This window comes from Eurosta solidaginis, chromosome 2 (genome assembly GCF_040869045.1).
Source record: "Eurosta solidaginis isolate ZX-2024a chromosome 2, ASM4086904v1, whole genome shotgun sequence".
Taxonomy (NCBI): Eukaryota; Metazoa; Arthropoda; class Insecta; order Diptera; family Tephritidae; genus Eurosta; species Eurosta solidaginis.
In genome coordinates, this window is record NC_090320.1 from 270715927 (window position 1) to 270959719 (window position 243793).

General features: G+C 36.2%; 5 protein-coding genes across 26 annotated transcripts; 2 read left to right on the top strand and 3 right to left on the bottom strand.

Moving 5' to 3' along the window:
- Window positions 1–17227: 17227 nt before the first annotated feature.
- LOC137242774 (protein phosphatase 1F) lies at window positions 17228–21505 on the bottom strand. The gene has a single exon (XM_067770027.1). It carries the CDS (start codon window positions 20424–20426, stop codon window positions 19002–19004), a length of 1425 nt encoding a protein of 474 aa, XP_067626128.1. The 5' UTR covers window positions 20427–21505; the 3' UTR covers window positions 17228–19001.
- A 258-nt stretch (window positions 21506–21763) lies between these two features.
- Window positions 21764–24686, bottom strand: LOC137242775 (UBX domain-containing protein 7). Its single transcript, XM_067770028.1, has 2 exons — window positions 23791–24686; window positions 21764–22738 (listed from the first exon to the last, which is right to left on the bottom strand). Exons 1-2 carry the CDS (start codon window positions 24514–24516, stop codon window positions 21929–21931), a joined length of 1536 nt encoding a protein of 511 aa, XP_067626129.1. The 5' UTR covers window positions 24517–24686; the 3' UTR covers window positions 21764–21928.
- Window positions 24687–45272: 20586 nt separating this feature from the next.
- On the bottom strand, window positions 45273–179974 carry MRP (Multidrug-Resistance like Protein 1). Of its 17 annotated transcripts, none has more exons than XM_067767996.1 (18): window positions 179857–179974; window positions 154660–154786; window positions 140141–140382; window positions 139764–140075; window positions 139391–139690; window positions 137000–137923; window positions 136775–136912; window positions 134932–135078; window positions 125031–125115; window positions 119903–120725; window positions 119670–119829; window positions 117903–118110; window positions 57993–58213; window positions 52379–52596; window positions 49371–49874; window positions 48925–49306; window positions 48654–48841; window positions 45273–45444 (listed from the first exon to the last, which is right to left on the bottom strand). In XM_067767996.1, exons 3-18 carry the CDS (start codon window positions 140192–140194, stop codon window positions 45399–45401), a joined length of 4710 nt encoding a protein of 1569 aa, XP_067624097.1. In that variant the 5' UTR covers window positions 140195–140382; window positions 154660–154786; window positions 179857–179974; the 3' UTR covers window positions 45273–45398. The 17 variants fall into 17 exon arrangements, with proteins under 17 accessions (XP_067624097.1, XP_067624095.1, XP_067624100.1 ...); XM_067767994.1 differs by lacking the exon at window positions 57993–58213 and adding an exon at window positions 67972–68195; XM_067767999.1 differs by lacking the exon at window positions 57993–58213 and adding an exon at window positions 67972–68195 and having other exon boundaries at window positions 45273–48569.
- On the top strand, window positions 142089–233475 carry Pih1D1 (PIH1 domain containing 1). Of its 6 annotated transcripts, XM_067768012.1 has the most exons (5): window positions 142089–142286; window positions 142356–142470; window positions 207786–208492; window positions 224394–224537; window positions 225711–225883. In XM_067768012.1, the coding sequence occupies exons 1-5, from the start codon at window positions 142218–142220 to the stop codon at window positions 225747–225749; spliced, it is 1074 nt and encodes a 357-aa protein (XP_067624113.1). In that variant the 5' UTR covers window positions 142089–142217; the 3' UTR covers window positions 225750–225883. The 6 variants fall into 6 exon arrangements, with proteins under 6 accessions (XP_067624113.1, XP_067624117.1, XP_067624115.1 ...); XM_067768016.1 differs by lacking the exons at window positions 224394–224537; window positions 225711–225883 and adding an exon at window positions 233250–233475; XM_067768014.1 differs by lacking the exons at window positions 224394–224537; window positions 225711–225883 and adding an exon at window positions 227528–227933.
- Window positions 233476–238001: 4526 nt separating this feature from the next.
- LOC137240966 (mannose-P-dolichol utilization defect 1 protein homolog) lies at window positions 238002–242057 on the top strand. The gene is made up of 2 exons (XM_067768018.1): window positions 238002–239345; window positions 241121–242057. The coding sequence occupies exons 1-2, from the start codon at window positions 239258–239260 to the stop codon at window positions 241855–241857; spliced, it is 825 nt and encodes a 274-aa protein (XP_067624119.1). The 5' UTR covers window positions 238002–239257; the 3' UTR covers window positions 241858–242057.
- The last annotated feature ends 1736 nt before the right edge of the window (window positions 242058–243793 follow it).

The following is a 243793-nucleotide window of genomic DNA, read 5'->3' on the forward strand; positions in this document are numbered from 1 at the left end:
AAGATTTATGTGTACTGACTGTGTACAGTATGTACAGAATGTAGATGACATATTAAGACATGCAAATGGTAGTGAAGCAAAATGGACAACAACTACAAGAATATATAAGTGAATTTGATAATGCACTTAGAACGCATAGTGTACGTATACCAAGTGTGTTCACTAAGCGATAAACGTCAAAACTACAAACAGCCTCGCTCACCTGATGGAAATCTCAGGTCTAGAGTCGCATTTTTGGTCTCAAAGACAACATTTTTGACTACCAATCGTATGGACTTTTTCAATTTTTCAATCATTCGGAGCATTCGGTAATGGTATCCATTTTGAATTCGCTGTCATTCCGAATCCAGCGAGTGCCTGTCAGAATGCTTGACAGATAAGTCAACACACTTGTACTTGTACACTATGTTAGAACGAACGAAAAAGAAATAAAGCATCTTCTACAAACGGTGGAAACAGCTTTCAGTGAAAGAATTAGAGCTATGCAAAAAGCGCAAGCATAGTGTACAAGTACAAGTGTGTTGACTTATCTGTCAAGCATTCTGACAGGCACTCGCTGGATTCGGAATGACAGCGAATTCAAAATGGATACCATTACCGAGTGCGCCGAATGATTGAAAAATTGAAAAAGTCGATACGATTGGTAGTCAAAAATGTTGTCTTTGAGACCAAAAATGCGACTCTAGACCTGAGATTTCCATCAGGTGAGCGAGGCTGTTTGTAGTTTTGACGTTTATCGCTTAGTGAACACACTTGGTATAGGTACACTATGAGCGCAAGAATCGTGTGAAAAAAGTGTAAAAGAGGTTAATAAGATACGGGAAATAGCAGAAGGCTTTAAGCGAAGCAGTGAACAGGTATGTGTCGAATTAAAAACCATTGTAAACTTTACCAAGTAGCGCAACTAACAGCTGATCGCTCAAAATCTGCACACACACACAAACATCACTAATGGCCATATTACGGAAATCTTAGGGAAATTGAAGTTAAATTTTTAAACAGACATAAAATGTTATAATTTTGGAATATATAGCATCTAGGACACCTTAATTGAAAGAAAATGTTTGCTTATACTCAAGTATTTAATTATTTTTTCTAAATTTATCTTTAATATTGATGCAATGATTGATCCAATGCAACTCTGGTCTTCCTACTGTTCTTCATTCCACTCCATTCGAGTGCCTATTTTCACGGCTTGCGAGTGCCTTCCACTCTATTCGCAACATAACCTCGAATTAAGCTGCCAAACTAGTAAACAATGTTAAAAACTAACAAAGATGACAATAAGAAAATGATTGAAGCAATAAGCAGCGAAAACAAAAAAATGTGTAATGAACTGAAGCAGAATGTCAATAATATTGAAGCAAAAATATCATATGCGAATATAACAAAAAGTAGTAAACAAAAAAAAGAAGCGTTGCCAGAGATAAAAAAAAATCATCCACTAATAGTAAAACCGAGCAAAAAACAAGATGCGCAAAGGACAAAAAATGACCTTAATTCAAATGTAGACCCTAAAGACCTGCAAATAACGAATATAGTAACTAGGCAAAGCGGGGTAGTGATAGTTGAAAGTAAAAATGATCAAGAACGAGATAAAATTAAAAATGCCATCGAGACTAATCTTTGAAATACCTATGAGGTCAAGATCCCTAAGAAAGTGAAACCGACAGTTGTTGTATCGGGATAAATTTTAAATATGATAGTGAAGAACTGGCGCAGAGAATTAAACGACAAAATGCGTGTCTTTCCGAAACGGACATTAAAATTATAAAACAGTATGAAAAGAAAAAGGGCTCGAATGTGTATTACAACGCAGTACTGGAAGTGGACGTAGAAGCTTTCACGAATATACTAGCTGGAGAAAGGTTAAATGTAGGCTGGGAACGGTGCAGAGTGTATGATGCAGTTGTTGTTGTTGTTGTTGTTGTAGCAATGCTCGCCCCACCTAATAGCCGCGACCGATCACAAATTGTCATCAATATCCTCTAACGGGAGTCCAAGGAAACTTGCCGTTTCAACAGGGGTGGACCATAAGGAAAGGGGTGTTAGAGGCGTTGGTTCCACATTACAATTAAAGAGATGGTTGGTGTCATGTGGGGACACATTGCAAGCAGGGCATACATTTCGTATGTCGGGGTTGATTCTGGATAGGTAAGAGTTTAACCTGTTACAGTATCCAGAACGAAGTTGAGCAAGAGTGACACGCGTTTCCCTGGGGAGTATGCGTTCCTCTTCTGCGAGTTCTGGATATTTTTCTTCAAGTACTGGATTCACCGGGCAATTCCCGACATAAAAGTTCACCAAGGACCTGCTTGTGTTTTTCCGCTTCATACGGCTGGGTTCTCAGGTGCCGTATTTCCTCAAAATGCTTACGGAGATGACTCCTTAGGCCCCTAGGCGGTGCTGGTTCGTCAATCAGATGTCTGTTGGGATGCCCAGGTTTCTGGGTATTCAACAGAAACTGTTTGGTCAGCATCTCATTTCTCTCCCTGATGGGGAGTATTCTCGCCTCATTATGCAGATGGTGTTCTGGGGACATAAGAAGACAGCCCGTGGTGATTCTGAGAGCAGTATTTTGGCAGGCCTGTAGTTTCTTCCAGTGGGTGGTTTTTAGGCTTGGCGACCATATGGGTGACGCGTAGCACGTAATCGGCTGGCTAATTGCTTTGTATGTGGTCAAGAGCGTTTCTTTATCTTTTCCCCAGGTACTGCCAGCAAGGGATTTGAGGATTTTATTACGGCTCTGAATTCTTGGAACAATTGCGGTTGCGTGCGCACCAAAATGTAGATCCTGATCAAACGTCACACCCAAGATTTTGGGGTGTAGGACAGTCGGTAGCGTAGTGCCATCGACGTGGATGTTCAATATGGTCGACATTTGGGGCGTCCATGTTGTAAATAAGGTCGCGGAAGATTTAGTCGGTGACAATGCCAGGTTTCGCGAGGCGAAAAAACTGGATAGATCAGGGAGATAGCCGTTTATTTTATTGCATAGCTCATCGATCTTTGGGCCTGGGCCTGTGGCCATTATTGTGCAGTCATCGGCGTAGGAAACGATTGTGACTCCTTCCGGTGGTGAAGGTAGCTTAGATATGTAGAAATTAAACAAAAGCGGGGATAGGACACCACCCTGTGGCACCCCTTGTTTAATTCTAATTTGTTTTGATGTTTCGTTTCTGAATTGCACCGATGCCTGCCGACCACCCAGATAATTTGCGGTCCACCTTTTAAGACATGGGGGAAGGGTAGACCCTTCCAGGTCTTGCAGTAACGAGCCATGGTTGACCGTATCAAAAGCTTTTGATAGGTCTAACGCTACGAGTACTGTTCTATGGTGGGGATATTGATTCAAACCGCAATTTATCTGGGTGCTAATGACATTTAGCGCGGAGGTAGTGCTGTGGAGTTTTCTGAAGCCATGCTGATGAGGGGCTAGCTGCAAATGTGCTTGGAAATAAGGGAGCAAAATGGATTCAAGCGTCTTTGCCACTGGCGATAGGAGAGATATCGGATGATATGACTCACCTACGTTAGCTGGTTTCCCAGGCTTTAGTAGCGGGACCACCTTGGCCATTTTCCATTTCTCGGGTATGACAAAGGTGGAAAGAGACAGGTTGAAGACATGCGCTAAATATTTGAAACCCTCTTTCCCTAGGTTTTTAAGCATCGGCATGGCTATGCCGTCTGGGCCCACTGCTTTGGATGGTTTAGCGCGACCAATGGCGTCCTCAACCTCTCTAGCGGTGATGGTAATTGGTGACGCACTGAGTTTGTGTTTATGTGCGTGTCTATTGGCTCTCTGTCTATTTTTGTCGACCGTAGGATGCATTATATATTGTCGGCAGAAAGCGCTCGCGCATTTTTTCGAATCCGACAGCACCTTATCGCCAAAGGCGATGGAAACTTTGTCTTTGTGCTTAGTCGGATTCGATAGGGACTTTACGGTGGACCAAAGTTTACCTACACCGGTAGAGAGGTTACAACCTCTTAGGTGCTCTTCCCATTTCGCCCGCTTGTGTTCGTCCACAAGCAATCTGATGCGTTGGTTTATATCCCTTATTTGGGGGTCGCCTGGATCAAGCTGTCTTATAAGGTCGCGTTCCCTCGCTAAGCTCGCGGCCTCCGCCGGGAAGTGGGGCCGGATTTCGGGAATTCTCCCGGCGGGAATGAAATGTGCCGAGGCGGATTCAATGACCTTACGGAAGGCACGCTCCCCTTGGCGGGCATCGGATGCCAATGTTACCATCGGCTGCCAGTTGACGCAGTTTACCAGTTCTGCGCTCACGATTGAGATATCTGGCGAGCTATGACAACTTCCTACCATACGTGTGGGGGCGTCCCCATTTATTGTGCAGAACGTCGTTTCGTCTATTTGATCCGCCAACATCTCACCCCTACTGTCCGCCCGCAAGTTTGAATGCCATAGGTCGTGATGGGCATTGAAATCGCCTAAGATAATGCGATTGTTGCCAGTGAGTAAGGCCTCGATATTAGGGCGGTATCCACTGGGGCAACAGGTGGCAGGAGGGATGTAGATGTTGATGATTTCTAGATTTGCATCGCCTGACCGGACAGATAGGCCTTGATGTTCTAAGACATTGTCACTGCGGTCGATGCCAGGATCAAATATATGATATTGCACAGAGTGGTGTATAATAAACGCGAGGCCGCCTCCATTTCCGCTCTCGCGGTCTTTCCTGTGGACATTATAACCAGAGCAGGTCTGCAATACAGATCTTGCTGTGAGTTTAGTCTCTTGAATCGCAGCAATGCGGATGTTGTGCCGCTTCATGAAATCGACTATCTCCGTAATCTTCCCAGTTAGTCCATTACAGTTGAACTGCAGAATTCTGAAGTGCATGAGGGGTGACGCCGCCACTCTAGGGGTAAGTGAGGGGTGACTAGGCCTAGGTTGTGGAAGGCCAGGACGCAATTGCTGTTGTGGCCTTGGGACTGGGCGCCCTTGGGCAAGCATTGGGGTACCCGGATGATTTGGGTTTGCGACCTGGCAACATGGCGCGATGAAACCCGTCGAGAGGTTGCCGTCGCGGAGACCAGAACATCTAGGAAAGTGGCACCACCCAAGGCAGGAGCTGCATTGAGCGGATGTCGCAAACCTATATATTCTGTGCTGGCAGACGGTGCAAACGGAGGCAGGGACTAAGAGTTTGTTTCCCTGACCTGCACGATTGCTGCCAGAAAAGAGGGGGGAGAAGAAGACGGGGGCAGGGGCTGATGCTCAGCATTGTTACCAGCTCTACTCCGAAGGTAGTAGTTATGAGTGGTATCAGCTGTTTGAGTTGTTGGCGCCGTGGGGCGCGAGCAGCAGCGGGTACTTGTTGTGGCTTGCTGAGCAGCGAAGCTGCTGGAAGGTAGTGGGGATACGCTTAGGCGTAGACTACGGGACGCCCTTGGGCGTGAGCAGCAAGGAGCCACAAAAGATTTATAAAAGTTACGTGGACGTCGGGTTTTGGGATCAAGCCCAGAACAACCTGTCCGATGCAACCATCCCTTGCACGAGACACACTGAACAGAGTATGACTGTCCTAAAAAGATTCTTTTCTGGCAAATGCAGCAAAACCATTTCTCAGGACCGGGGTCAGGAGGCGGACCCGGATTGGGTTCGATACCTTCCCGGAGTAAGAGAATATGTAGCAGTCCTGCTGCAAGGAGCTGCTGGGAGGATGACAATTTGTGGGAGGGACGAAACAAATTAAATGGGGTCACACTGAAATGACAGTCCTTGGTCGGGAAAAATCCCGAGTCGCTCCGGTACATAGAACCGACTGCCTTGATGATGCAGTCAAAGTACTTTGTTGTTTTAAATGCAAAGGCTTTCATCATAAGGCCAGTGACTGTAAAGAAAGAGAAGTGTCCACAAAATGTCTGGGTGAACACAAACATACGCAATGCGATAAGGAACCAGTCAGGAAATGTATCAACTGTAGGAGGGCAAATAAGGAACTGAATCTTGGGCTTGATGATAACCATGATACTATGGATAGAGCATGTCCTGTATATCAGCAAAAATTATCCGCAAGGAAAAAAAAGATTGTTTATTAGCAACCAAAGCATAAAAAGTACAAAAATCGAAGTAGTGGGGTGCATAGCTTAGAATGTATATATCTCAATATTTGTAGTATAACAGCAAACAAAAGCGAACTGGAGAGGCTTGTCGAAATAAGAAAACCAAACATTGTACTATGCGCAAAAACATGCACAACTGATCATATAATGGATACCGAATTAAACATTCCGACATACAAATGTATTCGTTGCAATTCCCATAGTAGACATACGGGTGGTGTTTTGATGTATGTTCATGAAAATTTAGAGTTTAGTATAGTCTGCAGTATAGCCATTAACATGAATATATGGTGCATTATTATAAAAATCAAAAAATGTGCGTTAAAATGGCAAATTGGTGTACTTTATCACTCACCGAGTAGCAGTGACGCCGACTTTATTACGTTTTTAGATGAAATCCTGACTGAAAACCTCAAGGAATCAGACAATAATATCATAATTGGAGATTTTAACATCAATATGAATGTATCGTCAACATACTCGAAACACCTATTAAGTTTATTCGCACAAAGGGCAATGATTCAAAGAATTAATTTCAATACGAGAACAACAGAGAACTCGTCTACCAAAATTGACTTGCTCTTTAGTAATAATGATCAAGTTAGGTCGGAAAATATAGTTGAATATAGAATTTCGGATCATGAAACAATTAATTTCATAGTGCCAACAACAAAGTTTTGCAAAATGAGAAGCTACTCAACTTTTACCTCATGGGAATACTATAGTTCCGAAAACCTTTTAAATAAGCTAAGAACATGCGATTTTAGCTTTATGCGTAATGCGGGAGTAGAAAATAAAACTACAGCCCTGAACAATATTCTTACTGAAGTAATGCAAGCACTGACATATGTGAAGAGAACAAAAATACAACTTAGAAATAAGTGGTATGACCGTGAGCTTACAGCTCTCCATAAAAGAAAACTTGAGCTATATAATATTGCCACAGAAACAGGATACTGGGATGAATACAATGTATTAAAGAAAATATACAAAAGTACTATTAAGTATAAGAAGAAGATGTATATGGAAGGCAGAGTTCACAGCAATAACGGAAAATTGAAGCGGATGTGGAAGTGTCTGAAAGACCTCGCAGAGCTTACAAATAACAAAAAACATATAACTAATATAGTAATACATGGCGAATGCCTCGATAATGAGTATCATATAGCTAATGCTTTTTTGTACAGAGCATAGTCGAAATTAGTGATAGTATCGAAGAAATGCCTACTGCATCCAAACTAAACGTTGATCGCTCGTTCGCAATAGAACCATTTCTTTTCACTGACATTGAGTTAGATGATATAATGAATATCACAAAAGCTTTTAAAAATAAATATGGCGGAGAAAAGCTTTTATCTGAGGGTGTCTTCAAGGATTCCATGATGTACATTGGTAACTTTTACAGACATAATAAATGAGTCCCTAAATAATGGCATTGTTCCAAAATGCTGGAAAGTTTCAACAATAGTACCTGTGGAAAAAGTAAAAAATACAGTGAAACCGGAGGAGCTACGGCCAATCAATACGTTACCCTCAGATGAGAAAATTATGGAAATGGTGGTGAATAATCAATTGGTGGCATACCTAGAAAAGCACAAAGTTATTATACCAGAACAGTCTGGATTCAGGAAGAGTCATTCTTGTGAAACAGCACTTAACATGGTTATTGCAGAATGGAAAGAAGATATATCAGATAAAAAAGTTGTGGTATCTGTCTTCTTAGACTTGAAACGGGCCTTTGAAACAGTTGATAGACGGGAATTGTTGAATGTTTTGTTCAAAACTGGTGTCAGAGGTAAGACTTTGGAATGGTTCCGAAGTTATCTCAGTGACAGAAAGCAAAGGACGGTAATTGGAAACGCAGTCTCATCGGTTGTGGATGTAGATATCGGATTGCCACAAGGTTCAGTACTTGCACCGATACTATTTACATTGGTACATAAATGATATAAAAAAATGCTTAAAATATTGCAATATACGTCTATTTGCGGATGATGCACTGCTCACCATCAGTGAGAAATATGCCAACTGTGCAATGCAGAAAGCACAAGAAGATCTTGACTCTCTATACAACTGGTTGTGCCTTAAAAAATTGAAGTTAAATATAGATAAGACTAAGTTCATGGTATTTTGCAAAAACCAGAACATCATACGTAATAACGATTTAAACAATATAACCCTGAAGATAAAAAACAACTTAATTCAAAGAGTAAATGAAATGAAGAACTTAGGAGTTTTAATTGATGAAAACCTGATTTTTGGAGAACATATAAATTATCTTGAAAGAAAAATTGCGCAGAAAATAGGATTCATGTACAGAACATGTAAACATATTAGTCAGCGTCATAAAATAATGGTGTATCGTTCAATTATTGAGCCGCACTTTATATATTGTCCTACAATTCTGCTGATAGCGAGTGATATGCAAATTAAAAGACTACAAATACAACAAAACAAGGCAATGCGATTTATAATAAAATGTCCCCCAAGAACATCAAAAACTATAATGCTGAATTGGTTAAACTGGCTTAGTATAAAACAGTCAATAAGTTACTTCACTTTGAAATTTATACATCATGTAAGATTAGGAATGCTACCGAGTTACCTGAGCAATAAAATATTATATAATCACGAGATCCATAGTTATGGAACTAGATACTGCAATAATATAAGACTGCCTAGAGTAAGAACAGAGTTCGCAAAGAAGACTTTAGAATACACAGGGTACAAAATGTACAATGAACTACCTACTGAGATAAAAGATTGTGAAAATATTAATAAGTTTAAAGTAAAATTATTTTTATATTGTAAAACACTTGATGTTTAATGAAGCAAATGTTTACTTAACATCAACTAGGTCTTGAAGACCGTAATAAATAAATATAATAATAATAATAATAATTTCTTTTTACCTGTACAACCAACCGTTATCCAATCAAAGTTATAATACCCTTTGTACAAGTACAGCTGGGTATAAAAATTGTGTATATTCTTTTTATATTCTAATTTTGCTGCATTGTCAAAGTGACCTCAACTATGTGTCAGGTTTAATGTTTCTAGCTCAAGGAGTAGTTACTTAAAAATCGATCGTAAGATTACAGAATTCTAAATTAACTTTTTAATAATTCTCGATCCCTGTCCCATCTAGAACATTTTTTTATCCTAAATATTTCAACCTAATAGAGCCCAAACTTTCTTTCAACGTTTCAGGTCACTGGGTTAGTGGGAAGTTCCTTGAAACACGAAAGCAAAATTATCAAGTTCGGAATTTTTTTAGAATTTTCACGAACCCTGCACCACCTAGCAAAGTTTTTTCCCTCATATTAAATTGTTTTCCAAGATTCAATACTCTAGCTCTACGGGAAGTTACCCAAAAAATTGACTGCAAGATTCACCAATTTTGCATGGAATTGGCGGAAAAACAATAAACGGAACGAATATAAAGAAAGAAAAATTTGTTAAAAATGTATGAGTTTAACCCCTCATGTCAAGTTAACTCTGAGTTTAAAAGTTAACTTGGCGTTCTGAAAATGGGCATTAAGTTGATTGAAGGTTGGTAGAACATTTTTATTGACACTGTCTCCAGTTTTATAAGAAAAATTATCTGCGCACCAAAGTTCACTTACTCATGGAAGCTCGCATATGTATAAAAAAAGTTTTTCGAACATTTTTTGTTATTATTTTTCTTTATTTAAATTGTTATCTTTTACATTTGTGTGTATGTGGTAAGAATATTAAAACTTGCCTTAGTTATATATTACTGTTATATTTTTATATAGGTACATAATTGAAGCGGATGATATCTGGATATTTTAGTGGTAGTATGTATTAGGTTTATTTGTTATAAATTTCATTTATTATAACTAATTATTTTCTATATGCCAAAAAAACACTAATGTGTAGAAAGCACCAGCTCTTACTACTTACGTGTGTCGTGTGACAATAGAATCAACATTTGTTGATCGAATATTAATTTTGCTACTACACCTTTTCCAGTTTAATTACAATTCAAGCTCAGAAAATTACAATTCAAGCTCAGAAAATTACAATTCAAGTTCAGAATTTCCAATTTAAATTGAGAAATTTACAATTCAAGTTCAGAAATTTACAATTCAAGTTCAGAATTTTCAATTCAAGTTCAGAAAATTACAATTCAAGAAAATTAAAATTCAAGTTCAGAAAATTACAATTCAAGTTCAGATTTTCCAATTTAAATTCAGCAATTCAAGTTCAGAAATTTACAATTCAAGTTATTGGCACTTAATCGCGATTTTGGGAGTTTCGTAACAAAGCATGCCAGCTTTTCCTGCTTCGCGGTAACTAACGGCGATTGGGAGCACCATGAGAGGTCAAGTCTTCTTCCACCTTCGCAACTCTGTGGAGGCCTCTCTCTTCCACTGCTTCCAAACTGCTGTTTTAACTGAAGTACTTTTTTGGCCGTAGCGTCACTTGTTGCACTTGTTGGAAAGAATTATCCTTCATTTGATTTCAAGGTTCGGGATGTACACACCTTGACGAAAACTTGGGGTTCACTACTATACCCAGGCCACTATTTTGGCAACATGGTCAACGAAGCATTAACACTTCCGCAAGTAACATATATGTATAAAATTAATTAATTAAAATAAATTTTGAAAATTAACACCCACTTATACATTTTTGAATTCGAACTGTAATTTTCTGCACTTGAATTGTAATTTTCTGAACTTGAATTGTAATTTTCTGAATTTGAATTGTAATTTTCTGAACTTGAAATGAAAATTCTGAACTTGAATTGTAATTTTCTGAACTTGAATTGCACTTATCGGAACTTGAATTGTAAATTTGTGAACTTAAGCTGGAATAGGTGTAGTCGATTTTGCAACTTTTTTAATTTTTCAGTGTTTATAACATGTAATTTATGTCACTAGTAATAGGGGTACAAATCTTACTTAAATGAGCGATGGTATTCGACAGCCTCAGCACTTATATATGTATATATGTATATGTTGCGGACATACATATGTATGAATATATTTGTACTACATATAGTTACGTAAAAAATAATAATTTTATATTTATGCACTACAAGCACTAACTAAGGATTGAAGTTAATTTTATATAACTCTTTTTTTTCATATGTGTACATTTTTAGTGAGTTGGTAAGCTTAAGAACATGTTAATTTTTTACTTAAATTTAAATTTACTTTATTATATATTTTATAGCATTAAAACTTCTTTTAAATTGTCTTAACTTTTTTTTAATATGTGTATTTTTGTGTATAAATATTTTTTTTCGATATAAAAATTTGAACTTTATACGATCTGTTGAGCACTGAAAATTTATGTTTGTAAATGTATATTTAATTGCTGCAGGCACAAATATTTAACAATGCAATAATTAGCAGTTGAAAGCGTATGCATACACAATTAGAATTATATATTTACAAAAGCAAAAACCTGAATGAAACATAGATGGTAATAATTGAGGATTTTGAGTTTGTAGACATAAAATCTTTTAAATGTGGAGTTAGGTAAGCTGGTAAATTAGGGTGTGTCGATTTGTATGGACGAAAGTTAACAGATATCGCGCCATCGTTTTTTCGAAAAAAAGTTCCATTACGCATACCCAAAACAATTTTCGAGCCTGCGAAATTTCATTTTTTTGAGTTTTTTCGACTTTGACTTTTCAAGGTGTTTTTCATGACCAAAAAAAAATGTTTCATATAAAAAAATATATATATCAAAAAATATATCAAAAAAAACTGTTACAGCCAACATTTTTAACGGACATTTTTGGGTCGGCCAGGGTATACATGAAAATTTTACAATGAAATGAAAATTTTTTTAGTAGGTCATGAAAAAAACCTTAAAAATCAAAGTTGAAAAAAAAGTAAAAAAATGAAATTTCGCAGGCTCGAAAATTATTTTGGGTATGTATGCGTAGTGGAACTTTTTTTCCTGAGCCCAAATACTATCGAATAATCGATGGTGCGATATCGGTTAATAAATCGACCCAGTCTAATGTACATACTATTTATATATATATTTTTTTATTTATATAGATTTGTTATCTGTACGTATGTATGTAGACTAAATATGTTTGTATTGTATGTAACATATGTTACATATTTAATATACACTTTTACTAAAATCTGTTAAAAAAAAAATTGTTAGCATCTGTTATTAAGGGTATAATACATAAAATAGATACAGTGGTGTCATTAATAGAAGTAATGCATTTGGCAGTTGGAATCACTATGCGCCTTGACAACACTACATGTGATTAGCTGTAATTAGATATTTTTATCGTAAAGTTTGGTATTTTTTGGCATAAACTTGCATATAATGTTTTCACTTACGAGTTTTATTTGTGTTTATTTATAGGGTTTAAAAATTCATATTGCCTAAAAATGGAATTAACCCGTGAACATTTTCGCGCGACGATTTACTACGATTTTCGACGTGGATTATCGAGACAGGAGTGCATCCAGGCCCGACGAGAGGGGAGGAGGAATGGGGTGATTCCCCCCGGGCCCGGGATTTCTCAGGGGGCCCGCGATTTAGAGGTACTAAGACATTTTTTTTAATTCAGGAGAGTCTTTAGTTGTTCCATGTGCAAAGCCGAATTTCAAAAGCAACGAATCTTGAGAATGTTTTTTTGCCTGGGCCTTCGAACAGGGAGGAGACAATAAAAACATCAAACAAAAATGTGTGTTTACATGAATCCGAAATCGTAAAGTTTTCGTGGTGACACTGATGAAGGTTCATCTGCAAAAAGTCTTCCTACAATACCACCAACTCTGTATCAAAGTCCAGATTATTTAAACGACTTCGATATCAGTACCGTGAATAATGAGTTTTTGCGATCTGAAGAAGTCAACGAAATAATTCTTCGAGGTCATCAAAAGTGTCCTGTTAAGTTTTCCACGTGATTGTCATGACAAGGCATTTCCTACCTCGTTGTTAAACAGAATCTTGCCAAATGGAGAGAAAGTGGAGCGTGACTGGTCAGTGTGGGGTGCCAGTAGCAATGCTTTTTATTGCCTACCATGTCGTCTGTTAAACACAAACAGCAATACTTTAAATCGACCTAAAATTTGTTGTTATGGCGGATATTCGAAATTAAAGGTATGGAAGAAGCTATACGATAAACTGCCATCACACGAAAATACTCAAGATCACATTAAATGTTATATTCAATGGCGATCTTTACAAAATCTAATTCAAAAGGAGACTACAATTGATACACTTATCAATAAACAGCTAATCACTGAAACTCAAAAGTAGAAAGAAATTTTATATAGAATTTTGGACACTATTTTATTTTTTGTGAAAGAGGCCTAGCTTTCAAAGGCGAATTGTTTCGAACGAAACAATGGAAATTTTTTGGGCATCTAAGATCTCATAAGCCATTATGATCCGATACTTAGAGATCATTTGGAGGAAATTAGGTTTTCACAACGGCAGCACAAACGTTTACGAGTTCAGTATCTTTCCCCAGAGATTCAGAACGGGTTTATAGAAATTTGTGCAAAGCACGTGAGGGAAACTATATTAGATCAAGGCATGAAAGCCAAGTATTTTGCTATTATCGTTGCTGCTATGCCACGTTCATTTTGTGCTAACTTCATTTCAATTCGAAAGCAACAAATTTTACAATTCAAGAACGGTTTTTTGCTTTCGTGAATTGTAACCAAAAAACTGGTCAGAAAATCGCTGATCTAATTTGCCATACTCTAGGTAAACATGAAATCCCATTAAAAGATTGTTCGTGCACAAGGGTGCGATAACGGCGACAATATGAAAGGAGCTTACAACGGAGCACTACGCCATATTCTCGACAAAAACTCGAATGCTGATTACTCGCCTTGTGCAACCCACAGTCTCAATTTACGTGGTGTTGATGCTGCAGAATGTCCTAAATTTGGTTCAAAATACTGACTACCATTAATGAAAGAAGTGTGGTCCTCCAAGCTAGAGACGCCACCATAGATGTTGAGGTTCAACATCTAGATGCCTTATTAGCTGATTTGAAGTTCATAAGGAACCAATGGGAAACAATTTTAAACGAATGCAAAACAGTTGCTATTCAAATGAACATCTCGCCAAAGTTTCCGGACATTCGAAAGGGAAAACCCAAAAGACGTTCTGAAGATAATTTAAATGAGATGATTACGGAAGATTCAGAGTCTGATTTTAAAAACAATACATTCCTGATGATCTTTGATTCTGTAATCACTGACATTACTGAACGATTTGCAGCTATGAGAAATTTGAACGAGGCGTTTTCCTTTTTATGGCAATTTGACGACATGGATGAAACTACGGTTCGGGCGAGCGCAGCAAAATTTGTCGAAAAATACAAGTTGGACATTTCTCAAAGCTTAGAATGCGAAATAATTCACTTGAAATACATTTATGTTCACAATTTTTATAAAATTTTCCCCAACATTTGTGATGCTTTACGTATGTTTTGCACTATACCTCTCACTGTAGCTAGTTCAGGGTCCTTTCAAGAATCAAAAACTTTCATATATCGTGTTCATCTAAAGAGCGAGTTTTAGGACTTGCCACGCTTTGTGTTGAATCCGTTTTGGCAAGACAGTTAAATTTTGATATTATAATAAAAAAAATTTGCAGCGAAAAGAGCAAGAAAAGCCACTCTTTGATATCCGAACCTTCTATATTGAATAACTAAAATTTATAATCATCATTCAATTTATCAGAAATGTATTAAAATGCTACCAAATAACTAGAAAAGATTATTTGAAACAATATGTGGCTGTTAAAAAGAATTTTATTTCTGCGTTACAATAAAACAGTATAAATAGTAAATATTCTGTGTTAATTTTATTTTCAGCTCTTAGTCCAAAAATCATTTAGTTGATGTGGCAAACATTTTTTTATGTAATCCATCAATAATGATTCGTGAATGAGACGTCATTAATTCAAATACGACCCTGAGTGCATCAATAAACTTACTTCTACTTTTGGTGTTGAATCACCACACTTAGCCACTGTGAAACGATGGTACGAGTTCCTACGTGGCCGCCAATCTTTGCAGGACGAATTTCGTCAAGGTCGTCCAAAAATGGTGGTTGTGCCAGAAACAGTCGATTCTGTGCGTCAATTGATAATACAAGATCGTCACGTGACATATCGCGAGATAGAGGCATCCTTGGCCATTAGTGGGACCAGCTTACATTCAATATTGCATGAACATTTAGTCGTAAAGAAGATTTGTTCTCTTTGGATACCGCATAATTTGACAATTGCCCAAAAAAGGACTCGTGTCGATTGGTATAAAGAAATGCTGAAGAAATTTAGCCGTAGTGGATTAAAGCATGTCTATGACATCGTAACAGGTGACGAATTTTGGATCTATGCATATGAGCCGGAATCAAAGCAGCAATCGACTGTATGGGTGTTTCAAGACGAGCCTAATCCAACAAAAGTTGTTCGTGCAAGAAGCACCTCAAAGCAAATAGTCGCCTGTTTTTTTTTGGAAAATCTGATCATGTCGCAAATGTTCCACTAGATAAACTTAAAACGGTTAATTCTGAGTGGTATACAACAATTTGTTTGCCAAAAGTTTTTTTAGAATTAAGGAAAACCAACCGCCGATGAAAAATCATTCTTCACCAAGACAATGCGAGCTCTTACGTATCGATTCAAACAAGAGAGTTTTTGAGGACTCAAAAGGTCGAATTGATTGGTCATCCGCCTTACAGCCCTGATTTGGCACCTAATGATTTCTTTTTATTGCCGAACATCAAAAAAAATGCTAGGTCAACGTTTTTCAACGCCTGAAGGAGCTGTAGAAGCCTTCAAACAGCTCGTTTTAGAGGTGACCTCTCCTGAGTGGCAAAAGTGCTTTGAAAATTTATTCGAGCGAATGCAGAAATGTATTCACTGGCATTACTGAACGATTTGCAGCTAGGAGACTATTTTTAAAAACAATAAAACTATTTTCCTTAATATTTGACTTTGTTTTCATTATTAGGCGCAAAATATAAAAGGCAACCCTCGTATAGCTGTTTCTGATGCTTTTACTGAAAACTACGACGTTTTTTACTTCTCATTTTCTTAACATTAGTTTCAAAGTTGTCGTAAGCTTTTTTAAATAAACGTGATAAATTTCACACAGTGAAGACATTCTAATTATACCGCCACCACTGTATATGTACTGTATTTGTGTTGTCTTACATGTATATTAGACTGGGTTGGTCCCCATACAAAAAAAAATTGCTAATGTCCGCCCCTAAATTTAAGGATTATATTGATTATGTTGATTATGTTTCGGAAATATTTTTTTTTTATTTTTTTTATCCTTCGAAATACAGCCGAATAGGGGTTTTCGTTGTAACTTGATTAACGTGCGATTTTTAAAATTAATATGTCATTATTTTGGCCTTGAGAAGCTTCACATTTCCGTTTAATATCCTTTTAAGCTATGAAGTCGTTTTCACATGATTGGGTCAGCTAACAAAGTTGTACCTCCTTAATGTTACCTTTTTTCCTTACCAAACGAAAGTACTTAAAAATTCAAGAAAACGTTGCTTTGAAATCAAATTACTAAAATAATAAACAAAGAAGTTATAGCACTTTCAATATTTATTGCAACTGTTATTTTACCTGATTCTTATTATACATAGACCTGAAACTCATGATATTTTTGGAGGAAAAATTATTATTAGGGTTTGCATTGAAAAGTTAATAAAGATATGACAAATATCATGAATAGGGGAAGTCAAAGCGACTAAGTGAGTCAAACCTGTTGTTTCGTATTTATAATAATAACACTATGCGACAAAATCAACTTTGTTTCTGGGTATTGGACAAAACCCACTTTTTCGTAGAGATTGAGGCTTAAGTAAACAAAGTACTATCTCCGCTTTTCGAACTTAGCCCCTAAAAAATAGATATCGGCTTACGAAGTTCGAAATTCTACATTTCGAAATTTTATTTTATTTTTTTGTTAACGCGTTCAGCAATTTGAAAAAGTAAAAATGTGGGCGTGGTCCGCTCTTTTCCATTATTTGAAGGGCTGAAACCTCTTTTTGAGAAATTTAGTATAATTGCTGTTATACGAGGTGAAGTCATACTCTGACTACAGTCAGACTCAGAGTCTGACTGTAGTCAGAGTATGACTTTTCACCTCGTATAACAGCAATTATACTAAATTTCTCAAAAAGAGGTTTCAGCCCTTCAAATAATGGAAAAGAGCGGACCACGCCCACATTTTTACTTTTTCAATTTGCTGAACGCGTTAGCAAAAAAAATAAAATTTCGAAATGTGGAATTTCGAACTTCGAAAGCCGATATCTATTTTTTGGAGGCTAACTTCGAAACGGAGATAGTACTTTGTTTACTTAAACCTTGATCTCTACGAAAAGTGGGTTTTGTCCAATATCCCGAAAAAAAGTTGATTTTGTCGCATAATGTTATTATTATAAATACGAAACAACAGGTTTGACTCACTTATTTACTTTGACTTCCCCTATTCATGATATTTGGCATATCTTTATTAACTTTTCAATGCAAACCCTAATAATAATTTTTCCTCCAAAAATATCATGAGTTTCAGGTCTATGTATAATAAGAATCAGGTAAAATAACAGTTGCAATAAATATTGAAGATGCTATAACTTCTTTGTTTATTATTTTAGTAATATGGTTTCAAAGCAACATTTTCTTGAATTTTTAAGTACTTTCGTTTGGTAAGGAAAAAAGGATACATTAGGGGGGTACAACTTTGTTAGCTGAACTAATCATGTGAAAACGACTTCATAGCTTAAAAGGACATTAAACGGAAATGTGAATGATGTATATTGGAACGGTTTTCCGGCATCCCTTGTCAAATTTGGTTTTGAGACAAACCGGTTTCGGCGTTGTGCCATCATCAGTGTCGAATTGCGTTCAGATCGTTTGTCCTGTATTTATAGTTCGTAGGTACATGAGCAGGTATTGTCACAATTGATGCTTGTGTATATTCAGTTATGTGTAAGTGCTGTGTGTTCATTCAGAACCGAGGGTGGTTTTCACTCGATTTGTGTGGCTGATTGGGGCAGGTAAAAATCCGTAATTTGAATGTGTGTGTGTAAATGTGAAGCTTCTCAAGGCCTAAATAATGATATATCAATTTTAAAAATCGGACGTCAAATAACCAAGTTACAACGAAGTCTTTTCGGCTGTATTTCGAATGATAAAAAAATTTAAAAAAATTTCCGAAACCCTCAACATAATCTTTAAATTTAGGGGCGGACATTAGCAACTTTTTTTTCGACCCAGTCTAATGTATATGCTACATACATGCACATTAAGAAAATTCACAAGAGATCCTATCCTCGTATCTGGTGTGTTTTAAAACGAAAAAAGAAGGTAGACCACACCTACATTTTCATTTGTTTGATCATTACAGTTTCAAACATGGAATAGCTATTTTGTGGAGGCTAACTTTGAAAATCTTGGATTCTAATTTTTAGCTCATGGATACAACAAATGAATACCTTGTCGCAATTTACTTCCGTGAAGATTTAGGCCGAGCTTCTCTTACGATTTACGTAGTCGGGATCTATATGTTTTATGTCGACTCCCGAGGCAGTTTAATTTTCATTGAGAAGCTTTTCACGGCAGAAATACTCTCGGGGTGTTTGCCAAATCATTGACGACGGGCGACCCCACTTACAAAAACATGTTTCTGGGTCTTGAACCTAGGACACTTGGTGTGGTAGAAGAAGCACGCTACCACCACACCACGACGAAGCCCTAAGACATCTCTTTAAATATTTGTTGTACATTATAATTAATTTTTTTCAGTCATGTCTGACTAATAAAATATCTGAGCTTTGATTAAAATTTTTTAGAGACACACTTGATAATTACCGTTATTTTGCTTCCTTTGCAATATGGATGTGCGCCATTAAAACCTAAACACTTTTGAAATTCTGCACAATATTCGAACGATTTTTCAAAAAAACAATAACAACCGTGATATTATCTTGAGAGTCCCCTTCCTTTGCTAATTCTATAAGTACTTTTGGAATGTTTTCAACCCTTTGTTCTGCATCCGCTAATGATTTGTAAATGGTTTCCACAAGCATTGGCTCGGGTACATGATCGAATAGGCCATCTGTTCCCAAAACAATAAAATCATGCGCTGGTGTTAAAGGCACATCTACAAAATCTGGTTCAGCAATCGCCGGAACAACCGTATAGTCACCAATGGAGCGCGAAACATTCAAAATGCCATTTACACGCCATTGACCTTGTACATACATTACAGTGCCACCACCTTCAGCTGCTTCAATGCGTTTACGTTCGTCCGCTGCATCTGGTTTATGTGATTTAACTAATTGTAAACTTACAGTTGGACTAACAAGTAATGCTTTTGAATCTCCAACCCATGCAACATATAAATGACTTTGATTTGAACGCACTGTAGGATGTGCTAGTAGTACACACACAGCTGTTGTACCACTGGATATGCCTTTTTGGCAAAACATTTTATCCGTTTGTAAAAAGGCATTTTCAAAAGCTTCACGATACAGAGTGACATCTGCCACATCGTTATTTATTTCTTTTAAGCTAGTAGCTAATATGTATGGCAGTTGACTTGTTGCATAACAAGCCGCTAACGGGCCCGAATGCCCATCGAATACACCATAGAAGCTGTATTGTTGTTGCTTCAATTCATACAAATCACTGTAACGGTCTAAACAAACATGACGATCTTCCATTTTACGCGGCTTATTTTTGATATGTCCTGCTGTGAAGGAAACAGGTGGCTGTTGTATTGCAGTTGTTGGAGCATTACATTTACATTCTTCACCATCTGCGCACAGAGATCCAGCTTCTGCATAATTTTGCAAATTGCCTGCTTCTGTGTTGTCGGTTAAACGTGTTAATAATTTTTCCAAATTATTTACAACATATTTTTGTAGCTTTACCAAATCATACACCATTTCCGCCTTATTGTTTGCATCTGTTGCACTTTCTGCCTGCTTAACGCTTGTACTGACGTCACATTCCTTCGCATTGCGACAACCTCCTTCAATATCAGCGACAGCTTTACGTAATATTGGTATTTGAAAGTATCGCGGGCATTGTTTCAATAGTAAACTATTCCAAAGGGTCATAATAATTTCAGCAGGTACCTCCTGTGTACACACAGGATACGTTTCGTTGCTGCTTCGCGATATACAGAGACGGGCACCATCACCATAGTAAGCTGCATTATTCACTGAATCCTTTACTAATTTGTTCAAGAATTGTTTAAATTCCGTCAGTCTAGCGCACTCTACGGAATGCGTTACAGCTGTATCTCCTGCAATAGCACCTACTTTTCCAGACATTCCTTTACAATGCGCTTTAGTGCTCACAAATACACCCACTTGCTACTGCTTTTTCACGGTTATTTTGTTTTAACACATATTTTTAATTAAACAAGTTTAAACATATTTTAAAGATTATTATTACTTTATAAGGATTAAATATTTATTTTTATTTACGTAGTAATTTTTGTTTTCAGTCTAGCATCAACCAAAATAGGGCCGCATTCCGCGCACAATCAGCTGTTCGCTTGTGGTGAATTAACCAAATTTTGTGGTGGAACGTATTAGGCAGTGCTCAACTTCTTGGCAAAAGGCTAGTAGCCTTTGTACACCACACACAATTAAAACGCATTGCGGCAGTTTCCGCAAAAGAATTCGTTGATGTCCATGCGTTAAAAATGGTATGCGTTTTTATTAGTCTGGGCTGATATTACCAAATTACTTTAGCTCACAACTGCTAAAACTCGTCCAAAAATATCGGGAGAGATGTCAAAAAAGACGCGTTGTGATCCCAGGACTACGAATCCGAAAGCGGAAACTCAAAATTTTATTTCTGTCAAAAGATATTTCTAAAAACGATCGCTCCTCCGCACTAGTATCTGAATTTTTGTGTGCGAAATTAGACCTATCCCATCAAACTAGTTCCTGGTAAAGGTTTTCGGTAATAATTGATGGTCTAAAGATTTAATGGGTCATATTAAATCGTTCCCGAAATGGCCGGGCTAGTACTTTAATGATGCTGGTTACCGGAACGTACTGAGGCAATATCCGGCAAATAATCATCCTGAAAGCCTTCGGGAAGTGTATTTTTCACTACAACAAGGAGATCGGCTCGTCTTGCTCATCATAAAAAAATAGATGTAAGGCGCGATAACCTCCGAAGAGATTTTAGGCGGAGCTTCTCTTCCAATTTACGCCGTGCTTCTTTTTAAATGTTCCTACAAATTGGTGGGACGGGATCTACTTGTTTTTATGCCGACTCCGAACGGCATCTGCAAGGCAGAGTTTTCACTGAAAACTTTTCATGGCAGAAATACACTCGGAGTGCTTGCCAACACTGCCGAGGGGCGACGCCGCTTAGAAAAATTTTCATTCTAGTTGAAAAAACCTTATTTCTAAAGTTTTGATGTTGTTTTGCCCGTGTGCGAACCAGGATATTCGGTGAGGTAGGCGGAGCACGCTACCATCACACCACGGTGCTCTCAGCATACCCCAGCTTTTTATAAAGGTGGACGGCGTAGATGCTACATCGTCAGGCGCTGTGAAGTTCGTTATAGTCATCAAACAACACATTGATAAGGCTGAGAATAAATTTACAGATGAGATACTGAGAGCGGAGAAAGATATGGGAACAAGTCTTTAAGCTACCAAGTGCACTGAATCAAATTATATTCATTTTTTAACATTTTTTTCTTTGTAATCTTAATCATATTAAATTTTTTTGAATTCCATTAAATTAGTTATAATCATGCGTATTTTCTGATAATAAATTTATGTATGTATGTTTTTGTTGTTGTTGCTCATCACTCATCCAATGTTATATGCAAGTTTGCTGAAGGATGCAACCCCAATTCCTTTATAGTTGAAGTATCATGTTCGGCCTCAAGCATTTTCCGAGGGAATGCGCAAATCAATTTGTATGTACCACCATTTTTTGTAACATGCCCATGCTTTTCATTTATATACAAACGCAACACTTTTAGCAGCGTATCTGAAGGCCAACGCAACTGTACAACTTCATCATTGCCATCTGCATTTAGTAGACGTACTCTAAGTGCAGTCAATTCTTCAGTAGCTTTTCCAAGTTGTGTTTCATAAGAAACATTCGACGGGGCCGCGCTTTTACTATCTTCATCGGGAAAATCTTCTACTGATTCGAATTCGCTACTATAATCTGCATTCGCATCACCATCTTCTTCATTATTAGCATTGCTTTTTCGTTTACTTTTACCATTTGCATTACCATTTTCACGCATCGAATTGCGTATTGCTAGATTTATTTGTTCCTCTTCAGTAAGATCTAATAGTTTTAGTCGTTTCTTTTTTTCAGCACTTCCCTCACCACCACCCACCTCCTGATCATCATCGGAGACGGTGATAGGACGTTTAGAAGTTGATGGGTTATCTTCATCATCATCGTCAGCAGCATCATCTAAGAATTCTTTGTGTTCTTTTATGAAATCACGCAAACCTGGCAATACATTGTCCTCCTTCGGTTCCATGCATTTCCAAATTTCTTCGCCAGTACGTGGATCAACAACACATACATATGGCAAGTCGGCACAATGATAAAATGTTGCAAAGCGGCGACCCTCTGATGTATCTGAATCGACCTACACAAAACAAACAGTTTTTTAAATTATATTGTAGATATTTGATTTATGCATTCATTGCCCGGCCATATGTTATGTATAATTATTATTAGATTATAGCTCACCCCAGCGAGTTAGGGGGCTTAGAATATACCCGTGGAAGGTATGTCGTAAGAGGCGACTAAGATACAAAATTGATACAAACCCAATTGTCAACCTCACTTATCCGCGGCGAATCCTGTTTCACTAACAGACGAGACTCTGGCGACCCCGGGCTCCTCAAGGAACTTGCGGGGGGTGGTGACCTGAAGGTTTAATGTGGCCACATTAATCGTTCCCGAGATTGTCGGGCTAGCACCTTAATGGTGCTGTGTTACCGGATCTGTATCCGGCAAAGGACCATCACCTCGATAACACTCCCCAAAGCCTTCGGAAGCAACCTATGCCAGCTGCACCAGATATTATCCAAAGCCCTCTGCCAAGGTGTCAACCTTAGCCAAAGAACGCGATCCATCGGCACAACATCCGGCGATAACTCGAAGCAGAGGACCTCCCAAGGAGACACGCTTCACCCTAAAACAATTTTCATCTGAATATTGTAATAGGTAAAGTCTTACATATCTAGGCACTATCCCGACATATGCAATATATGTTCTGCATATAATATTTCCACACGTAACACCAACCATCTTTTCATCTCTGCAAGTTTCCTTGGAATTCCGTTAGAGGTTATCGATGAATGTTAGTGTGTGATCGCACATATCGGATTGATCAAAGCACTACTGCAAGATGAGTTATTTGACCTCTATGAGAAATGTTGTTGTTGTTCTTGTGTTAACCGTGTTTCGCGCCATTAAATGGGAACGACCACTCGCAAGTTGTCATCAAAGTCTTCTAAAGGCAGTACAAGGTAAAGATGGTTTACAATTGTAAAGATGGTTAGTGTCCACGTTTGAAACGATCCGGATTAATTTTTGTGTAAAGAACTATTATTTTGGCAACACAGATCCACTCCACCTAGCACATACGTATATACTTTCTCAGTAGTTTTAATAAAACAGCTTCATACTTACTTGCCACAACAGAAATCGTCGTTTAAGAACTTGGCGCACTTCTTTATTTGACCAAACATCCCGATTGAGTGTTTGTGAATTGAAATTATCATCTTGCACATTTACCAATAGCCATTGACTAAGTGCGGTTGCACGTGCACGCGCTGCTTGAAAGGTGCCTGCAAATGCAATATCGGTAGGTGGACGGAAAAGATCACCCAAACGCGACGATGTTGGTTTCTTGTCTGCAGCTGTTTGTGGCCTATTTGTAGCCATTGAAGAAGCTCGCGTATTTGCAAAACGTCTGCCATGCGGTGCTTCACCATTCATTGATAATGATGATGTAGACGCCACACCCTCAGATGCACTTGTTTGTAGTTGTTCCTCCATAAGAGCCCCTTCACGTGCAAAATCACGAAATGGACATACTTTAACCCTTTGATTCATGCGTTGCATGCGTCCGGCGGCTGAAATGGAAGGTGCTGCAAGAAAATTATCATCTTCAGGTCCAATTAATTGTTCACGACGTGGTGCAATTGGTGCGCGCACATTATCCTCATTATCACCATCAACGGCTGCTGTTGGTGCTGCAGCGTCTCCAGTGTCACCAACTCCTTGCTCAAAATATAATGCAACAGCTGACTCCACATCGTTGTTGCATGCACCCAATAAATGTTTAGCCTCATCAGCACTAGCACCCGTTACTTCGACCACACGCTGCACTTGCTCATCGCTTGGTGTGGACATTTTGCAGCAAAGATTTCTATGCCGAACTCTTTACGGTAATAAAACACAGATATATTTGTTTATTGGACAGAATTTCGTTAAAATTTTAAAATTATTTTTCTTCTGAAAATTTTTTCGATTTGCAATTCCAAGCGTACAAAAACTTTTTTATACTTTATTTTTATTTCATTTGACATTTGCTCGTTTTTGTTTGACATTTAACTATTTACAGGGCGATGCAGATGATGAAACCTATATCCGTTACACAATAGCCTTGTTTTTTTACACGCGTATACGTTTACGATTGCGCGCAAAAACGCTTATCCTCGCTTAGATAATGGTTAGGAGACCCATCTAGCGACAACTACCCTACAAGACAGGCACCCGTTACCTAATCGATTATTTAATCGTTACCAATAACTTGGTCACCAATTATCGTCTTAATGACTTTTACATTGCTGTCGTGAAAAAGGTAACGCATGCGCTCTTTCAAATTAGTGTAGGTGTGACTCGCTTTCTCGCTCTTACATATTATGTTTTCGACATTCCTTCTCGCTCGATGTTATTTACATTTTTAAGTTACTTCATTAGGTATGTTTTCGTTATCGCTAACCAAAACATATGCAACAACAACAACACGGGTAACTGGCCTATCGGTTACCCGTACCGGTTACCTTCTGTCAATTCGCTTTTTATATGAATGAAACGCGTCCCTTTTGTTTAAATAATATTTAATTATGAATAAATTATGTATACAATGGTTTTTACAAATAATTTCCTTAATTTTCTAGTGAACCTTACATATGTGCATATTTATATGTACAAACTACATATGTAAAGACATAAACTCATTCGTAGTCGTGCCCTTTCTGAAACCATTTTGAGTTTCGAAGCTCACACTGATGGTGCTCAATTTTTCCTGCGCGGGTGGTGTTATTAGTATCAGTTTGCATAGATATGAGTGTTGTAGATATAATACCAGAATATATGCAGCCCCATTTCGTGCTATCAAAGTCGATTTGCAGGTGATGTTGAGCCCTTGAACTTGACCCTTTCCCATAACATGCGTGGTAGGGCCTTATATGCGATACTAAAAAGGCCGAGGGACAGTTGTCGCAGTTTTCTTGTAGTTTGAGCAAATGTACGGTCTTCTTACAGCCACAGCTGGAATATTGATATGCCCACATCGTCAAATCGAATTACCTAGATTGAAAAAGAAACGAATATCAGTAAGGATAGATAATAAGTTTTTAATATAACCGGAAGTGCTTAATAAATACAAGATACTCAAGGGGATTTCAGATAACCATAATTTAATTTAATTTAATTTCAAATTTAATTTAAATTCAAGTGAACCTCCACCATGCCAAGGCATCTTCCGGTAGCGGGGGTACCCGAAGATTATAACAAGGGATAATTGATAGATGTTGGGGTAATAGATAATAAATTAGGCGTGCTACAAAAACAAAAACGAATAAATGCAGATGACTGTTTAATCCATTATGCGAAGTTCTTTGAATGAATGTGCAAATTAAAACGGGCAAAGTACTGCTAAAACTGCTTTCCCCGAGTAACCCGGGAACGAATTGATATGACTACGTCTATTCTTCTTTAGCAGCAGTGCCGAGCACCAATTCCCTTTTGGACAGGAAAGTAAACGTTTGGTTGTCTGCAAGTTTATCACATGCCAGTACAGAACATACTCGTTTGCTGGATCTAAGCAGTACATCTAATTTTCCCAGATTTTCTGGGCTCAGCGAGGGTATCATCCTGAGTGGTGCATGTGTACCCTGCTGCCTTGCCTGGCCGCTCACCCAACAACACCAGGCACGACGGAACTTGCCTTGCGACACCCAAAGTGCACTCACGCTGCTCAGGCTCCAGCGGGTTAGTGGGCTTAGAGTATACTCGTGGTAGCTATGCCTGTCGTAAGAGGCGACTAAAATACCAAATTGATTCAAAGGGGTTTTGTAGCGCAATCCTTTCAATGGGTTGCCAGCGCAATATAAAGCCTCTCCAACCCAATTGTCAACGTCACCTACCCGTGGCGAATCCTGTTTCTTTAACAGCCGAGGCTCTGGCGACCTCATGTTCCTTATAGATCTACATTTGAAAGCGCTTAGTTAGCTGACATCGCTTACTTAACCGGTAGATTCTAAAGTAAAAACCAAAACACAAAATATAGGTTAGGTTGAAGTGGAAGGTTCATGAGGATCTCACATAGACTGAATGAGTCCGTAGTGCCACCAGAAGTTTGTTTTAACGACCAAGCTGAAAACCTTATCAAGAACCAGGACCTATGTTATAAAAAAACTCCGTCCTCTTGACAAATACTAGAAGCTTCCTAGGACTTAAGCCACTTGCTGCTTCTAGATCTGACAGCTTTATCACTCCTAATAGCTGGAGCCTTAGCCTGGCAAGCGCAGGGCACGATATTTCTCAGGGGGCCCGCGATTTAGAGGTACTAAGATATTTTTTTTTAATTCAGGAGAGTCTTTAGTTGTTCCATGTGGAAATTTTAAGCCGAATTTCAAAAGCATCGAATATTGATAATGATTTTTTACTTGGTCCCTCGAACAGTGAGGAGACAATAAAAACATCAAACAAAAATATATGTTTACATGAATCCGAAATCGTAAAGTTTTCGTGGTAACACTGATGAAGGTTCATCTTCAAAAAGTCTTCCAACAATACCACCAACTCTGTATCAAAGTCTAGATTATTTAAACGGTTTCGATATCGGTACCGTGAATAATGAGTTTTTGCGATTTGAAGAAGTCAACGAAATAATTCGTCGAGGTCATCAAAAGTGCCCTGTTATTTTTCCACGTGATTGTCATGACGAGGCATTTCCTACCTCGTTGTTAAACAGAATCTTGCCAAATGGAGAGAAAGTGGAGCGTCACTGGTTGGTGTGGAGTGCCAGTAGCAATGCTTTTTATTGCCTACCATGTCGTCTGTTAAGCACCAATACTTTAAATCGACCTAAAATGTGTTGTCCTGGCGAATATTCGAAATTCCAGGTATGGAAGAAGCTATACGCTAAACTGCCATCACACGAAAATACTGAAGATCACATTAAATGTTATATTCAATGGCGATCTTTACAAAACCTAATTCGAAAGGAGGCTACAATTGATACACTTATCAATGAACAGCTAATCACTGAAATTCAAAAGTGGAAAGAAATTTTATATAGAATTTTGGACACTATTTTTTTTTCAAAAAGCGAAAGGATGGACATTTTTTGGGCATCTAAGATCTCATAAGCCATTATGATCCGATACTTAGAGATCATTTGAAAAAAGTTAGGATTTCACAATAGCAGCACAAACGTTTACATAGTGAACTTCCCCAGACATTCAGAACGAGTTTATAGAAATTTGTGCAAAGCATGTGAGGGAAACTATATTAGATCAAGGCAAGAAAGCTAAGTATTTTGCTATTATCGTTGCTGCTATGCTTGATGCTAGTCACGTTGACTACGTTCATTTTGCGCTCACTCCATTTCAATTCGAAAGCAACAAATTTACAATTCCAGAACAGATTTTGGCTTTCGTGAATTGTAACCAAAAAACTGCTCAGAAAATCGCTGATTTAATTTGCCATACATGATTGAAGATTGTCGTGCACAAGGGTACGATAACGGCGCCAATGTGAAAGGAGCTTACAACGGAGCACTACGTCACATTCTCGATAAAAACTCGAATGCTGATTACTCGCCTTTTGCAACCCGCAGCTATGATAGCGTTTTCTTTTCTGGATAAAGTGTTACGCAAGCGTTGTTGTTCTATTCTAAAAAACAGGCAACGCCTTTACGGGGTATTTCGTTCTTTTGTGAAAATTCTTGCCTGCTCGCAACGCAAAAGCGTTACACTTTTACCCTGTATAAAATGGCGGTGTGGCAGTGCAACTTTGTGACTCTCAATTCGCTCTTAAGTTCCACATATACTCTGTTAATATGAGTGAATTTGGTGAGTTGAAATGTTCTTTGTATGCACTATAAATGTTGACCATTTTCTGGGGTAGGAGTAACTCTATTGTTGTTGTTGTTGTTGTTGTAGCGATAAGGTTGCTCCCCGAAGGCTTTGAGGAGTATTATCGATGTGATGGTCCTTTGCGGATACAGATCCGGTACGCTCCGGTACCACAGCACCATTAAGGTGCTAGCCCGACCATCTCGGGAAAGATTTATGTGACCACATTAAACCTTCAAGCCATCCCCTCCCTCCCCATCCCAAGTTCCATGACGAGCTTGGGGTCGCCAGAGCCTCGTCTGTTAGTGAAGCAGGATTCGCCGCGGATAGGTGAGGTTGACAATTAGGTTTGGGGAAGCTATATATTGCGCTGGCAACCTGTAGGGTTGCGCTACACAGCCCCTGGAATCTGATATTTTAGTCTTTAGAACATGTTGTACCGAAAACCATAGACACAAACCTCTGTTGTTCGAATAGCTTGCGATGAATAGTGGACTCCACATATCACACCCAGAAGATTGCGCATTGCGCATGTAAACAAAAGATCAGCTGTTTTTATGGGCAATTTTTACGTCTTTCCCTTTAGCTCTTGTTTTTTTCTCTCTTTCTTTCATTCGCTCAACCAGTCAAGTGTGACGTAGTTGCGCAGAACGAAGCAATTTTGAACTCGTGAATGCGCAATCTTCTGTATGTTATTTTTGAGTGGACAACCACCAGCTATCATCCGGTGGCAAAATACTGAGCCAGATAAATTATTTTGCATGTAAATGCAACAACAACGATTTGAGCCAGATAAATACAGATAGAAGTCTGTTTCAATTTGTGAGCCAGAATGTTTGTTAATTACTTCTTTTTAGTTTGGCAACGCTGCCTTTAATAAACCTACTTTTTCAAAAATAGATGTCGCTGCTTAGTCTTTCGCCGTATGAGTTAAAGCCTTCCGCGATTTACAACCAGATTGACTGAATTTTTGTATGTGTGCGTGTCGGGTATTTGACGCTTGCCCCGCGACTATCAAATAAAAAGCCATCAATCAACATTTTCATTGAGAAACCGTAGCGTTCGGACGTCATAGTGTACAAGTACAAGTGTGTTGACTTATCTGTCAAGCATTCTGACAGGAACTCGCTGGATTCGGAATGACAGCGAATTCAAAATGGATACCATTACCGAATGATTGAAAAATTGAAAAAGTCGATACGATTGGTAGTCAAAAATGTTGTCGTTGAGACAAGTTGAGACCAAAAATGCGACTCTAGACCTGAGATTTCCATCAGGTGAGCGAGGCTGTTTGTAGTTTTGACGTTTATCGCTTAGTGAACACACTTGGTATAGGTACACTATGTCGGACGTGAATATGTCGTCATCGAATGATGACTTTTTTTTACTTGCAACTACAGCAGTTTTATTAAATAATAAAAAAATTAATCAAAATTTTATTAAATAATAATAAAAGCTTTACATTCCATAAAGCTGGTAAACATTGATAATTTTCAATAAATTTTAATATGAATTGCTGTTCTTCCGCGCAATTGTTCATTTTGAATGTCGACACAAACTAAATACAACACTGCGTTTTGTCAATCACACCCCGCGACTATCAAATAAGCTAGCGTCAAATGAAAAAATCAAAAATTTTTGATTTTCATCAACGTGTAGCCGACAACAAATACGTGTGTCACGAAGCCACCCGACTCCACTAACACACACAAAATTCAGTCAATCTGGTTGTAAATCGCGGAAGGCTTTTAAATGAAAAACAGCGGCGACATCTGCCTATCACATTTCACGTGTGCGAAAATTTCACGACATCTGCTCCTCAAGTCTTTCAATGATCCAGAGCATTCCCGTGAGAATTGAGCGTGAGCCGGAGCTATAAAACTCACTGGAAGACGGCAAGAATGTCTTTGGGGGTACTAATTTTATGCGCAGCAATTTCAGAAGAGTAGATAAAGTTTGACGCTGAGCAGTCCATTTAAAATTTAAGTGTAAACGTAGATGTAACCATTGTACAGGTCTACAAGTAGGATATGTAGCAGCACGCACATACACAGCCACGCTCACCTGATAAAATGCTTGTTCTTGTTCGTTTTTTTTGTGGATGCTATTTGGCACTGTTGTACTTCTTAGGACCAAACAAAGTTTAGTAGCTGCTATCGAAAACTGCTTAAAATTTTTTTTTCTTATATTACAAAGAAATATACTTATTTACTTTCAAACGAGCACTTAATTACATCTCTCTTTAATAACCATATATTTTGGACAATTTTAATTAACAAATTGTGATACTTTTTTACGGGGACGATTGCTAAAACACGACCAAAACCGTCGGGGGAGGTATTAATAGACGCGTTTTTGCCTCGCTTCCAATAATTCGAATACTTTTTCTCTTCGGACTATTCACAACAGGACAAAACGCGTCTATTCATTTTTCTTTCCGCTTTTTTGGACGGGTTATTACAGTCGACCTCGGTTTCAAACTGTTTTTCGCGGAGAACTTTAGAACGGGTAGAAAAACTTAACTCCCGTGTTTGTATTCTTAATACTGAAATAACTACGCGTCCTCAGATACCCCAATTGAAGACTTTTTTATAATTTTCTGAAGGACCCACATGGGTGCACTTAAAATTTCCTACTAAATTCGTTAAAAGAAATTTACCATCACAGCAACCCATATCTGATTTTCCGATCCCTTTTTTGCTTCCCTGTGTCGCTTTCGACGAAGCAACCCCGGTAATTTTGACACTTCGTTCAGTGTCAAAACTCATGTTCCACGCAGGTTCCACTGGGTTCCACGCTAGTTTGACACTGACCGAAGTGTCAAACTGCCGTGTGTTAGAAAGGGAAAGAAATTGTTTCCCTCTCATACATATCATACTTGTAAACCTGTACAATGGATGTAACAGGTAAGGAAGGCTAAGTTCGGGTGTAACCGAACATTATATACTCAGCTGAGAGGTTTGGTGACAAAATAAGGGAAAATCGCCAAGTAGGAAAATGAACCTAGGGTGTCCCTGGAATGTGTTTGTATTATGAGTATCAAATGGAACGTATTAAAGAGTATTTTAAAAGGGAGTGGGCCATAGTTCTATAGGTGGACGGCTATTCGAGATATCGCCATAAATGTGGACCAAGGGTGACTCTAGAATGTGTTTGTACGATATGGGTATAAAAAGAAAGGTGTTAGTGAGTATTTTAAAAGGGAGTGGGCCTTAGTTCTATAGATGGACGCCTTTTCGAGATATCGCCATAAAGGTGGATCAGGGGTGAATCTAGAATGTGTTTGTACGATATGGGAATCAAATCAAAGGTGTTAATGAGTATTTTAAAAGGAAGTGGGCCTTAGTTCTATAGGTGGACGCCTTTTCCAGATATTTATTTATTTATTTGTTTGTTAAAGTCAACACAGACACAAAGCGGTCGACTACTGAATTTAAGATACAATACATATAACAAGGAAAGAAAGCATAAGCGTAAAAAACAAAATTTTAAGTAAAAACTTAAATAATAAACAATCAAATTAATTAAGTTAAATTTTAATTAATACATAAATCAAATCAAAAATAAAGATTAGTTAAAATTAATATTGAAATAAAATTGACCTTATTTAAAAATCTTTAAAAATATCATGCCAGACGTGAGAGTATTTCCTTACGGATAGCAGCAATCGAATACTCAAAACTAATACGCCAATTACACGGCTCAAGTATCCTTGTGCCAATTACCAATTTGCACAAGGATTTGCTCGGTGTGTGCACTGGTTGCGCTATTTGCGCAGAGAACTGCGCTAAAATCAAAACGATTTTGATATTTACGCATGTCTGCAAATATTGCACATGCTTTTTCTTCGTGTGTGGTGAATCTTACACAGTTTACCTGTGGTTCCTGATAATATAACATCGTAATTATTGCTTAAAAATGTTAATATCGAGGGCGTAAGGACCATCTCTAGCTTGTAACAGGAATTCACACAAATTCAAAAATAAATAATAATTTTTTATACAATTAGAACAAATGTTTCATTTGTTGCGCTAGTTGAAAAATTAATATTACGCAGTGCTGCAATGAGTTGAGCTGGTCTTGCAATTAAAATATATATTTTATAAATACAATGGAAAATAAACGCTTCTGGTGCGAGTTTTTCGACTTATACCGTGAATTACCAGCACTGTGGAAAACAAATTGTGATTTTTTATTCAATTAGTGCTTTTTTTATACAATTAAAACACGTGTTTCATTTGTTGCGCTACTTTAAAAATGAATATTGCGCAGTGTTTTTGACCCGTGTATGTCAAAATTTTCATTTGCACAAATTTCTTCGTTTTATATTTGCGCATGGTTTTTGTGTCATGTATGGGCCGTCTAAAGCAGTTTTACAGTTCGTTATAGCGCGAGCACCTATTGCAAAGAGGGCTATATTTGGCAGAATTACGCCGTAGAATGGGTAAATGAAAGAGTACATAGTGTCTTGTAGTTCTCGCAGGAACGGAAAAATTCAGTCTGCTTACAAGGTCAGTGGAGTCTATCCAGGGCATTTTTTAAGGATTTTTCACTAGGTGGCCAAAAGAAAAATATCTCCTCGACATGACTGACCATACCGGTCAGCTTTTGAATATTGCCATTTTTGGTCCAAAAAAAAAACATGCTGTGGCAACCGTGGTTGTGACTCACTCATACCAACACATTTGCAATAAAACAAGTAATCCCAGGAATAGTTATTTTTCATATCCAACTTATTATATACTTGCCCAAAATTTTTTTATTATATGCTGACAAAAATCCTCGAGCACGTGCAGAATTTGTAGAATTTATATATGTCACGGAAGTCGTGAGTACCTATGTTCTTTTCCATATAAATCCTCATCGACAGTATATTTGATGAACTATCATTAGAGTTGGGATTCTACCGGGTATTTACCATTTTTATGGGTAAATACCGGGAAAATACCCGGAATATTCCTTTTTTGTATCTTTTTTTGGGGTATTTAAAAATCGTTTGAATCGAGGCTGCTTGGAATTACAATTCAGCAATTAAATTTATACGTCATTTGAAATTTAAAAAATTTCGTTTTGATTTTAAACAAACAACCCAGCAAACACTCGGAGTCAACAATTAGTCTGAAAGGAGTCCAAACTTTGGATCGTTTGCACTCGTTATGAACTCATTTAGGAGCCTGAAGCGAATGCTATATGCTTATATTTTGCCTGTAACATAAGTCTTATACAGGCCTCCTTCCGATATCATATATTGGCGTCATATACTGCTAATTTTGATCCTTTTAATGACACTACTTCAGGGCTTTTAGGAAGAATTTTTGACATATATCCGAAGCGAAAAACATAGGGGAGAAAATTGTTGTGATAAAACTCACATGAGGATAAGATAGAAATGAAATAAGTATTAGTTAAATTATTATTTATTTAGAATAAATTGTCGCAGAAAAATTTCAGAGTTTTTATTCCGGAGCTGCCTAGTTTATTAATTTTAATATTTTTCGTTTGTTTATAATTTCATCAAATCGGAGTCATAAAAGGCTCTCAGGTGATAGCATTTTTGAATCTTTTGAACCATATTAAACTCCAGAACTGTAAGAGAATATTTATAAGGGACACATATTTACCCAAACAAATCTACCCCTCAAACAGGCTCACGGCGCTCATAATTTAAGAATCCGAAACGAGTCCAAAATAAGTGGGCAATGTAGGAATCAGAAAAGCGTCGAAACGCGTAGTAGGGTACAAGAAAATTTAATTTTTGCCCTTTATTTAACGGCCTAAAAGCTCCTAACCTAGCATGCAAAAATTATCATTTATCAACTATTTATGTTCGTCACAGCGAGTTGAAAATGAATTACATTTGTACATTATTTTTACCCTTGCTATTCTTTTATTGTATAAGCATCGACTTTTTTCCGCTCATGGACGCTTCTCGACATTTTTAATGTGACCGCAAAACTGTCACGCTCTGTCCAGGTGTGTCGAACTATATATGATCCCAATAACTGCTGACGATGCCTAATAAATAGGCCATATAGGTGTCAGATAATCAGAGTTTATTAGAGTTAAAAATGACGGCGGAGAGTTCCATTAGAGTATAATGTGAGCTGTTTAAACGCCTTTTAAGACTTATGTCGGACTCTTTTTTAGGCTCAAATGATATACGTTAATAGACTCATATAGGACGACCATAACAAGGAGGAAATACATTGGTTTCGGTCTCCCAAATGAGCACATACCGACTGTAAACGCTCCAATTTAGATATTTTCCGACTCTTTTTCGACTTAAAATGTTTACTGGGTAAACTTAAATATTTGCAACGGCATGCATTATTGGCTAAATATTTTTGAAAAACGCTGGATTACAGATTAAAACTAATTCAACCGATAGCATAATGGATAACTACCCGCCAATATAGGACAAATTGGATACATTTTGGATTGAATTTGTGTGTTTGTTTCCCATATTTTCCAAAAGATTATTTTTACCCTTATTTTGGGTAAATATTTGGGACTTTACCCATTTTTACCATATATAACCAATTTACCGGGTATTTACAATTTGGGTATTTACCCCTTTCCCATCTCTAAAGCATATATGACATTACTTTAATTTTGCTTGGATTCCAAGCTAAAAAAACTGACGAAACTTTATCGGAACTTCAAAACACAAAAACAATTTCTATCATGAAAAAGCGATACAACTACTCCCCCATAATTAGTGAGTTTGGCATGTTTTTGTTTATGTATTACATTTTATTTTTACATTAACATTTTTAACAATAAAAACAATGCAAATAACACGCGAAAATTATTTCGGTCTCTAATGGTTTACTTTTTTCACACGAATGTTGATTTTAATTGTGTTTTTATGCACCAAATTTTCAAACTAAAAACAAAATTTTCATTTGTCAGAAAAAAATAAAGAAAAAACGGACGAATGTCAAAAAAACCTATCGAAAAACAAACTGGCTCGCTCGTTTTTAATGAACTAGGTTGTATTTTTCTTGTATTTCGTTAGTTTTTTAAAATATAGTTTGCACACTTACACCAGTACTGAAGCCGCATTAGGAGGGAGTGCGGCAAAAAATTTAAGATAAAATACAAGAAAAAATACTCGAAAATAAAGTAGTGTCATATAGGTATAACTATCATTCATTCGTTGATAAATTTCTTCGATTAGCACCAAAAACCTTCATTAGAATTAGCAAGTTATATATTTTTTGACATTTTGGGGAAATCATGTATGTTCAGAAAATTTCTAACATTATTTCAGTTAGGTGTTGTTCACGTATTTTCGAAATTTAGTTGTGGCCAGATTATGATTACTACGTGGCCACGGCGGACTACTACGTGGCCATTTGGCCACGTTCGTATTACTTAAAAAATGCCCTGAGTCTATCTCACCGATAATCAGTTTATGAAGGAACATTACCCCTAGTAATGTTCTTCTATTCTCTAAAGTTGGCAAACTAATGAGAAGAAGTCTATTTCTATAAGGTGGAAGATGTTGATTTGATTCTCTGTTAAGACCGCGTAAAGCGAAGATTAGAAACTGCTTCTGTACCGATTCAATCCCATCTATATGATTTTTATACCCCGGGGACCAAATACAGTAACAATACTCAAGTATTGGGCGAACCAAAGATGTGTAAAGGGTCTTGGTTAAATAAGGATCATCAAATTCGTTAGCCCATCTTTTAATAAATCCGAGTACACCCGATGCCTTGTTTACAATAGATGAAATATGCATGTTAAAGCTCAATTTCGCATCAAAAAAAACACCTAGGTCACATACTTCAGATATACGCTCCAAGGGAGCACCATCTAGCATATAGGATTTTAAAACTGGGTTGACTCTGTGAAATGTCATTAGTTTACATTTGCAGCAGTTCAAAACTAGTAGATTTACTGTACACCATAATTGAAATGAGTCCAAATCGGCCTGAAGTAAATCCAAACGGGAAGAGTCAGAAGGCAAGTATGAATAGCATAGTTTAACAGATATCGCCATAAAGGTGGACCAGGGGTGACTCTAGAATGTGTTTGTACGATATGGGAATCAAATGAAAGGTTTTAGTGAGTATTTTAAAAGGAGGTTAGTTCTATAGGTGGACGCCTTTTCGAGATATCGCCATAAAGGTGGACCAGGAGTGACTTTAGAATGTGTTTGTACTGTAACGAATTTACTGAAATTCCTCTTATTTGCAACCTTCTGCTAACGTTCGAATCACTAAACTGTTGAATAAATAACTCCAATATTCGATAATGCAAAATGGCCTTTATTAGACTACTTTCATAACACTTCTATTACTGACCAGATAGCGTCTTAAATCAAACTGATTGTCGTGCCTCTACTGTTGCTGCCTTTTATACTGTCCGGTTTCCTCGTTGCATATTTCTAGGCTTTTCTATTCTAGAATTTACTAGTTAGTTATCAGCTATAAAATTACCAGCTATAACTACGTTTATAGCTTCTCAAATGCGCGTGTATATGTGAGGAATACTTGCACAAATTATTGTGTTCTTTTGTGAGCATCTCAGATAAGATATATGCATGTGTTTGTGCGTCTCTTCTCCGCTGCTCGTGTGGACATATGGGTACACATAATGATTGAAAGGTTGATGTGCATACGAGTCACTGCTTAGTATCGGCTTAGATATGATAGTACCCCTTAGTGTTGCTAGTATTCGTCACAGTACGATATGGGTATCAAAGGAAAGGTGATAATGAGTATTTTAAAAGGGAGTGGGCCTTAGTTTTATAGGTGGACGCCTTTTCGAGATATCGCCATAAAGGTGGACCAAGGGTGACTCTATAATGTGTTCGTACGATATGGGTATCAAATTAAAGGTATTAATGAGGGTTTTAAAAGGTAGTGGCCCTTAGTTGTATATGTGAAGACGTTTTCGAGATATCGACCAAAATGTGGACCAGGGTGACCCAGAACATCATCTGTCGGGTACCGCTAATTTATTTATATATGTAATACCACGAACGGTATTCCTGCCATGATTCCAAGGGCTTTTGATTTCGCCCTGCAGAACTTTTTCATTTTCTTCTACTTAATATGGTAGGTGTCACACCCATGTTACAAAGTTTTTTCTAAATTTATATTTTGCGTCAATAAACCAATCCAATTACCATGTTTCAGCCCTTTTTTCGTATTTGTATAGAATTATGGCATTTTTTCATTTTTCGAAATTTTCGATATTGAAAAAATAGGCGTGGTCATAGTCGGATTTCGGTCATTTTTTATACCAATACAAAGTAAGTTCAGATAAGTACTTGAACTTAGTTTAGTAAAGACATATCGATTTTTGCTCAAGTTATCGTACGGGGCCACGCTTATTTTGAAATTATCTTTTATTCTTGTACTTTGCTGCTCCACATCATTACTGGAGTTGAATGTTGACATAATTTACTTATATACTGTAAAGATATTGAATTTTTTGTTACAATTTTACTTAAACAATTTTTTTTTTAAGTGGGATTGTTCTTCATCCGATTTTGCTAATTTTTATTTAGCACATATATAGTAATAGTAGTAACGTTCTTGCCAAATTTCATCATGATATCCAAATGACAGCTTGCAAAACTTTTAAAATTACCTTCTTTTAAAAGTGGGCGTGCCGCGCCCATTGTCCAAAATTTACTAATTTTCTATTCTGCGTCATAAGGTCAATCCACCTACCAAGTTCCATCGCTTTATCTGTCTTTGGTAATAAATTGTCGCATTTTTTCGGTTTTTCGAAATTTTCGATATCGAAAAAGTGGGCGTGGTTATAGTCCGATATCGTTCATTTTAAATAGCGATCTGAGATGAGGGCCCAGGAACCTACATACCAAATTTCATCAAGATACCTCAAAATTTACTCAAGTTATCGTGTAAACGGACAGACGGACCGACGGACATGGCCCAATCAAATTTTTTTTCGATACTGATGATTTTGATATATGGAAGTCTATATCTATCTCGATTCCTTTATACCTGTACAACCAACCGTTATCCAATCAAAGTTATGTGTGCAAAGCTGAGTATAAAGAACACAGCTAATAATGATTTAAACTGGATTTGCATAATTACATTTTCAGCGCCAATTTTGACGCCCAATCTAAATAACTAGGCAATGGGCGTTTGAATGATAATTCTGGACGACTGCATAACACTCATAATACACGTCCAAAAATATCGGGAGAGGTGTCCAAAGACGCGGTTTGGACCCAGGATCACGAATCCGAAAGCGGAAATTGAATTGTATTTCTTTCCAGAGATATTTGCAAACAAAATGAAAATTTTCATGTGGTTGTTGTAATTTTGATGCTTCTGTGGTACCCGCAGAAAAAAATTCTAGTAAAAGTGTTTTGCGCTGATATAGTTTTGGTCTCCAAAACGGTGTTGTACCCACCCAGGGTAATTTTGTATAATGCGCAAAAATACTATGGATCGCACCCCCGGTTTCAGAGCTCTCCGAGGTAATTTTTCGGTTTTTTGGAAATATCTTTTGACAGAAATTAAATTTTTAATTTCCGCTTTCGGATTCGTGGTCCTGGGTCCAAAACGCGTCTCCTGATACCCTTCCCGATATTTTTATATGCGTTTTAGCAGTTGTGAGCTAAAGTAAAGAATTATTTGCGTCTGTGAAGAGATATTTGCAAAAGAAATTGAAACTTTTTATGTGCCTGTGGTAAGATTGGTATACACAAGAAAACATTTTGTGCACGAAGGAATTGAATTTTCATACCATCTCTTTGGTGGATCGGCCAGGGTAATTTTTTATAAGAGCAGTAGAAAGGTGCGTTGTAAAAAAATAAATATTATGGATCAACTCCCCGTTTTCGGAGAGCGCCCAAGGTTTTGAGGAGTGTTATGTTATTGTTACCTCTAACGGTATTCCAAGGAAACTTGCAGTTTCAATAGGGCTGGACCAGAGAGATATGGATGTTACGTTGGTTCCACATTGCAAGTGAATAGATGTTTGGTGTCATGTGGTGACATACAAAGAGCGGGACATACATTGAGATTGATTCTAGATGGGTAAGAGTTTAACCTATTACATTATCCAGATCGAAGTTGAGCTGGATTTATGCGCGTCCCCCTGTGGAGGTTGCTTACCTCTACTGCGAGTTTAGGGTATTTGTCTTGAGCAACGGGGCTCACCGAGTAATCCCTGGCAGAGTGGTCTGACGCCTTTTTATCAAACGGCTAAGTTCAAGTAGCGGATTACTTCATATTGCTTACGGAGATGACTTCGTAATTTCTTGGGAGGCGGACCTCTTCCATAAGATGTCTGTTGGGAATGCCCAGGCGTCTATGTATTCAGCAGAAACTTGACAGCGTTTCATCCAGTGTGTTTCTTATACGCTGCTTCATAGCTGGTTATGAGCGTTTATTTATCTTTGCCCCAAGTGCTGCCGGCAGACTTGAGGATGTTGCGGCTCTGGACTTCAGGTACAATTGCGGCTGCATGCTCGCCAAAACGTAGATCCTCATCGAACGTCACACCCAGTATTTTTTGGATGTAAAACAGTCGTTGATGTTCAATATGGTTATTTGCTTTTGTAATTGAGGCCGCCGTGCATTTGTCGGTGACAATGTCAGATTTCGCGAGGTCGAACATCTGTAAAGATTAGGGAGGTAGTCGTTTTACATCATCGTGCAGTCATCGCTATAGGACACTATGGTTGTTGTTTTTGTTGTAAGAGTGCTTCGCCCCATCGACCAATCACAAATTGTCATCAATATCCTCTAACGAGAGTCGAAGGAAACTTGCTGTTTCGACCATAATGAGAGGGGTGTTGGAGGAGTTGGTTCCACAATACAGTTGAAGAGATGGTTGGTGTCATGTGGGGACACATTCCAAGCAGGACATACATTTTGAATGTCGGGGTTAATTCTGGATAGGTAAGAGTTTAACCTGTTACAATACCCAGATCGAAGTTGAGCTAGAGTTACGCGCGTTTCCCTAGGGAGAGTGCGTTCCTCCTCCACTAGTTTTGGGTTTTGTTCTTAGAGTACTGGATTCACCGGGCAATTACTGGCATAGAGATCCGACGCCTGTTAGTGGAGTTCTCTGAGTACCTGCTTATGTTTTTTAGCTTCATACGGCTGTGTTCTCATGTTCCGTATTTCCTCATAATGCTTACGTAGATGACTCCTTACGCCCCTGGGCGGTATAGCCTCATCAATCAGATGTCTATTGGGATGCCCAGGTTTCTGGGTATTCAACAGAAACTATTTGGTTAGCATTTTATTTCTCTATCTAATGGGGAGTATTCTCGCCTCATTATGTAGATGGTGTTTTGGGGCGGTTCTGAGAGCGGTATTTTGGCAGGCCTGTAATTTCTTCCAGTGAGTAGCGTTTAGGCTTGGCGACCATATCGGGGACGCGTAGCATGCAATCGGCTGACCAATTGCTTTGTAAGTGGTAATGAGCGTTTCCTTATCTATACCCCCAAGTACTGCCGGCAAGAGATTTGAGGATTTTATTACGACTCTGGATTTTCGGTACAACGAACGCCACACCCAAGTTTTTGAGGTGTAAGACAGTCGGTAGCGTGGTGCTATCGACGTAGATGTTCAATATGGTAGACATTTGGCGCGTCCATGCTGTAAATAAGGTCGCCGATGATTTAGTCGGTGACAATGTCAGGTTTCGCGAGGCGAAGAAACTGGAGAGGGATAGCTGTTTATTTTATTACAAAGCTCGTCTCGAAGTTTGGGCCTGGACCTGGGGCCATTATTGTGCAGTCATCGGCGTAGGAAACGATAGTGACTCCTTCTGTTGGTGCAGGTAGCATTGATATGTAGAAGTTAAACAAAGGTGGGGATAGGACACCACCCTGCGGCAGCCCTTGTTTAATTCTTCTTGGTTTGGATGTTACGTTTCTGAATTGCACCGATGCTTGCCGACCACACAGATAATTTTTATACTCAGCTGAGCACAGCTCACAGAGTATATTAACTTTGTTCGCATAACGGTACCCCGTAACGGCATAAACTAATCGAGATAGATATAGACTTCTATATATCAAAATGATTTGGGCGAAAAAAGAAATTCATTTAGCCATGTCCGTCTGTCCGTAAACACGATAACTTGAGTAAATTTTGAGTTATCTTAATGAAATTTGGTATGTAGGTTCCTGGACACTCATCTCAGATCGCTATTTAAAATGAACGGAATCGGACTATAACCACGCCCACTTTTTCGATATCGAAAATTTCGAAAAACCTAAAAAGTGCGATAAATCATTACCAAAGACGGATAAAGCGATGAAACTTGGTAGGTGGGTTGACCTTATGACGCAGAATAGAAAATTAGTAAAATTTTGGACAAGGGGCGTGGTACCGCCCACTTTTAGAAGAAGGTAATTTAAAAGTTTTGCAACCGGTAATTTGGCAGTCGTTGAAGATATCATGATGAAATTTGGCAGGAAATGTGTGCTAAATTAAAATTTGCAAAATCGGATGACGAACACTTAAAAAAAAAAATGTTTAAGTGAAATTTTAACAAAAAATTGAATATTTTTACAGTATAGAAGTGAATTATGTCAACATTCATCTCCAGTAATGATATGGTGCAACAAAATACAAAAATAAAAGATAATTTCAAAATGGGCGTGGCTCCGCCCTTTTTCATTTAATTTGTCTAGAGTACTTTTAATGCCTTAAGTTGAACAAAAATTTACCAATCCTTGTGAAATTTGGTAAGGGCATACTTCTATGACGATAACGTTTTCTGTAAAAATGGGCGAAATCGGTTGAAGCCACGCCCAGTTTTTATACACAGTCGACCGTCTGTCCTTCCGCTCGGCCGTTAACACGATAACTTGAGCAAAAATCGATATATCTTTACTAAACTTAGTTCACGTACTTATCTGAACTCACTTTTTATCTTGGTAATAAGAATGGGTGAAATCCGACTATGACCACGCCCACTTTTTCGATATCGAAAATTTCGAAAAAAATGCCATAATTCTATACCAAATATGAAAAAAGGGATGAAAATGGTGATTGGATTGGTTTTCTGGCGGAAAATATAACTTTAGAAAAAACTTTGTAAAATGGGTGTGACACCTACCATATTGAGTAGAAGATGATGAAAAAGACAGATATATTCTGGGTCACCCTGGTTCACATTTTGGTCGATATCTCGAAAACGCCTTCACATATACAACTAAGGCCCACTCCCTTTTAAAACCCTCATTAATACCTTCAATTTGATACCCATATCGTACAAACACATAATAGAGACACCCCTGGTCCACCTTTATGGCGATATCTCGAAAAGGCGTCCACCTATAGAACTAAGGCCCACTCCCTTTTAAAATACTCATTAACACCCTTCATTTGATACCCATATCGTACAAACACATTCCAGGGTTACCCTAGGTTCATTTTCCTACATGATTATTTACCCTTCTTTTGTCTCCAAAGCTCGCAGCTCAGTATGTAATATTCGGTTACACTCGAACTTAGCCTTCATTACTTGTTGGTCCACGTTTTGAGACTGGGGGGAGAGGGGGACCCTTTCAAGTCTTGCAGAAACGTTCCTTGGTTGGCCGTTTCAAAGGCTTTTGATAAGCCAAGCGCTGCGAGAACTGTTCTGTGCTGTGGATCTTGATTCAGTGCACAATTTATCTGTGTTGATGGCGTTCGACGTGGTGATGTTGCTATGTAATTTCGGATGCCATGGGATGCCGGGATGACTTCAATTATCTTGGCTACTAGTGATAGGAGAGATATTGACTAATATAAGTCTCCTAAGTTAGCTGGTTTTCCAGACTTTAGTAACGTTACCACCCTTGCCATTTTCCACTGACCGCGGTGTTTTGGCAGACCAGCAGCTGTTTCAAGTGTGTTTCTTTCAAGCTAAAAAGAGGTACGTAAATCTGGTATGGTAGAGATACCCCATACAGATACCTATACAACTTTAATCAGCCCAATTCTAAACAAAAATTTCGTGCGAGTTTTTTCCCTTCTCCCATTCCTCGTATTCTAAATAAAAATACCTTGTGAGTTATTTCACTTCTCCCTTTCCTCTATTCTGAACAATGTTCGAAAAAGCGGAAACCGGTTATGGGAGAAAAGTAGGTATTATGAATGTGAGTGGGAGGGAGATTTCTCTGCCATTTTTTAGGAGTTTTTTCACTTGTTAAATTAAAGGGAATGAGGCAAAATAGTTAAAGTAAATTGGTTCTTTTAAGAAAGAACACTTATTTGTACATATTTGTGCTAAAATATGTAAATTCTACCACAATATTCATAATTTTAAGTCGAATAGTATATCATAAGCAACGGAAGAGCTCTTGGCATATCTGAAATATTTTATTTCTTGGTATCCAGAAATTGCGCAAGGATTTTTTAAGAAGGCTTAAATAAATTTTGGCATATGACGAAAGACGAATTTAACTCGACTTGGCCGCCAGAAAATTGCTTTGCTGAATGGAAGCAGGCAACTCCTGCGGATTTGTGTTATCCCGCCGTCTTCTTCTTCTTATGCTCCTCTCTTGATGTTGCTGTGGCACCAATTCATTACTCATTTCAGTGAATACCACATGAAATGCAATACTGTGCATTGTTTATATTTTATTTCTTAATTTCAAACGAATTCGCAACAATAATTAAACTCTTCAATTTTTTAAACCAAATAAGAAATGCGCAACGAAATTTCATTTAACAAAACAGCCGACTTCGAAAATTCGAAATTATTATTCCCCAATTATTGTTCTCACTAAGAGAAAAGAATTGGAGGAATTTTTCCTCGGGAATAAAAAATTCCGCGAGAACAAAATTCCGAGAGAATATTTAGAATGGGCTGAATATAAAATCGACGACAAATAATACAAAACACATTGATGAAGTTAATTTGTATTTATACAAATTTTTTTCCTAATATATGTATATAAAACATCGTACTGCGCTTAAATTAATCTAATATGACGATGCTAAGTATCAGAAGGCCAGTTCCTTAATTATTTAATTGCGATTAAAAAAAATAATAATTTCTTCGCTTGCTTATTTAACAATAATGAACATTTAGGTGTTTACATTATAAAATTATATGTAAATTGCTAAGTTTAAATTGCGTATTACATATATATATAATTTTTTTTAATATATTATATCCAAGCGATATACATGCATAACTAAATTAGTATTTTATCTTTTTCTTTACACATGAAACATATTTTCGGTATAAGACAATAAAACAATCACACTATTCACACTTACATATACATACACAAAATTGGGGATTAACTATTGAATTGTTAAACTTTAAGTTGAAAAAAAATAAAATAAAAAATACCGTTTGAGTTAACCGTTACACATTCTGAAGCAGTTTCTGTTATTTTAAAATACATGTTTAAGGGCTAATTAAACTTCCTTAACTCTAACGCCATTGTCGTAACCATACCCATATCCATAACCGCCTCCAATGTGATCGATTAATGGTGCCTTAACCTAAAAATCGTGAATTTCATAAAAATGAAGAAAACGCAAAAATTACAAATATATTCCACAAAAAATAAGTCTCTTAGTCATAACGTATCCAAAACAATGAATAAAATCTACAAAAAGTAATTAAATTCACCAACTCAAATATTTTTAGGTTATGGATATGGCGAGAAACCATAAACCAATTGGTTGGGTATGGTATGGTTATGGTGTTAGCGTTATGGTATGGCACCATTAATCGATTACATTGATTTCCATAAGGTAGGTTCGATCAGCTGTTTGATCTGGTTATGGTTTTATGGTTATAAGTCAACATTAATTGGCATTTTTCATTTACTTAAGGTATACGTATACATGTATGCGTGTACCACCTTCAATATCAGGACAAATTGAGGTAGATTTAGAAACTGATTTTTTCTTTAGTATATATGCACGTTTGTATGTAGTTCATATCAGTTATCACAACCGGTTATTTCTTCAAATTTGGCATCACATCGGAGCTGCGTACACTTGAACTGAGAAATAATACACAAGCATTTAAGAATAAGTACATATATAATTTTTAATATATAAACAATTTATAAAAAAGTCTTTAACTTACAATGAAACGTGTAAGAGCATATCCATAATTCAAACGCTTTTTCATGCAACAATTTTTTTGTATTTACCTATTTTTGTATATCAAATGTGTATGTTTGTGTAATTTACATATAAATAGTTTAATATTTAACAAAAGCACCAAATAAGCTACAGTTTAAAATTAATAAAAATTATGCAAAAGAAAACTTAGCACTTAAATTTGAGTTAGGCTCGGTTTTTTCTTTTCTAAGTACAAAAATTACCAGCCATAATAAAATTTTTAAAGCACAAAAATATAATTGCATTATTAATAAAAAAAAAAATATACATACATATTAATACACATGTACAGTTGTGAATACGAGAATAGCCATAAAAATTATTGACAAATGTTATCAGTTATTTTCTGCTATTATTATTTTTGTTAATTTAAAAAAAAAACAAGCACCATTAAATTGTATAAGCCGTTTTCAAAGGCGTTTATGCAAATATTCGAAATTTTGACTACGAATTTTCAGTAACTTTTTGAATACGTAAATTTTAGACCAATTCAACCAAACAGAACCAAGTATACCAGCTACTTTCAAAAACAATTTGAAAAATATTGGGTAATTTCATAATTAATATTAGAATTTCCAGAAACTTTTGATAATGCAGTTTAGCTAATCAATTTTAGTTTAACAAAGTTTACAAAAAAATTTCAAAAAAAAAATTCCAAAATATGCCAAAATTTTGAAATTTTTATTAAAATTTGTAGAAATTTTTGGAATATGCAGTTTGTGGTCCAATCAATTTTAACCCACTAGAGTACTAGCCAGGCATCACTCAAAATTCGCATTGATTTTGAAAAAAAAATTTTTTTTCGAAAACTTTATATTGATAGGTTGGAATAATTTTCGTTATACTATTTTTTCATTCATTTTTTCGGCAAATAACAAAAATAAAAATAAAAAATAACTTTAAAAATTTGTTAAAAATTGTTTATGCACCGTTATTCTCGCAAATGTGCATGTGTGCAGTTACTTTGTATATACATACATATATATATAAAAAGTATTCATATCAAACATACAAAATGCTGCTTAGTTTGAGTGAGTGTAAGTGTGTTGTTCTTATTATCGGTTACTTCGCACTCAAATCGACCGAAAGAAGGAATCAAATGTTTTCGTTTTATTAAATTTTGTTCCAAACTTTCTTTCATCAACTTGAAACAAGCGCAAAAAAGCTGAAAATTTCGCAGATTTTTCATTTTTATTTTTTCAAGAAATTTAAGCTAAAAAGTTTTCTTGGTAAGTTTTAAATTAATACTATATAAGTATATACTTTTTGACGCACGAACTATAAATGAATTTAAAAAAGTTTTTTCTGGTTCTCTTGAAACAAAAAAAAATTAATTTGTAAATTCAAATAAATTTAATTTGATATTTTCCAAATGGATGTCGAAAAATTACCTCATAGAAATACTGCAAAAAAAAAGAAATTTGCTGAAAAAAAAAAGAAATTTTTTCGAACTTTAAACTATTATAATTTCTTAACGTTCAATACGTTAATTTGAGCAGTTAAAATGCATATTTTTGAAAGATGTAACAAACTTCTCGCTGCAAAACAAAACAAACAAATTTTTTTTTAATTTCTCATTAAATATTCTACCATGTGATGAAAGAAACGTGTTAAGCCAAATTTATTCAAAACTTAATTATTTGCGAAGCTCCATATCAAAACGCAATAATTGCAATTGAACAGTTGCGCGAAAATTGAGAAAATATAATCAAAAGAGGTAATGTCTTAATACAAATACAAATTTTTAATGTGAATTATAAGTTAAATCATGCTTTTACTTTTCATTTGTTACCTTGAAGATTTGGATAGGAGAATATAATTATATCAAAATTCGAAAAACATATATGTGCACTTAATGCGTTTTGGTATGGAACTCCTCATTTTGTTCCCAATATTGGCCAATTTGAGTATGTATATTTAGAGGTTGTTATGTTAACCAATTACACTGTGCAGCATCCGGCTGGGTATTGGGGCAAACCCAGTTTTTTGTAGAGATTGAGGCTTAAGTAGACAAAGTATTATCTCCGTTTTTCGAAGTTAGCCTCCAAAAAATAGATATCGGCTTTCGAAGTTCGAAATTCTACATTTCGAAATTTTATTTTTTTTGTTAAAGCGTTCAACAAATTAAAAAAAGTAAAAATGTGGTCGTGGTCCGTTCTTTTCCATTATTTGAAGGGATGAATCCTTTTTTCGAGAAATTTAGTATAACAGCTGTTATACGATGTGAAAAGTCAGATAGTCCCATGATAGTGGCTACTACTTTCATGTCTGCACATACTCTCCACTGGAATTGCTCGTACTGTAATTTTTCAAAAAAAAAAAAGGAATTCAGCCATTCAAATAGAAGAAAAAGGCGGGCGACCACATTTTTGCTTTTTTAATTTGCTGAACGCGTTAACAAAGAAAAGATAAAATTTCGAAATGTAAAATTTCGAACTTCGAAAGCCGATATCTATTTTTTTAGGCTAACTTGGAAAAACGGAGAGAGTACTTTGTCTACTTAAGGCTTAATCTCTACAAAAAAGTGGGTTTGGTCCAATACCCAGCCGGTTGTTGCACAGTGTTATTAATTGAATCTAAATCAGTTTTTCAGATTTGTTTAAAATTGAAATTTGTGTGAAGATTTTTAGCCACTTTACGAGTTTTCGAATGTTTTAGAAAATGTATTCGATTTTCACTTACAAAGTTTTCGTAAACAATTCATTTGAGTTTTTCTATAATTTCCAAAATTAAATGACAAATATGTGATAAAATAATAATAATTTGAATAATTTGTGTCACTATTTTGATGAACACTGTACTTATTAGTTTTCATTCCGATATTAACATCAACAGGATTTCCATAACAACCTCAATTACTATCTCCAAAATTGTATATTAAGTAGTATTTATTATTATTATTTTATTTTGTCTAATTTTTGTTTCTTTTTAGATGCATTTACAACAAATAAGTACTATATACTGACGCATTCCATAATGTTAACTGTAAACTGGCATGATGCTAAAAGCAAATTGTACATAACAAAAAATATATAAATTTGGAAAATTATTATAATTCCAAAAGAAACATAAAATTTAAATTTACACTAAATTCGCATCCTTTGCCATGCTGTAGAATGCTGATTTGGGGTTATCCAATAATTCGGTGGGCGAAGCAAATTCAGTGACTTCACCCTTATCCAGCACAATAACTTTGTCCGAGTCTAATATTGTGTTCAAACGGTGGGCAATTGTTAGCACTGTGCAATCTTTGAATTCGGAGCGTATTGTTTTCTGTATGGAAATATAAAATTATAAATAAACAAATTTTTCGTTAAATGTATGCGAAAAATTTGTTAACGTTAATTTCAAGTTACCTGAATTAAATCATCAGTTTCTAAATCAACAGCTGCTGTTGCTTCATCAAGTACCAACACTTTCGTTTTACGTAACAGCGCACGCGCCAAACAGACCAGCTGTCGCTGTCCCACCGATAAATTCTCACCACCTTCACTTATTTCATGATTTAAGCCAGCGGGTAGAGTTTTAACAAATGTCTTTAAATGTGAAAGTTCCAAAGCTTTCCATAATTCATCATCCGATTTTATTTCGAAAGGATCCAAATTGATACGCAATGTACCTGAGAATAAGACAGGATCTTGCGGTATGATTGTAAGACGTGAGCGTAACATATGCAGACCAAGCGTAGCGATATCGATGCCATCAATGAGTATGCGTCCGCCAGCGCTTTCGATAATTCTGAAATAAAAAAAAAACGGTAAATGAAAGAAGTTTAATATTACTGTCGTCTATACACACTCACCTAAATAGTGAAAGCGTTAAACTAGATTTGCCCGCACCTGTACGCCCAACAATACCAACTTTTTCACCACCAGCAATTGTAAATGAAATACCACGTAATACCAAATCTAAACCTTCACGATAACGTACTTTGAAACTTTCAAATACAACTTGTCCAATCATTGGCCAATCGCGTGGTATTTTTGAGTTTTCCAATTCCCATGGCGCCTCCTGTTTTGTCTCGCCATATTCCTTAATACGTTCGACAGCCACAATATTTGTTTCAATATCGGATGTCATGCGTACCAACCAGTTCAGGGTTTGTGTCACTTGTAGGGCATAACTCACAGAAAGACCAACGAGACCAGGATTCGATTGGCCACCCAAGACAGCAAAGAGCGCAGCGAAAAGTATAATTAAATTGCCGACCATTTCCAGTCGTATAGCAAGCCAACGATTTGCAATTAATGATGGATATTTGCATATCTGGTTCTTGTCTACGCGATTATCGGATTCATCGATAAAACTAAATGTAGAAAGAATAAAATTTTCGATAAAAGTGTGCACATTTTTTTATGTTATTTTATTACTATTAATAAAAAGGCTACCAAGTGCTCGATGCTATACCCCGCGAAGGCGGCGGTTATCTAGAAAGGGAGCTCCCGAAGAGCGCTATCTTGCGCCACTTACGGTGCAGAGATCTGTGCAAGGAGGAAGAAAAAAACTGTATGCTAGAGTGTCCTATGATTTTAGTCTTGCAATTGTACAACTCTCTTAAATATCCTATGATTTTAGTCTTCCAATTGTATAACTCTCTTAAATGCAGGGCTGATGTTGCCGCTGCTCGGTGACCAGCTAGGTCTAAGGTACGATGTCTATAAAGATCTGAAGACCTTAATTGTTCCTAGTGTCACTTAAGCTGATCATACTAGATCTGTGGACTTAAGCCAACAGGTTTAGGTTTGGCGCCTTGGTCAATGCAGTAGGCATCGGATAATCGCGGTATTAATATTGTAACGAATTTAGTGAAATTCCGCTTATTCCAAACCTTGTGCTAACGTTGGAATCGCAAAACTGTTGAATAATAACTCCAATATTCAATAATGCAAAATGGTCTTTATTAGACTACTTTGAGAGTACTTCACAATAACTCTTACTTCACAACTAATTGCGTGATTAAATCAAAATGCTTAGTCATGCCTCAGCTTGCGCTGTTTTTATACTCTCGGTTTCCTCGTTCATCCATTTCTCCTAAGGTCTAGTAATTTCGCGAACTTCATGCTTGGTTACCAGCCATATACATGTATATTTGTAGTTTGTGGCCATGTGCGTGTGTATATGTGAGTACTACTTCGGCTGATGATTACATGTGTTTGGGAGTATCTCTTCGTTGCCTTGTATGTATGTGTATAAATGGTGATTGATTTGTTTAGAGTGGCAGCTTGCTTTATTATTGTTGTGGCTTTATTTACTTAGTATCACCTTTATAATGCTAATATTCGTCACAATATATCTGCATATATTGGGAGTAAGTTCGCATTTTTTGCTAATGTTTCTTTTACATGCATGTAATGCAATATCCGCTACCTGCATGAAGTCGCATAAATTTTGAGGAATCTTGCCTCCGTAAGCAATAGCTAGGTCATCAGCATATGACACAATCTTCCCGTTCCTCGACTTGTATCTCCTAATAATGAGTTTACCATCGGGTTCCATAGAAGGAGGAAAGATCACTAACCTAAGGTGTCCCCTTGCGACATAGCGCGTTATATAAACCTTTCTCAGTGAAGAAAATATTTTCCTTCCCTTGAGTAGTTGATCAGTCAGTGCCACTAGGGGCTATTTACAGACTCGTTAGGATGTTATTAACGGCATGTGGGCTCATATTCTTGAATGCTCCTTCAATGTATAGGAAGGCCACAGAACAATACTCATTTTCAAACAAGAATGTTTCAATAGTGAAGAATAGGTTGTGTAGCACAGTTTCCGTAGATTTACTTTTGGTGTATGCGTGTTCATAGCCGGATATGAGGTTGCTATCAGTAGTAGGAGTGTGGAAATTGTTAATTATCCTCTCTCGGGTCTTGAGGACGAGAGACTAATAGGTTTGCAGTCCTTGGGCTCGTAATAAGAGAATTTTCCTGCCTTGAGAATTACGTTAATCCTTGCACTTCGCCATGCACGCGGAATATAGTTTAAAGCAAAATAGGCGGCATAAATGTGTTGCGGCCAGTTAGCGGATATCTCAAAAGAGTAAATAATTTGAGCGGAAACCATTACGGCCTGGTATGTTGCAGGTGTTTCAGGTACATTTGGCATATTTCCCGGAAAATGTGTGCCCGGGAGCAGCTCTAGGTTTTCGTCTTCTGTGCTGGTCCAGGTGCAGTAAGGTCTCCGCAGATAGCTATTACCTGTTTGCTTCTTAGAAAGGAGGCACCGTAGCCTTGATGTGTCGCCGACAAATGTCATAAATTATCATATTAAATCATTCCCTCGTATATTTATACTTTTTGTCTACTATCATATACTACTTTAGAGCCCACTAGTGCAGATTAAGTCATTTCTACCCATCATACCACCTAATGTTTTACTATATCATATCGACTGATGAGCGGAATATCACCTTATCTTGACTGCCGATTCTAAAACGCCCTATGTCAGAAAACTTTGGAATAACGCTCTATTTCAAAACTTGTTTCAAAAATCCCCTATTTCAGAATTTGTCTCTCAGGTTAGAATCAATACATTTTGACATTAACTGGAGCGTTTATGAAAAAAAATTCTGAGAAAGGGCGTTTATGAAAAAAATTCTGAAACAGGGCCTTTTTGAAAGATATTTTCAGATAGGGCGTTTTCGAACTAGCAACTGAGAATGCGATATTCCACTCAAACGTCGAAATTACATTCTTATTATATGCTATGATATCAAATAAGTTATATGATATGATATCATATCACTTCATATTATATCATATCGTGTTGGTTAATTAAGGTTTAAAACTTAGCTATTAAATTTTCAACATAACTTACCGATCTTGTACAGTATATGCTCGTATCGTTGTAACACCAGTTATTGTTTCACTGAAATGTGTATAAATAGGTGAACGTGATACAGATTCCAGACGCATAAGTTGACGCGATGTAGCAACATAGAAGCGTTGTGCAAAATAATACAACACTGCAATCGGCACAATAACCGCTAAGAAAATCGTTGTGGACATGCTAATTACCACAATTGTGGCTAAAACCTTTATTTAACGTATAAAAATTGTTTAACGCAAAATTTCAAGAGAAAATAAATTATAATGAAAAAAAAAAAAGAAATATATTAATAACTGTGATTTTTAAAGTAATAGAGTTCAAAGTTTTTAAATTAATTATTATGAAATTATGATGTTAATAATGTACGAAATGATATATAATTATATATGTTAGGAAATAATAATTTGGAAATAAAAAAAGTGCCATTACTTGATTTATTTTGTATTAACAGTACGCTGGATGATATATTAAAAAAATAAACGAAAATTTTTTAGGTACTCCCAAATTTTTGTTGAAATAATAATAAGTAAATTATAAACAAATTTTTGAGCTAAAATAACAAATTTTGTATAATTAATATGTATGTATGTTCATAATTTAGTGTTAAGGCATCTTATAATTTGTTTTTTTGGGGATAATAAGTGCAATTGGAGTGTTTTTTTTCTTCTTTAAAAAAACAAAAAATATTTAGTGCTAGTGTAGCAATCTGAGCTCAAATTCTCTATCGCCAAAATTGTAATAAAAACAGAAAGTTAAATTTTAGTAACTATATTTTTGATCAACTCTCTCTAGTAATTCCATATCTTCGTAACACTTTTCCTTTCGAATTTTGTTTTATTTGAAAAGCTGGATTTTGTAAAAGTATGTTGAAGTTAAAGAATACAAGCATATACATTACACTGGGTCGATTTATTAACCGATACCGCGCCATCGATTTTCGATAGGAGCTCAGGAAAAAAAGTTCCACTACGCATACCAAAAAAAATAATTTTCGAGCCTGCGAAAAAAATGGCGAAATCAATTTTTCGACCAAAACACCAATATTTTTTGGCTTTTGGGGAGTGTTTTGGTCGAAAAATTTACCCTTTCGCCATTTTTTTCGCAGGCTCGAAAATTATTTTTTTGGGTATGCGTAGTGGAACTTTTTTTTCCTGAGCCCAAATCATGTCGAAAAATCGATGGCGCGATATCGGTTAACTTTCGTCCATACAAATCGACTCGACCCATTTTAGATACGTACACCCCCACAAAATAGTAGCAAAAACGATTTGCAAATTTTTATAAGTTATTTTTGTTTGTTTTTTCATTAATAAAAGAAAAACCTGAATGACGAAAACTAAGTAAACCAATTCGCAAAGATTTTCGAAAAAATTCGAAGTTTTCAAAAATTTTGATTAGAAATTGCTTTGCATCCAAAAACTATGCACGAAAAGTTTTCGAAAGTTCTGCAGAAAAATTTGGAAATTTTCATGAGGACTTATGAAGACTTCTCAAACGATAGAATTTCTTAAAAACGTTTATGAAATTGTTAAAAAACACATAAATGAATTGTAAAACTGAAACTATGTAAATCTAATCCGAAAGCATTTTAGAAAAACTCAAAAAATTTAATCTTGTTTTTGTTTTGTCAATATATTGGAACTAACAAAATTTTGACCTCGAGCCATCAATAATAAGAGATACAAAAAATTTTAGTTTTCAAAAATCTTTATGAAAATTTATTTTTTTGTATCCAAACATTTATACTTTAAAAGTTTCCTAAAGTTCTAATGGGAAATTTTCATAAAGGTTTTCAAAAACTTCTCGAACCTTCTAAAACTAAATTTTTGATAACGTTTTCGGAATTGTTTTACTTAGTTTACGTTAAACAATTTGTATTTTGAAATTTTATTACCGAAAACTATGTAAACCGATTCCGAAAAAGTTTTTGGAAAAATTCTAAGTGTTTGAAAATCTTCTACAATACTCTAATTTTTAAAAATGTTTTCAAAGTTGTTTGAAAAAATTTGAATGCATTGTATAAGTGAAACTATGTTAGTAAATTTTGAAAATATTTTCGAAAAATTCGAAATCCGAAATTTTTAGAACTCTTCCTGAAAATTTCATTTGCATCCGAAAATTCATACTCAGAAAGTTTCCTAAAATTCTAATTGGAAGTTTTCATACGTGTTTTTAAAAAATTCTTGAAGTTACTAAAATCAAATTTTTGAAAACGTTTTCGAAATTGTTTTGAAAAACACTGGAATGAATCGTATAACTGAAACTATGTAAATCTAATACGAAAACATTTTCGAAAAAACTAGACAATTCAAACTTTTTAGATATTATCTTGAAAATTTTATTTCCATCGAAAAATTCATACGAGAAGTTTCCTAAAATTCTAACTGGAAATTTTCATGAAGGTTTTCAAAAACTTCTAGAACTTTCTAAAATAAAATTTTTGAAAAAGTTTTATTTAGTCTTCGTTGCACAATTTGTATTTTGAATTTTTACTAGCGAAAACTACTATGTAAACCAATTTTTGAAAATCTTCATGAACATTTCCATTGCCTTCAAGTATGCACACTCAAAAAGTTTCCGGAAATTCTTAATAAAAATTTTTAAATTTTCATAAAGATTTTTCAAATTTTCTCTTCTTTTTTGAAAGTTTTTACATTTTGGTTTAGATAGGTTTCGTTATACAATTCATGAAAAGATTTTCTTTAAAAAAAAAGAAAATAAAAATATAAGAAAATTGTAAAAGCTTACAAATAATTTTGCTTACTATTTTATTACTCGCAGGTGAATGTATTTTTATTAGGGTGAAGCGAAGTACAAAAATGTTCAGTTCGGACTGACTTAAAAGGAGATACAAGTGAGGAGTTCCAAACCAAACGCAATAAAGGGCTCAGTGGACAAGTTCCTAGATAAATGAGAAAAGGTGTCTAGTCTCAAATGGAGGCACATTTTCAAATGATATTTAGATCGCGGGTTCGAATCGAGCTCAAGGCCTAACAATAATTTTTTATCATTATTCTTGTTATGATAAATTTTTTCTTAATTGAAAAAATTTTTAAATTAGAATAGAAGAAAGAAAAAATTGTGGTGGCTGAATGGTTATAGCAGCGGCGCCTAAACGGTGCCGATGAAGGAATTTAGCAGTTCCCGAAATGGATCTATACAACGAGCTTTGGCAGTTGTCTAAAATTTTTTCTTTCTTCTATTCTAATTTAAAAATTTTTTCAATTAAGAAAAAATTTATCATAACAATAATAATGATAAAAAATTATTGTTAGGCCTTGAGCTCGATTCGAACCCGCGATCTTAAAATCAGTAGGCCGATATAACAACAAAAATTGTCAAATGATATTTAGATATTAGATCAGTTATTAAAGAACACACATACAGACAAAGAATCAAAATTTTCGGACAACTAGATTTGAAGTTAAGGCAGATAGTTGTTTGTAATTATTGCGTTTTGGTGTAAAAAAATTTATTTATTGCGTTTTGTTTAGACATTTTTTAGAATCATTGCATTTTGCTTTGAAAGTTATCGGATTTTGAGCCCTTTGGTGTGAGTACTTAGTATTGGTCTGGTGCCATTATTTGAGCGACCCTGGAAAAATGGTTGGATTATGTATTGTAACGAATTTAGGGAAATTCCACTTATTTAAAATCTCCTGCTAACGTTTAAATTACTAAACTGTTGAATAAATCATTCCAATATTCTGTATTGCAAAATGTTCTTTATTAGACTACTTTGGGTGTAGTACAATTATACCTCACAATTATACTTCACTTCGCAACTGATAGCGTGTTTAAATCAAACTGATTCGTTATTACTCAGCTTGCGCTGTTTTTATACTCTCAGTTTCCTCGTTCACCCATTTCTCCTAAGGTCTAGTAATTTCGCGAACTTAATGCTTGGTTACCAGCTATATACATGCATATTTGTAGTTTGTAGCCATATGCGTGTGTATGGGTGAGTAACTACTTCGGCTGATGACTACATATTTGTATGTGTGAGATATCTCTTCGTCGCCTTCTACATAAGTGTGGCTGCTTTATCGTTGTTGTGCATTTATTTAGTAGTAGCTTAGTGATACTAATATTCGTCAAAGTATGTAAGCATTTAATTTTTGTAATTTTACTACTCAAATATGAAGTACATGGCTCAGTTCCAGCGCTGCTTGTAAGTAGGCCATTAATGCATTTTTTGAAAAATTATCGCCCGTAGGTGTTCAATGGAGTACGCTGAAAGTGTATTCCAAATAGAAATAGGTTATCCTGGTCAAAGGCATCGCAATGTAAATTGAACCACATATGAGGCTAAGTTGTGGTGTACTCATATACTCATTTTACACTCCCAAAGTACTCTTTAAACCGTTCTTATGAAGTAAACTAATACTCCAGTGCTCGTGTTCATTCATGTAAACATAACAAAATTTTCAAAATTGTATGAGATTATTGCGTTTTACTATGAAAGGTATTTTTTGGAATGCTCCAAAATAGTTAAATTGTCTGTTTTTTACTACTCGTGAAAACTATATCATAGGTTTGAGTAGAAAGTAAAATTGAATACCATCCATAACTCAAAAAAATTAAGGGTATTCTAATTGCGTTTAGGTTTCGAACTCCCCCAAGTGGTTTATAATTAGATCCTTCAGATCTTATGCATTCTGATGATTTCAATGGAACTTTATGATCAAGATAAAATTTTATCGAAGTACATCAAGATAGAAAGGCCTGAACGCTCACAATATGAGGTTAGATGGGTCTGGGAGTATTGGAAAGATAAGGTTTTCGAAAAACGTATGAACCTTACGCGTTGGCAATGGTGAACACCGAAAAAATGTGTGGATGTAAGATGATCGGGTCAAGGATTTTCAACGCACCCGCCTATTGAAGCAGTGAGAAGAAGGTTTCCACTCTGTTACAGGCGGTAAATGAAAGGCCTAACCAATTGGCCTCATGGCTATATGTATTTTGTTTTCGCTCCACTCTAATACTTGAATGTATAGTTTGTTTTAATTTTCGTTTTAATCAACATAAATGTATATTAGGGTGGGTCGATTTGTATGGACGAATGTTAACCGATATCGCCCCACCGATTTTGCGATAGGATTTGGGCTCAGGAAAAAAAGTTCAACTACGCATACGCAAAAAAATAATTTTCGAGCTTGCGAAATTTCATTTTTTTTTTTTTACTTTTTTCAACTTCGATTTTTAAGGTTTTTTCATGACCTACTAAAAATGTTCATATGTATACCCTGTCCGACCTAAAAATGTCCGCTTAAAACGTTGGCGATAACAGGTTTTTTGAAAAAAAAATTAAAATTTTACAATCAAATTAAAATTGTTTAGTAGTAAAAACCTTAAAAATCAAAGTCGAAAAAAGTAAAAAAAAAAAATGAAATTTCGCAGGCTCAAAAATTATGTTTTGGGTATGCGTAGTGGAACTTTTTTTCCTGAGCCCAAATCCTATCGAAAAATCGATGGCGCGATATCGGTTAATAAATCGACGCAGTCTAATGTATATATTTACGAACTTACTAAAAGTGTATATATGTAGTAAGAAATATTCGTAATCATAGAAAATATTGTTAGTTGAAATAATTATTACCTGAAAACCGCACCAAAGACAATCATCAACTAATTGCGGCAGTTTTGTATCGAGAACATCAACATCTTTTGAAAACCTCGATAATATACGACCCGATGGTGTTGTATCGTAAAAGTTCAGTTCTACGCGTAGTAAATTCTTTAGCAGCATCAAATGAATTATAGTTGCTGCTCTCAATGCACCCAAATATGGGATACAAGTCATTACATAAGACAATAAAGCTGCAAACAAGTTACAGGATTTGTCATTTTATATATTACAAGTTTGTTTTTTTTTCTTTTTCAAACATTTGATTGTGAATGTAAGAGAATGTTATCTTTATGAATTTAATATATACCGTATCTTACTACATATATAAAGTAACCACTAAATAACTACTAATTAATTAAGTTTACCACAATTTTGGATTCAAATATACAAAGAATTTTTGTTTTTTAATTAAAAAAAAAAAATATTTTAAAAATTTTCAAGTTTGGTAAATAGCAGAAAGTATTGTCCCAAATTGCTACAAGTTAGTACTAACAAGTGAAAGAAAAGCATAAAGTTTTTTTTTTTTTTGTCAGACGTGCTATGCCAAAATAATTTTCTTAATTAAGCTTAGATTAATATATTGAAAATATTTGAAATCCCTCATACAAAAACACTAAGGCCCACTTGCTGAATGGCAAGTTGTTTTTTTAGCTCAGAGTTAATTTAAAAAATGTGTCAAAAATATATAAGATTAACTCCTCATGTCAGGAGTCAAGTCGTAACATCCGTGATCGTATAGCTCCGTCACGTAAAATATGCTTTTCGGATTATGACATACGTGAACGTTCTACTTCGATCGTAATTTTGGATCACAACATACGTGACGAGTGACTGAACGTACACTTTACGTTCCACTTTCATTCGAACATAAACTGGCGATCGTATACACACAAATTTCAAAACTCTTATTATTAACAAAGTTCGAATTCAAACAAGCTTAATCCAAGCCAAAAAGGAAATATTGGCGGAATTCATGGCGAGACACCCGCTTTGGTTTCGGCTTGCTTCAAATTTTACTTCCTCACAAAGTAACTAAAAGCTTCTTAAGTTAAACGAAATCTCTTCAATAAACTGCAATAATTTTTTGTTACAAAGAAATAATACATAAATGATATGCTTACGTTTTATTCGATAAGTCCAAAGGGTTACTGCACTCTATTCTTACCCGCCTTCAGACTATCTTTTCATCGCCTTCGTTATTACTGGAGCTGAAATTGGATCCATCCAGAGAACATATAACAATAGAGAACCGCCAACAGAACGAATACTGGGAAACAGTAAACCATCAAATCGCGGGTAGATAATTCATCATAGGGTAAGTGTGGCATGAAATTCGTCAATTCCAACGCTAGAAAACCTTTATTTTGATATAATAATCACGATTTAACTATTTTTTTTAACGTTTTCAAAATAACTTTTTTGTGAAATTTTAAGGAAAACACGGTGTTTTTTGCTAATCTTCAAGTAGGTAATGTGGTGAATTACCTACTGAAACTTTGACAATTTCTATTGCTGTCCGTTGTTGATTATTATACTCAGCGTGCTTTGCTTTTAACTTTGATTGGATAACCGTTGGTTGTACAGGTATAAAGGAATCGAGATATATATAGACTTACATTCAATCCGTTCCATCAATTTGAAAAAAAAATTTTAAATGGGCGTGGCACCGCCCACTTGTGATAAAATCAATTTTACAAATATTATTAATCATAAATCAAAAATCGTTAAACCTATCGTAACAAAATTCGCCAGAGAGGTTGCCTTTACTATAAGGCAAACAATTTGACAGTTCAAAATCTATTGTGAGCTAAGAATACAATCAATCCAACCTAATGTGGATCGTAAAATTTATTGTGAATTGAAAATAAATTACGTTCCGTTTGCTGTCGTATGTTATAATCCCATTTGTTAATACGTTTGACGTAGCACGTAATTTTCTTTCGTATGGTTGGCGATCCGTGTAACATACGATTCGAGCCCAGGGGGCCTACTCTGTATTGCGATGCGAAAGGCAGTGCGATGCGAAAATAAATTGCGATGCGAAAGGTAATTGGAACTCTGTAGCGCTATCGCATCGCTAACAATGTCGCTTTTTTATTTTTCGCTAATTTTTTGCTTGAGTATGCATCACTGACCAAACTCAAAGAAAAAGAACAAAAGAAACAAGGCGATTACCATTTCGGCAAACGATTAATTTTTGTTGAACAAATTAAAAAAGCATTCTGTAGCATTATGGAACGATTGAAATGAAGAAAGGATTCATTTAAATGAAGAAATCCTCCCAGTTCAGAAATTGAATTGGAAGAAGTGAACGTGATAAATACAGAAAACGTGGAAAATCATAGAATGGGAAATATTGCTAGTTGTATCAGAGAACAAATAAAAAATGACATGATTTCAAATAGAAATGCTTTATAAAAAAGTGGTTTCGATTTAATTGTTATTTATTTATGTATTTTAAGTCCACTAGGATTACAAATTGTTGCTTTTGTGTTTGTTTTGTTTTTTGAGTTGTCCTATATATTTTTAAATGAATATAAAGATATCAATTTATAAAATCATCAATTAATACTTACATATTTGAACAATGCGAATGCCTATTACTTGTAGCAAGAAAAATGCGAAAATGAATGCTGTTTGACATTCGCTTTCGCTTTACAGAGTGCCGGCAATGCGAAAAGGGAGAAAAATTGCGAATGGGAAAAATGTGAATGCGAAAGTCAAAATATACATGCGAATGTCAAGATACAGAGTACCGATTTTGCGATTTCGCGTATTTTTTCTTTCGCATCGCAATACAGAGTAGGCCCCCAGGTTAACTCTGAGTTAAAAACTTAACTTGCCGTTTTACAAGTGGACCTTAAAAATTTATATAGTGAAAGTTATTAGCACCGCAAGAGTATGATCAGTTAGTTTTAAACGCCACAATGATTGTATGTAGCTAACTTGTACAAATATACTCGAATATATAGGGTGTTTTAACAAGAAATTGCTTTACGTTATTGCACAATTTTGTAAGGATAAGATTATATATTTTTTTGTGTCTCTAAGACCACATTTACACATGCCTTAATCTACAATAAAGCGTCAATAGATAATATACGCGTTTACATATATTCTATCCCTGGGAACTAGATTATTTTCTGTAAAATTTTCACGTTCCACTTTTATTTTGTGCTTCCATATAGTGATTACACTCTAGAGGTGAAACTTTTGCTATGAAAAATAGTCCGCATCTCTAAAATTTTTTCATAATTACAGATTATCGAGGGGAAAAATTTATATGGAAAATCTAATTACATAATTAACGATTAAGAGTTAAGTGCGAAAATGTTATACATTAGAGCAGGATTTCGATTCGATTTTTAATCGATTCAATCTATTTTTTTTTAAGTGAAGAATCGATTAAAATCGTTCGAATTTTTTAGCCTTCGAAGTTTTGATCATCTTTCAGCAACAATAGGCACAATTTCATATTTATTGATAAAAACGTGCAGAAAATATATTTGTTGCAATTTTTTATAAATTTAGCTTTGTTGGCGCACAAACCAAAGAAAATAGTGTTTAAATTTTCCGAAAGCTCGACTTTTTTAAAAACCATGAACTATGACTATACGCCATTATGATGGTGGCTATGAGTAAAAAGAGAAATATGAAGAAATTTTATCATCACCAACAATTGGCGCTTAGCCGCCTAGCAGATTTTGGCATTGCAGTTGCGCAAGTCAGCCTAGCTATCCTGGCTTCAACATAACTGACACCAATTGCAAGCACCAAGGAAGATAAAGTCTTCTTCGCGGAGTCTTCCGCTTCGTCTGTTTCCAAATGCGGATACCGATAGGAACACTTGCTGTGCCGAAACTTGTTCATGAATTCCCATAACAAGACCTATCGGCTGGTTCGACGGAGATGACCATAATTCATCGGCATGACTTTTCTCTTAAAAAGGGCCATGCCATCGACTCCCGATACGGCAGCTGATGAGAGATTAATAGAGGGTTATAGCCAAAAGCTGTTCTCCTTGTGATTTCTAAGCTAACATTGCAGATAAGGCAGAACTAACTGAAGAAATGTCTGCGCACAAAATTGGAATATCTGGAAAAAGCATAGAAAGCATGATATTTACGTATCGAATTCACTATCAATCTCACGCCGATGGTAGGAACAAGTGAATAACCCTGAAGTAGTACTCCTTGATGTTGCCAAAAAGCCTCAGTCAACGAAACGAGAAAGAAACTGACGAGCTTTTTTATCGGTACTACCCTCGTAAACAATTGAGCAGCAATCAACTATTCTCAGCTCGATTTAATCGATTTAATCGATTTTTTTTTTTGAGAATCGAATCGAAAAAATTGATTCTCCAAAAAATCGAATCGAATCCAGCTCTATTATACATATGTAAACTAGGTCTAACGACCGATTTTTCAGTGTTAGATTAAGCTAAGATTAAACTAAGTTTTCTCAAACTCTAGTAAAATTTAAACTACAGAGCAGTTTTCAGTTGCACTTAACACTACCACCGCGCTAGACGCCATGAACACCACATAAATTAGGGCTTGAAGCAGCAAAAACCCCAACATAGGACGGTGCTCGTGGCACTTGTCAAAAGCTTTTTACCCAGTCAACCACGGTATGCAACTCTAAGACATAGAAGATTCGCCCCTTTCCTCTTGTCTAAAATTACGGACCGCAAGTTATCTGAATGGTTGCCAAGCGTGGGTTCAATTTAGGTACGAAGCCTCAAAACCTATGAGAATTAAAAACAGGGTGCCACAGGGTGGTGTTCTATCCTCACTACTGTTTAAATTCAACTGCCTTGTCCACCAAAAGGAGTTACTATCATTTCCTACGCCGACGGCTGCACGATAATGGCAACAGGACCTGGCCGTCACCGATCTGGTCTAAAAAACATATACTAGAAAAGGCTAAAATGCTGCACTCAGAACTGCCACGTGATGCCTTCTTATAACCTCTGAACATCATAAATACAAGTTTTTGGTCAATATAAGCTAAGACTATTTGAAAATATTCGCAATGCAGGTTTTTCATTAAGTTTATAATTGAAATTGTTTAAATCAACATACCATCAGGCACATTGTTTTAAATTAACGACCAATCCGTTTAAATTTTGAGGACATTGCAGAACATCCATTCATACTACATATGTACATTAGACTGGGTCGATTTATTAACCGATATCGCGCCATCGAATTTTTCGATAGCATTTGGGCTCAGGAAAAAAAGTTCCACTACGTATACCCAAAAAAATAATTTCGAGCCTGCGAAAAAAAAATGGCGAAAGGGTCAATTTTTCGACCAAAACACTCCCCAAAACCCAAAATATATATATATTTTTTTTCAAAACACTGTTATCGCCAATGCTTTTAGTATGTTTTAGAGTGTTTTGGTCGAAAAATTTACCCTTTCGCCATTTTTTTTTTTCGCAGGCTCGAAAATTATTTTTTTTGGGTATGCGTAGTGGAACTTTTTTTCTCTTTAAGACCCGAGCAGCTCAACCCCTATACACGTATAGCACTTTTGTTTTGACCTGAAGAATTGGCACAGATATAAAATCACACTTTAAATACAAAAAATAAAATTTCATAGCACTCTCATATGCCCTCACATTGCATATGAAAGTGCCTGAATTTCATATGAAAGTGCAAAGAAAAAGCACTTCCATATGGAGTCAAGGCACTTCGGTATAATATTCAAATTTACACTAACAAATTGACAACAAAAAATTTTTCAAAAATATTGTAGCACTGAGAAATTTTTAATTAAAAATGTATTCATTAAGGAGACCATCACAATTCTTAAAATTTTTTTTTGTCAATTTAAAAAAGTTTTTAGTGTACATTAGGGCGGGTCAAATTGTATGGGGTAAAACGGGGAAAAAACTTCAGGTGCACATCCAGTTTCTAAATCTATGAGTCATACTGAGTAATATTGTCCATGGGACCATAGGTGAATTTCGAGCCTCCCTAATTTTGTTAGAAAATTTTATATCCCAATCCGAATCCGAATTTGACATTTATTTTCATGTATTTTATTTGTGAGAGTCGCTATTCGGATTGGGATATAAAATTTTCTAACAAAATTAGGGAGGCTCGAAATTCATTTCAGACCTATGGTCCCATGGACAATATTACTCAGTATGACCCATAGATTCAGAAACTGGATGTGCCTTTTCAACAATAAATTTGACCCTAGTGTACATATAATTTTGTATATGTATTGTGATTTGCACTTTAATATAAAAAGATAAGATAAGAAAGCACCATTAAGGTACTATCCCGACCATCTCGGGAACGATTAATATGACCACATTAAACTTTTTAACTTTTATTTCTAACATAAAAAAATGTTTAAAATAATAACCTTTTTTTTATGCTACTTAATTTTAGTAAATTAATATACTAATAGCACTTAGAACCGTATTCACCATCTCCAGGTATGTTAGATTTTACCTGGAAGATAGCAATCTGATAGAGATAGCTTCATTTGACCTTTTTGTACTCACCAGCACGAGGTGAGTAAGCTCCAGTTAAATCGATAACTGTGAATATTTTGTAGAACGAACCTTTCCTTGAACTTAACTGAGACGCGAAGATTCAGTTAGCATGAGAAAACGAAAATTTCGATAACTAATAGCCTAACTGAAAATGGTGAAAACAGCCCCTGGTGTAGATGAATACATAAATAATGGTGTTTTCTTTTCTGAAAATAATCTCGTCTTGTTGGTTCTTCTTAGCTATCTCGTAAGTTTGTATTACAGAAGTATACAAAATATTTTCAACTGAATAGGAAAAGGGAAACCATTACCTACGAATTCACCTTTTTTTATAGAGCTCCAGTTGACCCAGTTCAAAAATTAGAATTTAAGAATGCAACACGAGGGTAAAATTTTTTGCAGAAAAGAAAACGTTTTAATTTTTATACACGCACTTCGGAACTTTTGGGGAAAGGAAAGCCATATCAATGGGATATTTGATAAGTTGAAAATCATTTCATTAACAAAATCATCAACTGTCGTAAAAGAATGCGCGCAGTTAAAACTAAAAAAAAATTAATTATAGCTCCCGAAACATAGAAAATTGCTTAGTCATAAAAGGGGCGGTGCCACGCCCATTTTTTAAAGTTTGAAGTTTTTCCTATTTATTGTTATAAATCAACTTGGGAAATGAAATACCCTTGATATAAAGCTCTTTTTTGCAAAGATATAGCTTATTTTATTCGTCCACGACCCTTTTAAAAATCTTTTATATAAAACTGGGCGTGGTCCTTAACCGATTTCGTTCATTCTTCTTCAAAGCATTCCTTATAGTAAAGGCAACCTCTCTGCCGAATTTCGTTGCGATAGGTTTAGCGATTTTTGATTTATGATTAATAATATTTGTAAAATTGATTTTATCACAAGTGGGCGGTGCCACGCCTATTTTAAAAAATGTTTTTGAAATTTGTACCAAGAGTCTCAATATCAACATTCTAGGTGTATTATTTACTAAATAATCAGGTTTTTTGTGCTTTTCAAAATGTTATATATGTATGTATATAAAAAGTGGGCGTGGTTATCATCCGATTTCGCTAATTTTCAATACCAATCTATTCCGGGTCCGGATAAGCACCAAATTTGGTGAAAATATCTCAATATTTATTCAAGTTATCGTGTTAACGGACAGACGGGCGGACGGACGGACGGACGGGCGGACATGGCTCAATCAAATTTTTTTTCCATACTGATGATTTTGATATATGGAAGTCTATATCTATCTCGATTCCTTTATACCTGTACAGCTAACCGTTATCCAATCAAAGTTATAATACCCTGTGTACAAGTACAGCTGTGTATAAAAAAGTGTAAAACCGCTCATATAATTAAGGAAAATAATAGATGAATCTCAAGTAAAATTATGTCGCATATTCATTCATATGGGTTTTTCATATTTATGTAAGTACACATGTACCTTAAATATAGTCGACATAAATATACGAGTATTAAATGCGCCCAATGGGTGTCGTATCGTAAAATACCGATGGCAAATGTAAAAGATTGCAATAAAGTTCGTGTGAAATACTTAGGGATGCATGTATTGTGGTCATAGCTATAGCTACAGATGCGCCATAACTGCAAAGTCCTGTTTTAAATGAAAGTTTAGATTGTAAAATTATTTTAAAAGAATACATATTCGCTATTGAGGTAATACTAGAGCGGGTTAACCTGAAAGTTTCCGAAAATACATATCACAAAAATTACATTTTTTATTAAGTTCTCGTCACCCGCAAGCCCTTAAGCAATGAACTAATGTTTTTAACAATTTTCTAGTTCATGACGCTTGATTTAATATCAGTATGGATAACTATTTCAATCCCAAGAGGCATCCCTGGGCGGAGTAAGAGTAGTACAATTTGCCAACGATAGGTATACCTGTCGTAAAAGGCGGTCTCTTCAGCTTTCGATGTTGACAATAAAGCATTCTTTTCAGAGTAATGCGGTCTTCTTTTTCGGAAAGCTGGCAATAAAGGTTTTCCCTGATCCAATCTCAAGAGTAAAGCGGCGGTCAAAGAAAAGTTTGATCACAAAAACAAGTAGGAAAGGCTAAATTCGGGTGTAACCGAACATTACATACCCAATTGCCAAATTACAGCTTGCAAAACTTTTAAATTACCTTCTTTTAAAAGTGGGCGGTGCCACACCCATTATCCAAAATTTTACTAATTTTCTATTCTGCGTCATAAGGTCAACCCACCTACCAAGTGTCATTGCTTTATCCGACTTTAAGAATATTATCGCACTTTTTCGGTTTTTCGATTTTTTGCCACATGATGGCATAATATTGGCGGCTTTTGAAATGACCAATGAAATCAGTTCTTTTAACAGAAAAATCAGTTAGATTAATTGAAAATCTGTCATTTTTACAGAATATTGTTAACTCGAGACCAACAGTTTTCTTCCGTTGAAATGACCATACAAGTTTGTTCTCTTGATAAATAAACACCGTTCAATTAACCATAATGCGACCAATTTTACTGAATAACTGTTAACACAAGAGTAACAAACCTGATTTGTTGAATTTACTAACTTTATTTCTTTCGGTGAAGCGTTATTCTTCTGTTGAAATAACTAAGCAAATTTGTTTTCTTCACAAAAAAAAACTCAGTTGAATTAACCATAATGTTATAAATTTTCTGTTAATTCAAGAACAACAAAGCTGCCTTTCTGTGCAGCTGACAGAGATAAAAGAGTATTTGCTGCAAAGTGTTTTGCCAAATAGTGGTTCATGACTTTCTATTCTATGCTTTCACAGTAAAGGGTGTTTAGTCTAATTATGATGCCCACACGGTTTATATGATCTTCAACCAGTACCTAATTGAGACACGAAATACATCACTGCGTGATTCGCAGTTTGCTTAGTCCACACTGAGCAGTGGTAATTCAATCGCCATTCCGTGGATTTGTCTTGGACTTTCTGTCAGTTTTCGCTAAACTTCCGATAAATAATACTGAAACAATCGAGTTTACCGTAGTTTCCGACATGGTTCGCAATTATCACCGAATGGAATGGTCCGCTTTAAATATTGTTTATGGAATTTGACGCAATTCGGATAGTAGTTCAAAGACGAACGAGGAAATAAGAGGTTCCCTGTTTTTCAAAAAATATATGATTGTATTATCATAAAAAACATCTATTCGTTTTGGGAAACTTTAAAGATTAACCACTTAAATAAATTAATTCTTTACACTCTCACTTAAAAAGAAAAAGTGGTATAAAATTTGAATAAACAGTAAATGTTTCATAATAAATGAGTGGAGTTAGAGGGATAATGCAAGATTAGTTTGTGAAAAATTTTCATTTACAAACCATAATAAGACTAACTACAAAACTGCTATTAATTTTTTCCAAATCTGTAAGAAAAAAAAGAAAAGCAACAAAAATAATATAGGTACCATAAAAATTAATGTACAAAAACTGTCCAATGTTCCAGGCAATTCTTCGTCGACAACGTCCATATCGCCACTAAAATGATTCAATAAACGTCCCAATGGCGTAATATCAAAGAATTGGCAAACCGAACCGCGTATTATTTGATAAAGTAGATCATTATGAAGACGTTCGGCGGCATTGAGTGTACCTGTATAGACTAAGACGACAGCAAAATATGCAAACAAGGCTGCAAATCGACGGTCCAAATTGCAATGGGAAAAACAAAGGTCAAAAATATAGATATTACTGAGAATCGTCTATATATTAGATACGGCGAAAGTAAAGTGTCTTACTGCTGCCCATTTGATGAATGTAACTGACTGTATCATGAAATTATGCAACGTATGTATGTAGATACGTATGAACCAAAAGACCTTCTATGATTGCATTTGAATGTGGAGCATAGAACCAAAGAATGGAAGCAAATTTTAGGAACGCTTTGCTGAAAGTTCTCTATGTTATTCTTTTTTTTTTTTTTTTTAAATAAATGCATGAATTTAGTAGAAGAAAAATATATGGCACCTACTAAATATGTATGAATTAGAACTGGAATTAAATTACTCTTAGAGAGATTTAAGGTAGCTTTGATTACAATTACAGTTATTGTAATATCAAAATATAGTGAACTCGCGATAATATGAACATCCTAATATATGAATACCCTAAATTATTAACACTTTTTCGTTAAATGCAGACAATCAATCAATACAAAAACAGTTTTTAATTACCTTAAGAAATGTAGCACTTTATATAATCTACCACCTTATACTAATCGATTTAAGCTTATCAATCTTCCAACTCTTACTTGTCGAAGGGAAATGCTTGGTGTAATATTTATGACAGAACTACTGAATGGATTCATTTCAAGCCCATTTCTTTTGATTGAAGGGAACTTTAGTGTTTCCCCTCGAACAATGAGACACTATAAATATCTTCATCTAAAACAATGTGGTACGAATTTCGAATTAACGAACCTTTCCAGTGTTTGCTCCAAGATTATAACGCTCAATCAAATCGGACTGACTTTTTTCTATAAAAAGACTGTTCTTACTCTGCTAATAGTTAATATTGTACTGTATGTTTCTATTCTATTAATTTTAGTATCACACTCAGCTGTTGATATTTCTTCTGTAGCTGAGCAGTTTTAGATCTCGACGCTTGACAAAGCACTGTCCATCAAGTACTCGGCAAAAAAAAAGGAGCAGGATTAGACTGGTTTCATTGGGCCACTTGAGGACAGTGCGCTGACAAAAAGTCCATATATGTATAACTAAAGTGGTGGAACAAAAGAAACAGCAAAAGCGGATTACCGTTTTTTCCAAAACTAGCTACAACCTTTTCTTGAAATTTGAACCGATATAAATTAACATATACCATAAACATTATATAACATGGGCTTATTTATATAAAAAAATTTATTTGAAGTCCCATAAAACTGATTATTTCAAATTTTTCTGCCTTTCGTAAATATGAACAATCTCGCAAAAATGGTATGACCTAGTTTTAATTAGTTCATATTATCGGGAGTTCAATGTATTTATATTTTATTAAATCGTAACCTTGGCTCAAACGATTAATAAGAACTATATGGGTAATTAAAGAAAAAAGTTTATGTTATTATTGCTGAATTCATAAGCGCCTTTTAACCATAATTGCAGGTCCTATTGCAATTATTTTAATAGTATTTTTTATGTGAGCTAATCATATATATTATTTCTTTGCCGTTTTTATGTACGGGTCCCTTTTTCGCTCTTATTTGGAATCCAAATCTATAAATAAAGTTTTGGTTGTAAAGATGGAGATTCGGGCTATTAGCGAGCTTTGGGCAATTTTGGTCGTAGTGCTTTTGTTTAGCTACATTTTTTTAAAATAATTTGTTAAAAGTAAACGATTGTGAGCACACAAAGAAATCTATTTGTACTATGGCACTATTGTGAATATTTGCACTGCATTACCGGCAGTTGCTACCATACGCTAGATGGCAGCGCAATCTGTAAGTTTTAATTGATTGATAGAACAGCTGATTTCTGTTGATATTTAATAAGAGACTTTTATATTGGTTGCGCAAGATGCGCGCGGGCCCGGCTCGTATATATTAGTAAAGTTTCGAAAACTACTTAGAAATGTTATTTCCAAAAAATCGCACGTGAATGTTTTGTTATTGAAACTGATACTTTGAAAGTACTCAATTAAAACCATTATCCTGAACCGAAAGTTAGTTTTTATGAAAATATATAAAACATTTTCCCGCTGAACGCTTTTTTGAGTTACAGTGTGCGGCTTATATGGTTTTCGCGCATAAATAAGGTTGGGGTATGAATAGGAGAAAGGGTATAGAAAGCAATATGGATGGGAAAAATGTTTTAGAAAATTATAAGACATGTTACGCCGAAAAAATTTTTGAAATGGCATTAGAGGATTTTGCTCCTACAGAGAAATAGTTTGGATGGGATGAAGTTTAAAGAGGAATGTTGACAAAATAAATTTAATATTAAGGAGATAAATAAATAAAAAAATGAACTTAGCTTATAATAAAAGTAATAGCAATAAAATAATTAAATTAATAATAGTAATAATTAAATTAGTAATAATATATAATATTAGAATAGCAATAAATTATAATAAAAATAATGATATATATTAATGAAATAACAATAATAATGATAATAATTACAACAATTATAACAAAAACAACAATAATAATAATAATAACTATAATAATAATAATAATATCTCTAAAAAACAACAAAAATGCCTAAATTTAATCACTTAATGCGTACTGTATTTTAATTTATTAAAAAAAGTAAGACTCAATTCAAAATCTCTAGGAACCATCAAAAAAACCACAAAAAGTATGCAGAAAATCTAAATTTCTTAAAAAAAATGTGTAGAAAAATTTTAAATTGCATGCCATAGATTTGTTTTGTTATTAAATACAGGCATGCAATGAAAACTTATAAACTAAATACAAATCGATATTGTCATGCAACCTTCAAAGCAGTGCATTTGTATGGAATTTAAATCAAGTAATGGCGTTTCTTTTTTTTATTATTAATTGTTTTTCTTATATGGAGACATTCTACGTTTTTTTGTTTCAAGTATATTCTGGTCTACAATTTCGAATATGCATTTTTGTAAATTTTTTTTCATCCATTCTAATTTAAAAATTTTCCATTTCAGTATTGCATTTTTTTGACGCCAGTAGCACCACACAAACAATTTATCTAGATCAAACTAGCATCTTTGTCGTCATCTTTTACAAAAGATCAACGGATAAACACTTTAACTCACAAGCGACAAAAGCGCCAACAGCTTATAAACTCATGGGTGACACACAAGTTAGCTTCGTTTTCTGCGCATCTACTGTACTATGATGCACTGTAACTAGGGATCTAGTACTGTTGCGCTAACACAAGGCGTTGATACTGGCGCTTGCTTTATAGCAAAGATTTCGCGATACCATGGCAAAAGTAAAATCAAAAATGAAATGTGACAAAATTCAAATTTCATAGACAAGCTTCAAAAAGAAGCTTCAAATATAATAAAACTATAAAAATAGAGAGACCGTATAGACTATCTATAATTAGATCTCTAAAAGCAGGTAGTATAATACATAGATATTCCCATCCCGCTAATGAAAATAAAACAAGACAAACCCTTTTGGCGACTCATGTCTACAAAATGTGGTTTGTATACGCCAGCAGAAACTGTGAAACATATTATGTGCAAATATCCCGCACTGTCCAACCTGCGGCTGATAATATAAGGAAATGGGCCATTTTCCCACATAAAATCTCTATGCGATATTGGCTAAAGGAGGGCGATTCCTTTTTACCAAAAATACAAGCTAATTTTTTTAACGTATCCATTGCTGTCTGAGCTGCATTTGTAAATGTCGTTCAAGCTTTTGGTAACATTACGGACGCAATGCGTCTATGTGAGGTCATTGTATTAGGCAACCAGCATTTATTTGCACAGCTCAAGCTAGCCATTAAATATAATAAAACAAACAAGTAAGGACGGGACTGTCTTCGGCTATGCCGAATACTTCATACCTTTCATGAATGGGGCTGAACAATAATCTTATCCCATTCGTAATCTCCAAATAATGCGCTGTATAAGATAAGAAAGAAATAGTGAACAGATGTACATACCTAAACGATTTTAAGATAAATATAATTAATGGCAAAAAACCCCCTTATCTGAACGATCGGTTGTATGGGATATATATTATATATAAGCTCCGATCGAAATGATTTTTACAGGAAATCGTCTATGATATATTAGAATAAATATCATCAAGTTTAACGTTTTTATATTGGAAATTAAAGGAGAAATTGCAAAAAATCTTTCTATCTGAACGATCGGTTGTATGAGGTATATACTAAATATAGCTCGGATCAAAGTAATTTTTTCAGAAAATCTTCTATGATATATTAAAATATATATCACCGAGTTTCACGTTTATACTTTCTAAATTAGGGGAGAAATGGCAAAAATCTTTCTATCTGAATGATCGGTTGTATGGGATATAACTATATATAGCTCCGATCAAATTGATTTTTTCAGGATATCTTCTATGATATATTAGAATATATATCACCGAGTTTCACGTTTATAGTTTCTAAATTGCGGCAGGAATGACCAAAATCGTCTTATCTGAACGATCAGTTGATATATGTTATAGTGGTCCGATCCTATCGGATCCGACAAATGTCTAATATAATACAAAAATACATCCTTGTGCCAAATTTCATTGAGATATCTCAAAATTTGATGGACTAGTTTGCGTTGAAACAGACAGACGGACGGACGGACAGACGGACATGGATATATATGAACTCAGTTCGTCGCCCTGATCAATTCCGTATACTTAATGGTGAGTTTATCTTCTGTATTTCTCAACGTTACAAACATCGTACCAAAGTTAATATACCATTTCATGTTCATGAAAGGTATAAAAATGGTTTGCCATTTTGTATACTAAACTTAAAAGCTTACTAAACTTAGCAAACCAAAAATTAAAAGCTTACACTTTTCCATTTCTTTTTCGAAATTAATAGCATTTTCTTTTCTGAAAAAAAAAATGTTACCTGAATAAATGTTAAAATTTTAATAGCGTTACTCCAACCTCGGAGAAGTGGCAACTTTTATAGTGCACGAAAAGAACATAAATGGCCACTCCGGGTATCAGATGATTCTCACAAGCGCACTGTGAATAACAATAATAATTCATTAGAAATTATTGCCTACATTTAAATTTCTGAAGTTACGAAATTAAATTGTCACGATCAGCTGGTTTAGCAGAGTTGCACTGCCACACCGCCATTTTATGCAGAGTAAAAGTGTAGCGCTTTTGCGTTGCGAGCAGGTAACAATTTTCACAAAAGAACAAAATACCCCGTAAAGGCTATGTCTGCAGAATGGAACAAAACATATTTACAGCCCTTGTACACTTTCTCCAGAAAAGAAAACGCTATAAGGGAGTTGAGAATTTTATGTATAAGTTTTTTGCTTTTTCTGTGAATTAAATAAATTTATTTTTTTATTTTTTAAAATTAAAAAGAAATATTTTTTGCTGTTTTTTTGGTATTTAATTTTAGTAACGGCTGTTTTCCCACCTAACTCGTTATTGTAAATGGGCAGTTGACGGTTTTCTGCGTGTATGTTGTTTTTATAAATTAACAATTGTTTTTGTTTTTATTGGCCTATTGATAAAGATAATTTCGAATTAGAGCTCAAAGCCTATGACTTTATGATTTTTAATTTTTTTTTTAATTTCTCAATAATTGAAAAATTAGTGAGCAATAGGCCGATAAAAACAAAAACAATTGTTAATAAGCCAAGAGGAGCACATGGAAATGTCAAAAAGTAATTGACACGAAACAAAAATTCAACACTATCAGTGATTTGTAACAGATGGCGCAACGCTGATAAAATATAGTTGGTAAGAAGGAATAGAAGTAGCAATTTATCAGTCAAAACACGCCACCGCTATGTAGCTAAATGGTTAGCGAAGCGTGCCTAAGGCGTACTGATGATGAAGGCTTTAGAAACCTTCGAAAATTTCTATCTTCTACTCAAAACTAATTACAACTTTTCCAATCATAGAAAATTAAAAAAAAAAAACAATCATATATATTATTTCTAATTGCTGTTTTTATGTACGGGTCCCTTTTCGCTCTTATTTGGAATTCAAATCTATAAATAAAGTTTTGATTGTAAAGATGGAGATTCTGGCTATTAGCGAGCTTTGGGCAATTTTGTTCGTAGTGCTTTTGTTTAGCTATATTTTATTAAAATAATTTGTTAAAAATAAACGATTGTGAGCACACAAAGAAATCTATTTGTACTATGGCACTATTGTGAATATTTGCACTGCATTACTGGCATTTGCTATTATACGCTAGATGGCAGCGCAAGTACGTTTTAATTGATTGAACAGATGATTTTTGTTGATATTTGATAAGAGACTCTTATATTGGTTGCGCAAGATGCGCACGGGTCCGGCTTGTATTTATAATTAAAATTATTGTTATAGGCTCGAATTCGAACCGGAAAGTTTTTATAAATTGTAATTCAATAATTTTATGAATACAAAGTACACATACAATACTAGCGGTAACCAAATAACTAAGCTCAATTCTTCAAATCTATTTATTTTGTTAAGATTGCTTCGTCACCTGGGAAACATCCTTATAAACTGTAATGGGCTATTCATTCATTTGTACACATATTATATTCTGACGCGCCACGATAGTCTACGCCGTGCGCCGTCTACTAACTTGAAGCTTATTATGTTAAATTTAAAGCTGACCAAATGCTCGCCACAAGCCTTTACCTGCATACAAATTATTCCCACGATTTATTTATGCTCGCGTTGCATTTCCCACAGCTAATTTTATTTATGCTTAGATTACAGTTCCCAGGGAACTGAATATATATGCATGTAGTACACTTAGCTCGTAAGTATTAGTGTAAGTAGGTATTTTAGCATGTAGAAATTTTGTATAAAAGAAGTAACGTTTCAATAAAGAAATTAATTCCGTTAATTCTGTTGTAAACACACAACAGTTTTTGTACTATAATGCTTGGTTTTCTAGTTGGATTTCCTCCATCCTCTGTGGCAGAACAAAAAAGTAATCTTTGAAAATATATTTCTGGTGCTCTTCAGTCAATAAAGCTAAAGATTTGTTAGCTTAAATTCATGTTTGTAGTAGAAGCATATTAAGAAAAAAAGTTTATCTTTATAACAAAATAAAATGCGTTACCGAAATTCTGGACCAAAAACACTTAAAATTAGTTAATCGCATAAAATTATTGTGGGAAGTACAACAGAAATAAATAGCGCTAGATAATTTTGATATACTGGATATTTCCTCAGTTTTAAAAATGGCATGCATGTAAATCATATTATGGCGCAAGGGGTATAAACTTTAACTACAGGTTAAGCGAGATGGAATTTTTGGGGTTTAGTACACCAAAGAATTAAGGTACGAATGTATGTATATATGAAATTATTAACAAACAAAAAATATATTTTATAAATTTTTGAACAAATTAATTTTGCTGCTTTGTTCATATATCTACTATATTCATTTACCCCGAAGCATGTTGATAAAAATTGAGCCACCACAGCTGGCAAAACCATATCGCATGTGTCGACATCTTTTGATAATCGACTAAGTATGCGTCCCAACGGTGTTGTATCGAATAATTCTGATGGCCAACGCATTACGCTTTTAATTAGTTTGATAAAAATCTCCCTGGAACAATTAAGGCAACCAAGTGCCAGACACAGCCCCGATAGAAATCGTGAAATTACTAGTCGAAAAAAATGTAAATTCACCAATTTGTGTTTTATAAGTTTGATATTTTTTTTTTTAATAAATTTAATATTTAGCGAAAGAAAATAAATGATAAGAATGTGAAAAATGCATGAATCAATAAATTGTTAACAAATTATTAAATATCAATTTATGCAGAATAAATTACGAATAATCAAAAGGTATATTAATCATGCATCACTAATATTAAGTACTAATAAGTCAAAATACACAATTACTTAGAGAAATTACAGAAACTAGCATGCAGTTATTTTTTTTTTTTAACAAAAAGTTGAAGAGTGCAGTTTTATTGAGATACACAATGGCCGTATGTTTTTTAACTTACATATATGTATGTATGTACCTCCTAAAAAAAATAATAAAAATTTTTTTAAAAACTGTTATCGCCAACGTTTTTAGCGGACATTTTTCGGTCGGACATACGCATGAAAATTTTTTTAGTAGGTCAAGAAAAAAACCTAAAAATCAAAGTCGAAAAAAAGTCAAAAAAATTTAATTTCGCAGACTCGAATATTATTTTTTTGGGTATGCGTAGTGGAACTTTTGTTTCTGAGCCCAAATCCTATCGAAAAATCGATGGCCGATATCGGTTAACTTTCGTCCATACAAATCGACCCACCCTAATGTACATATGTACCTACCTACCGTTTGCCGCTAAAAATAAACGCTCATCTGCAATTACACATACATAGTAATAGTGTATGGTGAAATAGTAGTGAAACAAATCTGTTCGGTCATAGTATATAACACAAATCAAAATCAAAAGTGGACAATACTGGAGACACAGACTTTTTAGTACTTATTTTATGCGTAACAATTTCATAACTGGCGGCCGCCGTGGTGTGATAGTAGCATACTCCGCCTACCACATCGAAGATCCTGGGTTCACGTCCAGGCAGTGTTTCTGCCATGAAAAGTTTCTCAGTGAAAATTCATCTGTCTTGCAGATGCCGTTCGGAGTCGGCATAAAACAAGTAGGTCCCGTCTCGCCAATTTTTATGGAAAATTAAAAAAGATCACGATGCAAATAGGAATAGAGAAGCTCGGCCTAAAATCTCTTCGGAGGTTAACGCGCTTTACATTTATTTATTTATTTCATAAGTGCGGATAAAGTTACGCACTTAGCAGTCCACATAAAGTTTAAGTGCATATGTATGTATATGCGCATAAAAATAAACTCAGCTAAAATATAGCAACTGCTACTAAAACTAGAAAAATTCACATTTGATCAGAGTATGCAAAGAAACAAATCCAAACGTTTCTATTGCATTTAGATCGCCTCATTCAATAAAAAATACCAAAATTAATATATCAAAATAAACCCAAAACTACCTGCAAATGGTCGCGTCACGCGAAATGATTCAAAAAATATCTGAAAATGGTACCGAAAATAATCCTGCTTGAAGAGAACAGATCACAAATTGTCATCAATATCCTCTAACGGGAGTCCAAAGAAACTTGCTGTTTCAACAGGGGTGGACCATAATGAGAGGGGTGTTAGAGGCGTTGGTTCCACAATACAGTTGAAGAGATGGTTGGTGTCATGTGGGGACACGTTACAAGCAGGACATATGTTTTGTATGTCGGGGTTGATTCTGGATAGGTAAGAGTTTAGCCTGTTACAGTAACCAGATCGAAGTTGAGCTAGAGTGACTCGCGTGTTCCTAGGGAGTGTGCGTTCCTCTTCTGCAAGTTTTGGGTATTGTCAAATTTCTAATTCGTAAATAATGTCGAAACAATCCTAAATTAACGCTTAAACAACACTAAATAATCCGGAAACGAATGCTAAAGCAATCCATAAATAGTCCCAAAAACCATCCTCAAATTTTGCGGAAATATTCCCGAAATAATAACGGAATGATCCCAAAATAGTGTTAAAAATGATTCGGAAAACAATCTCGAAACAATCCCGGACACAATCCTGAATTAGTCTCGAAATTATACCAAAACACTGTCACAATGACCGAAACGACCCCAAAAGTATTCCTGCAAAGATTCCGAAACGGTGCAGAACAATCAGTTTTATGGCATATATATTATACATACATATATGTGACCGAAATTGACGATTTTTTCAGAAACGTGTGAACAAATTTCAAGATTTTAGCTGTTAAAATCAGGAAGAAATGACGAATAACCTCTTACATATGAAATCAGTTGTGTGGGATATTTATTATATATATGTATGACCGGTGTTGACAATTTTTAGACAACAATTTATGACATATATGTATATGTATATGTAAGCACCCCATGAAATTTCAAGATTCTACTGTTCAAATGAGGAAGAAGTTACGAAAACCAGTTGTATGGGAGATACATGCTATGCATATATGCTATAGTGGTCCGGTCCGATGAATATTAGGGTTATTTATTCATATATAATATCAGAAATCACCAGAATTCTTTACAATATGTTTAAAATTGAGGGACTAGTTTGCCTTCAAACAGGCAGGGAGACAGACGAACAAGGCCAGGTTAGGCTAGGTTGAACTGGCCGGTCCATGAGGACCTCACATAGACTGATTGAGTCCGTAGTGTTACCAAAAGTTTGTTTTAACGACCATACTGAAAAATCCTATCAAAAACCAGGACCTATGTTATAAAATAACTCCGTCCTCTTGGCAAATACTAGAAGCTTCCTAGGACTTAAGCCACTTGCTGCTTCTAGATCTGACAGCTGTATCACTCCTAATAGCTGGAGTCTTAGCCTGGCAAGTGCAGGGCACGAGCACAGAACGTGCTCGATCGTTTCATCCTTCAACCCGCACTTCCTACATCTGCTATCACTGACCAAGCCTAATTTAAAGGCATGTGACGCCAGAAGGCAGTGTCCAGTCAGAATACCCGTCATGAGTCTACAGTCTTCTCTTTTTAATGATAGAAGCAACTGTGTTAGTCTAAGGTTGTAAGACGTACACATAATCTTCGACACTTTACAGCCCCGCGCTTCAACCCACGCCTTTCCCGCTTGGTCGATCATGTGCACCTCTCGCTTTCGCTTAATCTCGCCCAATCTACTTGGGACGTCTACGGAGCAAGCTTCAAGGGATGCGCCCTTTTTAGCTAGTTCGTCCGCTTTTTCATTCCCATCTATTCCCATATGCCCTGGGACCCAATATAGATGTATGCTTCACCCTGCCTCGATTCTCTCCAGAGACTGCTTACACTCTAACATGCATTTAGATACTGTGCTATACGAGATTATTGCCTTAATTGCTGCTTGACTGTCAATATAAAAGTTAACACGGTTGCAGCTTAAGCTATTTTCTTCCAGGGTTTCTACTGTTTTGGTTACGGCTAATATTTCCGCTTGGAAAACGCTACAGTAATCCGGAAGCCTGTGGGATCTGCTTATTTCCGGATCAGCGCAATATACCGCAGACCCTACTCCTTCCACTACTTTGGAACCATCGGTGTACACATGTATCGCCTCGTCCGCCATTTGCGCACCCTTGCGCCAACCGTCCACCTCTATTGTGTCCTTAAGATCTCCCTCGAAGCGCATATAGGGAATCAGGTAGTCTGTTCGTCTTGTGATTGATGACGCTATACTACTATGGCCATTTGGTCGGCGCTCAAGCTGCCCCGAAGCACCGAGCCTGGTTGCGGCCGTTAATGCTTTCTTCTTTGCTACCAGGTCTACAGGTGGAATGTGCAGAATGGCATACAGTGCAGCCGTCGGGGTTGTTTTCAGGTGTGGCGAGACCGATTCCGGCGTGGCCAAAATGGTCTCCATGTGTCTCAGACAGTATAGAATCGTGCAGATTGATATGCAGGTATGCACTCGTTTGCATGCACGCACTGTATTTCACGACTGTTGAAATGTTTGATCACCGCAATTAAAATAAAACACTCGAACTTTTACAATAATGTTGGTTTTATTTGTGTCACACAAATTTATAGGTGAGCCGCTATATTTCTTATATTTTATGCGTACACGATATTACTTAGCGAAAATTTAGATGACTGCCCGAGTTGAATGCGCGTAAAATTCTGGCGTCATTCACTTTGACATTATGTGAGGTAACCCTCACTGTGAATGTTCCATACGTATTGCTTGACCTTATGGTCACGCAACACTTACCGTAGGGTTACCTTACATCATTCCCCTTTGGAAAAGAAGAATTGGCCAAATTCTTCTGTCCCAAAAGCGATGTAATTAACTTTAAAAGTTTAAGACTGTTAAACTAAGTTTAAATCTACATCTATGTTTAGGTCTAAATTAAGAATTAAGTTGTAAAGTCTAGTTCTAAAGTAGAACTTAAATTTAGTTTTTATAATTGGAAAACAAAATTTTTTGTGTTTTAATTCTACTGTATACATTCAGTTCTTAATTTTTAATGATTGCTTAAATTTATTTGATTTCATTGTCCTTTTTTTTCAGGTTTGGAAGAAAAACATTTTATTTCTAATTTAACGATAGAGATTAACTTTAAATAATCTTGAATTTAAAAATTTAATTTAATTAATTTTTCTTATTCTATTTTTATGTACTATTTTTTTCTTTTTCGTTTCGTCATCAATTAACGTGACGTTTACGCCGTCAATACCTATTACGGTATACGGACCAATATAGATACTACTATGCTTGTCGCGGGGTTCTTTTTCAAGCAATACCTTGTCAAATACCTTGACAGATATTGGTTGTGAACTTTTGTTATATCCGGTTTGATTTTTTAATTTGTGTTCTGTAACTGTTTTATTCGCTAATTCGTGAGTTTTTTGAAAACGAAATTTAACTTCTTTCGAATAGTTTTCTATGTTATAAATCGGGTCTATTTTATCGGTTTGCAGTTCTTTTGGTAAATTAGCTGCTTTGCCAAAGACTAATTCATATGGTGAGAATTTATTATCGAATACTGTGGTTGTTGTTGTGTTGTAAAGAAAAGTGAAATATTTCAAGTAAACATCCCAGTCGGAAAAATTGGGATTTAGAAAAGATCTTAAATATTCATTGAAAACTCTGTGATTTCGCTCTACTGTGCCAAGAGTTTCATGATGGTACGCTGTGGAAAATTTATGTTCTATTTTTAATAGTTTTGTTAACTCTGAAAAAATTTCATTTTTGTATTCGGTACCTAAATCGGTTTTAATTGTTTTCATAATGCCATATATTAGTATGAAATTTTCAAAAATAGCTGATGCGACCGTTTTTGCACTTTTGTCAGGTATCGCAATCGTTACTAAGTATTTGCTGAGATCGCATATAATGGTGACAGCGAACTTGTTACCATTATCGGATTGAGGTAGAGGTCCTATAGTGTCAATGACAACAATGTCGAATGGCTTACATGGTGTTTCGGTTAGGACTAAATTTTCTTTTGTTTTTGGCTTAACCTTATTCAAAAGACATTTTTCGCAGTTTTTAACAAATTTCGCTATATCGCGCGTCATGCCTTTCCAATAATATTTGGTTCTGAGTTTTGCATAAACTTTTTTGCTACCGAAATGTCCTCCTAAAATTGGGTCGGTATGGTAAATTGTTATCAATTGTTGTTTTTTGTCTTCGTCTGTCACAGTTTCTACGGGTTCGGTTAGGACGATTTCTAAGTGTTTTAAAATTTTATTCCCAGTGGTTTTCAGATCTGATATCGAAAAATATTTAAAAAGATTATCATTTTTTTGCAATTCAATTATATTAATATTGCGCTTGCCAGCTTCTTTTTGTAGCTTCAAAAGTAATTCATCTAAATGTATTATTTTGTTAGCACACGCAACCTTAATTAACTCAATCTTTTTGTGTTTTAGATGCGCATTTAATTCAAAATTCGTAATTTTACCACTTTTATCATAACTTATTTGGGATTTTACTCTGGGTATTTTCTTTGAAAATTTGTTTGAAAAATTATCATAAACTTGTAATTTTATGTTTTCTTTTACTTCTTCTTCTTTGAGTATTTCTTGTTGCATTAATTGTTTTTGTTTTGTCTGTGATCTTGTCTGTACTGCTAAAATTGATGTTCCTGAATTTTTTATTTCTTCTATTGTGATGCGAGAGAGTGCATCTGCTCCTACGTTCGTTTTACCTTTTATGTATTCAATAGTGAAGTTGTACTCTGCCAGTTCAAGTCTGATACGTGAAAGTTTTGAAGAGGGATCTTTCATATTGAACAAGTAAACTAATGGACGATGATCGGACTTGACTGTAAAGTGTGTGCCATATATGTATGGTCTGAACTGTTTTATTGCAAAAAATATAGCTAAAAGCTCTAACTCAATTATTGATTTCTTTTGTTCTGAATTATTAAATGATTTGGACGCGAAACAAATTGGTAAGTCAATGCCATCTTTATTTTGACTTAAAATGGCACCACAACCAATTTTTGAAGCGTCGACAGTAATTATAAATTCCTTTTTGAAGTCTGGGTATTGGAGAATTTGAGGAGAAATTAAAGATTTTCGGAGTTTTTCAAATGCTATATCACATGATTGATCCCATTTAAATTCTACTCTTTTCCTGCTAAGTTTATTTAAAGGTGCTGCTATGGAAGCAAAATTTGGTATAAACCTTCTGTAATAATTGGCGAATGCCACGAATCGTCTTACTGCATCTTTATCGGAAGGTTTCGGATATTTCTTTATTGCAATTATTTTGGAATCGTCTGGAAGTAGACCTTTTGACGAACATTTGTGTCCTAGGAAAGTGACTTCTGAACGCATGAAGTTGCATTTTTCGGGATTGAGACGCAAATTAAATTTTTTGCATGTTTGAAAGACTTGTTCTAAATTTTTAAGATGGTGAGCTTCGCTACACCCAATGACTATAAGATCATCGACATATAAAAAGGCTTGGTTTGGAGAAATTCCTGAAAAGGCAATTGACATCATTCTTGAGAATGAGTTCGGAGCTACGTTTAAGCCGAATGGTAAAACTTTCCATCGAAAAGCACCACGATCAGTGCTGAATGAAGTGATGTCTCTAGAATCTTTATTTAATGGGATTTGGTGAAAACCTGAATACAGATCCAATGTAGAAAAATATTTTGCTCTGCCTAGATTATCAAGAATATCGTCTATTCGTGCAAGTGGGAATTTGTCTGCTATCAATTTTTTGTTTACGGCTCTAAAGTCAACACACATCCTGTAGGATTTCTGTCCATTTGGGTTTTTCTTTGGCACAAGTATCAATGGACTATTATAGTTGGAATAGCTGTGTTCTATAAGATCGTTTTGCAATAAATTATCAACTTGTTTATTAATTTCCTCTCTCTGACAATATGGTAAACGGTAGTTTTTTATGTAAACAGGATTTGTATCTGTCAATCGTAATTTCTGTTCATAAAAGTTGTTAAGTGTCATACGATCGGTCTTTAGTGCAAAAATATCATCATATTTTAGACATAAATCGAGAAGTTTTGGTTTGGCATAGTTTGGCATTTGTTTTTCTAAAATTGATTTTAATTCCTCTGACCTTTTCGAATCTTTTGAAAGATCATTGATTTTATACACGTTGTAGTTGGTGATTTCATCCGTAACTATGTTGCAATTTCTTATGTATTTTACCTCGTCAGTGACGTTTAATACCTTTATTATCGGATTGTTAGTGTCAACAATACACTTTGCGGTGAACACACCACTACAAATTTCCTGTGCGTCTATAAAAACTGGATGTTTAGATTTTTTCAGCTTAAATAAGCGATAAACTTCGTATCTAGGAGGAATTATCAATGTATTATCGGTTGTATTATGTAAAATTGAAATTTTATGAATATTTTTGCCAATGCCAATTGTTATGCTCTCGTTTGCATAGTCTATGATGCAATTGTATTTTTTCAAAAAGTCTTTGCCTAAAATACCATCTGACGGTATGTTGAATTTGTCATCTACTACATTTAAAGTATGTGGAATTGAAAAATTTGAATAAAAAAGTTCTGTTTTAATGGTACCCAATGTTGAAACTGTATCTGTCGTAACACCCGTTATATTTATAATATTGTTGTTATTTATAGAAACATTTTGTTTTAAACTTGAAAGTTTTATAATTGATATATCAGCCTGTGTATCTACTAAGAAAGTGCATGTTTTAAAAGAGTCATTGCAATTCAGTTCGATAAAATCTGAGTAGTTCAGGTTTAAACAATAAATTGATTTATTTTGAAAAACGTTATTTAATTCAGATTCTGGTCCCCCAGTGTTCGCTCCTGAGGGCCGTTGGCGTTTAAAGTGCGTACACTAGCGTTATTTGTAGTATTTGAACGTCGATTGTTGTTGTTACTGTTGTTATTGCTGTTGTTTCTGTTTACGGGCCTGCTATTGTTATTTCGAAAATTACTATTATTTCGCGAGCCATAATTATTGTTGTTATTATGCCTATAATTGCTATTGTTGTTTCTGTTAAAATTGTTGTTGTACCTCGAAAAGTTGTTCCTATTATATTGATTTGACCTGAAGTTACCTCGAAAACTATTATTTTGCCTGTTATAACGTGATCTAAACGCTAGTACCTGCCTTTCACTTGTTTGGTTATTTTGTTCTACGATCATTTTCGCAACTACATCCTTAGAATCAGTAAACGTAGTTGACGCTAAAATTGATTTTACAAGATCTGAGCGAGTGTTAAGCCGACAAACGTTGACGGTTTGTTCGACTGCCATTTCGTGCGCTTTTTCCTGAGTCATTCCTTCTATACCTAATGATCGTTCTAAAGCATCGGAGAGTTCCTCAACACGTTTGGCGAATTCGGTATGATTATTATTAAAAACTTTTAACGATGCAATTTTTCCTGCAACAACTTTTGAGTTGTCAGGTTTTATTCTACCTTTTAATGCATCTTTTATTTGTTGAATTGTTGTTACTTCATTTGGAATTGCCTCACGCGCTTTCCCTTCTAACTTGGATTTTATAAACGAAATGAAAGTATTTGTCAAATTTTCTTCCATCAAATCTTCTATCAAAACTATTTTATCTATAAAGGATGCAAGTGAAAGCGGATCGCCGCTGTAGTTTTCTCTAATTATGGATGCACACATAGTAATAAAAGTTTTCTTTTGCTCTGAAGTCGCCATTGTTGGTTGTTCTTCGCTAATTGTGTCTAAATTATTATTGTGGAGTGTATTGGAAAATCCAGGGAAATCCTCAAGAAAAGATACGTGACTTTTTTTAATAATACTAGCTTTGTATGCTGAAGTTGTCGATGCGTCAGATAATTCTTCCTCAGTGTCAAAATCAGAACTCGATTCGCTTTCTTGTATTAATTCAGAAAGATCTTTGGGTATTTTTATATTGCAGTTAATTCTAGAAAAACATTTAGTGAGTTGTTCTCTGCACTTTGACAAACTTTCGATTATTGAACTAGGCTTATCTCGATTTTCAAAATATGAATTTACTTGTATTATTATTTGGTTATAGCTTTTAATTAAAGCATCTTCGTATTCTATTGATTTTTTCGCTGAGATAGATCGGTTATTTAAAACTCGTTTAGTAACTTTAGTGAAATTAGAGCGTAAATTTTTGAAATTGGAATCAAAATCTGACATTTGACAACTGACATCTGAAAACTTTATTACATTTATTGAAAATGTTTACCTCCGTGGCAGAAAAAAAATGTTTCATGAAAAAAAAAATTTTCGGAAAAATGTTAAGATTAACGCTGTAGGCACTGTTTATACAAAAATGAATTTAAAACTATTCATTCACTGTGTAATTGTGGTTTGTAATTTAAAAAGAAAAAAAAAATTTTTTGTGAAATCAGAGAATATTCGAAATATTCAAAATCGATGAGTTAATTAGTAAATGGTAAAGATTCGCATATTCAAAGGCACTGTATTTAAGACTTATTTTGTAAATGCAAGTGAATGTTGAAATATTTTAACCGCACTGTATTCGTTTAATAATGCCAAGAGAAAAGAAACTGTTGGAATATTTGAAAGACACTGTATATAATACACAGTTTGAAAAGAGTCGCAAATGTAAGATATGTTGAAATATTTGGAATACACTATATTCGTGTGATGCTTCGAAGGAATTGTTAACTATTTGAATGGCACTGTATTTGTTGCAAAAAAAAATGTGTAAATGTTTATGATATTCACTATGTTCAATTTCCGAAGAAATAATTGGAAAAAGGGAAATTAAGCTTTCACCGATAAAATAAATTTTCACCATTACCATTATGTGACTGTAACCTGTCTATATTGATATTTGAAGTCAATGAGAGATTTCAAAATTGATTAGCTTCGAATAATTATTGCAAACTTTTGGCGAAAAGGTTTGATATTTTTGGTATTATACATATAGAATTGATGTATAATTTGCGTTTCAAAAGGGTTTTAAAAAAATGTGTAAATTTGAAAAAATATTTTTCCGATTGTATTTATTACGAAGCAGTGTTCGCATTTAAAATAAAAAATTCAAGAAAGAATATAGTAATATATGCGTGATAATTTGCATGTGGTGGCCGTATATTTAAAATTATTTTTAATGTACATTCAAAAAGTTTTCGATATTTAAATGTTTATATTAAATATTTGGTTAAATTGTGAGAAGAAAAATGTGTTGCTACATGCGCAGTATACAAATGTTTAGAAACAAAGTGTCAATTTTTGTTGCTACATGCATAGTATACAAATGTTTAGAGAAAAGTACATATGTAAAAAGGCAAAAGTGTCAAGTTGATTTGCTACATGCATAGTATACAGGTATTGAAAAAGATTACATACAGAAGCAAAGTGTCTACTTATACACAGAAATTAAATATTAGATATGTACGTATGTTCTAATCTACTCTACTGTACCGCTTTTTGTCTTTTCTGCTTGCTGGTGTATGTGTTGTTGGTATTTTTCCGCTTCTTGCCGATGTAGATGTTGCCGTCCAAGTGATGCCGTCGCCGACTGGTTTTTTCTTCTTACTTTTGTTATGTATAGCATGATTTTACTGCTACTAACGGTACTGCGTATTAAAACGTAGCGGGTGGTTGTGCTTGTGTGTCAACGTTATGGTATGGTACAGCAGCTTCCAAAAACTTTTTACATATATGTATGTATGTACCACCACAATTCCACACGTAACTTTGGTTCAAGTTCAAATTAATTTTTAAATGTATGTATATACGAAGTTCTAAAAAGTATATTTTGCCATTTAGGATGTACCTTTTTCTTGTAGTTTATGAAATTTTATAAAAAAATTTTTTTTTGTAGTATTTGAAATTTTATGATTTTTTTTTTTTTTTTTTTTTTTTTTGTAGTTTTTGATATTTTAAATTTTTTTTTTGTAATTTTTGAAAATTTAAAATTTTTTTTTTTTTGGAGTTTTTGAAATTTTTAAAATTTTTTTGTAGTTTTTGAAATTTTTAAATTTTTTTGTAGTTTTTGGAATTTTTAGATTTTTTTTGTAGTTTTTGAAATTTACATATTTTTTCGTTTGTAGTTTTTTGAAATTTTGTAATTTTTTGAAATTTTTAATGTTTTTTTTTTGAAATTTTGTAATTTTTGTAGTTAGAGTTTGTAGTTTTAAATTATAGATTACTTCATGTAATTTTTTGAATTTGTTGCAATCAGCTTTGTGTAATTTATATCATTTTATGTAAAATTTTTTTTTGTATGTATGTATTTCTTTTTACTACAACCACCACCGCATCACAACCACCACGCACTCAGTTTTTAGCAAATTTGTAAATGTCTTTTAATTTTGTGCTGCAGGGAATTATTCCAGGTCCCCGGAGCCACCATTTTTCTGCAGGCATGGTCACGGTCGCCATGTGGCGAGACCGATTCCGGCGTGGCCAAAATGGTCTCCATGTGTCTCAGACAGTATAGAATCGTGCAGATTGATATGCAGGTATGCACTCGTTTGCATGCACGCACTGTATTTCACGACTGTTGAAATGTTTGATCACCGCAATTAAAATAAAACACTCGAACTTTTACAATAATGTTGGTTTTATTTGTGTCACACAAATTTATAGGTGAGCCGCTATATTTCTTATATTTTATGCGTACACGATATTACTTAGCGAAAATTTAGATGACTGCCCGAGTTGAATGCGCGTAAAAATCTGGCGTCATTCACTTTGACATTATGTGAGGTAACCCTCACTGTGAATGTTCCATACGTATTGCTTGACCTTATGGTCACGCAACACTTACCGTAGGGTTACCTTACACAGGGCTCCCGTAATGCTAAGCATCGATAGTCTGCATACCCCCTCTAATTTTTTGAGGTGTTGTTTTTTTGGTTGGCTTTCCACCAAACAAGAACTCCATAGTATAGTATAGGGCTTACAATCGCTGTAAAAACCCAATGAGAAAGAGAGGTCGATAGGCCCCACGTACACCCCAGCATTCTTTTACATGCATAGAGTGCCGTTGAGGCCTTCTTGACCCTCTCCTCCACGTTGAGCTTCCATTACAGCTTACTGTCTAGGATGATTCCTAGATATTTTGTGCAAGGTTTCTCCTGTAAGGTCACCTCCCTAACTTTGGCCTGGTCCAATTTGGGACCTTGTACCGCTTTGTAAACAAGACCATATCCGTCTTCTCCGCATTGACTTTCAACCCGACATTAGATGCCCAGTTATGAATATCCCGAAGCGCCCGATCCATCAAAGAAGTAATCGTTGGAAGGCACTTTCCACTTATAACAATTGCAACGTCATCTGCGTAAGCCGTAAGTTTTACGGGTCCCTCATCGAATTGCCTGAGCAGTTGGTTGATGACCAGCGTCCACAGCAGAGGTGATAGCGCCCCTCCCTGCGGCGTGCCCCTGTCCACTGATTTCGTGGCCTCGTACAATCCCCATTGTGATGTAATCTTTCTGCAATTTAACATGCAGCCGATCCATCTGATTAAGGCAGGATGCACTTTTATGTAATTAAGACCATTCATAATCGCCCATTTTGCAACATTATTGAAAGCCCGGCAATGTCCAAGAAGACTCCTAGAGTATACTCCTTATATTCCAGGGATTTCTTTGTGCTTATTACTACCCTATGCAATGCGGTGTCTACCGACTTGCCTTTGGTGTACGCATGCTGTGTTGTGGAGAGCAGCTTTTCATCCACGTTGGACTTTATGTACACATCTATCAGCCTCTCAAAGGTTTTGAGCAGAAATGATGTTAAGCTAATGGGTCTATAGTCTTTGGGATACACGTGACCGATCTTCCGCGCCTTTGGTAGAAAAGCTACACGAGCAGTTCTCCAAGAGTGCGGTACATGATTATGTCTTATGCACCCATCGAATATTATTTTAAGCGATTCCACGACCCCCTACTTGAGACTTGTAGCATGGCCGGGAATATACCATCTGGGCCCGGCGATTTAAATTTAGAAAACGTCTTCACTGCCCACTCGATCTTGGTATCGGTCACCAAGCCCCTCACTATCAGATCCGTGATCGAAGTGTGAGTGATGTCTGCTGGCTCTTCTAAACCGCCTCCCGATGGGAAATGTGTATCGAGAAGCACCTCAAGTGATTCCTCACTATTACATGACCATTCCCCGTTCTCTTTCTTTATTAGTCCCTGGACTATGTTTCCTTTGCTAGGACTTTTTTCAACCGTGCTGTTTCGCTGGAGCACTCTATGTCCGTACAGAAACTTTTCCATGAGTTTCTCTTCGCCCTGGTGATTTCACGTTTGTAGATTCTCTGTAGATCCCTGTACTCGTCCCGACACGCTTCGCTTTCCGAGGTCTTTGCGAGCTTAAACATTTCTTTTAGCTGTCTTCTTAGAAGACTCAGCTCATTGCTCCACCATGGCGGCTTTGCTTTTCGTCTGAATCTTCTTAGAGGGCAAGCTTTGTTATACGCAGTCATAAGCGTCCTAGTTAGGAATTCATTAGACTCCTCCAGTTCTTCCACATTGGCAACCTCTTTCGGTTGTCCCAGTTTCGTTTCTACCTGTTTCTGGAATTTAGTCCAGTTTGTTGACCTAGCGTTTCTAAAGGTTCGTCCCTTCTCTACCCTCTTTAGGGGGATGCTGAAGCTGATATATGCATGGTCGGAGAAGGATGGTCTATCAAGAACCATCCAATCATACCTTGATATATCACGCTCGGGGCTCAATGTAATATCCAGGACATTGCTGGATGTTGGACCAATGTATGTAGGGACATTTCCCCTGTTGGCTGCAAATTGGTTTGCAGGATGTAACAAAATAGAGATTCGCCTCTCTCGTTCGTATCTGCTCCTCCCCACGCAGTGTGGTGCGCATTTGCATCTGCGCCTATGACCAACCGCCCTTTGCGCCCTTCCTCCTGTACTAACCTTTTGCCCTGTAGCAGGACGCCAGGATAAATGCCTGCTTATTCTTTTGCTCAACGGCCACCGCTACGAGATCCTCAGTGGAGCAATTATGCAGCATATATGAATGCAGCTATTTCCTTACCATTACTACAGCTCGCACCCGTCCTCCCGTTTGCGCGTAGTAGGCGCCAAACCCGCGCGCGCTTAGTCCAGAAACCTTTCCCCCCCGATGAGAGCCACGGCTCCTGGATCAGCGCCACGTCAAACGAACCCTCCTCAAGGGTTAGGAGGAGTTCGCTCGTCGCCACTTTACTGTGTTGGAGGTTTATCTGTAGGACTCGCAGCACCATTGGGCTGCGTGTCCCCCTCCAGCACCTTCGTCTTGACGTCGTCGTCCTCCCCTTGCCCTTTTGGTTTAGAGTATTCGAGGCCCCCTTCAGCCTCTCGTGACTGTTGTGCCGGGTGTTCCTCTGTGCGAGTCACAGCACCATTTAGCGGCTGGTCCTCTTCTAGCACGTTCGTGGTGACGTCGGGGACCTCCACCTGTCTTTTTTCTCTTAGGCTTTTGAGGTCATTTTCGACTTCTCCCACCTCCAGCGTGTTAGGGTTTTTATCCTCGAGACTTCTTTTCCTGAGTCGCATGTAAATTTTGCCAGTGCCAAAGGACATTTTGCCAAGCTGCGTGTACAAAATATCCTCCGCCTGCTTGTTTATTTGGAAGATGTAGAACTAACCGTTAACGGTAGGCCGAGATACAGTAAGTACCTTCCAATCCTGTGTCGGTATGTTCGGATTCTGATTCTGCAGAAGTCGCAGTGTATCCTCCGACTTCATCACGCATGGTATCCATACCTTAACTTTTGGTACCGTGGGGATTTGCGCTTTATCCACCACCTCAAACCGCGCGTTCATGCCTTGCCTTTGGAGGTTTGGAACCACTTCCTCCAGCCACCGCAAGCTCGCGATGTTGTCGCACGCTATCATCTTCACATTATACCATCCCCCCGAATCAAAGGTTGGAAGGAGCTTACTTGGTTGTTCCCGCATCATCTTAAGCATTCAGCTAATAAGCTCCCTTTCCACAGATCTCCACCTTTCAGTAGTCATTCATCCGAAAGGACTGCTACGATCAACCAGCACCACAGTCAGTGACTGCTTTGCCACATCACTCATCTTCTCGGGAAAAGCAGGAGTCTTAATGTTATCTCCCTTTGGCACCTCCGAGAAAGCCGGAGTCTTAGCGTCATCTCCCTTTGGCTTATCTCCTACTTCCGTAGTTGGAACTTCCCTCTGACTCGCAGCTTTCGAGGTAGTTGCTACCTCGCTATTGGAGCCCATCTGTCTTACAGCTTTGGGCCTACTTGTCTTGTCTATGCGACTGCCCTGCCTCGCGGCTCTAGGACTGGGTCCTTTCTGCCTCTTGAAAGCAGGCGTATCGCCTTCCGCCGAACGTTGACTCTTCATTCTGCCATTCGACGCTTCTTCCTCCTCGTACCAGTTGCAGAACCGAGGGTTTCTCGCAGCAAACCTTTTGAACTGCCTTCGACCTACTTCTACCGCTTCATGGGCCTGTTCCAAGCGCTTCTCCACTTCTGTTGGGTCGACCACTGCTCCCAAGCGTTGTACAATTCTTAGTGTTGCACGGTACTGCGAGAGAGCTCTTTTACTTCCTCTGCTCCGTACCCTTCTTCTACTCCGTTTTCATTTGTGTGCTTCTCCAACACGGGGTTCATTGAATCAGCACTATTCTCGCTCTCCGAGTCCGAAGCATTGCTTAATTCGTATTTGTCGTCCTTGGATTGCGACTGTCCTCCTCTTTACGTCGTCCTTATTACAATCAGGTAATGAGTCGTTCATCTTGGTCGTACGACCACCTGCCCGACAAGGCGGGCTCAGCGGTCCAGTATTATATACGGGAAAAGAACCGTCCGCCACAGCAGCGCCCCTTACTGTGGTAAGGCCATAAATACTTCCCGAGGTGGCCCGGTATCGGGAAGGCTCCGTTCGAATACAGCCGAATTTATCCCCTGGCTGCAAATCGTCCAATAGGCACGGTCCGCGTAACACCCTGGATTAGGGGGTTGGCAGTTCTTGGTCACCGACATCCCGCCGCCCTCCTATGAGGAGAAATGGCGTAGATGTCAGTCCTAAACAGCTAGGCCTCATAGTCGGGCGCTATGGAGTTCCACTAAGCCCTAACACCAACGACAAGGTGCCTACCCTAGTGAGGGACGGACAAGGCCAATTCAACTTAGCTTGTAACCTGATCATTTCAGCATATTTATTAGTGGGTCTATCTCATCTCCTTTAAGGACTTACAATTTTCGAGAGTCGCACCAAATTTAATAGACCATTTAGTTTTCGAGAAAGCTATTACAATGACGAAAGTGCCCCGAAATATTCCCTAAATGATCTCGAATACACAACGATCCCGAAATTATTCTTAAAACATTTCTGTAATCCGGAAATACTTCAGAAGTATGCGAACATACAAACTTTTACTCTTTTACTTCCTCTGCTCCGTACCCTTCTCCACTCTTCTACTCCGTTTTCATTTGTGTGCTTCCCCAACACGGAGTTCATTGAATCAGCACTACTCTCGCTCCCCGAGTCCGACGCATCGCTTAATTCGTATTTGTCGTCCTTGGATTGCGACTCAGTCCTCCTCTTTACATCGTCCTTATTACAATCAGGTAATGAGTCGTTCATCTTGAGGCGGGCTCAGCGGTCCAGTATTATATACGGGAAAAGAACCGTCCGCCACAGCAGCGCCCCTTACTGTGGTAAGGCCATAAATACTTCCCGAGGTGGCCCGGTATCGGGAAGGCTCCGTTCGAATACAGCCGAATTTATCCCCTGGCTGCAAATCGTCCAATAGGCACGGTCCGCGTAACACCCTGGATTAGGGGGTTGGCAGTTCTTGGTCACCGACATCCCGCCGCCCTCGTATGAGGCGAAACGGAGTAGATGTCAGTCCTAAACAGCTCCGCCTCATAGTCGGGCGCTATGGAGTTCGGCTAATCCCTCACACCAACGACAAGGTGCCTACCCTAGTGAGGGACGGACAAGGCCAATTCAACTTAGCTTGTAACCTGATCATTTCAGTATATTTATTAGTGGGTCTATCTCATCTCCTTTAAGGACTTACAATTTTCGAGAGTCGCACCAAATTTAATAGACCATTTAGTTTTCGAGAAAGCTATTACAATGACGAAAGTGCCCCGAAATATTCCCTAAATGATCTCGAATACACAACGATCCCGAAATTATTCTTAAAACATTTCTGTAATCCGGAAATACTTCCGAAGTATCCGAACATACAAACTTTTACTTTTATAACATTAATAAGATTGCAAATAATATAGAGGAGCGCGTTCAGAGCCGCAGCTTAGCTACAGAAACTTAAAACCTTGAGGAACTAACTATAAGGTCAGGCATAAGGCGCATAAGGAGTGTTTTTGCGTTTTTTCTTAGTGTCATTTCAACATGTCTTATCTAACTAACACTGGCTTTTATTTGGAAATATTTTTTATTGCACAACACTGTATCTATGTGTCTTGAATTATCATATATATTATTTCTAATTGCTGTTTTTATGTAGGGGTCCCTTTTTCGCTGTTATTTGCAATCTAAATCTATAAATAAAGTTTTGGTTGTAAAGATGGAATTCGGGCTATTAGCGAGCTTTGGACAATTTTGGTCGTAGTGCTTTTGTTTAGCTATATTTTATTAAAATAACTAGAAGACCCGGCAGACGTTGTCCTGCCCTAAATTTGGCCAATCTGCATACATTTGATATCCATATTCTATACACACATTCTAGGGGTACCCAGGTCCCCGTTTTGGCCTATATCTCCAGACCCGAGTTACCCAGGGGTATGAAAATTACCCTCTACTAAAGCACTCATCAACAGCTTTCATTTGATATCGATATTCTATAAACACACTCTAGGGGTACCGGGGTCCACATTTTGGCCTATACCTCGAGACCCTGGTCACCCAGGGGTATGAAAATTACCCTCTACTACAGCACTCATCAACAGCTTTGATTTGATATCCATATTCTATACACACTCTAGGGGTACCCGGTTCCACGTTTTGGCCTATATCTCGAGACCCTAGTCACCCAGCGGTATGGAAATTACTCTCTACTAAAGCACTCATCAACAGCTTTCATTTGATATCCATATTCTATAAACACTCTAGGGGTACCCGGGTCCACGTTTTGGCCTATATCTCGAGACCCTAGTCACCCAGGGGTATGAAAATTACCCTCTACTAAAGCACTCATCAACAGCTTTCATTTGATATCCTTATTCTTTAAACACACTCTAGGGGTGTCCGGGTCCACGTTTTGGCTTATATCTCGAGACCCTAGTCACCCACGGGTATGAAAATTACTCTCTACTACCTATCCTATATTTCAAGTTAGACCAAACTACACACGGTGTTAATGATTGGGCTTTGGTTCTATAGGTGGATGCCTTTTCGAGATATCGCCATAAAGGTTGACCAGGGGTGACTCTAGAAAGTGTTTGTACGATATGGGTATCAAATGAAAGGTGTTTATGAGTATTTTCAAAGGGAGTGGGCCTTAGTTGTATAGGTGGACGCCTTTTCGAGATATCGCCATAAAGGTGGACCCAGGGTGACTCTAGAATATGTTTGTACGATATGGGTATCAAATGAAAGATGTTAATGAGTATTTTAAAAGGGAGTGGGTCTTAGTTCTATAGGTTCGAGATATCGCCATAAAGGTGGTCCAGAGGTGACTCTACAATGCGCGTGTACGATATGGGTATCAATTGAAAGGTGTTAATGACTATTTAAAACGTAGTGGGCCTTAGTTCTATAGGTGGACGCCTTTTCAAGATATCGCAATAAGGTTGGACCAGGGGTGAGTCTAGAATGTGTTTTTACGATATGGGTATCAAATTAAAGGTATTAATGAAGGTTTTAAAAGGGAGTGGCCCTTAGTTGTATATGTGAAGGCGTTTTCGAGATATTGACCAAAATTTGGACCAGGGTGACCCAGAACATCATCTGTCGGGTACCGCTAATTTATTTATATATGTCATACCACGAACAGTATTTCTGTCAAGATTCCAAGGGCTTTTGATTTCGCCCTCCAGAACTTTTTCATTTTCTTCTACTTAATATGGTAGGTGTCACACCCATTTTACAAAGTTTTTTCTAAAGTTATATTTTGCGTCAATAAACCAATCCAATTACCATGTTTCATCTCTTTTTTCATATTTGGTACAGAATTATGGCATTTTTTTTATTTTTCGTAATTTTCGATATCGAAAAAGTGGGCGTGGTCATAGTCGGATTTCCGAGTTGAGATAAGTACGTGAACTAAGTTTAGTAAAGATATATCGATTTTTGCTCAAGTTATCGTGTTAACGGCCGAGCGGAAGGACATACGGTCGACTGTGTATAAAAACTGGGCGTGGCTTCAACCGATTTCACCCATTTTCACAGAAAACAGATATCGTCATAGAATCTATGCACCTACCAAATTTCACAAGGATTGGTAAATTTTTGTTCGACTTATGGCCTAAAAAGTATTCTAGACGAATTAAATGAAAAATGGCGGAGCCACGCCCATTTTGAAATTTTCTTTTATTTTTGTATTTTGTTGCACCATATCATTACTGGAGTTGAATGTTGACATACATAATTTACTTATATACTGTAAAGATATTAAATTTTTTGTTAAAATTTGACTTTAAAAAAAAATTTTTTTAAAGTGGGCGTATTCGTCATCCAAATTTGCTAATTTTTTTTTAGCACACATATAGTAATAGGAGGAACGTGCCTGCCAAATTTCATCGTGATATCGTCAACTACTGCCAAATTACAGCTTGCAAAACTTTTAAATTACCTTCTTTTAAAAGTTGGCGGTGCCACGCCCATTGTCCAAAATTTTACTAATTTTTTATTTTGCGTCATAAGGTCAACGCAGCTACCAAGTTTCATCGCTATATCCGTTTTTGGTAATGAATTATCGCACTTTTTCTGTTTTTCGAAATTTTCGATATCGAAAAAGTGGGCGTGGTTGTAGTCCGATTTCGTTCATTTTAAATAGCGATCTGAGATGAGCGCCCAGGAACCTACATACCAAATTTCATCAAGATACCTCAAAATTTACTCAAGTTATCGTGTTTACGGACGGACGGACGGACGGACGGACGGACATGGCTAAATGAATTTCTTTTTTCGCCCAGATCATTTTGATATATAGAAGTCTATATCTATCTCGATTAGTTTATGCCGTTACGGATTACCGTTCTGCGAACAAAGTTAATATACTCTGTAAGCTCTGCTCAGCTGAGTATAAAAATAAACGATTGTGAGCACACAAAGAAATCTATTTGTACTATGGCACTATTGTGAATATTTGTACTGCATTACCGGCAGTTGCTACCATACGCTAGATGGCAGCGCAATCTGTAAGTTTAATTGATTGATAGAACAGCTGATTTTTGTTTATATTTGATTAGAGACTTTTATATTGGTACGCAAGATGTGCACGGTTCCGGCTCGTATAATATATTCCTCGTGTTCCAATGAAACATGAACCAGATACGGATAGAGATTTAACATGCAAATGCAACAACAATGTGAACCATATGGATCTCTATGCGTATCTGGTCCACGTTTCATTGGAACACGAGGATTGTGTTCATGTTAAGAATCAAGTGTTTCTTTAATAAAGAGAAATATTTTGTATTACCGAAAAGAATTGACTTAAAACCATACGCCATAACATCGGTAATCTCATATCGACGGCATCGACATCTTTTGAGAATCGATTAATTATGCGGCCCAATGGTGTAGTATCATAAAGTTCCATCGGCCAATGTAAAACTTGTGTTAATAATAATTCATGAATTTTCTTGGCACTGTAGATGCAGCCAATTGCCAATGTTGTTGAAGAAATTGCTTGCAATAATGCTGTAGAGATTTATGTGTGTTTTAATTAAATTTTTTTCAAGCCACGCAACCAAAAACTAATACCAATTAATTGACTAATAAATTTTAGTACATATATTAAGTTGACTTAAAACGAGTCGATTGCGTGTACTAATTTACAAAATTCAATCAAAATCTACTAGGAAATCGACTCTTTCAAATGCAACTTAGGTGCATATTCGGTGTGTGTCTGTGCAAAGGTTGAGTGTTGAAGCGGGTGTGCGCGTGCGTGTATAATATAAGCATTAAAATCCAGTTCCAGAAATAATCAACATATGTGATCCGATCTATGAAAAGGTGGCTTATGACTCAAAAAAGAAATTGCGAGAAACAGCTGCTAAAGATAAACAATGCATTTCTTCAGTTTCTTAGTAATTTTTCTTTTGCATTATGAACAGGCATTGCCAAAAGCCAAAGCACAAAACAGTTTCTGACCTATATTTGGCTCCATTGCCATCAAAAAAAATGCTATCAAAAAAATCTGAGGATACTTCACCAGCCACCAAAGTGGCATCGAAGAAACCAAAGGCTTCATAGTCTTTCATTTGTGCTCTTCTTTCTCTACATTTTTAGTACATACACTTCAAAGCACAAGTCAACCCGACGGAATGCAGGAGCAGTGGGAGCATAATTCAAGAAAAAAATTTGTTACCGGCGACCACGGAAAAACATCTGGTACGTTGAAGAATGCAGTTTTACGACCGAAAAAAGGACGCTGCCTACAGGTCTATGTTAAAACCGAACGCGACAAGAAGAATGTGTGAACGATCCCGCGAGTCGAAAAGAGAAGTGAGACCCCTGTAATAGAAAAAAAGCAGAGGATTGAGTGCGAGGAGCTTGAGCTGCTAGCCACCAGGAATAACGCCGGAAAATTTTACCAAAAATTTCGGCGACAGACAGAAGGTTTTAAGCCCGGGGAAAATTGCTGTAAAAACGAAAACGGCGAGTGCTTAGATTATGGACGGAACAATTCGCTGTGAAACACCGAGAGAAGATGATGACCCAGGCCCGCAATCGATGATGATAGAATAAATGCTCTCCCAGCCGAATATGACGCAGTCAGAATAGCAATAACCAGATAAAAAAGTAACAAGGCTCCGGTCGATGATGGATTGCCTGCGGAGCTATTCAAACGTGGCGGCAATGCACGCACATGCATCAACTTTTTTTTGCAGAATATGGTTGTTGTTGTTGTTGTAGCAGTGCTTCGCCCCATCCAATAGATGCGACCGATTACAAATTGTCATCAATATCCTCTAACGGGAGTGCAAGGAAACTTGCTGTTTCAACAGGGCTGGACCATAATGAGAGGGGCGTTAGAGGTGTTGGTTCCACAATACAGTTGAAGAGATGGTTGGTATCATATGGGGACACATTACAAGCAGGACACATGTTTTGTATGTCGGGGTTGATTCTGGATAGGTAAGAGTTTAACCTGTTACAGTATCCAGATCGAAGTTGAGCTAGAGTGACTCGCGTTTCCCTAGGGAGTGTGCGTTTCCCTAGGGAGTGTGCGTTCCTCTTCTGCAAGTTTAGGGTACCATTTCACACCACTTAATTTAACTTGCAGAATATGGTCGGACGAGTGCATGTCTGATGATTGGAGTCCAAGTGTTCTTTGCTTAGTCTATAAGAAGGGGGACCAGAAATAATGTTTAAGGAAAATGGGTTTCTTTCAATTGTATAATAAACTTTTTATAAATAAATTTTTTTCTTGATCAACGTATGAAAACGAAATGTTTTCCTTATAGTGGTGACGTTTTGCAGAATACTTTATTATATCTATGTCGTCTGCTACATGAAATGATATGTGGATTACTTGATAACAAACGATTTTTTTTTAATTACCGAAAAAAATTGACTTAAAGCCGTAGTCCATAATTGTGGTAAAGTTATATCGACAGCGTCGACATCTTTTGAGAATCGATTAATTATGCGCCCTAATGGTGTGATGTCATATAGTTCCATGGGCCAACGTAAAACGTTTAATAGTAATGCTTCATGAAGTTTCTTTGTACAGATTATGCAACCAACTGCCAATGTCATTGAACAGATTGCTTTCGATGCAGCTGTAGAGATTTTCATTGTTTATGTACATTTTTTAATTGAATTTGTTGTACGGTCTTAAAAATTAGTTTTTGAACTACGCAACCAATAACCGATACCAAATGATTTTGACGAATTAACGGAATATATGCGGTGTGTGTGTTAAAAGTGTAGATTATGTAAACGTCACAAAGTTATGTGCTGAAGCGGGATTCGTGTGTATGGAATATCGTTGTATACATCGACTACCGAAGTTACCCTGCAGCTCCACCAACTGGGAGCCTTTGTTAAAATTCCGGTATTTTTTTTTTTACATAAGAACTACCAATTTTTGAAATTTAGAAAAACTTTTGAATAACGCCCTTTTTCAGAATTTTTTTCAAACAAGCCCTATCTCAGAATTCGTTTGAAGAACGCCATATCTCAGAATATGTTTCAAGAACGCCCTATCCGAGCTCGAATTCAATACATTTTTACATAAGCTGGGGCGTTTTTGAAAAAAATTCTGAGATAGGGCGTTATCGAATCCAGGTAGGGTGATAATCCACTCAGCAGTCGATATAAAGAACTAAGATATAAATCGTTTTGTTTTGCGAATTTTGCGTCATAACTTGACAAATTTAAGAGAGACAACCCAGTTTCGGCATTGTACCATCTTCAGTGCCATTTTTCATTCTGATCCGTTTTTATTGTTTGCCTTGTGGTATGTGTATGTCTATGTGCCTTAAAAAGGTACATATCCACTGAAAGAAAAATACTGGTAAAATCAACCGAAATACGGGTCAATTCATCCGAAATTTCTGTCAATTTTTATCCATCGCAACAAGATGTCGAATCAACTGCGCACAAATCGTTGATTCGTAATTGACCGTTTTAGTAGTCAAATGAACAAAAAAAGTTGTTTCGCCAGCTTTGTATGAAAGTACCTATGTTGCCATATAAATAAATAAATGTAAGGCGCGATAACCTCCCAAGAGATTTTAGGCCGAACTTCTCTTCCAATTTGCACCGTGCTCGTTTTTAATTTTTCTTACAAATTGGCGGGACGGGACCTACTTGTTTTCTGCCGAGTCCGAACGGCATCTGCAAGGCATGTGAGTTTTCACTGAGAGCATTTCATGACAGAAATACACTCGGAGTGCTTGCCGAACACTGCCGAGGGGCGACTCCGCTTAGAAAATTTTTCTTCTAATTGAAAACGCTTGTTTCTAAAATTTTGATGATGCTTTTCCCGGGGTGTGAACCCAGGGTCTTCGGTGTGGTGGGCAGAGCACGCCACCATCACACCACGGCGGCCGCCATATAAATACGTAAATATGTGAATACATAAATACGCATGCTTGCTACATATACATAAATATGAATATAGAAATGAAAATAGTAGTCACAAAACTGATTCTCAATTCTTTCAGTTGCAGTTCAGCTCATTCTCAATTTATTCTCTCGCATGTAGTTGCCACACTTGATTGTTTCGAACAAAACTTGTAGTATAAATGTTTGACGTAACATTTTGAAAAGAGAACTTGTAAGTTATAGAAAAGTAAACAATCAAATCGCAGGAAGGTAATTCACCACAGGAGTAACTTTACATGTTATTCGGCAAGTTTAATTTTCGTAACGTAATTTAAGTTGAAACGATTCCAAATCATTTTGTCGGAAACATCAACATTAAAAAATTATGTTTTTTCATTATCTTATTAGATTCGTTCGCGTGAGCGAAAATTCATAAAAACTTGAACAAAATGTTACTAACTTTGGAAAAATCCTGTTCGTTCAAGCAAAACTTTTGCAACAAGAGGGCGCAATTTTGCATTTCGCTTGGACGAGAAGTTGCAAAATTGTACCCGACAAATAGGTGTTCCGGTATCTCATAATTTTTTGCACATAAAATTCAAAAAAGGGGTTTTCGTTTTGTATTGATAACTGAAAAACTAGTTTTTTATTGTTTTCCCATTTTGTGTGTTTTTTTCGACTGGATGGTTTTCTTATTTTGGTGTTTTTTTTTTTTTAACAAGTGGCACCATCGTCATAAGTACAAAGTAGAGAGCGCAGTGAGCGCAAAATTCTCTTCGAAATTTTCTCATGTATTGACAGTTGATTGCCGTTGAAATTACCTGTAAGATCAGTTGTGTTAACAGAAAAATCAGTTAGATTGATTAGGAATCTGTCAGTTTTACAAAATTTTGTTAACTTAAGAGCGACAATTTCTCTTCTGTTGAAATGACTAAACTAATTTGCTCGCTTGACAAAGAAGTCGGTCGAATTAACCATAATTCTATCAATTTCACTGAATCTCCGTTAAGTCAAGAACAACAGAACCGATTTGTTGATTTTACTAGCACCATTTCTTTCAGTGTATAATGTTTAGGTACCGGCATTTCTATTGTTTTCATGTACAGGTAAAATTCAGTAATTCTAGTCGTTCGACTTATTTTGTGTGTTCATTGCTGTAGTTCGTTAATTGTTGCGTATTTTATTGTTGTACCTGCTTTATTGTTATGTTTTTTGTCAACCAGGTTAGAATGTTTCGTCAGGGATAGTCTTTGCTTCCTCGTTTTTCTGCTAAATGGTAAGTCTGAGTTTGTGTTGGTTCTTAGTTTTTACCCTTAGTTGTTAGTTGTGTTAATGTTATATTTCTAGAAAACGTTTGTCAATTTATATATTGTTTCAGCATATTTCATTATCATCACCATCTTGTTTCATTTCCATTTTCCCTGATTCCTTCTGAGTTTACTATTAGCGCTTTTGGATATCCGTTGATTGGAGCTATGGTATTGTGACGAATATTAGCATCAGTAAGTGATACTCACATCACTAATCTGATACTAAGTAAATAAAGGCATAACAACAATAAAGTAAGCTGCCACTCCTGTGTACGTAAACAAATCAATCATCATTTACTCATATACATACAAGGTAACGGAGAGATACGCACAAACACATATAGTCATCAGCAGAAATAGTACTCACATATATACACGCGTATGGTTACAAACTACAAGTATACCTGCATATGGCTGGTAACCAAGCACGAAGTTCGAGAAATTACTAGACCTTAGTAGGGGTATGCGAATGAAGCAGCGTAGTGTATAAAAGCAGCACAAGCTGAGTAGTCAGTTTGATTTAAGCACGCTATTGGTTGTGAAGTATAAGTGTTATTGTGAAGTACCCTCAAAGTAGTCTAAAAAAGGCCATTTTACATCATTGGAGTTATCTATTCAACAGTTTAGCGATTCGAACGTTAGCAGAAGGTGCATATAAGAGGAATTTTCCCTAAAATCGTTACAGCATATACATTACTTTAAGTTGATGTATATGGAACGATTTTCTGTCATCCTTGTCAAATTTGATTTGGAGACAAACCGATTTCGGCGTTGTGCCATCTCCGATAAAATTTTCGTTCTGATTTGTTGTTATCGCTTATATTTATAGTTCGTAGATGCATGAACAGGTATTGTTAAACTGGATGTTTGTGTACGTGTACATGTGTGTGTTATGTGATTATTTAGAAACGGGGGTAGTTTTCACTGATCAACTGTTGTGTGAAGCTGAGGCAGGTTATGTCGGTTATTTTAGTCGTTTGACCTTTTTTGTGTGCTTGTAGATTTGGTTTATTGTTTTGTTTTTATTTGTTGATGCGTGATTGTCTGTTGTACCTATGTTATTAAGTTTTTTTTTGTAAACAAGTTTTAAAGGTTCAAATATTGTTTATATTGGATAGATTATAACATGTTGCCGATTTAAAATTTGTGATGGGTTTAATTGGGATATCAGGTTTTCTATGGAAACTTTTTATTTGTCTCTAAACTAAAGCATATTTCATCCTTTTCTTTTAAATTTCAAATTTTTCCAAGTAAAATACTTTATATTATCTCGTGGTGTTTTAGATTTGTACATACGACAACCTTATAGTTAATAGAGAAATTATGAGCAGCCAATCAAGCCAAAATGTTACAATATGAAAATAATGCAACAATCGTCTACAAAAATTTTTGAAAAACAATATTTAGCAAATGATTTAAGTAATCGAACAGCGATTTGCTAGGTGGTCCAGGCTGTTTACTATTCTGTTAGTAAATAAAGGCACAACGACAATATAGCAAGCTGCCACTATTGTGTAAATGAATACATGAATTTAATCCATTTACAGACGTACATAAAAGGTGACGAAGAATAACTCACGCATACACTTGTGGTCATCAGTCGGAGTAGTTGCTCACACATACACACGCATATATGTAGCTCAATTACCAAGCAGGAGATACAGCAGTTCTAGAAGGCGAAACGTCTAGACTTAAGTGGAAATATGCGAATGAACCAACGGAGAGTATAAAAGTAGCACAAGCTGAGTAGTCAGCAATCAGTTTGATTTAAACACGCTATCAGTTGCGAAGTGAAGTTTAATTGTGAAGTATAATTGTACTTCTTCCAACGATTCAAACGTTAGCAGAAAGTTTGGAATAAGCAGAATTTTCCTAAAATTCGTTACACTATTCTAAAGGTTTTTTTTTCAACATCCGCCACTTGCATGAACTTACAATAAATTTGTCAAATGCTGGGCATTGCCACCTCAAAAAAATCATGTTCTGGAAATTTTTCATTTTTAATGGGGTATTTTTATTCAACTAATAAGATTTAAATGATAAATATTTGCAAAGGTATAAAGAGGCTGCCGCCGTGGTGTGATGGTAGCGTGCCCCGCCTACGCCACCGAAGATCCTGGACTCACGCCCCGGTCAAAACACCATCAAAATTTTAGAAACAAGGTTTTTCAATCAGAAGAAAATGTTTCTAAGTGGGGTCGCCCTTCGGCAGCGTTTGGCAAGTAGCTCCCCTCCCGCCAATTTGTAGGAAAAATTAAAGGAAGCAAGGTGCAAATTGGAAGAGAAGCTCGGCCTAAAAGCTCTTCGGAAGTAATCGCGCCTTACATTTATTTATTTATTTATAAACTAGCAGACCCGGCAGACGTATAGGACGTATGTAAATATGTATATGGGTATTATTAATTCATGTCTTTAATTCGGCTTCGCATGTATATTTATCAGTTTTGCCAGGTTGATGCGACTAAATCGAATATCACAATGAAAATTACTTTAAGGCTCTCAGCAGCAGCTTTCTTTTGGTACATTCAAGGGTATCCGGGTCCACGTTTTGACCTATATCTCGAGACTCTAGTCATCCAGCGGTATAAAAATTACTCTGTACTAAAGCACTCATCAACAGCTTCAATTTGATACCCATAATGTAAAAAACAGATCATAGTGTTACCCTGATCCACGTTTTGGCATATATCTCGAGACCCTAGTCACCAATAGGTATGAAAACTACCCTTTACTAAAGCACTCATCAACAGCTTCAATTTGATACCCATAATTTAAAAACACATCCTAGTGTTACCCTGATCCACGTTTTGGCCTATATCTCGAGACCATAGTCACAAATAGGTATGAAAATTACCCTCTACTAGAGCATTCATCAACAGCTTTCATTTGAGAACCACCCTAATAATTTGCTAAGCATCTTATTTGACCCCCTCTAACATTTTAGGTATTGCGACAACGTTTTCTTTTTGTTCTAGGTACAACAAATACGCCGACATACGCGGAGTACTTTGCAATCCCGTATTGCTATAGTACTGTTCTGATGTTGCAACAGGTGGTATTCACATGATATTCAGTCTTTGGAAGTTTAGAAAAACTCCCTTCAACTATTTCAAGTTGCTAATGTTGTTCAGCTTCATTAACTTAACTCTCTTGTTCTTGGTAGCCACCCAGCTGTCAACCATAACACCAGTGCTTGTCCTAGCAAAGGCTTAGGACCTAACAGTGGAAAAGAAACTACGATGTCTGTTTGCGGTGGTGTCAAGGCCGTGATGCAGTAGATATTTATTCTTGGACCGGTGTTGCTTTCAATACCTGCTCGGAACAGTTTGTTAACAGTAAAAAAAATACCAAGTAATTGACCCGCGTAGAGGCTTAAGGCCTTACATAGTAACTTTTTTTGTGCTTTACACAATTAGTGCATATTTCAGATGTTTTCGTATTTCGATATAATCAAGAAGGATCAATCAGCTGTAGGGATAACAACACCTGGTTCTGAATTCGCCTTGATATCAAATGGTGGCAATGGTGGCCAAAAAGAAGAAGTGGAACTACATCTCCATATTGGTATCAAGGCGAATTCATACCAAATGGTGGCCAAAAAGAAGAAGTGGAACTACCTCTCCATATTGGTATCAAGGCGAATTCATACCAGGTGGGGCGGCAAAGCGAATTCAACCTATTCGCCGTGCAGAAGAATTTCAGATCAAAATAAAATTTTAATTGATTTCGATTAACTAACATATTAAAGTACAAGGCGCTGTATGGAAAATAATCCAGAAGAATCAATTAGCTGTTGGGATGACAACACCTGGTAGTGAATTCGCCTTGATTGGTATCATGGTGAAAACTAAAAAAACTGGAGAAATATGGAACAAGGTGAACCTATACAAGGTGATGAAAAAGCAAATTCAACCGATTCTCCGTGCAGACGAATGTCAAGTCAAAACAAAATTTTCATTGATTTCGATTAACTGACATATTGGAGTACAAAGCGTTGTATGGAAAATTGTATGGAAAAGAAGAAGCAATCAGCTGTTGGGATAACAACACCCGGAACTGGATTCGCCTTGATATGTAAGTATCTGATATATAAATTGTTATCATTTAGGGGAACGCTTTTAAAAAAGCTGTGAAGCTTGAACTTTTTCTATTATATATATAGAAGAAAATCTAAAACTCCGCGCAAAGAAAAAACCTTAAAAGTCAATAGCAATTTCGAAAACATTTTCGAAAAATTCAGAAAATTTTGGAAGTTTTTAAAAATGTATATAGTGTGAATTTTTTTTTTTTTTATAGAAGGAAATGTAAAACTGCGCACGAAAAAAACGTCAAAAGTCAATAGTAATTTGGAGACTCTCTAAACTTGTACTTTGTCAAATAAAACGAATCGGACAAGAAAACTGCATGCTCAAAAAGTTTACTCAGCACTTCAGAGAATTTAAAAGTTCCCTGAAATAAAAAATTTAAATTTTGTTGCTAAAATTTGCAAATCATATCCTATTTTACTTGGTGATGTAATTTTTATAATAAGGAAATTTGAAAAATTTATTTACCGCAAACAATTGAATCAATATATTACACCAATGCGTTGTTAAGGTATTATCAATTATTTCTATGTCTTTCGAAAACCGATTCACTATTCTGCCTTGTGGTGTTATATCGAAAAACTGCATTGGCAAACGAAATATATTTTTCGTTATAAAATCAATTAGAATATTCGCTGCATAAACACAACCCAGTGATAAAATTAAGGTGGCAAAGTAACTAGAAATCACTGTGTTGTTCGACAAAGGGGTAAAATCGGTAGAGATGTTTATGTACATACGTATATGTGTGTGTGTTTTCGATGTTGTCCAATTTATGAAAAAAAATCAAAGGGTTACAAAACGAAAACATTTATTTACGTGATAGATATAAGTTGTTCGGGAACAGGGGACAAAGACAATTTTAAAAACACCTGCGCAATATAAAAACAGATAAATATTTGGTGGTATTTTTACAAAAAACAAAAACAAAATGAAGTATGGACACATAAAGCCTATGCATAAGAACACCCAGATGTTATGGGTAAAAGGTGGGTATTTTGTTTCTGTGGAGTAAACAAACAAGCCCCAATTTACTAACAAGCAAATGTTCTCTTTTTGTATATGAGCACCATAAATATCGAGATGAATGTGGTTTGGTCTGGAATCCAATCAGCAATCGGTATAGACATAATAGATAACGCAATAATTAATTTTGAAATTTTTTTTAGTTTTTCGAGTATAATTGTTTATTGATTTTCAAACATTCTTGAACTTTTAATCGAAAATAATAAAAAAAAAATGTCAAATAAAAATAAAATAAAAAAATTTTAAGCACTTTCTTTTTATAAATGGAAAAAAATCAGCGAACGATTTCTCTTTATATAAAGACATATTCTTGCTAAACTTTGATTTTTAAATTTTGATATAGAAATTGCAAAAATTGGATTGCAAAGTTGGTAGGAAAGGATATATTATATGTCAATAAATTGCGCTCCACCTTTATATTTTTACTTCTCATAAATATTTTTGCAATTTCTATGTCAAAATTTAAAAATCAAAGTTTAGCAAGAATATGTCTTTATATAAGGAGACATTTTTCGCTGATTTTTGTCCATTTATATAAAGGAAGTGCTTAAAATTTTTTTATTTTATTTTTATTTTCTTCTTTTCTCCGTGTCTTAACCTATCTGTTGAGTTTTACGCTTGTAGCTCAATGAGAACTAACATAAAAATCCATTCCAAAATTCCCTCAGTTCCGTTTGATTTTTCTAAATATCTCAGTCCGTGCGCCTCCTAGCGAATATTTTTGTATTGTGTCATCGGCTGTCATCGACCTCTGAATTAAGCTCTAAATTTTTAGCCTCTAGCTCATCGAGAAGTTACTTAAAACCCGGTTTCAAATTTCCAAATAATTATCTAATTTTTTCGATCCGTGCGCCACCTAACGGATTTTTTTTATCTCATCCCGTGGCCCCTAGCGAATCTTTTTGTATCGTGTCATCGGCTGTCATCGACCTCTGAATTAAGTTTGAAATTTCAAGTCTCTAGCTCATCCAGAAGTTACTTAAAAGCTGGTTTGAAAATTTTCAAATTCTTATCTAATTATTTCGATCCGTGCGCCACCTAACGGATTTTTTCCTTTTGTTGCATTGTCACGGTGTTCTAAACCTATGTGCAAAGTTTCACGTTTGTAGCTCAATGAGAAGTTACTTAAAAATCGATTGCAAGATTTGTATGAAAAGCGGACAAACATTCAACCGACCTAATAAGTATAAAGGAAGTAAAAAATAGATTTTAATTTAGATATTCCGCAAGCAATTTTTTGGACATTGAAATAATGAGAGATGGTTGATGTGAAAAGGTATGAAACTGAGGAGCACATCGCACACCTAGATCAATAGGGAGCTAGCTCAAAAATCTGAAATTTAGAAGTTATGACTACCGCCGGGCTTCCCAGTTCACTAGCCACCGAACTGTTTTCTTGATGTACTAATGTATCCACTTATCGGCGAGAAAGTGCTTCGAATATAGGAGCGGCAGTCAGGTTTTCTGAACATCGCGATTTTTTGATTTGATCGCTGTTTTGATTTACATAGATGTGCATTATGTTGGTACATTAAGTTTATATGAGTATGACTTTAGCGAATATTTATAATAAATTTTTTTCCAAGCCGATGTTTGTTAACCTAAATTTCTGACATAGAACTTATACAATTTCTGACTTAGAACTTTACTAAGACAGAAATATTATTCAACAAAAAAAGTTATATTCATTTTCTCACATAAGTTATGGATTGAAGGGCAAAGAGAAAAAAAATTTAAAATTGTTCACTACTGTAATTTGAAATAAATGAAGAGTTTCGCTGATGTTTAGGGAACAAAAGTGATTTTTTTTATTAAAATTATCTATTCTACACATGCGTAATTACACTAATACGATTACACTAAAGGTATCTACATTCCTAACATTTACATTCTGCGTCAGCATATTAGTTTCACCTAATTTTAGTTATTTGTCATTGTATAAATATTTTGGCAGGCACATTGACAAACCGTCATTGGCGTTCGGTCACGCTATTAACAAATTGGTCAATGCGCCAGTTAAATGTAATCGGATATAGGTCTTGCTGTCGGCAATTGTACGTGATGTTGAACTTCCGCTGTGTTGGGGTTAACATAATGTACATATTTAGGTCGATATTGTAATATGAATGCAATATGACTGTGTGAGGTCTGCATAAAAAGTGCATTCGCGTGGAAGAGCATACTGCATAATGCTACACTACATTTTCATGTTAATAGTTATTATTATATTTTAACTGCTGGCAATTTTGTTAATATATAAGCTATCTAATATAAAAAAAAAAACTAAATGTGTGTGCTACTTAGAAATAAAATAATTAATTAAGCACAACAAAAAAAAAATATTTTTAATCTTTAATGATTTTGAGATAATGGCATGAAAATGAGATACAGAGAAATACAAAATTGAAATACATTTTTCGATTGCAAAAAAAAATATTTTGTTTTACCATCGTAAGAGTAATTTGTGACTCATTAGAAAATAGTTTCATTTCTGTAACAATCAAGAGTTTAAAAGAAGATAAATACACACCTGATTTAAAAAAAATAATTCAATGATACGTATAAATCAATTTCGAAAACGCTTACGAAGAAAATCGTGAAGTTTTTAAAAGTTTTCATGAAACTTTTAAAACTTTTATTTATAGTTAAAATGTGACTTTTAATCAAATTTCTATATCAAACAAAAATTTGAAAGACATACATACACCTGCGTGCAAAAAAATAGCAACAAATTTGATCAGCTATTCTTCTTCTTCTTGAGTGAATCGTATAACAAAAATGATGTATAAAATAATTTGGAAATAACTGCGAATTTTTGAGTTTTAAAAAATTCTAAATTTTTTAATAAAAAAGGTTGAAATATTTAAGAAAAAATCGAAAATTCGAAAAAAATTTCATGACAAATTCGAAATATGCGACGCCCCGCGATGAAAGGTCCCTAACTCCGATACTGTGGATTTTAAACGGCGAGCAAGTATATTAGATCGCGTGCGCTAGATTTCGCATGATCGCCCGCATGCGGCAAAACTACTGTCGACTGCGACTGCTCCTTACTCAAAAAGTAATAAAGTTACCGATCTCCGGGTTTACCCAATTTCGTGAACGAACTTTCATTTGCAGTAAATCGTATATTTCTTTCTAATTTAAGCAAACTTTTGGAGTATGCATTTATACAGTTCGAGTTAATTGTGGCCACCAGGGGATGTCCTGAATGGGTTGTACTCTCTCCACTCTTGTGGACTCCACTCAAATTTGAACTCCTTCAGTTACTAAAATCCAATGAATTTAACGCATAAGGGTATGCAGAGGACTTAGTAATATGCATCACAGAATTGCACGAGGAAACATTATTGTAACGAATTTAGGGAATTTTCCACTTATTTGAAACCTTCTGCTAACGTTCGAATCGCCAAACTGTTGAAGAAATCACTCCAATATTCAGTATTGCAAACTGGTGTTTATTTAGATTACTTTGGGAGTAGTACTTCACAATTATGCTTCACAAGCAATAGCGTGTTTAAATCAAAACTGATCAGTTATTACTCAGCTTGCGCTGTTTTTATACTCTGTTTCCTCGTTCACCCATTTCTAAGGTCTAGTAATTTCGCGAACAGTGGTATCTCATGCGTGGTTAGTTACCAGCTATATACTTTTCCATGTCAGATGGCGCCAGTGTCGCTCAATCTACCGTGTTCCATAAAAATACATGCATTCTACTCATAATGCATAAGATTTAGTAGAACTCATCTATATGAAAATCTGCTTATGTGTCGGGGCTTTTAGTGATGCTAATATTCGTCACAATATAAAATCGTATGCAACAAGCCCTACGCATCATAGAAAGGTGCTGTGATATCAAAGAACTGTCTATAAATCCCCATTCCAGGGTAGCACCAAAATCCAACATTCAATGGAAGCAAAATACTTAGGGTTGTTGTAGTTGTTGTTGTGTTGTAGCAATGTTTCGCCCCACCTAATAGCTGCGACCGATCACAAATTGTCATCAATATCCTCTAACGAGAGTCCAGGAAAACTTGCTGTTTCGACAGGGGTGGACCATATGAAAGGGGTGTTAGAGGCGTTGGTTCCACCTTACAATTAAAGAGATGGTTGGTGTCATGTGGGGACACATTGCAAGCGGGGCATACATTTTGTATGTCGGGGTTGATTCTGGATATGTAAGAGTTTAACCTGTTACAGTATCCAGAACGAAGTTGAGCCAGAGTGACTCGGGTTTCCCTGGGGAGTATGCGTTCCTCTTCCGCAAGTTTTGGGTACTGTTCCCCGAGTACTGGATTCACCGGGCATTTCCCGGCATAAAGGTCCGATGCCTGTTTGTGGAGTTCACCAAGGACCTGCTTGTGTTTTTTTGCTTCATACGGCTGAGTTCTCAGGTGCCATATTTTCTCAAAATGCTTACGGAGATGACTCCTTAAGTCCCTAGGCGGTGCTGGCTCATCAATCAGATGTCTGTTGGGATGCCCAGGCTTCTGGGTATTCAACAGGAACTGTTTGGTTAGCATCTCATTTCTCTCCCTGATGGGGAGTATTCTCGCCTCATTATGTAGATGGTGTTCTGGGGACATAAGAAGACAGCCCGTGGCGGTTCTGAGCGCAGTATTTTGGTAGGCCTGTAGCTTCTTCCAGTGGCTGGCCAATTGCTTTGTATGTGGTAATGATCGTTTCTTTGACTTTTCCCCAAGTACTGCCAGCAAGGGATTTGAGGATTTTATTACGGCTCTGGATTTTCGGAACAATTGCGGCTGCGTGCTCACCAAAATGTAGATCCTGATCAAACGTCACACCCAAGATTTTGGGGTGTAGGACAGTCGGTAGCGTAGTGCCATCTACGTGGATATTCAAAATGGTCGAGATTTGGGACGTCCAGGTTGTAAATAGGGTCGCGGATGATTTAGTCGGTGATAATGCCAGGTTTCGCGAGGCGAAAAAACTGGAGAGATCAGGGAGGTAGCCGTTTATTTTGTTGCAAAGCTCATCGATCTTTGGGCCCGGGCCTGTGGCCATTATTGTGCAGTCATCGGCGTAAGAAACGATAGTAACTCCTTCTGGTGGCGAAGGTAGTTTTGATATGTAAAAATTAAACAAAAGTGGGGATAGGACACCACCTTGCGGCACCCCTTGTTTAATTATTCTTGGTTTGGATGTTGCGTTCCTAAATTGCACCAATGCCTGCCGACCACCCAGATAATTTGCGGTCCACCTTTGGGGAAGGGTGGACCCTTCCAGGTCTTGCTGTAACGTGCCACGGTTGACCGTATCAAAAGCTTTTGATAGGTCTAGCGCTACGAGTACTGTTCTATGGTGGGGCTTCTGATTTAAACCACAATTTATCTGGGTGCTAATGGCATTCAACGCGGTGGTGGTGCTATGGAGTTTTCTAAAGCCATGCTGATGACAGGCTAGCTGCAAATTTGCTTTGAAGTGGGGGAGCAAAATGGCTTCAAGCGTCTTGGCTACTGGCGATAGGAGAAATATCGGGCGATATGACTCTCCTATGTTAGCTGGTTTCCTCGGCTTTAGTAGCGGTACCACCTTGGCCATTTTCCATTTTTCGGGTATGACAAAGGTGGAAAGAGACAGGTTGAGGCCATGTGCTAAATATTTGAAACCCTCTTTCCCTAGGCTTTTAAGCATCGGCATGGCTATGCCGTCTGGGACCACTGCTTTGGATGGTTTAGCATGACCGATGGCATCCTCAACCTCTTTGGCGGTGATGGTAATTGGTGACGCGCTGAACTTATGTTTACGTGCGTGTCTGTTGGCCCTCCGTCTATTTTTGTCGTCTCTATCGAACCCGTCTAGGCACAATGACAAAGTTTTCATCGCCTTTGGCGACAAAGTGCTGTCGGATGCTAAAAAATACGCGAGCGCTTTCTGCCGACAATACATACCTAGGGTTACAATGGTATACTGGACCTTTGATCGTGTTATGAATAGTAACCCATACTTCCTTATTTTGGTGGCCGAAGTCCACGCAAGAAACAGCAATAGCAAAACTAAGTAAACTGCATCGACTGGTTTTTATTGGCATAACGGGTGCGATGAGAACGTCAACTTTGGTTGAACTTAGTGCCTTAACTAGTGGGAATACCTCCCTTCCCTATTCTCATATAGAAATAGGTAACACTGGCAGCACTAATCGAATATCTCTGAGCTTTAGAAACATGACAAGGCACATGAAAGTAAAAGAAAATTCATAGAAAATCCCGTATTGCTACTTCGTAATGCAATGGCCCCTACACTCAGAATCTTACAGAATTTCGAGGTGTCCTGTGCGGACAGAACTCTTTGGGAATCAGGCAATCCATATACTGACCCTGACTAAAGGTTTGCTGCACGGATGGATCAAAATTTGATGACGAAAAAACGGAAGCTGGCGTCTATCGGTCGAAATTCACGATATCGATACCAATGGCATGCTACCCCACTATTTTTCATGCAGAAATCCATGGAATAGAAGTTACTGGATGAATCTGTTGAAGTCCTAAATGATCTGGGAGCCGAAAAAACGGTTTTGTTCGGATGGGTTCGCGGGCATCAGGTATATATGAAGGTAATATATAGGCAGACCACCTAGCCAAGCAGGGCGCTTTAGCAGCATTCTATGCTCCAGAGCTTTTCTGTAGACTCGCAAAAGCATACAGTAGGGAAACCATAAGTAACTGGGAAACAAGTCAGTTCAGACAACACTGAATTGAATGCTCAGAGCAAAGGCAGGACAAATTATTTATACTCCAAGCAACGAGTTTATCAACGACGCAATCTCAAGATGTAGTGCAATCCTCAACAATTATATATATATATGTATATATATATATATATATATATATATCTACCCAAATACAAGTTTTGAAATTTTCATATTGATTATTTCCAACCTTTAGAGTTTTTTTGAAAAGTTAAAAATAAAAAAGTTCTTCCGAAAACGTTTCACATAATATTCGCTTCATAATTGTTAACTTAATGAAGATTTTTAAAAACTCCAGTTTTTCGAAAACGTTTGCGAATTTACAAAGTTTTTGATTTTTGTTTCAGGCAAAATAAAAGTTCAAGCAGTTCTGCATTTCATAAACGTATTAAGACTAATATTTTTTATATTTTTTAAAAGTATTTTCCTTCTGCAACTGCAAAATTTATTTCAATATTTGAATAAGATTTTTTATGTAACGAAATGATTTAGTTACCGAAAAACCTGTAGTCATGACGGAACGCCAATTCTGTGGTAACATATTATCGATTGTATCGATATCTTTCGCGAAACGATTAACAATTCTTCCCAAAGGTGTGGTATCATATATTTCCATAGGCCAACGCATAACACTATATAATACTTTTGTATGAATTGTCATCGAGCAATAAAGGCACCCGATCGAAATAGCAAGTGTAGCAAGATAGCTCGCAAGCACTATTTTTGTAATTTGTTGTGGGACGAGAAGAAAGTTTGCATATGATGAATTTTAAAAAACCAACAAAAAAATGTTTAATTTTTGATTTCTTTAGCCTTTAAACCATTTTCAATTTTAATTATTTAAACATACGTTGTATAGGATATATACAATAGACTGACCCGATTTTGCATCATATCTTTATATTTTTGATGCTGATTGCTAAAAACTTTCGAATAAGTCTTAGAATTCATTTCCCAGAGTTTAGAGGCGAATCTCGAAAATTTACCCGATGCGAGTGTCCGTATTTTACGAATTTTGGCCACTCCATTTTAGAGCTTCCTTGCAGAGAAGGCGGGATAGTTGGCGATAAAAAATTAATCCGATAATAGGAAAACGATATTTTCTCGAGGTCGCTGAACACCATGCCTGTATTAAGCGCCAAATACACGACACGAACATTTCCGCGAACATTCCCGTTATGTCATGTTTCTGCGACCTTTTCTGTCGTGTATGGTGGTGTTTGCCAGTTCGCGCAAATGTTCGCCAAAAATCAAAATATTTTAATTTTTGGCGAACATTTGCGCGAACTGTTCGTGCGTGTATGGCGAAATAGCTCATAATCGTAGTAATTTCGGAACAGACGTGCGCGGAAAAGTAAAATGGACAATAAAAAATTCTGAGTGAATTTATTGAAATGTATAAATCTTTGCCATCATTGTGGCAAGTAAAAATCAAAGATTATTGTAATAGAATTAAAAATAGAATTAAAAGTTGGTCAAATGTTGCCTTGCTCATACGAAGTAATTTTTAAAATCATTTTGTGACGTGAATTCCAGTTCTTTAATAAGCTCACTTTGTCCAAGAACTGCTTGTTTTTTAAACCATTCTTTGCACCAAATTCTTTTTTTGCGATCTTCTCTCTTTTTTTTACGCTTAATTGCCACAGCCAGCAATATTGCTGCAGCACAATTGTTGTCCGTAGTCATCGCTGTCTGAAAGGGAACTAATGTTCGGCCAAAAGTTTTTATGGTGTATGGCCAAAGCTGCGAACAAGATTGCGGAATGTTCGCGGAAATGTTCGTGTCGTGTATTTGGCGCTTTAGTTTTTCTCTACAACCAATATGTCTCGCAAAAATCACGAAAAATTGACATAAAAAGTACAAAAAATAAGCCACTATCACCTTGAATGCTAAAATAAAACTGTTTAAAAATTTTGTTTTCCAACATGTCATACTCCATAATGTAGAAATTTGAAGGGCTTTGAGATGCAAAAAGCCGACTCAATTTGAATCAACTCGCTTCGAGATATGAGCAAAATACATAAATGATCCTAATACGAAAAACGGTAATATTACGTGTAATTGAGTCAACGACTTTGGGAATGGACTCTTGAGGTTAATTCTAAGTTTTTAAACTTGTAAGTCGTTAACAATTCCGACATTTTTTTAACTTTTGAAAATTAAAAAGTCTCCTTTTAAAAAAAATTCTAAAATTTCTCAGTCCCCGCTAACTATAGTTTAAATCGCTCAAGTTTATTACAAATAAAGAAATTCCAAAAATCATCACTTCAATTTTTTCAGAGTTTCAACTATTTTTCCCTTTTTGCAAGAGGGAAACAATCTTCTATTGAAATCAATGTTTGTAATGAGATTCTGATATCCTCCTTCTGTTGCTGTAAGTGTCCCGTTCAGATTCTCATACAGATTTAAAAAACTTCTGCCACATCATTTGTCACTCTGAAATTTTCCACTTTTTCCAAGCCCAAAAGATAACCTTTATCTCGCGCTCATTTCAGAGGATTTTTCTTTCAAAAATCCGTCGATATTCCGGCCAGAGTAAAGAATTTGAGGGTCCTCGAGGTTATCCTCCATTTTAATTCACGGATATCTTCTCGAGCCACGGTGATGCGATAGCCTTTCGTTTCTTGACTTTTCTTCTCTAACGCCCGTACTATACTTTTTTTCAAGGCGAAACTCAAACGCGAATCAAAAAAAGATAAACGAATTGTGAGGTCATTCAGGTACCAAGTATGGCCATGGAATGTATTTAAGGCTACATCGGATACTCCTTCATTCGCATTATCTCCATAATTGTAGATCGTTTGTAAGAGCCGGATGTCGTTTTCTGGAGCGTGCGTAAGTAGTTCACATGTAAACCAGTATTCCATGTAAATGTCAATAATGAAAAAAATGAAAGTTTGTAAAGCAAACAACTCGTTCTCCATCAAGAGAAAGTAATCCCGGAAAAGGTAGATCTTCAAACAGTATATTATTTGTGCCATCCATCGGGCACGGTGCACGCTCCAGGATCTCTAATTGTTATTTTTAAATCTACCAACAGTGATAGCTCTAGAAATTCAGCGTAATCGTGCCGTGCGTGATCCGCTTTTTTTCTATAAAACTCCAAAAAAGATTAAAACAATATAATATCGGAATTATTAACGAATTAAAAGTTTAAAAACTTAGAATTAACCTCAAGAGTCCATTTCCAAAGTAATATTACTATTTTTCGTATTAGGATCATTTAAGTATTTTGCTCATATCTTGAAGGGATTTGATTCCAATTGAGCCGGCTTTTTTGCATCTCAAAGCCCTTAAAATTTCTACATTATGCAGTATTAAATGTTGTAAAGCAAAATTTTTAAACAGTTTTATTTTAGCATTCAATGTGATAGTTGCCTATTTTTTGTACATTTTGTGTCAATTTTTCGTGATTTTTGCTAGACATATTGGTTGTAGAGAAAAACTAATACAGGCATCGTGTTCAGCGACCTCGAAAACATATAGTTAGCCTATTAACGGATACATTTTTTATCATCAACTATCTCCGCCTTCTCTGCAAGGAAGCTCTAAAATGGAATGGCCAAAATTCCTTAAAAACGGACACTCGCATTGGGTAAATTTTCGAGATTCGCCTCCGAACTCTGGGAAATGACTTCTGAGACCTATTCGAAGGTTTTCAGCATTCAGCATCAAAAATATAAAGATATGATGCAAAATCGGGTCAGCTTATATACAAGTTCAAACCAATTGAGCAAAAGCTAATTTGTTTTTTCTGTACACTTAAGCATCTAGCAACTAAGTAAGTGCATTCATACAATGAGGTTTTTATATGCTTAAGTAATTTCTAATCAATTCGACGAAGGTGCGAAGCAGTTAGTAGTGCGTTGCAAGTAATTGGGAATTGCTTGCTAGGAATGAATTAGTGCCATACCATTTGATTTGGGAATTTTTTAAAATGAAGCTTTCTGTGGTTATGGGTTGACAAGCATAAGGATGTGTAGAATTTACACAAAAATTCAAACTTAAACTCAACATAAAAAGTTAGTTATAGGTTTTAACGTAGTGCTAATTAAGACACATTTTTTTCTTAACTAAATATATAAAATTTTCAATTACATAACATAAAAAATATTAAGATAAAGTTTGAATTAAATATATAAATTAAAATAAATATGCAAATACCTACATTCAAACAAATATTTTATTTTATAATGACTTATAAATGGAAGAAAAAGAAAGGGTGATACATTGCACCAAACAAAGAAAAGTCGTAAAATAAGTAAATGAAACGCCAAGCAGACATTCATATGCATATAAGTTCAATGTAATAAAAAAAATATGTACAAAAAAACTAGACACTTTTCAAACATTCAAATCAAACTACTATAATTATATACATAAATAGAAGAATAATTAGAAAACGTTTTTGCTTACCTTGTCCCAAACCGAAAGCGCCATAAACACCCAAATACATATCACGCAGACCTGTATCATTTTCTACACGTTTATCATTGGACCATTGTGTAAGCCATAAATTCGAACCAATCGAAAATGCTTGGTATACAAAATTCAAAATTATGGTAGCAGCAGATAGGAAAATACCGACACTTTTGATGTAATGTTTATATACGGCCAGTTGTACCTGTGATCAAACGAGATACAATCGACATTTTAATATTGTGCGATTTTCACATCACTAAATAAATGCACAACAACAAAAACATTAAAGCAAGCTACATAAACACATTAATCATCATCTACACACATACATACAAGGCAACGGAGAGATACTCATAAACACATGTAATCATCAGCCGAAGTAGTACTCACATATACAGACGCATATGGCTATGCGAGAGGCTATAACCTACAAATACACACGCATATAGCTGGTAACCAAGTAGGAGATTCCAGAAGAAGAAACGTCTAGACATTTGGAGAAATATGCGGACAAGGCAACAGAGAGTATAAAAGCAGCGCGAGCTGAGTAGTCAGTAATCAGTTTGATTTAAACACGCTATCAGTTGCGCAAGCGATAGTGCAATATAATAATAACGAAATTTGGGAAAACCACCAGTTACCGGGTACGATTAACTTACTTTTCTTCCGTTAAGTTACATTGGTCCCGGAATAATCCCGAAGTAGACTTAAACTGATCTCGGAAGCAGGTCCGAAAGAATCCCAATACTATTGAGAGCTGGTTTCATAATATAAATAATTTCGAAAATGTTCGAAACTAGGCCCAAAACAGCGCAAACTTTTCGAATAGATTTCGAACTAGTCCCGAAATAGTACAAGGTTATTTCAAAAAACGTTATGTTATAGAAATGCTATTCCGAAAATAGCCCCAGCCTTCGGAACAGTTTACAAAACAATACAAAAAAAATTATCCGCAAATTCTGAAGAAAACGAGAAATGGCACAACGCCGAAACAAATTTGTCTGCAAACCGATTTTAACAAGGGATCGTTATAAAATATATGAGTTATTTCCAGGCAAAAAATTTGTTTCTAACAACGAAGTGACGAATAATGATGTTAATAAAAGTCTTAAAAATAACTTTTGAATATTTGATTTTTAGAGTGTGAATAAAATAGATACAGTTACTCACAAAAATTAGCACACACTTGGTTTATGCAGTGGCTCACAGCTTAATTGATAATTTTCATCTAAAATATCGCAAATTCCCTAACAGAAACCACATTCAAAAAAATTTCAAAGGTTATTCAAAGGTAAGGAGAATTAATCAAAATTTCAAAAATTACCATTAAAATTTTTTAATTTTTTTCAGAATTTCTAAAAATTTTTTGAAAATGCGGTTTTGTAGCCCAATAAATTTTAGTATAATAATGTGCAAGTTAGAAATAGCTCAAAATGTTTCCTCAATTTTCAGAATTTTTTTCGGCGAGGATGTTGAGCAATTTTTTCCATACATTGCAAAAACAAAAATGCATTTTGCATTTCACGCGCCCAACTCTTTTATTTAATTGTCTGATCAAAGCCCTAGATTGATGAGGAGTGTGATGACTAGTACCTAGGACCTTCCTAATTATTTCCTAGCTTTTAGTATTATTATTACTTCATGTAAGTATTGTTTTCAATAAAACCATTTAACTTAAAAATTTTTTTTAATTATTTTATTCTCAGCATAAACCAAGTGTGTGCTTATTTTTGTGATAACCGTATGTTCAAAAGTACTTACACCACCAGTTTCCGATTTTTCAATATCGATGAGTTTACCGTCTTCCATTTCTGCTTTTTTTCTTTGTGACGCTGTAGAAATTGCTGACACTTCAGAATCTTGACGACCCATTTTACGTCTTCTTAAGCTTCCTTTACTGCTATCGAACGATTTTACAGAGCTGCAAAGCATAAGCATACAGTAAATAAATAATTGTCAGATTCAAAGAAAAAATAACATTTATAAATACGTACACAGAATCTGATAAACTTTCTGAGCGTGCCAATGAAATGACCTTTTCAATGGTTCCCAACAATTCTTCCGATTGCACTGTACCCTCCAATTGTTGTTTAATCTCATCCAAGTTCTCCACCTCACCGGCAGACTCTTGCAAATGTTGTATAATGAATTCTGCAAATGCGCCTTTACGCGCCAACAACTCTTGATATGTTCCACTTTCACTAATCTCACCCAATTTCATAACGTAAATATTATCAGTTTGGGGAAGGAACGTTATACCATGTGTAACCAGGACACGTGTCTTTTTCGCCAATAAACCATTTGGTCCAATAACTTCTTCGAAAATATGTTTACCCACATGCGAGTCGACAGCACTCAATGGATCATCAAGTAAATATAAATCAGCATTACTATAAACAGCGCGCGCCAATGAGACGCGCTGTTTTTGACCACCAGACAAATTAATACCTTTTTCACCGATTTCGGTTTGATCGCCAGCCGAGAGCATTTCAATATCTGAACGGAGAGCACAAGCATCTATCACGCGATTATAACGTTTGCGATCATATTCTAAACCGAATAGAATATTATCACGTAATGGGGCATTTTGAATCCAGGCTTGTTGCGGTACATAGGCAATCGAACCAACAGTATTTACGCGTCCAGATAATTTATCCATTTCACCCAGCAGCGCTTGTATCAGCGACGATTTACCAGAGCCAACAGTACCAACAACAGCACATAAGGTATTCTTTTTTACAGTCATATCAATATTTTTTAGAGTTTCTTCACCATCACCCCATGAGAAGGTCCCATTTCTAATTACCATCGGATGGGCTGAAAGTATATTGAAGTTGAATGGTAAAAAATTTTAAAAATCGACAGATCAAAGTAATAATAATGGCGTTGATATGGAATGCCTCATATACAGCAGCGAACAGAAAAGTGCAGTTGTAATTCTCATCAAATGTCGTCAATTAAATTCTTCTTATTTTTATTTTCGATATTTTAAGAAAAAAACGTCTATGAAATTGGTAATTGAAATTAATCAAACACGTTTTCGAAAACTCGTGAATATTTTGCGAAAATTTCGAAATTTTAATTTGGAGTTCTCTGGCATTTTTGAGTATGCAGTTTTGTAGTCCAATCAATTTAAGTTTTCCAAAGTACAGGTTGTTAAAGATCTCTCAAAATTCGCATTAATTTTTGACATTTCCGAAGGTTCTTTCAGATTTTCTTCAACATAAGCAAAGAAATTTTCACACATTTTATGAAGGAAAATCCAAAACACCCTTTGGAAAAAAACTAAAAAAAAAAGAGGCGAATCTCGAGAGATCTATAACTTGTACCTTGGAAAACTTAAATTGAATGGGCTACAAAGCTGCATCCTCTGAAAAATTCGGAGAACTCATTAATTCTTAAAATAAAAAAATTAAAAAATCTTAAGTAAAAATTTCGACATTTTTTTTTTCTTACGGATCAACCAACAAAGCATGGCTTTAATATTATTATTTATTAAATCATGGGACAAAAATCTTATAGACTATATTACGAATCTAAGTAGTACCTGGGCGACCGAGCTTTGCTCGGCAATCTTCGAGTATGCCGCATAACATACTTTGTTCTACATGTCATTATTAATCAAACTCTACTTTTTTATATGTACATATAATATATATTTTTACTTAGCAATATTTGAATTCCTTAAAAATAGATTTCAGAAACATATCAAACACTAAACGCAAACTGAACTGGAATGAAAATTTTGAAATGGATAATTCCAGCCTATAGTATAAGGGATTGTTATGACAATTAGTGACATCGAGAACAAAGTTATTTAGGTCGAGTATCTTTATGTGCCGAATTATTAATTTCAAATGAGTCTCACAATTTTATTACATTCCAAAAACTTGTAAATTTCACGAATGACAACTATCAGTTATGACAACTACCAGTTAGTTTAATTAAATGTGAACTTACTTCCATAAGCGCCATCTGTTGGTTAGTAGTTAAATGGTTAGATGTCGTTTTCAAATTGAACATATGCCTCTAGTGTTTAACGGTAGCAAATTACCATGGTGAAATATCTTTTTGCTATGGTGAGAAATATTTCTAATAGTAATCTGTGAGAATTTGCTATTATTCCTTTCATTAAAACATATTTTGCTAGAATTTGCCACGGTGCCTTGATATTGCATTTCAATTTTATAAACGTGTGTGAAATTAAGAAAATTAAGTCGAATCATGTGTAAGATTTTTTTTACGAAGATTTTTAACTTTAATGTTCTTCTTTAAAACTTTAATAGGATATGAGTAAGTAGAGTACTATTTCGTCTAACTACCCCAACCCTAAATGGCAACCCTACTCAAAAATGTCCCTATTGTAATGCGGAGTGAAATACCTTTCGCTTGATACCCATATCGGTAAATCTCATGCAATTTGTTTTTAATTTCGAATAGGTGCAGCCCCAAATGACAACCTTACTCAAAAATGTCCCTATTGCAATGCGGAGTGAAATACCTTTCGTTTGATACCCATATCGGTATATCTCATGCAATTTTTTTTAAATTTCGAATAGGTGGCAACCCTAAATATCAACCCTACTCAAAAATGTCCCTTATGTAATGCGGAGTGAAATACCTTTCGTTTGATACCCATATCGGCATATGTCATGCAATTTTTTTTATTTCGAATAGGTGGCAACCCTAAATGGCAACCCTGCCCAAAAATGTCCCTATTGTAATGCGGAGTCAAATACCCTTCGTTTGATACCCATATCGGTAATCTCATGCATTTTTTTAAATTTCGAATAGGTGGCAACCTTGTGAAAGATTCTGAGTGGAAACACCTAGGTAGAAAGTCTAAGAAGGTGATACATTATCTCTGTTCCAAATTTCATTTAAATCGGTTGAGCCGTTCCCGAAATCGTTCGGCTATACAAATATACAAGAATTGCTTGCTTAAAGTTATAAGATTACGTACATCATAATTGTAATTAAAATATACAGCTTAAATAGCGGAATTCAAAATTTTCAAAAAATCGGCTCTCGGCTTTTTTACTCAGTACATTGAACTCACAAGTAGCGCGATTAACAGGAGCGTAACTAGAGTAATTTGTTCTGAAGTTATCTCCATAGAAAGGATAGAAATTCCGAAGAAGTCCAATTTTATTTAGAATAATTTTTTGATTGGTTTGTTGGCTGCCGCCCGAATACCAAAAACCTAAGCCCAAGTAGCGCACGGGGCTCCATTCGGAGGCACATTCTCCTGGAAACAATTACTGCTGTTTTAGTAAGGCTAGCCGGTGTTCCGTTCAAACCAATTGGTGCGGACAATGAACCTGCTGATATCTTTTACAGAGCATTTAGCTACTTCCTAAAGTTCCGGCAGTATATAACCCATAGTTATAAACTCATCGTGTTTTCTTTTCTACACGAAAATGTCGCCTTCACGCCAACTCTTCAAAGAGTTGTGTTCTGTTGTAAAATCAGCGAAGCCTCAATAGAGGGCATTATCTTTTCTCAAAAACCGATCCCTAAAAATGGCCAAAAATGCAACATTACTTGCCCTCGCTGCCATTGACGGTGCAGAGAACAGCCCTGCCAATCAGCTGATGAATCACATTGACAAATAAACACAGTATACTATCTGTCACTTTCTAGTAAACATAAACCACCTACGATAAAGCAGCTCCGATAAAGCATGCAAAATTTTTGTTCTTTTCAAGTTATGCAGGGTGGCACTGAACATTTTAAGTAAGCTACAATTTCACAGGGCGAAGTGAGAATCTTAAAAATGTTTGCTCCTGAAAGTGGCGACATTTTCGTGTAGAAAAGAAAACACCATTAGTGTGGGTCGCGGCTCCCGCAAATGCTGTTCAAAAGAATCCTAATTCTCTCAGCAAGCCAAGCGGTCAGTATCCCGTGATTGTGGCAATGATCCTTAAGATTTCTTTCCTTGACCTATTTCGTAGGTCCTCTGTTCTCCTACTAACGTCATTCGGCCAGGTTTGCTTGGTGATCTTGCAGGTGGTCGAGGAGTACCAATTGGGAGCCGCTAACTCCCTAAATGTGCCATGTATGTTTCTTTTGATTTATTTAAGTGGATTATGCATTTCAGTCTGCTGTTGTTGTTGTTGTAGCGATAAGGTTGCTCCCCGAAGGCTTTGGGGAGTGTTATCGATGTGATGGTCCTTTGCCGGATACAGATCCGGTACGCTCCGGTAACACAGCATCATTAAAGTGCTAGCCCGACCATCTTGGGAACGATTTATGTGGCCACGTTAAACCTTCAGGCCATCCCTCCCTCCCCACCCCAAGTTCCTTGAAGAGCTTGGGGTCGCCAGAGCCTCGTCTGTTAGTGAAACAGGATTCACCGCGGATAGGTGAGGTTGACAATTGGGTTTGGAGAAGCTATATATTGCGCTGGCAACCTGAAGGGTTGCGCTACACAGCCCCTTGAATCTGGCATTTTAGTCGCCTCTTACGACAGGCATACCTACCGCGGGTATATTACTGCTCGTAGCCCTCAATGTTCCTGTGGCCAGGTGCCCATACAAGGCTATGTTTGCGAAGTTAGTTGCGGCTTGAAGCGACCTCTTACAGGTGTTGACGCCCTTAGACGAAGTAATGGGGAAGTTGGCGCCATCAGTGCTGCTTGAGATTGCTTTGCATAAGTTTCTTTACAAATTCATAAAAGTTTTTTATTAAAATATCGAAAATAAATAAGGAATTGTTATTGTATTTATTAGACCAAGGGAATTGTTCAGTTGATTTATTTGTTAGAGCTTGTTTGGTCGTTAAATTTAAAGCAAAAACATTAGTTTTTCTTTTTTTCCCTCCGACGCGTTTCGACACGTTAATGTGTCTTCTTCAAGGAGACTTAATAAAAATTGCAGATTTTGAATTAATTACACATTTTTTTTTTTTATATACATTTAACATTTTATTAAGTCTCCCTGAAGAAGACACAATAACGTGTCGAAACGCGTCGGAGGGAAAAAAGAAAAACTAATGTTTTGGCTTTAAATTTAACGACCAAACAAGATCTAACAAGCAAATCAAAAAGGAATTAAATTGACGAAATTTGATAAAAATTGCCGCTGCTATATTTCTCTTCGCCGTTTGTAAATGCGTACGTACCTTCGTTGGGATCATGTTGAACACTATTGGGGTCCAATTCTTCGCTATTCATGAATTTGTTAATACGTTTCACAGAAACTTGTGTCTGCGTTCAAGTTAAAAATAAATTTAAAATAAATATTTATTAATTCTTTTAATTTACGTAAATACATACAAATCTCAAATATAAACAAGCGTTGTTAAGTGGTAATGGGTTGGAGTAAGAAACGATTTATTTGGAATTTTAAGGATTTATGGAGGAAGCTAAAGAGGTGAATAGAGGAAGCTTATTGAAATATATAAAGCGTTTTTTATTTCATTGTATGGCCAACACCAAATAATTTTGCAATAAGTTTTAAATGCGTTTGTGCATTGAAATGAATTTGGAATAGAGAAACAATTTAGTATAAAATGAAGAAAAATCATTTTTTTTAATTTGAAGATTTTAAACGCAGAATTTCAGAGATTTTTTTCATATTGCTTGAGTTTTGAATAAAATTTTGTTTAATTTAAAATATTCTTTTTTAGTAAAATAAAGCACATTACAAAGGAAATGTAAGTCTAAGCAATAAATAATAATATATAGTTAAAAACAAGTAAGGAAGGCTAAGTTCGGGTGTAACCGAACATTACATACTCAGCTGAGCGCTTTCACGCCCATTTTGAAATTTTCATTTATTTTTGTATTTTGTTGCACCATGTTATTACTGGAGTGGGCGTGGGATTACGAATCCGATTTTGCTAATTTTTATTGAGCACATATATAGTAATAAGAGTAACGTTCCTGCCAAATTTCATCATGATATCTTCAACGACTGCCAAATTACAGCTCACAAAACTTTTAAATTACCTTCTTTTAAAAGTGGGCGGTTCCACGCCCATTGTCCAAAATTTTACTAATTTTCCATTCTGCGTCATAAGGTTAACCAACCTACCAAATTTATCGCTTTATCCGTCTTTGGTAATGAATTATCACTTTTTCGGTTTTTCGAAATTTTCGATATCGAAAAAGTGGGCGTGATTATAGTCCGATTTCGTTCATTTTAAACAGCGATCTGAGATGAGTGCCTAGGAACTTACATACCAAATTTCATCAAGATACCTCAAAATTTACGGACGGACGGGCATGGCTAAATGAATTTCTTTTTTCGCCCAGATCATTTTGATATATAGAAGTCTATATCTATCTCGATTAGTTTATGCCGTTAGGGATTACCGTTAAGCGAACAAAATTAATATAATATGTGAGCTCTGCTTAGCTGAGCATAAAAATAATTTTTAAAATAAAACTTTGACGCGTACAAAGGAACAATTTTACAACTTATTTTTTAAGAGTCTGGGATCGAATTCGAGCTCAGGTTAGGTTAGGTTGTACTGGCTAGTCCGTGAGGACCTCACATGGACTGAAAGAATCCATAGTGTTACCAGAAGTTTGCTCAATGACCAAACTGTAAACCCCTATCCGTCCTTTTGGCAAATACTAAAACCATTTCGAGGACCTATGTAACTTGCTGCTGCTAGATCTCATAACTGTGCCACTTTAGGAGTCCAGCCATTAGGCTGGGGTATGGGGAGTGTTATCGATGTGATGGTTCTTTGCCGGATACAGATCCGGTACGCTCCGGTAACACAGCACTATTAAGGTGCTAGCCCGACCATCTCGGGAACGAGTTATATGGCCACATTAAACCTTCACGCCATCCCTCCCTCCCCACCTTCAAGTTCCATGAGCAGCTTGGGGTCGCCAGATCCTCGTCTGTTAGTGAAACAGGATTCGCCGCGGATAGGTGTGGTTGAGAATTCGGTTTGGAGAAGCTATATATTGCGCTGGCAACCTGAAGGGTTGCGCTACACAGCCCCTTGAATCTGGTATTTTAGTCGCCTCCTACGACAGGCATACCTACAGCGGCTAACCCGCTGGGGACCTATTATTTCTCAACTATTTAGTTCATTTAGTGACTCATTATTACACGGACTCTTTCCCGACAATTTGTTACAATCTAAGGCCTCAATAAAAACTCCTTCCAAAGACTTTACTCGACTCTGCGCCACGTATGTTTGTCCTTCCTCCAACTGCAAAATATTTTGATGTCACTTCTACTGGACTGTATGTAATATTTGTTCCAAATATGAGCCAAAACGGACCACAAATACGATTTTTGTGAATATCTCGATCCTTGCGCCACCAGTTAGTTTAATTAAATGTGAACTTACTTCCATAAGCGCCATCTGTTGGTTAGTAGTTAAATGGTTAGATGTCGTTTTCAAATTGAACATATGCCTCTAGTGTTTAACGGTAGCAAATTACCATGGTGAAATATCTTTTTGCTATGGTGAGAAATATTTCTAATAGTAATCTGTGAGAATTTGCTATTATTCCTTTCATTAAAACATATTTTGCTAGAATTTGCCACGGTGCCTTGATATTGCATTTCAATTTTATAAACGTGTGTGAAATTAAGAAAATTAAGTCGAATCATGTGTAAGATTTTTTTTACGAAGATTTTTAACTTTAATGTTCTTCTTTAAAACTTTAATAGGATATGAGTAAGTAGAGTACTATTTCGTCTAACTACCCCAACCCTAAATGGCAACCCTACTCAAAAATGTCCCTATTGTAATGCGGAGTGAAATACCTTTCGCTTGATACCCATATCGGTAAATCTCATGCAATTTGTTTTTAATTTCGAATAGGTGCAGCCCCAAATGACAACCTTACTCAAAAATGTCCCTATTGCAATGCGGAGTGAAATACCTTTCGTTTGATACCCATATCGGTATATCTCATGCAATTTTTTTTAAATTTCGAATAGGTGGCAACCCTAAATATCAACCCTACTCAAAAATGTCCCTTATGTAATGCGGAGTGAAATACCTTTCGTTTGATACCCATATCGGCATATGTCATGCAATTTTTTTTATTTCGAATAGGTGGCAACCCTAAATGGCAACCCTGCCCAAAAATGTCCCTATTGTAATGCGGAGTCAAATACCCTTCGTTTGATACCCATATCGGTAATCTCATGCATTTTTTTAAATTTCGAATAGGTGGCAACCTTGTGAAAGATTCTGAGTGGAAACACCTAGGTAGAAAGTCTAAGAAGGTGATACATTATCTCTGTTCCAAATTTCATTTAAATCGGTTGAGCCGTTCCCGAAATCGTTCGGCTATACAAATATACAAGAATTGCTTGCTTAAAGTTATAAGATTACGTACATCATAATTGTAATTAAAATATACAGCTTAAATAGCGGAATTCAAAATTTTCAAAAAATCGGCTCTCGGCTTTTTTACTCAGTACATTGAACTCACAAGTAGCGCGATTAACAGGAGCGTAACTAGAGTAATTTGTTCTGAAGTTATCTCCATAGAAAGGATAGAAATTCCGAAGAAGTCCAATTTTATTTAGAATAATTTTTTGATTGGTTTGTTGGCTGCCGCCCGAATACCAAAAACCTAAGCCCAAGTAGCGCACGGGGCTCCATTCGGAGGCACATTCTCCTGGAAACAATTACTGCTGTTTTAGTAAGGCTAGCCGGTGTTCCGTTCAAACCAATTGGTGCGGACAATGAACCTGCTGATATCTTTTACAGAGCATTTAGCTACTGCTAAAGCGTTTTTTATTTCATTGTATGGCCAACACCAAATAATTTTGCAATAAGTTTTAAATGCGTTTGTGCATTGAAATGAATTTGGAATAGAGAAACAATTTAGTATAAAATGAAGAAAAATCATTTTTTTTAATTTGAAGATTTTAAACGCAGAATTTCAGAGATTTTTTTCATATTGCTTGAGTTTTGAATAAAATTTTGTTTAATTTAAAATATTCTTTTTTAGTAAAATAAAGCACATTACAAAGGAAATGTAAGTCTAAGCAATAAATAATAATATATAGTTAAAAACAAGTAAGGAAGGCTAAGTTCGGGTGTAACCGAACATTACATACTCAGCTGAGCGCTTTCACGCCCATTTTGAAATTTTCATTTATTTTTGTATTTTGTTGCACCATGTTATTACTGGAGTGGGCGTGGGATTACGAATCCGATTTTGCTAATTTTTATTGAGCACATATATAGTAATAAGAGTAACGTTCCTGCCAAATTTCATCATGATATCTTCAACGACTGCCAAATTACAGCTTACAAAACTTTTAAATTACCTTCTTTTAAAAGTGGGCGGTTCCACGCCCATTGTCCAAAATTTTACTAATTTTCCATTCTGCGTCATAAGGTTAACCAACCTACCAAATTTATCGCTTTATCCGTCTTTGGTAATGAATTATCACTTTTTCGGTTTTTCGAAATTTTCGATATCGAAAAAGTGGGCGTGATTATAGTCCGATTTCGTTCATTTTAAACAGCGATCTGAGATGAGTGCCTAGGAACTTACATACCAAATTTCATCAAGATACCTCAAAATTTACGGACGGACGGGCATGGCTAAATGAATTTCTTTTTTCGCCCAGATCATTTTGATATATAGAAGTCTATATCTATCTCGATTAGTTTATGCCGTTAGGGATTACCGTTAAGCGAACAAAATTAATATAATATGTGAGCTCTGCTTAGCTGAGCATAAAAATAATTTTTAAAATAAAACTTTGACGCGTACAAAGGAACAATTTTACAACTTATTTTTTAAGAGTCTGGGATCGAATTCGAGCTCAGGTTAGGTTAGGTTGTACTGGCTAGTCCGTGAGGACCTCACATGGACTGAAAGAATCCATAGTGTTACCAGAAGTTTGCTCAATGACCAAACTGTAAACCCCTATCCGTCCTTTTGGCAAATACTAAAACCATTTCGAGGACCTATGTAACTTGCTGCTGCTAGATCTCATAACTGTGCCACTTTAGGAGTCCAGCCATTAGGCTGGGGTATGGGGAGTGTTATCGATGTGATGGTTCTTTGCCGGATACAGATCCGGTACGCTCCGGTAACACAGCACTATTAAGGTGCTAGCCCGACCATCTCGGGAACGAGTTATATGGCCACATTAAACCTTCACGCCATCCCTCCCTCCCCACCTTCAAGTTCCATGAGCAGCTTGGGGTCGCCAGATCCTCGTCTGTTAGTGAAACAGGATTCGCCGCGGATAGGTGTGGTTGAGAATTCGGTTTGGAGAAGCTATATATTGCGCTGGCAACCTGAAGGGTTGCGCTACACAGCCCCTTGAATCTGGTATTTTAGTCGCCTCCTACGACAGGCATACCTACAGCGGCTAACCCGCTGGGGACCTATTATTTCTCAACTATTTAGTTCATTTAGTGACTCATTATTACACGGACTCTTTCCCGACAATTTGTTACAATCTAAGGCCTCAATAAAAACTCCTTCCAAAGACTTTACTCGACTCTGCGCCACGTATGTTTGTCCTTCCTCCAACTGCAAAATATTTTGATGTCACTTCTACTGGACTGTATGTAATATTTGTTCCAAATATGAGCCAAAACGGACCACAAATACGATTTTTGTGAATATCTCGATCCTTGCGCCACCAGTTAGTTTAATTAAATGTGAACTTACTTCCATAAGCGCCATCTGTTGGTTAGTAGTTAAATGGTTAGATGTCGTTTTCAAATTGAACATATGCCTCTAGTGTTTAACGGTAGCAAATTACCATGGTGAAATATCTTTTTGCTATGGTGAGAAATATTTCTAATAGTAATCTGTGAGAATTTGCTATTATTCCTTTCATTAAAACATATTTTGCTAGAATTTGCCACGGTGCCTTGATATTGCATTTCAATTTTATAAACGTGTGTGAAATTAAGAAAATTAAGTCGAATCATGTGTAAGATTTTTTTTACGAAGATTTTTAACTTTAATGTTCTTCTTTAAAACTTTAATAGGATATGAGTAAGTAGAGTACTATTTCGTCTAACTACCCCAACCCTAAATGGCAACCCTACTCAAAAATGTCCCTATTGTAATGCGGAGTGAAATACCTTTCGCTTGATACCCATATCGGTAAATCTCATGCAATTTGTTTTTAATTTCGAATAGGTGCAGCCCCAAATGACAACCTTACTCAAAAATGTCCCTATTGCAATGCGGAGTGAAATACCTTTCGTTTGATACCCATATCGGTATATCTCATGCAATTTTTTTTAAATTTCGAATAGGTGGCAACCCTAAATATCAACCCTACTCAAAAATGTCCCTTATGTAATGCGGAGTGAAATACCTTTCGTTTGATACCCATATCGGCATATGTCATGCAATTTTTTTTATTTCGAATAGGTGGCAACCCTAAATGGCAACCCTGCCCAAAAATGTCCCTATTGTAATGCGGAGTCAAATACCCTTCGTTTGATACCCATATCGGTAATCTCATGCATTTTTTTAAATTTCGAATAGGTGGCAACCTTGTGAAAGATTCTGAGTGGAAACACCTAGGTAGAAAGTCTAAGAAGGTGATACATTATCTCTGTTCCAAATTTCATTTAAATCGGTTGAGCCGTTCCCGAAATCGTTCGGCTATACAAATATACAAGAATTGCTTGCTTAAAGTTATAAGATTACGTACATCATAATTGTAATTAAAATATACAGCTTAAATAGCGGAATTCAAAATTTTCAAAAAATCGGCTCTCGGCTTTTTTACTCAGTACATTGAACTCACAAGTAGCGCGATTAACAGGAGCGTAACTAGAGTAATTTGTTCTGAAGTTATCTCCATAGAAAGGATAGAAATTCCGAAGAAGTCCAATTTTATTTAGAATAATTTTTTGATTGGTTTGTTGGCTGCCGCCCGAATACCAAAAACCTAAGCCCAAGTAGCGCACGGGGCTCCATTCGGAGGCACATTCTCCTGGAAACAATTACTGCTGTTTTAGTAAGGCTAGCCGGTGTTCCGTTCAAACCAATTGGTGCGGACAATGAACCTGCTGATATCTTTTACAGAGCATTTAGCTACTGCTAAAGCGTTTTTTATTTCATTGTATGGCCAACACCAAATAATTTTGCAATAAGTTTTAAATGCGTTTGTGCATTGAAATGAATTTGGAATAGAGAAACAATTTAGTATAAAATGAAGAAAAATCATTTTTTTTAATTTGAAGATTTTAAACGCAGAATTTCAGAGATTTTTTTCATATTGCTTGAGTTTTGAATAAAATTTTGTTTAATTTAAAATATTCTTTTTTAGTAAAATAAAGCACATTACAAAGGAAATGTAAGTCTAAGCAATAAATAATAATATATAGTTAAAAACAAGTAAGGAAGGCTAAGTTCGGGTGTAACCGAACATTACATACTCAGCTGAGCGCTTTCACGCCCATTTTGAAATTTTCATTTATTTTTGTATTTTGTTGCACCATGTTATTACTGGAGTGGGCGTGGGATTACGAATCCGATTTTGCTAATTTTTATTGAGCACATATATAGTAATAAGAGTAACGTTCCTGCCAAATTTCATCATGATATCTTCAACGACTGCCAAATTACAGCTTACAAAACTTTTAAATTACCTTCTTTTAAAAGTGGGCGGTTCCACGCCCATTGTCCAAAATTTTACTAATTTTCCATTCTGCGTCATAAGGTTAACCAACCTACCAAATTTATCGCTTTATCCGTCTTTGGTAATGAATTATCACTTTTTCGGTTTTTCGAAATTTTCGATATCGAAAAAGTGGGCGTGATTATAGTCCGATTTCGTTCATTTTAAACAGCGATCTGAGATGAGTGCCTAGGAACTTACATACCAAATTTCATCAAGATACCTCAAAATTTACGGACGGACGGGCATGGCTAAATGAATTTCTTTTTTCGCCCAGATCATTTTGATATATAGAAGTCTATATCTATCTCGATTAGTTTATGCCGTTAGGGATTACCGTTAAGCGAACAAAATTAATATAATATGTGAGCTCTGCTTAGCTGAGCATAAAAATAATTTTTAAAATAAAACTTTGACGCGTACAAAGGAACAATTTTACAACTTATTTTTTAAGAGTCTGGGATCGAATTCGAGCTCAGGTTAGGTTAGGTTGTACTGGCTAGTCCGTGAGGACCTCACATGGACTGAAAGAATCCATAGTGTTACCAGAAGTTTGCTCAATGACCAAACTGTAAACCCCTATCCGTCCTTTTGGCAAATACTAAAACCATTTCGAGGACCTATGTAACTTGCTGCTGCTAGATCTCATAACTGTGCCACTTTAGGAGTCCAGCCATTAGGCTGGGGTATGGGGAGTGTTATCGATGTGATGGTTCTTTGCCGGATACAGATCCGGTACGCTCCGGTAACACAGCACTATTAAGGTGCTAGCCCGACCATCTCGGGAACGAGTTATATGGCCACATTAAACCTTCACGCCATCCCTCCCTCCCCACCTTCAAGTTCCATGAGCAGCTTGGGGTCGCCAGATCCTCGTCTGTTAGTGAAACAGGATTCGCCGCGGATAGGTGTGGTTGAGAATTCGGTTTGGAGAAGCTATATATTGCGCTGGCAACCTGAAGGGTTGCGCTACACAGCCCCTTGAATCTGGTATTTTAGTCGCCTCCTACGACAGGCATACCTACAGCGGCTAACCCGCTGGGGACCTATTATTTCTCAACTATTTAGTTCATTTAGTGACTCATTATTACACGGACTCTTTCCCGACAATTTGTTACAATCTAAGGCCTCAATAAAAACTCCTTCCAAAGACTTTACTCGACTCTGCGCCACGTATGTTTGTCCTTCCTCCAACTGCAAAATATTTTGATGTCACTTCTACTGGACTGTATGTAATATTTGTTCCAAATATGAGCCAAAACGGACCACAAATACGATTTTTGTGAATATCTCGATCCTTGCGCCACCTAGCGGTGATTTTTTTTTCATAGGTTCCAAATATGGATCAAATCGGACCACAAATACTAATTTTTTTAATATCTTGATCATTGCGCCACCTAGCGGCGATTTTTTCACAGGCCGTTTTCTATTCATGTATGTATTATGTGTTCCAAACATGGACGAAATCGGACCACAAATACTATTTTTTTGAATATCTCGATCATTGCGCCACCCAGCGTTTTTTTTTTTCATAGGTCGCTTTCTATTCTTTTATGTATTATGTGTTCCAAATATGAGCCAAATCGGAAAACATATACGATTTTTATCTCGATCCTTGCGCCACCTAGCGGCGATTTTTTTCATAGATCGCTTTCTATTCTTGTATGTATTATGTGTTCCAAAGATGAGCCAAATCGGACCACAAATACGATTTTTGTGAATATCTCGATCCTTACGCCACCTAGCGGCGATTTTTTTTCATAGATCGCTTTCTATTCTTGTATGTATTATGTGTTCCAAATATGAGCCAAATCGGACCACAAATACGATTTTTTTTAATATCTCGATTCTTGTGCCACCTAGCGGTGATTTTTTCATAAGTCGCTTTCTATTCTTGTATGTATTATGTGTTCCAAATATGAGCCAAATCGGACCACAAATTCGATTTTTGTGAAAATCTCCATCCTTGCGCCACCCAGCGGCAATTCGCTTTCTATTTTTGTATATATTATGTGTTCCAAAAATGAGCCAAATCGGACCACAAATACGATTTTTGTGAATATCTCCATCCTTGCGTCACCTGGCGGCGATTTTTTCTTATTATCGGATTCTGAACTATATTCCAAGTTTCAAGCTTGTAGCTTATCGGGAAGTTACTTAAATTTCAATTACAAAAAAAGTGCTGTCCAACCAGTTTAAAAACCAATGTTGCCGCACAAAAAAGCATACCCCAAAGGCGGCCTTAAACTGTAACTGAAAAACTGCTCAGTAGTTTAACTGGAGTTTAACTTTGACTAGAGTTTAAGCAAACTTAGTTCAAGCTTAGCTTAACAAAAAGTTAATGTTTTACAACAAAAAGCGTACAGCGCAGGAGCAACACAACAAACAAACACAAAGTTTTATATGTAAATACTTCGACTTACTTGTACCATATTGGTTATCAACATAGGCAACATTATTAATGGAAAGCGCAAAATGTTGAATAATGATAATGAAACGAATATTTTAGTTGCATCGAGTACATTACTTTCATCAATTAAAACATAGGTAGCAAATGTTACCAATGATACCTAGAAATATAGAAAATTATTTTATTATGAAAATACATAGTAATAAATATGAAAAAAGTCATGTATGCAGTATGTAGATATGTATGTTTGTAGAAAGAGTGCCATTTCACACGGTTAATTGGAAAATAGTAATGTATAAAATTGTATAATTTTTGCGACGTCGGTGAATATGAATTTTGAAATTATTCTAATTGTTGTTGTTGTTGTATTATTCTAATTCGCGCTACATGCTGTTGAATTTGAATTGAGATAAATAAATGCTCAAAAGTAATAGTTCAGAATATGTTATGGTTTATCATGGACAGTTGCTTGTTTCATGGGCAATCACTAAGATAGATATGTACAGTTACTCACAAAAATAAGTACACACTTGGTTTACGGTGAAAAAAACTCAAATGCAGTGGCTCACAGCTTAATTGACAATTTTCATCTGAAATATCGCAAATTCCCTAAAAGAAACTACATTCAGAAAAATGTCAAAGGTTATTCAAAGTGAACTGCATCAGGATTTCTCAACTATTCGGATAAACCGGATATTCGAATAACCGGATAGCTTGGCAACAAATCCGGCTATCCGGATTCACAAATGGGAAATCCGGATATCCGCTGTTCGGCTATCCGGATACGTTAACGCAAAATCCGGATATCAGTATGTCCGGATACTGGAATATAAAAGTTGAATATCTGCATATCAGAATTGGACGAAGCAAACATCGAAAAATTGTTCACAAAATATGTTTGTAGATTATTAAATTAACGTCAAAAATTAAAAAGCTACAATTTTACAAACAAGTGAAAATAGGAACAGTGCCATTTGTTCATATTGTGAAAAAACGTTGTTAATTGATCTAAATGCCCACGTAGTTATTGTTATTAATGTTAAATAAACATATATGGTACATAAATTTGTTGCTTTCACTGGATATCCAAAAATACGGTTATTAACCGGATCGTCATAAATCCGGATATCCAGATAGTTTCACAAACGAATATTAACCGGATATCCATGCCGTCCGGTCTTTATCCGTGTCAACAGATATCCGTATGGATATCCGGATATTCGAATATGCGGATAGTCCCAGCCCTAGTTCAAAAATTTTCTGGAAATTCTGAAAAAAAATTTGAAAATTTTGATGGTCATTTTTGAAATTTTGATTAATTCTGCTTACCTTTGAAATTTTTTTGAATGTGGTTTCTGTTAGGAAATTTGCGATATTTCAGATAAAAATTATCAATTAAGCTGTGAGCCACTGCATTTGAGTTTTTTTCAGCATATACCAAGTGTGTACTTATTTTTTTGAGTAACTGTATACTTTCCCTCCAGCGAGCATGTAGCTAATGTGCATGCAAGTGCTTTTGAAAATTGCTATAACTTCGCCTTATCCGTGTATTCCAATTTTTTTTCATTTACCTCAGCAACATCGACAAATAACATGGGCAGCGTAGCCAGCGGTAGTTTCATTGTTTCGAATAAGGCTATGCTAACAAAAACCTTGGATGGTGTTAAGTGATTGGCATCACTTGTTAAAACGTAAGTGGCAAAAGTAGCTAAGGAAACCTTACGAATACAACAATTTTTTTGATGTGTAATTATAAAATGTTTGGAATGTCATGTTTTTCTATTTGTTCAATATTGTCAATGTAATTGGTGCTGTAAAGAAAATTACATTATGTGAAAAGTTAACATATATCTTACCAAAAATGGTGCGCATGACCATAAAAATGAAGTACCAGCATTTAGGTATGCTGCTGATTTAAGTGTGGCTATTTCTTTTTCACGTATTTGTAATACTTGATTTTCAAAACTTGGCTCCCAAGCATATAATTTAAGTACCTGCAAATACAATAATAAACAAATTAAAATGAGCAATTCAAAAACCTACATTTAATAAAAAAAAACTATGCATTTATTATTCCTCACCTTAATGCCACTTAATACTTCATTCATCAATTTCACACGTTCATCCTTATACTTCATTTGTCGTATTTGATAGACTTTAATACGATTGGCTATAACACCATTAATTGGAATTAAAATTATCATAACAGCAAGCCCCGCTAAGACAGATGGTCCCAATTGTAACCATAAGAAATACATAGCTAATGTAATTTGTAAAGGTGCTGACCAAATCATATTTAAATATGTTGTTAAATCCATAAAACGTTGTGCATCCACTGCCATCAAATTGACAATTTCACCCACCGTTGATTCCTTACGTGTAGCATTTGAAATAACTAAAGCCTTACGATAAATAGCATTAATTAAAGCTGTGCGTATACGTAAACCAACAACAAACATTCGATGAAAGTATTGTCCCAAAATAACAGTTTGTGCAGCTGCTGTAACAAATAATAGTACTGAATAGAATATACCCTTCCATTGGGGTTGTGGCTCCTTCTCTTCGTCGGCATAATCTTCAACAAAAGTGATAATTAAGCTCAATATTTGCGGTTGTACAAAGGTTAGAAGATCAGCTATTAATTTCATAAGTGCACCGAGTAGAAATACACCGCCAGTTGATTTAATAATGGCTGGCATTATCGATGTTATTTTCTTTTTATGGCTGGAGCTAGCTGCATGTGGATTTTCGAATTCAACCTTGCCATTACTATATTGGGCTTTTGGTTGTTGTGGAGTTATGCTGTGACTTTTAACATTTTTGCGTACACTTTTATTCCAATAATATGCAAATATAGGCATAACTTCTTTACAGCTGTCCTGTGGACGTAAGTCCCATAGATCTTTCTCTTCTAGTGGATTTCTATATCCTTTCCATGCCATTATATCGAACCAAGTGTATGTAATGCGAGACAAGAAACTGGCCGAACTTTCTGGTATTTCATTCTAGAAAAAAAGAAAACGATTATTTGAAATATGGGCATATGTATATGCTGTAGTCTTTGAATAGTACTCTTAAGCTCGTCCCCAAAAGCTGTGACCAAACTAATCACTGGAGCTAACCGGATTTTTTAATTCTCTTGAATATTAACTCAATGTTGTTGTTGTTGTGTTACAGTGTTTGCCTCATTCAATAGGTGCGACCACTCACCAGTGCTTGCCTCATTCAATAGGTGCGAACCCTCACAAATTGTCATCAAAGCCCTCTAACGGGAGTCCAGGGAAACTGGGAGTTTTAACAGCGTTGTACCATAGCGATGCGTTGGTTGTCTGATATTTTCTTTTGCAAGGGTTGGATTGTGTATATTGATAACGGGGTTCACCGGGAGCGACCCAGCGTAGGTAGGGAGTACCCAAAATCATCCCGAATTGACCCCAAGTGTGCCCAAAAAGATCCCGGAATGACCCCGCGGGGGGTCCCAAAATCATCCCGAAATTACCCCCAAATGACTCCGAGGGAGTCCCCAAAACCATCCCGAAATGACCCCGATGGAGTCCCCAAACCATCCCGAAATGACTCCGAGGGAGTCCCAAAAAAGATCCCGGAATGACCCACGAATGACCCCGAGCGAGTCCCCAAAGTCATCCCGAAATGACCCCCAAATGACCCCAGGGCGTCTCCAAAAAAATCCCGGAATGACCCCGAAATGACCCCCCAAAATCATCCCAGAATGACCCCCAAATGACCCCGAGAGTCCCAAAAATGTCACGGAATGACCCCGGGAGGACCCCGCGGTACTCCCCTAAACCATGCCAAAATGACCTCCAAAAGACCCCGAGGGAGTCGCAAAATCCATCCAGAAATTACCCCAAAACCCTAGGAGGGTCGCGAGGGAGCCCCTGGAATGGACCCCAATAGACCCCGGGAGGATTCCCAGGGTGTCCCAGAAATTAACCCCAAACGGCCCACAAAAAACCCCGCGAATACTCCCCAAAATCGTTTCAATATTACCCTAAGAAGCTTCAGAACTACACGCGAACTGGTTACGCATATGGGTATATTTTCAGGGCATCTCGATGGTTTATTTTTGAATAACTGAATAAAAACTAAAATTTTATTGTTATTCCATATTTTGTAAATAATGAATAATACCTCAACTCTTTTTTCAAAATTTGCAAAAATAAGAATGGTTATCAATTAGAATATTTTGAATAACGAGAAAATGTTATTCATTATTCAAGAAATACTTGAATAAAAAATACCATGTTTTCTTGAATAATGAATAAAAATTTATTTTTTATTTTTTCGTCAATGGTTATTCAAATTTGTTGATAACGCCCATCCCTGATCTGAAGGAACCTATTTCAGTTAATATATGCACTTATGCTCCCATGCTAGAATCGATCCGTTTAAACGTATACAACTTTTTACATCAATAAACAAATACAAAAAATCCGTCCTTAACAACTTACATTTGTACGTTTATATTTAGTTTCTCTTGGCATGGCATCGGCGAAACAATTTAATAGCAGCATAGCACACGAAATACCAAAATATATCATATAGCTGATATAATTATATTCAGCCCATGAATAATCAGGTTTATTTGATGCATTCGAGTTTATAATTCCGTCCCTGTTACTTTTTTCTCTCACTTCGGTGCGACATTGGGCTACAGAACATATAACAAGCAGGAACCAGAACATAAATTGTACACCCGATGTTTGGACACCATATTTACGATTTAATGGTATAAAAATAAATAACAGCAACTGCAAGAGAAGAAAACAACACCAAGTTATATAAAGATATCCTATTTCATATTACACAAACATTTACACTTACAAATGAAGCAAACTTTATCACCGGCGTCCATATGTCAACAGGATGTATTAGGTGCGCTCTTTCGTCATTACCCTTCGTTTTTATCGCCATAACAAAATCTACTGCTGTTAGGATCAGTAATGCACTATTCAGCACTAGTTTACTTAAATTTATTTTATTCCATGGTATATTCTTATCTAAACTTGCTTTTAGATAATAGATATCGAATAAGGTAAATACCCAGAGAAAAGCACATGGGCCCCATATTAGTACAGTCTTTTCAAAGCATTTTGTAAAGTCTGGATCACTTGTAAACCATGTTGCATTTGCGTCCTATGCACATCATGAAAATTAAAAGTCATATTCGAGGACAACAGTTATTGGGTTATTGCACTCACCCAAAATTTTGAACCACAAAACTGATCCATAGGATGAGTTGTATTATCTACCATTTTGTTAAATATGGCAGGAGTGTCCACTTTAGTCTCGTTTTATTTGCTCTTTAGATTATATAATTTATAAAATCTCTTATTATCTGGGCAAGCATAGAAAATAGTTTGTTAGACGAATAATATGATAAAATTGTAATCCGACCTTTCGCACAACCAAATTAACTGTCAAATTGCAGTTGCCGCAACACCTGAAAGTGGAGAAATAAACAGCTGTTAAACAGGGTGATACGTATGTATTGAATTTCTATATAAATAATAGTTCTTCAAAAAATAATTATTCTAACTGCCTTAACTTTATAAGCTGAAATGCAGCAAAGAATGCCAAACGAGTATGCGAAGTATCCAGCAAAGCAAGCAAAATAATAAGAAAAATTCGTGCTTCCACACTTTGCAAGTGAAATTATTTTAACACTCGTTGGTACTTTTTCACGGGAGCGATTTAGTTTAGCACCCCCGAGTTCGGGGTTTAACTTGGTATCAAATGAAAGAGGGAGTCCTCCCGATCACAAATATATATATCTTAAAGTGCGCAAACTTATAATTTAAAAGTTATTTGTTGTTAAAGTTTTATATGTGTATACGTATATATATTTTATGACATTACAAATCTGTGCTGCCACATCTAAAAACCGGAACAAGTGCAGAATCGGAAAATAACTTCTGAAAATACCTTTCATCTGATGTATGTATATCTTTAACTTTTCTAGTCTTTATTTACAAAAAATTTGAAAAAGCTCTTTTTTGCATTCGTGAACGAGCTGATATTACTTTATCTCTTAGGTTTATTGTTATGTTAGCCGATCCAACACCGGCTGTGCCATGCACAGTAATTCTGCGTAGAACACCCTTTCTGCATAGGCGGCCTTCGGCCGCGCTTATAAAAAATAACCCTGGGCTACGCCATGCCAAGTCCGGGTGTGTGGTATAACCGTGGCTACCGCAACGGTGATGTCCCTCTGCGTAGTACACCCTTCTGCGAGGAAGGTTGAACTACGCAGAAAGACATCACCGTGGCAGTAGCCACGTTTATACCACACATCCGGACTTGGCATGGCGTAGCACATGGTTATTTTTTATAAGCGCGGCCGAAGGCCGCCTACGGGGAAAGGTGTTTCAACTTCTCAAAATGAGTAGTAAAAATATATATTTTCCTTTTTCTTTATTAACTGAAAGGCCGCCTACGCGGAAAGTTGTTTCAACTTCTCAAAATGAGTAGTAAAAATATATATTTTCCTTTTTCTTTATTAACTGAAAGGTGGTAAGGTAATATTTATATTTGTTTTTTTTTTGTTTATGTGGCAGCACAGCTTTGTAATGTCATCAATAAAATATATATATAAATGTGCATGTTGCTACAAAAGCGCGATTGATTTAATAAAAACATTTATAATAAGTAAAAACAATGCAAATTAGTTTATCGTTGCCAATTTATATAGATATGTATGTGGATTAAGGTTTTGAAAGATATGTAAATTGTAATTTAAAGTGCTATAGAAATTTGCTAAATTTGCAAACTTTAACACCAAATAACTTTTAAATTATAAGTTTGCGCACTTTAAAATATATATATTTGTGATCGGGACAACTCCCTCTTTCATTTGATACCCAGTTTTACCCCGAACTCGGGGGGTGCTATTCTAAAATTGTCCCTTTTTCACAGTTAAAAGCTGCAATTTAACAAGTGAATGCGACACAGAAGATTTCAGAAAGTATTTTTCTTGTTTAGTGAGAATATTTATAACAATGCTTCGTAAAATTTTATATTTGAATGGGCATGAATGCAATATCTTGCGTGATTGTAAGAATAAAGGCTGGGTAAAATCAAGAAAAAATTTATACACGTGTCACCCTACAACTTTGTTCTCTACAAACTAATTAAAGTTTGAGTAAAACGAACAGAACTATTCGCGTAACTGCATGTTATTTCTGTTCTTTATTTGTCGGCGCATTTATTTTATAAATCGCTTAATTTTGTGAAAAATTACTTTTATTTGTTTTAAAAAGAAACGAAATATAAAGAAAAATGATGCAGCCAACAAATTTTCTAGATGCCGATAATAGTTTAATCCAACAGAATTTGAGATTTGTTAGAGTACGTGAGTTCCACATGGAAACATAAGGCGAAGAAATTTACTTATTTTTTGTACAATTTTACTTGTAGAATGAAGTCGAAGATGAATTAAATCAATACTTTTCTTGTGCACAAAGTGGTGATACAACCAACTCTTCATCATTAGCGCCACCACGCGATTATAAAATTGTGCAGCCGAAGCCAGGTAAGTAGATAATAATTTATTGTTTTGGTATAATTTATAGATGACGAGCACAAAATCACTTTGAAGACTTACCCCCATTGCCTTATATCGTTGTTTCTATGTATATATCGTCGGTCCCATGGAAGACTAGCAGGTTTCATACCCCCATGGAAGACTAACACGGTGCCCCCCAGCGGGTTAGGGGGTCAGAATATACCCGTGGTAGGTATGCCTGTCGTAAGAGGCGACTAACATACTAATACTAATAGCTTCTCCAAACTCAATTGTCAACCTCACCTATCCGCGGCGTATCCTGTTTCACTAACAGACGAGGCTCTGGCGACCCCAAGTTCCTCATGGATGTTGAGGGTGGTGAGGGCGGTATGGCCTGAAGGTTTAATGTGGCCTTAAAAATCGTTCCCGAGATGGTCGCGTTAGCAACTTAATGGTGCTGCGTTGCCGGAGCGTACCTGGGCCTGTGACCATTATTGTGCAGTCATCGGCGTAGGAAACGATAGTAACTCCTGGTGGCAAAGGTAGCTTAGATATGTAGAAATTAAACAAAAGTGGGCATAGGACACCACCCTGTGGCACCCCTTGTTTAATTCTTCTTGGTTTTGATGTTTCGTTCCTAAATTGCATCGATGCCTGCCGACCACCCAGATAATTTCGGTCCACCTTTTAAGGCATGGAGTAAGGGTACACTCTTCCAGATCTTGAAGTAACGTGCCATGGTTGACCGTATCAAAAGCTTTTGATAGGTTTAGCGCAACGAGAACTGTTCTATGGTGGGGGTTTTGATTTAAACCGCAATTTATCTGGGTGCTAATGGCATTTAGCGCGGTGGTGGTGCTATGGAGTTTTCTGGAGCCATGCTGATGACAGGCTAGCTGCAAATTTGCTATGAAGTAGGGGAGCAAAATGGCTTCAAGCGTCTTGGCTACTGGCGATAGGAGAGATATCGGGCGATATGACTCCTATGTTAGCTGGTTTCCCAGGCTTTAGTAGCGGGACCACCTTGGCCATTTTCAATTTTTCGGGAATGACAAAGGTGGAAAGAGACAGGTTGAAGACATGCGCTAAATATTTGAAACCCTATGCCGTCTGGGCCCACTGCTTTGGATGGTTTAGCATGACCAATAGCATCCTCAACCTCTTTGGCGGTGATGGTAATTGGTGACGCGCTGATTATGTTTATGTGCGTGTCTGTTGGCCCTCCGTCTATCTTTGTCGACCGTAGAATGCATTATATATTGTCGGCAGAAGGCGCTTGCGCATTTTTTCGCATCCGGCAGCACTTTATCGCCAAAGGCGATGGAAACTTTGTCATTGTGCCTAGACGGATTCGATAGGGACTTTACGGTGGACCAAAGTTTACCTACACCGGCAGAGAGGTTACAACCGCTTAGGTGCTCCTCCCATTTCGCCTGCTTGTGCTCATCCACAAACAATCTGATGCGTTAGTTTATATCCCTTATTTGGGGCTCGCCGGGGTCGAGCTGTCTTATAAGGTCACGTTCTTTCGCTAAATTTGCGGCCTCCGCCGGGAAGGGGGCCCGAATTTCGGGAATTCTACCGGCGAGAATGAAGCGAGCCGAGGCGGATTCAATGACCTTGCGGAAAGCCCGCGCCCATTGGCGGGCATCAGTCGGGATAGGAAGGGCAGCAAAGCGGTTGTCTGTAAAGGATTTGCGATGGCCACAAGCCCACGCCCACAGATCGATGAGCTTTGCAACAGAATAAACGGCTACCTCCCTAATCTCTCCAGTTTTTTCGCCTCGCGAAACCTGGCATTATCACCGACTAAATCCTCCGCGACCTTATTTACAACATGGACGTCCCAAATGTCGACCATTTTGAACATCCACGTCGATGGCACTACGCTACCGACTGTCCTACACCCCAAAATCTTTGATCAGGATCTACATTTTGGTGAGCATGCAGCCGCAATTGTACCTGAAATCCAGAGCCGTAATAAAATCCTCAAATCCCTTGCTGGCAGTACTTGGGGAAAATACAAAGAAACGCTCATTACCACATACAAAGGAATTGGCCAGCCGATTGCATGCTACGCGTCCCCCTATATGGTCGCCGAGCCTAAAAATTACTCACTGTAAGAAGCTGCAGGCCTGCCAAAATACTGCTCTCAGAACCGCCACGGGCTGTCTTCCTGAAACCCAGAAACCTGGGCATCCCAACAGACATCTGATTGATGAGCCAACACCACCTAGGGGCTTAAGAAGTCATCTCCGTAAGCATTATGAGGAAATACGGCACCTGAGAACTCAGCCGTATGAAGCAAAAAAAACACAAGCAGGTCCTCAGTGAACTCCACACAAACAGGCGTCGGACCTTTATGCCAGGAATTGCGCGGTGAATCCAGTACTCAAAGAACAGTACCCAAAACTTGCGGAAGAGGAACGCATACTCCCCAGGGAAACGCGAGTTACTTTAGCTCAACTTCGTTCCGAATACTGCAGCAGGCTAAACTCTTACCTATTCAGAACTGAAATAGATCAGCAAAATATTTTTTATAAAGGTCTAAAAAGTTTCAATGAACTGCCTATAGATATAAAAAGTTGTAATGAAATCGTAGCTTTTAAAGCAAAACTTTATGAATATTGTAAAACCTTAGCAATAAGATAGTAAATTGTAATATAATTTAATTTATGAATTAGGCTTTTTTGCCGTAATAAATGAAATGAAATGAAAAAGAATCAACCCCGACATAAAAAAGGTATGCCCCGCTTGCAATGTGTCCCCACATGACACCAACCATCTCTTTAATTTTAATGTGGAACCAACGCCTCTAAAACCCCTTTCATTATGGTCCACTCCTGTTGAAACAGCAAGTTTCCGTGGACTCCCGTTAGAGGATATTCATGACAATTCGTGATCGGTCGCAGCTATTAGGTGGGGCGAAACACTGCTACAACAACAACAACAGGAGGGTACCGGATCTGTATCCGGCAAAGGACCATCACATCGATAACACTCCGCCTTCGGGGAGAAACCTTATCGCTACAACAACAACTACAACTAACACTGTGCATATTCGCATGGAAAACTTAACACAGTTCGTTGTTCGCTGAAAAACTAGCACGTTAAATTTTTCGTGAAACGTGCTAGATTTTCACACCAACAACGATCTATGATAGTCTTCCACACGAACAACGAACTGTGCTAGTCTTCCACGCGAAGAAAAAACAGTGCTAGTCCTCCACGGGACATGCGATATGTACAAGCTATGTTGATAGTATCAGTGCCCTAAGAATGGCAGGTTTAAATCTGGCTTGCTAAATTATGGTACTTAGGACTGTCGGGACTACATAGCGGCTTTAGCTCAATGCTCTCGCTTTCTATAGCAAAATTTGTCTCATGTAATGCAGAGTTCGCAGTACTGCCCACGAAAGCTATCATCCTAATCCACCAGTGCGTTTGTGGCTTAGGATATAAGGTATGCCTAGTAGTTGCCGTGTTATAGTGATTATCATCTGCCGGTTTACCTTTACTTCGGCTTAGTCCGTGTGAGCTAATTTCGTATAAATATATATATTGATAAAATTGGGGCGACAAAATTTCGCAAGTCAAGTCATACCCATGATGTAGAGCTTCAAGTATTGGTCGCGCAAAAGCCAATGATGTACAATTTATCTGGCGACCCCAAGTTCCTCATGGAACTAGAAGGTGTGGGGCGGGATTTCCTAAAAGGTATAATGTGGTCGTATAAATCGTTCCGGAAATGGTCGGGCTAGTACCTTAAGGGTACTTTGTTACCGGAGCGTACCGGATCTATATCCGGCAAATACCATCAACATCGATAATACAACCACATTTATTTATCTTCAAATATATTGACCTTCGAAATCTTGCTAATAATGCTTCACGTTATTTTGTACTGCTAAGCTGGAAATCGAATTGAAATACAGATAATTAAGGTAGGGTGGCCTAGAAGGTTCGGCGTGCTCAAATCAAATCGTTCGGATGACTGTCGGGTTAAACCTAAGCCTGCTCTTACATGAGAGATATATCGACAAACCACTGCGACTAAGCCAGAAATCCCCAAAAATTTGAGAAGAGATTTTGCCACTACCACAATTATTATATTGTTGTATGTATGTTTAATTTATTCAGTCTATGATTAAACAATCTTACAGACTAGAATACAAAAGCAAATAAATACTAAACAAATAATCAACTGAAAACCACAACGAATAACGTAAGTAACATGACTAGCGAAAACAAAAAATAAAAAGATAATGCAAGTAAAGATTTAGGAACTCTTGCAAAGTTGACTTGAAGAAGCTTCCCGAAAAAGAAAAATCAATACAAAACCTCCTTGAGAGTCTATTAAATTCATTTAGTGCCCGAAAAATTGGGACAAAATTACAATAATTAGCCCTGCAAGCACTAATGTAAAATGGAAAAAATGTTCGAAGACTCCGATTAGGTACATTAAATGACACCTTCGCTAAGAGAACTGGGCAATCTAGAGAGCCAACTAATAGACCATAGACGAACATTAGCAGATGTTCTATCCTTCTGGATTCGAGAGGTTGGAGATTTATGAGTAAGCAGCGCGAGTGATAGGATGGAATTGGGTCGTAAAAGTTGAGTGAAAATAGACAAAAACGAGTAAATTTTCTTTGAACTTTTTCAATTCTGGCAGCATAGCAGCTATAGATAGGATTCCAAACAATTGAGGCGTATTCTAGTTTTGAACGAACGAGAGAGGTATAAAGAGCCTTCCTTGTATAAGGATCCTTAAAATCTTTTGCATATCTACGAAGAAAGGCAAGGTTTCTGTAAGCCTTGGAAAGCATATAAGAGATATGATTGACAAAAGAGAAAGAGGAATCAAAAACAACACCTAAGTCAATAAATTCATTAACCGAAACCAGTCGAGCACCTGCGATATCGTAGAGGGTGGAATATAAGTTAGATGATTTAGTAAAAGACATGTGGAAACATTTATTCACATTGAGGAAGAGATAATTGGCATTACACCATTCAATAAGATTATTTAGGTTATTTTGTAGGAGTAGGGAATCCGACTCGCCATTAACTCTATGAAATAACTTTAAATCATCTGCATATAGAAGGAAAGAGGACGAAAAAAAAACAGGAACCAATATCATTTATAAAAAGCACAAACAACAAAGGCCCGAGAATGCTACCCTGAGGAACTCCAGACGTTGCATAAAAAGGTAGGGACTTGCAGCCCTCGATTTCAACACATAGAGACCGGTTCGATAGATACGATTTTAACCAAGATAAGAATACAGAGTGAAATCCAATATACTCAAGTTTAGATAGTAAGATTTGATGTGAAACTTTATCAAAAGCCTTTGAGAAGTCGGTATATATGGTATCAACCTGGCAGCCATCCTTAAATGCAGAGATACAGAAATCAGAAAACGACCCTAGATTAGTGACAGTAGAGCGACCAGCAACAAACCCATGTTGACGCGAGTCAATCACCCTTTTAATGATAAAAGACAACTTCTCCTTTATGATTTTTTCGAAAAGCTTTAAGCATACTGTGAGTTTGGCAATCGGCCTATAGTTAGAGATATCATTTTTATTACCAGATTTAAAAATAGGACAAATTGAGCTCCTTTTCCATCTATCGATAAAAGTTCCAGAGGACAGAGATAAATTGAAGATATGGCAAATGGGAGCGCAGAGAGTTAAACTACAGTGCTTCAGTACAAAGGCGCAAAGGCCATCAGTGTCACAACTTAGCGAGGGTTTAAGGGAAAGCATAGCATTGCGAACATCATCCTCTGAGATAATGAGGGAGCCAAAATCAATCTGATCACAAAGTCCCGAGCGCGAATGAGAGTCAGCCAAACCTACATTGGCATCATCAAAGTTAGATTTAAAGAATTCCGCAAAAAGCTCAACTGTTTCAGTTAGCGACTGGGAGCTTACCCCATTAAAGGTCATACAGATCGGAATATTCGTTGAACCACGTTTGGAGCGTATGAAGTTCCAAAAGGCTATTTGATTTTCTTTACGCACATCTTCGAGCCTACGCATGTAGCGATTATAAAGAAATTTATCGAGAACATTAAACTGCCGCACACTATTAATGTACTGTTCCCTAAGAGAAATGTTTTCCCTATTTTCCTTATATAATTTATTGAATTTGTTACGCTTGTTTTTCAACCTCTTAAGCGTTATGTTATACCAAGGTAATTTATGCAACCTAGGCCTAAAACGAGGCACTGTACTATGAAATATCTCAGACAACTTCGATAAGAAAAGGTCATAACACATGCTGACGTCATTAGAGAGAAATATATTTGCCCAGTTAAGTGCAAGTAAGACATTGTTCAACTCACTGAAATCAGTAAGTCGAAAGTTAAAAGGAGAGTTATCCAATGGCGTCAGCGTAGGGATAGCAGCAAAGGTATTTAATTGAATGACAAGCGGTAAGTGATATCTATCGGATGGACACACAGGACGCATTTGAAACAATACTGCGATAGTACTAAGTTTACAAACTTGTCCGTACTGTTTTTAGTAAAAGCCCGCATTACTACCAACAAAAAGAGCCGCATACCCTTTATACAAAAGTTCCATAAAAAACTAACCTCTAGTCTTTGACTAGGCCTTTTGTTCTAAACAATATAGCTATAACCAAGAGTATATTTGTCGAGCACACCTTAAGGTATGGAAATGAATTGCAATTACATCTAAGCACTGAAGTGTTAATTAATGAATGTTGCGCTTCAGTGAAACTAGCTGGCCCCGCAATAATCTCTTGTTCACAGCAATTATGATTGTCTAACGCACTGCTGATTGGCACAATACATGTCAATTAATAGTAATTGAAATTGACCAGAATATGATGAGATCGGTGGTGCAAACGCATATGAAGCGTGTATATGTATGTATGTGTATGTGCGTAGATTCATAGAATTCTATAAATTATATAAAAAGTAATGCCTTTTCGAAGTTTGTTTATAGAAAAATATAAATGAACTGAGAGAGTTCCCACATGATACGTGTCTAAGGCCTCGAACCACATTGCTTTGCCGGAGTCCAAACTTTGTTACCTAAAGAAATATTCAAAATATGTGTTGTATCTTTTTGCTTTAATAACATCAACAAGAAAATGTTTTTTCAAATATAAACAAAAATTTTACAAAATTTGTAAAATTGTAGCTTTTTAATTTTTGACGCTAATTTAATAATCTACAAAGATATTTTGTGAATAATTTTTCGATGTTTGCTTCGTTCAATTCTGCTATGCAGATATTCAAGTTTTATATTCCAGTATCCGGACATACGGATATCCGGATTTTCCGTTTACGTATCTGAATCCGGATATCCGGATAGCCGAATTTTTTGCTTAGCTATCCGGTTTATCCGGATAGTTGAAAAATCCGGATGCAGGTCACAGCCCTAATGTTGGGTTGAACTGGCCGGTTCGTGAGGTCCTCACATAAACTGAATTAGTCCATAGTCTTAACAGAAGTTTACTCAACGACCAAACAGAATCAGCTATCAGAAACCAAGACCTATGTTATAAAATCATTTCGCCCTATTGTCAAATACTAAAGCTTTCTAGGACTTGCTACCTGCTGCTTTTATATTTAATAGCTGTGCCACTCCTAATCCCTGGAGCCTTAGCCTGGCGGGCGCAGTGAATGGCCACAAGACATGCTCGCTCGTTTCCTTCTCCAAACCGCACTTCCTACATCTGCTTTCACGGACACAAGGCCTTATTAAAAAGCATGTGAAACCAGAGGACAGTGTCCAAAATACCCGTAAGGAGCATACAGTCCCTTCTTTTCAATGATATGGGGAACTTTGTAAGTGTAAAGTTGTAAGACCTGTGCAGCTCCACGCCTTTTCTGCTTAATCTATAATGTGCAGCTCTCGCCTTCTTTTCATTTCACCAAATCTGATTGGAACGTCTACGGTACAAGCATCTATCGATGCGCCCTGTTTAGCTAACTCATCCGTTTGCCATTTCAATCTATTCAGATATGTCCTGGGACCCAATATAGATGTTAACCCCCAATTCTTTCCAGGGATTGATTACACTTGTTTTTGTTGTAGCGATAAGATATTTTCCCGAAGACTTTGGGGAGTGTTATCGATGTGATGGCCCTTTGCGGGATACAGATCCGGTACGCTCCGGTAACACAGCACCATTAAATTGTTAGCCCGACCATCTCGGGAACGATTTATATGGCCACATTAAACCTTCAGGCCATCCCTCCCTCCCCAGATTGATTACACTCGAACAAACTTGTAGACGTTGTGCTATGAGAGAATATTGACTTAATTGCCTTTTGGCTATCAATGTTAAAATTAACGCCTTTGCAGTTTAAGCTATTTTCCTCCAGGATTTCTACGGCTTAAGTCGCGGCTACTACCTCCGCCGGAAAAAGACTAAAGTAGTACATAGTAGCAGATTGTATAACGTGTCTTTTTCCGGATAGGCGCAGTATATCGCAAACTCAAGTTCCATTGATTTGGTATACATGTGATACATTTACAAAATATTATACATGGTTCCTGGTCATATACATTCAAGGTTATGGCCATTAAAAAAAAAACCTCCCAGTGGGAACAAAAATACAGAAATATTGTTTCTGACATGGTTCCGAAAACGATTTCAAAATTACGCCGAAGTGATACTTAAACAATCGCAAATTTATTCGGTGTAGCCCTGAAACAGTTCTGAAGTTATCCTCTGAATAAACTCGAAAATATTCGTCACCTTATAATTATTAAAACAATCCTGAAATCGCCCTTAAATTATACCGGAATTCATCACAAAATTATCCTGAAATAGTTCAGAAATTATCGTTAAAACAACAAGCAAATTATTCCAAAAATAATTCCAAGAATCATTCACAAAACAGTTCCGAAATGATTTCGAAGTAATTCCGAAATAGTCCTAAACACAATCCCCAAACAACTCTAAATAATTCCTAAATAACTGTTCCACAAACGATCTCTAAAGGATTGGAAAATGTCCAGAAACGACATCGAAGTGATCGAGAAATCGCTTGGAAATTTTTTTAGAAAACAACGCGAAAGTTGTACCGAAATTATCCAAAATAACGCTCGGAACGGTATCGAAATTATTTGGACTCGATCTATAAAACGATTCCAAAAATTTTCCGAAACTATCTCGAGTAAAACCTCGCAGTTTTCCAGATATAATTCGCTGCCGTGGTAAGGTGGTTGCGTGCTCCGCCTACCACACCGAAAGATCCTGGGTTCACGCCCGGTTTTTCAATTAGAAGAAAATTTGTCTAAGGGGAGTCGCCCCTCGGCAGTGTTTGGCAAGCACTCCGAGTGTATTTCTGCCACTAAATGCTTCTCAGGTAAAATTCATGTGCCTAGCAGCTCACGTTCGCAGTCGGTATAAAACACGTAGGTCCCATCCGACCAATTTGTATGAAAAAAGGAGCACGACGCAAATTGGAAGAGAAACTCGGCTTAAATCTCCTCGGAGGAAAATCGCGCCAAGTATTTATTAAAATATTTTTATTTTAAATCGAAATTTATCAAAAAATCCCGAAATGTTTCGGAAGTAGTTCCGATACGATCCCGAAATCAATTTCGAAACTAGTGAGTTGTGAAACATTCCCAAAATTGCTTATACCCCGATCTATTTGATGCAGACACGAAAAATGACTGTAAATAGAGGACGTGGGAAACCTTCTTTTTTCCAAAGAACACCGTTGTCTATGTGTGTTTCCGCCGTTCTGTCGTCCTCTTCTGCTCTCAGGGGTATGGTATCCCCTGTTTAAAAAAAATATAGGCTGTATTCGGAACATATAATAATTTTTTGATCTCAGAGTTTGAATTTTTTTAATTTTGTCGAGTTAAGTATTCAATTTTAAATTTAGATTCCAAAGCATTTCCTGTAGAGTGTAGAAATATTAAATCTGTGACTCGAACACTCAAACAATTATTTGTTCTAGGGCTGTGAACTGCATCCGGATTTTTAAACTATTCGAATAAACCGGATAGCTAAGCAAAAAATCCGGATTCATAAATGGAAAATCCGGATATCCGCTGTTCGGCTATCCGGATACGTAAACGGAAAATCCGGATATCCGTATGTCCAGATACTAGAATATAAAATTTGAATATCTGCATATCAGAATTGAACGAAGCAAACATCGAAAAATTATTCACAAAATATGTTTGTAGATTATTAAATTAAAGTCAAAAATTAAAAAGTTACAATTTTACAAAAAAGTGAAAATAAGAACAGTGCCATTTGTTTACATTGTGAAAAGATGCTACAAAACAAAGGATCGACATCAAGTCTATGGAGCCACTATCGGGTTTTCCATCTTCAAGAGAATGGTATGGACGCAAATCCTGTTCGGGGTTTGAGCCCTGACATAACCAGTCATCCATGCAGTGCACAAACACTTCAATTGAGTGTTAATTTAGAAATGAAACTACCGGAATGTTGTAGAGTCATCCAAAAGGTTTCAAAACTGGTGATGAGTTTCAATCATTCGAGTAAACGTACATATGCTCTCGAGACACATTTAATACAAACTGAAAATACAGGTTAAAAACTAATCCAAAGTTGCTCAACTAGATGGAATTCAGTTATTTTTATGTTGGAAAGAGTTAAAGAGCTTAGATCTTTTATTGTTGCAGTAATTGCTGATCGTTCAATTTTCAAAAAGGCCGCTCAAAATCTCGCAATTTCGGACAGTGACTGGGATGCAGTTGATGTTCTAATAGATTTACTCACCCCCTTCGAAATTGCGACAAGTGTGCTTAGCAGTGACAGCGAGATTACATTTTCTAAAGTGAAACCCATCATTCATAAAATTATTAATAAGCATCTGAAATTTAAAAACACCGATACGAGGATGGCAAAACATTCAAAGAAAAAGTAGCTGCAGACTTGAGAAGACGTTTTTCTTTTGAAGACATTGAAGGTCCATCTCTGGAATATATCAGTATTGCACATATGGCGAGTTGTCTTGATCCGAGCATCAAACAGTTGAAGCACGTTGAGACCGATGCTTTTCGTAACAAAATAAAAAAATAGCTATAAAATGGGTACTGCTGATATGAATGCCCAAGAAGAAGCTCCGGAAAACAGTGACCTCACGGCCATGGATATACTCCTAAATGATAATGACAGCGACACAAGGGAGGAAGACGAGTTTCAGCGCCACTTATTCGAAGAACAAATAAACCACAATCTCAGTGCCAGCAATTGGTGGCAAGACCATGAAAAAATATATCCCAAATCTGTAGGAAATCGCCAAAAGATATCTTGCGGTACCTGCCACTTCAACAGCTTTTGAAAGGGTATTTTCAAGTGCTGGAAATATAGTTCGTCCAACGAAATTGTTTGAGTCGAGAAATGATATCGGCACTTGTTTTCTTACACCAGAACAAGAAGAAAATAGTTTAACATCGTATTACATGTTTCTCAATACGAGACTTTTTTGTATTCACTGTTAATTGATTTAAATGTCACACGAATTTATTGTTAAATAAACATATATGGTACATCAATTTCTTGCTTTCATTGGATATCCAAAAATACGGTTATTAACCAGATCTTCATAAATCCGGATACGGATAGTTTCACAAACGAATATTAACCGGATATGCATGCCGTCCGGATATTATCCGTGGTAACGGATATCCGGATATTCGAATATGCGGATAGTCCCAGCCCTAATTTGATCTCTAAAAAAAGGTATAATATATATTTGCCATTTGTCATTGAGTGAAATAAAATCACTATAGCTTTCTGATATACATTTAACATTTACATTCATTTTTGCTATCAACTTATTCAATATATGTAGAAGCTGCAGTTGAGAACCAAATCAAACAAGTTTGTTTATTACTTAATAATATTTAACGATTAACACGTTTTATATTTAGTTGATTTCATACACGTCGTATCTGCATACATACAAACGTTTTTACCCTGCATTCTTTATTAAATGGAGATCGAAATTTGTGACTGTGTTTTGTTTAAGCTTCGCAATCATTAAATGATAGTGGGAACGTACATACATACATAGTAGAGTTGGATTTTTTAGTTCAATGAAAAGAATAGTCCACTTCTAGTTCGTTCAGTCCATCGAACTAGTTCTTTTGCTCCTAGTTCGGCCACCTAATTGAACTATGGTTCAACCAATTGAACTAGGTCAATATTTCAATTCGGAAGTCAAATCTACTCACTCGCTGAATTAAAAACTTCATATATGCCGCCAGCAGCACTTATGGGAATTCGGCAGTACTTGCATTTCATTTTGTTTTCTTCACGACCTTCCTTAAAGTGCTTCCATATTTCACTTCGCTTTGGCATCTGAAACAAATCGTTATGTATTAAGCACACATTTTTCTAGTTAAATTTATGAAAGCAAAATGGAAACACTATTACATTTAAAAGACTAAACTTCTAAAATAAATTGTAAAACTTCACAAAATGACGATATGGCGGTAAACATCGTGAAATTCGATCAGCTGTTTTAATTTTGACAACGAAGTGAGTTGCCATATATTTTGAAATTTTAATTTGCAAAGTTGACACATTAAAGTTTAGTTCAATTTACTGAACGAACTAGTTCTATTAAAAATCTAGTTCTTTCGTTCTTTAGTTCAATAGATCCCCAAACCTAGTACATAGGTATAAAATAAATATAATGCTTAATATACTTCCGAAGAGAGATTCGGACCGATTTTCTCTTCCAATTTGCGTCGGTCTCCTTTTTGATTTTTCCTACAAATCGGCGGGACGTTCCATTTATTTTTTGCCGACTTAAGCTGCAGACATTGGTGCGTTATCGGTAACCGTATCGGTAACCTTATAACAGCTGATTCGACCAACCTTATGGGAATAAATGTAATCGATTATTGGTGCCATATCGTAACGCTAAGGTCGTAACCGTATCGTAGCCAACCAACTGTTTTTTGGTTTTCCGCCGTTACGATAAACAGCCGATTAGCTTTTTGGTTTATTTCATTTGTTTGTTTTGCTTTAAAATTACGATTGTTTCTATATTTATTGGTTTCTGCTGTTTGGTTTTATGTAAATTATAATAAAAAGTACATACACAAAGTTTATAAATGATATACATATATAAGTAACTCACCTTCGGCAACAATATAGAGGGAATAAACAATATTTACAATTTCGCACCACAATTACTAATTTGCTCAAAATGTATTGTTTACAAGTTTTTGCAGGCAGTCAGCTGTTTACGGTTACCGCACCAATAATCGATAACAATGTATCGTATAGGGTTACGTTAGGGATACGACTACAGCGATACGACAAACGGCACCAAAACTCCGCTTTTAGAACGGAGACAGAAGAAATTTCACTGAGAAGTTTTTCATGGCAGAAACGAATACAGAGTATTTGCCAGACCATATCTGAGAGTCGGCCAGGCTTAGAAAAACTCTTTCTAAAGTATTTTGATGCTACTTTTCCAGGGCTTTGAACCAGGGAACTTCGGTGTGGTAGGTGAGCACGCTGCCACGACGACCGCCAAACGTAAAAATTTACTATAAACATACTACGTACATTCGTTAAATCAAGTTCAACAATATTTGACATCTTGAAATTGTTATAAATAATCGCGGGTTCGAATCGAAAAAAAAAAAAAATGTTTTTCTTTCTTCTATTCTAATTTAAAAATTTTTTCAATTAAGAAAAAAAATTATCATAACAATAATAATGATAAAAAATTATTGTTAGGCCTTGAGCTCGATTCGAACCCGCGATCTTACAAATCAGTAGGCCGATATAACAACAAAAATGTGTTATAAATAATAATATATCTACATATTTGCATATATTTTTGCACACATAATTTAATTATTTGAAACTGTACAAAAGGTCGTTGTGGTCCAACAGAAGTTCAGACTACATAAAGGAAGTATGCATCGTAAGGTTAATTCTCAAAGTTTTTATACTCAGCTGAGCAGAACTCACAGAGTATATTAATTTTGTTCACATAACGGTAATCCTTAACGGCATAAACTAATCGAGACAGATATAGACTTCTATATATCAAAATGATCTGGACGAAAAAAGAAATTCATTTAGCCATGTCCGTCCGTCCGTAAACACGATAACTTGAGTAAATTTTGAGGTATTTAATGAAATTTGGTATGTAAGTTCCTGGGCACTCATCTCAGATCGCTATTTAAAATGTACGAAATCGGAATATAACCACGCCCACTTTTTCTATATGGAAAATTTCGAAAAACCGAAAAAGTGCGATAATTCATTACCAAAGTCGGATAAAGCGATGAAACTTGGTAGGTAGTTGACCTTATGACGCAGAATAGAAAATTAGTAAAATTTTAAACAGTGGGCGTGGCACCGCCCACTTTTAAAAGAAGGTAATTTAAAAGTTTTGCAAGCTGTAATTTGGCAGTCGTTGAAGATATCATGACGAAATTTGGCAGGAACGTTGCTCCTATTAATATATGTGTGCCAAATAAAAATTAGCAAAATCGGTTGACGAACACGACCACTTTTTAAAAAGAAAAATTTTAAAAGTCAAATTTTAACAAAAAATTTAATATCTTTACAGTATATAAGTGAATTATGTCAACATTCAACTCCAGTAATGATATGCTGCAACAAAATACAAAAATAAAAGACAATTTCAAAATGGGCGTGGCTCCGCCCTTTTTCATTTAATTTGTCTAGAATACTTTTAATGCCACAAGTCGAACAAAAATTTAACAATCCGTGTGAAATTTGGTAAGGGCATAGCTTCTATGCCGGTAACGGTTTTCTGTGAAAATGGGCGAAATCGGTTGAAGCCACGCTCAGTTTTTATACACAGTCGACCGTCTGTCCTTCTTGAGCAAAATAGATATATCTTTACTAAGCTTAGTTCACGTACTTATCTGAACTCACTTTATCTTGGTACTAAAAATGGACGAAATCCGACTATGACCACGCCCACTTTTTCGATATCGAAAATTTCCAAAAATGAAAATAATTATAATTCTACACCAAATATGAAAAAAGGGATGAAACATGGTGATTGGATTAATTTTTTGACGCAAAATATAACTTTGGAAAAAACTTTGTAAAATGGGTGTGACACCTACCATATTAAGTAGAAGAAAATGAAAAAGTTCTGCAGGGCGAAATCAAAAGCCCTTGGAATATGGCAGGAATACTGTTCGTGGTATTACATATATAAATAAATTAGCGGTACCCGACAGATTATGTTCTGGGTCACCCTGGTCCACATTTTGGTCGATATCTCGAAAACGCCTTCACATATACAACTTAGGGCCCCTCCCTTTTAAACTCCTCATTAATACCTTTAATTTGATACCCATATCGTACAAACACATTCTAGAGGCACCCCTGGTCCACCTTTATGGTGATGTCTCGAAAAGGCGTCCACCTATAGAACTATGGCCCACTCCCTTCTAAAATACTCTTTAATAATAATTTGATACCCATGTCATATAAACACATTCCAGGGTTACCCTTGATTCATTTTCCTACATGGTGATTTTCCCTTATTTTGTCTCCAAAGCCCTCAGCTGAGTACACCCGAACTTAGCCTTCCTTACTTGTTAACCAACAGATTTAAGATTTGGCAGGAGAAAGCGTGGTATTCACATCGTTAGAAATAAAAAACTTCATACACACAAATGCTCAAGAAAAGTTTCTAATTCGAATATGTTAATTTTAACAAATTTTCTTCTTCTGAGGAATTGCCGTATCTGGTTTTAGTGTTTTGCAGGGAAGTGACGCCGCTTCATAGAGAACAGAGGTTAAGGAAATGTCAAAACTTCTTGTCTTATACTAGTTTTCACTCGAGAAATATATGCGAAATATATAATCGGAACTGTGTTCTATACACTAAATTTCGACACTGACACCAGAGAGGGGCAAGAAGTGGTTGGGAATGGCTTTAAAGATAGTAATTAATGCGGCTTTTTTTTTTGTATACAAATTATTGACCGTATTTGCCCTCTAGGTGCTTTGATTTTGATTCAAAAAAAAATTATTCCTTTTCTAGAGCAAAACTAAATAATAATTATGAGGCCCGTCAACAAAGAAAAAGTATCTTAAGGGGTAACGAAAACGAAAATATGTGCTTGCACCCGATACTTTAAAAAAATACCCAATTCCGCAAAGTAGCGGTAGCGCAGTACTCGATACTTTCCCACACTAGTTTTTTTTTTACTAATGCAGCGGCATACATATATATGTATGTAAGTGTGTGCATTACAGGGACCATAAAAAAGAGTAATATAAAAGTTTCCGAAATTCTAATTTATTTTTTGGTGGGGCTCTTTCCTATTTTATTCGGTATTATATAATTTAAATATTTAGCCCAATTCTAAATACTAGAGTTCGCCCAGTGGCTAAAATTTAACCACTACAGACGCCACTATACCGTTGCTGTCCTTTCCCTTCCTATCCGTTCCTTTCCTTTCATCTCTTCTTTCCTATCTTTTTAATTATTTTTTTTCCTTTCCTTTCATTTCATTTCCCTTCTTTCCCTTTTATTTCCTTCTCTTTTCGTTATTTTATTTTTATTATATTGTTTATAATTTGTTAGTATTACACAAAACTGTTGCAACCTTCAAAACGAATAAATACTCCAACTTGAATATTCCCGTTTATTTTTCTAACCACTTCGAATATCAGCAAAGAAAATTACACATTTACTAATTAGCTGGCTCACGCGCCATACTTGCATTGGAAAATCTCTTGTAATTTCTATAGCATAACAGGCCAAACTCACAAAAACGCACAGCGTTTGCGTAACGCACGCACATAAACGACTTTTTTTGCCCTCACCGTAATAATTATGCGTTGCGATAATGTAAAACATGTATGCAAACGTCAAACCGTAATGTAACGCCGAACAAAAATTGGAAATCGAGTTAGCTATTAAGCAGTAAATTCAATTTCGGTCGTTCTCATATAATTTGTGCTTTGCACACAGAGTATATTAACCTTGATTGGATAACGGTTGGTTGTACAGGTATAAAGGAATCGAGATAGATATAGACTTCCATATATCAAAATCATCAGTATCGAAAAAAAAATTTGATTGAGCCATGTCCATCCGTCTGTCCGTTAACACGATAACTTGAGTAAATATTGAGATATCTTCACCAAATTTGGTACACGAGCTTATCTGAACCCAGAATAGATTGGTATTGAAAATGATCGAAATAGGATGATAACAACGCCTACTTTTTATATATATAACACAAAAACCCGATTATTTAGTAAATAATACACCTAGAATCTTGAAATTTGACATGTGGACCGATATTGAGACTCTTGATAAAAATTTGAAAAAAAAAATTTTAATTGGCGTGGCACCGCCCACTTGTGATAAAATCAATTTTACAAATATTATTAATCATAAATCAAAAATCGTTAAACCTGTCGTAACAAAATTCTGCAGAGAGGTTGCCTTTACTATAAGGAATGCTTTGAAGAAAAATTAACGAAATCGGTTAACGACCACGCCCACTTTTATATAAAAGATTTTTAAAAGGGTTGTGGACGAATAAAAAAGCCATATCTTTGCAAAAAAAGCTTTATATCAATAGTATTTCATTTCCCAAGTGGATTTATAACAATAAATTGGAAAAACTTCAAATTTTTGAAAATGGGTGTGGCACCGCCCCTTTTATGACTAAGCAATATTCTATGTTTCGGGAGCCATAACTCGAAGAAAAATTAACAGATCGTAATAAAATTGGGTACACAAATTTTCCCTATAGCAGGAAATATTTCTAAAAGAAATGGGTGAGATCGGTTAAAGACCACGCCCACTTTTATATAAAAGATTTTTAAAAGGCTCGTAGACGAAAATAATAAGCTATATCTTAGCGAAAAAGAGCTTTATTTCAATAGAATTTTATTTTCTAAATTGAATTATAACATTAAATTGGAAAACACTAAAATTTTTGAAAGTGGGTGTGGCACCGCCGCTTTTATGACTAAGCAATTTTCTATGTTTCGGGAGCCATAACTCGAAGAAAAATCAACGGATCGTAATGAAATTGTGTACACATATTTTCTTTATAGCAGAAAATATTTCTAGTAAAAATGGACGGGATCGGTTAAAGACCATGCCCACTTTTATATAAAACAAGTTGAAAAGGGTCGTAGACTAGAATAATAAGCTATAACTTAGCAAAAAATAGTTTTGAATCAATGATATTTCACTTATCAAGTTTTATTGTAAGAGGAAATGGGGAGACATTTTTTTTTTAACGGTCGGTCCCACGTGTTATGTAGAAAAATAATTTATCTGAAATGAAATATACAATTGAAGCTCACGCTGAGTATATAATGTTCGGTTACACCCGAACTTAGCCTTCCTTACTTGTTATTTTTCAAATCGTTGTAAAAAAGATTTTGCATAAAATTAGCAATATTTAATTTTTGGAAAAGGTTGAGGTCAAAAAGAAAAAGCTGCTAAGTATTAGAAATAGTACATCTACGAAAAATTTAAAAGCTTGTGCCACTTTAAATTCGCAATTTTTTGAAAAACAAAGTATAGGGAAAATCCTTATATTTCACCCTCTTCAAGTTATCCAAGGAAAAGTTGTTTTAAGTGACCCGGTTTAAAAATTTTGTCCCTATACTTCTTTTCTCCCTTAACCGGTTTTCCCTTTTTCGAACATTGCTCAGAATAAGAAGAGAAGGAGAAGTGAAACAATGTCCGAGGGTGTTTTACTAAGGATAGGAGGAATAGGAGAACGGGAACAACTGGAAAGGAGTTTTGCTGATTGTAAACTTGCTAAGGACGGAAAGATCGAGTGCGTAGCTATGTGGATGATGAAGGGTGTGGGTCTTCTATTTTTAATTGTAAAATTTTATTAAAAGATGACACACCTGTAAAGGACCAACGAAGACGAAATAATTGAATAAGCTTAAAGGCGGAGGGTCTTTTCACATATTAAATAGTAAGAAAAAAATCAAATACTAGAATTTTTTTTTTTTTTTGTAAACTAGTTATTTCGGATCTCTGGTACATGTGTATATTTTCTTTTGTTTTCTGATTACAAACTAGAACGCTCTGAATTTACACAGATTAGAAAAGAGATCACGTAATGTAGTTAGTTAAAAGAAAAATAATTGTAAATACGAAATTCAACATTGAATGATTTTTTTTAGAGAGTTGTAAAATATTATTTAGAGTTGTAAGACCAACTGTGAATAAAAAAACTTTTCGATAATGATAAAAGCTCAACTAAAATAAGGAAGAAAAATGGGTAAAAATATTATTTATTTAGGTAACATAAAAGAAGGCGTGAGTACCAAGTACTCGTAAAATTCGATGTGTAAACATACAGGCGTAGGTCTGGAAACTTAATTGTTTTACGTTAACTAGAGCTCACCCAGGGGTTGAAGGTCGAGCAAAACAGGCGGGACGAGACCTACTTGTTTTTTTATGCCGACTCCGAACCGCATCTACAAGGCAGATGAGTTTTCACTGAGAGCTTTTCATGGCAGAAATACCGTGGGAGTGCTTGCCAAACACTGCCGCGGGGCGACCCCGCTTAGAAAAACTTTCTTGTAATTGGAAAAACTTGTTTCTAAAATTTTGATGTTTCTTTGCTCGGAGCGTGAACCTAGGATCTTCGGTGTGGATAGACGGAGCACGCTACCATCACACCACGGCGCCGCAGAAACAAATAGCTCCGGGCTTTTTGAGAAGAGTGATGAATCGTTGTTGACAAATCGATAACATGTCGATTACAAAGTGGTAACACTACGATAAGAAATTTTTGATATCAAAATCAATACCTTTTCGATAACTTGCCGATAAAAAATTGGTAACACTACGATAACAAATCTTGATGTTTTTTGATAACATATCCATACATTTTCGGCAAGTAATTCATTACTTATGGATAACATATCGATAACACTCCTATGAGAAATTTGTAGCATTCTGATAATAAATCGTTAGCGTATTGATAATATATCAATAATAACTCCAAAAGTTTTAGTTAACAAACGGATAACTCGTAAATTAAAAATCGATTCTGTTTAATTTAAGTTCGTTTTATTTTATTTCATTTCATTGTATTTTATTATTTTTTTCTTTGTTCGGACTTTATTATTTCACATAAATCTAACCAAATAATATACAAAGATGATACAACCAACAAAATCCTAAAAGGCAAAAAATTTCAACTTAAACCTTAATACCTAACCACGTGCATTATTTCTGTGAAAACACTTTGAGTATCAGCAACAAAAATTAAGCATTTCGTGTTTGCTCTTGCTCTTTGCTTCCAAAAACACAGCGGTGTATACATCTCTTCGCGCATTTGCATGCATTAATATTGTGTATAAGCTCAGAGACTTTAATTGATACATATTTATGTATGTAGGTGACGTGTTTGGCTCGCGTTTCTGTGTGATTTCGTTCGTATCAACTCTACCGCGTATATTGCTCCATACACAAACTAATACCACACACTACGCCAATGCTAACTTATTCTCTTGTACTCCATACACTACATACATAAACCATTATTACACTTCACGGATATATATATATATGCTTACACATTCTCCAGTATTCCATACAGTGCATATATCAATATTACACACTAGGCATACTTTTACATTCTACATATATCCCACATATAGGATACCTCTTACAAAGACTATGTTCACACTTACATCTTATGCTTACATAATTCACCCATACCGTGAGCAAAGATCTTTGAACATCAAGCAAATATTGCATACAAATTTAGCACCCTAATGTACATAACAGCAGGAATTAAGAACTAACTATGAAATTTGTAAACGCTTACGTACTATGTATGTAGTACATACCAACCTATTAATTCATTTTTATTGTTTAGTGTTAAATCTAGGCATTTTTAATAGCTCAGCAGGGAGATTTTTCGATTCACCGACTATGACAGTCAAAAGTTCGTAGTTTTATGGATGGCACAGCTGTTTGAGCGCACGCGATTGTAAAGTGAAACCAGTTGAACGGGATGTAATACAAAAAAAAGAAAATAAAAAAAGTTTAAGCACTTCCTTTATATAAATGGACAAAGGTCAGCGAAAAATATGCCCTTATGTAAAGACATATTCTTGCTGAACTTGGATTTTAAAATTTTGATATAGAAACTGTAAAAATATTTATGAGAAATAAAAATATAGAAGTGGAGCGCACATTACTTGGATTGGAAATTTGGCAGAAAAGGAGTTAACTCATCAATAGCCGTGTTTTTTTACAAGCGTATACGTTTACGTTTGCGCGTAAAAAACGCTTATCCTCGCTTAGATAATGCTTAAGAGACCCATCTAGCGGCAGTGGTTAAATAACTAGCTACAGAACAGGGTGTACCTAAAATCGGAGACACAAACCTCAGGTGGCCATAATGTATAACATATAACTGAATCAGTTGCGATGAATAGTGGACACGCACCATTTTAAAAGGTGATACATAGAATTAGTGTAGAATTGAATATTACGAAGAAGTAGAAAAGTTGCTGAGGTACTTTATTAAAAGTCTATTCAGATTACCGCGTAACACCCCGAACTATATGATTCATCTCCAAACCGGACTCCCAGAATTGTATATTGACTTCTTGAAAACACATTTCAATTATATTTGCAGGGTTATGGAAATGGGTAATAACCGTCTTCCAAAACTAATCGCAATGCACTTGCTAGAAACTAGGTCTCAATGTTTCCAAAAGTGGGATGCGCTTGCCAATGAGTACGGTGAACCAATTCTAATAAATGATAACACTTTGTGGAGACATTGGCACCGCAATATATTAGCTAAAATAGATGCAGTGAAAAGGGAACATTTTCTGTTAAAAGCTCAAGCTAGCGAAGTAAGACGAACTTACTCCGTCCTCGAACGTAATCTTTGTGAGCTTAGTTATTTTAGAGATGAATATATGCTAAATGCGATCAGCAATTTGTTTCGCGTAAGAGGAGAACTATTGAAACTAAATTATGAACCTCATCTTGAGCATCTAGATAATCGCTGTCCAATTTGCAACTCAGGAAACGAAGAAAACGTTTTACACTTTCTGGGTAGTTGTCCCGTATTTACGAAATATAGAATATTATTTTAAAAAAAAAGTGTATTAGCACACCAAGAGATTAATGAATACCTAAATGGTAAAAACTGGATCACATTGAATCAGTACGTTAAATCAACGATAAAATATAGGAAGCAAATTTTAGAAGAGGAATTCTGAAACTTATATTTAAGAAATATTTTATTATATAATGTACAGAAAAACTTACTACAAGTACTTATAAACTGACGGCACTACGCCAAAATTTAGTTATAAAAAATTTTATGTTGTAATCAACTTTGTAAAAAAAAGATTCTGTTTAATAAAACAAATTACTACTACCTACTACTACCTAGTAATCGATCGTAAGACTCCCTCCGTTCCATACGATTTTCTTAATATCTCAATCCGTGCGTCCCCTAGCGAAACTTTTTGTTATGCGTTTTATACTGTTATGGGCCTCTGAATTAAATTTGAAATTACAAGTCTCTAGCTCAACGAGAAGTTACTTAAAAACCGATCTCAAAATTCCAAATTCTTATCTAATTATTTCGAACCGTGCGCCACCTAACGGAATTTTTTCTACTGTGTTGCATTGTCTCAGTGTCTTAACCTATCTGTGGAGTTTCACGTTTGTAGCTCAATGAGAAGTTACTTAAAAATCGATCGCAAGATTTGTATTGAAAATGCAGACGAACATTCAACCGACCTAATATAAAGGAAATAAAAATATTCACAAACATTTACTGTGGGCACTTATATACATATGTACATATGTATGTTTGTACAAAGCTTTGAATACTTTTAAGTATACTTATTAAAAATAAAAAAAATAAAAAATAAAAAAATAAATGTAAGGCGCGATAACCTCCGAAGAGATTTTAGGCCGAGCTTCTCTTCCAATTTGCGTCGTGCTCCTTTGCACTTTTTCCTACAAATTGGCCAACGGGACCTACTTATTTTATGCCGACTCCGAACGGCATCTGCGAGGCAGATGAGTTTTCACTGAGAGCTTTTCATGGCAGAAATACACTCGAAGTGCTTGCCAAACACTGCCGAGGGGCGACCCCGCTTAGAAAAATTTTCTTCTAATTGAAAAACCTTATTTCTAAAATTTTGATGTTGCTTTGCCCGGGGTGTGAACCCAGAGCATTCGGTGTGATAGGCGGAGCACGCTACCATCATACCACGGTGGCCGCCGTATACTTAATACCATTTATTAATAATACGCAGAAAAGCTGAAGTTTGTTTATTTAAAAAATCAAATATATCAAAGTTATAATTAAGTATCGCTTAGTAAGGTAAGAACTAGCCAAGAGCAAAATTGTAGTAAATGGCGAAACGAAAATGTAGCAAAAATTACAAGTCCACTTTTTTGTAAATTGTATTTCGAAAAGAAAAATTTGATACACTTTTTGCAAGGCTTACATCAAAGTGTAGGTCTATATAGACGAGTAAGTAAAAACTGCTGGCCACCGTCGTGTGATGGTAGCATGCTCCGCCTGCCACACCGTATGCCCTGGGTTCGCACCCCAGGCAAAGCAACATCAAAATTTTAGAAATAAGGTTTTTCAATTAGAAGAAAATTTTTCTAAGCGGGGTCGCCCCTCGGCAGTATTTGACAAGCGCTCCGAGTGTATTTCTGCCATGAAAAGCTCTCAGTGAAAACTCATCTGCATTGCAGATGCCGTTCGGAGTCGGCATAAAACATGTAGGTCCCGTCCGGCCAATTTGTAGGGAAAATCAAGAGGAGCACGACGCAAATTGGAAGAGAAGCTCGGCCTTAGATCTCTTCGGAGGTTATCGCGCCTTACATTTTTTTTTTTTATGTAAAAACTGCTTGCTCCAATGTTCCAATAGACCCTAAAAATATGGGGACGGGAGCCAAAACTCAACTTTTCGTAGGTCGAAGCATGATAAAAACACCAACAACTTTCCCAACTGCACTTATACGTATATATTTCTTCTTTTCTCAAACAAAAACAAATTTGAATCTTTTACTTTATTTATTTTTTGATTTCCCTTTGCTCTGAGATTTACTTTTAAACATTACGAGCCGAACCCGTGCGCATCTTGCGCAACCAATATTAAAGTCTCTTATCAAATATTAACAAAAATCAGCTGTTCTAGCAATCAATTAAAACTTACAGTTTGCGCTACCATCTAGCGTATGATAGCAACTGCCAGTAATGCAGTGCATATATTCACAATAGTGCCATAGTACAAATAGATTTCTTTGTGTGCACACAATCGTTTATTTTTAACAAATTATTTTAATAAAATATAGCTAAACAAAAGCTTAACGGCCAAAATTGCCCAAAGCTCGCTAATAGCCCGAATCTCCGTCTTTACAACCAAAACTTTATTTATAGATTTGGATTCCAAATAAGAGCGAAAAAGGGACCCCTACATAAAAACAGCAATTAGAAATAATATATATGATATTGCGCAAAAACATCGTGTTTTTATCATGAGCCGAAATTACTTGCACATTTCAAAACAAAGTCATTGCAAAGTTATTATCACTTTTGGAACTTAGCACATTTACTCTCTACAATTTTTTTTTTAGCACATTTTCTTTATAGCATTTTTTCATTCATTTTTATACCCTGCGTAGAGTTTTAGACTTGGGTATTATAAAGTTGATTAGATAAAGTTTGTACGTAATGACATGAAAGAATCGAGATAGATATAGAATACCTTATATCAAAATTATCAGTTTTGAAAAGGATTTTGATTGGGACATCTCCGTCCGTGCGTTAACACAATAACTGAGCGAAATTGAGATAATCTTACGAAATTTGGTACACTGGCTTATATGGACCTGAATTGGTATAGAATTAAGCAAAATCGAACTACAACAACTTGGTTGATATCGACAATTTCGAAAAATTAAAAAATTTCGAAAAGACAGATAAAGTGACCGACATTTGGTAGAACTTTACATTTAGAAGAAGAAATATTAAAAGTACTTAAGCTGTGAACAAACAGTCCTTGAAGATATCATGTTAAAATTTGGCACGCGGTTTGTTCATGCTATTATATATAAACTTCGTGAAAATTAACAGAATCAGTTGGTGACCACACCCACTTAAAACAAGTCGATATTGAAATTTCTAAAAATGGAAAATAATGCAATAATCCGATAATGTGATGAAACTTTTTATGCCAAAAAATATAAATTTGTTAAAATTTTGGAAAATATGCGTGGCACCGCTCACATTTAGAAGAAGATAATTTAAAAAACTAAGGTGTACACCTTGTTTTCGGAACAGGCCTTAAGTAGCTATTATTATAAATAGTCAACTTCTTTGAAAAAATTTCTTATCTGTAAGTGCTTATTCACACGTCAAACAAAAATTCGAAATCGAGTTAGCTTTTTACGCAGTAAAATCAATTTCGGTTCCCCTCATACCAAGGCGAATCCATACCAGGTGGTGGCCAAGCGAATTCAAATTCGCAGTGCAGAAGAATGTCAAGTCAAAAGAAAATTTTCTTTGATTTCGATTAACTGACATGTTGTAGTACAAGGCGTTGTATGGAAAATAATCAAGAAGAAGCAATCAGCTGTTGGGATAACAACACCTGGTACTGAATTCGCCTAGTCTCATATAATTTGTATGTGCATGAGACATTTTTGAAAGTAAACTGCCGCAGTGCGTTTTTATTAGGTTGGCCTGTAAAGAGCATGGCAATATATAATTGAAGCGAAAAACAAGAATCGTATTGAATTCTAATAACAAAATCTACAAATCTAGTGATAAGTTGATTTCAGGTGGACATAGCGTGTATTTTTTTTTTTAATTTGAAATTTTCTTAGGCTTGGCACATTTGCATAAAAAAATTAATAAATGTAAGCCGGGATTACTTCCGAAGAGTTTTAGGCTGAGCTTCTCTTCCAATTCGCGTCGTGCTCCCTTTAATTTTTCCTACAATCTGGCGGGACTAGTTTTTCAATTTTATTTGCCGACTCCTAACCGCATCTGCAAGGCAAATGAGTTTTCACTGAGACGCTTTTTCATGGCAGAAATACACTCGGAGTGCTTGCCCAATACTACGGAGAGGCGTCCGCGTGCTTATTTGGCTTCTCTCCCTTTCCCTCTGCTTTTTTCTTTCCTTTCCCTCTCTTTTTCCCACCTCACCATCATCTTCTTTACATATCTCATATCTTCCACCTTTTCTCCATTTCCTTCTTCCATTTCCTTTCCCTCTTCTTCTTTATAGGATCACTATACCGCCGTGGGGTGGTGGTAACGTGCTCCGCCTACCATACCAAAGATCCTGCGCTCAACTCCCGGCAAAGCAATACCAAAAATTTAGAAAACATTTTTTTCAAATTAGGAAAAAGTTTTTCTAAGCGGGATCGCCCCTCTGCAGTGATATGGCAAACACTCCGAGTGTATTTTTGCCATAAAAAGTATATCAGTGAAAACTCATCTGCCTTGCAGATACCGTTCGGAGTCGGCGTTAAACATGTAGATCCCGTCACGCACATTTTTACGACAAATTAAAATGAGTAGAGAAGCTCGGCCTAAATTCTCTTCGGTGGTAAATCGCGCCTTGTATTTATTTTTTATACCAAGCTTTTAAATAAAACATGTCCTCTAGAAGGGGCGTGGCACACACATTAATAATAGCAGACCTTTACAAAGTATGTAGGCATTAACATTACCTACATAAATATGTAAAGCACATATTTACATGTAATTATCCAGATATTTGCTCACTTGGTGCTTATAACTGTCACCTTTATCCATTTTGCATTTCGCTTATCTCCAATAACATGCTAATCTTCACTTGATTAAGATAAGACTTTATGTACATATGTATGTATTAGGGTGGGTCGATTTGTATGGACGAAAGTTAACCGCTATCGCGCCATCGATTTTTCTATAGGATTTGGGCTCAGGAAAAAAAGTTCCACTACGCATACCCAAAAAAATAAGTTTCGAGCCTGCGAAATTTCATTTTTTGACTTTTTTTTTACTTTGATTTTTAAGGTTTTTCTCATGACCTACTAAAAAAATGTTCATATGTATACCCTGTCCGACCCAAGAATGTCCGCTAAAAACGTTTTATTTTTATAAATAAACTAGAGGTGTTAGAACCTAATGTCATATAGCCCCTTACCAATTTTCATTATCCTACCATTACTAAATCTAGAGATATGCAGTATGATATATGCCATTTGTATGGGAGGTACCACGCCCCCTTCTCCCTCACCCCACATTTTCTTAGTGGTGTTAAGAATTGGCCCCGTATAACTCCTTACTGGACTTCAATGTTCTAGCAAGAATACCTTCAGAGTTATGCAGTAACAAAATTCCATTTGTATGGGAGGTGCCACGCCCCTTTTATATATCGAAATTATTTTTAGCCTACGACCATCCTTGGAAGGTTTCTAGTGGGTGGTGAAAATATGGTTGTGTTCGGTCGATCCGTCTAGGACGCAACCCGATCTATACCTACCCTAAATTTGGCCTATCTGCATACATTTTAATAAGCTTTTTCCGTCTGAATTTGCCCTCCCCCCTCTTCACTTTTTCCTAATCCTCTTATTCACTCCTTCCTCAGTCTTTTTCGCTTCATCTATCTCCATCTTCGTCTCATTCTATCTCTTTCTCAATCTCCTTATCTCTTTTCTCTTCTCTTCTTATTCTTCTGCATCCCTTATTGCCTGTCTCAGAGGGTGGTATGTATTTTATTCCAGTCCCAGCTCCACTCCGAGGCTCAGTCCCAGTCCGTCTCGGGATAATATATTACTCTGTACTAAAGCACTCATCAACAGCTTTCATTTGATATCCATATTCTATAAACACATTCTAGGGGTACCCGGGTGAACGTTTTTGCCTATATCTCGAAACCCTAGTCACCCAGGGGTATGAAAATTACCCTCTACTAAAGCACTCATCAATAGCTTTCATTTGATATCAATATTCTATAAACACATCCTAGGGGTACCCAGGTCCACGTTTTGGCCTATAGCTCGAGACCCTACTCACCCAGGGGTATGAAAATTACCCTCTGCAAAAGCACTCATCAACAGCTTTCATTTGATATCCATATTCTATAAACACACTCTAGGGGTACCCGGGTCCACGTTTTGGCCTATATCTGGAGACCCTAGTCACCCAGTCACCTATCCTATATTTCAAGTTAGATCAAAATACACACGGGGTGCAAAACAAATTCAAAATCGGTTCAGTAGTTTAGGAGTCCATTGGCCTCAATTGTGTGACACGTGTTTTTTTACATATTAAGAAGAAGATTCAATTTTTTTTTTTTTTTTTTTTTCAAAAAGTTACCGTGTATACATGAAAATTTTACAATCAAATGAAATAGTAGGTTTTGAAAAAAACCTCAAAAATCAAAGTCGAAAAAATGTAACAAAAAATTAAATTTCGCAAGCTCGAAAATTATTATTTTTGGGTATGCGTAGTGGAACTTTTTTTCCTGAGCCCAAATCCTATCGAAAAATCGATGGCGCGATATCAGTTAATAAATCGACCCACCTTAGTATGTATGCATATTATAGTTTTTGCGATTGCCAGTTATCTGTCTTTTGTTACCTCCGTTCAGGACATGGTGAAATTTCCATACGGAATCTTACATTTTTCTTTGTATTGTATGTATAGTAGCGTTGATAAAAATAGTGTGGCTGCCGCCGTGGTTTGGTGGTAGTGTGCTCGCCTAGCACAGCTTAGGTCGTGGTTTGGCAAAACGAGTTTATTTCTGAAATGAAAACTTGCCATTCAAAATAGGCATGAATCATGTAGGTTCAGTCGCGAAAATTTTTAGTAAACATTAAAAATTAGCACGAGACAAGTTAGAGCCGAGCCTAAATATCGTGCAAAGTATTTCATTATTTATTTTTTCTATCTGAAATATGTTCAACCCAATTTTGATTTCAAATTATTTTTCACCCATTCGGTTTTGGATGTTAGGTCAGTTATTATTCCGTTTAATTGCTCCTTCTTCATGCCGTCTAGAATGCTCGCATGTCCGTGCTTAGCTGATTTCCACTTGTTGGATTCTTTTAGTCATAGAGCTCCTCTTGTAGAGGCGTAAAGTGAAAGATTACATTTAGCGCTTCGTGAGATGCGCTGCTCACGGCGCCGGACATTCCCATTCATGCAAACCTTTGTACCTTCCCGACCCTCTGTTGATTACTCTTTTTTGCCTTCGACCAGACCGGCGCTCCCTATTTTAGTATCGGTCGAATGACTGCGCTGTACATGCCATGAATGACATGTGGTTGTTGTTGTTGTTGTTGTAGCGATAAGGTTGCTCCCCGAAGGCTTTGGGGAGTGTTATCGATGTGATGGTCCTTTGCCGGATACAAAACCGGTACGCTCCGGTACCATAGCATCATTAAGGTGCTAGCCCGACCATCTCGAGAACGATTTATGTGGCCACATTAAACCTTCAGGCCATTCCCTCCCTCCCTAACCCCAAGTTCCATGAGGAGCTTGGGGTCGCCAGAGCCTCGTCTGTTAGTGAAACAGGATTCGCCGCGGATAGGCGAGGTTGACAATTGGGTTTGGAGAAGCTATATATTGCGCTGGCAACCTGAAAGGTTGCGCTACACAGCCCCTTGAAACTGGTATTTTAGTCGCCTCTTACGACAGGCATACCTACCGCGGGTATATTCTGATCCCCTAACCCGCTGGGGGAAATGACATGTGGTGCCTGTCCCCAGTTCCGTACAAAAGCCCTTTTACAGGTGTAGTATACTGCTAGAGCTTTCTTTGATCTCATCTGAACGTTCCTTTTTCAGCTTATTTTGGAATCGAGTATAATGCCAAGATATTTGGCTTCCGAAGATAGTTTTAACGTTGTGCCGTTTAGCGTCGATAAGTTAGTGTCTTTCTCGTGAACAGGACAAGTTCGGTTTTTGTTAGTTTTACCCCAAGCCCATTTTACCTTGCCCATCGCGAAATGTCGCAAAGTGCCGTTTCAATGAGTTCGCTGATCGTTGGCAAGAATTTGCCTGTGATCACAATCACTAAGTCGGCGGCGTACGCGACTACATTGCTTCCTTTTCTCCCAAAGATTTCTAGCGTTTTATTGGCCACCAGTATCCAAAGATGAAGCGATAGCACCCCGCCTTGGGTGTGCCCTCTGGTGGTCCTTTTGTCAAAAAAACCTTAAAAGTCACAGTCGAGGTCAAAAAAATTAAATTTCGTAGGCACGAAAATTATTTTTTGGCTATGCGCAGTGGAACTTTTTTTCCTGAGCCCAAATCCTATCGAAAAATTGATGACGCGATATCGGTTAACTTTCGTCCATAAAAATCAACCCACCCTAGTGTATATTTTTGGTTTTAATGATTTATTCATGACAAACACTGCTGTTATTATGCGCGCTGCTGTATGCTAGTATGTCCAGGGATCATTAAAGTGTAAAAATACGGTCTTGTTGCGATGAGTACTTATTGAAAAAATACTTATCGTTTTGATAATTCAAAAGCATTGTCATGTATACCCTGTCCGACACAAAAATGTCCGCTTAAAACGTTGGCGATAATAGTTTTTTTTTCATAATTTTTTAGTAGGTCATGAAAAAAACCTTAAAAGTCACAGTCGAAGTTAAAACAATTAAATTTCGCGGGCTCGAAAGTTATTTTTTGGGTATGCGTAGTGGAACTTTTTTTCCTGAGACCAAATCCTATCGAAAAATTTATGGCGCGATATCGGTTAACTTTCGTCCATACAAATCGACCCACCCTAGTGTACATATTTGGTTTTAATGATTTATTCATGACAAGCACTGCTGTTATTATGCGCGCTGCTGTATGCTTGTATGTCCAGGGTTCAGAAAACTGTAAAAATACGGTCTTGTTCCGATGGGTACTTATCGTTTTGAAAATTCAAAAGCATTGTCATATCATTTTTTTTTAACAATCTACTATTCACTCGTGAACGAGCATTTGAAGAACTTTAAAGTAAGTACTAATTGTATGGATTTATCATTTATACATATGTATATGTATTTATCGCTCGGAATGATTCAACATAAAGAATTATCTCCTTTGTCTCTGCAAAAACGGTGGCCTCGACCGGAAAACTCGTAAGTTTTAACCGAAAAAATTGTAAGTTACCATTGCTTATCCAACCGTCAGCTTTTGCCTCCGAAGGCTCATGGTCACATGTTTTTTGCAATAACTTTCGGTTAAACAACGGTATTGAAATTTAATTTGACCTACATATGTACTTATTATCATAGCTCGAGTAAGGCTTTTACTTAAAACGGACGGAGTTATTCGGAGATAGTCTAGAAATTATGACGAAAACAACCCGAAACAGGTCCAAAATCAATTCGAAATAGTCGGGAGATAGTGCCGACATGGCGCCAAAATGATCGCAAAATAGTACCCAAAAAATTGCAGAAACTATCCCGAATAACTCAAAAATCGTTCTCAAATAGTTCCCAATCGATCCCAAAAACTGATCCAAAATGGCTCCCAATAGATGATTTCAAAGAAGCTTCGTAAGGATTCGAAGCAGACAAGCGATCGCAAAAAGTTCTGAAAATAGTCCGCAGAAGGGAGGAGAGGCTGGCACTGCCTACTACTCAAATCTGAGAAAAAATTTGAAAGACTTTTATATCTTGGTAGCTTAAAAAATTTATTTATCAATTGGAAAAAAACTACTGTGTGACGAAATACGATCGAGCGAATAAGCTGGAAGCACTTTCAATATGAATTTTGAGGAAAACGTGGGTATATGAAAAGTTTTAATGCGATAAAAGTTATAAATATTTCAATGACTTTTCAGAAAGGAATATCAAGTACATTTTTTCAACTTGCAATTGATGGAATAGAAATAAATGTATCAGGAGTTTTTTTAAATTCAGTGAAATATACATATACATATATATTAAAGGAGTTCAGGATTTTGGCATTGCAAACTTCCGAAGCATATTTTTTACAGCAGCAGCCATAATGAGTTTGATACGTCATTGCAAAAACGCAACGTCAGTAACCGTAGATTATTTTCTCAATATTGAATAGCAAATCATCAACTATTAAAACAAAACAAGAAGTGCAAAGAAAAAATTTAAAAAGAAAAAAGGTGCTCACGATCCGTAGCTTGTACATATGTACACTCAGAGAAAAAATCGTTCTAAAACGAACGAAACAAGTTCAAAATTAAGAACATTCGTTGACAAAAGTCTGTTAAGTACGTTTTTTCTTAACTCGTGACCGATGAGCTCGTTTTAAGAACAGTTTTTCCAAGCATACCGTTCGTATTTTATGACCACTTTGGTATTGATGTGTGAACCTTCTGTGCTCATTTCAAGCACTGTTTGGGCTTGATTTAAGATTTTTCGTTCTCACGCTTCGAGAACGATTTGTGATCGATTTAACAGTTTTCGGTCTCAATTCAAGAACGGTTTGTGCTTGATCATTGGTGGGAGTGTGAAGGTACCATTTACTTACTTACTTAATTGGCGCTTAACCGTCTAAACGGTTATGGCCGTCCAACAAGGCGCGCCAGTCGCTCCTTCGCTCCGCCAACCGGCACTAATTGGTCACACCAAGGGAGTTTAAATCGTTTTCCACCTGGTCCTTCCAACGGAGTGGGGGCCGCCCTCTACCTCTGCTTCCATAGGCGGGTTCCGAAAGAAACACTTTCTTGGCCGGAGCATCATCATTCATTCGCATAACATGGCCTGGTCAGCGCAGCCGCTTCGTTTTAATTCGCTGGACTATGTTGATGTCTGCGTATAGCTCGTACAGCTCATCATTAAATCTTCTTCGGTACTCGCCATCGCCAACGCGTAGAGGTCCATACATCTTTCGAAGAAATTTTCTCTCGAACACTCCCAAAACCGCTTCATCTGCTGTTGTCATGGTCCATGCTTCTGTCCCATATAGCAGGATGGGTACGATAAGTGACTTGTAGAGTATGATTTTCGTTCGCCGAGAGAGGACTTTACTTTTCAATTGCCTACCTAGTCCAAAGTAGCATTTATTGGCAAGATTGATTCTTCGCTGGATTTCAGTGCTGATGGTGTTGCTAGTGTTGGTGCTGGTTCCCAAATAAACGAAGTCTTTTACTATTTCGAAATTATGGCTGCCAAGAGTAGCGTGGTTGCCAAGGCGCCTATGCGCTGACTCTTTGCTCGATGACAGCAGGTACTTCGTTTTGTCCTCATTCACCATCAAACCCATCTTTACCGCTTCTTTTTCCAGTTTGGAGTAAGCAGAACTAACAGCGCGGGTGTTTAGGCCGATGATATCAATGTCATCAGCATATGCCAGTAATTGTGCACTTTTATAGTATATTGTTCCAGTGCGGTTAAGTTCTGCAGCTAGTATAATTTCTGAATATATATTTATAACATTGCAAACCAAGATTGGGAATTACCTGTGGATATGTGAATGGAACTCAACGAAAAAGAAGAGTTAACAAAATAGAATATAAAAAAATTGTTTTAAAAAACTTCAAAGTTCGACGGTGGTTGAACTCGCGCCGCACGATCGCAACCGTAACATCATAGCCGCTGTGCCACTACAACTGCTTGACAACTTGTGCCAAATGTTGTATTTAACATTGTAGTACACACGAATTATACCGTTTCTTTTTTCTTAAACTTAATTTAAGAACATTGTTCTTAATTTAAGAACATTGTTCTCATTAATAGAACATTTGTTCATTATTTAAGACCAGCCGTTCTCTTTTCAAGAAAATGGCGTCAGTTCAAGAACAAGGTTGTTGTTTTAAGAACAACGACAATTACACAAAACTCTGAACTCCATTATTAAATTTATCAATGAGGAGTTTTTCTGAACCCATTTAAAATATTTAATTCGAACAGATCGTATAAAACGATACGGGCCCAGGTTTTCTCATATCTGAGTGGTGAAGTTGAAAAACTAATTTTCAAAATTAAACTTGATTTTCTGCATAATTTTGCACATCCACAATAAAATATAAAAATGCAATTTTTTTTTATCGTCCGAACGAATTCAATACGATTTGTCACCAAGAAAAACATCGTTGCGTGGACAAAAGTTATGCAGTTATAATCCTTGTAAACCATTTAAACCATAAACCATAAACCATTTCGCTAATTGTACATACATACATACATACATATATGCCGAGATCTCAACTTAAAAAAAAAAAAAGATAAAATAAAAAAAAATAAATGTAAGGCGCGATAACCTCCGAAGAGATCTAAGGCCGAGCTTCTCTTCCAATTTGCGTCGTGCTTCCCTTGATTTTCCCTACGAATTGGCCGGACGGGACCTACATGTTTTATGCCGACTCCGAACGGCATCTGCAAGGCAGATGAGTTTTCACTGAGAGCTTTTCATGGCAGAAATACAACCGGAGCGCTTGCCAAACACTGCCGAGGGGCGACCCCGCTTAGAAGAATTTTCCTCTAATTGAAAAACCGTATTTCTAAAATTTTGATGTTGCTTTGCCCGGGGTGCAAACCCAGGGCATACGGTGTGGTAGGCGGAGCACGCTACCATCACACCACGGTGGCCGTGATAGATAAAACCTTAAAATTTCAATAATTAAACAGGTTTACGAATATTCATTAAATTATCAAAGTAGCCAATCTACAAAATTAGAATCAGCGATCAAACACGTTGGAATCTAATGATTTGATATATAGTATATATGTACATTGGGCTGGGTCGATTTGTATGGACGAAAGTTAACCGATATCGCGCCATCGATTTTTCGATAGGCTTTGGGCTTAGGAAAAAAAAAGTTCCACTACGCATACCCAAAAAACTGTTGTAAAAACGTTGGCGGTAACAGTTTTTTGAAAAAAAAAAATATTTCTTGGGTTTTGGGGAGTGTCTTGGTCGAAAAATTTACCCTTCCGCATTTTTTTTCGCAGGCTCGAAAATTATTTTTTTGGGTATGTGTAGTGGAACTTTTTTTTCCTGAGCCCAAATCCTATCGAAAAATCGATGGCGCGATATCGGTTAACTTTCGTCCATACAATTCGACCCAGGTTAATGTGAATACGTAATTACCTTCCACACTGAGCCATTATTCATTCCCAATGGAAAGAAATAAAACAATAACAAAACAATTCGGCGGTGACCGCCGCTTTATGGTGGTAGCTGGTGTGCATACATTTCATAACGAAACTCTCAGGTTCGTACATTGTAGAGGTAAAATCAAATATGAAATTACCTCAGCAGTGTGTAACACTGAAAAATTGATAAGAAAACAAGTAAGGAAGGCTAAGTTCGGGTGTAACCGAACATCACATACTCAGCTGAGAGCTTTGGAGACAAAAGAAGGGAAAATCACCATTCAGCAAAATGAACCTAGGGTATCTAACCCTGGAATGTGTTTGTATGACATGGGTTTCAAATGGAAGGTACTAAAAGGTATTTTAAAAGGGAGTGCGCCATAGTTCTATAGGTGGACGCATTTTCAGGCTATCGCCATTAAGGTGGACCAGGGGTGACTCCAGCATGTGTGTTGTACGATATGGGTATCAAATTATATGTATTAATGAGGGTTTTAAAAGGGAGTGGCCCTTAGTTGTATATGTTAAGGTGTTTTCGAGATATCGACCAAAATGTAGACCTAGTGACCTAGAACATCATCTATCCGGTACCGCTAATTTATTTATATATGTCATACCACGAACAGTATTCCCGCCCAGATTCCAAGGGCTTTTGATTTCGCCCTGCAGAACTTTTTCATTTTCTTCTATTTAATATGGTAGGTGTCACACCCATTTTACAAAGTTCTTTCTAAAGTTATATTTTGCGTCAATAAACCAATACAATTACCATATTTCATCTCTTTTTTCATATTTGGTACAGAATTATGGCATTTTTTTCATTTTTCGTAGATTTCGATATCGAAAAAGTGGGCGTGGTCATAGTCGGATTTCGGCCATTTTTTTATGCCAAGATAAAGTGAGTTCAGAAACCCTTCATATACAGTAGTGCTATCGGTCGTCTCACCCATAGTTTGCTTTTTTGGACACAATTGAAGACTATTAATAGATTCTTTAATTGTATCTTTCTATGGGGTTCTATCGATATTTTTGAAAATCTATTCTCCACTCTATCCTTTCTGTGCTACTACCGTTAGGTTTCGATAGAAATACTTTCAGGGTCCGAGCCTTTTCATTCAAATATATAGTATGACATAGCCAGTGAAGTCGATGGATTTTTATTTGTTAGACTAAGATGCCGCCGTGGTGTGGAGGTAGTATGCTTTTCTTCGATATTGTAGCCATAAAACACTCTCCGAGTGCACCGTTCTTTGAGGAGAGAGAATCTGTCACTTTCTGGTATTTAGTCAACTGCCACAGGACCGATTTGTGTGCAAAATGTGTACGTTTACTCTCATTCGCCCAAATATCTTAAGACTAACGTTCTATAAAACTCTTACCTTCAAGACACCTGCCTCCAAAGTTGTATCTAAAGTACAACAACAAACTCCTCAAGTCGCTGATAACAACTTACAAAGCGATTGCCCGGCCGCTCATGCTGCACTCAGAACTGCCACGAGATGTCTTCCTATGACACCTGAATAGCATATGCATAGTGAGGCAGAATAGCGCAACATAAAAGGGCATAATGAAATATTGAACATACAGTTTTTACTAAATTGTCGCAAACCAGGAAATCCCAGAAAACAACTGTTTGATCCAGGTAAACATAAGGAATCGCTATCTGTGAAACCCCGTTATTAATATTCACTGTCCAACCCACTACCCAACTTCGTTTTGGATACCGTCGGTGGCAGAAATGTGTTTTGCGCAAAAATACTTTGGATCTCACCCCCGGTTTCGGAGGGATCGGGGTTTTTTTTCGTTTTTTCGGCAATATCTTTTGAACGACTGAACATTTTTTTGTTGATTTTCAAAGTGACTCTCATGATCTCATCCTGTATCTCTTTCTATCACCCGCTGAAGATAGCCGACGGTATGAGTCGCCATATTGAACATCCTGTCAAAATGCTGCCAAAACGTTAAAAGGTAGCCATCTTGAACATCCTGTCAGGTAATTGACGGATAAGATATCACAATTGTCTTATCCACAATGGCATGAGCAATTACGTATGTATGCATTTACTACAAGAAAACTTTTGTACCGGGGAATTTTAGAGTCATAATAAAAACGGTTTCTTTTTCCTTTCTTTTTGTTACGCTTTATAATCTTCAATGCCTGCATATTCTAATTTCCGCTGAGCGCAAACAGAAAAAAAATTCTCCACAAAAATTTATTTTCACACATACACATTCAAATCATATGCATATCGATTTATGCTCACCACTCTCACGCCCACTAAAATAATAGTTAACCAATTTCACTCCTTTTTTATTTTTTTTTAATTTCACTCCCACATTACCTTTCTCACACTCACATTAACAATTGTTGTAATTTTCACTCAGTCCTTTTAACTTTCACTATTATTTGTAATTATTATAAGAGCTTACCAAAAAGCCAACCGACGCGTTCGGGCAACTCATATTAACTGGTTGAACTGCCCCAACGATTCTAGCTTTTTGTTTAGCGGTTACGCTTCTGTTTGTGCCATCCAAAACAACAATAAAATTGTGTCGTTTTTGTTTTTTAAATAGCCATATGTATGTCTTCTCTCTATTTATTGGATTTCATTCCCATTACAGATGCCCCCATAAAGTATTTTGTGCAATGCTCATCATTTTACCAAAGCAAGATCACAGTAATTTTTAGTTTGAGCAGTGTCTGAGCTCTTTAAAATTTGTTTCTTGCTGAAAAGTGTATGTGAGTGGGGATAGTGATGCGCCGTTGTTGGTACTTAACCGATTTCGCTGATGCGGGTTCCAAGTCAAGACCCGGGGGTTGCACAAGTGAAGGATCAATAACAATGTACATCACACGGCTCTGTATTGGGCAAAACCAGTTTTTTGGTGATATTGTAACAAAAGCAAAAAAAAAAAAAACAAATAATTTTTCAGTTATTCGTAGAGCGCTTTCGAAATCCATAATTGGAACCTTCGTAATCTGGGAAGATTCTATCCAATTGCTGTCGGAATCGCATTCTAAACCAATAAATAGTTCTTCCATGGATTGTAAAATTTTAGCTTTGATGTTCAAATCAGATTTATAGACCAAACCATATATGTAATACTCCTATATTGCTAATAGAAAATGCTCGCAATGTGTTTTGAATTCGAAATTTTTGTGATTATAGCAGCATATGTGTGACAAGAAAAAATTTAAATTTAGGTATGTACATTCGATTATTGAATACAATAAAATAATTAAAAAAAAATATTTTAAGTTAAACCGTTTTATTGAAAACAATACTTACATAAAGTAATCATAATACTAAAAGCTAGAACATAATTAGGTAGGTCCTAGGTACAACTCATCACACTCCTCTTTAATCTAGGGTGTTGATCAGACAAATAAAAGCCTTGGACGCGTCAAATTTTTATTGATAGTCATATATAAGACCAACCGAACCTTAATCAGGTTATGCTACGCCTCACATTTTTTGAAATTTCACGCGCCTGCTTTTATTTAATTGTCTGATCAACGCCCTAGATTGATGAGAAGTGTGATGACTAGTACCTAGGACCTACCTAATTATTTTCTAGCTTTTAGTATTATTATTACTTCATATAAGTATTGTTTTCAATAAAACCGTTTAACTTACATTCGTTTTTAAATTATTTTATTTTCAAGTTTTTAGTCTTTATTTAATTGCCTATTATCAAACATCGAAAATATCTATTAACAATTTAAAAGGTTTTGAAAATAGCATGAAAATTAAGTCAAATAGTCAGATATTCGTTGAATACTAAAATTCAAAGACAAAAAAAAATTTTTTATCTCAGAAAAACCTTACAGTTTGAAATTTTCGTTCTTTCTCTGATTATTGTTTTTGAAAAACTTGAACAACTCAACCGAAAATAGTATTATAGAAAATTTTTCTGAGAAAAACATTTGAAGCGTAAATAAGCTGGGTAAATATGTATCATAACGTGTAAACACCATAAACAAATGAGCCAAGATCCCGCATTCCGAAATTGTTGTATTTGTAATCGAATTTGAAAAAAAAGTTTGGTGACGTAGCGTTTTTGAAGTTTTTCGTTTTATTACATTTCTCTCATATTTCGATACCAGTGTTCGGAGTATTTAAAACTGTTACCTAAAAGTAAATAAATACGCCGGAGTAAAAATTAAATTTTCGGAGTATATTTTTTTCCATTTTGAAAGCGGACGAACAACTAGCATCAAGTTGATTTGGTGGCTTGGCAAACCCCTCCATTGTGTTTTTAGCATGAAATGTTTCTCAGCAAAAAAGTTATCTGCCTTATCAGGTGCACATGGAGTCGGTTTCAAGACCGGGGCAGATTCCTGTAGGAACGATAATGGCGACATGATAACTGACGTACAGAGTGTGGGAGAAGACGAACCCGATACCCCGATCGCCGATGATGAAAAATACGCTCCGACATCCGACTATGGTGACGTGAGAATAGCAATGTCACGGCTAAAAAATCACAAGGTGCCAAGTAATGACGGGATACCCGCCGGGCTGATCAAACATGGAGGCGAAGAGTTGGTATAAAATAAAGAAGCAAAAAAATGGGTCTTGCAGTAAATATGGACAAGACGATGTACTTGCTGTCATCGTGGCCTTTGTAGTCACGACATTGTTGATGTATATAAATTCAAGACTGTGAAGAATTTCGTCAATTTGGGAAGCAGCATTAAAATCAAAACCAATGCCGGCCTAGAAATCGAATGGAGAATAACTCCTGCCAACAAGTGCTTCTTTAAGCAATTGGAAAGTAAAGTCCTCTCTCGACGAACAAAATTCGTGCTCTATAAGTCATCCATCATACCTGTCCTGATGTATGGCTCGGAATCAGGGAAGGTGTCGAGAGAAGATGACTCTTGGAGTATTGAAGAGAAAGGTTCTCCGGAAGATTTATAATCCTATCCGTGATGTCGACGGCGGGTATCGAAGGAGGTATAATGATGAGGTATATGAGCTTTTCGCAGATATGACGAGAGTGCAGGGAATAAAAACGGAAAGCTTCGCTAGCTAGGTCATATTATGCGGATGAACTAATACGCTCCCGCAGTTTGTAAATAGAGGAAAAAGAAGATCTTCACTGAGTTAGGAGAGACAGTTGGAGGAAGATTTGACCTCGCTTGGTGCTCCCAATGGTTATCGCAGAACAGGGTTATCTGACCTTACTGACTAAACGTACATCATTTTTATATAAAACTTCAAGAATTGCTGTATGTTGAATTTTGGCAGGATTTACAGATCGCTTCCGGACACATTTTTTGCTTACATTTTACTCCTTCTATTATCATTCCATATGAAAAAAGTAGAAAAACTGTGATAAAATGTGAACAAACATGTCTTAAGTCACGAACAATGAATTAACGTCATTTCATCCAATCGTCACTTATAAACAATCAGCTTTTCCTACGTATTAGTAGTATACTATTTAGGTAGGGATACTATATAGTTTTCAACTCGACCCAAATAAACCTTTGAGATAAAAAATGTAGTAGGAGGTAAGAGCGGAGCAAAATACTCCGATTGGAATAAAGTCTGAACACTGCGTCAGCGATGAAACATGTTGTCAAAAGCGTGACGTCACGCCGATAAAATTTATTTCCCAGCTAACTATGATTTTTTTGCTCTCTCATTTTTTAATGCGGGATCTGTTTATTGGTTCATGTGTAAACACACTATGGGCAGGAATAGGGTTGCAGCAAACAATGCCATTGTTATTGTTGTTGTTTTATTAACGATAAAGACACTCCCCCAAGGCTTTGGATAGTGTTATTGATGTTGATGGTCCTTTGCCGGATATAGATCCGGTACGTCCCGGTAACGGAGCACCATTAAGGTACTAGGCCGACCATATCGGGAACGATTTATATGACCACATTAAACCTTCTAGGCCATACCGCCCTCCCCACCCCCTAGTTCCATGAGGAAATTGGAGTCACCAGAGCCTCGGCTGTTAATGAAACAGGATTCGCCACGTATAGGTGAGGTTGACAATTGGGTTGGAGAAGCTATATATTGCGCTGGCAACCCCTTGAGAGGGTTACGCTACACAACCTCTTGAATCAATTTAGTATTTTAGTCGCCTCTTACGACAGGCATACCTACCGCGGGCATATTCTAACCCCCTTTAACCCGCTGGGGGAAACAATGCCATTAGAGAAGTTTTCCAATATAACGAGGAAGAAAAAAAGTCGCAATGTAAAATGTGCAAAAGTAAATTGGCGGGCGAACATTCGACAAATTTAAAACGCCACATAATAACGAAGCACGGAAGATTTCTAGACGGTTTCAGGTCTAATTTCGAAAATAGCGAGCCACCAAAAAAGAAAATTAAAATTTCATACTCTATACAACCAGAGTCCTTTAAGAATTCGTTAATAAAAATTGTAACAAAAGATGGGCGGCCGTTGTCGCAATTGGACAGTGAAGGGTTCAGGGAGATAGTGGTTCCCATCTTCAAAGCCCTTAATATGAATGTAATCAACTCCCATTATGTTATGGAGTTAATAAGTAATCGTGCTATAGAAATAAAAAACGAAATAAAAATGTGGTTGGAAAAAAACTAGTGTCAATTAAAATTGATGCCGCTACTCGGCTTGACCGCTCAATATTAGGCATTGACCTACAGTATATTGAAATTCAAAATTAGTAGTAGTTGTAAAAACTCTCGGAATGAGACCCCACATACTGGGGACAAAATGAAAAGGACGGTATTAGAAACTCTTGATATTAGGATGGATCAAATATATAGGTATTGTACACATCAGGGCGCTAAAAAACTTGCTAAAATATGCCTCTCTGTTGACCAGGAGCTCATAAACGCTCACCAAAGCTCGAAACTCAGTACTTTTTTGGATGAGATGAAGCTTCCGAACTTGGCGGTATATGAAGACATTTTTACTTATTATCAAAATATTCGCTTTACATCTCCTGAGCTGTATCAGTAGAAAGATCATTTTCTTCTTTGAATTTCATTTTGGATGAAAGGAGGTACAACTTAAGCGATGAAACGCTTGAAAAACTATTACTTGTAAAGCTTAACTCATAAGCTCTTGTTCACTTTATTATGTTCAAAAATAAAATTTTTGTGTTGCTGAAAGACAAAAAAAAAGTTCAAAAATCACCTTTTTTTGTTGATTTAGGATTTTTTGTTTTATATTTTATAGTTTTTTTCATTGAAATACAAAAAAAATAATATTTGTTAACAATTATTTTCCATCTCTGCCTATTATTTCTCATCCTATTTAGTTCATTTAGTGACTCATTATTACAAGGACACTTTCCTGACAATTTGTTACAATGTAAGTCCTCAATACATAATCCTTCCATAGATTTTACTCGAGTCTGCGCCACATATGTATGCTTGTCCCTCCTCCAACTCCAAAATATTTTGATGTCACTTCTACAGGACTGTATGTAATATTTGTTCCAAATATGAGCCAAATCGGACATCATAGGTCGCCTTCTATTCATGTATGTATTATGTCTTCCAAATATGGACCAAATCGGACCACAAATATGATTTGTTTGAATATCTCGATCTTTGCGCCACCCAGCAGCGATTTTTTTCATATGTCGCTTTCTATTGTTGTATGTATTATGTGTTCCAAATATGAGCCAAATCGGACCACAAATACGATTTTTGTGAATATCTCGATCCTTGCGCCACCTAGCGGCGATTTTTTCATAGGTCGCTTTCTATTCTTGTATGTATTATGTGTTCCAAATATAAGCCAAATCTGACCACAAATACGATTTTTGTGAATATCTCGATCCTTGCACCACCTAGCGGCGATTTTTTTCTTATTATTACATTGTCATCGGGTTCTGAAATATATTCCAAGTTTCAAGCTTGTAGCTTATCGGGAAGTTACTTAAATTTCAATTGCAAAATTCGTTCACAACGGCCGTACATGCGGCCGTGCGGCCTGCCTGTCAAGTCAAGCTAAATAAAACCGTTTAATTAATAAGAACGCCGATTCAATAAGTAAATATAAGCCGTGTTTTTTAACACGCGTATATCCGTTTACGCTTAAACTTTATATTGACTGCTAAGAGACAAACTATAAATACACCTCTGAAATTGCTGCGCATAAATTTTGTCCTACTAAATTTCAATACGCATCATACTCAGATGTAACTGAAATATGTGTCTTTGTTTCACCCTGTACACTAATTCTATGTATTATATGTGTGTCCACAATTCATCGCAACTGATTCAGCTATATGTTATACCCTATGGCCATCAGAGCGTTGCGTCTCCGCTTTTCGCTACACCCTGTTGCTGTAGCTAGTTGTTTTACCACAGCCGCTAGATGGGTCTCCTAAGCATTATTTAAGCGAAGATAGGCGTTTTTTAACACGCGCAAACGAAACGTATACGCGCGTGTTAAAAAACACGGCTATAGTTTTATCTTTCTTACACGCTGGCGGGAGCTAAGTGTTTTTGCCAACTCTAAAGAACATCTGGCAAAGACCAATTACATTGCAATAACTTATGCCAGAGTGACATAAGGTCAACGGATATAAGGTCAATTGACCTTATAACAACTGAAAATTGCCACATGGTCAATTGAAACGTTGCGCACGTATCAAGGACCGATGCAATAATTTGATGATGGGGTCACATATAGTCAACGGACATAAGGTCAATTTAGCTTTTGGTCGTACACAACTTACAACGTTGGTGGATAACTTACTTTGTGACTTTTTAAAGTTTAGTGTAGTGGCTATTTAGGAAATTTCAGTTTGATCACGTGGTTATTTCGGGGAAAATGTCATAACTTTATTTTTTATGAACTGAGTCCAGCACAAATACAAGAACTAAAAAATTTAAAATAAATAAAAGTTAGAAAGAAACGAATAGTCAACCAAACTAAAAATTATAAAATAGTTTAGGTAGGCGATGTGGAATACTTTAAAATAAATAATTAACTCAAAATAACATTCCTTTAAATAGAATTTAAGTTATTAACAGAATAATTAAATTCAGAGCAAAAAGGGTGGGGTTCATTAATTCTATTTCCATAACTCTCTACTTATAATAAGTTGCAAATGGAATAATTTTAACATTTAATAAATCAAAAACCGCACACTTTTTACTCGGAAGTATGGCTTAATATCTCATTAACCCGGCGTTACTCGCGTACTTATTTTAGGACGTTGTTACTCTCGGCGTGTCATATACACCCCAAGCTAAAATGCATTATTTCTTGGAAAGGTGAAAAGTTAGAGATTGATAACTAATACATGTTGTACATAAGGTCACGAAAATACTAATTAATATTTTTTAATTAATAAGTATCCATTTTTATTGAACAGTTTTAGACATAAAACAAGGTACAAAAAAATAAGAAATAAGACTTCATTTTAAAAAAACACTCAACTGAGTGAAACATTAACTGATTTTCGCCCTCTTTGCAAGTAATAATAATGAACATAAGTTATTAATTAATAAAAAAAGTAGAACGGTAACTAACTCCAAGGTAGTACAATCTTTGCAGATGCACATATGGTTTTTACACATATATTTTTTGCAAAAATCACATTTAGTTTTAACTTGTATGCCCTTTGAACGGGCACACACAGAACACCTCATCCTTTTTTGATTGTTTTCCGAACCTGTGTTAGTATGAGACGTGGAAGCATCTAATATCCTTTTCAAATTTTTGGGTAAAGATGGCAATTTCGATCTAGACTATTGAACACTTTTTTTACGCGGTTACTCGCGGGGTGCAACAGACACCCCACCCGAAATTTAGACGCTCCGTTTAGCTAAACGGTAAAACTGAAACTAACCAGCATGAACCTACTAATAAAGTGTATAAATATACTCAGCAATTAGAAAAGTTGCGGCCCTGGCACAACCAGAAAAAAATGTATGACAGTAATTAATAGTGTTGGGGTGTAATTTACACCCCGCGCGAGTAACGGCGGGTTAAAAAAAGGGTTTGGCATAACACCCAAAAAACTTTTATTTGCAGTATAGACCAACTTATTATTTATTTTGTTATACGTTTAACGAATTTGTAGCCAATGTAAAATTGCGTTACGCTGTGTGTGGGCGAATCAGTCGAGCATATAGTAACGAATTCGTAGCTTTTTTGCTCTAGGGCGGTTGCTAGGGTGAGGCTGCCCAGGCCTGTTCTCAATCATTCTACTTAGAAGCCGATATGAAATTGTTGAATACATTTATAAATAGGTTTGAACATTATTTAACAAATATAAGATACCAAAAGGATTTGTAAAAACCTCACTTATGTAGTCGCATGGCAAGTTTCTGCCAAGACTTATTGTTTTCGTTAAACGATTAGGTTCTTTATGAGATGCCGTTCTGTGCATCACTAGTCAAAGAGTATATATTTGTCAAGAGGCGTCACTCGATACTTTTGTTGTTGCCAAAGCAAATTACTCGATGTTTTCTCAAGGTAGTCGTTGGTTTTTTTTATCAGATGTATTTATAAAAACGCCTTCTATACATTTTCGTGGGGTATTTGTGTTTATTTAATTGATTGTATTAAATTAATTAATTAATTCTCTTTCCAAAAATCGTAATTATGCAAAGTCACTTTACCGCATAACTATATAGGATTCAATTAAAAAAAAACTAAACAAAACTTCCTTGAGAATCACATTCGACATGGACAGGGTTGCTTTGGCAACAACAAAGTATCGAGTGACGCCTCTTAACAAATATATACTCTTTGCACTAGTATACTCAACAGTTGGAGTGCGTGAGAGAGCGAACACAAACAAATTGCTGCCTTGATACAATAATTGAGTTCAAATATTTTAGAGACTAGACTCGAATGTCGTTATTACAGGAGGGTACTGGCTAGAGACTTTATTTAAAAAGGTTTCAGCTGTGTCCACAACCATAATAGCCAGCGAATGGATTTAATAGTTATTTTAGAGATTTCAATTCGTTAAAGAAAATTTAACCAAAAAATTACTTTATATAAAAGTAGTTGTTCGTTCGGAAATAATGAAGAAACACAGCAAAAAAACAGAAAACAAAATACTTTTCGGACGAATGGGGATAGCCTTCAAATAATAGCTAAAATTTTAATATTTATTATTAGTGTTTTTTCTTTTTACATTATCAACGACTATTTTCCACAATTATGTTTAATTGTTAAAACTTAAAACTATTTCCTGGTCTTGTCTGGCAAACAATTAGAAAAATACCCATTTTCTTGAGTCATATCAGTTTAAGTGTTTTGAAGAGTGGTGATTATGGTATATTAGCGTGCGCCTAATTTTGCAATTTTGTCCTACAAATCAAACTTCTCCAAATATTTGTCAAGTTATAATAACTGCATAAATTACTCGTAATGGAGTAAACACCCTAAGGATCTGCATATTCAAAACAGTCTTTTTTTTAAAAGCTCGGATACAATAAGTACAAACCTTTTATGTTTTTCTTAAGGTAATAACAAATCAGCTATGAAATTTCCCTCAGTTCAGTTTTGAGAAAACGTGGTCTAAAATTGAATTTCTTGGTGCTACAATTAAGACACCGCCACAAATATATGGCTTATTCTTGCTTCTGATTTTATGCTTGAAATGTTGGTTATAAAAAAGCACTGTCCCTGTACCTTTACCTATCATATATATTATTTCTAATTGCGGTTTTTATGTACGGGTCCCTTTTTCGCTCTTATTTGGAATCAAAATCTATAAATAAAGTTTTTGTTGTAAAGATGGAGATTCGGGCTATTAGCGAGCTTTGGGCAATTTTGGTCGTAGTGCTTTTGTTTAGCTTTATTTTATTAAAATAACTGGAAGACCCGGCAGGCGTTGTCTTGCCCTAAATTTGGCCTATCTACATACATTTTAATAAGCTTTTTCCGTCTGACTCTGCCCCCCCCCCCCTCTTCACCTTTTCCTAATCCTTTTATTCACTCCTCCCTCCGTCTTTTTCGCTTCATCTATCTCCATCTTCGTCTCATTCTATCTCTTTCTCAATCTCCTCTTCTCTTCTTTCAATTCATTCTCATTCTTCTGCATCCCTTATTGCCTGTCCCAGAGAGTGGTATGTATTTTATTCCAGTCCCAGTCCCAGTTCCACTCCGAGTCTCAGTCCCAGTCCGTCTCTGGATAATATATTACTCTGTACTAAAGCACTCATCAACAAACACTTTCTAGGCATTCACTGGCCCACGTTTTGGCCTATATCTCGAGACCCTATTCACTCAGGGGTATGCAAATTACCCTCTACTAAAGCACTCATCAACAGCTTTCATTTGTTATCCATATTCTATAAACACATTCTAGGGGTACTCGGGTCCACGTTTCGGCCTATATCTCGAGACCCTGTATGTCGATCGCAACCAAACCTAAGTAGTAACCACCCCGTGAGGTTTACGCAACTTGTGTGAAAGTTTGAACAAAATCGCATCTCTTCAAACACCGGCGACCAACTAACACACATTTTAGCCTTTCTTTTTATATATATAGATTTTTATTTTTCACACTTCACTATAATATTAAAACGAAATGCAGATTTCCGTTGCTTTTGAAATTCGGCTTAAAAATTGCACATGGAACAACTAAAGACTCTCCTGAATTCAAAAAAATGTCATAGTACCTCTAAATCGCGGGCCCCTCAGAAACCCCGGGCCCGGGGCTAATCCCCGCCCCCCTCTCCACCTTCTCGGCGGGCCTGGTGATGTGCTATACTTGATATCATTCGCTATAATATTTTTTATTGATAAGCACGTTGTTTAATTAAACACCAACCCATTACACCACCTGAAAATGTGAGTGCCGGTGCGTATACGTAACATTTTATAATTACGTATAAACAAATAAAAAAATTTACAATAAAATAATATTGCGACTATAAACTGAGATATAACCTATCCTATATTTCAAGTTAGATCGAACGACACACGCGGTGCAAAACAAATTCAAAATCGGTTTAGTAGTTTAGGAGTCCATCGCGGTTAAATATAGTGACACGTGATTTTTATATATTCAGAAATTAAGAAATATATTTGTACTATGGCACTATTGTGAATATTTGCACTGCATTACCGGCAGTTGCTACCATTACGCCAGATCATACAAGAAGATTGCGTATTGCGCATGGTAACATTAGATCAGCTCTTTTTTTATTCGCTCAAGAGGCAACAATGACGTACATAGTTGCGCAGAACGAAGCAATTTTGAACTCGTGAGTGCACACTCTGGGTAAGTGATTTGTGACGCCAGATTGCAGCGCAAGCTTTAAGTTTTATTGATTGATAGAACAGCTGATTTCTGTTGATATTTGATAAGAGACTTTTATATTGGTTGCGCAAGATGCGAAAACATAAATGACAAACAGAACCCTATCCGCGCGCAATGAAAAAAATTAAAAGAACAGGAATAAAAGACAGGAAAGGAACGTTATCGCTACCTAATACTCGTTTTGTGGAATGGTAAACAACTTCCAAAACATTCTGATTTCAATAACAAAACATGATTCTTCACCGCACAAACGAAAATCGAAGAATTGAAGAAATGAAAAAGGGGAAAATCCCTTAAAAACGAAAACGACAGTTTTTTTGTATAGCTTCACGACACCATGAAAGTCAATTATTGTACTTTTTATCCTTGAGTAAAAGCTCTGGTGATTGCTCTGAATCTTATTGACACTTACGCCCCAATTCCAGCCTAGGTAACACCAATCTTAGTATTTTTTAGCTTGCAAGTAACTTTTTCGCCATTCTAGTAGTCTGTGCCCGAATAACGTGTACCGTGAATTGAACACTCGTCTCTTAAAATTGCCCTTTTCGTATTACGTGATAAGTGTATGTATATGGTATTATAAGTTCAGTGAACGTAGCCAACAAATCGTAAACGTCACAGATTTCTATTCGATCGCAAAGACGTTCGAATACCCTTGAAATTTGCTTCTTCTTTAGATTAAACTTAAACGTGGTTTCAAAGATAATTTAAAATAAAAAGTTGAAAAGTGGTAAAATAGATGGCCTCGGTCACTCGCACTCGACTCAATTGTCAAAATAAACTTCTTTTTATTGACGTTTTTCGAAATTGCCACAGGTATTAAATTATTCTTGCTGCAAAATTTTTTTATTTCGTATGCTTTTTTTGGAAAACAAATGTTTTTTAATATAGAAGCTGACATTTATTTTTCAAATTTGCTTTCGCAATCTGGCGTTAATCTATTACAAACTCAGAAATACGTTGTTGAACGTACACTATATTATTGTAGGGTTCGTATTATTATACTCAGTTGAGCAGAGCTCACAGAGTATATTAACTTTGATTGGATAACGGTTGGTTGTACAGGTATAAAGGAATCGAGATAGATATATACTTCCATATATCGAAATCATCAGTATCGAAAAAAAATTTGAAGGAGCCATTTCCGTCCGTCCGTCCGTCCGTCTGTCCGTTAACACGATAACTTGAGTAAATTTTGAGGTATCTTGATGAAATTTGGTATGTGGGTTCCCGGGCACTCATCTCAGATCGCTATTTAAAATTAACGATATCGGACTATAACCACGCCCACTTTTTCGATATCGAAAATTTCGAAAACCAGAAAAAATGCGATAATTCATTACCAAAGACAGACAAGGCGATGAAACTTTGTAGGTGTGTTGACCTTATGACGCAGAATAGAAAATTAGTAAAATTTTGGACAATGGGCGTGGCACCGCCCACTTTTAAAAGAAGGTAATTTAAAAGTTTTGCAAGCTGTAATTTGGCAGTCATTGAAGATTCATGATTAAATTTTGCAGGAACCTTACTCCTATTACTATATGTATGCTTAATAAAAATTAACAAAATCGGAGAACGACCACGCCCACTTTAAAAAAAATTTTTTTTAAGTCAAATTTTAACAAAAAATTCAATATCTTTACAGTATATAAGTAAATTATGTCAACATTCGACTCCAGTAATGATATTGTGCAATAAAATACAAAAATAAAAGAAAATTTTAAAATGGGCGTGGCTCCGCCCTTTTTCATTTAATTTGTCTAGGGTACTTTTAATGCCATAAGTCGAACAAAAATGTACCAATGTTTGTGAAATTTGGTAGAGGCTTAGATTCTAGAACGATAACAGTTTTCTGCTAAAAAGGGCGAAATCGGTTGAAGCCACGCCCAGTTTTTTTACACAGTCGTCCGTCTGTCCTTAATACGATAACTTGAGCAAAAATCGATATATCTTTACTAAACTCAGTTCTCGTACTTATCTGAACTCACTTTGTATTGGTGTAAAAAATGGACGAAATCCGACTATGACCACGTCTACTTTTTCGATATCGAAAGTTACGAAAAATTAAAAAATTCCATAATTCTATACCAAATACGAAAAAAGGGATGAAACATGGTAATTGGATTGGTTTATTGACGCAAAATATAACTTTAGAAAAAAAGTTTGTAAAATGGGTGTGACACCTACCATATTAAGTAGAATGAAATGAAAAAGTTCTGCAGGGCGAAATAAAAAACCCTTGAAATCTTGGCAGGAATACTGTTCGTGGTATTATATATATAAATAAATTAGCGGTACCCGACAGATGATGTTCTGGGTCACCCTGGTCCACATTTTGGTCGATATCTCGAAAACGCCTTCACATATACAACTACCACCACTCCCTTTTAAAACCCTCATTAATACCTTTAATTTGATACCCACATCGTACAAACACATTATAGTGTCACCCCTGGTCAACCTTTATGGCGATATCTCGAAAAGGCGTCCACCTATAGAACTAAGGCCCACTTCCTTTTAAAATACTCATTAACACCTGTCATTTGATACCCATATCGTACAAACAAATTCTAGGGTCACCCCTGGTCCACCTTTATGGCGATATCTCGAAAAGGCGTCCAACAATAGAACTAAGGCCCACTCCCTTTTAAAATACTCATTAAAACCTTTCATTTGATACCCATATCGCACAAACAAATTCTAGGGTCAGCCCTGGTCCACCTTTATGGCGATATCCCTAAATGGCGTTCACCTATAGAACTATTACCCACTCCCTCTTAAAATACTTTTTAATACCTTCCATTTGATACACATGTCATACAAACACATTCCAGGGGTCCCCTAGGTTCATTTTCCTACATGGTGATTTTCCCTTATTTTGTCTCCATAGCTCTCAACTGAGTATGTAATGTTCGGTTACACCCGAACTTAGCCTTTCTTACTTGTTTTTATTTAAGACTGTGTTTAAGTTACTTTGAACTTCGTAATTTTAATATGTTTTATCAATATTTTAATTTTCAATATTGATTTTTCAATTATCAAAAATTTTCATTCTTTGAAATTTGTAAAACAAAAAAAGTTAAAAGATCAAAATAAAATATAATCAAAATACGTTTTTAAAAAAAGAATTTTTAATTATAACCTACATTAGCAATATTGCAGACATCGAAAATATCTATTAACAATTTAAAAGGTTTTGAAAATAGCATTAAAGTTAAGCAAAATATTCAGATATTCGTTGAAAACTAAAATTCAAAGACAAAAAAAATATTTTTTTTTTTATTTTTATTTTTTTTTTGTCTTAGAAAAAACCTTACAGTTTGAAATTTTCGTTCTTTCTCTGATTATTGTTTTGAAAAACTTGAACAACTCAAACGAAAATAATATTATAGAAATTTTTTCTGAGAAAAACATTTGAAGCGTATATAAGCTGGGTAAATATCGTATCGTGTAAATACACTATGGGCAGGAATAGGGTTGCACCAAGCAATGCCATTAGAGACGTCTTCCAATATAACGAGGAAGAAAAAAGTCGCAATGTAAAATGTGCAAAAGTAAATTGGCGTGCGAACATTTGACAAATTTAAAACGCCTCATAATAACGAAGCACGGAAGATTTTTAGATGGTTTCAGGGCTAATTTCGAAAGTAGCGAACCACCAAAAAAGAAAATTTAAATTTCTTACTCTATACAACCAGAGTTCTTTAAGAATTCGTTAATAAAAATTGTAACAAAATATGGGCGGCCGTTGTCGCAATTGGATAGTGAAGGGGTCAGGGGGATAGTGGTTCCCATCTTCAAAGCCCTTAATATGAATGTAATCAACTCCCATTATGTTATGGAGTTAATAAGTAAACGTGCTATAGAAATAAAAAATAAATAAAAATAAAAAATGTGGTTGGAAAAAAATTAGTGTCAATTAAAACTTAATGCCGCTACTCGGCTTGACCGCTCAATATTAGGCATTAACCTACAGTATATTGTAATTCAAAATACGTAGTAGTTGTAAAACTCTCGGAATAAGACCATTTTCACACCCACACACTGGGGACAAAATAAAAAGGACGGTACTGGAAACTGTTGAAGAATATGATATTAAGCTGCAGACAATTTATAGGTATTGTATATATCAGGGCGCTAAAAAAAATTTGCTAAAATATGCCTCTAAAAACTGTGGCTCCAACATGTATCGTGCCTGTGACGGTATCCGACGGAATATTTGGGGTGGAAACACGGGTAGATCTAAAACGAAATTGTTGCGGATTTTAATTTAAAAGTTATAAAAGATAATTTTAACTATTTTTGAAATTTTAAAACTCAAATCCGCTACTATTTTGTCGCGAATCGACCTGCACTCCACTCAAAAGGCATCCGGCGGATACGTAATAGGCATGAATGTTAAAGTCGCATTTAATACTAATATTAGGTGCAACATAATTTAATAACGCTCTGTTAAACAGAGAAAGTTTGTTACTTAGCCACATCATATTGCTTAGCGCTATTTATTTAGATCCTCTTTAAAAATTATTACTATCCGAACCGCAAAAATCATTAGCTAAGGCAAATTTAAAAGCTAATGCCAAACAAATTTTCATTCTCAAGCAGGTAATACTTACAGGATGCAAAATTTTAATATATATTATTATACTCAGTTGTGCTTACTCCCTGTTTTGCCGAGACGCACAACTGAGTGTATTATGTTCAGTTTTACTATACTGCGATTTCTTTATTTAAAAAAAATCCTATTTCTTCTCTAGAACAATCAAGCTTCCACATACAACAATAGCGAACAATTACACCAGAACCACTAGAACCACTCTGATGACCAGGGGCTCATAAAAGCTCACCAAAACTCGAAACTCATTACCTTTTTGGATGAGATGGCTCAAAATATAGTAGCTGTAGTTCCTCATCATGTAGAATCCGACCTTACTAATATATTTCATACACACTTGTCGGTATATGAAGACATTTTTACTTATTATCAAAATATTCGCTTTACATCTCCTGAGTTTTTTGAATTAGCCTTAGTCATTCTTGGTGTCCCTGCTACGCAAGTATCAGTAGAAAGATCATTTTCTTCTTTGAATTTCATTTTGGATGAAAGGAGGTACAACTTAAGCGATGAAGCGCTTGAAAAACTATTACTTATAAAGCTTAACTCATAAGCTCTTGTTGTTGTTGTTGTTGTTGTATGGATAAGGTTTCTCCCCGAAGTCTTTGGGGAGTGTTATCGATGTGATGGTCCTTTGCCGGGTACAGATCCGGTTCGCTCCGGCAACACAGCACCGTTAAGGTGCTAGCCCGACCATCTCGGGAACGATTTATATGGCCACATTAAACCTTCAGGCCATACCTCCCTCCCCACCCCCAAGTACCATGAGGAGCTTGGTTCGCCAGAGCCTCGTCTGTTAGTGAAACAGGATTCGCCGCGGGTAGGTGAGGTGGACAATTGGATTTGGAGAAGCTATATATTGCGCTGGCAACCTGAAGGGTTGCGCTACACAGCCGCTTGAATCTGGTATTTTAGTCGCCTCTTACGACATGCATACCTACCGCGGGTATATTCTGACCACCTAACCCGCTGGGACATAAGCTGGGATAAGCTCTTGTTCACTTTATTATGTTGAAAAATAAAATTTTTGTTGCTGAAAGACAAAAAAAGTTTAAAAATCACCTTTTTTTGTTGATTTAGGGTTTTTTGTTTTACATTTTATAGTTTTTTCATTGAAATACAAAAAAATAGTATTTGTTAACAATTATTTTCAATATCTGCAATATTGACATGCGCATGATTAGTCACGCAATTCTTTTTCATACGATTGCCGGAATACGTAATTTGAGCCCTCCTCTTTAACGACATCTGTCAGTTACAGAAATTTCATTAGGGTCTCTGCCACTATCCGTTAAAATGAAAAACTGTGTTCAAGCCACGTTTTTATGATCTGAAGTAGATTCAAGGCCCCATTACTGATACTTAGCATAGACTTGACTTGACTTGAAAACTGTCACTTACAGTTCTGTTAAATGAACATTGCATGTTACTGATTACTCAAAACTTGGCAACACTTAACTTGACTTAGAAGTCTGTTGAATTTTGATTTTCTACGTAAGTTCTAAGTGACGTTTACATTTTGAGATGCCATTTGTTTGTTTGCATTTCATTTTGACATTTTGTCATACAAATTGACATTTATTTAAAAATAAATTTCAACGCTGATTATGATGCCAGGTTGTATGCGCCAAGTGGATTATAATCGCGGCTAAGTTGCAAAGTTTACGCCAAGTCAAGTCAAGTCTATGCTAAGTATCAGTAATGGGAGCTTCAGTCTTGCTATGTAGCTCAACAAAAATTTGTATCCATGCAAATAATGTGCAAACCAATGTACACATCTACTACATAAAATGTACGTCATAAACATGTTGAAGCTTATCTACAAAATGTGTTCCTGATACTCGTAGCACAATCATTACAAACGTATCCAATTAACTGTTGGGTGTTTTTAAGTAATTTGCAAAGTCATGGTGATTTTGTCAAAACCGATACTCAATGTGATTCATGCGCCATTGGACGCACACTAGATCTTTGAAATTCGTTGCCGGAACATGGCAAGTGCGGCTTATTTTATTGATGAAGTAAAAGAATCTCAATACAGGATACGCAAATACCTACATAGTAACAGACTTACATAATGTATGTAAAAGACAGTATTTTCGTGTCAGTGCTTCCCGCTGCAGGTATTATTATTATTAGGGGGACTCTTGAAAGCATATAAACTTATAAGGTGTAAAATTATATCCATTTACACACACTGTTATATGAACGCACCTAGTAATATTCTTGATAAAATTGATTGTTTATCAGCTGTATTATTGCCAAACAACATTTTTTTGATTGTTATACAAATTAAAGAATGCCAAGATTAAGTGAAAAATCAAAACTAAAACGTCTTTACTTGCTGATGTTGGAGATTTCTGATGAAAATGCCTGCTATAATGTCTGCAAGGTTGCATTCCTTTGAGTTTACCGCGTTTACACAATAGGGGGACTCATGAAAGCATATAAACTTATAAGGTGTAAAATTATATCCATTTACACACGCGGTTGTATGAACGCACCTAGTAATACTCTTGATAAACTTGATTGTTTATAAGCTGTATTATTGCCAAACAAAATTCTTTTGATTGTTATACAAATTAAAAAATGGCAAGATTAAGTGAAAAATCAAAACTAAAACGCCTTTACTTGCTGATGTTGGAGATTTCTGATGAAAATGCCTGCTGTAATAATGTCTGCAAGGTTGCATTCCTTTGGGTTTACCGCGTTTACACAATGAAATGTGCGCGTAAATTTATACAAATTGTGTAAATGATTTTTCATACAAAATTTGACAGCTCGTTTACGCACTAGATAAATTTATACGTTTACACACTTTATAAGGCATTTATACGGTTACATGAGTCCCCCTAATGAAATGTGCGCGTAAATTTATACAAGTTGTGTAAATGATTTTTCATACAAAATTTGACAGCTCGTTTACGCACTAGATAAATTTATACGTTTACACACTTTATAAGGCATTTATAAGGTTTCATGAGTTCCCCTATTATTATTATTTCAAACGATAAACAAACGACAATATTCGAGCAAGTGTACGTATTTAAAGAACTTTTAAGCAGAATATGAATTTCATCAACTTTGGAACACCAAGAGCGAAAATGACGTCAGAACGCTCTTGATGAAATCGTATATACCGGTAAATTGCAAAGATAATAACATTTTTTTATAATTGTGAGCTAATATGCAATATGAGTTGGTCCGTTATTCCTCAAGTAATTTTTTTGATGTGTAAACATCTCACGGTATGGGTGAATCCTCAATGTAAGCGTAAGGTGTAAAACGTAAACGTACTCTTTATAAGTGGTATGCTATATAAGAGATTTATGTCGAATGTAAATGAAGGCGTAGTGCGTGGTATTGGTATGCTATATGGAGTAATAATGAATGTGGGCGTAAGTGTAGTCACTATACTGTAGCGTAATTAAAATTTAATAAATGTAAAGCAGAATACAATTAAATCAAATACAATAAAATAAAATTAAAAAAAAAACATGTAAGGAAAGCTAAGTTCGGGTGTAACCGAACAGTACACCTCAGCTGAGAGCTTTGGACACAAAATAAGGGAAAATCACCATGTGGGAAAATGAACCTAAGGTAACCCTGGAATGTGTTTGTATGGCATGGGTATCAAATGGAAGGTATTAAAGAGTATTTTAAAAGAGAGTGATCCTTAGTTCCATAGGTGGACGCCATTTCGGGATATCGTCATAAAGGTGGACCAGGGGTGACTCTAGAATGTGTTTGTACGATATGGGTATCAAATGAAAGGTAATAAGGAGGGTTTTAAAAGTGAGTGACCCTTAGTTGTATACGTGAAAGCGTTTTCGAGATATCAACCAAACCGTGGACCAGGGTGACCCAGAACATCATCTGTCGGGTACCGCTAATCTAATTATCTGTCGGGTACTGCAGAACTTTTTCATTTTCTTTTACTTAATATGGTAGGTGTTACACCCAGTTTACAAAGTTTTTTCTAAAGTTATATTTTGCGTCAACAAGCCAACCCAATACCATGTTTCATCCCTTTTTTCATATTTGGTATAGAATTATGGCATTTTTTTAATTTTTCGTAATTTTCGATATCGAAAAAGTCTGCGTGGTCATAGTCGGATTTCGGCCATTTTTTATACCAAGATAAAGTGAGTTCAGATAGATAAAAAAATTAAACTAAGTTTAGTAAAGATATATCGATTTTTGCTCAAGTTATCTTGTTAACGGCCGAGCGGAAGGACAAACGGTCGACTGTGTATAAAAACTGTGCGTGGTTTCAACCCATTTAGCACATTTTCATAGAAAACAGTTATCGTCATAGAATCTATGCCCCTACCAAATTTCACAAGGATTGTTCGACTTAAAAATATTAAAAGTATTGTAGACAAATTAAATTAAAAAGGGCGGAGCCCTTGAAATTTTCTTATATTTTTGTATTTTGTTGCACCATATCATTACTGGAGTTGAATGTTGTTATAATTTACTTATGTACTGTAAAGATATTAAATTTTTTATTAAAATTTTACTAAAAAAATTTTTTTTTTAAAGTGGGCGTGTTCGTCATCCGATTTTGCTAATTTTTATTTATCACACATATAGTAATATGAGTAGCGTTCCTGCCATATTTCATCATGATATCTTCAACGACTGCCAAATTAAAGCTTGCAAAACTTTTAAATTACCTTCTTTTAAAAGTGGGCGGTGCCACGCCCATTGTCCAAAATTTTACTTATTTTCTATTTTGCGTCATAAGGTCAACCCACATACCAAGTTTCATCGCTTTATCCGTCTTTGGTAATGAATTATCCCACTTTTTCGGTTTTTCCAAATTTTCGATATCGAAAAAGTGGGCATGGTTGTGTTCCGATTTCGTTCATTTTAAATAGAGATCTGAGATCGGTGCCCAGGAACCTACATACCAAATTTCATCAAGATACGTCAAAATTTACTCAAGTTATCGTGTTAACGGACAGACGGACGGACATGGCTAAATGAATTTCTTTTCTCGCCCAGATCATTTTGATATATAGAGTCTATATCTGTCTCGATTAGTTTATGCCGTTACGGATTACCGTTATGCGAACAAAATTAATATACTCTGTAAGCTCTGCTCAGCTGAGTATAATAAAGTAGGTAGAATAAAATGAAACAAAATAAAATGTAACTAAATAAAATCGAATTTTAATCGACGAGCTATCCGCCTGTTATATAAAAGTTATAGAAAATTATATATATGCTAACAAAATGTTATCGATTTGATATCGGATTGTATGATCGATTTGTGATAAAAAAGTTATCGATAATAAATAATAAATGTAAGGCGCGATAACCTCCGAAGAGATCTAAGGCCGTGCTTCTCTTCCAATTTGCATCGTGCTCCTCTTGATTTTCCCTACAAATTGGCCGGACGGGACCTACATGTTTTATGCCGACTCCGAACGGCATCTGCAAGGCAGATGAGTTTTCACTGAGAGCTTTCCATGGCAGAAATACACCCGGAGCGCTTGCCAAACACTGCCGAGGGGCGACCCCGCTTAGAAAAATTTTCTTCTAATTGAAAAACCTTATTTCTAAAATTTTGATGTTGCTTTGCCCGGGGTGCGAACCCAGGGCATACGGTGTGATAGGCGGAGCACGCTACCATCACACCACGGTGGCCGCCAAGTTATCGATATGTTATATATTAATTTACTTTCGGAAAGTTAAAGATTTGTAATTAGAGGGTTGCCATTTTATTATCAGCGTGTTATCGATTTGCTATCGAAAAGTTATTGATTTTGTTATAAAAAATGTGTCGATTTGTTATCGAATATGTTATAGCTGTGTTTTCGATTTGTTATCGATTTCTTATCGGTGTGTTACGAATTTCTTGCCGTGCCGTTATCGATTTGTTAACGACGACTCATCGGTTTTGTGTGAAAGAGATACCGAACTTCGAATAAAAAATGGATGAGACAATAGCAAGCCGATAATAAACAATAATATAAATATAGTTTAAAAAAACTAAAAAACACGGAAATATGGTGCCTACAAGCCCCTTAGATATTTGATGTTGACAGCACCGTAGCACAGAGGTTCGTGTCTCCGCTATTAAGCACAACTCGCTTTGTAACGAGTTATTTAACCTCTTCCGCGAGTCTTCAATAGTTGCCGCTAGATGGGTCTAACTCTCCTTTGCGCGCCTAGCCTAGAGAGTTACAAACAAGCATACACACGGAAGCTAATAAAAGCGTGTTAAAAAAGAAGACGATGATATGCTGATAAAAAATCGAAAACTCGACGATAATAACTCTCCATCAATCAACTGATAATAAAACAATAACTTGTCGGTACCGGTTATTACCGATAAGAAGCCGACGAAGCTCTGCTCATAAGTCCCGAAACTACCTGTTTCTGGTGAAATTTCCTTTGTTATGGTTCCTATTGACCGCGTACCGATCGCCAAGTTACTACAGGTAGGTATTCCATATCGAGAGGTGGTGTGAGCACTAGGCTTCATAGCATTACAATAAGCCCTTAATCAGTTCTTGACTGGGGATCTATTTAGATAAATAATTTTTTTGGTATGTGAACCGACCGAGAATGGCCAGTCTTATCCAGTATAAGTATGTTACATATAATTGCATCATACTTACAGCTGCGAAAACGATTTTCACCGCATTAACAATCCGCCATTTGATATTTTTCAATCAGCCAAATAGCTTAGAAGATATTCGTGCGTTTATGCGGGAAATAGATCAGAATTAAGATACGTATAGTAGTATGTTGGAAAACATCTCAATAAGTAGCAAGTATTTTGCCTTATTTTTGATGTAATCAGGGTAGTCTATCTATACATATATTAGAGGCTTACGCCGGTCACTTTATCGGCGGCGGCGGCGTAGGCTCTATTATATACCGGCGGCGGCGGCGTAGGCGGCGCGCCGTCTTACGCCGGTGTTCTTGTTTTGATTTTTCTATTTAAAAAAATAATATTTAGAAAAGGTTTTGCTTGTATGTATTTAAGGAAATCAACGTGTTGGCCATTTCGGAAAGATCCGGGGTTTTTGCTCCTTGCGGAGGGATTATCCCTCGTTCGCTTACTCCAGAGAGGCTTCGAACCTAACCCCAGTCTTTGGAATTGGTACTGCTGCGTCTGCTGAAAAGAAATAGAGATACATGAAATAGTCACACTTTTGTCTGTATATCTGGTGCAAAGCGTAGTTTCGCCTAGGGATAACTCCTAATAATCGTCGCGAACACAATTTCCTTAAATCATTTGTGGCTCCTTGGCGGTCACGCACAAAGGCGACTTACGGTTGCTATTAATGGTCTATTAATACTCATGACTCTCGTGGCACAGGGCGCCTCCAGTTTTTAGGCTGTTTTTAAGCGCTACAATTCCCGATGTGCGAACAGTAGCAATCCCGACCACCAGTGCTACCACGCCTCCTGACCCTCACACCATATGCCAGCGCAGAAACTATAGGACTGCGACATTGAACTCATACCTTCGTCGACGTCACTTTCCTAAAAGCTATAGGTGTAGCTCCGAAGACTTTCCAACGGATGCTTTTGTCGCGCTGTGCTACCGAGCTACACCAGAGAAACAACTTGAAACGTTAGGGAGTAACTATTCGGCCAAGGATGCCGCCCTCGAAATTATAAGCAGTCCAAGTGGATATTCTTGTGTAACTCATGGGTGAAAATAGTATAATGCTACATAATTTAAATTTTACAAGGACCCTGGATACCTTTTTCTTAAATGTAGACCTAAATTTGCAGACGTTTGTGTTCGAAAATTGATTTCAATAGTCTTCGCTAAACCAAAACGATAATTTAGAATTCAAGTCGACCGATTTTAAGTTGAAAGATGTTAATTGCTGTTTTCCGGCCTTATGATATAAGAGCTCATTATGGATGACCGCGTAGCATCAGTTTTCACACTAGTTCGACTGTCCACTATGTTAGGGTAGTAGCACACATGGTCATTAGTTCGACTGTCTTGGGAAAGCTTTTGCTTGACCACTTTGAGTGTTCTTGCGAAGGACAAAGCCTTACCTAGTAAATATATGTGCCTGCGTATTCACATTTGTAAAAGGAGCCGTAACGTGTAGGTGATATTTAAACATGGTTGATAAACTATAATCAATGTGATTCACTCCAAAGGGGCTAGTTTTGGATGAGGCCGCCAACTTTAGGAAATGTCAAACCGGGAGAATTGGGTGTTGAAGGATCAATTGTGAAAATCAAAATTAATATTTCAGACGCTATTGTATAGTTTCGCAAATAAACAACACATGTTTGAATGTAAGCCCAAGTGATTTTTCAAACCCTTCTCATGCGTACATACATATATCTTCAACTTAAGTATGAGGTAAGAAACATTTCAAAGGAGTGTATATGCCCCTAGAACCTACTGAAGGATTTTCCATCACTGAATTCGATTATTCTTTCAGCCAATCGCAATATAAAATTCTTTAAAAAATCGGCACCTTCTTTGGGTATTTTGGCTTTTTTAACGACTTGAGGACAATTTGAAAACATGTTCAACATTTTGGGACATTTTATTTGAATTCATTGTTCATTATTAATTTTTTGAAAAAATATGCAGAGTGAGCATGTAAATTTATTATTTAACTTTTCGTTTATACTGTTTTCACACAGAAACTTAATGATCTCATTTCACCATCTAATGAAATCGTAAATTTTTTGCTTTCACACAGAAGTAACTGCTCGATTAGTATGAAGGATGAGACAGACAATCATGGCGGAACGATACAAGGTGGGAGCATGTTAACATACCTACAAACAAAAAAAATTCCATGTACTTGTAAATTCGATGGACAAATGTCAAAATCGTACTGCGCCGGTAGTTGATGTATCAAATCAAATAAAAAAGGTTATAATCAGCTGTTCGATGCGGCCACCTTGTATCGTTCCGCCATGCAGACAATGACATTTGCTTTGAAAACTAAGAAACGGAAACTGAAGCGGAACGCTGCCAACAGAGTTGCATTGTGCTTTTGACTTCATTAGGCACTAATGATTAGCTACTAATGAAATAATAATAGATTCGAATTTTGTAGGGAAGATTGAGCTCAATAAGCGTCTTAATGTAGAAAATTGCCTTTATTATTCAATAAGCCGTCTGTGTGAAATTAGTATTAGAGTTTTGTTTTAATAACTTGGTGAATTGGGTGATGCAAAGTCCGTGTTAAGCTGACATCGAGAAAACGCCTGTTTTTTTAAATAACTTTTGAACACTTAGAAAGAGTTAAATTTCGCAATTAGTTTCTTATAACTGGCAGTGATGCGCATCCGTTGATACCACTGTCGACCATATCCGGCCAATTTTCGACATGAAGAATAAATGGCCTATACAGTCTTAAACGAGTAGAAAATATAGTAAGGCGCCGGACGCCGCCGCCGCGGTAGCGTGCGAAAAACGACCTAAATCGGCGGCGGAGGCGGCGTTTATCGGCGGCGTATATCTCTAACATATATACATTAGACTGGGTCGATTTATTAATCGATATCGCGCCAACGATTTTTCGATAGGATTTGGGCTCATGAAAAAAAGTTCCACTATGCATACCCAAAAAAATAATTTTCGAGCCTGCGAAATTTAATTTTTTTGACTTTTTTTCGACTTTGATTTTTAAGGTTTTTTTCATGACCTACTAAAAAAATTTTCATTTGATTGTAATATTTTTTTTTTTTTTCAAAAACTGTTATCGACAACGTTTTTAGCGGACATTTTTGGGTCGGACAGGGTATACATATGAAATTTTTTTTAGTAGGTCATGAAAAAAACCTTAAAAATCAAAGTCGAAAAAAAGTCAAAAAAATTAAATTTCGCAGGCTCGAAAATTATTTTTTTGGGTATGCGTAGTGGAACTTTTTTTCCTGAGCCCAAATCCTATCGAAAAATCGATGGCGCGATATCGGTTAACTTTCGTCCATACAAATCGACCCACCCTAATATACATATCTATAAAATTCAATGTATATTCGTTTGGGCACTTGTAACTTTTGAACCACAACATGGAATGCCATGTATAGTGATTCTAGGCGTTCCTGTAAGTAACAAAGATAATAGATAAACTATTAGGTGAATATCGATGTACCTTTACTGGATTCAATCACGGAGATTCATCATTTGGGTACCTTGGTGTCCATATTTTTAGATGTTTCCATTATATATGTTTAGTTTGTTCCGAAAAAAAAAAAAAACTATTTGCATTCACTTCATATTCAACCAAGGATCTTCCATGTACAGTGCTCCTGAAGTCTTTCGAAGAATGTTTTTCTAATTCCTACAAGACCACCAAAATTATCGTATTATACCTTATTTATGAAAATACTTCTATTGCATCGTGGTTACTTACGTAAAATTTAAAAATTATTTATTTTTTCGCGAATGTTATTAAAAGAATATCAAAACTATAAAAAGTGTTCCCAATTCTTTCATACTAGTAAAATTTTAAAGTATTGTTCGATATTCTGAAAGGAATTTGAAAAGAAGGAACACTTAATTTTTGTTGGTTTGGAATGTGAAGACAGGGTGACACAGTGCTACAAGGGTAGCGGACCATCCCAACAAGCGTAATGTAAATTTATAAAAAGTTTTCTCAAATAAACACTAAGCTTAAAAAAGTTGATTTTTTGTTTACAAATTGTTTAAAAATAAACGTGAAATAATCGAAACGGCTCGTTGCTGAAAAGCTTATAAGTGTAAACTTATAAAAAAATTTTAAGAAAAAGTTTTTTATAAATAGGCTTTTTTTAAACGATAGTTTTCATTTCAATTAAAAATTTCAATATTATATATGTATGTACATATATACAATAATATATGTATTGTGGCGAATGTTGACATCACTAGGCTGTAGTAAATAATCACGCAACAACAAAAACATGAAGCAAGCCACACTCGTGTACACGAATTCATCAGTCATCATTTACACACATACATACATGGCAACGAAGAGATGTTTCACACACACGCATATGGCTATGCGAGAGGCATGGACTACAGATATAAATGTATATAGCTGTTAACCAAGCAGCAGATTGTTCTGGAAAACATTTTTGCGAAATCACTAGACCTTAGGAGAAACGGATGAACGATAAAACCGAGAGTATAAAGGAAGCGCAGGCTGAGTAATAGCTAATCAGTTTGATTTAAACGCGCTATCAGTTGCGGAGTGAAGTTTAATTGTAAATTATAATTGTTCTACTCCCAAAGTAGTATAATAAAGACCATTTGCGAATACAGAATATTGTAGTGATTTATTCAACAGTTTAGCGATTCGAACGTTAGCAGAAGGTTGCGAATAAGCGGATTTTCTCAAAATTCGTTACAGTATATACAAACATAAATTCTTAATTTCATGCATTCATTAAAGGAAGTATAGCTGCAATTGTAAAGAGTTCTTGGACAATGCAAGGAGATGATTAATGCAGTTATTCTCTTCCAACGTTTTTGAAAATAATTTGAAAATTGTCAAGTTAAAACACATTGACAAATAGTTTTTTAGTGTTTATAACATGGCGGAACGATACAAGGTGGCAGCATGGTGACATACCTACAAATATAAATAAAAATTCCATGTACTTTTTTTTGTAAATTCGATGGACAAATGTCAAAATCGTACTGCGCCGGAAGTTGATATATCAAATCAAATAAAAAAGTTTATAATCAGCTGTACCATGCTGCCACCTTGTATCGTTCCGCCATGGTTTATAAATTACAATTTGCTTTCAGAACTCAATTATTTATAAACGTTTGCCTCCTACGCTTATATAACGTTTTTTGAAAGAAGTTTAAAAACATTGAAAACGCTTATACATAAATAATCGTTTTACAAAGCAAGTTTACTTTAAGCCACCTTTTAAAAGATTTACAGAAATGCCTGTTGGGATGTTATGATCACTTGTTTATATGGGTTGGCCATGTGTAGTTTCAGTGGGCTTTTTAAACCAAAGCAAAATGTGATTTGAGTTCGTAAAATTTTGTCCGTTGTGGATAAAACAAGTTGATAGCTTATCCGTCAACTGCCTGACAGAATTTTCAATATGGCAACTTTTTAGCGTTTTGACAGGGTGTTCAATATGGCGGCGCATACAGCCGGCTATCTTCAGCGGGTGATAGAAAGAGATACAGAATGAGACAGTGGTAGTCAATTACAAATCAGGTGATCAAATCTATTTGTAATTTTGACGTATATGCAGAAGTTATCACACTTGTTTTATCCACAATGATTTTGTCTATGATCTAGCGTGTGTTGATGTCTATGAAAATCCGTTACTTCTTTCAGTGGGATTTTTTTTTACTACTTCAGTGTGTACATATATAAACAATAATAGATATCATATAAGTTCTTAATATTTTTCCATATTATTTTCTCGTCTCCAACAGGCGTTTGCATTAAAAGTTTCAAAACAAACTCAAACGAAAAGTTTTTCATCAATGTATGTCAAACCGATGAAATTCCAGCTCCGGAAGATATTACCGAAGAAGAATTGGCCGAGATTTTACAATCGGAAGCGCCCAGCTCATTTCGTATACCTATGAGCATATCCGATCCACGTACAACGAAAGATAAATCGAACAATTCGGTGGACGTATGTGATATTGCTATAAATCCGAAATTCTTCGTAAAAGTACAAAAGTCATTTTTATTTAAAGATTTTTTTATGGCTCTAATTGCTGAAGCCTTGAATGATAAATACAATGTACAATTAAAAATTGAGAAATCCATTATTTTACAAAATCGTAAATTTATCGGCGCATTGGTGCAACATCGTGTACGTAATAATGATGTCAAAACAGTTATAAGTTCTTATAAACAACCTACAGAGGCCGATAAAATGAAATTAAAAGAGCTTGGACAAACAAGTGCAGAGTTTGTTAGTGGCGGCAAGAAGATACCTTTGATACAGGAAGTTGAGGCGAGCGAAGTTGATATTTTAAAACAAAAAACCGAAAATTTCAAGGAGAATTCATCAAAAATCAAACAGGATATTTCTTTAGCTGGAACTACGGAGCCCGAATTTAAATTACGCGCCAAATTGTGTGAAAATAAAGTGGAAGAATTACTGGCTGAGTTCTATTTACCTAAATGTGTAAGTAATAGTAATGCGAAAAATCTTAATTTTTAATATATTGCAGGGTTCAACCCCTAATGTCATCGTGGCCACAATCGTGATAAAATTATTGCCCCTATTACAGTTTACAACTATCTCTTTCAGTTGAAGCTATTTGGTGTTATAGATTACAACTCAACCCGTAAAAAAGTTGTAACTCAAGTTGCCTAATAGGACTGACTACATTCACGACGGCGGTGTAGCCGCCACATCTGTCATATTATTTTTACACATGTTCTTATGAGCGCCGTTATATTCGGCACGACAGAGCAGCACAACAATCAATCACGAAAGCCGTTGTAGCCAGATTAAACCTAATTCTATTTTTGAGAAGCGGCAGTGAGTGGCGTTCTTTTTATTGTGTCAATAAAAACTGTCAAAATCATTGTAAATTTTACCAAGTAGCGCAACTAACAGCTGATCGGTGAAAATTCGCACATTCACACGCACAGTTCTCGACACAATTTCAAAAAAAAAACTTTATATTATTTAACTCAAATTTTAAAGTGAGATAATCATTACGATTGTGCGAAAGATTGAAGCCCACCGTGAACCGGCTGATTGGACCTTATCAGTGCGGCTTCAGACCTGGTAAATCTACCATCGACCAGATTTTCACAATGCGCCAAATCTTGGAAAAAACCCGTGAAAAGAGAATCGACACACATCACCTCTTCGTCGACTTTAAAGCCGCCTTCGACAGCACGAAAAGGAGCTGCCTATATGCCGCTATGTCTGAATTTGGTTTCCCCGCAAAACTTATACGGCTGTGCAAAATGACGTTGAGCAACACCATCAGCTCAGTCAGAATTGGGAAGGACCTCTCCGAGCCGTTCGAAACTAAACGAGGTTTCAGACAGGGTGACCCCCTATCGTGCGATTTCTTTAATTTGATGCTGGAGAAAATTATACTAGCTGCAGAACTTAACCGCACTGGAACAATATACTATAAAAGCGTGCAATTACTGGCATATGCTGATGACATTGATATCATCGGCCTAAACACCCGCGCTGTTAGTTCTGCTTACTCCAAGCTGGAAAAAGAAGCGGTAAAGATGGGTTTGATGGTGAATGAGGACAAAACGAAGTACCTGCTGTCATCGAGCAAAGAGTCAGCGCATATGCGCCTTGGCAACCACGCTACTGTTGGCAGCCATAATTTCGAAATAGTAAAAGACTTCGTTTATTTGGGAACCAGCATCAACACTAGCAACAACATCAGCACTGAAATCCAGCGAAGAATCAATCTTGCCAATAAATGCTACTTTGGACTAGGTAGGCAATTGAAAAGTAAAGTCCTCTCTCGGCAGCTTAAGTAGAGGTTATGTTGCGAATAGAGTGGAAGGCAGTGGACTAGGCAGTCGAATGTCATATAATGAAGGAATGGTGTTCGGAGATTTTTCAAAGTTAAAAAAAAAAATGATAAAAGCTTTAATATAAATAAAACTATTGTTTTAATAACAACAAAAACGCCATATATATTCTGTATACATAAATTTGTAAGGATTATCACTTTAAAATTTGAATTAAATAATCTAAAGTTTTTTTTGAAACTGAGTCGAGAACTGTGCGTGTGAATGTGCGAATTTTCACCGATCAACTGTTAGTTGCGCTACTTGGTAAAATTTACAATGCTTACTAGCAAACAACGAGCTAACAACAAGAGTATGTATCGCGCATAATTTTTCATACATATTTTGATACCGATCAGCCGATACCCACCACTGATGGTGCTACGCCAAGTGCCAAGCGACGACTAACTCAATTAACGACGACAGAGCGAATCATATGCGTGTGAATTGAGAGGGCACAATTATGCTATGAAATGAATAGCCCTGATTTAAATGCATTGTACATTGAAATGGAAAACACAGACTGGCATAATTGTTGGTATTACCAGGATGTTAATGATAAGCTAGCATTTTTGAATGGCACACTTTTATCAGCTTATGACAAGCACGTTCCAACCCGGTGCAAGAAGTTGAACCCATGTCCATGGTTTAACTCCAGAGTCAAGGAAGCCATGAAACAAATATTCTAGCAAATATTCTGACGCACCTTTCGAATTCTCAACTGTATCGGAGCTCCATGTCGCTAAATGCCTCAATAATATATAATATAACGCTGTTGGCGAAGATGGCTTACCTATTAGATTTTTGAAGTTGATTATGTCCTATATCATCAGCACGCTGACGCACATTATTAATCATTGTATTACGACATCTTGCTTCCCTAATTCGTGGAAAATTACCTACGTACGTCCCATTGCAAAAAATAAGCGCACCTGTTCTCGGGGTGACTTTCGTCCGATTAGCGTTCTACCCGCCTTGTCGAAAGTTTTTGAGTCAATAATGGCTGATCAAATTTCGGCTCACATTACAGCAAAAAGTCTACTTTCCCCTTATCAATCTGGGTTTAGGGCAGGTCATGGTTGTTCAACATGGTTAAAATTATGGACGACTTGCGTATGGCTTATGACAAAGGTGAAATATCCCTATGTTTACTTGACTTCTCTAAAGCGTTCGCCTCTGTTGATAATTTATTACTTTGCTCTAAGTTTACGTATTATTATGGATTTGGTAAAGCTGCTATTTGTCTTATGAGGAGTTACTTAACGGATAGGTGTCAAACACGGATTGCTGTTCAAACATTGTAATATCCGCTCAGTCCACTTCCCATGTTTCGTTTTATACACGTTTAAATACGTGCAAATGCCGTGTTTGTTACACAGGACTTTGCCTATATATCAAAATGATCTGGGCGAAAAAAGAAGTTCATTTAGCGATGTCCGTCCGTCCGTCTGTCCGTAAACACGATAACATGAGTAAATTTTGAGGTATCTTAATGAAATTTGCTACGTAAGTTCCTGGGTACTCATCTCAGATCGCTATTTAAAATGAACGCCCACTTTTTCGATATCGAAAATTTCGAAAAACCGCGATAATTCATTACCAAAGGCGGATAAAGCGATGAAAATTGGTAAGTGGGTTGACCTTATGACACAGAATAGAAAATTGGTAAAATTTTGGACAGTGGGCGCGGCACCGTCCACTTTTAAAAGAAGGTAATTTAAAAGTTTTGCAAGTTGTAATTGGCAGTCGTTGAAGATATCATGATGAAATTTGCAGGAACGTTACTCCTATCACTATATATGTTTTAATAAAGATTTTGCTAATCGGATGACGAACACGCCTACTTAAAAAAAAAAACAATTTTTTACGTCAAATTTTAACAGCTGAGTATGTAATTTTCGGTTACACCCGAACTTAGCCTTTCTTACTTGTTTTGTATAAGCATCGACGTTTTTTCGTTAATGGACGCCTCTCGACATTTTTAATGTGACAGCAAAACTGATATGCTCTGTCCTGGTGCGTTGAATTATATATGCCCCCAATAAGCGCTTACGATGCCTAATAAATATGACATATATGTGTCAGATAATCAGAGTTTATAAGAGTTAAATGATGTCGGAGAGTTCCAGTAGAGTATAATATGAGCTGTTTAAAAGCCTTTTAAGACTTATTTCGGACTCTTATTTAGGCTCAAATGATATACGTTAATAGGCTCATATAGGACGACCATTGCAAGAAGGGAAAACATTGGTTTCGGCCTCCCAAATGAGCGCATACCGACTGTAAACGCTAAAATTTAGATATTTTTTCCGACTCTTTTGACTTAAACTGTTTACTGGGTAAACTTAAATTTTTGCAACTCCATGCATTATTGGCTAAATATTTTTACCATATGCGTCTTCTTCGCTTGGGCGCTCAACCCGAGATTAGATGGCCAGGTACGTATGTACCTTCCGAAGCGCCCGATTCATCAAAAGGCTAAATATTTGGACTTATGACAGCTGCAACGTTATCTGCGTCGAGCTAAGTACGGATAGCTTTGAAAACGGGCGTGACATCGCCCAACACCGAAAATTCAAAAAAAAAATATTCCTAACCGAGGTCGCACCTCGGCAGTGAATTGGGAAACCCTCCGAGTGCATTCATTCAACAATTCATTTGTTTTGCAAATACTTTTCGGAGTCGGCATAAAGCATGTATGTCCAGTCCCGCCAATTTGTAGGATATGGAGCACGGAACAAAAAGGAAGTAATCGGTGGTGTGGTGATAACGTGCTCCGCCTACCACACCGAAGATCCTGGGTTCTCGCCCCGGGAAAAGTAACATCAAACTTCAAACAAGTTTTTTCAAGAAGAAAGTTTTTCTAACCGGGATGGCCCCTTAAGCAGTGATTTGACAATCACTCTGAGTGTTTTAAAAAATTAAAAGCAGCACGACGCAAACTGGAATAGAAGCTCGGCCTACACTGAGAGAAAAAGACTAGTAAAATCAACCGAAATACGGGTCAATTCAACAAAAACTTCTGTCAATTTTTATCCATCGCAACAAGATGTTGAAACAACTGCGCACAAATCGTTGATTCGTAATTAACCGTTTTAGTAGTCAAATAAACAAAAAAAAGTTGTTGCGACAGCTTTGTACCAAAGTACCTATGTTGCCATATACATACATACGTAAATACATACATAAATACGCATGCTTGCTACATATACATACATATGTACGCACTTACTAAAACAAAAACTAAATGTAAGGCGCGATAACCTCCGAAGAGATCTAAGGCCAAGCTTCTCTTCCAATTTGCGTCGTGCTCCTTTTAAATTTTTCCTACAAATTGGCGGCACGGGACCTACTTGTTTTATGCCGACTCCGAACGGCATCTGCTTTTTTCATGGCAGAAATATACTCGGAGTGCTTGCCAAACACTGCCGAGGGGCGACTCCGCTTAGAAAAATTGTCTTCTAATTGAAAAACCTTATTTCTAAAATTTTGATGTTGCTTTTCCCGCGGTATGAACCCAGGGCATTCGGTGTGGTAGGCGGACCACGTTACCATCACACCACTGTGGCACTTACTAACCGAACTTCAATTGGGCGCACATCAAATATGCACACATTAAACAGTATACACTTTATTATTTTGTTTTATTAAACACACTTTCACCGAATTTTATATGTTAAAATTTATTTAATTTATAGTTTTGAACTTCGCTTTGCAAATAGAAATGAAAATAGTAGTCACAAAACTGTTTCTCAATCCTTTCAGTTCATGGTTCAACTATATACAGGTTGGCTCATCTGTAAAGCAACAAAATATGTCTGTTCAAGTTGTCAAAATCTGTGCATCGATGTTGGTGCGAATGGTATGGAATGGAAACGTAAAACTTAGCAGTTTTTGTATGTGTAAGTAAAATGTTACCAATGTGTTGATTTCATTTTGAGTTTGCCATCTCCTTTTGACAATCCCTTCGACCTTGCAATGGCATAAATAAAATCAGCTGATGAGATGAGCCAACCTGTACATAATTGAACCATGCTTTCAGTTGCAGCTCAGCTCATTCTCAATTTCTTCTCTCGCATGTAGTTGCCACACTTGATTGTTTCGAACAAAACTTTTAGTATAAATGTTTGACATAACATTTTAAACAGAGAATTTGTAAGTTATAGAATAGTAAAGAATCAAATCGCAGGAAGGTAATTCACCACTGGAGTAACTTTACATGTAATTGTTTAATTTTCGTAACACTTTAAGTTGAAACGATTCCAAAACAACTCAAACTTTTATGTTGTCGGAAACATCAACATAAAAAAAAATGTGTTACGGTCTGCTGCTACGGTCTACGGCTATGATCCACTTGGGAGCAGTTCACGCGAACACACCTAGCGATGTGGCGAAAGTGGCGATAAAAAAAAAATATCGAAAACCGGAAAAAGACAGACCTGCCATCACTAGCGAAAAAAGAAGAGGACCATGAGTTTCCGCCCGATACACACCAGAGGAAAGAAGAAAAGGCTAAGCAAGAAAAAAAAAGCAATCAAATTTTTCCACGAGACGAGTGAAACTTTCAGTGCGAAAATTAAGCGAAAACATTAAACTATTTAAGCATTAAGAATTATCTAGACGTTACAAATACATTAGAATCCATATACTATTCATAAATATATTAGTGGCGAAACTCAGTTGCATTGATTGTGCGAAAGGTTCGTTTAATTAAGGAGTGTAACGCGAAGAAAAATGTGTTGCGGCAATAATCACTAGCGAATTACAAAGCAGCAAAAATATCGTGGTGATAGTATCGGTGCAGAGATTCAGCGCGACGCCAAAGTAACAGGAGGTACTACGTTATCTACTACTAGTAGGGCAGAGCTAAGAATTGACTAAAAGCTGGACACTCCATACAGTAATCGGCGTGTTCTTTAAGTGGGTTATCGCTTAAGAAGCCGCATCTTTACCTAGAACGTCTTGGTTCAAGTTTGGCGTGCGGTCAAGTCGTCGCAACATTGCTAGAGAAAAACAAAAAAAAAAGGGTTGTAATTTGCTTGAGCCTAAATTTTGGCGGCCCTGCGATTATACAAAAGATCACACAAAGCTCAGATACTGCTTCGTTAGCACTATTGCTTACATCAACAGCACGTCCACAACTATATTCAACTCATCGCAAAACGCCCTCGCGGCTGTGCACGTATTCAAGTGAATGTCCAAAAACTAGGAAGAGTCGGTAGCGCAAAGTACCGACACAGTCCATTCCGACAAACCTCTTTTCGTCTCGTCTATTTTGGGTGGTAATAAACATTACAACGGGCGTGTTGTGTTGGCACAAACCCAACGTATAGAATATCCAGTTGAAGTAGGTCGGCGTCTCACAGTCACACCTAGTGAGGAAAGTACTAGTGATTCCGATTCGGATTCAGAAGTCACTAGACTAATTGGGATGAGAACCCTTGGGGCCCGAAGATAAACCCCTTTCCCTACGTTTACGAAGTACACCACCACTTTTGGAAAAGCATCCAACACCACCTCCGCCTCCAGGGCCAGCAGTACGCTGCAGCATAATACAACGAAAGCCGAAATTAGCACCAAGTCATCCGGGTCATAAAAGTCAACACGAAGTTTCATTGCCACCCGGTTCACTCGATCACCTCGGGCCAGAGCGCAACAACCACCAACAGTACCAACACCAACCTGCAACGACAACGACAACGGTAGAGCAACACCAATGGCCTGCTGCCTAACTTGGGTGAGTTCGTTCCAGAACAAAAGTAATTATAATAAACAGAAAATTAAACTTTAAAATTAGAAAGCTTAGAAGTTGAAAAGAGAAAAATATACTTAACCCAATTGAACACAATCTAATTAAATAATCGTAAATTAGGAATTAGGAAACTAAAGTTGCAGATAGATCGGAAATGAGAAAAAGCAAAATTATTTAAGTTAATGAATTTAAACCGAAAGGAGGGAAAATAAATGGAAAACTTAAGTTTAAAATAGTTTAAAATAAGGCAGGTCTGACTATATTAAATAAAACTAAAGGTAGAGATAATTTTAATTAAGACTACCCTTACTTAACTAGATAAGAAGAAAAGAAAGGGAGAATGTATTGAAATAAGGAGACAATTTTTAATTAATAAGCAAGACAAAAAAAAAGGGAGGGGAAATATATAAACTTAAAATTGGGGAAATAAGGAAATAACAAGGAAAATTATTTGCGCGTATACAAATGAAATAACGGAGAGGAAATAACATAAAATAAGATTAAACTAAATTAGATTAAAACTACATTATAAATCAATTAAAGTAAAATGAATATATACAGCAAATAAATAAAACAATAAATACCTAAATGCAATTAACACATAAATAAATACAATAAATCAATAAAATAAAATAAACAAATAAAATGAGATAAAACCTCAGGAATTATTAACGAAACAAAAGGCCAATTATAAATAAATAGCAAATGGACGGGGTCATACAAATAACAAAATTTAACTAAATAATTAGGAACATATAAGGAAAAGAGAAGAAAGGAACTTAAATTTAATTTTTTTTTTCCTGGTATCATTAGTTTTGCATTCGCTAGTTAGCGTAAACATCTAATATGGATTTTTATTTCCCTTGAGCCTTTTGCATGTATATACATACCAGCAATTTTGATGAAAATTTTCAATTTCATTGAATTATTTGGAGATTTTTATTGTTTAATAGAAGTGCGTAGACGAAAATGTAAAGTCACCAGTTAGGGTAACTTATAAACAAATGGAATCTGTTTCAATATTTTGTATTTCTATTATACCTATATCCTAGCAATGTATATAGAATAAATGTTATATGAAATGGGAATACTGATTATTTTGTTGATTTAGAAGGCACTTAGGGAATACAGGTAAGGGGCCACCGAAATATAGGTGCGACGGTGGCCATGGTTTTTGAGGGTGGGATAATGCACCGGGCGTCGCAACACCACCCGCGGCGCCCCTATGTATATTCGGCCTTTTTGTTTTCCTTTAATTTTTCAGCGTTTTTTTTATTTTGATTTTCAGCGATTAGTAACCGGTCATGTCCGGTTCGGTAATTTTTTTTTGCGTCAGTTTTTTTTTTTGAATTTAGATTTTGAATGCCAACGGTCTGTCCGTGACATCCGGTTCGGCCGGATGTTGTTTTATTTTGAAGTTCAAGCGTTTTGAGTCGGTCTCTGCGCTTTTTGACAGCTAGTTTTGATAGGCATGATAGGAACTTTTTTTCTGTTTATGGCGCAGGAACAGTAAGGCTGGCAAGGACCCGCCCCAGCCGACAATGACTAGCCACTGTGCACCACAAAATCATGCCGACCGCCTTCCTTACTGCTTCCATCGTAAATGCGAAACCATAACAAATGTTTTTTATTATCTTATTAGATACGTTCGCGTGAGTGAAAATTCGTAAAAACTTGAACAAAATGTTACTAACTTTTGAAAAATCCTGTTCGTTCAAACAAAACTTTTGCAACAAGAGGGCGCAATTTTGTATTTCGCTTGGAGGAGAAGTTGCAAAATTGTACCCGATAAATAGGTGTCCCGGTATCTCATAATTTTTTGCACAGTAAATTCAAAAAGGGTTTTTCGTTTTGTATTGATACCTGAAAAACTATAGTTTTTTGTTGTTTTCCCATTTTGTGTGTTTTTCGATTTGGTGGTTTTCTTATTTTGATGTTTTTTTTAACAAGTGGCACCATCGTCATAAGTACAAAGTAGAGAGCGCAGTGAGCGTAAAATTCTCTTTGAAATTTGCTCATGTATTGACTGTTGATCGCTGTTGAAATGACCAGTGAGATCAGTTGTGTTAACAAAAAAAAAAAACAGTTAGATTGATTAGGAATTTGTCAATTTTACAGAATTTTGTTAACTTAAGAGCGACAATTTCTCTTCTGTTGAAATGACTAAACTAATTTGTTCGCTTGAAAAAGAACTCGGTCAAATTAACCGTAATTCGATCAATTTCACCGAATTTCCGTTAAGTTAAGAACACGCCTTGCATTTATTTATGTTCCTTTGAGATCTGAAAACATTTTCACAAAATTGACCTAACATTCACCCTTATCGTGTTCACACGGAAAAGTGTTCGCCTTCACTTTTTTTGTTTGGGTGAACTTTTTTCGCCTATCGGCAATTTCTTGCGAACAAAAGTTCACTTCGAAACAGCTGATGATATATGTATTGGGAATTCACAAATCACCTACCCAGATTGCGCATTCACGAGTACAAAATTGCTTCGTTCTGCGTATCTACGTCACAGTTGACCCTTGAGCGAATGAAAAAAAAAAGCTAAAGGAAAAGGGTCACTTCATACGTCATAAAAAACAGCTGATCTAATGGTTACAATGCGCAATCTTCTTGTGTGATTTGTGTTGTAAATTAGCAGTGAAAAAATAATTTACTTGCAATTTTGTAAACAAGCACATATTTCCTTAAAAGACAGCAAATATAGAGATAACAAGTAAGGAAGGCTAAGTTCGGGTGTAACCGAACATTACATACTCAGTTGAGAGCTATGGAGACAAAATAAGGAAAATCACCATGTAGGAAAATGAACCTAGGGTAACCCTGGAATGTGGTTGTATGACATGTGTATCAAATGGAAGGTATTAAAGAGTATTTTAAGAGAGAGTAGGCCATAGTTCTATGGATAGGCGCCATTTAGGGATATCGCCATAAAGGTGGACCAGGGCTGACTCTATAATTTGTTTGTACGATATGGGTATCAAATGAAAGGTGTTACTGAGCATTTTAAGAGGGAGTGGGCCTTAGGTCTATCGGTGGACGCCTTTTCGAGAAATCGCCATAAAGGTGGGCCAGGGGTGACTCTAGAATGTGTTTGTACGATATGTATCAAACGAAAGGTGTTACTGAGCATTTTAAGAGGGAGCGGGTATCAAACGAAAGGTGTTACTGAGCATTTTAAGAGGGAGCGGGCGTTAGGTCTATAGGTGGACGCCTTTTAGAAATATCGCCATTAGGGTGGGCCAAGGGTGACTCTAGAATGTGTTTGTACGATATGGGTATCAAATGAAAGGTGGTAATGAGTATTTTAAAAGGGAGTAATCCTTAGTTCTATAGGTGGACGCCTTTTCGAGATGTCGCCATAAAGGTGGACCAAGGGTGACTCTAGAATGTTTGTATGATATGGGTATCAAATGAAAGGTGTTACTGAGCATTTTAAGAGGGAGTGGGCATTAGTTCTATAGGTGGACGCCTTTTCTAGATATCGCCATAAAGGTGGACCAAGGGTGTCTCTAGAATGTTTGTACGATATGGGTATCAAACGAAAGGTGTTACTGAGCATTTTAAGAAGGAGTGGACATTAGGTCTAAAGGTGGACGCCTTTTCGAGATATCGCCATTAGGGTGGGCCAGGGGTGATACGATATGGATATCAAATTAAAGGTATTAATGAGGGTTTTAAAAGCGAGTGGCCCTTAGATGTATATGCGAAGGCGTTTTCGCGATATCGACCAAAATGTGGACCAGAGTGATCCAGAAAATCACCTGTCGGGTACTGCTAATTTATTTATATATGCAATACCATGGACAGTATTCCTGCCAAGATTCCAAGGGCTGTTGATTTCGCCTTGTAGAACTTTTTCATTTTCTTCTACTTAATATGGTAGGTGTCACACCCATTTTACAAAGTTTTTTCTAAAGTTATATTTTGGGTCAATAAACCAATCCAATTACCATGTTTCATCCCTTTTTTCGTATTTGGTATAGAATTATGGCATTTTTTTCATTTTTCGTAATTTTCGATATCGATAAAGTGGGCGTGGTTATAGTCGGATTTCGGCCATTTTTTATACCAAGATAAAGTGAGTTCAGGTAAGTGTGTGGACTAAGTTTAATAAAGATATATCGGTTTTTGCTCAAGTTATCGTGTTAACGGCCGAGCGGAAGGACAGACGGTGGACTGTGTATAAAAACTGGGCGTGGCTTCCACCGATTTCGCCCATTTTCACAGAAAACAGTTATCGTCATATAATCTATGCCCCTACCAAATTTAAGAAGGATTGGGAAATTTTTGTTCGACTTATGGCAATAAAAGTATTCTAGACAAACTAAATGAAAATGGGCGAAGCCACGCCCATTTTGAAATTTTCTTTTATTTTTGTATTTTGTTGCATCATATCATTACTGGAGTTGAATTTTGACTTAATTTACTTATATACAGTAAAGATATTAAATTTTTTGTTAAAATTTGACTTTTAAAAAAATTTTTTTTAAAAAGTGGGCGTGTTCTTCATTCGATTTTGCTAATTTTTATTTAGCACATATATAGTAATAGTAGTAACGTTCCTGCCAAATTTTATCATGATATCTTCAACGACTGCCAAATTACAGCTTGCAAAACTTTTAAATTACCTTCTTGTAAAAGTGGGCGGTGCCACGCCGATTGTCCAAAATCTTACTAATTTTCTATTCTGCGTCATAACGTCAACCCATCTACCAAGTTTCATCGCTTTATCCGCCTTTGGCAATGAATTATCGCATTTTTTCGGTTTTTCGAAATTTTCGATATCGAAAAAGTGGGCGTGGTTATAGTCCGATATCGTTCATTTTAAATAGCGATCTGAGATGAGTGCCCAGGAATCTACATACCAAATTTCATAAAGATACCTCAAAATTTACTCAAGTTATCGTGTTAACGGACAGACGGACGGACGGACGGACATGGCTCAATCAAATTTTTTTTCGATCCTGATGATTTTGATATATGGAAGTCTATATCTATCTCGATTCCTTTATACCTGTACAACCAACCGTTATCCAATCAAAGTTAATATACTCTGTGAGCTCTGCTCAACTGAGTTTAAAAAATGTTGAGTATTGCACTTAGGTTAGTATTAATTGAGCGCGAGGTGAATATAAATGTGAAAGCGATTTGGAGTCTATTAAAGGACAGTTCTAACCCTTCGGAGCTAAGTGATTCACTTTTCAGCATTTTTTGAGCACTTTTCAGAATTTTTCAGCACTTTTGAATAAAAAGTTAAATTTTTTTCAATTAGCTCTCGGCAATATTACAGGCTAAACAAGCCGGAATTTAAATATTTGCTAGATATTCTTACCAACTCCTTGCCACCATTGAAACAAAAATTTGGAGTTCCACCAATTGTAAAGTCTTCGTTTTTTGCGGAGGGAGAAAATCAAAAAGGCGTTGGAAAGGACCATGAGGTGGGTCTTAGCCAATCTTGTTTCAGTGAGGTACTTTCAAAGGTGCCGAACATTTTGTAACCGTTGCTTTGTCCACAATGGATATCTTCGCCGACTTTAGAAGAGCAACGTGAAACTGCACACGACTTTTATACAAATTTCGGAATACCAGGAGTTGTAGGATGTTGGGTCCGCCTCACGTACCCTTCGCATAAATTGCATTTTTGGGCGTCTTCTTTGGTACATACCTTTTTTGGTCATTCTATACCTAGAAAAAGATACATTGTCATAAAAAATAGAATTTACATACTTAGCAATAAAGGAGTTTTACTTTTTTCCACTCAGCTTCACTTTTAACAGGTTGACCAAAACTATTTAAACATAAAGTAAGCTGCTTGGAGAAGTCCGGCACTTTTCCCCGATCATTTGTCACGCAGCATTTCCGATTGTGCATTATTTATTGATTTACTCCTAATAAAAAAAAGTACATATAATTATAAAAATAAAATAAATGTAAGGCGCAATAACCTCCGTAGAGATCTAAGGCCGAGTCTTCCAATTTGCGTCGTGCTCCTATTTTTTTCCTACAAATTGGCGGGATGGGACCTACTTGTTTAATGCCGACTCCGAAAGGCATCTGCAAGGCAGATGAGTTTTCACTGAGAGCTTTTCATGGCAAAAGTACACTCGAAGTGCTTGCCAAACACTGCCGAGGGGCGACCCCGCTTAGAAATAGTTTCTTCTAATTGAAAAAACTTGTTTCTAAAGTTTTTGATGTAGCTTTTTCCGGGGCGTGAACCCAGGATCATCGGTGTGGTAGGCTACCATCACAACACGGCGGCCGTAGTTATAAGAATATAAAATTTCAAAACAAAAAATTACTTATATTTTGTTTTTCTCTCGTTCGCCTGTAAAATATAAGTGAATAAATTTGGGTTTCCCCGGTGTTCATTTCACAAAAAATTATTTCGCCACCCTCTGCGATAAGGGTGATTATGTGCTATATACTACATGTACGGTTTTGATCCCAGTTACGACCATGGTATAAAAAAGAAGGTAGTTTCACTCAAAATTTTTTGACGTATTTGGGGATTTTTGAAGTTTCATAATGTTTGTTGTTTTGCTAGAAGCGTTACCACACCGTTAGTGTTTAAGGCGAAATTGTGTTTTTTCGGGATGGAAATTTCCTTCATGATGAAAACGCAATGGTCATCTGAGACAATAATAATATTGTAACGAATTTATGGAAATTCCGCTTATTTGCAACCTTCTGCTTATGTTCGTATCGCTAAACTGTTGAATAAAACACTCCAATATTCTGTATTACAAAATGGTCTTTATTAGACTATTTTAAGAGTACTTCGCAATCAAACTTCACTTCGCAACTGATAGCGTGTTTAAAACAAACTGAATACTGCTTACTCAGCTTTAACTCCTTTTATACTATCTGATGTACCGTTCGCATACTTCTAGGCGTTTCTTCTTCTAGAATAGACTACTTTTTTAGCAGCTATAAACTACAGATGCACGATATTTATTTTTTACTTAAAATACTTAACTATGAAAGTAGTTTAGTCGCATCCGTTAATACAAAATCCATAAAAATTAAAAAAATTCGTTACATTTTTCAATCTGGTAGTTTGTTTTTGGTGAAATTATCATTGTTCCCCCAAAAGTGTTAGTGGTTGACCTCCTTCGAAACGGCGCGACCGATTCTAATGAAATTTCGTGAGCATATTAAGTCTGAGAACCGGATTTAATCTATTTTTCATACCCCTTAATTTTTTTGTTAAGTTTTGAGTAATCAGTAACATGCAGTGTTAATTTAACAGAACTGTAAGTTACAGTTCTCCAGCCAAGTCAAGTCTATGCTAAGTATCAGTAATGGGGCCTTTAATCTACAATAAATCATCAAAAGATAATCTACGTATTTACAGATGTTCCATCTATGGGAACTATATTATTTTCTGTCAAACTTTTACGTTTCTCTTTTATTTTGTGCTGCCAATTAGCGATTAATCCCTAGAGGTGGAACTTTTTCTATGAAAAAAATCCGTTTGTCTAAATTTGTTCATAATTACCGATTATCGAGGGAAGAAATGTATATGGGAAATCTAGTTATATAATTAACGATTAGAAGTTAAGTACGAAAATGAAGATAATCTCGTTATATGTAAGCTAGGCTTGAGGCCCAGTGCGAGCTTAGATTTCTGCTACATTGAATAAAAATCAAAAATTCAATTCATGCGGCCAAAGTAAACTGAGCTCAACTTCAACTGCAGCTGAAAAACTGGATATAGAGATGTTGCCTATATTTAGTCAAACTTAACTGACTTTAAACGGCCCTAAAAAACTTCTAAAAAAAAATTTACTTCTAGTATTTGCCAAAACGACGAAGTTAGGTTAGGTTAGGTCGAACTGGCCCGTCAATAAAGACCTCACATAGACTTAATGTGTGCATAGTGTTCCAGAATTTGTTTGACGACCAAGCGGAACCCAGAAAATTACCCCGGATCCCTCGACGAAGTTAGGTTAGGTTGGGTTGAACTGGCCCGTCAATAAAGACCTCACATAGACGCAATATTTTCACAGTGTTACCAGAATTTGTTTGACGACCAAGCGGAACCCAGAAAATTACCCCGAATCCCTCCGAAGGGGAAAGTTCAAAAATCAACACTTTTTGGGGGACAACATTGATGAAAATTTTTCAGATAGCCGAATAACAGAACAAAGAAGAATTTAGAGCAAGACAATTGACGACGTACTTCACCTGGTTATTCCGCGATGAGTTACGACCATGGTATATTCAATCCCATAATGCAATAATAAAGATGATGTCAACAACATACTCACTTTTTCGGCAGATCTATTTGCCAGTATTTTCTTGTACTACAAAAGTACAGTTCATTTTTCCTACAAATTTCCTAAAAAAAAAAGTTTTCTGCAAAATTTTTTCTATAATCTTTTGGTGAATACAAAGTTACATTAATCTTTATGTCTAAAAAATTCTTGTAGCAGCTTAATAGTTATTGTATGCTTTGGCAAACACTCCGAGTTCATTTCTGCCATTATCATCACATTCTCAGTAAAAACACATCTGCCTTGCAGACGCCGTTAGCAGTCGGCATAAGACATGTAGGTCCCATCCCGCCAATTCGTAGGGAAAATTAATAGGATCACGAGGCAAATTGGAAGACAATCTCTGCCTCAAATCTCTGCGGAGGCTATCGCGCCTTACATTTTTTATTTCTAAACGTATAGTAAAATCTACTATGATCGTACAAAGGCAGTTATTTATGATAGACAGCCCTCTAAATGCAATCCTACCTTAATTGATATTTTGTTCCCATAGATTTCTTCGCATGAAATCACATTAGATGTTGGTGAAGATCGTATTCTCTTGGAATCCATGAGGCATGGTTATATGTTCGATAAATTTGTTAATTACAGCTTGAATCAAGAGCGCACACGTGCCATTTTCGATAAAACCAATAAGGTAATTAAATTTCACATTTCGACAATGGATGTATCGAGATCTAACCGTCGATGGTGTCGTGTTACAAAAAAAAAAAAAAAAGAACTTTCCAAGATGGGTTTTTTTCAGGCATCGAACTTAAAAACAATTTCCCCATCGTAACTCAGTAATGTTAAATTCATGGGCGCATAGTCATAGTCAAAATAAAATAGGTTTTAAATTTAGTTGCAGCTTTTTGACATAGTTTTCTATGAGATATCTGTCAAAAAAGCTGCAACTAAATTTAAAACCTATTGTATCGAATTTAGGGAATTCCGATTATTTTACACTTTCTGCTAACGTTCGAATCGCTAAACTGTTGAATAAATAATTCCAATATTCAATAATGCAAAATGGTCTTTATTAGACTACTTTGAAAGTACTTCACAATAACACTTATACTTCACAACCAATAGCGTTCTTAAATCAAAACTGATTACTGACTACTCAGCTTTCGCTGCTTTAATACCCTCTGTTGCCTCGTCCACCCATTTCTCCTAAGGTCTGGTAACTTCGCGAACTTCACGCTTGGTTACCAGCCACATATGTACATGTATATTCGTAGTTTATAGTCTCTCGCATAGCCATATGCGTGTGTATATGTGAGTACTACTTCGGATGATGGTATCATTTTGAATCAAACTAAGTGTGATATATTCTGCGTAGACGTCAAAATCCCAAAGTGATTGACTATCCCTGTCTCATTCTGTATCTCTTTCTATCACCCGCTGAAGATAGCCGGCCCTATGCGCCGCCATATTGAACACCCTGTCAAAAAGCTAAAAAGTAGCCATATTGAACATCCTGTCAGTTGACAGATAAGATATCCCACTTAGTTTGATTTACAATGGTGAGTATCTCTCTGCTGCCTTGTATGTACATACATGTGTAAATCATGATTGATTTGTTTACGTACATACAAGTGGCTGCTTAGTATAGGATTAGGGATGCTAGTATCACTTAGTAATGTGAATATTCGTCACACTATTTTATTTTGACTATGACTATGCGCCATGGGGTTTGAAGTTTTATCAGTTGATGCCTATGGTGGTAATAAATCGACAACTATGAAGCGAGATATTTTTATCGGTTAGAACTCGATGTTTTGGTTTTTTTATTAATAGTTGCAAAAAAATCATTTTTCTTGAATTTCAGATGCTTCAAGTACGTATTCCTACATACCCAGTGCAATAGGGTGATTGTTGTTTAGAATAATTTGTAGAATTATGATATTTACATATGTCGTTTATGTTATCTGTATTTGCATACAAAAATACGTTTTTTTGCTATAAAATTTAAATAAAACGTTTCCTTCCCATCAAATGAAAGCTAGAAGAGTTTCATTAATATTCTTAGACAATTCTTTATACATAGCTAGGTATTTTCATCTAGATTTTATCCCATACTCACCTCTATCCTCAGGGCCGGATTAACCCTCAACGTGGCCCTAGGCAACCATCAATTTGGGGGCCCTTTTTTCACGTCCGTTCCCTTCTTTTTTCGATTAAAAAATACAAACTTATATCATGGTGGAATCACCAGGTGAAGTAAATAAAAAGAGATAGAAGATGTACGCTATCTGAAACGGTAGGGATGTATTTTCGACGGTTAGAAGAGGGTAAAATTTTTACCCGCATTAAAAAAATAGGTGTAGAATAATAAATGCCTTGCTACGAAAGCCATTACAGAAACTGCTTTTTTCAGCATATCAGTGCAACCTACCGCAAATGTAAAATTGAATACAAAGGACCAGTGCGAGTTTACATTACTTTTAGGATCGAATAAAAATAAAGAATTCAATTTGGCCACTTTAGCTTTGATGAGCAGTAAAATTCGATGGATGCGGCAAAAGTAAACTGTCATATATTGCAGGTATAATGTGTTAAATGTGTTTCCATCCCTTAAAATTCATTGACACGTTCATCTGCTTTGTTGATTTGTCGTTGAGAGTCGGGGGTAAAACATATGCTCTTCCAAATAAAAATAACAAACTTAATCAGAAGATGCCCCAAAATTTCTTCACAGTTGAATTCATGATGTATTACTTAAGTTACCAAGTTATTATTTGCCAAAATATGTCAGGTCATATACTAGCCCAGCAGCAGTCCCCCTAGAACCAGAATATGTTGTTGTTGTTGCATTAACGCTAAAGACACTCCCCGAAGGTTTTGGGGAGTGTTATCGATGTTGATGGTCCTTTGTCGGATATAGATCCGGCACGTTCCGGTAACAAAGCACCATTAAGGTACTAAATAGCCCGATCATCTCGGGAACGATTAATATGACCAACCTTCTAGGCCATTCCGCCTCGCCACCGACCGTACGGAACTTGGGGTCGCCATGGCCTCGCGTGCTAAATATGTGTATGATACATTCATATTGTCTCGCGTAGGTGAGGTTGACAAATGGGTTGCGGAAGCTTTGTAGCTATTAAGCTTTGTATTGTGCTTAGCAACCCCTTGAATCCCAGGATCAGAAGATGCTGATCCGAAGCGAGCTGGATTCATATATTCTAAATTACAATCCTTAAGTGTAACATTCCTCTCATCTTAGTGGTCTTAGTTTTAGGGCAAACCAGCAACATTGAGTTACAACTTTTTGTATATTTAGAATAATACTGTTTTAGCGAAGCATTTTCAAAATAAGGTATAACACTATTTACGCATTTTTGTAGCAAGTGATTGGTATTGAATGCATGACTTCACACACCAAAAATGTGAAATACCTGAGTGCACTCATTGATTTCAGTACATTTATTTCTGCAGTCTGATTTAGCATTCTTTTCAATTGCATGCGATGCTGAATGAAATCCTTATTTCTCTGCATGATTGTAGAATTAAAAAAATTAAAGCATAATTCTCGTATGAAGGAAAATTTGTGAAATACTGATTGTAGAAAAGCTCTAATTTCAAAAAGCAAATGATTTCATTCTTCATCAGCTCTATAACACGACAATTTTGGTGTTCTTGTAGGAACGAGAAATACCTTTGAAAGTCTTCACTGGCACTGCACAGGGGAAGCTCATTGGTTGACCACGACGTGAATGCTAATTTGTTTCAACAAAGACCTGTTTAATTTTTTTTTTTTGGAGCAAATTAAACATATATAATGAAAACAACAAAAATATGGATATATTAGTTTAGCACGGCCTTACTAATGGAAGCCAGCACCAAATGAAGCATCTCTGTAATTAAATCCAGTAAAGGTCAACCGATGCTCACCTAATAGTTTATGTGAAAAAAGTACTAAAAGTGGCATATTTTACTCCTGAAAAATGCAAAAAGCAACACTTTTTCGGGGACAACATTGGTGAAAAATTCTCAGATAGTCGAATGACAGAACAAAGAAGAATTTAGAGCGAGACAATTGACGGCTTACTTCACCTGGTTATTCCACCATGACTTATATCTTTCATACAAATTTTATTATAATAATATCAATAAAATTACTATCTACATTTTAAACATTTCGTTTTCTACATTTGTTTTCGACAAATTCATCAATTATATCATCAATATCGATTTTGTTCAATAAATCTGACTCAATGCAAAGTATACCTAACATCTCGAGTCGCTCTTGTCGCGTTGTAGCTCTTTCAGCAGCTTTGATTCTTTTTAATTGCGAGAAGGATCGTTAGGCATAACAATTTGTGATCATTAATGTTAAAAAAATCCGAAGAGGTATTTCTGTGCTAGGAAATACATTTGCTAATTGATCTTCCATTAGAATCTTATACAAATGACTATGAGTTTTTTGTGCATCAGTGTATCTGGAGTTCCCGTAACTTTGGAATTGTTTCATTTCAATGAAAATTCTTCAAAATCTCTAGAATAAAAACGAATTAAGTTATTTATAGCTTCGTGGGGGTCTCCATCACTTAGAGAAAAGTTGATGAGAAATGCAAATCTCTCTGTGAATATTGTCGATGATTTCGAGGAAACCTTTTGTTCTAAAATCATCGCGAGGCGTAAATTCTACTTCTGGAGCATTTCCGCCATTAGGTTGTTTTTTTCTACGACGAGTACGTTTTACGATTTCTGTATAACCTACACCAAGTAATAATTGTTTTTTTTTTTTCGAAATTTTTTTTTATTTTTTTTATTTATTTATTTATTTATCAGTCTACAAATTAAACAATTATACAGACCAAATATACCGACACTTAAATCTCAGATGTAATACATGATATAAACAACATAAGCAGTCAGCAATTTTAAAGTAATATTTGAACAGTATTGAACCAAACGCTTGACAATTTCAATTAAAGACTTAGAAGTAAGCAAAAGATAAAATGTTGTAAATGTGTTAAAATGTACTCATGAAGGAGCTAGTAAATAATAATTTATGAAATTGACAATAAAGCAAATTAATATATACAGAATAGAATTTAAACAGAATTTCATTACATACATATATATACAATAATGATCACTACGCAATTTTGCAAACAAGTTTCAAGTAACTGGTACTTCAAATTTGAAACAGAGGGTTGAACAGTATATTCCTTGCTTCATTTCGAATTACAAATTTAATGTAGTTAAAAGGTACTTTTTAATACCAAGAAACGAGTCGCAGACGTCTAAATTTTTACAGTGTTTATTAAAATGACGACATAAACAGTGAAGTGGCTCGTGCATTTCATAATTCGACTTGCATGTAGCTACAAAAATTGATTGAAAATGTCTAGATGGCCTAATAGGAACGTTAAACTTAATTTCGCCAAGCAAAAATGGACTATTTATTGACCCTCTTATTAATTTAACAATAAATAAGACGTCAAGCATCTCCCTGCGGCTCTGCAATGTGGGCAGCTGTATTAGTTTTAACCGGCTGCAATAGGGGGGAAGATTTTTAGAGGGGTCCCATGGTAAGTGTTTTAAAGCGAAAAGCAAAAATTGTTTCTGGACCGATTCCAGCTTGTCAGAATGAACCTGATAACGCGGATTCCAAATTATTGAAGCATATTCCAAAGTAGGTCTGACCAATGATGTAAAAAGAGTTTTTGTAACGTATGGGTCATTAAATTCTTTAGACCAACGTTTAACAAAAGCCAAAGTACCTTTAGCGCTATTCACGCAAGATTCAATATGAAGTTTAAAATCGAGTTTTGGGTCCATAGTAACGCCTAAATCAATAAACTTAGTGACTTGCTTGATTACATAGTCGCCAATAACAAATTCATGGGATTGGAAGGACTTCCTTGTAAAACACAAATCATCAAACAATCATTGAACTTTTCACGGAATGAAACTAAACTCTCTTCTAACGATCCGTACAAAAAATATCAGGAAATCCCCAAATTCGTTACATTACATTCATTTATTTTTCATCCATCATTAATCATTAACTCATTCATCATTCCAGTTGAAATTTCCGCCTGAAGGCTTCTACACCCTCTGTTCGAAAAATAACCGAAATTTTTCAATAAAAAAACAACCAGTGTACATTTTGAGATAATTTGTTTATTATTCAATATACTCTCCTTTCACTTCGATACACTTCTTTGCACGCTAATACAATTTGTCAAATGAGTCGGAAATGTCCTTTTTAGGAACCTTGTCTAGTTCATCGGTCGTTGCCTTTTGAATGCGGTCAGTTCAGTTTTATTTATTTGAGTAAAATTTATTTTCAGTTCTGATTATATTTTTCTTTCACTCTCTAGAATTTTATATTTGTAAGAAAATTTTAGAAGTCCTTTTCATTTTTCGGGGGCCCCAGGCAACTGCATACTCTGCCTACTTGTTAATCCGGCCCTGCCTATCCTTTTTGTTCAATCAGCCGAGATTAGAGTCAAACCATAGTACAATAATAATGGTGAAGTCAATCATCTAACCGCCCTTTTTCAGCAGCTCTATTTGCCAGTGTTTACATGTGTTACACAAGTAAACAATTTTGGCCGATATATTTTTCGTACAAATACCCAGAATGAAATTAGTTATCAGCAAATGTTGTTCTTATTTCCTTGAGGAATCTGAAGTTACATTATCTTTTTATCTAAGAAATTCTTTTAGTGGCTTATATAGCGTATTATTACTTAAAGTATAGTAAATTCTACTCCGATCGTAGTAGAGTTCAAAAGCAGTTATGAATGATAAGAAACATAATGAGAACACCTGAATTTAATTTAATCATGAGTACAAACGAAGGGATTTTCTTATTATCAATAAAGTAACATTACAAGTAATAAACTAATCTACAATGATGGAGCTAAGTCCATGTATAGGGATTGGCGGACTTCGATAAAATTTTGTAGGGAATGGAACTATATCATATATGTTCGGCCATTTTGTGACTACTTCGGCACCGTTTCGTAAACATTTCGAGACTATATCGGAACAATTTCAGGATTGCTGCCGGATAATTTTAGGTAATGAATATAGCAAACTTTTCAATGCTTCTCTTTGGCCCACTAATGTATACATTAAACCCTTCCGTTTTTTTTGCAAAAGACGTAGAAATTTCCGCGGAGTCGTAGATTTGCCTAATACCTTTCATAATGGTCTCAACGTCTATTCTTAGAAAGTTAGGGGGTCTAAATACTAAACTAGTTGATCTTTTTCTACGAAGTCATGACTTATGTAATGAAGTATAACGATCAGATTTTTAGTAAGGACTCCGATATTGCTAATATGTTTGCGGACTTTTTAAAATCTAATTATTCGACTATGCCTGACTCCCCTCTGGTGGATTATCAATATATGTTACCTTCGCTTAACTCAGTAGTAATCCCATATATTCATACAGATGATGTACTAAGGCATCTGGAAAGTGTGAAAATTTGGACCTGATGAAATACCATCTGTTATGCTAAGGACTTGCGCTCAATTTCTTTGTCAACCCCTTACCTACCTATTTGATGCCTCTTTGAGGCAAGGAATATTCCCTAAGAAGTGGAAGCAGTCATTTATAATAACACTTTATAAAAGTGGGAGTAGATCTTGTGTCACAAACTATAGAGGAATAGCCAAACTTTGTGCTATTCCAAAACTAGACTGGCTTTTAGAGTATCTTCAGCAGTGGACCTGTCACAACATGGCTTCTGCAAGGTTAAGTCCACTATGTCTAACTTGCTGGAGATCACAACCCTTGTATCCAACAACTTTAAGAGGAACTGCGAAGTTGATGTCATTTACACTGATTTCAGTAAGCCGTTTGATAAAGTTTCCCATTCCCTACTCCTACTAAAACTCGATCGATTGGGTTTCCATCACTTCTTCTCTCTTGGGTTTCTTCGTACTTGGAAGGAAAAAAGTAAACCGTTGTGTTTAAAAATTGCTGTTCTGAATTCATCAATGTATCTTCTGGAGTTCCCCAGGGCATTCTCCTTGGTCTAGTGTTGTTCTTGCTCTTCATTAATGACCTCCCAAATGTTTTGTAGCGCTGCAAGCCGCTGATGTACGCTGATGGCGACAAACTTGTTATGCCCATTCGCTCACCTGAAGATAGGGACTTCTTCAATCGGATCTGAATAACCTAGTTGAATGGTGTGATGTGAACGTTACGTCACTAAACTTACCGAAATGCAAGTTTATGTGTTTTACGAGTGAATCTTTTAAATCCCATAATAACTTGATAGGCGATTTTATCATTAATCAAGTCACAAATTTTACTGATCTTGGCGTTATAATGGACCCTAGGCTAGACTTCAAATTACATATCGAATCGTGTGTGAATAGAACTAGAGGGACTTTGGCTTTCGTAAAAAAGTGGTCAAAGGAATTCAATGACCCTATGGTAACTAAAAATATTTTTTTATCGTTAGTAAGACCTATATTGGAATATGCTTCCATTATCTGGAACCCGCGTTATCAGGCTCACAGCGGAAAATTGGAATCGGCCAAGAAATTGTTCCGAATCGGTTCCGATAAGGTCTCGAAATTCACGCGAAACGGTGCAGAAGATCGCACAAAAATATTTGATATAATTCCGTCCCCTTCAAAATTGTATCGAAGTCCGCCAATCCCTTACGCATAGACAAAGGTGACACTTAGCTCCATATTAGTTGATATGTACGCGCATCCTCACCCCGCTCTCCCCCTTAATTGAATAGCATTATGTGTCCACTTTTAGTTTAATTAGAATTAAAATTAGAATTCGATGTTTTAAGAAAATGATAAGTCCAGCTTTTACTGCCGTTTTTATTTTTTAACGCACTTTTACGGATATGTTTATAAGTTTCAATTTTATTCACTCTTAAAATAAATACATTTTTTATCGCCGGCCTTTCAAATAAAGTCCCTAAGTCAAAACATATCCAAAACAAACAAAAAAAATTTTTTTTAAGTTAATAAATTCACCAAATTAAATGTTTTTAGGTTATGGTTATGGCGAAAAACCAATTGATTGGTTGGATCAGCTGTTTTATATGGATATGGATATGGGAAGTTTGCCACGCTTTTTAAGGGCCAATTAATGGCGACTTATCCATAACCAGATAAAACAGCTGATCGAACCAACCTTATGGAAATCAATGTAATCTATTAATGGTGCTATACCATAACGCTAAAGCCATAACCATATCATAGCCAACCAATTGGTTTTTGGTTTTTCGCCATATCCAAAAAATATTTGAGTTGGAGAATTAACTTTTTGTAGATTTTATTTATTGTTTTGGATACGTTTTGACTAAGAGACTTATTTTTTGTGGTATATGCTTGTATTTTTTTACGTTTTCTTAATTTTTACGATTTTTAGGTTAAGGCACAAATAACTAATATGGCTATAGATATGTAAAAATATGGTTATGACTATGGCGTTAGGGTTGAGAAAGTTTAAATGGCCCTTTACTTTGGCGGAACCAAACAAGGTGCTAGCACGTGGACATGCATACAAACAAATACAAATTCTATGTACTTTTTTTTTTTGTAAATCGATAGACTAATGTAAAAATCGTACTGCGTCGGAACTTTAAGTGTCAAATCATATTAAAAAAGTACAAATCAGCTGATTCCCGGCGGTCATCTAGTTATTTAATTAACGATTGGGAGTTAAGCTTGAAACACAATGCACTGACGCCGCGAAATAAGCGCGACGAACATCGCCTTGTCAAAAATAGAATCCCCATAATTACATGAAGGTGAACACAATGAACGCCAAGAGCGAAATTTACGCGACGTCATTCTGCGACGATAGATTTATTTCTATCGTCGCCGCCGGGCGATGACGACAAACATCCCAAGGGTTGCTGCTGTTCAGTTTTTAAAGTATAAAAAAAGAAAACATAATATACAAAATCAAATTTTGTTTTCTTTACATATAATTTTCAATTTAATTTCTTAACATTTTTGTTTTGTTTTGTTAATTTCTTAACATTTTGAGAGTGTTTTAGAAGTCAAATGCTAAAGCAGAGAATTAAAAAAGTTTTAATTGTTTTCATCTTTATTTCTAAATACTGGCCACTATGAATAAACAGCGTCATTTTCGCCCGGCATTGTGTTTTAAGTAGACGAAATGTCTGGGCGTAATTTGAAAAATGTCATCGCCCGACGCGGCGTAAATCGTCGTCGCTCGGCATTGTGTTTCAAGCATTAAGGACGATAATGAAGATATATAGTTATATGTAAATTAGGTCTAACAGTGCTTCGAGAAATTTTTTACGTTAATGAGCAAGTCGAAATTTAGGTTGAACGAAAATGTCTATTGGGCACACGGTTGCCGCACAATGTTTTCATTTGGGACCAAAATTCATTGAAAAAAGGACCGAGTCTCCAAATAAAGGACCAAATTATTTTTGTTGCATGAAGGAGTATATTCGAAAATAATAATAATAATAATAATAAAAAACAATTTTACATTGTTCAATGTATTACACCGCAATATATGCTGCCCCTGAACTGTTATTAGCGGACATAGCTAATAATTAATTAAATTAAGAATATTGTTACGAATATTAGCAACACTAAGGGGTACTGCCATCTCTAAGCCGATGCTAAGAGTGACTTGTATGCACATCCATAAATCAATCATTATGCATCTACATAAACGAATCAATCATTATGTCTACACATATGTACGTACACGCAGCGGAGAAGAGATGCACAAACACGTGCAGATATCTTATCTGAGATGCTCCCAAAAGTATGCAATTGTAATTGTGGAAGGGTCGCTCACAAATACACGTGCATATGAGAAACTATACACGTGCATCTGTAGTTATAATTATATGGCAGTAACTAAGTAAATTCTGGAAGCGCCTAGAAGATGCAACGAGGGAATCACAGAGTATAAAAGCACCAGCGGTAGAGGCGCGAGAGTCAGTTTTGATTAAGACGCTATCTGGCGAGCAATAGTAGTGTTATTTATTGTGAAGTACTTTAATAAAGGCCATTTTTCCATTATTCAATATTGGAGTTATTTATTCAACAGTTTAGTGATTCGAACTTAGCAGAAGGTTGCAAATAAGAGGATTTGCAGTAAATTCGTTACAATATATTAAACATTTAGAAAGATGTTTTTCAACTCCGAGTGTATTTCTGCCATGAACAGCTTTTCAAATCGGAAGCGAAACTCGACCTAAAGTCTCTTCGGAGGTTATCGCGCCTTGCATTTACTTTTATTTATGTATGCATATATTCCTAAAAATGGGCTTAAAGTGTTCCTAAGTAAGATGATATTAAACCGGCAGACGATCTTTTTTGATTGGAACTCTTTATCTTTGGTACGAATAAAGCAACTAACTTACAGGCACGATGATAGAAAATATGGACGAATCACCTCCAACGGCTCTGAGGACGTGAGCCAACTAATAACAGAAATGGCAAGCTTAAATCCACAATTTCCCTTAAATTTATTGAATTCATTGATTTGTTTTTGATTATGTGTGAAAAATATATATATCAGCGTATAACATGATATGTAAAATTTTCAAATATTTTAACAAACTGATTATATGCAAACAATTTTGAAAGTGTTACTTTTTGTATGACACGTCGATATATTTCTAATCAAAGTGCCAATACCTTCGGTATACTTGCACGCATAATCAATTCTGTAAGTTGCATGTGGTAAATGTGTTCACTTTATTTTTAATAAATTTTTTCGCCGGTCATCGTATTGGCTTTCTAAAAATTCCATGAGGCAAAAATTCTTTATTCAGTACAGGATCGGCATCATTTTTGTTTGACTCGGCTTGTGACAAAAGTCAATTACGACGATAAGCGATCGAAATATCCATCCTTCTGAAAAGTCGTTTTATCAACCATTAACGAAATTTAAAATTAAATTATTTGCTACCGGAATTAACTTTTTTTGCCACAATTTAATGATTAAAATAAGTCTATGCGACACATAGCTAGCAGTCGTGGGAAGAAATCGATTTAAGTAAATGGAAGATTATATCGTCGGTCCCATGAAAGACTAACACTTTTCTGTTTTTCACGTAGAAACCTAGCGCATTTCATTATTGGCGTAGAAAACTAGCATAGTTTGTTGTTTGCGTGGAAAACTAGCACGCTTCAAGTGTTCGGTGCTCTACTCGGTTTCCACGCGAACATGTTAGTGTTCCATGGAAAGTTGAACGGTGCTAGTCTTGCAATTAACAGGAAGCTCAGCAAAGCAACACTTTTACCGCAGAGAAGATGAAAGAAAAATACCAAAATTATGGCCCTTTGCTAAAAAGGACCAAAACTGACGAAAAGGGACCAGCGATCAAACAGGCTTCGAAAGGACCATTTTTGGTCCAAATGGACGGATGCGGCAACCATTATTGGGCAGTGGTAGCCACCTTACCATATCAATGAAAAACTTCAGTAGTAGTGATGGCCGATATAGCGATTTTGAACTATCAGTGAAAATAGGGATTGGCGATTTTTGAATCGCGGCTATTTTTTATAGCTATAGCGATCGCTTCAATTTATTTTTAATAAGCGAATGTGCAATTTGTATACTTGGATATAAAAAAGGAATGTTTAAGTTTGTTTACCGGAGTAGATTGAATGTTATAAATTAATTTATTTTAGTATACAGAATATGTCAACCAAAATTGGAATAAAAAGAAAAAAATATGTACCTTTATTGTAAACTGATGTAATGTGAAATTCTAATTTTCTTAGATATTATGATACAATATTATTAACTGGCTGACGACGTTATGTTCAGTCTAGTATTACACACAATGAGGTGAAACTAGCGGAAATAGATGTATATGCATCTTTGTTTTATAAATTTTGCTAATTGAAAATGCTTTGATTTTTAAATGTAAGATGAATAAATCCGAAATAAATCTGTATATGTAACACCATAAAAACATGATTTATTTATTATTATTTATATACTACACCGATGTATTCAGAAATACTCCGTATGAATTTATTCTGAAAGTTGTATTTGGCTGCATAATGTTTTTATAGTAAAGTGAATTAATTTTAAATGAAAAATGCAGAGAAAAAATATAGCATATTCTACAAACTATTATAAAAATATTTTTTAACAGAAAATTAGCCACCCACTTCAGTGCCCTAGAAACTAGCCCGAGAATTTTAACCATATAATATGACAAAACTTGTATTGCATTCTCCCAAAAAACTTGAATTTTGAGTTACATCTGTTTACAATAAGAGGAGTGATATGTATTTGTATAATTCTTTTATTTTTCCATCAAAAACACAAATTTTAAAAGACTGCTAACGGATACTACCTAGAAGTATTAACTTAGGAATTACACAAGCAACCAATCTTAGACCAAGTCTAAAGACCCAGGTCTATTTGGCATCATTTGTAATTAAAAACAAAAAAAATCAATCATTTAATCTCTTTTATACACTTCATGAAATATATATATGAACAGTGACTTACAATTATCACCGGGTTTTGCATGCGTTTCATTTATGGACTTATAAAATTGCACATTTCATTTCTTTTTTTGCTATAATTTGCTCTCATCTTTCGCTCGGTATTAAAACAGATTTTTAATAAATTAATATAACCAAATTTTCGCAGCCAACCAGATCAAAACGTCGTTTATAAAAATATCAATTCAAAATAACATCGCCTGAAAGAGCAAACTAGCTAAAAGTAAACACAACCGAGTGAAGAAATATCGCTTCATGAAGAAATATCGCTACATGAAGGCATATCGCTTCATGAAGAAATATCACTATTGGCGAAATGCTGCCAGAGGTGATTGTCATTCAAAAGAATCGAATGAAGGAAAATCGCCAATCACTGATATATTTGGATAGCAATTAGTGATGAACGATATTTCACTATCGGATATTGCATCGCCGCTATCACTATTAGTATTAGAATTTCATGCTGAAGAAAATCTCCAGTCACTGATATATTTGGATAGCAATAGCTATCAATCACCCATATTCTGCACTTCGATTATGTTCCCGTTCTACGCTCCGCTTGAATTGAAGTTGGGTATTCTGCATTACGACGGAATTGTAATGAGAAGAGGAAGAGCAAATGATTTTTCGAAATCAGCTGTTTGTACGGATTGTGTGAACATTGGAACAAAATTAATTAAAGAAAATTTATAAAAAAACACTGAAAATTTTTTATATTTTATTATCCACGGCATTTTGTACAAAAAAAAAGCAATAGAATATATTGCCGCAGTGTTAATTTTTTTGAGTGAAGTGCTTTCATATTTATAAGTATGTTTTTATCGTTGTTTTGGCCAATTCACTGCCGTGGCCACCAAGTTTTGATAGAACGGATTCCTGCACGAATATAAATAGTTGACATTTTCTGAATTTTATGGATGCTAATTTCATTGCACTGGCCTAAAATACTTTATGAAGATTTACTTATTCTTTCCGCAAGGATTGTTTAGGCAATTACCAGCATGGAATAGGGCGGATTATAATGTAGGTATGGGACAGTCAACAGTGTAAAAATCACTGTCTACGTTTCTAGATGTAATGCGACCAAAATTATGCCCTCAGTGGATAACATTTGAACAAAGTGAAGAGGAGAAAATACAAGCGAAGCAAGAATTTTATGCGAAGGCTGGCTTCCCAGGAGTCATCATGTGCGTTTATGGCACGCATATAAAAATAATGAGGCCATCTGAAGAGTGCTTTCTGTATTACATCAGAAAAGGATTTTATAGGATAAATGCATAAATAAAAACAATCATCATCAAGCCTTTTACGTTTCTCAACAAGTTTTACTTACATTTTTGTTAAAACTCTGTTACAAATTAATATAAAAAAATAAAAAGAAAATATTTTTCCGCCAACAAATTTGCAACTTAGAAAAACGGAACTACGATCGGAATGCAGAATAAACAAAATCGAACGATTCGAAGTTGGATCGAAAGAGATTGGAACACATAATACCAAAGTTGCCAAATCGAAAAAATTCCAATCCAAGTCGAAATGCAGAATAGGGCTGGATATAGCGATTTTTCATTGGCGGCGATGCAATCACCGATAGTGAAATATCGTTCCATCACTAGTCAGTTGTAAGGTCTTGTCAAAATACGTGTCTACGGTATGTCAGTCTGTTTTTTGTGTTATCTTAATTTATTAATTGATTAATAAGTGAGCCAGCATAATGTAAGAGATAATATTAGAAAATTGATAAGTGAAATTGAAAGCTAACCTTCGGACGGACCATAATCAACACAGCTAAGATTGAATTAGTAGCGTCAGCGCAACACGGATTTAGGAAGTCGTTGGTTACCGGAATAATTGGATCTTCATTACGTATAAATACCTATTGGAAATATATATTTTAGCAAAGAAGTTTGTACAATGTTTCATACACTACTGCACTTTACAAAACATTTGCTTAGCGATGAATGCTATGAACTATATTTGGTTGAGCGTGACTTTTCAAATGGTAAGTTAGTGAGGTCTAAAAAGAAGGTAATTCTCTACGACAGCATGACACTCTTAATACACGTCCAAAAAAATCAAATTTAAGATCCTGTGTCCAAAGCGCTTCTTTTGACGGTAATTCTTTACATTAGGGTACAACTGCTAAAACTCGTCCAAAAATGTCGGCAGAGGTGTCAAAAGACCCAGGATCGCGAATCCGAATGCGGAAATTGGAAATTTTATATAAACATTTTGGTAATAGTCTAGTTGAGGGGTCGACTGCTAATACGCTACCAAAAATATCGAGTGAGGTGTCAAAAGACGCGTATTAATCTCTTGAACAATAATCCGAAGGCGGAAAAGAAAAATTTTGATCTCTGTCCGGAGATATTTGCAGTTGAAGTTGGCGATTTCCATGTGGTTGTTGTTGTGTTTGTGCCCACAAAAAAAATTGTGCATCACCGTGGGTTATTTTTTATTTTTTATAAGCGCGGCCGAAGGCCGCCAACGCAGAAAGGTGTTCTGCGCAAAAATTCTTTGGATCCCACCTCCGGTTTCGGAGGTACCCGCCGGTCTTTTTTCGGTTTTTCGTTAATATCTTTTGAACGCGTTAAAATTTTTATTTTCCGCCTTCGGATTATTAATACTGATGTCAAGACGCGTCGTTTGACACCTCTCTCGATATTTTTGGTAGCGTATTAGCAGTCGACCCCTCAACTAGACTATTACCAACATTTTATAAATTTTATAAAAATTGTGCATCACCGTGGCGGTGGCCACGGTTATACAACACACCCGGACTTGGCATGGCGTAGCCCAGGGTTATTTTTTATAAGCGCGGCCGAATGCCGCCAACGCAGAAAGGTGTTCTGCGCAAAAATACTATGGATCCCACCCCCGGTTTCGGAGGTACCCGCGGGTCTTTTTTCGGTTTTTCGTTAATATCTTTTGAACGAGTTAAAAATTTTCCGCCTTCGGATTATTAATACTGATGTCAATAAGCGTCTTTTGAAACCTCTCTCGATATTTTTGGTAGCGTATTAGCAGTCGACCCCTCAACTAGGCTATTACGCAAAATTGAAAATGTTCATGTGGTTGTTGTAATTTTGATGATTTTGGCGTACCCACAAGAAAAACTGTTGGTAAAAGTGTTTTGCGTGGATATAGTTTTGGTCTTCAAACCGGTGTTGGACCCACCCAGGGTAATTTTTTATAAGCGCGGCTGACGGCTGCGAATGCAGAAAGGTGTTCTGCGCAAAAATACTATGGATCCCACCCCCGGGTTTCCGAGCGCTCCGGGGCTATTTTTAGTTTTTTTGGAAATATATTCTCACAGAAATGAAATTCCTAATTTCCGCTGTCGTATTCGTGGTCCTGGGATCAAGACGCGTCTTTCGACACCTCTCCCGATATTTTTTGACGAGTTTTAGCAGTTGTGAGCTAAAGTAAAGAATTACCAAAAATCGGATTCGCGATCCTAAGTCCAAAACGCTTCTTTTGACACCCCTTCACGATATTTTTGGAAGTGTATTAAGAGTGTCATGCTGTCGAATAGAATTACCAAAAAGACATCCTATTTTATCACATGGTTAAATGGGAGATGAGTGGAATGGGAAGAAACATGTTGGTGTCTCCTTCAAGCGTCATCTTTTAGCTATTTTTCCACGTAAGAAACTATTAAAAAGGCTCTTAACATTCATATATAATAAATGAATACCAATTGTGATAAAATAGGAAATCTAACCCCCAAAATGTCTACTTCATTAATTCAATTAATTTATTTCTACACCTACACAGTCTACTGCTTCCGTGCGCTATTGAGTAAATTAGTTGGCTATGCACTAATCGTCGGTTCGATGGCGGTTAAAGTACCACAAGTGCTTAAACTATTGAACAATAAATCCGGCGAAGGTATTAGCTTATTTGCTGTTCTATTGGATCTAACGGCAATAACCTCACATATGTCATACAATTATGTTATGGGTTATCCATTTACTGCGTGGGGTGATAGCACATTTGTAGCACTACAAACTGCTGCTATAGCTGCATTGGTACTCTATTATGCTGGCTCAAAAGTTTTATCCATGATATTTTGTATAACTTATGCCATTGTTGTATATTTCCTTACCAGCAGTTATACACCGATAGATCTATTAGTTGTGGCACAGTCGGTTAATATACCCATATTACTTGTTGGTAAACTATCACAAGCTTTTACAAATTATCGTAATGGCTCAACTGGCCAACTATCTGCAACGACTGCATTCTTGCTATTCTTCGGATCATTCGCACGAATTTTCACTTCAATGCAAGAGACATCTGATTTGTTAATGATTGCTACATTTAGCGCTTCAACATTTGCCAATGCTGTTATTGCTTTACAAATGATATACTATTGGGGTAGTAGTATTAAGCCAGACAAGGGAAAGGGTGGTAAGAAAGAAGCTGAAAGTAAGGTAAAGAAATCACAAAAGACTATTGCTGTTGCTGCTGCTGGTGCAACGAAAAAGGCAAGAAGCAAAAAAATTGACTAAATGCGTAAAAGCTGACGTAATTTGCTTGTTTTAAAGTGAGTATACTGTTATAAGTATATACTCAATAGAGGTTTGTTGTAGAAAGAAAAAGTTTTAGAACTGAATTATTAAAATAAACTAGTACTATTTGAATGCATTTGTAAATTATATGAATATCGTATGAACTACAATTAATAAAACGACCATAAATAGAAAAACAACTTTGGCATACTATTTAATAATATAATTTTTGACAAATTGTTGTGCTAGGATGATTTTTTTTTTTTTTTTTGAGATTTGATTGCATGGAGGAGGACCTTCTTATATTTGAAAGTCCCAGTTCCAGGTTATTGTCCAATGCATAAAATGATTAATTTCTGGATTAACTTTCCAAAGTATGTAAGTAATTTAGGCTCCACTAGTACACAATGGTAATACCAACTGGCCAGAACCATGTGTAGTAGCTTGCTATTTGTATTTAAAGTTATATGTATGTTTGTTATTTATTAAATTTGTGTTTATGTCCAATTTAATTTGGTAAAGGTCTTTAATTTGTTGATATTTTTTCAAATCTTCATATCACAATAGTTTCAATTTTTGTTTGTTTTCAATTTAAGTTGGTATTTTTGTCCACTTTCTTTGTTTAAATTTTCCAATCTCCAATATCACTTTATGGTTGTTGAATCAAATTTAGTAATTTGTATAATCCGGTAAGTTTTAATATAATATATACAGATGCTCTAGTCCATTCATTTGTTGGTTTTTGTCCAATTGTGGCAATTATTTTTCGTTTATTTCATTTTTGTAAAAGTATTTTCGTCTTATCAGGTGTTATATTTTATGTTTATTCTGTTTATGTGTACATGACTGTATATTAGTATATAATAAGGATATTTCAATCCCGTTATTAGTACTTTTGCAATAAAATTTGCAGTTAGATGTATGCAGACACTGCATAGTACATACATATGTAAATCGAGCATGCTTTTTCAGCATCAATTATATACACTCCGTTAAATTGTCCCGTTTATTTTCGAGAATTTTATTTCCATTAGTATGTATGTATATGAATATTAATTATCAGTGGCCTGTTGCCAAGTGTCTTTCACGACCCGTAATGTTGTTGTTGTTGTTGTAGCAATGCTCGCCCCACCTAATAGCCGCGACCGATCACAAATTGTCATCAATATCCTCTAACGGGAGTCCAAGGAAACTTGCTTTCAACAGGGGTGGACCATAAGGAAAGGGGTGTTAGAGGCGTTGGTTCCACATTACAATTGAAGAGATGGTTGGTGTCATGTGGGGACACATTGCAAGCGGGGCATACATTTTGTATGTCGGGGTTGATTCTGGATAGGTAAGAGTTTAACCTGTTACAGTATCCAGAACGAAGTTGAGCAAGAGTGACACGCGTTTCCCTGGGGAGTATGCGTTCCTCTTCCTCGAGTTTTGGATAATTTTCGTTAAGCACTGGATTCACCGGGCAATTCCCGGCATAAAGGTCCGACGCCTGTTTATGGAGTTCACCAAGGACCTGCTTGTGTTTTTTCACTTCATACGGCTGGGTTCTCAGGTGCCGTATTTCCTCAAAATGCTTACGGAGATGACTCCTTAAGCCCCTAGGTGGTGCTGGTTCATCAATCAGATGTCTGTTGGGATGCCCAGGTTTCTGGGTATTCAACAGGAACTGTTTGGTCAGCATCTCATTTCTCTCCCTGATGGGGAGTATTCTCGCCTCATTATGCAGATGGTGTTCTGGGGACATAAGAAGACAGCCCGTGGCGATTCTGAGAGCAGTATTTTGGCAGGCCTGTAGTTTCTTCCAGTGGGTGATTTTTAGACTTGGCAAAAAAAAAAAAAAATAATAAATACTAGTAAGTAATTCATTCGGATTTTGGACACGAGTCTGTGTGGTCTCGAGCGCGCTTTATTTTTGTGATTAATTTTGGTGTTCTGA

Bases quoted from the DNA above. Each gene is read 5' to 3' on its own strand.
- LOC137242774 (XM_067770027.1), bottom strand. From the start codon at position 20,426: ATGTCTGGAAAAGTAGGTGCTATTGCAGGAGATACAGCTGTAACGCAT.
- LOC137242775 (XM_067770028.1), bottom strand. From the start codon at position 24,516: ATGTCCACACCAAGCGATGAGCAAGTGCAGCGTGTGGTCGAAGTAACG. The intron at 22,739-23,790 runs GTAAGTATGAAG...TGTTTTGTGTAG, and splicing joins GACGATTTCTGTTGTGGCAA to GTCGATTCAGATACATCAGA.
- MRP (XM_067767994.1), bottom strand. From the start codon at position 140,194: ATGGTAGATAATACAACTCATCCTATGGATCAGTTTTGTGGTTCAAAA. The intron at 125,116-134,931 runs GTAAGTCGAAGT...ACTTGAACGCAG, and splicing joins TGATAACCAATATGGTACAA to ACACAAGTTTCTGTGAAACG. The intron at 49,875-52,378 runs GTAAGTTATGTT...TTCTACATTTAG, and splicing joins GCATATACTGTACAAGATCG to TTTTATCGATGAATCCGATA.
- Pih1D1 (XM_067768012.1), top strand. From the start codon at position 142,218: ATGATGCAGCCAACAAATTTTCTAGATGCCGATAATAGTTTAATCCAA. The intron at 142,471-207,785 runs GTAAGTAGATAA...CGTCTCCAACAG, and splicing joins AATTGTGCAGCCGAAGCCAG to GCGTTTGCATTAAAAGTTTC. The intron at 208,493-224,393 runs GTAAGTAATAGT...TTGTTCCCATAG, and splicing joins AGTTCTATTTACCTAAATGT to ATTTCTTCGCATGAAATCAC.
- LOC137240966 (XM_067768018.1), top strand. From the start codon at position 239,258: ATGTTTCATACACTACTGCACTTTACAAAACATTTGCTTAGCGATGAA. The intron at 239,346-241,120 runs GTAAGTTAGTGA...ACACCTACACAG, and splicing joins TGAGCGTGACTTTTCAAATG to TCTACTGCTTCCGTGCGCTA.